General features: G+C 43.7%; 1 protein-coding gene, 1 long non-coding RNA gene and 2 pseudogenes across 12 annotated transcripts; 1 reads left to right on the top strand and 3 right to left on the bottom strand.

Annotated features, from left to right (window-relative positions):
- Window positions 1–15,932: 15,932 nt before the first annotated feature.
- On the bottom strand, window positions 15,933–25,318 carry 4930572G02Rik. Of its 3 annotated transcripts, XR_874605.2 has the most exons (4): window positions 24,635–24,673; window positions 24,414–24,522; window positions 22,998–23,623; window positions 15,933–17,234 (listed from the first exon to the last, which is right to left on the bottom strand). It is a non-coding gene; the product is annotated as an RIKEN cDNA 4930572G02 gene (long non-coding RNA). The 3 variants fall into 3 exon arrangements; XR_874606.2 differs by lacking the exons at window positions 24,414–24,522; window positions 24,635–24,673 and adding an exon at window positions 25,255–25,318; XR_003951199.1 differs by lacking the exons at window positions 24,414–24,522; window positions 24,635–24,673 and adding an exon at window positions 25,255–25,318 and having other exon boundaries at window positions 22,998–23,145.
- Window positions 25,319–25,928: 610 nt separating this feature from the next.
- On the bottom strand, window positions 25,929–139,989 carry Tmem260 (transmembrane protein 260). 9 transcript variants are annotated; one of them, XR_003950840.1, is made up of 19 exons: window positions 139,509–139,986; window positions 134,938–134,969; window positions 134,055–134,206; window positions 113,611–113,788; window positions 112,033–112,146; window positions 108,418–108,597; window positions 105,768–105,808; window positions 102,779–102,862; window positions 101,059–101,173; window positions 99,202–99,371; window positions 89,649–89,820; window positions 85,957–86,105; window positions 80,691–80,867; window positions 78,916–78,969; window positions 76,987–77,077; window positions 61,309–65,776; window positions 51,889–51,971; window positions 28,211–28,334; window positions 25,929–26,171 (listed from the first exon to the last, which is right to left on the bottom strand). XR_003950840.1 is itself a non-coding variant. In XM_030247753.1 (17 exons), exons 5-17 carry the CDS (start codon window positions 113,662–113,664, stop codon window positions 73,955–73,957), a joined length of 1,656 nt encoding a protein of 551 aa, XP_030103613.1. In that variant the 5' UTR covers window positions 113,665–113,788; window positions 130,802–131,031; window positions 134,055–134,206; window positions 134,938–134,969; window positions 139,509–139,719; the 3' UTR covers window positions 70,881–73,954. The 9 variants fall into 9 exon arrangements, 7 of the variants coding, with proteins under 7 accessions (XP_030103613.1, XP_006518901.1, XP_030103614.1 ...); XM_030247753.1 differs by lacking the exons at window positions 25,929–26,171; window positions 28,211–28,334; window positions 51,889–51,971; window positions 61,309–65,776 and adding exons at window positions 70,881–74,209; window positions 130,802–131,031 and having other exon boundaries at window positions 139,509–139,719; XM_006518838.4 differs by lacking the exons at window positions 25,929–26,171; window positions 28,211–28,334; window positions 51,889–51,971; window positions 61,309–65,776 and adding exons at window positions 70,881–74,209; window positions 130,802–131,031 and having other exon boundaries at window positions 102,856–102,862; window positions 139,509–139,719.
- Gm3534 (predicted pseudogene 3534) lies at window positions 176,314–177,502 on the bottom strand (annotated as a pseudogene).
- Gm18962 (predicted gene, 18962) lies at window positions 198,107–198,998 on the top strand (annotated as a pseudogene).

Genomic DNA, 226,906 nt, shown 5'->3' with positions numbered 1-226,906 from the left:
CAGGAGTCTGGAGACAGAAAGTGATACAGAGATGGTGGAGAAACTCTGCTTACTGGCTTGCATCCCATGGTTACCTTCCTACACTACTCAAGATGACCCACTTAAGGGCTGGCACTGCCTACAGCAAGCTAGGCCCGCCCACATGTGGAGCAAAATGCCTGACAGCCTTGCCACAGGACAATCCAATGCAGACATTTTCTCAGTTAAGGTTTCCTCTTCCCAGATGATCCTAGTTTGTATCAAATTCACAAAACAAACAAATAAACAAAAGAAATCACTTTCCCTCAAGGAAAGTGACTCTCCTGTCCCTGGTAGCCATCAATTATCAATAGCTCTTCAGCTAGGAGTCAGGCCTCAATAGCACTTCCCCCTCCACAGTGGAATGATTTAAAAAAAAAACCAATTTATTTTTATTTTATGTGTTTGGATATATACAGTGCCCTTGAAGCTACTGGATTTCCTGAATCTGGAGTTAAAGGAGGTTGTGAGCTGCCTTATAGGGGCTGGAAATGAAACCTGGATCCTTTGGAAGAACAGCCAATTTCGTAACTACTGAGCTCTCTTTCCAGTCCCCCTACTTTGCTTTATGTTTTGTTTTGTTTTGTTTTGTTTTGTTTTAAACCTTACTTTACATGTCTGAGTGTTTTGCCTGAATGTATGTATGTGTACTACATGTGTACAGGAGTCCGAGTAGGTAAGAAGAGGGCATCAGATTTCCTGGGACTGGAGGTTACTAATGTTTGTGGGCTACCATGTAGGGGCTGGACACCAAACTTGGTTTCTTTGCAAGAACAAGTGCTCTTAACCACTGATTCATTTCTCCAGACCCTATGCTGATTTTTGTTTTGTTTTGTTTTGTTTTGTTTTGTTTTGCTTTGCTTTTAAGACAGGCTTTCTCTGCAGGCTGTCCTGGGACCCGCTTTGCAGATCAGGCTGGCCTTGAACTCAGAGATCTACCTGTGTCTGCCTCCCTAGTCCTGGGATTATTGAAGGCATGCACCACCACAGACTGGCCATTTGTACCTTTCTAAGAACAAAAACGTTGTGCTGTACAGAGAGAGTATTTTAAAACGAAATTATTTAACCTATTTTGGGTCTAATTGTACTATTTATAAGATGTTATGTTTTATCTTCATAAAGGGCTGGACCTAAGAGACATTTTGATGTCTTGTATGAAGCAGTCAGACTTTCTTAGTGCTTACTTGCATATCAGGCATGCTGTAAACAAGAACTGGCTTTAAAAAAAAAGGCAGCTGATGCCACTTATAATTAAGCTAGGGAGACAGACTACGGAGCACAATGATGACAGAGATGATGTCACTCCTGAAGAGCTCATTGTATCCAGTGGCCACACCAAGCCTTCTGCATGAGTGATCTCCAGTCACCCCCACAGCAATTCCACGTGTCAGGACAAACTCACTTTATAAACAAGGGACTCAAGGATTAAGTTATTTGCTTAATATCTCATAGTTAGTAACTGTAGTACTGGAATCTGAACGTGGTATGACTCTGAGGCCATTGCATTTGGTTTAGCTTCAGGAAATCATGCCCTACACAAACAAACACTGCAGGCCACCTCATAAATACAAACAAAAAGCCAAAGTCAGGAGCAACTATGATGGAAGAATTGACTAGGACAGTACACTTAGTTCTTATTTATTATTATCATTAATTATTAATATGCAACCTCTTTGTCTAGGGTTATCATCTTTAGACCAACTACTAGGATGTAGCTATAAAGATGTGAGTTTCTGATTCTAAGCACCATAATAACTTCTTCTGTATGTTTATATTTTTCATAGAATTAGCAAGTTGTACGGAATATTATTTTATTGGCAGCTGTCACTTAGCCAACTTTAAAGTCTTTCTCATTGCATGTCCATTACAGGGACCGAGCATATGGTATATCACAAAGACTCCTAGCAAATCTTCATGCCTAGGTCAACATCCTCTAAACAGTGGTTCCCAACCTTCCTGATGCTGTGACCCTTTAATTCAGTTCCTCATGCTGTGGTGACCCCAACCATAAAATTGTTTTTGTCTCTACTCTATAACTAAAATTTTGCTACTGTTATAAATCATTATGTAAACATCTGATATGCAGGATATCTGATATGTGACCCCTGTGAAAGGGTCATTTGACCCCCAAATGGGTTGCAACCCACAGGCGTGAGCCACTGGTGTAGAGCACAGGTAGTCACTGAGGCCCATTGTGGTTTTTCTTCTGCGTGCGCTAGTTGCTGATTCCACATGCAGAGCTCACAGAGGATCTATTAAGAAGTTTTTCCCTTCCACACTTGTTTCCCAGACTCTTAGTTCCTCTCTCAAGGGTATGCAGTGTGGATTGGATGTCACTCCAGGGCGTGTTTTATGTACATCTAAGCTTCTATATTTGTGCCATTTATCACTCTCAGCCATATTAAAAATGTGGAAGTGTACTTGGCACACACTGGGTTTGCTTTTCAGCTTGGTGATCCATTTGGCAGATCATTCTATGTTACATAAAAACTCTCCTCTCTCTTTTTTTTCTCTCTCTCTCTTTCTCTCTCCTCTCTCTTTCTCTCTCTCCCTCTCAATGGAGGTTTGATAATTCATTTAACTAGTTTCTGCTTGACATACACAACCATTTCTAGAGCAATTAGTATTTTTATAGAAAAAAAAATCCTGTACTTGGAATTGTTGGGTCACTATGGAAGTGTCAGATTGCCCCAGATGCTTTCCTAACAGGCAGCTCTCTGGGAGTTGCCCCAGCAGGGCGCTTTGGTACCTGGCTCACACTCCATCCACAGCACCACAAGTTTTCCGTCCTGTATCACTAGGGTGGGCAAACACAAGTAGCTGGGGTAGTTGTGCCTTGCATTTCTCTTCTGGTGAGTGATATCATCTCTTGGCAGAGCTGGCTCTGCTGTCTATCAGTCAGGACGAGTCCAGGAAGAGAGCAGAGCAATTCAGGGACTTGTCCAAGGGATAAGAGACACAGAAGCAGAAGTCTTTCTTTTTGTGGATTACCTGGCTCTTGAAAGCCAGCATTTAGGAGTCTGAGGCAGGAGGTCATTAGTTCAACGCCTGCCTAGGTTATACAGTGAGACTTTGTCTAAAACAAACAAACAAACAAACAAACAAACAAACAAACAAACACACAGGTGGTGTGGTGGTTCAAGCAGGTAAAGGCAGCCATGCCAAGCCTGAGCCCGTCTCCAAGATCCACAGGGTAGGAGGAGGGGAGGAGGGGAGGAGGGGAGGAGGGGAGGAGGGGAGGAGGGGAGGAGGGGAGGAGGGGAGGAGAGGAGGAGGGGGCCGATTCCTAATGGTTGTCCTCCAACCTTCTTCATGTGCACACTTCATAAATAAATGTAATTTTAAACAATGTTTAAATCAATCAAACAAGAAAACTTACTCTTCTGAGGTCATACATTTTACTCATTTAAAACACATAAGTTATGGAGTGGAGAAATGTTGCCCCGTAAGTTAAGCTAAACTCCTGCTCTTCTAGAGAGTTTGGGTCTGGTTCCCAGCACCAACAGCACATAACTCCAATTCTAGGAGGCTCCATGCTCTCTTCTGGTCTTCCTGGGCATTCACATACACACATCACACACACACACACACATACACACACACACACACACACACACACACACACACACACACACACATGTCACACACACACAGAGAAAAATAATCATAACAATAAAAATTTAAATATATGAGTCAGAGGGCTGGAAAGATAGTTCAATAATTAGAGGTGTGTTCTGATGCCAGAGTACCTGGTTTTGGCTCCTGGCATCTGTGCTTTGGGTGGCTCACAATTGCCTGTAATTCTAGCTCCTAGGGGTCAAGCACCCCCTTCTGGCCTCTGAGGGTAACCACACATACATGGCAAACACATGTACATATACAAATAAAGTAAATTTTAAAAATATTAAATATACAAATTGTGTTGGGAGTGGAGCTCAGTGATAGGACGTGAACTTTTCATTGCTAGAGTTTCCTTAGTTTGGTTCCTAGTACCATAAAATACATACATACATACATGCATACATACGTTCATACTTACGTACGTACAGTCCAATTACTAAACACCTGCCATGTATCAGCAGGATTTGGATGAAGCACTGAGGATACAGTGAGGAAAACACAGAAAGTTTCTGCAGTCTTTGCTGGCTCTCTAGTGCAGGGAGGTAAGCAGTGAAAACATGTCAGGTGACGTGTAGCTCATCACACAGACCACTTCCTTTTCAGGACAAGGCAGACAAACTAGGACAGTCCAGAGCAAAAATGTAAACATCTAGTCACCTTTTTAAGAAAGAAAAAGAGAGCTAAGCAAGGCACAGAGATTATAGTGGTCAGTTAGAACCAGTCCACGTTGTTCTACAAATCCCCGCGACCCCTCAGACAGCCACCTCAAGTTAGTGTCCTCCAAGAGTCCCTGGAGTCACTTTATAGGAATTCACGTTTGTTTGCAGACACCATCCCAGTTGAGGACTGATAAAAACCCTAGAGAACTGGCTGTGCCCTCTTCAAGAAAGTAGCTGCATGTCCTTAGGTAAGTGATCTCCAGGACTGAGTCCTGTCCTTTGTATGTAGAGAGGAACTTCCCCCTTTAAAGCATAGCTCTCTCTCTCTCTCTCTCTCTCTCTCTCTCTCTCTCTCTCTCTCTCTCTCTCTCTCTCTCTCTCTCTCTCTCGACAGGGTTTCTCTGTGTAGCCCTGGCTGTCCTGGAACTTGCTCTGTAGACCAGGCTGGCCTTCAACTCACAAAGGCTTGCCTGCCTCTGCCCCCCAAGTGCTGGGATCAAAGGCAAGCGCCACCACTGCCTGTCATGCATAGCTCTTAATGCTGAATGCAGATATTTGACTATGCTTGCACTTTTCAGAGGGAAAGAGAGACTTGGACATTTTACAACCTAATCCTTGAGACTTGGATCTACGGAGCTGCAGCCCCCCCGGGTTTTGTCGGCTGTTCTGCAGCATTTCAAAATAGCATCTCCTTAAATAAGTCACCCTTCTCTCATAGTTGAAGTCACCATTTCCTTTCTAGGACGCTAGGTTATCAATCCTTCAATGCAAACATTTCTAATGACTGGGACCTGTTTGTGCCTTCCCTTGATACATCCAGCCTTTTTCTAACACAAAACGCATACAGGTACTATGTTCCGGTCCATCTTGCCTTCAAATTCCAAAGGCACCCGAAGTGCCAGGAGGAAAGGCTAAAGCAGAAAGACATGCAAATGAGCACAAGCCTGGAAGGTGGGACCCCAGGGGTGCTGGCGGCCTGCTCTCTGGGCTGAGCATAAACCTCCTGACCCAGCCTCCCCCTGAGGTCCCGATTACTCTACAGGTTATTTTTCTCAGTTATTGTGAAGTGATAATGTGCTCCCCATATGAAATTCATATCATTTGTGTTTGGCCTCCTTTGCCACTTAAGGGTTGCGAGGGGCACCATTTTAAAATTAATTTGCTGGGTGTTCTGTCTATCTGTTAGGAACAGGAGGAAGCAGCCCCGACCGAGTATTTATCAGACACATGCCGCCCATCTGCCAGAGCTGGGTCGCCGAGGATTTGCTGTTTAATCCTTCAGACCCATCTGTAGGGGGTTCAAAATGCTGACCAGGAAGCTAGACGAGATGAGGTTTATTTAATTAGAAAAACGACTCTGGGGGTTACTAGGAATCACTCTGAAGGAGGAAGGGTTTTGGGCCACCTCACTCCTGTAGGGTGGGGGCAGGTCAAAATGAGGAGAGTACAGAGATCATTGTGGTGTGGTGTGGTGTGGTGTGGTGTGGTGTGGTGTGGTGTGGTGTGGTGTGGTGTGGTGTGGTTTGGTTTGGTTTGGTTTGGTTTAAGTGGTGTGGCCTAGCTGGGGGAGAAGCTTTCCTTCTTGGTTCTGTATGAGCCGGAAACAGCTGCAGCAACAGGGCGTGTCCCAGGAAGCAAGCGAGCCAGTGCCCAGTGCCAGCAACCTGTACTGGGCCTGCAACACTGAATACAGACTCAAACCAGGAAGCCTGCTCATCCCGGAGCTGAACCTGGTAGGACTCTGAACTGGGGGCTACAAAAGCTAACTCACCTGAGGCTGAAAGCCGTCAGGACAAACACTGTTACCTACATCTTAGTCCTAAAACCTCACTATGAGAGTCTTATAACTGGCGTTTAGGGCCATTTTGAGAATGACTTTTTTTTTTTTTTAGGTAAGGGAAAGAACAAAATTACATTTTAAATTTCCTCCAAATGGGGGAGAAAATGACACTTGCTCAAAACAAAATATCCAGCAATGGTGCCTTTCCTTTTGTGTGTGAAAATATTATTAGTATAATCGGGTTCTGCGGGACCGCCGTTTAGGACAACCAAGCGCGGATAATCATGTGCCCCCTCCTCGCCTCCGATGGCATTCCTCACCTCCTGGCACTATAAGCATTCAAGTACGCTGAGGTAAATGGTCCCCTGTCTGCTTCAGGCCCTCTGAAATGGTCTCCCTGTTGCGACTCAGATTCCTGGACACTGGTCACCTATGGACCACATTTTTGAGGCTGTATCCCTTTAGGGTTATTGTCCAGGGACAACAGTTCACTCTGCGGAGTAGGTGTTCCCTAAAAGCAACTGCTTGCTAGAAGAGACTTTACCTTTCTTTCATAAATTGTCAACCATTCTGAGGAGCAGGTAGCCCTAGACTAATATCCCCATCCCTACCCATATTCCAACCCACCCTGTCTCTCCCTCACAACAGAGGGCACGCGGGGTGGAGCAGGGGCTCCCCATCGCCACAGCCTACTTACCCCATTTCCTCCCAGACAGAGGCTACAGTGAAGTGCAAAATACTTCAAAGCCCTAAGGTTCTTCTGGTTGCTGAAAATAAAATAAGATGTAAGTGTGTACGAGGGCAGGGTCTCCCTCAGCTGCAGGTGCTGTTTTCCCTGTTCAGTAGGTGAGCCAATGTTTCTCTCCACGATGGAGCATCTACCTCATCCCTGAACAAAACCTCTGAGTTTTAATATCTAGAAGCTGATGACTTACCTGACGTTTGAAGGAGATTCCAAAATGCCTCCTTGAAAACTTCTAAGGAATGTGGTATTTAGCCAGGTGTGGGGGTTCAGGCCTCCACTCCCATCACTTATGGGGCTAAGGCAAGACAATTATGAGGACAAGGCTAATGTTAATCCCAGACTTTCCAGAGAAAGACCACCAACCCAAATCATCATGTCCAAATTAATTAATTATATATATACATAGATATGTGTGTGTGTACATATATACATACATATATATGGATGTGTGTATATATATATATGTGTGTGTGTGTGTGTGTGTGTGTGTATGTATATATATATGCCTCATGTACATGGGCTGTCTCTCCCTAAAATCAAAATCAGGGTTCAAAAAATCAGTACTGAATGTAAGGAATACATGGTTATTATAGCTCGGGGGGAGGGGCTTCCAAATGTGGGATTTGCTGTACAAAATAGGCTGAGTTTCAGGAGCAGAAGAGAGGCATAAGAAGGTTGCCATAACGAGCTCCTGTTTCAGGAGCAGAAGAGAGGCATGATAGCAGATGGTTGTAACAAGGTAGTCAGAACAAGGTAGTCAAACAATCTTTTGAACCAAAGGTAGGGTTGCAAAATGGTTAAAAACAACTTTTTAAAACAAAGGCCTGGTTGCTATATCCTGGAGCAAGCAGCACAGAACCATTTGCAGTTAAGGTGACAGGTGGGCATAGCCCAGCCCTTGAGAAACAGAGATAATCACAAACAGAAATGAGCCTAGTTTGTCTTTACTGTAAGATGGCTTCCAAGCCTAAAACGGAGGCAGGCTGGCTCTGCTTTAGCTTTTTTTTTTGGGGGGGGGGGGGAGGAAGAGTAGGGGAAGGTAGGGGAGGAAGAGTGGGGGTGGGGGAAGCAAAGGAAATTCCTTACTGGAGTAAAGACAGTAAAGACTCTATTAGATGGAAAACACACACACACACACACACACACACACACACACACACACACACACACCATTAAATTAAAAAAAAACAACCTTTTTTAAAGCAAGAGCAGCAGTAGCAATGATAATAACAAAATAAAACAAAAACACACAAGGCAAAGCCATGCATGGTGGTGCACATTTTTAATCTCAGCACTTGGGAGGCTGAGGCAGGAAGATCTCGGAGTTTGAGGCCAGCCTGGAGAATTCTAAGACTGTCAGGGCTACATAGACACCTTGTCTGGAAAAAACGACTACCATCACCACCATCACTGCCACCACCACCACCAACAAAACAAACAAACAAACAAACAAAAACAACTATGTGAGGCTTAAGAACAACGCAACCTATGGCTCCTTGGGAAAAACATTTTTTTGTGTGTCTGAGCTACCAGCGTCCTCCTCCTCCATGGCCTTGTCTTGGTGTTCTGTAGTCTGGCTCTCCAGGGCTGTGTCAGTCTGTGGAAGCTTGTTTACTTTGGAGACCACCATGTCTGGTGGGTATCCTAATTTGCAGAAGACGTGTTCTGTGCCAAAAAAAAAAAAAAAAAAAAAAAAGACTCATAACCTGGGTCTGGAATGGACTTCCAGAAGCATCGTGTACTAAAGGTTGGAAAGACTTGTGAGGTTGGCACGTTCATTTGTATCCCCAAACACCACTGTTCCATATATATCTATATATATCTATGTCTATCTATCTATCTATCTATCTATCTATCTATCTATCTATCTATCTATCTATCTATCTATCTATCTATCTCTATCTATGTATATATATAGATATAGATAGATTTATATATATATAATCTATCTATCTATCTATCTATCTATCTATCTATCTATCTATCTATCTATCTATCTATCTATAAAATCTTTATTAGAACCTTACAACAGTTCTCCAAGATCAAAACACCCAATTTTCTTTTCTTCACTTTTGTTAGTCTGGGACAGCGTCTCATTTTGTAGTCCATGCTGGCCCTGAATTTGTAATTCTCTTGCCTTGGCCTCCTGAGTGTTGAAATTACAAGTATGTGCACTGCACTGGAATAACACCATGAACTTTAGAAAACAAGAGGCCATACTGTGCACCAGTCCCTTTAGAAAAGGAACACTTGAGAACACTTGCTGTGGACTTCTGGCAGCAAGACCTTACTTTATCTCAGGCTCACGCCCTGTCTCCTGTGTTCTTATTTGCTTCTAAGGAGGTTCTTTGTCTCCACTATCTTGCCTCTAAGATTTTTCTTTTTCTTTTTCTTTTTTTTTTTTTTAACTTAGGTGATAACTGGTGTTTCCTGCCCAGAGTTATTTCTGATTTTTATTCTTGATAACACTCTAACTTGATTTATATACTTTAATTTTTAGATGGGAGGGGGCCTCACTGTGTAGCCCTATCTGGTCTAGAACTCACCATACCTCTTGCTTCCTGAGTGCAGGGAGTAAAGGTGCGTACCACCATACCTACCTGTGTTCAAACTTTGAAAACCAGGAGAGCATTCATTTACCCTGGAGTGGCAGTGAAAAGCTCTGGAACCAGGCTGCTGGAGTTCTCATTTAGTTCGGCCACTTACTAGACTTGTACCTTAAACTGAGCTTCCTAAACCTTCTCGGAAAAGCAGAAGGGATGGTATAATGATGTAATAACCTCATAGCTTATTGTGAAGATTAAACATGACCTTGCATGTAAAGAAATTAGCTTGGTGACAAGAATAGTGTATATGTTATCAAAAATGATTTAAATACACTCATTTTTACAAATATTTCATATTTTATTTTATTTTTGATATTAAAAAAGATAACTGGCACATTACTGCACTAGTGCTGGCACTGATGACAGGTCACAGGGATCCAACCAGGTGACTTCAACTCGGCGATCTCTCTGTCCACCAACTCTCCAGCAGACCCCACCCCACCCCAAGTTCCTCTGGCTACCAAGAAAAGCCCCATGCACCCCATGGTCAGCATCACAATACCCAATTACTGGGTAGAATTAAAACTCTTAAAGCTTATAGTTAACCAATCAGATTTATGTATCAATAAAATCACAATTTATAAGATGCCAACACAATCATTTCAGAGGCAATTGATAATGATAAAGGCTTTATCTCAATTACTCTAACCTTATGACATCATAACAACAAGCGGCTGGTTCCAGCCACGCTGGCTCACGTCCACCTCCATTCTTCTTTCACCATCCCCTCTCTATGCTCTCCATCTCTCAGCTCTTAGCTCAGCCTCCCTTTTCTCTGTCTGATCACAGGCCTCCTGTGCCATAATGTGATTGGACAAGGGAAATCCTGCAACAATAATTACATCATTTCTGTCTTTTATTTTCTTCCATCAAACTTTCATATATATCCCTCCTTGCTTTCTTTTTAATTCATGACTTCTATTATTGTCAATTTTTGTTACATGCACATATGTACATATATAATGTTATTCCTAGGTATGTCTTCATGGTTGACCAGTTCCAATTGGTGTGCTCTTCCCCGGACAAGACTATTTCTCCTGCTTTCAGAGTTCCTTGGTTGCCTGTAGTTCTTTGTGTAGAACTGATGTCTTGTGCCTGTCTTTCCCTGCCCCTTACACACACACACACACACACACACACACACACACACACACACACACACACACACACACACACACTTTGGTACATCTATTGTTCTGCTTGTTCAACTAGTATTTCAGCAGTCATGTTGGTGAGACTTTTGGGGTGTAGCTTCCAATTTTACTAGGAGACACAGTTTCAGGTTAAACTCCTGATCCTCTTGGCTTTTACAATCTTTCCACTTCCTCATCCAAAATGTTCCTGAGCCTTAAGTGTGGGAGTGTTTTGTAGCCAATGGGACTGGGCTCCACAACTCTGCATTTTGGTTGGTTGTGGTTTTCTGAAATGGCCTCCATCAGTTGCAAACAGAAGTTTCCTTTGCAACAGGAAAGGAACGAGGCCTACACTTAGCCTGTGGGTGTGAGGACAAACACTCCGAGTGGAGTTAGGGATTGTGCTGGTTTAGTCAAGTGGCAGTTGTAGGTTCTTCTCCAAGATCCGTGACTTCTCTAGCCTTGATAGTTGGCAGACTTCCAGTAAGCCAGGTATGATCTCCTTTGTATTGAGTGGGCCACAAATATATCTTAAAAACATACTGGCACCATGCTAACTGAGACTAATATCAACCAACTAGTAGACTGTGTGCTCTGTTCTCCTGAGGCTCAGAGACAACAGTAAAACCTGTTCTCTTTAGCTCCACACAATACAGCCCATCCACAGCCCTTGATGGATACCTCTTTGCCACTGACCTCGCCGTCATTCCTTTTGCCAACAAATTCAGTGCCAACTTGTATTCAGTTATTTAGTACCAGCTACCATCCTGAGCACTTAAAATGCAGGAATTGATGTAATTCCTGTACTATCCCTCGGAGGCTGGAACTATTATTCTCATTTTACAGGAGGAGGAAATGGGGATCCAGGGAGGGAATGTAATTTGTCTAAGATCACACAGGCTTCAGTCCAGCGGGATGGAGCAGTTTAGCTCATGCTGTAGGCTGAATCATACTGGATATGGATAATTCTGAATTAGAAAGTATCTTACCCCTTCAGCCTTGCTTGCAAGTAAGGTGTGGTGGGTTCCTGCCTGCGCTTGGGAGTTTGAGCCCAGCCAAGGCTATAAAGTGAGTTTCAAGTGAGCCTGGATTATACAAGGAAACTCTACCTCTAAGTAAATAAACAAACAAATTAATTAATTAAATTAATTGAAGAAGAAATAGGGACTGAGGATGTAACTCAGTTGGCACAGCGATTGCTTGACAATCTATCTCCAGTACTGACTATGATGGTGGACACCTGAAATCCCAGCACGGAGGAGGCAGAGATAGGAGTTCAAGTTTTTACTCCATAAGACTTTACTTTCACACAAACAAACAAACATAGTAAGTCTTAAAAGCCCCTTCCTTCCTAAAAGACTTTACTCAATATCACTCCCATAACTGCAACTTCGGACCCCTTAGTTATCATTTGCACAGCCTTATTAGCCCTGTCCCTTGATGTTGGCCACGATTAACTGTTTATCTGCCCAGTAGGCTGACGTCTGTCAGAGCAGATTGTATTTCTTTCTTTAAAAGTCTTATTTATGCCGGGCGGTGGTGGCACACGCCTTTAATCCCAGGCAGAGGCAGGCGGATTTCTGAGTTTGAGGCCAGCCTGGTCTACAAAGTGAGTTCCAGGACAGCCAGGGCTATACAGACAAACCCTGTCTCAAAAAACCAAAACAAACAAACAAAAAGTCTTATTTATTTTTAATTATGTATATGTGTGTGCTTTCCTGACTCCATGTGTACAGTGTGAATGCAGGCACCACTGGAAGTCAGAAGAGGGCACCAGAGGCCCAGGAGCTGGAGTTTTAAGAGGTTGTAAGCCTTCTAATATGGGTGATGAGAGCCAAACGTGGGTCCACTTCATTACCAGTGTGTGCTGGTAACCATGGGGCCATTTCCCCCACTCTATACCCTTTCTAGCCTGGAGACCTACTCCAGGCTCTGGGCAAGTAAAGAGCAAAGGCACATAGTACACAGATGGCCCCTACTATGTGGGACTGGGTCCATGTGGCAATCAGGAGCAGGCTTCCCTGGAAACCTGAAGACGTAGCGCTTGTTCAGGGGAAGGCACGAGACAATGAGTATGTGAGAACAGACAGTGACCAAGAGTCTAGGGCGAGTGTGACAAGGCGGCAGTGGTTGGCATGACTGTGAAAGGTCTCATTGTCTGTGTTGGCATTGTGTTTATCCAAAGGGTAAGTAAACCTACTTGAGGTTTTGAAAAGGGGAGGTGATGGTAGTTTGGACTAGGCTGAGATCTCCAAGAAGAAAAGCAAATGTATTAGACATGTAGTCAGGAGGTGAAATGCAATAGGACCCCTCCTTGGACTCCTTCGGGTCTTTGCTCAGAGACTGTACCTCCGGTCTTGGGGCAGAGGCTATCAGTAGAGTAAGAGATTAACAGGCACGAGATCCTTAGTTCAACATCAGCACCACTGGAATAAATAAGTAAATAACTGTACCTAGCTCTGTCTACTAGGCCTATGGATCCAGGTCTATTTCTCCTTGCCTTTTTTTTTTCTCCCCTCAAAACATTTAATACCCAATAACATTTCATTATTTTTCTCATCTTCTAAGTGAGCTGATGTCCTTGTCTTGCTCTCCTTTTGACAGTGTAAGCTACTTCTGGGCAAGGTCCTTTGTTTTGCACATGGTGGATGCTAAGGAAAAAATGTTGCCGTTCTTTTGGTCAAATTATTTCCAGGCTTTGAGATTTCTCTAGAGACTTCGAATCCATACTTGGGTTTCAAAATTACTGCAGAGATATCTAAAATGACTCCACCAACAACATGCCCTGACGCATGTGCTATTTTTGTTGCTAATATTCATTTCCATTAGTAGATCCTTCTTTACAACATGGCTCTTAACTTCCTAGAGAAGGGCTGCCGTCTCATGGCGGGTGCTCTGCCGAGCCTATGAGAGTGAAAACTGTGCTGACTTCCCCCCTTGGTTGGCATCTCTTTCTGTTACCAGTGTTTTGCTATGTGCTGACATCCACCACCTACTACGCTCAACAGGCCGGCATGGCGGGGCTATCACAGCGTCGCCTTGTCCTTGTCTCTGTGATGAAAACAAACAGCTCTCAGTTCACTCACTAGCATCGATGGCCGCCAGAAGCTCTCAGTGGAGACTTGTGCTATGAATGGACAGCGATTCAGGGTCTGCCAGTGATTGACTAAACCCTGTCTTCAAGGGTCTGGGAATGTTGCTCAATGATAGAGCTGATGTGCTTAGCTCTGCTTCTACCTTAGTGGACCCGTTTCAAATGATCTCTTTCTTGGGCTAACTGGGGATAGGTGAGGATGGGAATAAAGAGGATCAGGCAAGGTGGGTAGAGGGACAAAGTACTGGGAGAGAGGACTGGAATTGGGGGTGGGGTACAAAAAATAAAAATAAAATAAAATTCTCCTTCACATTACAAGTCAACCTGAAATTCTTTGTGGGATATGTGAAATATGGTCTGTGTTGGAAAACACAATCAGTTCTTCTTGTGTTATGCCTCACTTCCTACATAGGAATTATGCTCCAGACCCTGGGTTTGATCCTCAGCACCACACACACACACACGACTTATTTTCTATTCCTCTATATAACCCATGCCCTTTCAATGTTATGGAGTAAAAGGAGAATACATGGCATTAATATTGCATTATCTCAGTTACAGTCACCTTCCCACAAGATGTAGATTGTTTAGCTATGTGCATTGTGACCTCACAGTGCAGAAGAGTGTGCATGACCAATGGAACTTACTCAATATACTATATTCAAAAAGACATATTGGAAAGCCAGGCAGGGTCATACATGCCTGAAATCCCAGCACTGGAAGCTGAAGCAGGAAGATCACTGTGTTTGTGGCCAGCCCAGATTGCAGAGTGAGACTGTCTCAAAAAAGAGGAACACAGCAGCCAAAGGGACACATTGTAAGTTTTTCCTAGAAATGAGTGCCAGAGAAAGGTTTTGCTTTTCTTAGTGCGACATCGTGGATCCCAGCATTCTCTCCTGCTTGCCTTAGTTACCTAAGCCTTGCAGCTGGACTGATCTTCAGCCACACTAATTAGCACCCCTTAGAGAGTTCCTGGAAGCCTGGCTTCCTCTGCTTCCTTAGATGGACCCATTAAATGTTATCTTTCATGTTAGGACTCAACCTGAACTCGTTTCTGGAAGAGGTGAGCTATAGTCTGAATCGGCAAACATGATCAGTTCTCGTGTCATCTCACATTTCCAGGATAGGAATTTAGAGCCTTTGTAAGTCATACTAAGAAGTGAAAATGTGTGATTCTCTTGCCTGGAAGGAAAACACTGACCACTCCACAGATCACAGTCAACCCTCTCTGGCGGCCCTTGTTTTCCCCATGGTATTTTGTGCTCAGAGCTGAGAAGCAGCAAAATCAGGGTCCAGTACAAACCACCAGCTTACAAATCCGTCCTGAGGTATCTCAACAGACGCCGCCGTGAGACAGAAACCCCTCATTTTCCTGACCACACAGGTTCAGGAAGTGGGGCTGGGCCAGGTTGGTCCTGAGAATTATCGTTAGTCCTGGCTCAACACCTAGAAGTGGCTAGAGTATCGCAAGCTCCGAGCCGAAGGCCTCAATGCAGCCTGGACATCTGTTCTTAGCTTCTCTCCTTGCTCCTTGAAAGGATACGGAAAAGAGTCCTGCCTCCTCGAGTTGAAGGCAAAAGCCCTCCACTACAAAGAGTCCCGAAGGCTGGGAGTAAGTGGGACACGCCTCTTGTCTCCCCAGGCTTCCTTGCTCCCAAGGAAGATGACAGCTACTATAACCATGGCTCTTGGTGGGCAGAGCTGGACATTCTCTTATTATTAGCTGGTTTTGTCTCGTTTGTTTTGAAGCAAAGGCTTACTCTGTGGCCCAGGATGGCCTCAGCTCTCTAGTTCCGGGAGACAAGTGTATTCCACCTCACTTAGCCCCTTGGGGGGCTTACCATCCCTGCCTGTCCTTCACAAGTCACAAAAAGCCACGCACTAGTGGAACAGACCCTGTATCACCTCCAGGCCACAGTCCTGACCCTTTTCTCTCAGGACCAGCCCAGCTCTCTACTTGGCTTCAGCCTTTCTCTGACAGGTTTTAATCTCAAGCTCCTGCACACCCGTGCCCCCTTCGCTTCCGCTGCGGCGCCACGGCAAGCCTTCCGGCCTGCGCTCCAGCTATTAAGTTGTTGGCAACGTTATACGGTGGGTTTTGATTTGGATCAGTTAGAGCTAATAACAATTTTCAGGAAAATATTAACCAAACAGACACAAAAGTCGCTCGTGTGGCTCCGTTCTCTTCCAGGAGGATTAATCGAGTTCGCTATTTACTCTTTCCTCCGCTCCCATGTTTTCTCACCTTCCATTCCAAACAAGGAAATGACACTAAATTCATTCAGTACAAATTTATATTATTATCTGAGGCATTTTAAACAGTGCTTAATTTAATTTCCTTGTTTGGAGTGAGCTATTGAAGAATAGAACTGCATCGTAACGCATAAATGGGATCCTTGTAGCTGCCAGTCGCCCGGCCATATTCTCTGGTGACTTGAGAAGCCCCAGCGCTCTGTTTATCTCTAATTGCAATTCAGATGTGTCTGATCATCTCTGACCTCGGCAGAAGAGTCAGCTCCTGAGAGCAGGTTACTCCGGAGATGTTGGGGTCTCTCATTTGATCCGTCTTCTGACTCACTAAACAGAACAAATCAAGTATGTTGCTTGTTGATGTTCTCAAGGCCTGGCAAGCAGTTAGTTGTTATTCTTTCTGCTTGGAGGGAGAGGGAGGAGGGAGGGGAGCGACAGGGGGAGAAACGGGGGAGGGAGAGGGAGAACTCTTTACCAAGCATTAACAAGATGTAGGGCATTAAAAAAAACAATAAGTGCATGTTTCATTGCAATCCCTTCAAAATTCCCACAGATAGCTTTCCTGTCATATATAGCTGACCACCACAGACACAAAATAAAATTATATATGTATGTATATAATCTCCTGTGGGTAAATGGGCAGTGTTCTTATTTTACATCCAAGGGCTATGAAAAGCAGAGATGACTACAATTTGGCCAAGGCCTGTGGCTCGTAAGAGGTCAGTGTGGCTCAGGGTGCTGCTGGCACTAGGCAAGTTCACACCACTGTGAGCTACTACTTATGCCTGAAACTAATAAATGATAAACGTCCTCAAACCATGAAGCTCCTGACTGGGCTTGGCCACCTTGTTGAAGAACAGGTTCAGAGCGTTCTTTAATTTCTAGAGGGTCTGCCCGAGGACCCCTGGCTGCTCTGGGGCTCTCTCATGCTGGACTTGAACTTGGCCAGATTCTTGAGCACCGACATTAACTGGCAACATTCACTGAAGAGGACCTACCCTCTCCTCCTCTAGGCTCTGCTGGGCTCTCACCCCTTGGAAGGGCTAGGGATGGCTTTCCTGCCTGGTTGGAAGTAAGGACAGGGTATCCTTTGGCTCCTAAGAACAAAGTCTCAGCAGCATAGCCATATGGTGTGATAAAATACTTCCTCGTCCTCTCCAGTTCCAGGTCCTCTGACTGGAATAAGCTCACCCAGGTTAATGGTGTACACACAACAGGACAGGGAAAGGAGGAAATCTGGTGTGAGCTCCAACAAGCTGCACGGCTCGTTTCACGTCAACTCCAGCAGGGCCTTCAGCAGAACGCTCTCACTGTCATAGCAGCTGGACCTGTAAGATGAAAGTCACAGCCAGCCTTCCTTCTCCTCTTCATCAGTCCACAAAGCATAATAATGAAAACACACTTAAAGACATACTGGAGTATACATGCCTGTAATGATCCTAGCTCTGGGGAGGCTGGACCAGGAGGGTGAACATTGTTTGAGAGCATAAAACTTGAAAGCCTTAGTCATTGAACAGAATACACATTAATTCATTCCTCTGACATCTTAGAGTTCTTGCTTCCATACATTTAAAATTAAAATTAATTAAAATAAGTAATATTTTTAATTTAAAAAGGTCTTGTGCAGCCTGTGATATCCTTTCTGACCCAAGAGACTTGTGGGACTGAAGGTTTTGGATGACAGTAGATTCGAAGCCCATTGCCTTCTGGGAATTGCCCCCTGAGCAGCCCTGTGGGTTTTCTTAATATCAGGACTCAAAGCCCCAACTCTCGAGGTGCTTTTGTTCAGTGCCCCTCCCCCAGGGGGACTTGCAGCCCATACACGTCTGCCCCACCCAAAGCTGGCATCGCCCACTGATGGCTACCAGGTAGGAGCATGTGGAGGTCAGGCCTGGCAAACTCCGCAGCAGTTCAACAGAAGTCAGGAATTTGGCAAAAGCTTTTGATTTCATTGTTAGCGATAAATTCAAACTTTTGGTTTAAAACATTACAGGTCAAATAGAGCATAGCTCCGGTCTGCTGGGCACTGGTTTGATGCGTCTCTCTCAGTTGTCATTATTAGATAAGAATCTGTTTTCATTTGGAAGTCATTGCAACCTGACAACCTTCAACAAGATTACCATTACCCTGGTGTGGTGGGTGGTTCATGCCTGTAGTCCCAATATTCCAGAGGCTGAAGCAGGAGGATTACTATAAGTCTGAGGACAGACTTGGCTACATAGTGAGTTCTAGGCCAGATTGCTATGAAACCTCTTCTAAGAAAAGAAGGAAAAATAAATGATAATGTTAATTGTTTATGTTAACTTCATGTGTTTGTTTCACATAAAAAAAAAGCCATCGCCTGTATTTAGGTGAGATATAGAAAAAACTCCCATGTATACGAATTAGTTAACGGCTAGCAGAGTTTTACTTACTCCCTCCCCACTTCCTGTCCTATTATTTTGAAGCAAATTTTAGATATCATCTCATCAAATGTATTTGGACATGGACCTAACACACTCGTGTAACATCTATTAGGTCAAGGGTGATAGCACCCCTCTTTAATATCAGCATGAGGGAAGTGGAGTCAGGAGGATTAGGAGGCCAAGGTCATCTTCAGCTACATAGCAAGTTTTGAGGCTAGCCTGGGCTACATGAATTTTTAAAAATGTTAATTCAACCAGTTTTTAAGCTCCAGTCATCTATAGAAGTTGTGAACTGCAGTTGGCCTGACTCAGACTCTGACATCTGCACACTTCATTCTCTGTGTTGACGCTGCTTCCCATGCTCAGTTTTGCACATTGATTTTGAAGAAATTATAATTACTAATTTATTTGTATGTAACTTTTAAACCAAAAGATTTGTTAAAAAAAAAGTAATGAAGTTTTTGCAAGGCCAAGTTCTATGATTATATTAGAAGTTAGTTTGATATAGTAAGTCTTATAAACAGCTAAATTCTGTCAAAGAAAAAATCCATTTTAATGCATGATTGAATATTGATAATTAATGGCAACTATGAGGAAGTCATATGCAAAGATTAATTACCAACTGAGCTCTGTGAACATTTTTCTTCCTTTGTAATCTTACCTCCTGAGAGAAACAGTCTATATTGGTCCTACAGTGAATTGACAGATATGTCCAGAAAAAACAGCCGCTGACTTTAATCTTTATTGGTCATGCTCAATTGGATATACTTTTTTTTTTCCAGAGACAGTATTTTCCAGTTAATTTTTCTGTAGTGCAAGAATCAGAAGGTGAGAACCTGGAGGCCTTTCACTTTGTCATTTTTTTATTTTATGTGTCTGGGTGTTTTGCCTGCATGTATGTCTGTGCACCACATGTGTGCCTGGTACCACAGAGGCCGGGAGAAAGTGTCGGATCCCCCTGTAACTGCAGTTACAGATGGTTGTGAGCGTGGGAGCTGGGGATGTAATTCTGTAAAAATAACCTCTGCTCCTAACCGCTGGACCATGTCGCAATGCAGCCTGATAGAGGCAAGTCCCTACTTAAGGTTCCTTTTCTCAGAGTGACTCCAACTGGCGTCAAGTTGATGAGAACTAACCAGCTCACTCGGCCATAGGAGTGTATAGAAAAAGAGCACCCAGCAAGCACAGGTTTGGAACACTTGTTTGAGACCCCTGTGATCAGGGTCTTGGACCACATCCTCTACGATAAAGAGAAGCTGCTCTTCCTGCTGTCACTTTCCTCTGATGAGAAATCTAACACCAGAATCAACGTGAGCATCATAAGCTGACTCTTCTCATTGCTGCCTCTAAAAAGATGCCCTGTGATGCTTGCTTCAGAAGGGGACTTGCCTGAAAGTGACTTCTCAGGACCAAGTTCATTAAAATGAGGGTAAATACCACTGTGAGCCCTTCAGATAAAAAGGCAGAGAGGGGCAATCTCTCTGCACACTGGATTTGCGCATCTCAGCCTCAGATCAGAATCATTCCCAGCTTAGGGGCCTTGGCAGACCCAGCTGTGACTGGCAGTAGCTCAGGTTCCTTCTGCAAAGGTAGAGCTGGTGGTGGGTGACTAATTACACGCTTGACAACTTGTTAAGACAGTGCCACATGTGTCCTCCTTGGGCTGCAAATTGCCAGGTTACTGGTGGATTTCCTGTATGGGTACTAATTAGACCTAATTCAGCCCTGAGATTCCACATTTGTCTTTCTGTCGCAAAGTTGGGATGACAAATAGCTCACTTCATGGGGAGCAACTTAACTGTCCGATGGCTCACTTGCATAATAAAGCCATTCATGACGCCAGCAGTATAAGAACACAGGCTGTCCTTACAAAACATGGAATATCCCTATGCATTTTCGACCCTGAGAAAAGTCTGCTTTGTCCTGTTATTTGTTTTCACAATGAATTAATTACCTGAGAAACATAGACAAGCTCCCAAATGTGACAGTGTGTGGATATGGATGCATGGGCACCTAGTCTCTGGTGGCCATTGTGTGAGTGAGGGAGAAAGTTTAACCCAGGAGGGCTGGATGGCTAATTTTAACTACCACCTGGCAGGTAGCCCTTCCGTTCTCTTCCAAGAAACCACCTCTTGCAGGAAGAAGACTTTTGGGAACACCTAAAGTATCAGTCAGTCCCTGACAGCTGGCTCCTTTCCCCTGTAGACCATTTGAGTTTTCCCTGGCTCGTTCCATGAACCACTGTGCTTCTGTGTCCCCAGCGTGGGAGATGGGAACATGGCTGTCAGCTAAGGCCACTTGCTCCTTTTCACACTGGCTAAATTGCTTTTGTAAGTGATCTCAACACTGGTTCTAATGTTTTCAAGAAAATTCTAATGTTTCCTTTGAAGAGTGTCCTGTTGTGTTCCCGATGCTGAAGAGGAGGATGGGAGGGTGTGGGTGCTGCTGGAGACAAGCGGGACATGCTTTGAGGTCTAATCTCACAGAGGGAGACGATGGGAAATGGGAGGCTGCAGCCATCCCAGTGTCTGTGGCCAATCTGTCCTTGTCAGACCTCTAGGCTGGGCCTCATGGTTCTGGCTTCGGCTATTTTTAATGACTTATAATTGCTTGGGAGTGGAGGTAGGACCTGGAAATCTGCCAGTGAGGAGACTATGCCCACTAAATCCGTGGGTGTTTGGAAGCTATTTTGAGACAATTGAGTACGGTTAAATGGCTCCGAAGCCTCCTTGGGAAGCTGAGGCAAGAGGAGAAAAAGTCAAAGGCAGCCTAGGCTATCTAATACAATACCACCACAAAATAAAACTCAAGGCATGCATGGTGGCACAGGCTGTAATGCTGGCCTTCAGAACACTGAGACAGGAAGAGCATGAGTTAAAAGCTAACCTGGGCTACACAGCAAGTTCTAAACCAACCTGTGAGACCTTGTGTGAATGGTAGAGTTAAGAGAATCAAAAGTTCGAAGTCATCCTCTGCTACAGAGTATACTCAAGGCTGTTCAATCTCATGGCTACATGACATGAGATTGTCATCATCATCATGGTGATGGTGATGATGGTGATGATGGTGATGGTGGTGGTGATGATATTAATGATGATAATGATGGTATATTGGTGGTGATATTTTCTATGTGACAAACATCAGAAGTTTGAAAGCCTAATGGTTGCTTAATCATCATGTTGTAGGATATTTGATCACACTGTTGGACCCCACAGATTGTGTTATTTACTGAAAACCCTGTTCAGCCTTAGCACATATCTTTAATCTCTCTGGCTGGAATACAGTCATACCCTTAGTACACACCTTTAATCTTAAACAATGAAGGTCAAGTCGGTTTGTAGAAGGAAGCAACCATGTTTGAAAGTGATGTCTAACTGAGAGGCAGATAAAGTGGTGAATCAGAGAAAGATTTGACTGAGTAGGATACTGCCAACTTCCATGAGAACAGAGAAATAGAGGCTATGAGAGAGAGAGAGAGAGAGAGAGAGAGAGAGAGAGAGAGAGAGAGAGAGAGAATGCAGAGAAAGAAAAGGAGAGAGGGCATTTTTACTGGGACAGTTGTACAAAGACAGGTGAAGACAGAAAGAGAATGAGAAGGAGCCAGAAGGTTAGAACAGATTGCCAAAGGTAATATGAGGCCAAGCAGAGCAATTCAGGAGAAGCAGAGAGAAGCCAGATTGAATCAATCTCCTTGGAAAGGAGTTTGAGCCAGAACATCTGAGTTGACCAGCCAGCCAGAGATCAGAAAGAACTAGGAAGGGGTGAGCTTATTCAGCAGTAAGTCTCAGGCGCTGAAAACATTCTAGGCCTAGATAAGATTGTATGGAGACTAGAAGTTTCCAGGACTAGGCCTAGGTTAGCAGATAGAGGAGTAAGTAGTGGAGCAGACAATTACATCAGACGAATAAAAGTTACTTTTACACTGCCAGTGTTAAAAATAAGAAGGTAAGAGTTTTTCAGGCCTGAAGAGATGGCTAAATGGTTAAGAGCACTGGCTGCCTTCTTTTCTGAAGGACTAGGGTTCATTTTCCCAGAACCCACACAGCAGCTCACAACTGTCTGTGATCCCAGGAGAACTGACACCTGTCACCATGGGTCAGTGATATCCAGATAAAACACCCATGCACATAAAATAAAGTAAAATATACTCAAGCAAGCTGAGCATGCTATCACAGGAGATCCCTGGCTGTCTGGGAGGAGGGAAGGAGGGAGGGAGGGAGGGAGGCGAGGGAGGGAGGCAAGGGAGGGAGTGAGGGAAGAAGGAAGGAAGGAAGGGAGGGAGGCAAGGGAGGAAGGGAGGAAGGTAGGAGGGAGGAAGGGAGGGAGCAAGAGGGAGGGAGGGAGGGAGGGAGGGAGGGAGGGAGGGAGGGAGGAAGGAAGGGAGGGAGGGAGGGAGGGAGAGACGGAGGAAGGAGGGAAGGTAGGTCACAGGTTCAAGGCCTGCCTGGGCTAGAGAATAAATTTAAGGCTAGCATGGGTAACTTACTGAGACCCTGTCTCAAAATAAAAAGCAGAAAGAGAGCTGGGGATACAGTTCAATATTAAAGTGTTTGCCTCAAATGCATAAAGTCCTAGGTTCAATTCCCAATGCTCAAAGAGAAAAGGAGGTGGGGCAAGGAATGGGTCCCACTTGGGTTTTCATCTGATTCCATGAATGTTGAATATAAACCTCAATCATATCATTACCCTGAGCATGTCCAGTCACTGGGGCTTCCTGGTCACATGTGCTCTTCTGGCTGGTTTTGGTAAGGACACCATTTGTAGTAGGATTGGGATTGATCTGTGAAGAGCTGGATGGCCCAGCAAGCCATATTCTGTTCTGTTTCCTCATTGGCTGGATGGGAAGAGAGAGCACAGAGACAGGCTGATGACTGAATGTGTTCTGGTGTTTTGAGCCCAACATCTTCTGTCACTTGCTTGGTCATTGATCTATGCAAGACCCCTGAACAATCTTCATTCCTTTGGTGCCGTCTTCAGTGGGCAGGACAACTCTTGCCTCTGAGATTAATTAATAAGTATAAAGTTATTAACACTCTGTGGCATTGAGACCACAGCTTTCAGAACTCTGCCAGTGAATGCACTTGGCAAAGGGATTCTTTACACCGGTTCCTTAGTGGGGACCGGCAGGGGAGGAAGGTTGGCTTGGCCGCAGGAAAGCTCCTGTCTCCACATCAAACTGCAGAAGACTTGGCTCTTCTCTGAACCAAAGGAAGAGAACAAATCTTGGATGCTGCTCAAAGATTGTGCCATCACTTGCACAGGCGAGCCCTTCCATCCTGTGGGCACCTCAGTTTTCAGGCCTTTCAGTTCTTCTGAAGTATGAGAGGTCACACCGTGGGAGGAAGAAGGACACTATTAGGAGATGTGGCCCCTTTGAAGGAAGTGCATCACTCTACACAGGCTTTGAGGTCTCCTATACGCAGGATCCGCTCGGTGTGGAATCTACTCTCCTGGCTTCCTTCAGATCCAGCACCAAGTCTGCCCGCACACTGCCATGCTTCCCACCATGATGATCATGGACTGAATCTCTAAAACTGTAAGCCGGACCCAATCAAATGTTTGCCTTTGTAAGGCTTGCCTTGGTCACGGTGTCTCTTCACAGGGATGGACACCCTAACACATGGGTTTTCCTTATTACACCTTACTTACATTCACTCTCTCCTGCCTTTGTGTGAATATTTGCTAAATACAGAAGTGTGACAAAGAGTAGGACTAGCAGGCGATCTCTCTCTTTCTTTCCGCCCTCCCGCCATTGTCCTGGTCCGTTTGACAGACTCTGAATCAGTCCTTTATACCAGTTTTTATCTAGGTAACTCATACCAAAGTTGAGCTCCCCTCTCCACATCCCCACATTTTCTGGGGCGAGTTCAGAGGCCAGCAGATTTCTGAGGCAGGTTTTGATTTGTAGCTGGGGCTAATATGGAACTAAGTCTGTAATTCAGGCTGGTCTCAGACTCAGAGTCCTCTTGTCCCAGCCGCCTGAATGCTGGGATTACAGCTACCTTGCCTGGGTGAACTGGTCTCTACATCCTCACAATCACTTCTGGGAGGAAGCCCACCCCAAGCACACGGTTAAGGCTTCTGGGTGAGAAACAACACAACCTTGATCTTGGTAGCATATCCTCCGACTTATGTGGTGCCCAGATTTTCCCTGAGCACTCACGGAACGCACACAGGCAGAGAGGAACACCTCTATACAATGTAGAAAGCTCTAGAGAAAGAAAGGAAGAAAGGAGGGTGTCTTAGTTAGGGTTTTACTGCTGTGAACAGACACCATGACCAAGGCAAGTCAAAAAACCAACATTTAATTGGGGCTGGCTTACAGGTTCAGATGTTCAGTCCATTATCATCAAGGTGGAAGCATGGCAGTATCCAGTCAGGCATGGCGCAGGCAGAGCTGAGAGTTCTACATCTTCATCCAAAGGCTGCTAGTGGAAGACTGACTTCCCAGGCAACTGGGGTGAGAGTCTTAAGCCCACACCCACAGTGGCACACATACTCCAACCAGGTCACACCTATTCCAACAAGGCCACACCTCCAAATGGTGCCACTCCCTGGTCCAAGAATATACAAACCATCACAGAGGGGGAGCCCATGAAGTAGGAGGGTTCATGCATAATCATTAAAACACTCACAAGGGGGTGGGTGGGAGTGGGGGGTGGATGCTGGGAAAACTAAGGAAATTTGGAACTAAAGATACTTAAAAAAAAAAAAGCAAGATACAGGGTTTTTAGCTGGGGGGTGATGGTGTATGCCTTTAATCCCAGCAGACGCAGGTGGGTGAGTTTGAGGCCAACCTGGTCTACAGAGCTAGTTCTAGGACAGCCAATGCTACACCCAGAAACCCTGTCTTGAAACATAGATAGATAGATATAGATAGATAAGAAAATTTTTGTTTTGTTTTGTTTTCTAAAGGAAGTACAGGAGCAAAGAGCAAACCCACCTGCACACACCATTCAGGCAGCTTCGACAGAAACCAAGCCTGCTGCACTTTGAGGCTTTCTTACAACACGCCCCCGCCCCCACTTCCCCACCCCCACCCCCATCTGTGTCTTCATTCACTGAGCATTGAGTGTCATCATTTGAATCTGTCACAGCACTCCAAGCTTGCCCTTCTTCACACATTAGGTTATCACACCATGAATCATTACAGGAAGACCCATTCTCTGCCCCTAAAAGCAAGGAAGTTCCAGCAAGGCCATTGTCAGGGACGAGACCTGTCTTAGAGGAACAACCTTTCTTTTTTTTTTTTTTTTTTTTTTTTTTTGGGGGGGGGGTAGCCCTGGCTGTCCTGGCACTCACTCTGTAGACCATGCTGGCCTCGAACTCAGAAATCCACCTGCCTCTGCCTCCCAAGTGCTGGGATTAAAGGCGTGCACCACCATGCCCAGCTAGGAACAACCTTTCCTGGCACACGCAGAACAGGCCGGACACTTTACAAAGCAACTCCATCTCATTTTCATTCTCCAACCCACTAAGTAGAGGTGATTTCAGTTTTTCAAATACCAGGCAGGGAGGGTAGAGGAAATGTCCTGTAACTATGAGATTGTGAGATCAGAATGAGGCCGTGATGTCACAGACCATCACCACCTCCCACTTCTTCCTTTGTTTTCCACACCACTCAAAACTCAAGTCAGAGGTTAAGAATGCCGCATGAGTACAAAAAACTGTGCGGTGGTTGGGAGTTGAAGAAATAACAGGGTGAGAGACCGGAGAACAAAAGGCAGGCAGCTAGGTCACCCACACACATCTGTCCACGCAGTATGAGGCATCGCTCCAGCAGAGGGCATTGCTCCACCCATCTTCTTCCTCAGTCACAGGAAGGGAACACGTGTGTCTGAACACCCACACTGCAGGGACCTGGGAGAGAAGGCAGGGAGGCAGAGAAGGACATGGAAGCCAGGTCAGATTTGGAGAGCATTGGCCCCTGCCTTGGGCCCTGGCCTCCACCTCTCTCATGTTATCTTTTGGCCCTTCTGTGACTACCCAGCTCTCCTGGCCTCTTCATTGACATCAGGTATTGTCGCCTCCTCTGCTTCATGGAGGAATCCCGCTCAGGATCTGACAGTCCCTCTCTTGCTTTCTGTCTCCTCGATTTCTATCATTTCCTTGTGACTGCCTCATCTCCTTTAGTGAGTGCATTCTGTGTTCCAGTCCTCCAGGGTCTATTAGCTGACTGGCTAGGTTTTGCGTTGCATCTGCATTTTGCTGGCCTGCGAGTGCTTCTGGGCTTTAAACACAGCTGCAGGTAGATGACTTTCGAATTTCACTTAGAACACACTCTGTCCACAATGAAATCTCAGGCATCTCAAGATGGATGGTGGGCATCTGTACGTCCTGGCTCCAGCTGAATCTTCCTTCATCCAAGTTTACACAACTACATCTTTCCATCCTCTCAGGACATCAGATGTGAGGACATCTTTATTCATCCTTTATTCTCACACCAGAGAGAGATGGCTCCTAGCCAAATACATCCCAGAGTTCAGCCACTTCTCAGCCTTGCTAGTCCCGGTTATCGTCATCTTTCACTGGGCCTCCTTGTGCTTTCTTACTTGGGTCTAATCTTGGCTTGGGACCAGTAAGATTGTGGTAACAAGTACTTCCTATCACATCAGCCCTTGGTTTACAAACTCCAGTAGCCCCTTCCACCCCACCCCCACTCCTACAAGGTCAAGCTTGCCCTCTGATATACAGAATGGTTTACTTTCTCTGGGCCAGTGGCAGCACGTGGCCTTTGGTGTTTCCTGGGCCACACCCTGTTTTTTACTGATATCTTCTAGAGCTCCTTCATCAGTGATTTTAAAGTCGGTCCAGGTTAGATTCACTAATTTCTAAACTTAGCCTTTAAGACCAAAGCTTAGGTGACCTTATCTAGGGAGCAGATTGTCCTTTTTGTCCCTGCCTGCACAGGAATCACTGTTCGGTGGCTAGACCAGCACCTCAGAACCCTCACTATAAGACATGTCTATTTCTTTTGAATAACCCAATAGCTTTGTTCTTTTGGTTTCCAAACTCCTTTTTCTTACCAAACTTCCCCACCTCCAAAATAAAACCAACCAAACAACAATGGCAAACAAACAAACAAAAAATCCTAAGTCCATTTTAACTTTAGGGGCTTGACAGAAGTAGAGCCACAGTATAATACGTTCTGGGATCAGTTTTTGTGTGTGACTGTGAATCAGAGCTTGCAAGAAGCAGATAAAACTTGACTGTGAGAGAACCTCATTGTAGCAAGCAGCTGCCTGCCAGCAAATCTCCAGCACACAACAGAGGCCTGGTCATTGTGAGCCAGGTAGAAGAGACAGGAGAGATAGCCCAGACCTTCCTCACGGGCCGGCAAACGGATCGGTTGTTTGGCGATTACTGTTATGACAGCAGATCTGGATGCTCGAGCCCTCTAAAGATAACATCTGAACTTGCGCTGCCGACCTTACACAACACGAGTGGATTCCAGTCAAGGAAGCCCCACCGCTGGCGGACATGTTTTATTCACCTCACACTCGAGGGGTTCACTGACTGGAATTCAATAGAAAGTGTTCTCTGTGTGAAAGTAATTTCAGAAACTAATCTAGTTTATGGAAATGAAAGGCATCAAAACACAAAAAAACACTGTTTCTCTACAAGTGCTTTGCCTCAAATATTTGACATGGAAATTTGTATAATCCCTCTGGGGGCATGTGGGTCTCACCAGTGTTAACATCTTTTGAAATGAATTTCACAAATGTTTATTTGCCGTGCCAGGCTGACAAATAATTTAGAATATCAAGCTATCTTCCTGGAATCGAATGCAATGATATGGATCTCCAGTTGTGGAGGTTAAAAGGTGTGAATTTTAATTGGGTCCTGGAGATGACGTCATTTTCAGAGACTGTTCCCACGGAGCAGAAGGTATCACTAACCTGTTTTGGGGGCTCCAGATCTCCTGGCTATTTAAGTTAAATGCACCTCAGAAATGACAACGGATCCTCTGCGGCCGGGGTCTGCTTCATTTCCCACAAAGGAAATCGTTCTTAGTGCGCCTACCTGGAGGAACAGGGAAAGGAGGGAGAAAAGAGTAGGCAGTGGGACTGTTGCTTCTTACAAGGGCTTTTCAAAAAGCGCAGCGCAGCGGGAGATGGCCCTCCTGAAATGTTCCTGAGGTGAAGCTGAACCAGGAAGAGCCAGAGGAGGAGCCTCGTGGTGTCCCATCAGCTGCCGAGTCTGAATGTTCCCTGTTTCTTCCTTTGGGAGAGCCCTGGATCCTTGTGTGAAAAGAAGAAAATAAGAATAACCCATGTGAGGTCAACAAGATGTCCCATGGGTAAGAAGGCTCTCCATAAAGATTAATCACCTAAGTCCAATCTCTAAACCCACACAGTAGAAGGAGAAAACAAACAAACAAAAATCCCCGACCCCATAAGTTGTCATCATCACATGTGCATCGTGGCATGAGCTCTGACATACATGTATGCTAAAGAAACCCATGGCAGGGGGACTACTCAAGGCCCGTGTGGCCCTGGGAGACCCTTTAGCCCCTGGTGACAAGCTTTTCCCCTGGAGCTACAGGGTTATGCCTGGTAAGAGTGGGCAGTGTCTTTACAGATGCTCTAGCCATCCCAGTATACATATCTGCACACTCCAGTCCCAGCACACACATCTGTGCGAGGGCCACAGCTGGCCTAGTTCTGCTTGGTAGGTGAGGAGCAGAGCCACATCCCTGCAGACCGACATCTTGTGAGCATCCTCCTTCAGGACTTCTGAATACTGAAAATTGTACCCAGCCTCAAGGAGGCCTGAGGGAAGGCCTGAGTTTGGGCAGAGGAGTACATAGATCTCCAGCCACACTCTTTTTTTGTTTGTTTTTTGTTTTTTGTTTTTCGAGACAGGGTTTCTCTGTGTAGCCCTGGCTGTCCTGGAACTCACTCTGTAGACCAGGCTGGCCTCGAACTCAGAAATCCGACTGCCTCTGCCTCCCGAATGCTGGGATTAAAGGCGTGTGCCACCACGCCCGGCTCCAGACACACTCTTAAGACTGCTGCAGGGAGGTGGGGCTGTGTTCCCTCTTTTTGAGCCTTGGCAGGCTCTGTTAACTGATTCTTGAAGCCTTAACCTGGCTTCCAAGAGGACAAATAGTTTCCACTTCCTTCCTTCATGGAAAGAGAATTCACAGAGAGGCCTGGAGACCCACAAGGCAGGAGAGGGTGGGTATCTGAGGAAACTGCTTGCTACCCATGGGTGCCGGCCACAAGAATTACAGGTTTTAACTACTGCATTGAAGAGCACAACGAAACAGAGAAGATTAAATGTTTGCTTTCATCTTGTTTTGGTTTTGGAGACAGAGTCTCGTCCTGGAGTCCAGATTGTCTTTAAACTCCTGCCTTGGCCTCCAGAGTTCTGGGATCACATTTATGGGATACCATACTTGTCTAAAAGTTAAATTCTTATTTGACTCAAATACGAAAAAGTTGGAGCTGGAGAGGTGGCTCAGCAGCTGGGAGGGTACACTGTAGGGTGGTTCACAGCTGCCTGTAACTCCAGCTTTAGAGAATCTTTAACCGTCTTCTGGCCTCTGAGGGTACCTGCATGTGTGGGGGCATTCTCACACACAGATACATACACATAAATAAGAAAAGTGAAAATTGTCCAACCAATAATCGCTAAATACTAACCTAACAAAAACTAAGAATGATAATTATTGTTCTTGGTAATGCTGGGGATTGAACACAGGGACCTTAAGCATGGTCTGCTACTCAGCTACACCCCCAGTCAACAACAGTATCTAAGTCTTTTATATTTCTTTTCTCACATGACATCACCAAAGCCAAGAGGATCTTCGTTATGTACAGCGAGCTTCTGTCCAGAACAGCCACAAACAGGTGCTCGACAGCCAGACTGAACAGTTGTATTGGTCTTGTCATTGCTGTTTGATGGTCCCCCTCCCCCAGTGTCACACGAAGGAACAGTTCCTCTACACATGAACCTACATCCAAACAAAGACTCAGGCATTCCTCAAGGTGAAACGCCACCCAGGGCATGCCAACATGCCAAACTCCCCCTCTGCTGTTTGGAGGCATGAGGCAGGTGGAGAACTGCTCTATGCTTTTCTGTAGGCTACAGGCCATCCCCTTCCCCAGCGATGCCTTTACACCTCTGTGTAAAGTGAGCTGGCCCTTGGCCTGCCTCACGTAAGCAGAACATGTGCTTAGACATGCACACTTGCAAGGGAACTAAGCAACTATTATGTTTAAATTCAGATCTGTTTTATAAATGGCGTTGCTTTTGGGTTGCTTAAGCTATTGCGGTTTTCTCTTTGTTTTTTTATTGTTGTTTATTGTTCTTGTGCAGTGTGTGTGTGCAGCATGAGTGCCATGACAAGTTTGTAGTTAGAGGACAGCTTTGTGAGGTCTGCTCTCCCCTTCCACATTTACTTGAGTTCTGGAGACTTGGGTCACTAGGCTTACATAGCACGTGCCCTTATCTACTGAGCCCCCCCTGCCTCTGCCTCTCCTTATGAAACAGGGTCTCATGTAGCCCAGGCTGGCTTTGAACTCACTATATGGCTGAAGATAAAGTTAAATTTTTGATCCTCTTGCCTCTGCCACCTAAGTGCTAGGATTACAGAGATGCACTATCACACCTGGATAATTCTCTGCTGGGGATGGAACCTGGTGTTTTGTGCACAGCAGGCAAACACTCTATAAAGTGAGCTATGGCCTCCGACCTAGAACGTTTCTCTTGTGTGTCTAGAATAAATTCACTTACGTAAACTCATTATGTCTCACCAAGGTATCCCTCTTCCTCTGGAACAGAGCTTTGCCACATAGTTCTGGGTTGGTCTGGAACTTGTGTAGGCCAGTTCCTCAAACTTGTGGAGGGCCTCCTGTGTCAGTCTGCCAAGTGCTAGAATTCTATTGTCCCTGTCCCTACAGTAGACAGGCACCATAGGATTCTCTGACAGTCTTTTCTTGGCCATTCTCACCACTGCGCTTTGTCTGCTTTTGGTTTTGGATATAGTTTCATACCACAGTTAGGCTAAAGCTTGCTTTGTAACCCAGGTGACTTCGACCTCACCTTAATCCCCCTGCCTCAGCCTCCCAAGCACTAGGATGACAGGTATGAGCTACCATGCCCAGCAGTTTCACCTTTGCCTGGTCCTAGTAGTTCTCCTAACTGCTTTCCCTCCTCTTCCTCCTCCTCCTCTTCCTCCTCTTCCTCCTTCTCCTCCTCTTCCTCTCCTCCCTGTGTGTGTATGTGTGTTTTCATCCCTTTGCAGTGGGCATGGGGGATTCAATATACAGCCTAGATTTACTTAATTCAACATGTAGTCCAGGCTAGATCCTCTTGATCCAGTTTCCCAAGTGTTGGTCACAGGCTGAGTTATACCTGGCTCCTGGTATAACTGTTCTGACATTCTCTAGGGTTCATCTCTGGCAGATCTATCCACATTGCGTGCCTTACCTTACCGGAAGGGAAACCCTGCCTAGGTTCTTTGCACTGAACCGACCAAAAGCATGGCCATGCCTATCTCAGGGCTACAGTTGTGAAAAGATGAGCGGCCTCTGGAGATGCCTGGGCTTCTTCCATCCTTTGAGTCTGAAGGTTGAGGAGAGCAGGGGCAGAACAGAGCTGCTGAGCGCTTCTGTCTCGTGATGTCCGATGCACTGATGCACACAGGCTAGACTCATCATTCAGCAACTCTCTTCCTCTCTACTTTTGTTTCACATGAAATGGTCACCATTCAATACAGTACCGCTGCCAAGTGTGCCTTGCCTTCTTTGTGATCCCAGCGTCTGATTTAGAGGCTGGACTGCTTGGGCTTGCGCAGGGCTCCTAGAGCTGCTGCTCTCCACGAGGATCCGCAGCTTCTGCTTTTGGGGCCCCGCCTTCTTCATGTTTTACTGGCTCCCACAAATCTGTGGTTGGCCCCATGAACATACATACTCTTGCCTTAGACAAAGAGCGAACTGTTGCTGAGATGAAGTACATGCTGCTTTTAAAGTCTCAGGAGAGGCAGGTACTGGTTCCGGCAGATCCAGAGCGGGACCAAGAAATCCACTTAAGCAGGTAAAGAGAGGCTGGGGAGGCGGGGTCCTTTGGTTTGTTTCTTCTTACACATGACACAGAAGCTCCCTAACCCCCAAATGTGGAGAGCCATCAGGTGTGTGCTCAATGTTCAAATAAACAAGCAAAGGAAAGTGAAGGTAAGAAAAGACCACCCAGGCTCACAGTTGATTGTTCTGTGAGGAGGAAACACCGGCCATATTGTCAAAGCCAACCTCATTTTCCAATTTCCCCAGCTGCTTTGTTGACATAGCAACAGTGGATTCTGAGAGGGTTGTTACAATGTTAATATGTATTTCTTGGTGGGTCTGCCCTGGCTTCTCCCCTCACCTTGGGTTGCAGGTTGGAAAAGAGGCGCTTTTGGCTCCTGGCCATAGAAAATCCTAATGCCAAGGAGCAGGAGAATCTATCTGTCAGCACACTCCCACAACTGGGTGAAGCTCCGCCCCTACACCCTCTCAGGATACAAGGCCCTCCTCAGGGAAGGGCTGACTTCATAGATATTTAAAGTAATAGCTGCACCTTGGGGTACATTTCCGCCCTCCACCTACTTGGGGTGTTAAATGTAACACCTGTGAGCCATTGTGCAGAAAATCAATTACACCTTGGGCCCAGTGATAAGAATTCATCCCCCTGAGCTCAATTTTCAAAAGGTTTCAAAAGGCCTCCCACCTCTTTCCCTTTTTCCAATGCAAATGAGCAACACTCAGGAAATTTGCATGCCAAATTCCAGCATGAGTTTCAATGGAGTGAATGGTGATATTTATTAGTAATAGCGGTCGATGAGTAAGCGGTATTTAATAAATGCATGTTGAATGTGCTAGCCTTTCCATAGCACTTAGTTTTCAATGTGCCCTTCTCCCTGCCCATCATTTATTTCATTCTTAAACAAGCAAACAAACAACCCAAAAAGCAGAGTGATGGGGACACTAGGGAGTTAAGAGTCTCATTGTTACTGATGAAGAAAATGAGGTCCAAGAGAGATTTCTTTATCTTGGTTAAAATCACAGAGCTGATTCATGAGGTTGCTGTCTGCTTAGAGCTTGAATTTCCATCCTAGGGAGCCCTGATTTCCACTGTACTACAATGCCTGACACCATTTTCGAGGGGTCCTAGGGACAAAGCAAGGGTTATGCTAAGTGACTGCAAAAAAAGTATAAGCAATAGTAGCTAACGTCTATTAAGGGCTTACTACACACCTATCGTGGATATGATCTCATTCCACTTTTTTAAGTTGAGCTTTTTCGTTTGAGGTTAAGTGTAGTCTCACAAGCAACAGTGGAAATCAGCAGGAACAATGGCAGAGGCCCACAATTCCAGCTACTGGGGAGCCTTCGGTGCCTGAGTTACAAGTGCAAGCATTGCCTAGGCTGTCTCCATCAAGGTCAACATGAGTTTAACAACTGAGAAGGAAACGGTGCCAAAAAGAATTGTTTTTAATTTAAAAAGAAAAGAAAAAGAACACAGGACTGCGGCTCTGGGTTCTACCCTAAGTACCCTGCCTCTCCAGTGAGATCCTACTGATCCATTATGCAGTTTCTCTCCATAGCAGGATCTTGCAGAAATATAAACAATGTCAGAGACCACCGCTAGAGTCAAGAACACAGCATCCTATCAGTACACAGTCCCTCACTATGCTCTATCAAGCCACACTTGAGACCACTCTCTTATGAACACTTCTCCCTGCCTCTGACAGCCTCGGTCCACTCTGGGTTCCTGTAGTCATCGTAAGAGAATAGTTCAGATGGGCTAAGCAGGAAGTGTGTTGTCATGTTTTCTCCCGCTAAGCATCAGACTCATCAAGATTGTTGCATGTGCTGAGAACCGAGCTTAGTTGGCACCGCCTAAGCTGGATTTGGTGGCACACACCTGTAATCACAGCCCTTGAGAGGTAGAGGCAGAAGGATCGGGGATTCAAGATCATCTTCAGCTGTGCAGAGAGTTCAACACCAGCGTGGAATAATAGTGAAACTGCCCCAGAATAATAACTGCTGTAGAAAGCGATACTGTCAAGACTTTACGGTTTCAAGACATGGAACCCGAGGCTGGGCAGGGCTTCTAATTTAAAGATTCTTCTTTAACTCTTCTGTAGCTCTCACTGGACTCTAATGCAAAGGCCTGAACTCAGGTTCTTGTCATGACAGGCAGCTTGTCATGTTTGTTTCTAGCCATCCTAATAGATGTGCATGACTATCTTATTGTGGCTTTATTTTGCTTTTCCCTAATAGTCAACCACAGTCCATCTTTCCACATTCTTTTTGGCCATTTGGATAGTCTCTCTGATGAAATTGTTATGTCTCCTGCCCACTTTCTATTGAACTATTTGGCTGTTTTGTTTTATAAACTGTTGAATTTTGAGATTTCTTTATATATTCTAAATAGTACTGTTTTGTTTGTTTACATGGCTGGTTGGTTTTTGCTTTGTTTTGTTTTTAGGAGAGGATGAGAGAGTATGCGATTTTCAATATTTCCCCCTGTTCTGTAGCTTGGCTTTCCATGTTCTTGTTTGTTTCAAGATGGTGTTTCTCTGTGTAGCCCTGGCTGTCCTGGAATTTATTTTACAGGCTGGCCTGAAACTCAAGAGATCTGCCTGCCTCTGCCTCCAAAGTGCTAGGACTAAAAGCGTGTGCCACCACCTCCTGGCTCTGTATTCTTAACAGAATTTTTGAATAGAAAAAGAAAACTTTAAAAATAATCTGTTTATTTTATGTGCTAAGGTGTTCTACCTGCATGTATGTGTGTGTGAGGGTGTCAGATCCTTCAGAACTGGAGTTGTGAGCTGCCATGTTGGTTGCTGGAGATTGGACCGGGATCCTCTGGAAGAGCAGCCATACTCCTAACCACCAAGCCATTTCTCCAGCCCACAGAGCAACTTGTTAACTTGGAGAGAGGTACAGGTTTGCTAACTTGGAACTGTTATCTTCTTTCTCAGTTTCTCTAGAGCTGAGACCATAGGCACAAGCCACCAGGCCTAGCAACATTTTAAATGTGGATTGAATACCATTTCTTTTCAAAACTTTGTGTATATGGATGTTTCGTCCCAAAATCTGTCTGTGTACCTGAGTGCCTGGTGCTCAAGGAGGCCGGCAGAGGGTGCTAGATCCTTGGAACCAGTTACAGTTGGTTCTGAACAACTATGTGGGTGCTGGGAACCAATAGCTAGTACTTTTAACTTCTGAACCATTTCTCCAGCCCTAATACCTTAATTCTTAACTCTGGAGATCCCATTTGTGGTGTCAAGACTAAGATCTCCTTGCCTAGGCCCCAAGTCTTAAAGATCTTCTATTGATTTATTTCATATACATACACATACACATACACATACACATACACATACACATACACATACACATACACATACACATACACATACACATACACATACACATACACATACACATACACATACACATACACATACACATACATATACAGTGTGTTGCATATATATGTATATGTATGTATGTATGTATGTATATAATTTTCTACTTTACATTTTATTTTTGTTTTTTGAGGCAGTTGTTGCCGGCTCTCTGCCGACAGGTCCGGGCTGAGAGGAAAGAACCCGGTCCAGCCGAGTCTCCCCCTGGCTGAAGCGAGATGATGAGTGTCTAGGCTCTGATTTCCTGCAGTCTGGAGAATAAACGCCTGGAGCCAGGAGTCTAAGCAGGAACTCGTTTTATTGTATCAAATCCTTTTGTTTGTAAAGGGCTGAGAGAAGAGGTGGGTTTTTTTGCTGAGTTGAGATGATATAGGAGGAGGAGAAAGGTGATGAAGGGTATGAGATGACTGACAGAGCCAACAAAGTTATTCTACGTCAGCAGCAAAGGCTGGCCTGCTTTGTGCTGAGTCACTCCAATACGGAAGTGACTGAGACAGTTTTCAAAAACGGCCAGGCTCGGTTTGTCCTCAAGGCCCAAACCAGGGCCAAATAGGGCCCAACAAGTTGTCACATGTAATCCATGATGTCCTCAGTTCTCCAGAAATCCTGTCTCGTCATAAATTATGATTTATGATTATAGGCGTGAGTCACTATGCCCAGCTATTTGGTTGTTGTTGTTTGTCTGGTTGGTTGGCTTTTGTTTGTTTGTTTTTCACTTTCTATTTAAATCTGACTCCCTTTAGGGAAACTGAGGAAGAAGGAAAGAGTTCCAAGTGAGCAAAACCCTGCCCCTCCCTCCAATTTATAATCTGTGCATAAGGAACATGACTGTGGTCAAGGGTCTTTTTGTTGGGGTTTGGGTTTGGCATAACTCTAGCAGCAATTTTGTTTGTTTGTTTGTCCCACCCCCCCCCTCCACTTTCCAAATATTTAAATTATAGTAGATTACTACATCTGGTGTATGTAATGCTGGGCATTGAACCCAGGACTTAACGAATGCTAGGCAAATTGTCCTATCAACTGAGCCACACCCCCAGATGACATATTGATGTCATTGAACCCACACATCCTGGAACTCACTGTAGCTTTTACCTTCTTGTTGTAGGAGATTAAAAACAAAAAACAAACAAACAAACAAAAAAATCTCATCTTTGTTCACTTTGGTTTGATTTTGAATTTTTGTTATTTGGGGCTGGGGTGTTGCTCTGCGGCAAATGATATATGTTCAGTTCCACCTCAGTGCTGGGGAAATAATCCTGACGAACCATGGTAGTTCACTGCCCTTGCATGTGTCACATGCACGGACTTACTTCAGTTTCTTGTCATTACTGCTTTTGTGACAGAGATGTTGCCAAATGCTCAATTTCTCATCTAAGTGAGGGAGAAACCAAATTTTTAAAATATAATTTTATTTACTTTAGATCTCGTTCATTGTTCCCCCTTCCCAATCACCCCTTCCCACAATCCTTCCCCCAACACTCCTCCCCTTCTCCTCTAAACAGCTGAGGCCCCCCCTGGGAATCCCCTACTCTGGCACTTCAAGACTCTACAAGGTTAAGCAGAGAAGCCAAATTTTAAATTAGAAGCCATGTATGTTGTTACAATGCCTATAATCCCAGCACTTGGGAGCCTGAGGCAGGAGGATTATGGTGAGTTTAAGACTTCGTCTCAAAAAGTCAATAAATAAATAAATATCATAACTTTGAAAACTGAGGATATCTGGGAAATACTAGTTTATTGTTCCTGAATCTCAGAGTAACATGCTAGGAAGTTAAAAACATTGAGAGATTGATTTATTTTCTTCACTGTCTAAGTAATTCTAAATTCTGTCATTGTTAATGAATAAACGTCCTTTTAAAATGAAAATAAAAACAATAAATGTATTTAATTAAAAATTAAGCATAATTTAAATTAAAATTAAAGTAATAAATGCAATGTTTAATTTTGGTTTTTCTTTTTGAAATAGGGTTTCTCTGTAGAGCCCTGGCTGTCCTGAAATTCACTCTCCAAGCCAACCTTGAGCTCAGAGATTTGCCTGCCTCTGCCTCTGCCTCCCAAGTTCTGGGATTAAAGGTATTCCCTACCACTGTTGGGCTAATAAATTTAATTTTTAATTTTTAAAGTTAATTAAAATTTAATTAAATGAAGATAATTAAAATGTAAAATAATAAATAAATACATAGTTTTTAATGTGAAACTTTGCAGTTTTCCCAAGTCTTTCACTATAGCTAAGTCTTAAGATAATTTGTTACATACCATGGAACACACCCATCACCCTAGCGCTTCAGAGGTACAGACAAGGGGACCAGGAGTTTAGGGTCATCTTTAGCTGTATTGCAAGTTCAAGGCCAGCCTAGCTACTCCAAAACTAACCCACTGTCCTGCAAAACCAAATCACGCCTAGGTCCCTATCACCCTCTGGCTCCATCCTTTTGGAGGCTGTTTGTTGAAACGATGAGGCTAGACAATCCTGATGTATCTTCCGTCCATGACTTGGATTTCTCTTGGACTGAGGACTGACTACAGTTGAGGACAGTAGGGTATAATTTGGTTCTGCATAGGGTTCCTCCAGGATTCCTATGGAGAAAGGGAAGGGAAGTCTATCTAGACTATATAAAATAAAATAATAAAAAACAAGGGGATCTAGAGGTGGTCTGCTGCCCTGGCACGCGTCCTATGCATGTACAACTCTTGGAAACAGTCTTAAGTCTAAGAGTCATCTTAAGAATCCCTGTGCGGGGCAGTCATGGTGCACACCTTTAATTCCAGCATTTGGGAGGCAGAGGCAGGTGAATTTCTGAATTTGAGGCCAGCCTGGTCTACAGAGTGAGATCCAGGACAGCCAGGGCTACACAGAGAAACCCTGACTCGAGGGTGGGGGTGGGGGTGGGGGGGAAGGAATCCCTATAATGACATCTCAGCACTTAGAAGCTGGAAGCAGAGTTTAAGGCCAGCCTGGGCCACATAGCTATATCTAAGAACCAAATGAAATCAAAGCATAGACAAAAAGAATCCCTGGGTCAAGAAGGATTTCCTACCTTTAGTTCTTCCAAAGAGAGCCTGAGCTAAAGAAGGCTGAGCTGTCGTTTACTTTGGGAAGTGACCTCAGGCACCCGGAGGGGGACCCAGGAGGACACACAAGAGACGGATCAGAAAACCAGTATAAGAACATGTAACAGAATGGTTAGTGCAACATTCAAGTGGGCTTCACCCTCTCCCATTACTCTCTTTACCCAGGGTGGCTTTCTGATGTTCCAGGTAGAAAGAAGTACCAAGAGGTCCTCCCTACACTGGCTCCTCTTATCCCCTCCCATTGTCTCTCTCTGTTAACATGGACTCCCTCATACTTTCTAGGCATGGCTTGCATGTGAGCCAAGTGGCTGTGCTGGCTCACTGACAACTGAGGGAAAGAAGCCCCAGGGTAGAGTGCAAGAGAAAGGAAGTAGAGCTGCGGAAAAGGGGGTGCCAGACTGCAGCTGGGCATGGTGGGGTGCAATAGCCTGAATCAATACAAGAAATGGCATTGAAGCCTTGCGTGGGGCACACACCTTTCATCCCAGTACTTGGGAGGCAGAGGCAAGCTGATCTTTATGAGTTGGAAGCCAGCCTGGTCTACAGAGTGAGACCTGTCTCAAAGCAAAACAAAACAAGAAAGAAACAAAACAAAAAAGAAATGGCATCGAAGGTACCTAATTAAAGGGAAAATTAATCTGTGGGACAGTAAATCATGGTAACACCAGGCTAGTGCCAACCATAAACGTATTCATCTATTTTTCTCTTCCTTCCTTCCTTCCTTCCTTCCTTCCTTCCTTCCTTCCTTCCTTCCTTCCTTCCTTCCTTCCTTCCTTTCTTTCTTTCTTTCTTTCTTTCTCTCTTTCGTTGAGCTCCCTCCCCCAGCATAGCTGTAGCCATTTTGTTCTATGCCTGCCAGCTATTTATTTTATAATGTTGCTGTAATATGCCTGCCAGTCATTGACACAGAAAAATAACTTAACTCAGAGCAGGGTGGTGCTGATCACATAACCTGTTGTGTTCTGAATGTTATCAGGTTTGTTAATCTCAAGAAATTCCACAACCATAAGCCTCACTTAAGACACTTCAAATTAAAGGTCAATATGAACTTCAAATGTCTAAATGGCTTGAGTCAGGGCTGACCACTGGGCAACACTGTCAGCACCTGTGCATGAGCTCACTGTGGGTTTTGTGGTTTTAGTCTTTATAAGCTAGTCCTGAGAAATGTCCAGCACACACAGCCGTTAGCTCTTGACTCTAAGCTGTTGCCCTGATGGGTCAGTCTTCAGGTGAATATTCAATAAGCCATCCCTGTCTGACTAAGATCCGTGTTCATATGGTTTGTAGGGGTGACTCCGGAACCCCAACAGTTCTTGGTACAGTGATTGGACCCAGAGCCTCAAGCATGTTAGGAAAATGCTCTACCACAGAATCACATACATTCAATTTTGACCAAGCTTTGTACTAGACTGAGTGTCCTGTGGCTTTCAGAAGGTTCTTCATGGAAACCATCCAGGTAGAGGCAAATTTTGATCAGTCAGAAGGGAACAATGTGGGAGCAGTGAACAGTGGTGAGGAGAGTCGTCCCCCCCCCCCCCCCGCCATGGTCTGCTCAGATAACAAATTGCCTAGAAGACTCCGGAAAGAGGCCTGAGGTCTTCGATAGAGAGGAGGGAAGTGCTACAGCGCACCTGCCACTTCTGCTTGGGACGACCCCCTCAAGGAGATGCTCAGACAAATCGACATAAAGACAGGAGAGCATCAGGGACTTCACACTAAGCAATCTGACAAGCGAGTGGGCAGTCGGTGAAGGATGCATCGTTAGCATAGCTTAGCACAGTTTCTCAGCTAACATTGCCTTGCAAAACGCAGCAACAACACATGTCTGAAATATAAGCCATGTTTCCTCAGAAGGCAAGGCCAGTTTCTATAAAGACTGCTCACAATGAATAGCCTTCTCCCTGCCCAACCACACTTGGGTTTCATTGGAATTGAGTTACACTAGAGCTGCTCTGAACACACAATACTCCTCAGCTGGGAGGCGAGGCGCCACCGTCGTGGTCGACAGCTCTACACTTTCATAGGGTAGCTGTCAGAACCACTAGGCATCAATTCCCACTCCTCTTTCCTCGGTGTTGGAAAATACCTCAGACGCATTTAAAACTAAATGCCCAAGTGTTTATGCCAAAAGGCCAAACATCGCTGAGAATTCTCCAAGTAACCTGGGTCCTCACACTCCCAGCACTGACAGTGTACGGAATCTGCACATACAGGTTTGAAAACTTAAACCAAAGGGGGAAAGGCATAGAAAATGACCCGTAGATTTAAAAGGAGCCCCCCAAGTCTCCGAGGTTGTAGGTGTATGGCTAGTCAGGACTGTGACTTCCTACGTACTTTCTGTATGCCAAGCCCTGTATGAGATGTAGTTAACTCATTTGATCCTTACAAAAGAGTGGAACAGGCCAGTCTCCTCATATTATAGCTAAGGAAATTTTATTAAGCAAATTTGCCCAAGATCACACAACTCAAACAGAACCCAGAATTGAGAGAAATAATATTTATAAGCCATTTTCAACACCTCATCCCAAAGAACCAATACCCTTTCCAAAAGGGCAAGCTGTGATGTTCTAATCATGTGTCCTACTGTGTTAGATTTTTTTTCTGTTGTTGTTGTTGTTTTGGTTTTTGTTTTTTGTCTGTTTTTTTTGTTGTTGTTGTTTTTGTTCGTTAGGTTATTTGAGACAGTGTCTTTCTATGTATCCTTTGGTTGTCTTAGAAGTCACTAGGTAGACCAGACTGCCCTTGAACTCACAAAGTTCTCTGTGTGTCTCTGCCTCTTGAGTTCTGGGATTAAGGTGCATACCACTGCCTATATGAGCTTTTTGTTTTGTGAGCAGAGACATTACTTTTTGTTCTTCATTGCCACTGTCCTGCAAAACCAAATCACGCCTAGGTCCCTATCACCCTCTGGCTCCATCCTTTTGGAGGCTATTTGTTGAAATGATGAGGCTAGGCAATCCTGATATATCTTCCGTCCATGACTTGGATTTCTCTTGGACTGAGGACTGTCATTGGCTGACTACAGTTGAGGACAGCAGTCTTTCCTTTTTGTCTTTGAAGGATATTTGATTGCACCCTGTGATACTGAGGATGGCTCCAGGTAGACAACTTGTGACTTGGACTCTCCTCTCTGACTAGACATTACACAATAGGTCTGCCCTCTTTCTTATGAAGCTTCTGTGCTTCACACAGATGCCCGCTGAATTCTTCTAAGGTCATCTTTCAAGTCCAGCAAGGCACTTGAAATCAACTGAATGAGCAAGCTCCACTTGGAAATTTTTTAATGAGTTTGCTCACTCTGGCGTTCCTCTTGGTAGGTCTCTTAGCGTGGTAGCTGTGCTCCATGGCTCCCTCACGCCTCCCCAGCGCGTGGTGGGGTTCGTCTCCTCTCACAGAGCACAATCAATATTCTGTTATTCCCTGTCATTTAGATGTTACTTGTGCAAACAGCAGTTTTAAAAGAAATAACATCAGGAACTCTGCTGTCTCTGCAAATCAACAAGCAGAAGCAAGAAGTGGATTACTACAGACATCCTTTTTGTTCCCAATTGTAATCAACTATATTGGATGCGCAGGTTGTCCATTTTAAAAATTTAATAATGGGTTTTGGTCCTCTCGGTTCTATAAAAAGGGCATTTATAAATATTAATATGGAATAGCATGGAAAGAACAATACATAACAATAATGAGAATCACAGAATCCCATCACATTTGACACTACCATGTCACCAGCTTAAGGATTAGCAGGTTAACCTTAGAGTTAAAAATATTGCTTTATGATTAAAAAAAAAATCTCAGAATAAAAAAAAAAAAGCTCCTTATTGCATCGTGTGTTCCCTTTGGCTTCTTTATTTTTCTCCAGGTTATGGGATCACTGCTTCGATTGACATTTTGGGGGGGAGCAGGCTTAGAGGAAGGCAGGTGGATGGAACTGCATCCATTCTTGCCCAAGTCACTCTGAGCTTGGCTTTTGTCTAATTCTAACCCCTGACACCACTTGAGTCAAAGGCCCGGCAACTAACACCCTATTTTAGCTGCCCTCCCTGCACCCCGCTCCAAAGCTCTATTTTAAATGATAAAGTTACTCAAGGTGTCAGTTTTCACCAGTACTTCTAAATGCATCTAGTAAAAATGCAGCAAATTTCATAGCAAATCCAAGTATTGAGATCTAATCGCTGCCTAAGCTGTGGGTTTTTTTTTTTTAATTCAAATCCGAGTCACCAATATAGCTTAAGATGTAAATGAAGTGTAGAGAGAAACAAAGCAAGAAAATCTCTGATGGCCTTTCTAGCAGCTATTTGATGCGGGGACCTTATCAGTCACTGAAGGAAGCTAAACTGCAGTGGCAGTCTGGCTGCAAAGGCATCAGTAGCTACCTCCTCCCCAACCCCCTACCAAACAAAACAATTTCAGTAGCCTTAATATAAAACGGGGTGGGGGGGGGCGACGGGGGAGGTCAAACTAGACAGGCTTTGCCAAATAAATCCTGAAGATCCATTCTAATTTCGACCCTCGGATCTTTTAAGTCGCCCTGGATGGTCCTTATCATACGCTGATCCACACTTACTTTCATTAAAACTTTGTGACTTGGTATTTTTCAACCCGATAGCTCCACTAAACTAGTTCTCAAAGTGTCCACTAAGCCGCTATGCATAAAACTCCTTTGCTGTCATGGTAGCTTCTAATATCACCTAAACGCAGGCAGGCAGCGGCTCTGGGAATGAACCTGATCTACATGTGTCCCATCTGAGCCTGGGAATTACTTCGCTTTTGCTTTGACTGGATGTTTTATGAGGAAGAGGTGCAGTCCTCTGCAGTCCAGACCCTAAGCCCTCCTGAAACCAAACACTAAATTATCTACCACCCTGCGTTTGTTCTGGAAGCAATCTACACAGAACACGGCTTTATCTGCTAAGATTTCCAACTGGGATTAACAGACGCTAAAACATTTGGGGGAGGAGGGAGGGACCCACAGAGAAGGAAAAAAAAATGAAAATGAATGTCTTCTCCAACAATAGCAGGGCAAATCCAGAGAAGACTCAGGCTAAGCTTACAGAGAGAGGTTTCTCAGAAAGGTGCACAAAGAAGCAAGCTTTATTCACACGAAGTTAGAAATTGTTAAAGAAAAGTAAGAAGCCACTCCGGGCTTTTGGTCATCCTGAAAATGACTTGAAATGAAATGAGCTGGCTGGGTCTCTCTGGGTGAGAGTTACATACTCAGTTTCCCTTCACTCTGAGATCTGAGAGGAGCCTTTATTTCTGTTTATTGCCGTGGTCAGTATACGTTACTGCAGTCAACAGAATTATTGGCAAGGAATTTCAACAGAGGTGGAGATCATTGTTTCTAGGGGAAAGGGGATTAAACACAAAATAATCAGGAGGGCAGAATAACAGATCCCAAACCCTGTTGAATCTACAGTTGCCAGGGCTTCAGCTCATACCATGACCCCGGATGTTCTATCCAACACAACAGAAGGGCAACCTAGTTCAGCATCCAGCTGCTGCAAGGCAGGGGCTGGGGACAGAGTAGGAAATCAATGTCCTACAAGCTGGCCTGGCCTCTGGTCATGGGCTGTCTTCAGGTGTGGGGAAACTGTAAGATCTGACACTAAGCCCATGATAACATTTATAAACGCTCAGGCCTTGCAGTCAAGCTAACATGGCTGAAACCTGTGTGCCAGGAGCTGGGTGATGCCTGGAGTCACAGTATCTTCTTTCCAGGATGGGGAGAATAATACCCAATTCTTGAGTAGATTTGGTCATGTCTGTGAAGCATCTATTCTTGCTCCTAGCATGAGTTTGAGGTTGGTATGCAGAAAATCAACATCATGATACTTATTACTGTGAACTCTGACTCTGCAGGTAGCAAGGGCCAGCAGAAGTTTTGGTGGTCACTCTCAGTCATCCTGTTGGGAAACTTCCACTGTGGCTGAACTGTTCTGGATTGTCCTGAGGACTTGGGGATGAAGGAAATTTAAATCTACATCTCTACCCGTTCCCCGCAGCATCATTAAATAGTGCACTGTAGAGGAGTAAGGCATAGGGAGGCCTGGGTAATTCCCTGTGAACTTGGGGCAAGTGAAAAGGCCTGTAGGAAAACTTGTTCTGTATGACTGTCTTCCCTCTTCCCAAGTCTCTTTCTAAGATGGCTGCAGTTGCTTCCCAGAAAGCCAGCAGTTACAGAGCATGCTCAGAGCTGCCCTCCAGGCTGAATATCCCAACACTTTTGGGAACTTCATTCAGATAACTGGAACTCTGTGTTGAGAACGAATGGGCTTAGAAGCCAAAAGGGTGTGGGAAGACTCTGTCATTGGGTGTGTTGCCTGTAGTCTGGCAGCACCCAGGTTTGGAATATCACTTCCTATTTTTGATCATCTTCACTGATACACCAGAAATGGGTTAATCATCTCTCACTACCCCCACGAGATGAAACCTAGAGTCTCCTGAATGCCAGGCAAGCACTTTACCAATTCAGCTACATCCCCCAGCAAGGGGTAAGTCACTTCTTTGAAGACTACAACAAAAAGTTCAAGAGCCTGGGTGGCTGGGAGAGGCTCTTCAAAGAGGAGGTTGACAAAGTACTGGGCAAGGGGTCAGAACCCCTGGCCCTGGCTGTGTCAGACGCACTGTTGGATCTCCCAACCACATCCACATCCTTCAAATGAGGTGGCTGACACCATTAGCGGGGATTATCTCCGAACGGTGAGATTATAGGGACGGCTTTCACTCTTCACTTGAGACAGCTTTGCTTTTTTTTTTTTTTTCCTTTTTAAAATAAATGCTTACATTATTTTAACGATATAAACTTTAAAAATGCTATCATCTGTTCACTTAATTGTGAGTGGGGGAGTGTGTATGCTTCTGAGGGGGCATGTATCATGACAGATGTGGCAGTCAGAGGACAGCTTGAAGGAGTTAGTTACCTCCGTCCACCATTGTGAGTTTTCAGGACGGAACGCATGCCACGAGGCAGCAAGCACTCTACTCACTGAGCCACCTCGGTGACGGTCCCTACAATGTGAAATTTCTGTGGAATTATCCTTCCAGTGAGACTATGCTGGGCATAGCCGAGCAGGGGTGCCATCAGAGGCTGGCTCTGACCTAATGTGGCTATGACTGGACATTTCTGTCTCAAGATAATCTCCTTGGGTATCTCCAGGCTTGACACTTGGTGCTTGTACCCTTCTGCCCTGAGGCCACCAGAAAGTTCTCTCCTGCACAGTGAGCTCCCGTGGATTCCTGCGCCAGGTTCCAGGGGATGTCAGTTGGGTGGGACCTAGAAACCTACACTTATTCTGAAGTACTCTGGCTGTTTCTGGTGCCATCGGGCTGCTACAGTGATATTGTCTGTGACATTTTAATATTACTAGGTGATTCCTTTAGGGTTTCCCAGGTGCCAGGATCCAGACCAGAAAACATAATCACCCATGGACAAACCATACAGACTGGTGACCTCAAACACAATCATGACCTGCCAGTGCCCCACACACAGGTGCAGGATTAGTGACGGGACATGCACGCCTGGCCCGGTGTGTTTTGACAATACTGTGTTCCCTTACCCTATCCACAATGCACTGTTCCTTCTCCATTCCCACGACGGAGGACACCTGACAGACAGCAAATTAACATGCAGTTATAACAAACCTCAGAAACAAACAAACAAAAAATGGCTGGGCATGAAGTGTTCATGGTTTCCGGAGAATTCAGTCCAATTTGCCATCCATATCAAGGTTGGCTTTTGATGCTGTTGATGGGAAAGGCTGTGAACAAAACAGCCTTTCTCTGCTAATTAATTCCCTTCGAAGAACTCTAAAGATCTTTAATTACACAGTTTGAAAAGCAGCAGTCACCCGATCGGGGTGATCGCTCGTGTGGCGTTCCTCACTCTGCCCACCTGAATGAAATATTTTCTTGTTTTCCTGGCTTCGAACACCTAGGATGGGCTTGCAGTAAATCCTGTCAACTCTATGCCTTACAAAAGTACTCTGATGTCAGGTATAAAGAATGCCCCCTACAGCTTAATGTCTGAGAAAAAAAATTCCTGGGGCTGCGAACAAGGAAGGGTTTTGTCTCCTTAATGCCCAGTGCTCGATCGAGTGGAGATAGTACCTCCATCCATAATCTATGAGTGAAATTAAAGTTGTTGAAAGACATGGGGTAAACCAGAAACCTTTGTTTCTTTACCAAACGGGAAGAAAAAATTAAACCACTAAATGTTTTAGCAGATTTACTCAATTTCCAATTAAACCACAAGTCTAGAGCTTCAAGAAAGCAAAATCTCCTCTCTCTCTCTCTCTCTTTCTCTCTCTCCCTTACTCTAACCATCTTTAAATGCACACACATGTGCAATATGACATAGCAAACCAAACTATTATATGTGTGTGTGCATATGTGGACATGTATGGTGTGGTGGTGACAGTGGTGGTGGCGTGTGTGTGTGTGTGTGTGTGTGTGTGTGTATTTGACCTGCAGGGAAGTGGGGGTGAAGAGAAGGCTATACAAGCTTGAAGGTGAACTAGGCCAGCCTAGTGGTGGTTTGGGGGAGGGCCTAGGTCAGCCTTTTGGAAAACCTGAACAATCTACTTCCTTTCACCTCCCAAATCTGGAAGGTTCCATTGCCCCCAGCAGGTCCAAGCAGCAAGCTGGAGAGCAGGGAGGGCATCAGATCCGCTGTACAAGAGCACCCTCTGCCAGCTGGCACCGAGGACTGGCTGGGGAGGCCTGTGGGCCAGAGGCAGGGGAAAGGGCAGAGCTGTGCAAAGCCTGGCGCTGGAGGCCAGACTGGAGAGAGATTCTATCTTCCGACCTAGACGGCACACTCACCTCTGAACAATAGCCGTGCAGGCAGGGGCAATGCTGATTTCCAAGGGCTCTTCACATTAATCCTTCCCCAAGACCCAGTCCCTAGGAACCTGAATGGTCCTCCAGTCACCCATTCAGTAGAAAATGACGGGTGATTTTTGCCCTTGTCTCCTGAGATCTCCGGTGAGCACCGCTGCCCTGGCTGACATGTGTTTGCAAAGATAAAGTACAGGGCTACTTTAGGGGCCCTCCCAGGCTATTACAAAAGCAAATGCTGCCAGCTTGGGCTCTGGGTGGCTTTTCAGAATTGAACTGTTAATTTTTTTTTTTTTTTAATGTGCAACTCTTTCTGAAAAGGATTTGAAGCAACTTAGAATAAAAACAACCACAATAAGGTCATTCAACTAAAATTTTAAAAAGGCAACGCCTTGAAAAGGAGACAGGAACAAGCACTGGCTATAACATGTAATAGAGTTCCTATGACTTAGCACCAGGTCACACCCTGAGCTTCCTGGCAGCCAGTGCGAAAAAGGGCAGCCAGTTAAATAGTTTATACAGTCTAGTAGCGGGAAGGAGGATGGTTCCCGGAAGAAGGCGAGTTCTTCCTTTTTGCTTTGTTTTAGGACACTTTACATAGGGAACCCTAGAAAACATCATACATATTATGTTCTAATCAATTCATGAAATTATTATTGTAGAGCTCTTATACAGCAAATACAGAAATGGTTCCGGTATACCTGTTTGCTTTTGTTTGTTTGTTTGTTTGTTTGTTTGTTTGTTTGTTTCTTTCTTTCTTTCTTTCTTTCTTTCTTTCTTTCTTTCTTTCTTTCTTTCTTTCTTCCTCTCTTTCCTTCCTTCTTTCGTGTGTGTGTGTGTGTGTGTGTGTGTGTGTATGTGTTGTTTTGTCTTTTGTTTTTTGGGTTTTTTGTTTGGGCTTTGGTTTGTTTGTTTATTTGTTTTCTTGTTTTTGTTTTATTTTGTTTTGTTGAGGCAGGATCTCACGTAGACCGGGGTGGTTCTGAACTCACGTAGCCTAGTCCTTCTGGTCCTTCTGGTTCAGCATCCCAAGTACTGTGATTACAGAGGTGTGCCATGATGCCTGGCCTTGACGTACCTATTTCTTGCTATAATTTTTGGCATCAGCCACAGCTCAGAAATGGTAACTTAGTAGAGGCGAAGAAAGAGATGGAAAAACGACTTGACTGAGATTATGTCAGCTCCTGATGTTTCATTGGCTATTGTGAGACACCTACTAAGTGCCAGGTACTAGACAGGTGTACAGATCAACAAAGATGTGGACAAAGCCCTCCCGCAGAGAGGGGTGTGATTTAAGTTTTAAAACCCTTTGTCTCCAGAGAGGTGCGTTAGCAGGTGTAACATAACAGACTGGGGCCATTCAGATTGGAGTCTCAGAAATTCCTCAAAGACTGCAGTAAAAGCTGATGATAGCTGGGCTCTGGCTGAGCGGTGTAACCACGCCTACACTGTGCTTTAACAACCTCGCTGTTGGCTTCACTCTGCCGGACTCAGTAACTCCGGGAGTCGTAAAGATGCAGGACACAATTCAGAATGAGCTGGCAGATGGTTTCTCTTGTCTTCTCATGGCTTGGTCTCTACTCCAAGTGGCAGGTTTCTTTTCTGCGTTATTAGTCAAAATTATCCATCTTGATCTAAATGGATCCACTTTTAGACTAATCAACTCACCACTAGCTAGTGGGAAAAGTTGCCCGCTCTGAAGTATAACCGCTGACTGTTTCTGCGATGATTCCCTGGGACCCAGAGATTTGAGTACCTGAAGACTTGAGAGTCTTGGGGAGGCTGTTAGAATATGTCTGTTTGGCTTCAGCGAAAAAAAATATCCTAATCATCTACCTTATTTGTACAGTTGGATTTAATTCTTTTTCTTTAATTTTTTCCCCTTGGGCTGACCTTGACCTCACAGCAATTCTCTCTGTTGTCTTGGAATTACGGCTGTGTGCCACCAGTGGGTTCCTTCTGCCGCTGTATTAGTCAGAGCTCTTTAGCTCAGTGGAACAGACAGCAGGCCAGTGTGTATATATCATACATTCTGGGATTCCCCAGAACGACTTAGAACTAACAGGGGGCTGAGTACCTGCACAGTGGTAGGTAGCTGCTCAGTCTATGAAGATGCACACCTGTAGTACCCACATAGTGCTGACTGCCTGCAAGATACTTGGAGAGTGGCTTGTCTGAAGTCCTTGTCGGAAGGCAGAAGAAGCTGTCTTTTGACATCAGTGGAGGATATCACCACTACCACCACCACCACTACCATCATCACGACCATCAGCAGCAGCAGCAACAGTAATGGGATAGATAGTACACTTGCCAGCAAAAGAGAAAGCAGGCGGGCAAGTGCTGTTGCTTCTCCTTGAAGCTCTTTGTATTTGGGCCAAATCCAAAGGTGCTGCTCCCTCCAGGGACGAGTCTTTTCTCCTCAGCTCTTCTTTTCCAGAAATGCCCCCAGAGACCTTCCCAGAGGCACACGTGTTGGCTCAATCTGTCAAGTTGCCAGTCAGGGTTAAGTGTCTTAGTCAGGGTTTCTATTCCTGCACAAACATCATGACCAAGAAGCAAGTTGGGGAGGAAAGGGTTTATTCGGCTTACACTTCCATACTGCTGTTCATCACCAAAGGAAGTCAGGACTGGAACTCAAGCAGGTCAGAAAGCAGGAGCTGATGCAGAGGCCATGGAGGGATGTTCCTTACTGGCTTGCTTCCCCTGGCTTGCTCAGCCTGCTCTCTTATAGAACCAAGACTACCAGCCCAGAGATGGCCACCCACAAGGGGCTTTTCCCCCTTGATCACTGATTGAGAAAATGCCTTACAGTTGGATCTCATGGAGGCATTTCCTCAACTGAAGCTCCTTTCTCTGTGATAACTCCAGCCTGTGTCAAGTTGACACAAAACTAGCCAGTACAGTTAAGCATCACAGAAACGTTTCTAGTTTATTCCTTGACTTCTGCTTATGCCTATCAAGAAGTTATATCAACAAGCCATCCTGTATCTGACCGTATCCACATGGACTAACTCTTCCACACTGTTCCTAGAGTAATCGAAAGTAAATAGTCCTCAGTGCTTGTATCAGTCACTGACAAGGTGGCTTTGCTCAAGTAAGTAGTCTACCACCCAAGTAGGCAACCAAAATCAAATGCAGTGGGACGTGTGCACTACCGCGTGTGTGCGCGGTACACACACACACACACACACACACACACAGATCATGCAGGAGGGGCTAGAGAGATCAATCACTAATTAAGCCTGTATGCTGACTGCTATTCCAGCCAACTGAAGTTTAGTTCCTAACACCTACATGGGACAGCTCACAGTCCCCCTCTTCTGCCTCTGAGGACACTGAACATTTGGACAGAGGCACACCCATACACAAAAATAAAAATAAAAATTAGCCTTTAAAAATAAATAAATAGAAGGAGGAGAACTTTTAAGAAAAAAAGAGGAATTTGGTGATTTGGGAAGGAGATCAAAGTATTATATATAATGCATAATATAACTATATACAATGTAACTCTATATATTATATAGTGCAATATAATATATTATGTGTAATTATATATGTAATACATATGTAATACATTATAAAAATATAATATATGTCACATAATATATAACACATATTACAAAATAAATATATAGTATATGATATAATATGGAATTTTATATTATAAATCTTATATAATATAAATATATTGTAAACATTATAATACATTGTATATTTATACATTATATATTATGTTTATTTAAAAAACAAAATTATGCTAACAAGTCATTCTATTTCAGATTGTGTCCACTTACTTCATCTTCCACACTGTAGAATATCTGTATATTACTATATAATATATTATGTAATTATACATTATATAATATAATTAAATAATTATATCATGTATTTAATTATATTATACAATAATGTATATATAAATAGCATATGTATGTGTGACAAGTCCTAAGGCTTGGAGGCTTGGAGCTTGGAGAAGCTGAAGTGCAGGTTATGGCTCTGAGACATCACCTCCAGGCTGGGTACCAGGAAGATGGGCAAGGCAGGCATCAAGACTGTGTAAAACATTACCTTAATGGTGGAATCACGCTTTCAGCAGATCAAGACAAATCTCAGACCATGTAAAGAGAGATCATTGGAAGAATTGACAACACAAATTGTCTCATTGACATCAAAGAAAAACATCACCCACCTCATGTCCCAAGACATAGTGGAACACCTAGAAGGTGGAAGAAACAAGATACTCACCATACAGGGTCCTGAAGGTTGCTGATGACATACTGAACCCTGGAACATCATTTTCCCAAGTCAAGAGAAAGCCAGGTGGATTTCTGAAAGTAATTGCTGTATGTCAAAGGGTTTATAAAATATACATTTACATAATATGTATGGATGTGTGTATGAAATTGGGAAATAACTTAAAAATAAACATATTTTCCTACTTAGCAACTTATTTTCCATGTCATCACTTACCAAGTAAACATCTTTACAGTCACATAAAAATGAAATACTTAGGGCCTAGAGAGATGGCTCAAAGGATAAGAACACTTGCTGTTCTTCCAGAGGACCCAGGTTCAATTTCCAGCACCCACATGGAGGCTTGCAACCATCTGTAACTGCACTTTCAGGAAAGCTGGTACCTCTTCTGGTCTCCACGGGAGCCAGGTAAACACTCAGGCAAAGATGAATACACATAAATATTTTAAAAAATGAAACATTCATCTACACACACACACACACACACACACACACACCCCAAAACAGTCTGATGGAAGAAATGAAAGACTAAGTAAATGGAGCAGTATTTCATACACATGGCTAAGAAGCATGCTGTGCCCACGGATAGGAAACACCCTATTCTCATGGATAGGAGACCTCAGTACTGAGATGTTAGTTCTTTCTAGATCCAAAGTAATGCAACCCTAAATAAAAGCACAGCCAATAATTTTGTGAATATCAACAAATAGATTAGAATTTTTCTAGGGGGCGCCAGTGAGAAGGTTCAGTGTTCAAGGCACTTGCTATCAAGATTAGCAACTGAGAGCAATCCTTGTAATTCACACAGGAAAGAACCAACTCCCATAGGTTGTCCTCTGACTTCCATATGCATGCAGTACATGGCACATGAACACACTGCCCTAGATGTACACACACACACACACACACACACACACACACACACACACACATACGTACAATGCATGCACGCATGTACATTTAAAGAAAGCTTATATGGAAAGGAGGAACACTGTAGAATAGCTAGCATCAAAAGAAGATCGTCAAGACTAACCAAGCAGCATGGCATAATATAGACACTGCCAACAGGACAGAATGCTGCCACAGAAACAGAGGCATGCAGCTGAGCCTGAAGGCAGAGGCACATCAATGGCAGCATCCTAACCCTCTACAAATCCCCATGCCAGGCTGGCCTTGAACTGTCTGCCTCTGATGCCTGAGTGGCTGGGATTAAAGGCCTGACCACTGCTGCCTGTTGTCCATGATGTTGTCAATGTGTTACCAAAAACATAATCTATGGAAGAATAATTGATGAATTCAACTTTCTTAAAATTAAATATGTCTATAAATCAAATCAAGTCAAATCAAATCAAAACTCTTGCTCTGAGGCCACACTATTAAAGAATGAAAAGACAGCTGTGTTCAGCGATGCATATCTGTCAGCTCAGCAAATGGGAGGCTCAGGGAGGAGGATTGTGAGTTTAGGTCTTTCTGGGTTGTATACTGACATTGCCTAAAATTTCGAGGAAAAAAATAATAAAAACATAATCTTCATATTTTTGAGATTTCATTTATTTTTCTTTTATGTATTGTCTTAGTTAGGGTTTTGGTGCTATGAACAGACACCATGACCAATGTCTTATAAAGGACAACATTTAATTGGGGCTGGCTTACAGGTTCAGAGGTTCAGTTCATTATCATCAAGGCAGGAACATGGCAGCATCCAGGTTGGCATGGTGCAGGAGGAGCTGAGAGTTCTATATCTTCATCTGAAGGCTGCTAGTGGAAGACTGACTTTCAGGCAGCTAGGGTGAGGGTCTTAAAGCCCACACCCACAGTGACACACCTACTCCAACAGGGCCACACCTTCTAATAGTGTCACCCCCCCCTCCTGGGGAAACATATACAAACCATCACACGCATACACATGCTTTGCCTACATGTATCTCTATAAACCTCGTGTGTGCAGTGCTGTGGAGGGCAGAAGAGGACATCAGATCCTCTGGAACCAGAGTGACAGTGTGGTGTGAGCTGCCGTGAGAGAGCTGAGACTCGAACTCAGGTCCTCTGATTCATCTCTCCAGCCCCAAAGCATGTATTTGGAGAAAATATTTGTAAACCGCTTAATCTGTTAAAGAGCTTGTATGAGAAAACACACAAAGAACTCAGCCCCAAACAGCAATAAGACAACAACAAAGGCCATTCAGAAGGAGAGATGACATCTGAATAGACCTCTCGCCAAAGACTACATCAACAGCAGAAGAACATATGAGATGGTGGTCCACTATGTCAGAGTCTCCCAGGAGTCACCTGTTTAAATAACAGGGAGATAGCCCTTTATAACTCTTAGAATGGCTGGGAAAGACCATTCTTTGCTGGCAGGAATGCGGGGTGGCTTCTTCTAGACAGCCCGGGAAATTGCCATGGTCAGGAACTCATGCCAGACTGGACTCTAACCAGCCAGAAAAGCCAAACTGAAATAGAGCTAGGTTTATGCACAAAGAGAAGTTTTGAAATGATCCAAGTCCCGTGAACAAACGGAGTGTCTTCCCATGTCTTTTCTGTCGATAGGGGGTGCCTGATACACAGCAAATGTATGTTGAACATTCACTAAGTAAAAAATAAAATCAAGGTCCCTATATTAAACAGTCATACTTGCAGCCCTTTTTGAGACAGTTTTGTCCAGGAGCCTAGGCTAGCCCCAAGCTCAGGATCTTTCTTCTTCGGTCTCAGTGCTTGGATTGCAGATGTGTACCACCAGGCCTGGATAGGCACCTCATTTTCAGACTTATGTCTTCATGCTCTCTATGGTGTACACATTAGCTTGAAAGAACATGGAGGGCAGAATTCTGAGTTCTAGTGCTGTCTTGAGGAACGTGAGTCAGGACTAGTATCCGAGAGCCCACAGCTCTCTGACTTAGAGCTAACATCTCCTGAACACCTACCATTGTATTATCATCCAATTTAATAGTCACAATAATCTTCAGTGGAAATCAATGCTCTTGTTTCAGAGAATAAGCTCAACAAAGTAGTCTTTAGCTTTGTGTTACAATGTTAAGAGATGGGATAGCCTGGGCTTGGGTCCAGCTTTACTGGGCTCTGAAAGTCCTTGAATGCTCTGTGATGCTAGGGGCCCACCCAGTTTTCTGGGTTAGAAAACTTGAAAAGAATGTTATGAAACAAGCCTGTAATTTTTGGAGCAAAAAAATGGGGTCTTTTGTTATTTAAATAGGAACAAGGGCTGATTTGGTGGTCCAGCCGGTAATGGCATGTGCTGCCAAGCCTGGTAATCTCAGTTGTATCCCTGGAATCCACACGGGGGAAGAAGAGAACCAGCTCCCACACGTTCTGCTGTGAGCCTGCATGTAGCCGCACCCTCCCATACACGACGGCCAATCAACAGGAACAAGGTGATGGGTCTGCTGCTTTGAATGGGGTTGGGTGTCAGATGAGCCGACACCTAATACCATGATGTCCACAAAGGGAGGTGCTCACTCTCAGCACCGTTGCCTCCGTCCCTGCTCAATTCTATCCATTTGTGACTTTACACCTTTGACTGGAAGTCCTCTCAAGAGAAGCACTGATCTTTGTGATCACGGCCCTAGAAAGAGATAGGGATGGGAATCTTGAGACAAGAACCCATAACGTCTTCGTGAGGAAATCATGAGTGTCCAACTTTAGAAGAAGGCAGATTGTGATTTGGGACAGAATCTGCACAGCCGTCTTTGTAGACGGGTAGAGGATTCACGCCATGTGTTCCAGAAAGCAGAGCTATGACTGAAGCATAAGAAAGCAAAGAGGCACACAGAGAAAAAACCCCAAGTCAGTGAACCCTCAGGGGGAGAGGCTGGCAGGACCCTAACCCTGCTCATCATTGCCCCCAAGCGTCTTTGTTGGAGGCTCTTGACCACCGCCACGTGCACCATGAAAAACACATTCGCACATCTTGACACAAGTTTTCTCTTTTTTTTTCTTTAAAAGAAATTACTGTATTTTTAAATTTTTTATTAGATGTTTCATTTTATTTTATGTGAGTGCTTTGCTTGCGCGTATGTATGTGTACCACATGTGCCTGGAGAGGCAAGAAGGGAGAGCAGATGCCCTGGAACTGGAGTTGGAGGTGCTTATAGACCACTTGTGGGTACTGGTAACCAAACTCGGGCCCTCTGCGAGAGCAGCACGTGCTTTTAATCACTGAGCAGTCTCGCCAACTCCAACCCAAGTGTCCCTAAAGCAATGCCAAAAGCGTATGTAGCAATTCTTTGTTGGATGGAAGGTGTTTTACCACAGAAGGGGGTGGGGGGGTTGGGGATGGGATGAGGCAGAGAAGCAGGGGGATGCATGTGGACTGTTTGGAGGTTCCATCAAGGAATGGCTTTCTCTGTCAAGGAAGCTCTTCAGTTTCGACACAGACTTCCAGCTCCCAGAGAAATACATGTCCGCTGTTCAGAAAGCCACTCCGTCTGGGGTCCTCTGTTCTTAGAGTCCAAATGGACTCTCCGAGAAATAGAGATGGAGGAGCTCAGGGTTCCGAGGGAGCACTTCCTGCAGGCTGGCGACAGCACTGGGTTCCGAGGGAGCACTTCCTGCAGGCTGGCGACAGCACTGGGTTCCGAGGGAGCACTTCCTGCAGGCTAGCGACAGCAGTGGGTTCCGAGGGAGCAAGTTCTGCAGGCTGGCGACAGCAGTGGGTTCCGAGGGAGCACTTCCTGCAGGCTGGTTTGCATTCATGCCATCATTGAATTCTCTCCAGCCCAAATGCACACATTTTATAGAAAGAGAGGCAGAGACATAGAGAAATGTGGTATCGGGGAGAGACAAGTGAGAAGAGAGCTGGGATCACTAATCTCCTGCCTCTGAGCTCATGCTCCCAACCATATGCAACCCACTAGCTCTCACTCAGGGCTGCCTGGAGCCACTGGAAGCAAGGGCGATGGTACCTGAGCTTACCCAACCCCACTTTCCAGTTCCTGACAGGAAGTTTAGGGTGAAGCAAAGGTCCAAAGGTTTGCAGTTGAGCAGTCCTGATCAGATGTGGCCCCTTCTACCAGGGTCTCATCTCCAGTCTCTCTTTCATGGTCCTGGTAAGCTGTCAGCTGGGTGAAATCTCTTCCCAGGAACAAGTCTTCCCTCTGGCTGGCACCAGCTTTTTCCTTTTTGCATGTAATTTCTTGGGAAGTTCCACTTTCTTGGGGACCATGGTCTCAATACTCTGAGAGCCACAGGGAGGGATACAATGTCTCCGTAGAAGATGCTCATCGCTGCCAATGGCTACAATATAGTTCTAAACTGGGTGACAGGGTCACAATTAGTTCTTTGCCTGTCCCATTCACAGCAGAGTAGCACGGCCTCCTGAGACACTTTTCTTGCTTACCCTTGACTTTGATCTGGGTGGGGCAAGGCAGGGCAGAGGGCATGCCTTTGCCAGTGAAATGTTGGCAGGGACTAGAGACATGCTGGCAGAGTTGATCTTTATCTGCTAGCTTATTGTCCTGATGCAAAGGGCACACTTTGCGAACCCCAGAAGAATGGGATGTGGAGCAAGCCACTAGCCAGCCCCAGCTGGGTCTCAGAGAATAGGTCTCACTCAGTTACAGATGTCCAAGCTAGAAGTACTTTCTTTTTGTATGCTGCGGACCATCTGCCTTTGACTCTCTTTCCATAGAAACAACCATCCCTTTGACTTGTTTCTGCTTTCTGAGGACTCTTATGATGTCATTCAGGGTGCCCTCAAACATCCCTTGCTTCATCCTCCAGACATGTCACTACGGCTGGCCTGGCCTGTAATAGCCGCTGCTTCCTCTCCCTCTTCCTGCGTATCTCTTTCCTCTTCTTTGGATCTCACTTTGTATCTTCTGGTAGCCTAGAACTCGATATCTAGAGCAGGCTAGCTTTGAACTCACAGAGATCCACCAGCCACTGCCTCTTGAGTGCTGGGATCACAGGCATGCGCCACCATCCCTAGCTTGTAATTGCTTCTTTTACCTACCTCATGCCTGCAAAAAAAAGGCCACAGGTTGTGGTTCGTTTTCTTTTCTGTTTTCTGAGTTTTTCTTTTCTTGTTTTCTTTGGCTTATGGTGAGGAACAAGGTCTTCTTTAGCACAGGCTATCCCAGAGCTCCATAGGTAGCCAATGATGAGCTCGACCTTCCATCCTCCTGTGGCTACCTTCCAAATGCTGGAGCTTACAGGCATGCACCACTGCTCCTCCTGGCTTGTATCCCATAATACCTGACATGTAGCAAGTGTTTAAAGGTAAGTGGGCCGTGTTAAGAGTAAACGCTCAATGGTGAAAGTCACGAGGATCTTAAAACATTGGGACACCTGGCCTGCTTGCCCTGGGTACACTGAGACAGCACCTAGCACAGCTGATAACAGTCCCTTCCTCTGCAGGACTCACATGGTGACTCTCCATGGATGTGGGCATCTCCCTTAGTGGCTTGCAGGATTACCTTGTGGTGGCTCTGTGCACTTCCTGTCCCCCTTGCAGTCTGTGGTTCCTCTTGTCCTATCACAGTCGTTACCTTTCTTGTTCACTTCCAGCTTCCACCAGCCTTGGAGCAGTGTGTCTTGGGCAGTCTCTCTCAGGTCCCTGGGGTACCAGGATGCTATTGTCAGCAGTTCTCTTCCTGTAGCATGACTTTGCTCCAGGCCTGCAGGCTCCTGAGGACTTATATAACTCACACACAGAGCTCTGAGGAGAATCAGAAGATGCTCTGGTGGACACCTTTCACTCCTCCCTTCTAATGAATGTCGTGGTGAATGTTCTCTGGACTCGTAGTCACCTTCATAAAGGAAACAGGAATTCCCATCACCCTTTGCTTTCCTTTCTCTCTTCTTTTTTCCTCTCCCTCACTTTCTCCCTCCCCCCCCCCCTTCTCTCTTTCTTTCCTTTTGAAATAAGGTTTCTCTGTATAGTCCTGTCTGTCCTGGAACTCCCTTTGTAGACCAGGCTGGCCTCAAACTCAGAGATCTGCCTGCCTCTGCCTCCTGAGTGCTGGGATTAAAGGTGCACCCTGTAATCCTCCTGGTTTATTGTGGGGTTTCTATCAGGCACGAGTGTCCCCAGAAAAAGTTTTGTCATACACCACCTATGGTGACCTGCCTATGTGGTGAAGGTGAGGCCGGCGTGGCTTCTGTCTGGTACGGAGCTAATTCTGCATGTAGCCATTGCAGTGACTCTCTGACTGTGGTGGCTTCCTGGGAGTAGCTGTGCTGTCTGGAGCACTAGCTCCCACTGTGTCAAGGAACTTCCTGGCTGAAGAAAACTGCAGTTCCAGATGGTCTGGTCCTGTGGAGCTGAGTGAGACTTCTACGATTCCAACAGCCAACTCTGCTGTCCGTCTGTCTGCCCCACCCTCCACCCCCACCCCCACCCCCGTGCATGTCTGTGTATTTGTGACAGCCATCTCTGCTGCTTTAAGACATCTTTCTTAGCAAACCTGCTGGGGGCAGGTCTGTCCTTTACAAGAAAACCCGTATGTGTGTGGGCTCTCATTTAGGCTGGGAGCTCAGCCTAAAGCCCAAACCGTGAATCCCGCAGGGTGAACTCCTCTAACGCTACCGCTACCTTCCCCTTGACAAGCGCTTCTCTCTGCTCTGTCACCTAGCACACACCGAAGCATGCTAGTGATGGAACTCTACAAAGTCAGATCTCAAAGGGACCGTGGTAACAAGATGCACAGTGCACAACCCTCGCAGGGAGACTCACTCCGTAAGCACAAGAACAAGAAACCCTAGCAGACAGGAGGGCGCCACAAGTCATTCCTCTGCCGGCTCAGCTTGCAGTTCTCTGTGATGTTTGTCTGTCTGTCTGTAGGTCCAACTGCCCATCCGCCTGTCTGTTCCCACCCCCCAGTGTATGTCTGTATGTCTGTGAGGAAGCGTGCTTATGATATCTGTGGTAGCCAGGGACTGGCTCAGCTGTCACTTCTCTGGCTACCTTTTCTCTTAAGACAGGTATTTTGACTGGCCCAGAATGTGCCTAGTTAGTTGACTAGGCTGGCTAGCCAGAGAACCCTAGGGGCCCACTGGTTTCTACCTCTTCAGTGTTCCACCATGCTTAGATTTTTTTTTTGACAAGTTCTAGGGAATTCAAGTCAGATTTTTCATGTTCACAAATCGAGCACTGCCTTGATTGAGACCATTTTCTTCTTTTGTTCTCTCAAACAAACAAACAAATAAACAAAAACCCAAAACAACAACAACAACAAAAAAAACAAACAAACAAAAACCCAACCGTCTATTGCCTTGAAGATTCCATAATAGCTATTCACAGTACAAAATTTAAAACTACAAAGAGCACAGAGCACTGGTTCTCAGCCTTCCTAATGCTATAAGCCTTTAACACAGCTCCTCATGTTGTGTTGAGCCCCAACCATTAGATCATTCCATTGCTACTTCAGATCTGTAATTTTCCTACTGTTACGAATCATAATGTAAATATCTGATTGCAACACCCCCCCCCCACGCGGTCACGCCCCACAGGTTGAGAACCGCTGGCATAGAGGGCCAAGTAGAACCTTGGTCCAACTTAGGTGTTCCTCCCTCGCCTGGAAGCTCTGTGGCAGTTCCCACCTATGATTCTTAGGTCCCACGATCCTGAGGTGGCATCTAAAGCTATTGCAGAGCCCTAGGCTGTGAGAAGGAGCTGTGTGTGTGTGTGGGGGGGTGACAGCCAGGATTCCAGGCCCATCAGATTGATGCCTACAGAAGGTTTGATCAGACAGCATGGGCTGGGTCGCCTGTGGCTGCCCATTCCCCGCCACCGGATACTCAGGAAATAGTGAGTTCTTGGCAGGAGGAGGCCTACAGTCTTTTTTGTCTTTACTTTTTGCCTGTTAGGTTTTATTACATTCTGTTTTCCTTCAGCTTTGCCTTGCAGTCAATTAGAGCACTTACAGGTGAATGTTTGTTTATGTATGTCATGTAGCTGTCCCTTCAGGGGTGGCTCTGTGCATCTGAGGCAGGAGGCTATGTTTGTATTTTAAACTAAGTGGAACGGGCCAAAAACCCCTCCCAGGCTGTGGAAAGTTACCAGCGAGGCATGCATTTAGAGGGCCTGTGGGTGGCTCGCCTAGCGAAAGGCACTTGCCAAGGCCCAAGCGTGGCTACCTGAACTCGATCCCTGGAGCCCACAGAAAGGTGAAAGAAGAGAGCTGAGGTCACTAAGTTGTCTTTGACTTCCACGCACATGCCGTGGCTCTCGAGCCCACACGCTTCATGCATAATTTAAAGCCAAAATAAATCTTAAAAAAGAGAAAAATCTGTGCTGGCTACAAGAGGAGGGTGGACCCTGGATAATCAGGGTGTTGGCAATTCTCTTGTTCTCCGAGATTCATGCCCTGCTTAACGACTCAGCGCCTGTCTGTGATAGTCTTCAGGTCTGCTATGCTATAGGAATTAGCTCCATCAGCCTTCAGAGTGACTTACCAGCTAGCCCCTCCAGAAATCTGAAGACATAATTCTTTTCTTCTCCGAATTTTCCATCTCTAAGCCTTCTAATTCTCCTTCAAATTTTCATCTGTAAAGTTAATGCAATCCAATAAGAAAATAATGTACTCTTGAGACGCTGACATGCTCAGAGCCATTTTATCCTGCCCTAAAGCCTGGAAAGTTTGAATTTTCCAGATAAAAAATAGTTAGAAATAATAGAATAATTCACTGTACTGTAACAATTAAATCCAGCAATTGAACACCATGCATTGGTAAATACAAGGTTCGCGACAGCTGAAAGTCTCCCATGTACTTAGAGACAGAAACAAAGTTCTAAATCGAAAGCCTCTATTCCCAACCACATCCCAAAATGTAAATAAGCATTCAAGCATGCGGCTACATATCTTTACAGAGGCAATTACAAACAAGCCTGATTATCAGTCTAGGGAGGTCTCCAGCGCACACAGTCTTATCTGTTCTGCCCCCTACTGGAAAAAGCGTGCAAGGCGGGCATTATTTCTGATTAATTTTTGGCATCATTTCTCTGCGTCTGCTTTAGGAATGCAAAGCGTGAAATTTATAGTAGCAGGTTTAATATTCCATCTAGCCAAAATGATTTTGCTACAAGGACTTTACCTTTGGTGGATATTTTGGGTTGGTTTCCCCCCACCGCCTCAAGAATATAGATTGCTTCTTCCTTTCGTGGCAACCCCCTGTCCAAATTCTTTTTAAGCTGTCACCCAACTCAGTACGTGGCAGGAATAATTTCATGCTGAGGGAAATGTATTTAATTCCACATCTTGTAAGAATAATTACTTAGCATAATGCCACTTAAAATGTATTTTTATCTGCAAATGCTAATGAAGCTACAAAAGTCTGAATCATCTTTTGAGAGAATTAGGGTATTAAGGGTGTTTCAACTCCACTCTCTTTTCTCCCTGAAGAAGAATCTAGAACCCACTAATCTGAGAGTGGACTTGCTGGCTTTGAGCTGGGTATGAGCCTGCTGACTTTGGGGACATTAAGGCACAGAGGCTTCCTCAGAGCCTTCCTAAGCTCTGGACTCAGAACTTCAGGCTTCCTGAGAAGCTCTGTTCTCACCCAGGTCATCTGAATGGCCACTGGGAGGAAAGGAGGAAGGGAGGGAAGGAGGAGGGGAGAGAGGGAGTGTGGGCCTAGGGCCAATGCAAGCCACCTACCCTAATGGCCTGTCTGGTAGCAGGCTGTGGCCCTTGTCATTAAGAATCTTATCTCTTTGATCATTGGTGTGCCCAACCAGCAAAGAGCATTGTTCTCTCTTTTGTTCTGCCCAAGGCCTGAAAGCAGTCGACAAAAGATGACAAAGAGTGAGGGGGCAATAGCTGCTTTGTGTGGCAGCTTCTTTTAAATCCCTTTATTTTGGAAAGGTTGGAGAATTACAGCAGTGTCACAAAGATTATTCGGGAAGCACCTGTCTACCCAACTTCACCTTGTGAATGTCTCACACGACTTCACAGAAATGCACACCAGCAAGAAAGAGGCTGTGGGCCACTCCAAAGGCTTTAATCTCACCAGTGTGCATTTTGCTGCCATGTCTATATTAGGTCTTCTTAGCTCTGTGACACCTTTCTCTATCTTTCATGATGTTGGGACATCTGGACGGTGCTCACCGAGTGTTTTGTTGGCTGTCTTTTGCTTGTGCAATGTTTTCTCACAATTAATGAGTGGACGACATCGGGGTAAGAATACTACAGAAGCAAGCAAGGGTTCTTTGTTGGTGCTCTGTGGAATCAGGGCCCGCTTTCCAGCAGGGCTGAACAGGGACATGTGTCAAGGCTACCTGAGATCAGGGGGCCATTGAGGAACCCAAGTAGTGGTTGTAAGGAGAGCTAGGTAGGAGCCTGAACCAGAGACACACATTTGTCTACCCTCTCATCTGCTTTCTCTGCTGTGATCATGGTAGATGGAGAATTGAGAACACTTCTTTGCTGTGGGAAGACAGCACTGTTTTTGTAAAGCTCCAATGCCATTAAGATCAGCAGAAGGTCAAGAAGCAGCCAAAGAAGGCAAGGGACTGAGGTGTGGGTGTGTGCAGCGATGTGCCAAAGGGAATGTGCTGCTAAACAACCCCTTTTGGGTCTAGTGTAGCCCTCTGTGGATTCATCAGAGCTCCAGAAAACCAGATATGGAGATGCAGGCACCTCGGTGGGTGGAAACTAGTGACCGTGCGCTGAGAGGAAGTGGGAACCATTTCTTAAGCAGTGTTCCCAGCCATTAGAAAGTGTGCTGGATTCCTGTGGGTGGGGAAGCTTTGTTAGCGGTAATGGGATCCTTAGGTACCTTTTATATTTTCATTTTGCCCTCCCCCAACCCCTCTCTAAGGGGCACCTTTCTAGGGTTTAGCATCCCTGTCTGTTTAGTACCTGTCTGAAAGTTACTACTCAGGCCTGGGACATCTGGACTTTGTTTTAGGAGCTTAGGAAATGCTTATTAAGAAAAAAGTTTTAATGAGTTTATGAATAAGTGCTCACTTGAAAAAATAAAAGAAAGATACGTAGGCCACTTTTCCCTCCTGAGAAATCTATGACCTTCACCTCAGGCTGCAGGTGAGAACCCAGCAATGGCTATGTGCACAGGACCTTGAGCTTCCTGCCCTAGGTGAACCCTGCAAGTATGTGGAGATGCTGACAGGAAGGAGTCTTCTTTTCCAAGTCCCTGAGCTCTAGAATCAGAATCATTGGTAGGACACTGGATAGTATCAAATGTATAGATGGCAAACTCTGAGACTGAGAAGCTGGAGAGAGGGTAGTATGGTTAGGCTTCTTTCTGGTATCCCATAGGTTTGAAAAATGAATATAAGGAGATTAGTCATGGCAGTGGGAATGGGCCACGTGGGATAAATCATAAACACGTGGTTTTTACACATCTATCTATCTATCTATCTATCTATCTATCTATCTATCTATCTATCTATCTATCTATCTATCATCTATCTATATCTCTATCATCTATCTTTCATCTATTACCTACCTGTCTATTGATCTGTCTGTTTATTCTTACATACATGCAAGACTGAGACATATCTCCCTAATTGATGGGACTGGTTTCATTTATTCGCTCAGTGATTACCTTTTTGTGATTACCAATTATCTATATAACTTCAATAGCATTATTTATAGTTGTCATGGCAATTTAAATTGCATTATTACGTTTTTGCACACCGAGTTGGGGAGATGGTAAAGGGCTTGCCACACAAGCAAGGAGAGCTGACTTGCTCCCTAGCACTTATGCGAGACCCTGGGTATGCTATGTGCATGTGTTCCATGCCAGTCTCGTTTAACTGACAGACACAGGGCCCAGTGAGAGGAAAAGCCTTTGAAAAGCCAAGGTGAGTGGAGCTGATTGGAGCTAGAGAGATGGCTCAGCAGTTAGGAGCACTGACTGCTCTTCCAGAGGTCCTGAGTTCAATTCCCAGCAACCACAATGGTGGCTTACAACCATCTGTAATGGGATCCAATGCCGTCTTCTGGTGCATCTGAACAGAGGGACAACGTACTCCTATACATAAAGTAAATAAATAATTCCAAAAAGGGGGAAAAAAAGCCAAGGTGGTCAGCTCCTGAGGACCAACCCTTGAGGCCAACCTCTAATTTCTATACATATACCTAAAGGTGTACTTGCATATATAAGAGCATGCATCCCTCCCTAACACGTACAAACTTCTGGTGTGTATGTAGTGGGTATATTTTAAGCAAATGAGAAGCATTTTTTCCTAAGATGAGGCAATAGCCCAGGTTCGCCTCCAACTCACCATTATGCCTCGCCAACAAGGAGGCTCTGAAGACTTACATTACTAAGGGACAGAAAGCAAATAACCGCTTTTCCTGTTAGCCAGCAAAATGGCCAACATTTGAGCAACTGTTGGACAGACTGCAAATCCATTGACCCTCACAGTCTCACCATGGAGTCTACACAAGCCCCATTCCACAGAGAAGGGAATTAAGACACTCAGGGTTTGCTGGGCAGTGGTGGCGAATGCCAGCATTCGGGAAGCAGAGGCAGACCTATCTCTGAGTTTAAGGCCAACCTGGTCTACAGAGTGAGTTCCAGAAAAGCCTGGGCTACACAGAGAAACTGTATCTCAAAAAACCAAATCAAACCAAACATGCAGAGCTCAATAAACCTGCTGCTAAGTGGTGCCCTGGGAGCCTCGCTGTAACGGATGCTACACATGTTGCTTTTAGAGCAGTTCCAGAAAAGCCTTGTGCTTTCTAGAACAGTCTGCCTCCCTCCCCACCCCTCCCCCACAGACTGTGAACTGGAGAGCTGGGAGGGATTCGATTTCTGTTCTTGGCTCCAATGGAGGCAACATAAACATCAGCGACATGCCACTTGATGTGCGTTTTCATGCAGTATTCAGAAGGAGCTTGCAGCTTCAGTTTTCCCAAGGTCCTCACAGTGAGTGCCCACAGGAGACAGCATCTGGCTGTGGAAAAGGTAGGAGTGAGATCTTCAGAAGATGTTTCAGGAGGTTTTTTTCCTCAGACCAAGTGCACTATTTTTTTTTTTTTTTTTTTTTTTCTGAGACAGGGTTTCTCTGTGTAGCCCTGGCTGTCCTGGAACTCACTTTGTAGAGCAGGCTGGCCTTGAACTCAGAAATCCATCTGCCTCTGCCTCTGCCTCCCAATTGCTGGGATTAAAGGCGTGCTCCACCACGCCCGGCTTAAGTGCACTATTAAAAAAAATACAGTCTCCATCAGAATGGCAGGCAACCCACAGGCTTTATAGAGCTGTCCAGCACTACTGCTGTGGGATGTCAGGAGCCTGCCTTGGAATAAAACTCCTGCTGGATTTACTCCTGTCTAACTTCATACCTTTTCTTGGTACCTATTAACTCAAAATATTCATCAGAACTGGGCCCTTTAAAGCAAGTACTGGTTTGTTCATGAGAGAATAAACATACTGTGCTATTAAACAGTGGCCCTGTGAAGTAGCTAGCTCTATGTCTTTATCAGATCCACAGGAAGCACACAGTACAGTTTGTATGGTTATAGATGGGAGTCTTAATTTCATGGGAGGCACCAAATTTACTTGCCTCTCAAAGATGAAAGGCCAAATTACTTTCAATTCTGAGTCAATAAAAAACTGAAGTGGCCAATGAAGCAATTAAACTGATGACGAATGTCACCAAGACTATTGTCGTGATAGTCCTTACTATTATAGTTTTATAAATCATACATAAAACTCAGCCAGATTTGGAAGTAACATGGAACTGACTTGTAATTAAGAAGCTAGACACAAGGGGCTGGAGAGATGGCTCATTAGTTTATAGCACTTGATGCTCTAGCAGAGGACCTGGGGTTTGGTTCCTGGCACTGATACATTCTTCTGACTTCCTTGGGTACCACACATACACATGGGCACATATATACACATATGCAGGCAAAACACTCATACATATAAAATGTTACAGCCTAAAAAAGCTAGATATGTATTATTTTAATATTTTATTATTAGGTAATGTATATGATGTGTGAGTATGTGTTTGTGTGTGTGTGAGAGAGAGAGGGGGGAAAGAGAGAGAGAGAGAGAGAGAGAGAGAGAGAGAGAGAGGCCATGATGTGTGTGGAAAGGTCAAAGGGCAACTCTGTGGAGCCGGGTCTCTTTATAACCTAGGTCCTATAAACTGAACCCAGGCCAGGCTTGTACAGCAAGCACTTCATCCATCCAGCCATTTTTCTAACTTAGTGCCCTTAGCATTTTAAATAATGTGGTTCAACCAATCAGAACAGTCATAAATTCCAGCTCAGGTTGATCTCTGCTACTGTGGTCAAAGCCAAACTCCCAACTGAATGACCACCCCATGGATCCAGCGCACGCACTTTCTCAGTGCATTGTTGAAGTTGGCTTAGGCAGGGCGAAGAAATCGAAAAAAAATAGCCCAACAGTTTTCAAATGGAGCACACGGCTGCTGAGTCAGCTGGAACATAGTTTATGCTAGTAAGTCCTTGGATCTCAAAGTGACTCTTATCAGACAGAATCCTTTTAATTTGGATATAGATTCCTGAGTCCAGAAAGGGCCCGGAAATTTCCAGTGAAAAGCCAGGGAAACATCTGGCCCTGCTAAAAGGAGAAAGGGAAAAGAAATTGCATTCTGGGAGGTTGGACCAGAGAAAGAAGTTTATACATGGGTCTAAATTTCCTGTGATAAGGTGATTTTGATTTCATATTCTCTCTCTGTCTCTCTCTCTGTCTCTCTCTCTCTGTCTCTCTCTCTGTCTCTCTGTCTCTCTGTCTCTCTCTTTCTCTCTGTGTGTGTGTGTGTACAGGTATGTTTCTCGAATGCTTTTCGGTTTAGTTTTTGAGACAGGATCTCTTATTGAGGCTGGAGCTCCCCAGCTCAACTAGACTGGGCCAATCAGTCCCAGGAACCCACCTGGCTCTGCTTCTCCAGCACTGGGATGGAACACATCTACCCCCTTTTCTGTTTTTATGAGACAGGGACTCACTCTAGGGTAGGCTGGCCTGGAATTACCTAGCCCAGGCTGTTCTTCAACTCTTGGTAATCCTCCTGTCTCCTCCCAAGTGCTGGGATTACAGGTGTGAGCCACCCTTCCTGGCTTCTGTGGACAAATAAGATGTGGTAGTCTGTACTCAAAGATCCTTTTCTCGTTACCCTGGCATTAAGTTTTCCAAAGTCAGTGTCTATGAAACATTTTTACCATGACCCTAAATAAGAAACAGATCTTAGTCTTGTTAAGGCAGTGTCTTTGCTATGTAGCCCCAAGCTCATGATTCTTATGCTTCTGAGTGCTGGGATTACAGATGTGTGCTACCATGGTCTGCAAGAGGTAAATTCAATATTGCAACTCAATCCATACACTTAGATGTAGATATTAGCAGCTACATTTAGTATGTTATACATACCCATATGCATATACGCCCAGTGAACTGAGTTTTATAAAATACTACTACTTCACGCTCGCTCAGGTGCACTCTTATGGTTTCCCTCTATCTCATTAGGAAAAGGCTGGTTCGTTCTTCCTGTGCTGACTTTATGATCCACAGGCTGACATCACCCCACCTTACATACGGAGAGGCTGTCCTGGCCAAGGGAGCTAAGTGCACAGGTTAGTGGTTCATGTTCTGATTGCCGAGAGATAAGCGGTGGTATCAAGACCAGGCATAGAAGATGAATATGCTCTGACTTAAAACTCAGCAAGTAAGAACCACTGAGTGTGAGCCCTTTCAACCAGCGAGTCACACTGTCTTACGTGAGCCTTCCTCTCCACCAGAGAGTCACACTGTCTTATGTGAGCCTTCCTCTCCACCAGAGGGTCACACTGTCTTATGTGAGCCTTCCTCTCCACCAGAGGGTCACACTGTCTAATGCTAGCCTTCTGCTTTCTGTTTTTCTAGCTGCACATTATTTCCTAAAGATTTATTTTTATGTGTATTGCTGTTTTGTCAGCATATATGTAAGTGTACCATGTGCATGCCTGGTGTGAGAGGTTAGAGTAGGACATCAGATTCTAGGGACTGGAATTATGGATTGTTGCAAGCTGCCATGTGGGTACTGAGAACTGAACGCAGGTCCTTTGCAACATCAATTGTTCTTAATATCGGAGCCACCTCTCTAACCCCAGATCTTTCTTTTTCTTTTTACAAATTTCTTCTACCTGTTTTATTTAACTCTTCAACCAAAAGAACCCGAGTGTTTAGGGAAAAGAATCACCTTCTACTTAATGAGCAATTCCTTAAAAGTTACTTTAGGAACCCATTGCTACAGCAACTTCAAAGGGTACCTGGTTTTGTGTATTAATTTTTTAAAGTACCATTGTTAGTGCAACGATCTTATAATGCTTTCTTTTTACTTTCAAAGCTGATCTTGACGGTAAGAGGATTTGGGTCCTCAAAATCTTCACCATTTCCACTCTTGTAGATTTGGGGTTCAAGACTTGGTATAACAACAGTGTCATGGGGCCTTCTTGTCTTTTGGATACTTGAGGTTCTGGGTAGTGGGCAATTCACCAGGACCGAGAATTCTGGTCTGATTTTCCAAACGGTGTGATCTCTAGTTTTCAGCACTTTCACAGATAAGCCACAACTGCAAGTATTAAAGTTACTTCCAGTGGTTCAGCCATTTAAGGGAATAAATATTTCATTTAGTAAAGGAAATTTAAATTTTCCACCTTAAAAATAATTCCTCACAAAATAATCCCTTTAAAAGCACCACTTCTAAATAGATGATAATGTTGATAAAAAAAGACAAAATTCATAATGTCTATTTTTTTAGTGTGTAATATGCAGTCTATATCAACATAAAGACTTGATTCCAGGGCTGGGGCTGTGGCTCCGTGAGGGGAGCTTGGCTCTATTACATTTGGTCTACTGTACTTTCCTTCCTCTAACAAGACTTACACCAGACATAACATAGTTCTGAGAGGATGTGCTCCCAGCTTTGGCTTAGGTCTCTGACGTTGTTGTTGTTGTTGGTTTGTTTTACATCTGAACTTACGACTTACCATATCCTCCTGTAAAGACACACGGACAAAAGAGCCAGTGTTTGGATGCTACAAGCTGAGCACAGCCCCTGATCTACATGCTGGTCTTTTGACCGTTATCTTAAAATGAAGCAATCTCAGCAGCTGAAAACTTTACGTCTCTTCAAAATATCTATGATTGAGAGTTAGTTTTCAACCCATAACATATTGGTCCTGCCAGAAAGTTGCCCTTTCGAGGCCAACAATTGCTGGCTTCACGTTCCTGGTGTGGGGACCTCTGTCTGCCCTTCCCATCAACCAGCATTTATTTTTTTAACAGCATGAGCTAATCTTTCTAACCCTTGCTGTGTTGGTGAAGTTACTTCTGTTTTTGCTGAAAAAAAAAACAAGACAAACAACAACAGCCTTTTCACGATACGTCCAGGTTAGCGTGCTTCCTACAACCAGGTAAGCCCATCACACTACTCTCTGGGCTTTGAAAGATATCACCCATGCTGATCCAAATCAAACAGGCCTTTGGAGAGGCCTGGCACTGACGTCTTCATTGAGCACGGGCGCAGCTAAGCCTCCACTCCTTGTTTGCTCTGCAGGGCTGTGCCAAGAGCCTGGCTTTTAATGTTCCCAGCATCCTTGGAAACCTCACTTGTTTGGCGTGCACGCTTAAGAATGGTTTTGCATCCACAACAGAACTTGGGGATAAGTGAAAATGTTGTGAGTCTCTCAGGGGTCTGGAATTACTCCCTTCACCTAGCCATAGCACTCAAGTAGTTCAGAATCTTATTACCTTATGATAGTGCATTTGTAAAATTATATCAGAAATAGAACAAAAGGATTTACTGTAATAGGATTCGTTTTTTTTTTAACCTTTGAAATTGAAGTGTTTTTTTTTTCTTCCCAAATATTAAAAGCACTCATTTTAACTGCTGATGGATATTAATGGGAAGTGTGATTAAGGAGTCGCAATGTTTAACTTTTAGTATGTAAATATAACAACCTACTCTTCATATCCTAATCTGATGACACCAAGTTATCAGCAGAGTATAATAACTTGACCCCCCCCCCAAAAAAAAAACAAACAAACCTGGCTTTAATTAAACCTCTTAATGGCTAAACATCAGAGCTTCATCATCAGAAAACACTGAGAATATGAGCAAAGTGACATTTACAAACTCTATTGTAAGCTTTCACATTTTTGAATACATTATAATTAATTTTCTTTTATTCTGGCTACAATCTGAGTAACAGAACAAAACATGTAACTTTTAAAACATTCTTTTTAAAAACAAGAGGGACTAAGCTCTAGGAACTGCGCATGCTCCCACAGCAGGAACCAGAGAAGGGTAAGAAGTGGGACGTGCTCAGTGCTTTGCTAGTGATGATGGCAGCCACAATGCCCTTGTCCTGTGCCCTCTGGAGTGGGCTGGCCTTAGGGTCCAGGCAGCAGGGCACTGGAGTGTGTGGAGAGACAGACAGCTCTGCCGGCTCCTACTTCCTCCTCGGGCTAACCTCCAGGCAGAAGTTGGCTTTGTGGGGTTCCTGTAGATCTGCCAACCCATGGCACACCAGGGACACGGAGGAGGATGCTGGCCAAATCCTGTATAAGAAGCCATCTCCTCACGCCCTCCTCAGCCTCGGGGGCTGGACTGAAGGGAGCCCTTTATCTGATTTTATGCTGTTATGCTCCAGCCAAGGAAAAGCAATAGCAAGTTAGGAAAAGCAACTTTTGCTTCACACAGGAGAAAGGAAAAGACTTTTCCAAGTTGCTGACTGGGCATGAAGGTTAGCCAAGGCTAACCATCCTTAAATAATACTTCCATTGGAAATTTTTTCATTTACCGATGGTTTTAAGGAGTTTAAATAGTTGTGATTTTATCTGTCTCATGCTATATACATTATTGCTTTGTCAAAGAGGTCTAATGTCACTGCTATACAAATGTCAGATAAACTATATGCCATGTGCTAATACGACTCATGTGCAAAGCACACTCGGCAGCGGACATGCCTACTACATGCTGATACACATTTAAAAGGTGTTCTCAAAGAGGCCTCGGCTGCTCCTTGTGAGCCTAGACAGACACTGTTCCTTTTAAATAAATACCGTGTGTATACATAGAGTCTCAGATGAATAATCACACATACAGGATGTTCGGAAACAAACACACTCAAGAATTGGTTTTTCTGAACCAATAAAGGCTCTCTGAAGAAATGCTTGGATGTTACTGCCCTTCTCTCCCAGGAAAGGGAAAGGCGGATATAACCTCCTATCATTTCTTTGGAACCGTAGACAATTTCCCAGTGCTTCCTCCCAGCCTCACACCGCCCTGAGCTCCAACAGGTTTTTGTTTTAAGGTGAACCAGGTTTCTGGCTCTTCCCTGCGGAGAAGTTACTTTCAAGTCAGTGAAAGTTCTTGGCCCATGATTAAAAGTCTTTGCCAATTAGTACTCAACAACTTCAATTCGGTTTTTTCTGGTTCAAGATGAGCAGGAGCCTAATAAGGCTGTGATAAAAGGGCAAAAGGCACCGAGAGCCAAAAGCGGATTAATGAGCCCCTCCATGTATTTGTCTTCCTAACAGCTGAACTGTTACAACTATTGACACTCTTCAAAAGGTTCCGCTCTGAACCCTGTCCAGGCACTGCAGGCTCCAATGGACATCTTCAAATCCAGAGAATGGAGGAGCAAGAGCTTCCCCTGTGTGATGCCAAAACCAACAAAGCCCCACGGATCAGGTAATGAAACTTCAGCTTTCCCCCCTTTGAGATTTATTTACTGGCAGCTGACAAGGGGCAAATTCAGCTCGAATTGTGCAGTCAAGGCCCTGTCAAGCTTTTAGAGGCACCCTTGACTTGAAGCACCATCATGACTGGCATTTCACTCAAAAGCCCTCGGCACTGGTCCTTAACCGCTTATGACATCACAAAGGACACTCCGGACAGATGCCTACATGGCATCCTGCAGCATTTTAAAAGAGAATTAGTGGTTTTAATTATGGTCGTGGTATGAAAGGGAGCCATGCAAGCTCCACGGGAGACCTTTGATCAGACCCTTTTGCTAGTACAATGCCACGGAACTGTGACTATTCCTGGTAAGGGGCCTTTTCTTGCTGAATGACTCACCAGTGATCTTTGAATGCAGACAAGCTTCTAGCCCTCCCTCTTCATTAGTGAGCATTTCTATACAGGGGCCTATATAGTGCTCGGAGTCTAGGAGCTATACAATCAGGGGCAAAGAATCCCTACAGATTCTGGCCTCTACTTAGGAAGTGCTGAAGGACTCTGAGTGACTTTATTCATTAAAACAGGTTGCTATTAATTAACTGTCATAATAAAATAAAGAGCTATTATTATCTGCATTTCTTGCTACGTTCTCTTTAGTAATATGTATAAAAGATGCCTGAAACAGAAATGAATTTATTGAACGACGTCCTCACCCCCACTCTCGCCCATGCCCCTTTGTTCATCTGGGCAGCTACTTCCTAATTACTAGGTCTAGATCTGTGAATCCAAAGAGAAGGACAACATAAATATGAAATTAATTAAGGACATATAAAATGCCCTTTTAATTTGCCCATTTCTGCAACAGAAATGAGAGAACTTGAAGTTAGCTTTCCTTTTCATGGGCTGCAGAACTAAGATGATAAAACTCAAAGTTAAAAATAAAAAACCAGGTACTTGGTATATAGTATAAAACTTAAGACTAAAATAGTTATAGTTAACAAGGGAAAAAGGAATTGTAATGAGGTATATAACAAGAATTGTTTTTCAGAAACTATCTCACTTGCAGGAAATAGAAAATGACTTTGGTCTGCAATATTTCTTAAGAATTTACCCTTGGATCCCAATAAGCATGGAGACATGTCTCCAATGTCTGTGGAGACAGTTCCTTCTCAGCTAGAACCTACAGTCAGTTGCTCTGAGGACTACAGATGTTTTTGCATGCTTCTCATGGAAATGCTAATTTGGCAACGTGAGATAAACAGGATTTTGCATAAGGCCTGCATTTCAGCCATTAGCTCGTTTCTGCTGCACGTGACACTGATATCCAGGAGATAAATGAGATTTCTACTTTTTTGATGCAGCTTCTGTACTTGAAGGAAAAATTCTTGGACTTCAGAAACTTTGGGAGCAGAGCGGTAAGCAGGGCTACCACACTTTGCTGGCTCAGACCTTTTTTATATTTCTTAGACTTTGCAGTTCTCTTCTTAGATGCTTGAGAGCAGCTATAATGTCTGCTCGCTGTGGATCATTTTGTGCTTTCTGAGTGTAGAGATGAAAATGTCTGATGGCTTCAGACAGCAGGACTTCAGGGTCTATGCCGGTCCCTGGAAGGCGTAACATGCGCTCACAGGCAATGGCATAGTTCTTGTGCCAATTCACTGGGTGTTCCTCTTGCAAGTACACAATCTCCTTATAAAGCTAGAAGACAGCAAATGTTGGGATTCCATTGTTATCTTGGTGAATTTCCTCATTTCAACACCAGAAAATAGAGAAGAATTAATAACACAAGGAAAAAAAAATCCAAGCAGCCTACAGTAAAAATCTAATCATTGCCAGGCCATGCAGAAAATGCAGGGATGCTACGTAATTACTGCAGTCGCAGGAGGCAAATGTGCCCCATCTGAAACTGCTTCTGGGGCTTCGGATGCTGCAGGACCCCGAGACACACTGTGTCAGGACAAAGCGCTCTTCCTCCAGAAAGATGTTCTGGGAAAGGATTTAGTTCTAACTGGAGGAAAGCTATTTACTCAACAGGCCGAGTGGCTAAACCTCCAAATTTAGCTGCTGGGGGGAAAAACGCAGCTTTCTTTAGTAGATAGTGTAGAAAAAAGAGCTTGGCAGAATTAAACTTCTGTTTCAAATTATTGACATGGATTTCTCTCTACAAGAAACAATAGCAGCCTTAGCAACAATACAATCCGAACAATCCCATTGTTATCAAGTGTTCCTGGCACAACAGAATCAAGAGTTCCCTAAAAGGGCAATTCTAAAAGTCTTCAAAGCACCCTACAACTTCCCATCTTAACAACCAAAACCTTGCCCATAGAAACTCAGAATTTTGGATTTCCCAACTGCAGAGACAGGAGAAGCAGTAATAATTTAATAATAAATTAAAGAAAAAATTGTGTGTGTGCTCACGAAGCCACATGGGCACAGGAGTACCACGGGAGCACCACAGTGCACATATGGAGTTCAGAGGACAGCTCTGGGGAGTGAGTTCTATCTTTCAACTATTTAGGTTCTGAGGACTAGACTCTGCTCATCAGGTTTGGCAGCTGAGCCATCCCACCAGTGGTCTAGAATTTTTGATACTGAATTTCCCAGGGGGAATGTATTAACATTTTACAAGGGGTTAAGTAGAGACTAGTTAGTAAAATAGAACAAGATGCCTCCTTCCTTAGGAATTTCACTGTGAAGCTAGCACTGGGTAACTAGGAGTGTTCCTTAGACTCAGGATAGACCAGAGCAGTGGTCTTTTGACTAGGGCTATGTTCACAATATCATATAGTCGAAATGGACCAATTAGATCGTCTTCTTCCTTATCTCCTTCAAAGCAGCCAGATACGTGTCTACTGTAAGAGAGTGTTCTTGTCAAGAGCCCCCAGCCTGTGACTGCCCTTTGGAGATGTAATAACCCTGTCAGTCTCGCAGCTCCTTTCAGAACAGTTTCCTTTATTCCTGCACACTGACGACTCACAGTTGACATTTAGGCTGGAGTGGGCCTAGACTCTGACCCTCTTGGCTGCCAGACAGAACTCTATAGGCTGCCTTTAAAAACTGAATCCCTCACTGTCCCTGAGTGGGGTACCCTGGAGGGCTCTGCCTTTGCCCCTGTAGTTACCTCCTTATGGCCCACCCTCCCTCCTTCCCTTTCTTGATCTACCATCTACTTGGCTAGCGCACCCTGATATTCCAGCATGGCACCTCGTGACATCTCTTCCCAGCACTCAGGCTCATGCATCTCTGTCCCACAGCACCTCTGTCAGCACATGTAAGTATCATCTGTGAGGGAAGGGTAGACCATGCTCAGCATCCTTTCTGGAGCCTGCTGCCTTTGTGATCGCAGGGACAACACTGTTTCTAATGCACTGTGCAGTGTTGCCTAGGTGCTCAACAAATGCCGTGAGTAAAGAACGAATAAAAGTGAGTTAATGTTCAAAACCTAGGAGCAAAGTGACTCACAGGCTGGACACCATGCTGCTTTAACCCAGCAGCAAGCAAGGGTACTGGCTGATGGAACCATGGAGCCCAGAAAGGGGAAACTTGGCTGCTCATACACACAGGGCTAAGCTCGGTGTGCACGGGCCCTTACCTGGATGTATGCTTCCACATGGCAAACTGGCTGACTTCTTAGTAGTGCCAGTGCTAACACTATCAGACTATCTCAGGCCAATGCTAAAGACCATATAGGAAACCAGAGCTTTGTCAAAACAGTGCTACTGCGAGCCTCTCCTCCTTTCTGAGGAGGGTGTAGCGATGTCTTCTAAAGGTGTGATGGGCTTCCCGAGGCTAGTCAGAAGTCAAAACTCTTTCTATAGCTTATCTGTCCCCAGGACTCCTATCATTTCATGTGTAGCCAATGTCAGGTTAGCATTGAGGGTGACATGGCAGAGCTTGGTCTAGTAAAGCCATTATGCAAGCTTCCTCCTGGTGCTGCAACAAAGAGTGACAGACGCTTGCCTAGAAATCACAGGTTCACTGTCCTGCACCTGAGATGAGAGGCTGAGGCGTCCATCAGTAGGGCTTTACTGCTTCTGGAGCGCTGGAGAATCTATTCCTTCCCTTTCCAGTTTCCAGACCCTTCTGCACCTGTAACTCAGAGTCTTCCCTTCGCCGCCATGGCTCCTGGATACCACTTCCAAACCTCTCCTGGTTTCTCTTTTGGAAGGCTCCTATGATCATAGTGAACCAAATGGGCTAATCCAAGCCTGATCTCAGGTCCTTTAACTCAACCACACGTGCCCTTTGCCACAGAAGGCAGTGGGCCAGGCACTGTGGGGGAGGGTGTCATTCTACTTACCATGACCCTTAGCTTCAACACTGTTTGTGACACAACTGAATGCTCTCCCCATGTGTACTGCTAATGCTCAAGACAACCTGGGCATGAGAGGGTAAAAGATTCCATTGCATGCCCTGTCTCCGCCCCAGGCGCTTCCACCTCCCAGTTGATGCCCTGCAACAAAACTGAAACATACTTTATATGCATGCGTGTAGAGTTGTGCTTTCACATCTGCAGGAACTGCAGCAGACTCTGCCAGACTGAAGATGAAGAATGGAGTCTTCATTCTGTGGGTGGAGGAAGAACCCTCATTAGAAACATCAAGATGGGGAATGGACAAATTTTTGTGTGTGCATTCTTCATTCTCTCATGTTCATGGAAATTTACTCTGAACCAACAGGATCCAAAAGCCCCCTAGGACACAGCGGCACTCATGCTCAACACTAAAATGTTTTGGGAAAAGGCTCATCACTGTGTGGTTCCCTGAAGGTGCCCGTTGCTGTTATGGAAGAGCAGTCTGAGACAGGGAGCATTGCTGGGCTTGCCAGTACATCCCTGAAGGTACCTGTCACCGGTGGCAGCTATGTCATGGGCAACCAGTTCTATAAAAAACTGGGTAGACATTCTGAGCACCCAAACATCCAAATGGTATTCGGCACACCAGTTAAATCAGCGCCTGCGCAGGTAGTGTCCTGCTTCCCTCTTTCACATGAAGTCACTCTGCTTTCCCAGATTCAATCACAATGAACAACTGTGCAGAGAATTTTTGATCAGATCCTCAGTGCATCTGTTTGCCCCTGTAACTAGACTGGCAACTTTATGCCACTTTCTAACTTTTTCAAAAAGCTCTCTGATACAAATTACACTACAGATATTTTGCAATCTTTATATTGGAGTTATGTTTCTTTCTTTAAAAAGATTTTTATTACTTTTTTTTTCTTATTTATTTATTTTGGGTGTGTGTGGGGGCGGGGCACAGGGCTATACATGCTACAATGTAGAAGTCATAGGACAACTTGCAGGAATCAGTTTTCTCTGGCTACCATGTAGTAGTGAGGTTTGAACTCAGGCTGACACATTTGGAGCCAAGTGCACCTTTACCTGTTGAGCCATCTTGCTTGTCCAAGGAGCTATATTTCTTGGCAATTCTTAATAAATCCATATATATATATATATATATGATTTATATCCTAACTCTATCCTCAGAACATAATCTCTGGCATAGATTGGGCATCAACATATTTTTGCAGAAGGAAGAACTCCATATGTGTGAGAGACCCTGTTCTATATTGCCTAGGAGTTTTGCATGAATGGCCAAAGTTTGATTTGTGTTGGTTTTATTTTACTTTAATTTTTTTACATTTATTTATTTTGCATCTGTGTGAGTCTGCAAGCTGTATCTTAAATATGGTAACTAGAGGACAATTTATGGAACCTGTGGGTTCCAAGGATCAACTCAAGTCACTGGGCTTGGCAGCAAGTGCCTTTACCCTCGAAGCCATCTTGCCGGCTCCTGTTGGTTGATTATTCAAAAATAATGACAGAGACCAAGAAAAAGCAGCAGTGCCACCAAGAAGTGATCCATCTGGAACAGCGTGCCTCTCTCTGTGAGCAGTCTCTGTGAGTAGCGGGTGATGTCTTTTCATGTAGTCTGCTGTGACAAACTGTGCTCCATGAGGGCAGGGACTGTCACCGTCCTGTGTAGCTTCTGGCCTGGCACACCGCCTGGCCTCTGTAAGCATTAGCTGAGTGTGTTAATGACAAACTGGCATAGCACGAATGGAGCCATGGCTGTATTGCCTAATTACAGAACAGAGCCCAGGAGTCAGGATGCCTCGGGGTTACACTGAGCTCTGGACTCCATCACTGTCATTACGGGCCCTTGGAAATCTGTCTGCCTCGCTCTTTTATAAAATGGAGATAACAGAGCTTCACAGGTTATTATGAAGATTATTAATATTACTATGTATTACACATGCATAGTAATACAATGTCTTGAACCAAATAGCTGTTCTGAAGTTATTTTTATTCCCACTCATCCACAGTCCCAGAACAAAAAGTACCATGGGCTATTCCTTCACATATTAAAAAACAGGCTGCAAATAATAAAATGTAGATCACTCACCTTGCTTGCCACATCTCCTCATTGGCCACCGATTCCCAAGAAGATGGACCAAATCTGTAGTTAAAAGAAAAACAGTTTCCTTCGTCGCTTACATTACAGCATGACACACAATGCCTGCTTTATAGTGTTATAAGCACTAGAAGAGGCTGGCTCTGGATGCATTGATGATAGCCACACCAAAGCTTTGCATTTTAGTAGCTGCCTCAAGGGGCAGAGGACAGAGGGGAAGAGGCTGCAGGCAGTGGGCAGCTGTTCCTGAGGCACAGGGCTTCACTTAACCCCTGCTGGGCTATGGGCTGCTTGAAGAATTCCAGCCAAACAACTGCTAGGCAGAGTTTTATAATAAAAATGTATAATAAAATTTTAAAAAATTATAGTTAAAATTTCTTATCAAGTATCTGTTTAGAGAGAATGGTGCTAAGGAACAATGTGTGTGTGTGTGTGTGTGTGTGTGTGTGTGTGTGTGTGTGTGTGTGCACGTGGCTATCTGAAGAAAATGTAATTTTTTTATTTTTTTGAGAAAGGGTCTCACTATGTAGATCAGATTGGTCTTGAACTCAGATCCTGGTGACTCTGCCTCCTGGGTGCTGGGACTTTAGGCATGTGCCACCACAGCCAGCTAGCTGTAATATTCCAGCTTCTCTGATGAATACTGGTGAGTCAGCAAGCTCTGCTGTGGTCAGCACTGTGGTGGTGTTTCTCACCGGCTCCAAACCTTTCCTAGAGCCTGTTAACGTGATCGCTCTTCTTGCACCTGAACTATAAACAATAGGCTATCTAATATAGATAATCCAGTAATGTAAAATACTTATATTTAATTGTGTGTGGGAGTATGTACATAGGCGTGCAGGTGGCTGTAGAAGGCAGAAGAAGATGTTGGCTTGCTGGAGCTAGACTTATAGGTGGTTATGAAGCCACCACAAGTGGGTGCTGGGAACCAAAGCTGGGTCTTCTGCAAGAGCAGAAGAGGCTCAATAACGCATAATTTAAAAAATCAGATAACGGGGGCAATTTATTTTACTTGACTTATTTTCCACATAGGTAAGAACAAGCCTGTGTAAAAATGTTTTAAGAAGAAATTAATAATGCCCTAACCAGTATAACAAGGTTGATGACAGACAGGCACAGGAAAGCTTCTCGGATTCAGCCTTTCTTACAGAAACTGTCTGTCTGTCTTTCCGCTCTTGTGCTGGAGACTGAATCACCCATCCCGAGCGCATGCTAGTAAAAAAGTGCTGCACCACTGAGCCACACGCTAAACTCGTCTGTGTGCTGGAAGTTCACTCTTGTGGCAAGTGTCATGGGCAGAAGAGCGCCCGTAAGGCTTAAGCACAGCACAGGAGTCCCTTCCACGGGTAGGGTGATACAGTACAGGCTGCTGGACCATGCGGCGTCATGGCCCGAAAGCAGAAGATGGCATGCATCAGACTCAGGGAGCCCATTCACCATCCCTCAGATTCCCCAGACAGGAGGGGGACAGAGACGGTCTCCTCCTGCTCATGCGTTCTGATCTGTTGTTGGCAGAAACTAATTGATTGAAAAACAAAGCCAAAAAATTAAGAAGCATCTCAAGAGCCAAGTGTGGTGGGACGGGCCTTTCATCCCAGCACTTGGGAGGCTGATGCAGGAGGGTCCTGAGTTCAAGGTCAGCCTGCATTGTAAGAATTTGTCTCAAAAAACCCAAAACGACAAAAAAGGGTATCTCAGAATGTAGCCTTTTTCCTTTTTAGACACACAGAACTGACATCTACGTAAAACACAACAGCCGCCCATACCTTTCATAGGCCTCAGTCCAGTTATAGATGGCTCTTGTGCGTTCAATCCACTCCTCTGGGTTGAATACAATCTTTGAAGGCACCAATTTGTCACAAGATCCCCATGGCCAAAGTGAATAGTCCTTTTTCCAGGTTGGGTCGCCTTCATGAATTCCTATGCAAACAAATGTTTCTTTTCTACCCAAAACAGAAGAGCATACAGTTCTAAATGTTATATTCCTTTAGTTCACAAAAGGTCATTTTGGAGTTCATAAGCCTGAGTTATTTATACACCATTTGTGAATATGTTGGTTTATTTAAATCTTTCTTAAATATAGCACATGAAATTTATTTACTGTAAAAACAAAACAAAACACTACAGGAAGGAGCAAACTGGAACCAATGAGAACCGTCTTCCTGCCCTCACCAGGAACGGGTGTGTCACATACAAACAAATGCTTTCTTTGATATCCCTTCTTATTTTACAGGTAGAGTTATAGGTCCTGGTCGGCCGCAGCCACTGTACTCCTGGTTTCTTGTCATTTCTGTGTGTATTATTTGCATTTGTAAGTCTCCCCGAGAAGCCTGGAAGCGTCCTGAGGATAGGCCCCCCCGCCCGCATTAACTCTGAATGCCACACAGCACGAGGTTAACACATAATAAATACTGGCTGGAATTAAATTAATCAGATTTGAATAACTGTTAGGAACCTGAGAGCCTACGGAAAGTTAGAAACAGAAATGGCTTAAACAATAGCTTTCTTCCAATCTGTGGTTGTTAAGTAGAAAGAAAAGAGAAAAGGGACCACCTCATTGGGAGACCGATTTGAAAGTTAAAGGCTTGGGTAACTTTGAAAGGAGACAATGGGAGTGGAGATCTTACATTTTCCCCTTATCCCTTTCTGCCTCTATGATTTAGAGAAGTTATTTAACTTGCTGTCTTCTCATCTGCCTAGTGTTCTCGGGCTGCTGAAAGCTACACGGGCATCAGGCATGCAGCTCTCCCTCCAGAGGGACAGGTCACTCTGGGAAAGACAGTTACAGCCTCACTCGGCTAGGCTCTGGGAGGAAGCCAGCAGCAGCCAGCTGAGGACCCGGATGAGAAGACCCAGGAAAGAACCCAGATCCAAATCAGCAGGGCTCCATCCTCCCTCCCTTTCCACACTGAAGCTAGCGGGATGGCCAAAGGCAGCTCCCAGTTTTCAAGCCCAAGGAGTAAGAAAGGGGTCCGGGGCGGAAGACTGGGGATGGGGGTTCCTTGTCCTAGGCATGGGAGCAATTACGTGGAAGCTGTGGGGTTAGCAGCGGTGTGGTGATGGTAGTGTGGCTGGTTAGGGACCCCAAACCCTGAGTTCCAGGGGCAGTATGAGTTCAGCCTGATGCCTGATATAGACAAGAGTCTCAGGGAGAAAGGATGCGCCTGCGCGGGGCAGAAGATGAAAGCTTTCTGGCCCAAAGTACGAAGGAAGTACGCCCTATGGAACTGGAAAAATACTGGGGCGACTGAGCTACGAGTTCACTGTGCCATGGAGTTCTGGCTCCATGTGGGGTTTACACAATTGGTCAAAGAGCAAACTATACTCCTTAGGACTTGGACAGACTCTGGATAATGATGAAAACGGATCAGGCAGGGATGTGGGGTCAAAAGTAAGCCAAAAAAAAAAATGACCTTGGTTTTACTGGCCAAAGGAAAAAACGGACCAAAAATGTTTAAGGGTACTGGTGTGTGCTCTGGTTTATTCTAATCTTTCTCCTTTTGTATTGCAATCTAATGAGCACAGAGTCCAGGAAGCTATGAGGGGGATCAGACCCTTTAGGTGTGTCCTGAACTCCAGCTCAGTCACCAGGATGGAGAGGTACCGTGAACACCTTGTGGGTGGGAGAACTGGACTGACCCGGCCACCCCACACAGTGCCTCTATCTAATAAAAATATATCAATCCCTAGAGCAGGACCCTCAGGGCAGCCCTTGCCTGGGTCTTGCTTACACACACCTCCGCTTCCTTCCTCTCTCTCGAGCTCTTACCTATAACAAAACTCAACCTCTCCATTATCTGTGAATTTTATCCTGTGAGTCTATGAGACCAGAGACCCAGAAGCCACTGGACTGGGTGGCTATGGTGGCTGTGGACAGTCTGTGAACTGTCTGGTCCCTGTGGTTTTATCATACTCAAGGACTCTTGCTCCACCCCACCCCCAGCACACACGGAGGGTCAAGAGTCACCATGAGCACTCTATACCCAGCCTTGCCTCCAGCCCTCTTTTTACTATGGGACAAGGTTAAAGCTACTCCTGCTGGCTTTAAACTCTCTCTGTAGCCTAGACTGGTACTGAACCCATGATCTTCCTGCCTCAGCGTCCTCCTGGGATGGCAGGCTTTCAGGACCAATCAGTCAACAGTCTGAATGGTTTTCAGGCTACCACCACACTGAGTGAAGCACGAGGGACTCTAGGTTACGCCCTGACACCCTGGAAACCGTGGATTCTCCACAGTGAGGAGCGGAGCACTGGTAGCCGAAGTGGGGCTGTGAACACAGCAGCTGCTGTACAAGAGCAGCACAAGAACATTTGCACTGGACCATCCTGCATCCTCACTGTGGGATGCCATGCACAGTGTACACATGTCAGGGCTGGACCATCCTGTATCCTCACTGTGGGATGCCATGCACAGTGTACACATGTCAGGGCTGGACCATCCTGTATCCTCACTGTGGGATGCCACGCACAGTGTACACATGTCAGGTCTCGTAGAAATCTGTGTCCATTAAAAGTCTATTTTAATGAATGCTTTTTAAAAAACAGTAATCAATAAATAAGCTTCCTTCCTTAAAAGTATGTGCCGAGGAAGACATCACACGGTGGCCTAGCAAGTGCCCTTAAGCCGTTCATGTCTTCAGAACCCATCATTTCTTGTCTGAGTGAGATGTTTATATTCTAATTACTATTAGCATAGTTTTTTTTAAATATTTATTTTTACTTTATGTGTTTTGCCTGCATGTATGGCTGAAGGTGCCAGCTCCCCTAGAATTGGAGCTACAGACAGTTATGAGCTGCCATGTGGGTGCTGGGAAATTGAACCAGGTCTTCTGCAAGGGCAGCCAGTGCTCTTAACCACCGAGCCATCCTTCCAGTCGAACATATTTTACTAACAGTGTTCTAACACACTAGTACTCTTTACCCCGATGATTTAAAATTCTACCTCCTCCATAAAGACTAGATACAACAGGCTCATAATTTTAGCATAGTAAAAAGTCAGAAAGTATATCAAGTAACACAGTACTATAGGGCTTGTATCTCTACTACACTTTTATGAAACATTTTGAATGTTTGATGGTTCCAGCCATATTTCCCCAGTATGAACCATTCCCAGAATGAACACACACTACATTTTAAATGTTAAAAACATTAAAATCAGGTAACAGCAGGCAATACTGTTCCTGGGACCTCTGTTAGTCAAAAATATTTAAAAATGCTGTGGCCCAGAATGATGATCTTCATAATAGCAAAAATATAGAAACGATTTTAAAAACATAAAAAATGGTTAATTATCCATTTTACAGAAGCCTCAAGGCTACAAAATGATGCATTTTACTGATTACATAGAAAAGTTTATGACATGAGGTAGAAGTGCAATTATATTCTCTGTCACCTGGACATGTGTACGTAAATAAGTGACTTATGCTAAGGACAATGAAACTTCAAAGCCAGGTGATCAAATGACAGGAGCAGTGTCCTTGACTGACAGCATTTCCAGGGAGATGAAATATTTCTATAAGATTGTTCTTGGAACCCTTTTTCCTTTCCTTTCCTTTCCTTTCCTTTCCTTTCCTTTCCTTTCCTTTCCTTTCCTTTCCTTTCCTTTCCTTTCCTTTCCTTTCCTTTCCTTTCCTTTCCTTTCCTTTCCTTTCCTTTCCTTTCCTTTCCTTTCCTTTCCTTTCTTTGTATATTGTGTGTGTGTGTTCCTATGTGTAAGGGTGCCCATGGGCCAGAAGAGGGTGTTGAATTCCTTGGATCCAGAACCAGAAGAGGACATTGTAAACTGGGAATGGGGAGCTGAACTCAGGTCCTCTGGAAGAGCAGCAAACACTCTTAACCACTGAGCCATCTCTCCAGCTCCAACTCATTTTGTCACAAATGCTGAAGGAACACCCACAGGCAAAACTAATGGTCCTTGTCTGTGTTCCTAGAATGCCTAGCTGATGTAGTCAAATAATGTATTCAGTAGGCACACGTGGCATGCTTCACATTGGCTAGTGGCTGGGTCCATTTACATCACTGTATACAGTAGATCACTGTATACAGCCAGCTACTAGACATAGTCCACTTGGATTTGAAACTGAGCCTCACTTATCTTTTTATTGCCAGGCCTAACTCGAACTATAACAGAGCAGATATCTGAAATTATCTTAAAGCTAAATTAAATAAAATTCACAAAAGCGTCAGTCTGGGCCTGCTAACGGCTCATTAGCTCTCACTTTCGGGTGTAGTGATCCGGTGCTGCTGTGATGGCACTTTTGGGTCTTCTCCCTCTCTATCACTCTGTGAGCCACTGAGAACTGGCTCAGCAGCATACTGAAAACTGCATTACTCTGTCTCTACCAAGAGATAACGTGACAATGGCATTTATAAAAATGTTCTCAAGTCCTCTTCACAAGACAACAAACAAACAAAAGAACATAAAATAAATACTTCATTTTCAAGCCCTGGCCAGTCCCAAGCATCTCAGACAGAAGCAATCGATGCTCAGGTCTCAGCACATTCCTGACCTCACCTCCAAATCATTTTATGTTCTCAAGTACAGAATTCACGCTTCCTCAATTTTATCCTCAGCTCGCATAAACTGGAGGTGTTTTTCTTATTTATAAAAATGTTTTATCCTTTATAAAAATGCTTAAGCTATTGTTATATAGTGATTATTCCTGGAAAAAAAATGCTTTACGCTTAAAAGGGGCCACCGTGCCGATCAGGAGGAACCTGTAATTGCTTGCAATTCACCTACAATGATCTCAAGTAGACAGGCACATCTCCAACTTCTCAGAATTGTGCTAAGATCTTATTTGCTGTTCTTGCTAATCTGTCTTTATTTTTCTTTTACCCAGAACAATACCATTTATTTCTGCCTGGCCTCATTTATGCACAGATATTCAATTTAATTACAAAGATAATCTCACTGGTGGCAGGGAAATAGGTAGAAAATTGGTCTTGTGGATGAGGCACACAGCTGCTTCAGAAACAATTTTAGCAAAGCTTCAGAGTTGAGAAAAGCTATTATATGAACAGAATGCTTACTGCTTATTCATTTCAAGAAAGTGATAGAGGTTGAATGTGACCATCCCACTGGGTAACACTCCTTCCACAGGGTTCCACCGGTCCCCAGGAAAGTGCACTCCTGGCAAATGCCTCGCCATCTTGGGTAAGTACCACTCATAGGTCATCATCTGTCGGAGAGATCACACAGGGAGCCACACCTCAGCGCATGCTGCAAAGACTCGGGTTCACCAGCAGCCACGGGAAGGTTCTAAAATGTGGATACACTTGTTAAAAGCTTGGGATGAGATAAATACCCATTCGGGCAACCTGGGGAGTATGGCAAACTGAGGAGTATGGCAGCTTCATGTCTTAGGAGATGACCACTACCAACGACCGTCATCAGAACCTCTCCACGGACTTGCCAACTCCCAGATGGTGGTCCCCAGTCTTAGACCTAGAGAGCTGAACTTGATCTTCAGAACCAGTGCAGACACAGCCCTCAGAAGCCCTCCCGTGTCTCTGCCCCTGTACCTGTCTCTGGTATACTTCTAGGCCTACTCCTCACTAGCCTGAGCCCCCAGGGGAAGAGACGGTATCCTGTTATCTCTGCACCTAGCACACTGTGTAGCACACAACAGTGCTCCACTTGTTTTAGTTGTGGTTGAGATGTCTTCGATGGATAGACAAAGTACACAAGTGTGTCACTACTACACTCTTGTCTGGTGCTGGTCACTTACAATGGATAAGACACATAACTCTGTCCTTCAGAAGCTCAATCCTAATTAAACCTAGGCCTCAAAGCTGAAAACCTTTTTGGCTATATAACCTGAATTTATTAGTAGTCCCCAATTAACCACACACCCTTATACATCTTTTGTTTTTATTTTTGAGACAGGGTCTTGTTATGTAGCATAGGCTAGCCATTTTGTTTTGTTCTGTTTTGTTTGAGACAGGGCCTCACTATGTCACCTTGGCTGGTTTAGAACTCTCTCTTTAAACCAAGTTGGTCTTGAACTCACAGAAATCTGTCTGCCTCTGCCTCCCAAATGCTGGGATCAGAGGCCTGCACCACCATACCCAGATGGCTTCAAACTCTTGAGCTTCTAGATCCTGAGTACTTTGAGGCATGTGCCACCACACCTAGATTCACATGTCTTATCACTTTTATTAATTTTATACTTAATTCTGTATTTTCATAGAAAAGACTCCTACTTACATTTTGAATATGATCATTTAAGCAACAGTGCTCATGTTTTACTTACCCTGAATAAGTCATTTACTTAACAAATGATGTTAATTTTAAATGCATATATTGTACAGCTCACAGCTTTCAGTACCCAGTGGTTTCAATGCTTGGCGTTCCTCACATCAGTTAGCAGCATGTTATGAACTTAATATACTGCAGGTAATTCTCATAATCACCTTACTTTAGTTCTGTCAGAAATCACTGAGGGTCCATTCAATAGCTGCAACCTGCTTTTTTGTAACATACTCCTGATTGTGACCTATTCTCTCAGGCAGCAATGTGCTCAGGCGCAGTGACTCACCTTAGCTAGTGAATGTGTCAGGAATGGGCATAAGAATTGCTGGAGTCTGCAGGAGCTCTGAAAAGCATGTTACTCCCAACCAAGAGCTACGCCAGCAGGGCAAGAAGCATCGTGCCTTGTTTGAGGATGTAAGGTTTGGAACTAGGCATCTGTGCTGGTTAATTTCTGACCACTGGACACGAACCAGACTCACTTGGGAGGAGGGGACCTCAGAGGAGAAACTCCTTCCTTCAGGCAGCCACTGAACTCATCTGTGGTACATTTTCTTGATTAACAATTGACGCGGGAGGGGCCAACCCACTGTGGGTGGTACCACTCCTGGGCAGGTGGCCCTAGGTGGTAAAAGAAGCCACAGAGTAAGCCAGTAAGCTGTGTTCCTCTGTGGTCTCAGCTTCTGGTTCCTGCCTCCCTCAATGTGATGGGACCAAAACATATGAATGAAACAAATCCTTTGCCGAGTTGGTTTTAGTCAGTGTTTTATCACGGTGACAGAAAGCAAAATATAACACCTCTGACATCATTACACGGTTTGCATCATCAGTCCTGAAACCACCTCTCTGCATCACCTTGTGACATCAAAGTTTATGCCACACTTTAACCTGCTCTTGGTTAGGCATTCCGTTTCAAGTACTCAAAAGCATCTTTGCATCTGTGACTAAGCAAACAGAAGTTCCCAGAGGGAGAATCATCGGTCCCACCACACATCCGGGAGGTGACAGAATGAGGTTCTGAATCTGACTGTAAGATTCTTTGAGATCCATGTTCGAAACCACAGTAGCTGCTGCTTCAAACGGGGCTTACAACTGTGGTGCCCACCAAGTCACAGCATCTAATTCTGAGAAGCTGAGCTGGCAATCAGTCTGTACAGCTTACACACTGCTCACAAACTGCTTATACACACAATGTGCAAAATCCCCACACAGGGCATCTGCAAACCTAGTTTCTTGAGGCTCCCACCCTTTAGGAAGTGAGCCGGATGTCCCACTCACCAGGATCAGTCACATTATTCTTCACGATCCAGGGTCTCTCTTTTCCCTAGGGACGACTCGAAACACTGGATTTGCTCTCTTTTTGGCATTTAAGATTAAAATAATCAATCTTAAAATTAAGTATAGTTTTTCAGTTTTGGATACTTGCTCTGTTTTATAATGCGTTGCTCTTGAGACAGAGTCTTGTGTACATGAGGCTGGCCTTGACCTCCTGAGTAGCTAAAGACGACCTTTAACTTCAGATTCTCCTGAGTGCTGGGATCATGGGAGCCACCTCCTTACCCATATATGGTGCGGCTACATTTCCAGTCCAGGAAAGCTGTTTTAATAGCACTTAAAAAAAGTAATTACTTTTTAAAATTTAATATCATGTATACATGTGTTTTGTCTGCATGCATGTCTGTTTCATGTACATGCCTGGTGCTTACAGAAGCCAGAAGCAGGTATTGCATTAGATGGTTGTGAGCCGCCACATGGGTGCTGGGAATCCAACCTGAGTCCTTTGGAAGAGCAGCCAGTAGTGGACTTCACAGCTGAGCCATCATCTATTCAGCTCTAGACATGAGATTTTACAAGTCACCTCCAAAGATGATTCTGTCATAGAATCAATCTATAGCAGTATTATAACTAATAATTTATAATTTTAAGTGAAATGTTTATTTGCACACGTTTTTAAAATTTTTTCAACTAATTTATTTTTCATAGGTAGGCCAGGTGCAATGTTTTTTGCTTGGTGAACTGGCTAAACATAACAATCCAGCAGGTCTTGTAACCACTATTCCTTGACTCTAAGGTGAAGGAAACATTGATAAAACCATTTAAATGAGGAAGAAACAAATTATAAGTCAACCCAAAGTAAACAGAACTATGATATATCCACTCTCAGAGTGTATGGTTGGTGGTACATTGGGAATCCTAGCACATGTGAAACCAAGGGGACTATGGTGGACTCCAGGCTACCTTGGTCTATACTGTGAGACCCTGCTAAAAGCAAACATCAACTTCCTTTCTCCACAGAAACCCACAGAAAAGAATGATTATGAAAAGCATACCCAACCATATTTTTAAAAAAGTGCTTATCTGTTTATCTACATGGGATCATACTGTTTGTCCAGACTCAAGCCACAGGCATATGCCTCCAAGAACGATGTGGTTAAAAGTTGCCGTGTGCTGAGGACATCTCTCATATACTTACTTCTTGATCCACCAGTGAAACATCTGGTCTCAAGCCCTCGCAGTAATGCAAGTAACGGAGAGCGTTTCCAGGCAGGTCTCCTCTGAGTAGGATGATGGCATCCTGAGGCATGGAGTCCAGAAGATTTCGTGCAAACTGATCAATCACGTTATTGGTTCTTTGGTCACAAATGCTGAATAAAAAGATTTTTCAGCTAATTAAAACATAAGTCTATGTTTTCCTCTCCCTCCATATGTGTACAGTGTTTCAGATTTTCTCACTTGGCTCTGAGAAGGCACACAGTTAAGCAGAACAGATTTTGAGCTCAGTGGTCTGTCTGTCTGTCTGTCTGTCTGTCTGTCTGTCTGTCTGGGACAGGGTTTCTCCACATAGCTCTGGCTGTCCTGGAACTTGCTCTGTGGACCATGCTGCCTGCATCTGCTTCCTGAGGAAAGGCGTGCACCACCATGCTCGCCCAGGATCCTCTCAGCTTCTTTAGAGGGTGCTAACAGAAACTCGAGGAGAAGGCAGAGCCCGCTGTACGACTTCTATCAACTTATAATCATGTCCATGAAAAGCCAAGTCTGTTCTCAAGTGTAATTGTCCACCCCAAGTAATCCTATTTCAGTTAACAAGAGTAGTTTCTGACTATACAGAACTAAGGCACTTTCATCTTAATTCCATTTTTTTTTCTAGAGACCTAGTCAGAATAAGAGGAATTCTGCTGACTTCTGACAAGAATTTATATAACATTTGCATGACTAGGGCATGTGCAGGGTGGTGCCTTCCCACCACATCTCCCCACCTCAGGCTTCCTGACTCCTGATCTCTGGGGGTCAGGACATCACGGGGGTGAGACCACTGAGAAGAAAGTGCAGGTGCGTGTGCTGAGCTGTCTACTGCCTGGCAGCTGTCGGCCGATGCCAATGCTAACTACCGCAGCAAAGCTCAAGAATGAAGTGGGCTTTCTGATGTCAAAAAAAGAGGGGATGAGTCTGCAGAACAATCTATGAAGGAAGAAGAGGCCGGGAGAGGAAAAGGCACCAAAACGTAACAAAACAAAACCACTTGATGGCATTCCCTGTAATCCCTTGTCTTTCTGTCCATCCATCTGCCAGGTTGAGGAGGGGCCAAGTTCAATCAATAGATTGGTATCACAAACAGAGGATCTCTTCTAGAATGGAGCGCCACCCTTGTGCTTGCATTCCACACAGCAATGATGGCTTCCTACTTTGCTCATGATAACTAACATCTTGTCATCAGGAAAGTTGCAATTCCTTCCATTCTCTGGGGGCAAAAAAAAAAAAAAAAAAAAAACCAAACAAACAAAACGGACAAACCGCCCAGCCAGTGCAGCGTTATCACAGTGCTGAGACTGGACACCCCTAAAAGACCAGAGGATGGTTGTAACACTGAGACTGGGTTGGATAAGGTGGGAACACATGCAGCTTAGACGTCTCCCTGGGACCATGGTGGGATGGACAGTTCATCTCACAAGATCTTATCCCAAAGAGAAAAACAGAGAAAGTGATAAAGTGGAAAAGGGCTTGTGGTGCCTGATGTGGGGCCGGCTCAGAGGGCGCTTCTGTGGGTACGCAGGGCACAACTTGGGCAGCCTAACCTCTAGAAAGCCCACAGCCCTCATGAGCCTCAAATCAAGTAATTGCTCCAGCAAACAGGCCAGCTGAGAAGAGAAGCCTCATTTTGTTATATCGTGTGACTCAAAGGGTGTGGCTGGCCATTGTCTTGACAGAGTCTGTTCTTAAAGATCTGAGCTACCCTGTGAGCAGTGGTCACGGAGCATCCATAGGCCAGGAGGCTTAATCTGGCCTGCCACAGACTGTAGGTGAAGGAAGGTTGGAGAGACAGTTGTGGAGAGTGGAAGGACAGACACGGAAGACAGGGTAAGTGACAGGAGGCTCAGGCTGGGAAATGACATTGGAGAGGGTGGAGAGAAAAGTTGGGGGGAGGGCGGGTAAGGGAACTTGTGTCAGGGATAGAACTCTCCAACAGAATTACCCTGGAGTTGGATAGCTCTAAGTCTGAGGCTGTGTGTGTGTGTGTGTGTGTGTGTGTGTGTGTGTGTGTGTGTGTGTGTGTGTGGTGGGGGGAGGTGTTAAAATCTGGAGCTACCAATCTCTGTCCATTGCTGTGGAGCCCGGGAACTCTGAGGTTCCAGGGATGTACATGATACAGCTGTAACCCTCAACAGGGAGACACACTGAGAAGACTGTGAATGTATGAAGGCAGGCCTCTGCCCGTGCTCCTGTCAGCGCTGTGGCCACAGCCCACACTGCCAAGACACATGGGAGACACTTCCAGGAAGCTTGATCTGGGGAGTCTCAGGGTGAGAGACCCTCCCAGCACACGGACTGCAAAGCCAAGTGTGGCCAGCAGAGGGCCCTGACACATAAAGAAGGAAGATGGCTGCTGTGAAGACAGCTCTTGTGGACACTGGACCCTTGTTCAATGCAGACTCCTCAACAGCATGAGTAAAGAAACACAGGGTCTGTAAGTTTAAACCACTCTGCTCCTGTGCATAAGTAGGAGTCTCCAGCTCTCGAGGACACCCCAAAACAGACTGATGTAACACCCACCCCGCCATGGGGTTCTTTCTATTCCTACACTTAGTAGGTTTTGACTGTATTTTAAGAAGTTTCGAATATTTTTAATGGGTTGGTGAGATGGCACAGAAGGTAAAGGGCTTGCTGCCAAGCCTGACCACCTGAGTCTGACCCCTGGTCCCCTAAGAAATGATGGAGGGAAAGAACCAGCCCCTTCAAGTTGTCCTCTAACCTGGCTGTGGCACCTGCATGCCACCTCCCACCTCACAAAGGGAAACAAGATACAATATAACTAAACCTTTCTAAAGAATGGTTTAAAATCAGGGTTCTATTTGTTATCCCCTTTAAAGATCCATATTCTTTTGTTTACATGTTTTTCCACGGGCAACAACACATTTTTTGAGTTTATTTTTTAATCTCCGCCCTCTTCCTTCCCTCTGTTGGTATCAGGAGCTTTTAAAGCATCCTCTCACGTCTCTGCCTAGCTTCTGTCCTGAGCCTCTTTATGACACAGGACCCTTTGCTGCTAGCAGCGTGCGTGCTCCCCACGCATTCCCTTCTTCCTCCTTTATCGTTCTGATCTCGCACCCACCTCTTTTCTCTCATCTTGGTTTCCTTCCTTTACCAATTTCACACTCATTCTAAATACTTGCTCACTTTACTGCCCATTGGCCACGGTTTTGTCCTCTTCAGGTCTGTGGCCACTGGCAATGCTGTAGCGGACTTAGCGCTTTTAAATGTATTTAAATTTTCAATGTTTTGATGATATTGCTGCTACCGCAGTTTGTTGCTCTTCACTGGAAGAGTTCAACTTCTCAATGGGATCCTCCCCCCAAACCCAGAACCAATAGCTACATAAATTCCTCGCAGAAATTCAAGAAACAACACAGACCCACAGACTATCATAACCCCTCCACCACTAACCTCCGAGATACTGAGATAGGTGGGATGCCAGGTAAAGATTTCAGAAGTGTTCTGGCAACAGTGATGAGACAAGAAGATACCAAGAAGCAGAAGAATGAACTAGAGAGGGAAGTCAGCAGCCCAGAGGACAGGTAAGCAACAAGGATGAGAAAATGAGCAACATGGAAGAAAAACTGAGATTTCGGAGGTGGGGGAAGGAAAGAAGAAGAAAGGTTGGAAGAGAAACCCTCAATGAATCAAGTAAAAGCATGGTGGAAAACATCACTAGTAGATTTGCCCAAGCCAAAGAAGGACCATGGGAGATGGAGGTCAAGGTTGATGAACTACAACATTCAAATGCCAATAAGGAAAAAAATAAGCAGGCATGACTACATTATCCAGGAACCCAGGAATACAATCAAAATGCCATATCCAAGAACCCACTGGCGAGGAGAAGGAAGAGGAAGAAGTAAGAAACACTGAAGGCACAGAAACCTTGGACGCCATGGTAGCAGGACATTGCCTAAAGTTAGGGAAAGAAGTGGGCATTCAAACACAAGGAGCACCTAAAACCCATATGCACATGACCACAGAAGACACTCTCAAGAACACACATGTCAAAACTCGGAGCAAAGAAACAATAACAAAAGCTGTGAAGGGAACACACCAACTCCCCCACACAGGTGGAAGCACAAGGCTAACACCAGCTCTTTCATCAACAGCCCTCAGATCCAGGAAAGCATGGAAGCATGGCTTTCAAGCTCCTAATGTAGATAAATGCCAAGCAAGAACTCGAGATACAGCAAAGGGGTCTTTAAACTTGATGGAAAAAGCTGGGTGTGGTGGTGCTCGCCTTTAGTCCTAACACTGGGTAGTCAGGAGCAGACAGATCAGAGTTCAAGGCCAGCCCAGTCTACAAAGTGAGTTCCAGGACAGCTAGTGGTACAGAGAGAAATCCTGATTCAAACAAACAAACAAACAAACAAACAAACAGATAGACAGACAAAATTGATACAGAAATAAAGAAATTTCAAGGCAAGCACAAACTAATGGAGTCCATGACTGCCAAACAGGTATAAAAGAAGATACTGTACACAGTGGAGGGAGAAAGACACACTGGGTAAGGTACCTACAGACAGAGCCAATGGTTGGAAGTAAATAGAGGGGAAAAAAAAAGGAAAGAAAAAGAAAAAGCTAGCATAACTAGACTGATAAAGTGGACTCCAAACCCTAATTAGTCAGAAGCATAAGGAAGGCTACAGATGATTAATAGAGAGCAACTCATCAAGATGAAACAGCCGCAAAACATACGTGTCAAATGTCAGGGAAGGATCCCAATCTGCAAAGCAAGCATTAATGGACATAGTCACCAAGACAGTGACAGAAGATGACTTCAGGGTTCCACTGCCATCGCTAAAAATATCCAAAAAACCAGCAAAGCAATGTCACAGGTAAACGCCACACAGGTCAAACCCAGCAATGTCACAGGTAAACGCCACACAGGTCAAATGGACCCAACACATAGATGTACAACAAAACCAGGACACATACGGATTTCAGCAATCCGCAGAACCTTCTCCAAGATAAATCACCCTCCAGGCCATAAAATCAGGTACAAATATAAAATACAGCCAGATACCAAATACAAAATAACACAATCCTCTGCTATCTGTAAGATCACAGGATAACACAACTAGAAATCAATACCAAGAAAACTACAGAAGTCACAATTTTGTGGAGACTGATCATTATACTCTTGTATGAATAGTGGGTTGTTGAAGAAATCCGCGTAGAAGTGAAACGTTCCTGGAATCAGAAATAAAATTAATATAATTTGAACTGAAAAGGGGGGATTATCACAGATCCCAACTAAGTCCAGAGAATCATCAGGGAGACCTTTGAAAACTTACTTTTTAAAAAATAGAAAATTTAGAATAAATAGATAAATTCCTAGACATATAAGACCTACTAAGATTAAATCAAGAGGACATAAACTTAAATAGATCCATAAAAACTGCTGAGATTAAAATAGCAATAAAAATCCTACTATCAAGAATAGTTCTGTTCACACAGATTCACTGGGGGAATCCTACCATTTCTTTATCAATGTTCCTTAAACTATTCTATAAGACAAAAAGGGAGCAAGCACACCAAACTAAAACCAGATAAGGACACAGCACAAGAAACTGTAGAGCAATTTTCCTGGTTTTCAAGGGTACAAAATTTCCCAATGTTTTTTTTTTTTTTTTTTTTTTTGAAACTGGCTTCGTAGTAAAGAGCACACACAGCTTTTCGAAAGGACCCAAATTTAGTACCTAGTACCTATACTGGGTGGCTTGCAAAGCCCCAAAAGCTCTAGCTTCACGGCAATTCATTATCTCTAGTATCTGTGGGTCACTGTACCCAGATGTGCATATATCCCCCCACATATACATAATTTAAAATAAAATAATACAACTTTTAAATTCTTAGAAATTGAATTTAAGAACACATTAAGAAAACCATGTACTATGGCTGAGTTGTTTTAACCCTAGAGATGCAAGTCTATTTCAACATACACAAATCATACAAAAAAGTTTAACTGAGTGCATAAAGGCTTAGTACATAAAGTGTATGACCATCTTGACTGATGCACAAAAAGTCACAATGTTCAACATTCTTCCATAATAAAAGCCACAAAGTCATTAAGAATAGAAGGATCATATCTCAACATAATAAAGGCTATATATAACAAGCCCAGGGACAATATAATAGTAAGTGGGGAAAATTGAAAGAATGTCCTCTAAAACCTACAAGACAAGGGTGCCCACTCACTCTTTCCTCTCTAGACTTATTCAATATGATTCTTGAAGTCTTAGCTAGAGCAAATAGACAACAGTAACAAGTAAATTCACACAAACAGAAAGAAGCCAATTTATCCTTACTTGCAGACAGCATGATCCTTTATTTTAAAGACCCTAAAGACTCTACCAGAAACTCTTAGACCTGATAAACACTTTCAGCAAAGTATCAGGATTCAAAATCAGAACAGAAACACTCTCGGGTTTCTATATGCCAATAACAAACTTTCTAAAAAAGACATCAATAAAACCAAACACAACAACAACAACAACAAACACCCCATACACAATCATTCTAAAAGATGTCTAGGAATCACCCTAATCAGGGAGGAAGGGACCTGTACAGCAAAAACTTAGATACCGAGGAATCTCATGGAGATGCTAAAAGATGGAACAACTTCCCATGCTCATGACTAGGCAGGATTAATAGAAGGAAAATGGCCATAGTATCTACAACAACCAATTGATTCTGTATAATGTCTATCAAGACCCCAGTGACTTGCCTCACAAAGTTAGAAAAGGTCCTAAAATCCACATGGAAGCACAAAGGGCCCTGAATAGCTAAAGGATCCTAAAGGGACAGACCGATGCTGGAGCTAGCACAATGCTGCTCTCTGTTACTGGGACACAGTCAAAACAAAGTGAAACAAAATGGTATTGGAACAAAACCAGCCAGGTAGGATAGGACGAAGATCCAGAAATAAATCCATACTGTTAGAGCCACCAAATGCTTAAAAAGCTATCAAAAACAAACTTGAAAGAAAAAGATAGTTTGCTTAATAAATGATGCTGTTGGGAAAACTAGGTTTCTGTGTCAGAAGGATTTCTCACACACCCACCCCAAACAATTCAAAGTGTATCAAAGTCCATTATGTAGGACTTAGGCTTTGAAACTGCTCGAGGAATACACAAGTACCACACGTCACAATACAGGCATAGGCAAGGGTTTTCTGAACAAGCTCCACTGCCCAGGAAACAATCCCAGGAGGTGATGAGTGGGGGTACATGAAATTAAGATGCTTCTGCGGAGCTAAGGAACAACCATCAGAGCAGAGAACTGAAAAACAGTGCTGACCACACCACACACTGACGGGATCAATATACAAGATATACAAAACTGCAATCAATAAGCAGGCTAATAAATTGAATACAGTTTCAAAAGAAGGAATACAAATGGCCAATACATACTTGAAAAAGTGTCTAGCATCCTCAGCCATGAGGGAAATGCAGATTAAAACAGCTCAGACCAGTGATTCTCAAGCTTCCCAATGCTGCGACCCTAAAGCAAATTTCCTTATGTTGTGGTGACCCCAGTCATAAAATTACTTTTGTTGCTACTTTATAACAGCAACTTTGCTAATATTATGAATAGTAATGTAAATGTTTATGTTTCCTGATACTCCTAGGTGACCCCTCAAGGGGTTCGTGACCCATAGGTTGAGAACTAATCACTTAGGCAGTCCCGGCTCACTCTAGCCAGAACTGCTATCCATAAGAAAACAAACAACAAGAATAAAGGATGCAAGGAAGAAGGAATCCTTATCCACGTTTGGAAGGCAAGCTTGCGCAGCCGCAGAGGAAGTAAGTATGTCACTTCCTAAAATCTGAAACTTGAGCGACTATATTACTCAGAACACCGCTCTTGCGCATGGAAGTAAAAGAGAGTATATGATCACAGCAGATGTGCCTACACATCCCTGCATGGAGCGGCACTACGAATGTTAGTCAGGAAAGGAAACCAGCACAGTCCATCAACAGGCAGGTGGAGAATCAAAAAATGGCACACATACACACTGGATTTTATACAGTGATACAAGTCAAATCATGACAGCTGCAAGAGAATGGAGGCAGCTGCAAATCACCATGACAAACTAAACAGCCACACTCAGAAAGACCATTGCTGCAATGTTCTGTCACAAGTGGGCTGTAGACCCAGAATGATGTATGTATATGTATGTATGCGTGTCTATGTATGAAAGTGCACATATGTACATTGTGAACATGTATATGTGGATATGCATATGCAAGTATAAATATATGTACATGTATATGTATGCATGTGTGTGTATGCAAGAATGTATATATGTATAAATGTGTGTGTGTGTGTTTGGAAGTCAAAAGACTAGAAAGGGATCATGAGGGTTCTTTTATCTTTTTTTTAAAGATTTATTTATTTATTTTATGTATGTGAGTACACTGTAGCTATCCTCAGACACACCAGAAGAGGGCTGATGATCTCATTACAGATGGTTGTGAGCCACCATGTGGCAGCTGGGAATCGAACTCAGGACTTCTGGAAGAGCAGTCAGTGCTCTTAACTATCTCTCTACCTTGAGGAAGAGTTCTTAAAGAAGGAGACAATAGGGAGGTAATGGAAAGGAGAAGGTCAGGGAAGAGCAGGGGGAGGGGAGTGAGAACAGTATGAAGATGCTAAACATAGCCCATATGCTGCTCGCATGCTAACCTGAAGAATTTACTTGTTACTTAATTTATTTATTACTTTATTTATTTTCAGACAGGATTTCTCTGTGTAGCCCTGGTTGTCCTGGAACTCTTTATGTAGACCAGGCTAGCTTGGAACTCACAGAGATCTGCCTGCTTCTGCCTCCCAAGTGCTGGGGTTAATGGCATGTGCCACCATGCCCCACAAGAATTAATTTTAAAATGCTAAGTTGCAAGAGAAAATTCAGCCTTTTAAAATTATATTACTCAAAGTTGCTATAGAGAATAAAAGAGCTGTGTCTTCTGCTTCTACAACTTCATAGAAATAAATTAACTGTCACTTAATACTTCAACAGCTTGTTGGTTACTATGAAGTTTTCATTGTAAGCTTGTTTCAAAATTTTGAAAAAAAAAACCTGTACTCCTTATCATCAGTGATACCTAACTTTTAGAACTTAACTTTAAAATAATGAATACTCTACTCCAAGGTTAAATGGAAAAGGGCCAGGTAGTACTCAAAAGTTGAAAATATTGAAACATAAAGGGAATTATTTTAGAACATACAAGAACCCCAAATCTTTCAATTCTTCACTTAAGGGTATTTTAATTATGACATTTTACATATGCCCAGATTCTTCAATATGTCTCCTGAGTTCTCAGAGGCAAGTGCATGGTTTCCACGCGGTTCCCAGCCCAGACATCATGCTCGACTCTTCTCACTGGTTGGTCTTAGAAATCAGAAGGAAACAGAACCGTCCTAAGATCCACAGGGCCCAATGTCTCAGGCCTAAGTACTACTTCAGGAAGGTAACCGGGTGCTGTTACCTGTAATTTGAGTATACTTGATAAGCAACAAAAAGGGCTGCTGACAGCCACTCCAGGTTCCGAATCCCAGTACAGTGGAGCACTCGGTTAGTCTCAGACACAAGCGTGGCCAAACCGAGGCCAGCGAGAACGGCCACCACCGCATTGCTCTGCAGCCAGAATCGTTCCACCTGGAAGGAGACAAGCACACAGTATGCCCAGTTCAGCTGACAGGTTTACTCGATCAATGGCAACAGTTATCACTTAGGCTCAGCTTACCCCTAGTATCAATAGGCTTAGGTAATCCCCCTTTCCAGCCCAGCCCTGGGTCATTTTCTTTCCCAGTTTTCCAATGTTCCTTCTTCCTAATTGGGCATGTGCCCACTGTCTCCTTAGAACCACAGGCTTCATCTTCACTCTAGCAACATAGGTGGAGGAGAAACAGAAATGACGTGGCTTTCCTCTGGGGAAAAGACTTCCTCCTTTCCCTATCCACTCCCAGATGTCTTTTTGTGGGATGAGGGGGAAGAGTCCATAGGAAACTGGCAGCTCCCACTGGGCCAACACAGCCTTCTCCTTCCCTCGGTGTCACGGAAGTGAGACCCCCCCCACACACACACAAAAAGTACTGGTCCACAGCGAACTCTCGAGGAGGGGCTGGGTGGGGCTGACTGGTGTGCAGCACAGCTCTTAGGTGGTGGCTAGGACTGCCTGCCTTGAAGACAACACACAAGCCCCTTGCTCACAGGAAGAAGTTACGTTCTCTAGTCTCGGCATCCCCAGTACTTAAGGTGATCACCCACCAGCTCAGAGGAGCTCCTCTTTCTTCCTCGGTTGGTTCAAAGCTTAGAGGGTCAAGTAGAGCACTGGTTATTAGGCTCCGAGAACATACACGCAGAAGATCAGGCAGGGTCAGCTTTCTAACCAGGGCTACTGTACATCTATGGTTTCTAGTATGAGAACTAATAGAACCAGGATGGACGGTCCATGAGTGTGGTCCCAGCACTCGGGAACCTGAAGTGGGAAGAGAGGGAGCTCACTATCGAGAGACTGGGCTATGGTGAAACCTTGTCTCAAACAAAACAAAACACAAACAAAAATCCTCATCTCCATCTCAGAGTTGGCTGTCAGAAAAAACACAAGCATCGTGCATGCTTGCACAGGTTTGAGAGAGCTGCTAGAAGACATGGCAGGAGTCCCTTCCTCCCCTCCACCCACAGCTCTTGCTATTCTAAAAGCAATTCCAGGCAAAAGGCAGAGGTTTCCTGTATTTGCAAGAATGAAGTCTATCTTGGGGTTTTTTATTTTATTTAACTACTCTGGTAACTAAACAGCATCTTTGCTTGCTTGCTTGCTCTGAGACAGGATCTCACAGCTCTTAGGATGTCCTCGAGCACACTATGTAACAGAGACTGGCCTTGGTCTCCCGCTGAAGCCTCCCTAGTGTTGGGGTTATGTGTATATATGATATATTCACTGGGATTATGTGTATATATGATATATTCACTGGGGTTATGTGTATATATGATATATTCACTGGGGTTATATGTATATATGATATATTCACTGGGATTATGTGTATATATGATATATTCACTGGGGTTATGTATACATATGATATATTTACTGGGATTATGTGTACATATAATATATTCACTGGGGTTATGTGCATATATGATATATTCACTGGGATTATGTGTATATATGATATATTCACTGGGGTTATGTGTATATATGATATATTCACTGGGGTTATGTGTAATTATGATATATTCACTGGTTCTGAATTAGTTTGTCCTTTAACAAGGTTCATGAAGGGAAAAGTTGTACAATCTTCACAAATTTACCATTTAAAAGATATAATGAATTAAAACTTACCACACCCATGAAAAGTGGTTTTGAAATATCTAAATTTGCTCTCCAAGCAAAGAATAATGAATACAGGCAAAGCATTCCAGTGAAAAGCCATACTACTGATGACTTCCGCCTGTCCCTACAAAAACCAAAATGCATCCAAAATTACCTGCATGAATGAATATCAGTAAGACACATAGCTTTGACGTACAGGGGAATATATGTAGCTTGGAAACTTTCTATTTTTAAGAAGAAAGAGCAAAATCTCTGCAGCACAGGTGAAGCCAGATGAGTAGCAAGTGCACTGCAGCCAGATCGGTGCAGCGGCCGACAGGAACTCACAGAAAGCACACACACTAGCAGTCCTGCCAAACACAAGCGTCATCGAGCACACGTAAATACAAACACACTTTGCTGCTAAAAAAGAAAGGTTTAAAATGGCAAATTTCAAAGTAAGAATTCAGCGGTGATGAGACAAAGTGCACTATAATTCCTGAGTAAAGAAGGCAACTTGGAAATCTCCATTGCTGTCCTTAATCTACAGGCACAGGCTCAGCGATCTGGCGTCCAGATACACATCTTCAAGCAATAACCAGAAATGCAAATAGACACCAACCCATGAGTGCTTTAGTACCAGTTATAGTAGTGGAAAGGTGGGAGCAATTTAATGAGCCTCAAACAGGAGAACACTTAATTTCCCAGTACATCTGCAGACACAGCTCAGCCCGGTGGAGGAACACTTGCTATGCATGTACAGGGCCCTGGGTTCATTCCTCAGCACCACAAGTGATACATAAATTAATTCTCCCCATGATTACAAAATGGAATATATTATACAGACATTTAAAACAACCTAAGGGGTTTTTGTTTTTTGTTTTTTCTTTAATATGGGAAAATGTTACAATTGTTTTATAATGTTAACTGTTAAGCAAATCAAACCATATATCTACATATATACATACATATATATGTATACATACATATATGTATATATATATGAATTTATGAAAAATACATTCAACTGAACAGAAAGTAAATGAATAAAAAATAAACAGGGTTTTATTATGTGAGCTGGCCTCAAACTCATGGTGGTTCTGCCTCAGCCCATATACTGGACTTACAGGCATGTGCCATGCCTGAAAAGAAAGCTTTTTCTTTTTAAAACTTATTGGAGGGATTATATAGCTGCAGGCTTCTTTTGAAAGTCAACACTAGTATCAGCTATGGGCAGAGGGATGGATCAAATCCAGGGTTTGAGATGCTCAAATCTTTTAAGTCACTTACTTGTAATCATAAGACCAAATAAGACATCAAGAAACAGTATATATATATATATATATATATATACATATATATATATATATATATATATATATATATATATATACACACAGCTGTATCTATAATCTGTATCTATAGTCTTAATAGAAAAGATCAGGGAGCCGGGCGTGGTGGCACACGCCTTTAATCCCAGCACTTGAGAGGCAAAGGCAGGCAGATTTCTGAGTTCGAGGCCAGCCTGGTCTACAAAGTGAGTTCCAGGATAGCCAGGGCTATATAGAGAAACCCTGTTGAAAGAAAGAAAGAGAGAGAGAGAGAGAGAAACAAAGAAAGAGAGAAAAGAAAATATAGGGGTCATTTATTCTCACTCTAAGGCAATGCTGGCAGCACTCTATAGTGATATATAAAACACATATTCGACAGAGAACATGGGAAATGTAGCAACAAAGGGGGTATCACTCACTTTCTAGCTAAACATATATTTGCCCAAACTGCAAGAGCTTGGATATTGAATGAAAGTTCGGTCTTCATATTTATTACCTGTGAACTGAAAAACAAAACAAAGTACATTATTGTTGGCATGAAAGAAGTTCAGTAAACTTCAAACAAATTATTTTACCAGTAATACATTCAATTATACATGGAGATTCTCTAAGGACTATGGTCATTTTTTTAAAATTATTTTTCTTCCTTCAAATGTTGAAGTGGGCTGAGAATCATCACTGAAAAAGTCCAATGGTTCTAAGACATTCTCTGACCGTATTTGGCTCTCAGCACGTGATTAGGACCGACACAGGGTAGCGTGTAAGAGCTTCCTAATGGCTCAGGTGAGAAGTGGTTTTGAACTTTGGTCAGTTTCGGTTGTCACTGGAGATTTAGCAACTGAAATAAAAATGAAACTCTCTTCTGAAGATCCAGCTATGAAGGGACAAAGGGCCAAGAGAAGGATTTGTCATTCCTTCTGTGTTTTCTTCTTCCTTAAGCAGGTTCTTTCTTTTCTATATTATTTGTTTTGGAAAACGTTTAAGAAGTGTATTCTTCGTATTCTGTATAACTGAGCTAAATTCTTCCATTAGCAACAAGCAGTTTCAAGGGCCGAGTCCTAAAATCAGCACACTAATTTCTATGAAAAGAAATAGGTCTACACACGATGGAAAATTCACTCTCCCTACTGGCAGTTTTCCTGGAGAAAATGCGATGCGGTAATTACCACAGCCATACAATGAGCATTTTACTAATGGAGACACCGGCCGCTATGAGAAGCTGCCTTCCTCATTTACAAACACACATGAAAATTGGATTCTGGTGTGAGGTCTGTTTCTTCTAAAGAAATGAAGTCAGTCTCAGAATTAATTCCTAGAGATCTGCTGCTTAAATGTAAACTCTAAAAGATGTCCATTGCCTAAGGTTAGATTCAGTAATTTCCCTACACAGAATTGCAATTTACAGATATGCATGGGGGAAGGACCTATTTTGCTTGACTGGAAAAGGGTAGGTGATTACGTTCCATCGTTTCGAAGGCTTTTCTTGTAAGTTAATTATGCATCTCCTTTACAACAACCCACCAACCTGAAACAAGTTAAGTGCAGAAATTATCTCGCTCCGTGTGTGAGGGTTCTGTCTCCAACCTGCATGATCCACAGTTCAGGTGTGGGTGTGAGTGTTCATCTCCTGTGTCACCTTTTTTTCTACATATAACACCTGGCAGCTCATATCTAATAGAAGTTCCCCAACAGATGACTTTTATGCACAACCTAAGCAAGCTGGGTGTATGGTCTAGGTTACTCTGGAAAATTCTTTGGCGTTCATGTGGGACTCGCAGAGGGAAAATAGAACAGTAATCCCGGTAGGCAGTAAAGAGCGGGCAGTGAGTCTTTCTCCATTGGGAAGAAGCAGAAGGCCGGGAAAGCTCAGAGCCACTGACAAAGGCTGTCTACAGAGGAGCCGGCTCTTCCCACTCCCCCTTCTCTACTTCTCCACAGGAGAACAGAAGGCACTGCTGTAAACGCCTGAGTCACACATCAAAGGAAACATGCTCAACTAGTTGTGAGAAAAGGAACTACAGCAGAGAAACATTTCCAAAATCTGCTGGAAAGTGAAAACAGACCAACAAAACTGTATGTATCTTAGGAATCTATATTAAAAAATTACAAAAGTATGCAAGGTACACACAAAACATTAACGAATCAGTAACAGCATTTATGTCTGCATGTTGAAGTTACTGTCATTTAACTTTCCTATTTTTGCTTGCTTGTATTTTAAAAATGTCTATGATTATATATCCTTTTTTTTTTTAGAATAGGCCAAAATGTTTAAAAACAAAAAAATATCAAAGATAGTGGTACACCAACACTCTGGAAGCTGAGACAGGAGAATTGTGAGTTCAAAAGCAGCCTGGGCTGTATACTGAAACCCTAAGTCCAAAAAAATAAAGGGAGTGAGGGATATATTGAGAACCACTTAGAATGGGAGCACAGGTGTATAACTCTAAGGCAGGAGGATTGCTTGTTACAGGATAGCTTGGGCTACAAAGCTAGGCCTTGTCTAAGACAGACATACAGACAAATAGACAGACAGACAGATAGATACACAAACAAAAGACAATAGATAGATAGATAGATAGATAGATAGATAGATAGATAGATAGATAGGTAGATAGATAGGTAGATAGGTAGATAAGTAGGTGGGTGGGTAGATAGGTAGATCTTTCTTTTACATAGTCCAGAGAGTTCCAAACCAAAAATCAAGAGACCATTTTAATGTTATAAAAACTTATTCTAAAATTTATATTTGAAGAATTATAATTGGTATTGATAAGTTTTAAAGTTGACATGGATAGTTTTCAAGTGCCTTAATCTCTGTAGGTTTTAAAGCAAACATTAATCCATTCTTCAAAGAAAACCATTGGTTAATACATATGACATATATTTGCTTAAGCTGGTTCTAATAAGGTTGGATGTTAAAAATATGAAAGTCAAAAATAAAGCTTACGACAGCTAAAAGGGAGTCATAAGAGATAGTACACGCACTCAGCTCTTAAGGATTAAATGAGCAGAATTCAAACCAAAATAACAAGAAATTGTTCAAATCATGATGAATGCAATGCTCCAACAACGTCCCTAAGAGAAAGATAATAGGAAACCATAGGGAAGAGCAAGTCATTTTCAGACACCACCGTATGGGCAATTTTACATGCAGGTGGAATGTGCGGGTTTAGGCACTGGCCAGGCTCCCACTAGCCTCACTACTGTGATACGGCTTGCCTCAAGCCTTTTCTTAGTGGAAAGCTAAAGCACTTGGCAATACAGTGTGCATAAGCAGCTATTAATTGTGGAGGTGAAAACTACTTCTCAGACATACTTCTTAAGAAAGGAACTAATAAGAAATCTCCCCAAATCATTGGAAATAGCTAATAGAAAATTCACGTAAGATAGTTTTGAAATCATACTCACAGCAGTACTGTAGACACGCTCGATCCCACTTCAGACTTGGCCTAAACACAGGAGAGTTCATTTGTACAAGCATTAAACTGAAGCTCTGTGAAATGACTACATTTTTAATGATCTTGACTTAGAGCTCCATAGTTTAAATATATAACCCAACATTTTCCCTTAGTGTTTGAAACTTTCAGAACCAGTGAAAACTAAACTTTAGGCACCCACTAGGAAGCTTTTAGGATAACTGGTTATAAATCAGTTCAGCTGTTCCAGAAGGTATGAACTGTCCCATAGAGAACTCACCCTCTTTTACATGTCTGCTGCAGCCTCTCTCTTATGAGAGTTCACTAAAATCTGATAGCTCACATTTCTCAACAATGCATGGATGATAGGAATCTTAAATCTGGAAGTACCTTTCATCTACACTTTCTGAAAAACCAACTTGGAGCAACCAAAAAATATGAATTCACATGAAGTGTCTGCCATTAAAAAAAATAAAATCTTTGGCAGGGTAGTGGTGCACACCTTTAATCCCAGCACTTGGGAGGCAGAGGCAGGTGAATCTCTGTGAGTTCAAGGCCAGCCTGGTCTATAGATTGAGTTCCAGATAGTCACAGCTACAAAGAGAGACCCTGTCTCAAACAAACAAGCAAACAACCATCAAACTTTGCATATATTTATCGTGCATGTGTGCTGGGTATGACACGAGTGGCCACCATGGTCTACGTCTGCAGGAGCCAATGATCTTTTCCACCATGAAGGTTCTGGGGCTTGAACTCACATCAAATGGATTGCTAGCAAGCACCCTCATCTGCTGGGCCATCTTGCTGGCTTTGATCTACATTTTTTATAGACTAAACTAATATTAAGTAAACAAGAGTATAAATCTAAAGAATTAAACTCCCTATATCAAATAGTAATTAACAATGATTATTTTATTAATGTCTTTTATAGTGAAACATGTCCTAGATATAATATATATGTACACACACACACTTAACACACGCACATTCACTGTAGCACAGGATTTGAACCCAGCACTGGAAGGTTAGAGGCAGGAGAACAGTGAGTTCTAGGCTAGCCTGGGCTCCATGGGGAGACCCTATTTTTAAAAGCAAACAAAAGAAAAAGGAGACAAAATTGCAGGCCCCTCATCAGCACCTTCAAGTATCCCACAGACCTACCTGCAGGCCCCTCCTTCCCTAATTATTCCTACTTCATTATGTTATTTACTTATTTATTCATTCAGACAGCCCCAGTATCACCCTCTGGCCTAGAACTCATGACCCTCCTGCTTTGGCCTGTGCGCCATCTTGCCTGGCCTCCCTTGCACTTTCAGCAGGCTTCACTACTCTTGCACACAGTCTCAAACAACAATGTCAGCTTTTGAGGTTTGGAATTCTGCCAGTGGTCTCACAGATGTTCCTGAAATTTATTTTCTTTCTTTTTTTTAAGATTTATGTATGCATTTATTTATTAGGTATACAATGTTTTCCCTGCATGTATGTCTGCACACCGGAAGAGGGCACCAGATCTCAATATAGAAGGTTGTGAGCCACCATGGGGTTGCTGGGAATTGATCTCAGGACCTCTTAACCTCTGAGCCATCTCTCCAGTCCAGAAATTTATTTTCTTCAATAACATAGAGTACAAGCCTCATTAGAAAGCCCCAACACAGTGTCTATATTCCCATAACTATTGTCCATTTCTCCTTTCTTTTATCCTTTACTGCGGTTCTATTTATCTCCCCGCCAGCACTACCACAATGTCTGGAAAGAAAGGTCTGTTGGATTTCTTAAGCACGGCATGTCTAATTTATTGAGCTTACATTTTACTGAGCACTGATGGATTTTCCATTTAAAATTAAACAGTAACACAGATACTATTCATCAAGTATGTTGAGGAAATCATGGGGCTGGAGAGAATGGCTCAGTGCGTAAGAGAGGACCACATGGTGCTTCACGACTGACTGCAACTCCGGCCCCAGGAGATTCAACATCCTCTTCTGGTCTCCATAAGCAGTGCACACATGATGCGCAGATATATGTGCAGGTAAAACAGCCATGTACATACAAAGAATAATTAAACTTTTAAAAATTGAAAAAAAAAAAAAAGGAAATGTTGTGTCAAATGTGGGGACACATGTACAGCCTGCACCCAGGCAGTGTAGGGACACATGTACAGGCTGGCACCCAGGCAGTGTGGGGACACATGTACAGCCTGCACCCAGGCAGTGTGGGGACACATGTACAGGCTGGCACCCAGGCAGTGTGGGGACACATGTACAGTCTGCACCCAGGCAGTGTAGGGACACATGTACAGGCTGGCACCCAGGCAGTGTGGGGACACATGTACAGCCTGCACCCAGGCAGTGTGGGGACACATGTACAGGCTGGCACCCAGGCAGTGTGGGGACACATGTGCAGCCTGCAGCCAGGAAACGGAGGCATGAGGATATAAGGTGGGCATAAGCCTATGCTCAGAGGGAAGCAGGAGTATGCTGTTGTCACAGTAAACTGTAAATGTGAGAAGCCACACTCCCAGGGACTAATCTAGTACCTAGAATGGCAGTGCTATCTGCTGATCTGTCAGGCATGACCCGGACTGAGCACTCGAGTGTCAGTACTTGTTTCCTTCCTTGGAAGGACTTTACATATGAGTTTACCAGGCTGAACGTTCCATATTCTTCCCTGAAGAAATGTGTCAGAAACCCTCGCAGTGTCGTCTGGTCTCCCCAGGTCCAGCGGGCGCGACTGAGGTAGGACGAGACAGGCAGGTAGACATAGGGCAGCAGGCCAGCAGAGAAGGCCAGAGTCAGCCTCAGCAGCAAGCTGAGGGTGAGTTCCTGCACAGGAGACACGGCGGAGACATGTTTACTTTAGTCCATTCATCCTGGAACTTCGAAAACACATCAAGGGAAACATCAAATGTGTTTGCTTAAGGCTGATCTCTCAATTTATGTTAAGTCACCGCAGAATACTATGTTAAACCTTCTGATTATTGCAGATTACTAGAAAATTCCATCAGCCTGGATTCCTTTTCGTGGCAAAACCCAAGTGAAGCAAATATTAGCAAAGATGTATGAGAACCAAGCAAAGTGCGTGTTTTACATTTAATCCATATCATGACATGCAGCGTTGCACAGCTGAGATGACCCACTCGGCAGCAACGGCTTGTTAGTTGCCTCTGAACACTATTTTAAGGCTAACTCACTTCACCACCGTCATTAGAAGGGGCTTTAATGTATACGTCATTACAAGTATGCAGATTCTCCCCAAGAGCTCTGGGTATATATTTCATACAAGCATTTAGTGTAAACAAAGCTAGCTTTTATAGACCACAGGGGCACCCACATTTCTCTCCTCTGTCTGTTTAGTGGAATTTGCTATTACACGTAACCGTGTTGTCCCATATGCTATTCTTGGAGGAATCCTTCACCTGTACATTTATTTCTAAAACAGACGATATGAAAACATTGCAAAGATTAAGTCCTAACAATGTGAATTCTGGAATTCTAGAGACATTCAAGCCTTGTTTGCCTCACTAAGTGGGCAAGGGGATCTCTTACAAACATCTTAACTGGAAACTACCAACTCTTTTTCTTACAAAAACAAGAAATCCATCTGAGAGAATGCATATAAGAGGCAGGACTCAGGACCAGCAGAAGAACAAGCAGCAGAGTTCTCTCTGCATTTTCAAACAAACATCCTTAATTGAAAATGAAGTGTTCATTGTAGCACTCATCTCATCTGTGATTTCTACAGCAGAAACAAGATCCACAAAAGCGACAGCAGGAAAGCAGAAAGATCTCATCTGACGACAGGCGTGGCTGAAGTGTTTACATTCTGGAGGCACGGCACGTTATAAAGTTGAATTTAGAATGACAAGAAGCAGTTGTTACACTATTTTCCTTTTGTATGAGAAATAAGCAGGGGCAATTACACGAGGGCTGTTCCAGACAGGCTGGGAGGGCTTCCTTGTTCTGCATTACGCTGTGATTGCCTGACGGGGTTCAGGTCTCAATGTAAGTGCACATACATACCTAAGTATACATACAGAAGCATGCATGCACAAACACATTATTATAGAGGTTCCTTTGACTTCCCTTCTGCTATTAACAGAAATGAAAGAGGGGTGTTGAAGAGTCACAGTTGTCATCAGTAGCCTACTGGAGGGCAGCGTAATATGTCCTTAGCCCAGGCTCTCTAATTGTTAACTCTGAGTCCTTGATCGAGACTACACAAATTACATGGCTCTTCTTCCAGTCAACTGACAGGTACTTTTCAGAGAATAAACATGTTGCCTCTGCTCAGGTCAGAAGTCGAAGCTAGAGCAGGCAGGGCTGCTCCCTTCCTCCAGCCAGCTGCCTGCTCTCCTCCCCCAGCCAGCTGCCTGCTCTCCTCCCCCAGCCAGCTGCCTGCTCTCCTCCCCCAGCCAGCTGCCTGATCTCCTCCCCCATCCAGGTGCCTGCTCTCCTCCCCCAGCCAGCTGCCTGCTCTCCTCCCCCAGCCAGCTGCCTGCTCTCCTCCCCCAGCCAGCTGCCTGCTCTCCTCCCCCAGCCAGCTGCCTGCTCTCCTCCCCCAGCCAGCTGCCTGCTCTCCTCCCCCATCCAGGTGCCTGCTCTCCTCCCCCAGCCAGCTGCCTGCTCTCCTCCCCCAGCCAGCTGCCTGCTCTCCTCCCCCAGCCAGGTGCTTGCTCTTCTCCCCCAGCCAGCTGCCTGCTCTCCTCCCCCATCCAGCTGCCTGCTCTCCTCCCCCATCTAGCTGCCTGCTCTCCTCCCCCAGCCAGCTGCCTGCTCTCCTCCCCAAGCCAGCTGCCTGCTCTCCTCCCCCATCCAGGTGCCTACTGATGCTGGAAGAGGAATGTGTTCTGCTCAGTTTTACAGCCCGTAACAGCCTTTGCTGAATGTTATCTCTTTGCTTTACATTCATATAAGTTGGGATGTAAAGCTAGCTGGCCTCAAACTCCCTATAGTCCAGGCTGGCTTCAAACTCTCTGTGTGGCCTACTTTGGCCTGACACTTTCAAACCTTCTGCTTCACACTCCTGAATGCTGGGATTATAGGCATGCACCTAGTTATGTCTTCATCTATTACCAAAGGTTTATATCACAAAGCATTATTTAAAGAACTTTCTGTATACTCTATAAAACTACTGTTAACCCCCTGAGACCCTGTGTCAAAGAACCAAACCTCAATAAAAAACTATCTAAAAATAGGCCGCTGGGTAAGCTGTTTAACATCCCCCATGTAAGGACTTACTAATTGACGTCACAGAAGTAAATTCTAAGAAAAAGTTGTTCTTTGTCAACTATTGTCTCCTTTTTATTTAATCACATAATAAGGATTTTATAATCTCCACATTACCCCTTTTTGCCTTGTTACCAAAATGTGTTAAAGTACAGTAAATACAATTATTTAAAGCTTTAGTATAATTATTTCCTTATTGCCGCATAATAATTTTATTATATGTTTTATGTGTTTTCTATTGCAATTCTGACTGTAGTTGGGTATAATTAACAAATAATAAAATGAGAAATAAGTGTCACTGAGGTTCTTAACAAAGAAACAATGACAAAGGGAGCATCCAGCTCTGCCTTGTGTCCTTTACCTTCCAGAAGAACGCTGAGGGAATCAAGGACATTCATCTTGTCGGGGTCCCTGTGTACATCACTACCTGCCTTTCCCTACTGGAATCTCCCAGGGTCTAACAAACAAAAGTCTCCTGAATGCCTTTCTGTCATTTTAATTAACCTTAATGGTTTTTTTTCCAAAGAAAGATGAAAAGCAAATGAACGGTTTTCAGTTATGAAGAGGAATTCTCAGATTCTGAGGACACAGGACTATCGTCTCTGAGTTCAGTGAGCTCTCATTAGCAGGTGTCATCTGTTGTGTGTCAGCCTCCAGCACCTGGCCGCACAGACAGGACTCAGCACTTGAAGGACTGAAGCATTGCTACTTGAATCTTAGGATGTGAAAGAAAACCAGTTAGGAAACGTGATGGTGCTGCTCCCAGTCCCTGCTGCCCCTGTGCACTGAGGCGCTGTCAACAATCATGAGGAAGATTATGGAGTCAGCCAGACACCACCATAATCAATACTGCATAATTCTGTAAATCCTCTTTTTAAAGTCAATATTGTTAAAGCCTCGGGTCACTTAAGCTTTACATAAAACTCAAGGAACACTGAAGCCCTAAATTTTTAAATAACACAAATGTTGAACTGAACCTACGTGAAATAGTATGAATTTTAACTTTTATAATTAAAAAATAAATAAACCTACCTTCTCTTTGAGAAGTCGGAAAAGAATCCAGGGTATTATGCATAATATATAGAGGACTATCGTGTGCTGATTACACAAGCTGAGGCCACACGAGAAAGCACCAATGGCCGCTATCTGAGAAAGAAAAAGAAACACTAAGTCAAATCTTCACCCAAAACTCTAAACATAACAGAAAAAGCCCTCAACACATGTGCACAGCTTCTGTGTGCCACCTCAGAGCCAAACCCTGAGACGCTAACAGCCATGCTAATATAGACACTAATATTTATCAAGTGGTAGTTTTTGGGTAATTTTCCCCCAGTCTCATAAAACCCTCCAGTTTGACCTTAAGACTATCTTCAAAGGGACTCCTGGGAAGCCCCTTACAATGACTACCAGTAACAGGGTACTGTATTATTCTTAACTGAAATCTGTCATTTCAGCAATTCTGATTTACCCTACTAAATAAATAAATTTTTATTTAGAACTTTGGTTATCTCATAGGAGGCTTTTAGTTGCTACTGAACATGTAGTTGTCTCATAAGTAATAGTCTCTGCTTAAGCATACCAATTAGGCCCCTGTGAATGAGTCTTCACTGTCCAATCGCAGGGCAGATCCTGAGCGCCCCTCCCCCCCCCCATCCCATCTTCCACAGCGCCACAGATCATTGGGGGCCTGCTCCCTCAAGAGAATTTGGTTTGACCCAAATCTCCCTTTCTTTCTCTGTTTCCTGTCAGGATTCTTTCCCTGACTCCCTGCTAGCTCCTTGGCTATAAGTTTCTACTTTTCTTCGTATTTGGAGTTAAGCCTGCTACCATGGTCCCTATGGCTGTACGCAAGAAAGCCTGCTTATGTCCCCAAATGAGTACATGGTATCCATGCATGTATCATGTGTTTTTCTTTAACACAATCAGAAAAGAAGGTTGTTTTAAACAAAGCACTCTAATAGCATGAAGAGTTATGGGAACCACAAATAATCTATGATATCCTTTCTTTCCATACTCTATCAGCAAGCTGCCCTCTATTGAGACAAAGTACCCTTTATAAGGCACAGAGGCTAAGAAGCACTTAGAAGACAATGCTCCTTCACATTGCAGATGACTGTGGTGGTGATCTCTGAACTACTTGGGTTTTTACATTTGATGCTCTTCTTCTGGCTAAAAATAATTTATAATTGTGATCTTTCATGTAATTAATAAAGAATCAATGTACTACCATTGAATTTACCTTAAGGTGGTCCATCCACAGCTTGGCCTCACGATACACACACACACACACACACACACACACACACACACACACACGGTGGTGTACAAACCAAACACATTCTTCCCCCCAGGAATCACTAGACATTCCATCATCTCATTCTGCAAACTGTTCTGAAGTCTTTAGCAGGGGAGAGAAAGTCCCATACTTGAGAGCTACCATGGCTCCACTCCTAGCAAAGGGTCTGAGTGTGACAGTCTCTCCACCTGGCCAGATTACCCCTGACAGGATTCAGAATAGATGAGTGTGCTCTAAACCAAAGCTAAAAAGAAATACATTGCTGCCTAAATATTGAAACAAACCCCGACTTCACTTTGATCAAAATAGCTTACCTTTGATCTCTCCTTTGCGGCTGTTGCCTCCTCAAAACGCACAGTAAGCGCCATGAGCAGCCCCACGAACAGATTGTTTAAGCTAAAAACCTCGGCTGCAATGGACCACTGCCATGTTAGGCGAGAAAATGAAAACACCCCCGCAGCAAGAATCCCTCCAGCATGTGAGCCAGAAAGCCTGCAAACACAGATAACATGAAATCTCTCTCGGAACAAGAGGAGCTGACTCTTCTTTCAGAAACTCTACCAACAGAAATGATGACAATTGCCCAGCCCTCTCCCACCACACTAGAACCAACACATTCTTCATATAACAATTCCAACAGACTTCAGTTAGGAAGCCCACCTGTCAACAAGTCAGCAAGCCTGTGGACAGAGGGTTGACTTCTCAGATCGAGTGCTAGGACCTGAGCCAGGTCAGACAACCTAAAGAGGTGGCTACAGATAAACCTGGGGCATTCCTGAACAGCCACAAATGGACTAGCTGAAACTGTAATGCTTAACAAGAGGCAAAACACCTACTCACTTCAATCATGGCTTCCCATAGAATGCTTATCTACCCTATCCCCTGGTGTGACCATGGAGGTCTTGGTCAAAGCATCTGACCACGTTAAGATCTTGTACAGCTTTGTTCTTAATTTCTAACTTTTATTTTTTTGTTTTAGACAAAGTAAAGATAAATTATATTTTTCTAAAGAGGCAGATGGGAATGTAAATTTCAACAAATGTAAAGAATCAAAGGCTATATCTGCAAACTGTTTACTCCCCGAATATCAACAAGAGACATGCAGTACTCCATGGGGGCTCTGCACCTTAATGCACCTTAATTTGTGACTGGTTACATGACCAAACACTAGCATATATCCAGCCAGAATAATTCCCACCTTGCTATAAATCTACAACTACAAAGTTTAAAACAACGACTGAGTATTTCAGGAGTTTTGGAAATCCATTGGCCATCACTAAGTATCTCAATACTAGGAGATCCAGTAACCCTTACTAGGCCTAGCAATTGATACTAACTGCTCTACACTATTAGTTTTCAGATATTTTGCTTTGCATAAAAATATGAGGTAATTCCAATAAAAAAACGTAAAATAAAATGTCAACACTGGAGCTCGGTGGTTAAGGGTGCTTACTGGTGGTGGCGCACACCTTTAATCCTGGCGCTCAGAATTAAGGTGCAGAGTCCCCAGGGAGTCACGGTATGGCCCTTGTTGATATTCAAGGCGTGAGCAGTTTGTTTCCAGATGTGACCTTTGATTCTTTACATTTGTTGAACTTTACATTCCCATCTGCCTCTTTAGAAAAACACAAGTTGTCTTTACTTTGTATAAAGCAATCCCAGGCAGAGGCAAGTGAATCTCTGAGTTCAAGGCCAGCCTGGTCTACAGAGTGAGTTCCAAGACAGCCAGGGTTACAGAAAGAAACCCTGTCAGCCGGGGAAAGCGGGAAGAAAGCATGCTTACTGTTCTTCCAGAGGACCTGGGTTCAGTTCACTGAATGTTGCCATGAATGAGTCAGCCTGGAATCCAATCTTCCACTGTACTGGGCCCCATCCCGTGGCTAACACTAGCATTATGATCTCTGCAGGCTAGTTGTGTGCCTCCCTCATGTGGCATGCCATGCCCAGCACACACCAGGACTCATGTTGTACCCTCAGTACGAGTCCTCCCTTCTCCTTCCTCTATACTCATTTCTTACTCTTACTAACTTCTCTTTAGTTCTCAGGGTTCTAGTCCATCTCTGAACACCTCTATCTTCTGTCTTCATTTATATAGAAGCACCTTGTTCCAAACATACAAAGGAAGCAAGGAAAGAGTGGATTAGCATTAAAAGCATTTCTGAGTTTTGTTTTCTAAAATAGGGTCTCACTATGTAGCCCAGGATACCCTCAAACTCACCATAATCCTCCTGCCCCCATCTCTTAACTTCTGGGATCATAGGTATGTGTCACCACAGCTGGCTTTATAACATTTTAATAGAACTTTAGTCTCATCTATCAAATTCAATTGTGGAAAGTTGTCATAAGACACAAGCATCCTTCCTCCAGTTAACACATAAATTAGCATCCTGGGAGAAATGACAGATCCAGCAGTAAGTACAGTGAGTCAGAAACAAATCCATGTCTTAAAAGTTCTTTGTATAGTCTAGATAATGATCAATAAGTGGGCAAATGAATCGAAGGATCCTTACGTGAAGTACAAATGCCAATAAGTTAGGAAAAGGTGCTCACCATTAACAGAAAACAAATTAAGATTATATGAGATTTCCTCTCACCCCGACATTGATTATAATGTAAAAATAACAACAACAAACACTGAGAAGGGTCCCCTTTACACTAGGTAGGAATGTCAGTACAGTCAGACGTTCCTCAGAAACCGGAAATTAGAAATGACATAGACGTCAACGTCTGTGACACCCATACAGCGCCTAAGCAGAGGACTGAGCCTACACACCTGTCCCTGCATGAATGACACAAGAAGATGGCTCCCGTACCCAACAGAGTAGTAATCAACTGTAGAGAAGAACGGGACCATCTTCTTGCAGAAAATGTTGGGACTGAAGCTATTGTGTTAAACAAAATAAGTTAAGCCCAGAAATATACCACATTTTCTTTTATGTAGAATTTTAGACTTAAAGCATAAAAAAAGGCAGTCAGGCATGATGATACACGCCTTTAATGCCAGCACTCAGGAGGCAGAGGCAGGCCGATCTCTGAGTTCAAGACCAGCCTGGTCTCAAAGAAAATTCGAGAACAGCCAGGGCTACATAAAGAAACCCTGTCTCAAGAAACCTAATTAATTGATTAATTAATCAAAAGGACTTAAAACCAGAGGGGGAACTATGGGGGGGGGGCAGAAGAGAATAACAAGAAGAGGTAAGCTCAAAATGTCCTGCTACACCTGCATGCAACTGTCACTACAAAACCCATCATTTTGTGCCATAAACACAATAGGTTTAAAGAGTAACAATGTTTATTTTCAAACAAAGAAACTGGGGCCCAGGTGGGTCAGGTTATTTTTCCAAGATCCTGTGGTAACTCATGGCTGGACTAGCATTCACACTGTAGCCAAGCTGCCCGTGCTGCTATGTTGTGGATTCAAAGACAGGTATCTGGGTTTTAATATGAAATGAATTATTCTGGATTAGTGGAAAATTGTATTTTGATTAAATGGGTACCTTCTGGAATGAGGAATGAACTAGAATAAAGTTTTAATAGTTATTAGAATTGTGTTTCACATTACAGTAAAACAACATACTACTGCGTAAGGCTAAACTATATTCAAAACCTCTGTTCACAGGTTTAAATATACTTTTTCTGGAAGAAAAGTTTGTCAAAGTTTAAAACCACCAGATGGACAATTAAGTAGAATCAAAGAGACTGATATTACTGATGTTAATAAATTCCCAGGAAGAAAGCCCAAGATCCCCTAATGTGCAATGGTTTTATATCTGTATTGTTAGGCTCAAGATACCAGACATATCTGAACTGATTATGCCAGACATTAGAACTAGGAACTCTTGCTATTTGCTCTTTCAGATACTTCACAGGATTGAATTATTGAGCAAAACAAGGTAACATTATTGGCGTCACTAAGAAAATCTATCTAGTCACTCACTGATGCTTAGGGATGGCTTTTCCTGAACACTGACCTCATGCCAGCAAAATCTGAATGCTCCAACCTCAGATCAGGATGGTTTGCAACAAACTGTATCCTCCTGCACTAAACTGTTCTCAGCGCCAGAGAAATACGATATGAAACTGTTGAGTAAAGTTATAGATGAAAAAGGAAGTACGTTCTATAGAAACAGTGACAGAAGTCAAATGTATAACCTTCATCTTTAGCATCTGAGAAGCTTGCTCCGAGTTTAAGCTAACAGATCTGGGGCTGTAACTCTAAAGCTGAGGACAGAAGGCAATGGGCCGTTTAATTGTTTCTCAGCAACAGAGCGGGAGAGGCTGGGTTTTTCCATTCCAACGAGCACCTATAGTCCAATTCTGTTGTTCCCAGACAGGGTTTCTCTACATAGTCCTGGCTGTCCTGGAACTCACTCTGGAGACCAGGCTGGCCTCGAACTCATAGATCTGCATACCTCTGCTTCCCCAGGGCTGGGATTAAAGGATGCGCCATGCTGCCCAGCATTCTCATCTGAATTTGTAATTCAACCCAGTCTAGTATGTGTCGAGTAATTGGCATCCTAAAGACACCATGCATCTTTCTTCTGTCTGTCTGTCATTTGCATACTTCTGCCCTCTCTGCCACTTCATTGGCCCTGTCCCAATTCTAAAAAATTCTTGGGTCACTTGCTCTTTTAAATCAAACTGTAGAGTTCTTCTCAGCATCTTTTGTGGTTTTAGACACGGTCTTATTATGTAGCTTTGGCTCGACTGAAACTTTCTGTGTACACTGGGCCAACCTTGAACTCACAGAGATACGCTTGCCTCTGCCTTCCAAGTACTGAAATTAAAGGTGATTAAATCTTACCTAACCTTGACTCTTTAAAAATATATTTCTTTTCTATTAAACATAGCCAGTCAAATGGTTGCAACCAAGAATGCCCACAAGACACAATTCTCCTTTATTACAATTGCCATTTTTTCCCCAGTCCAACTATAAGAAAACTGTCTAGATAGTGGAGAAGAGGAAGTCCATATCTATGTGGAGGAAGTTGTGCGGGGTTCTTTTTTCTTTTTGAGACAGGTTCTCATGTAGCTCAGGCTGGCCTTTGAATCTGTGATCTGTCCCAGATTCCCAAACTCTGGAATTATGTGTATAACCACACCTGGCTTTTAAGGTCTCTTTAATGATCTCTGTACATATTCCACCATAGGCTTTGCCAGGCATGATGGAACAGAGCTATGATCTCATCACTCAGGAGGTGGAGACAGGAGAGTCATGACTCAAGAAGCCAGAGTTAGTTCCCGGCAAGCATGACCTGCACAGGACCATGTCTTTAAAAACCCCAAAGGATGAAAGGGTAGAATGCTGAACATTTTGGAGGACTTTTAATTTTATTTTTCATAAAATAATCTATATAGGCTGAATCTATATGCTTCTTTGATTTCAACATTTTATGAATCAAATTCCAAATTTCCCCTAAAAATGCCTATTTTTTTCTCATTTTTTTTTGATGGCTTTGAACTAAGAGATCTGCCTGCCTCTGCCTCCTGAGAGCTAGAATTAAAAATGTTCACCAACAATGCAAGACTCTAATGCATGTATTGCAACATTGTTTTCATGCTAAGATTCAAGATCAGTATTACTGACGGCATAATTTTACAACATGCATGAAATGGTAGATTAAGAAAAGGGGGTAATTTGACATACCTCCTGTGAGAAAGGCTAGCACTCAGGAGTGATACATACAAGACTGACCACACACACACACACACACACACACACACACACACACACACACACACACACACACAAACACACACACACGCTCTCACATATGCATATACACACATGCACACTCACAGACACACACATTCATAGACACACACACACACACACACACGCATACACACACTCATGCACACAATGTGCTAGAGCTTGATCCAAGGGCCTGCTGCTTGCTAGACAAGTGCCCCACTGCTAAGCTACATGCCCAGCTGAACACAAGGCTTTGTAGACAGTGACGGAGGTGGAAGTGCAGCTGAGGTTGGAGACTGCAGGACCATAGCTATGGAGTAGCAGCAGTGGACCAAGCCTCTAGAGGAAGGGCAGGAGGACAAGGCCACAGTTCAGGTGGGAAAGGGAAGGGGATGGAAACTGGACTGGCTACACAGGATGTAAAGGCAGTCACGAAAGGTTGAGCTCACTGTGGGTCATGAGAAACAGCCAAATGAAATGTAAAGTGTGCTAGGAATCACGTTGGAAAACAAAGTTTACTTAGAGGCTGGAGTGGGCCAGTTACTAACACTGGGACTCTTGCTGAGGCATCTCACCGTAGCAAAGAGTAAAGAGGCAATCCTCAGCTTTCTAAGGTTTTTTATAAAAGTTAAACTTTGTCCTGAAAGCCAAGGTTAACATGGCTGTGAAGAGATGGGCCCTCTACTCCAGCCATGGCAAGTGGAGCCAGAGCTGTCTGCCAACCAGCCAATCAGGTTAAGGACGAGGACTGTCCACAGCTTGGAGAAGACGAGGACTGTCTATAGCTTTTGAGAGGAGTCCTTCACTGCCTCTGCCTGGTAGCAGCCTGCTTACATGGCTCAAATCCTCCCTCCCTGGCCCTTCCTGCTTCATCTTACCACAGTGCAGCAGACACTCTAACTAAAAGCAACCTGGCCTCGGGATGCATTCAAGAAATCATGCCAGGGCCCTGGCTGGGCTCAGCACCTGCCTTATCTGCCTTGGTTCCACCCCATCCCCCCAGTTCACTACTGCAAACCACTGCCCCCCATACCCCCCACCCCCGCCCCCAGTGACAATGGGCTTTCTGGTCCTCTACCGTGTGGTCCATTGCTGTGTAATTCTTCAAGGCCCACTCTGTAAGATTGGCATGTGGGACCCCACACTCCCTGCTCCTTTGTGTTTTCTCTCAATGTTTCCATTCCCCCCATGAACTCCTAACACTGGTGTTTGCTATAATATCAGTGTCTTCATGCTGGACTACACCTCTCATTCTACACAAACTGGTGTTATCTACTGTCTCACTTTCAACTAGCAACTACATACTGAATAAAGTAAGCTAGCACATGTCACCCCTTAGTTTCAAACTTATGTATGTCCAACTGACTACCCTGTTACCCCACATCTGGTATTGCAAGTCAGTCAATGCCAACCTGAACAAAATGAACCTCTTACCCACCCTCCCTCCACCATCCACAGCTCCTGCTAGTTTATTGTCTACTTCATGGTTTTCATTATTTACTTTGGTTGTCTGAGCGGAATGAAGGTCAACATTTCCTCTTCCTCTCTCCCTGCCGAACACTTTACAAGTTGCTGATTTTACTTCCTAAATACTTTTTAAAAATATTTATTTTTATTTTAAGTGTATGGAGTGTTTGCCATGTATATGTGTATCAAATGCATACAGTGCCCATGGAGGTCAAAGGGGTTGTCAGGGTCCTGGAACTAGAGTTACAGACAGCTGTGAGCTACCATGTAGATGCTGAGAGTCAGACCTGGGCCATCTGCAAGAGCAGGAAGCACTCTTAACTGCCAGGCCGTCTCTCTAGCCAGCCCCCATCACTGTTAAACTACACCTCCTTCCATCTCTACCATTGACTGCCATATTCTGTCTATTAGTAACCACCCTGAGCTTAAGCCAATCCTGAAGCATGATAAACTCTAAGGTGATGTCCACCATCACCACCAGAGTAAAGGAGTCAAAACAAACTCCGTCTTACATCTGTTGGCACCCAACCCTTTAATGGTTCCTCTTCCTTCACAACCCTAATAGAAGGTCATGACCACAGTCAAGCTCTGCAATGATTCTCTCAACATATATGCACCTGCTTCCTCCTTTTCCTCTTCCTTCTCCTGGTCCTCTCCCTTCATACTCCTCCCTGCCCCTCCTTGCCCCTCCCCTCTTCCCACTGTTTCTGGGCTAAGCTGAAGCAGAACATCACGGCAGAAAGGCACGGTACTGGAAGCTGCTTGCCTCCTGGCAGCCAGGCAGCAGCCAGACAAGAGAGGCCAGGGATGAGACAGAGCTTCCAACGGCTGTCTCCAGTGACCCACTTCCTCCTACAAGGTCCGCTGCCTAGCTCCCATCACCTACAGATAGCGCCATCACATTGTGAGCCCATCACTGGGGTGAGCCACAGATGATGCCAGAGTGTTTCATCAGGACCAGTGGGAAAGAAGGGATCAGAGAAAGGCGAGAGGGTAAGAGGAGGTGATGCAGGAGCATGGGTATGATCAAAATATTACATATATGGATAAAAATACCAAAAAGTAAATTAGCTAAAAGTTATTAATGCCCATCAGGTGGCCTTCACCACACCAACCTTTGGGGGACATATTAGGGTCAAACCGTAAGACTGACTGGTTCCCCAACTCTGGGTTTCTTTTGTGTCTCTTTCTCTAGAGCACAGCGTGCCTTTACTTAGCTAACTCACTATATATTTTATTCACAACTCAATAAAGGCACCAGGTTTTCTAAGGAGTTTTCCCTAAAACACTTTTACTAAGACTAGGGCAGTTGCCCGCCCTCCAGGAGGTCAATAATTTAAATGTATTAAGTGATACTTCATAGATTTTTTTTTGTATTTCTAAAAATAATTGACTCTTAAGAATAGAAACTCTTTACTGTAAACAATCAAAGGTAAGGAAACCATTGGGTAACTTAAAATATATTACAAAGAAAAAAAAAAAGATCTGGACTACTGATACCACTGGGTAGCCATGTCAATGTAAAAGTGAATCACACACATCTCTGGTGTGTGTGTGTTTGGAGAAAAGCTACTTGAGTTTTTTGAAGATAAATGCTTTTCATACTGTGTATTTTATATTTAAGACACAATCTTAAGCTTTGAATGGGCTCCACAGAGCAATGGCTCTAACTGCCTCCACCTCAGCCTAGCAAGTGTTCTTTCATTCTTTTTTTGTTTTCCCTTTTGAAGTATTGAGGATTGAACCCACAACTTTGCACATGCTAGGCAAATTCTCTACCACTGAGCAACACCCCAACAAAACAACTTTCAAATCAAGCTTGTAATTACTCCGTTATTTTTAGAGAGAAATCTTAGTGTGACAAGATGGCTCAGTGGTTAAGCCTGTTGCAAGACTGATAACTTAAGTTTGATCCCCGAAGCCCACATAGGGAAGAGAATCTTTTAACTGCAAAAACAAAACATACTTTAGGTTTGGGGTAAATTCTGTTTCCTTTAGGAACCATGCTCTTGGGGGCTGGAGAGATAGCTCAGTAATTAAGAGCATTTGTTGCTCTTGCTGAGGACCCAGCAACCCACATGGAGGCTCACAACCATAGTAAATTCCATTCCAGGGGATTCAATGCTCTTTTCTGAACTTTGTGTGAACCAGGCATGAATGTGGCAAAACACTTATACCTGTAAAATAAAATTAATAATTCTAAAGACATAAAAAGAACCATACCCCTGCAGGCTTGTTCTTTAAAACTATAAAAAGTGGTATCCTGGAAACAAGTAAGGTAGAAAATTAAAGCGTCCCTTCTTTGTTACGTTGATTTTTAAAAATTAATATGATGTCCATGTGGATACAGCTTCTAGACGCTAAGGCATGCTCGCTCCTCTCATTATTCTGTACTTTAATCTTCAAATATTCTTTTGGGAAGACTATGGAAATAATTTATGTAAAGAGCACCTTTGTCTTTCAAATTACTCGACTTATTCTTTACTTACAAAATAAATATTTCCAAGGGGATAAGAAATACAGGGGTTCACAGTTACGCTGCCTTCCACATACAGATGTGTAAAAAAGTTCCTTACAGATTCCCAAAGTTTTGACAAAGTTCAACAGCATCCCATCGTCTGTTTCACTGAATCAAGTATCAATGAGCACCCCATATCAATAAAGCACAGCACACTGGAGGCAGAAAATCCTTAACTGCTCAGCAGCTCTTCCGACAGGATGCCACGAAGCTCTTAATAGTGAAACTGTCCCAGTAGGCATGCTTTTAAATGTGTTAAGAAGAGACGTGACAAGACTCTGCTCCGGACTCTACGGACTCCTCCCTGAAGTCCTCCAGTCTCCATGGAATTCACTGCCCTGTTTCATGACTGAGCCCTGGAGTCATCCTTTCTAACAACGAGGGAGTGGCTTGTGAGTGGTTAGATAAGTTAGTTGATTGGCTTGTGAGTGACTAGATGAGTTAGTTGAATGGCTTGTGGGTGGTTAGATGAGTTAGTTGATTGGCTTGTGAGTGACTAGATGAGTTAGTTGAATGGCTTGTGGGTGGTTAGATGAGTTAGTTGATTGGCTTGTGAGTGACTAGATGAGTTAGTTGAATGGCTTGTGGGTGGTTAGATGAGTTAGTTGAAATCTCTTTTAGGAAAAACCTTGAATAAGAGCACACTCTATACCTCCTCTGCCCCACAAAGCTATAACATGTAATGTTTTCAGTTGGGCTAAATTATGTAGAATAAAATGCCATTGACAAATGTTCCTGCATATATAACTGCTCAATGACATAACATCCTAATTTCTTTCTGAGGATTCTTTCTTTCAAAAACAAATGGAAGGAAACTGGGCAGGAGAGCTCATTTATGATCCCAGCACTCAGGAGTCGGGAGCAGGAGTTCAAGGCAGTCTGGGCTGTGAAGTAAGAAAACCTAGTTTTGTTTTTATTTTTGTTTTTGTTTTTAAAAGGAGGGAGGATGTCTAGTTTGGTGTTAATATTTGGCTATGACTTTTAAATGAAATTATTGATCTAAGCCAATAAAACAACCTATCATATACTACCCATAAAGTCTACATGGCACATTAACTAGGAATATGTCCCTAAATAAGACAAAACAATTGTCACTAATCCAAAGACTTTGATGATTAAAAATAGTAATAATAATAATAACAATATATTATTATTATTACCTAATTAAAAGCCCCACTGTTGGGCTAGAGATGGCTCAGTGGTTAAGAGAACTGGATGTTCATCCAAAGGAAATGGTTTGATTCCCAGAACCCATATGACAGCTAACAACTTATAACTCCAGTTCCAGGGCACCCAACACACTCTTCTGGCCTCCACAGGCACTGTATGCATGGGGTGCACAGACATTTGTGCAGGAAAACCGCTCCCAGACACACCCCTCACACACATACACACAAACACTCACACACTCACACCGGCATACATGTACACAAAGACACACCCACACCCCACACACTCACTCACACACACTTACATATACACTCAAACACTCACACTTGCACACATGTACACATAGACACCATCACACCACACACACACTTACATACATACATTTACACTCACACTTGCACACATAGACACACACCACACACTCACTCACTCACACTCACACACTCACACTTGCACACATGTACACATAGATACCACCACACACCCCTACACTCACTCACACACACAAACACTCACACTTGCACACATGCACACACAGACACACCTACACACAGTTCCATCGTGTTTCCACTTGGCAATCCATAAACCCTATCTCAACTTTACTTTCATTTTCTTGAACAAACATGTGTAAGTCATCTTTCCAAAAAGGAAATACAGTTAATAATGTGATAAGTTAGGATCCTGACATTAAAATCTAGTAAAAACTAAAGGGCATACAAAAATGTCTGACAAGTTCATAGTACTTGATCACACCAACAGCACACAGGAGGGAGGGCGTTCGAGGGAGATCATAGACTCATTAAGATACTGAAAACAGTCTAAAGGCACAATTTTCCAGTTTAATTTAACACTATGTGAGGAGATAACTATAGTATTTATTAATCAAGTTTTTTATAATGTGAAGTCAAAGAATTACTTCAAATAAACAATACATTTTTAGAATTTACTGTGACTTACAAAAAGGTGTAACCTGATGAGCCGTATAGAAATCACATACTTTTGACACCACTGCTGTGATCATTTAAATAAAACAACCACTATGTTGTAAAGGGTAGCCACGCATCAGCATCAGTAACCAAAACTAAGTTTTTATACTACTGAAGAGGTATACTTAATTCTAAGGTGTCATACCAGTAGAGAAAAGCAAAAATACCAACAACTTAACGTATCAGATTCAAGTCACTGAAGTACGTTTTGTTTTATTTTTATTGTAGTTGTGTTTGAACACAGGGTTATAGATACAGTGGTCAAGTGAGTCACCACTGAGCTGTATGTCCAGCCTTCTTTGAGTTTTATTTTTGAGAGAGAGACAGAGAGACAGAGAGGGAGAGACAGAGACAGAAACAGAGAGACTGTGTGTGTGTGTGTGTGTGTGTGTGTGTGTGTGTGTGTGTGTGTGTGTGTGTGTGTTTTACTGAGGATTGAAGCCAGTGGCCTTGAACATACTGAGCTATATCCCAGGCCTCTGTAACTTGGCCTTGAATTTGCTGTATTTCTATCCTATTCTCCTGAATAGCTCGGATTATATATAGGCCTGTACTGTCAGGCCCAGTTTGTTTTATTTTTTGTAAACATATTCTATGTATAAACATATTATGTGATATATTTGTAGTAGATGAATCTTCTTGATTTTTTGGGGGGGGCAGGTTATCTCTAAAATCACGTGGTTTACAGCCAAACACTAGGCAGAAAGAGATACCAAATTGGATGTCTCCATCAGGTCCGTCCCTTTGGATTTCGGGGAACCCTGTGGAAGAGGGAGAGGAAGAATTGTAGGAGCCAGAGGGGTCAAGGACACCAGGAGAACAGGGTCCACAGATGTCAACAAAGCAGGGCTCATAGGGGCTCACAGAGTCTGCATGGCTCGTAGCTAGGTCCTCTGCATACGTTATGGTTGTTAGCTGGTTGTTGTTGTGGGACTCCTGAGAGTAGGAGTCAGGGTTGCTCTGACTCTTCTGCCTGCTCTTGGGACCCTTCTCCTCCTACTGGGTTACCTCATGCGGCCTGATATGAGGGTTTGGGCTTAGTTTTATTATATCTGGATATGCAGTGTTCAGCTGATATCCCTGGGAGGCCTGCTCTTTTCTAAAGGGAAACAGAGGAGGAGGAGATTGGGGACGGGGATGGGAGAGTGCAGGCAGGGAGCTGTGGTTGGGATGTATTGAAAACAACAACAACAACAACAAAATCATGTGGTTCACAGTTTAGGCAAATGCAGTGCTCTGTCCGACGCAGACAGACCTATGGAGACAGTACGGGAAGGATGTCAAGTCTTTTCAATCCCACTGAGTAACTCTCAGTGAAGATTCACTCCACTGAAGGAGAGCGGCTGCGAGGGCTTTAAGAAAGTCCATCCTAACAAGCAAGGGCATCGTCATTCTCCAGTTAACACGGAACCACTTTCTTTTTGGTCCATAACATCCGTGAGACCTAGAGAGGGCTCCTGAGGAAGTTACTGACTGTGCAGTAGTTTTCTCGCGGACAGAACAGCATTCATCTGTTGACTCAATGGATAAATCAGGGGTTTCAATTCATAGCACTGACACAGACTTGCTATCGATGGATGGTAAAGTGCACCCTTCCTTTCCACTCCATGGTATTTGATTTTCATGTGTAGTCACATACTTGTCTAACCCTCAACCAGAAGGCAAACAACGGAAACCTGAAACTCGTTCCAAGCACACATTTGATATGCCTCCTAAAACTCATGAATCCATTTGACTTCAGTGATATCTACATAGCAGCAACCCCACATGGGACGCACTAGCTTTACTGACACTGAGCGCTCCTACTTCAGGGAAGTGGAAGCGGAAGCAGGCAGGGAGCAGCGGCATAGGCACACTACCGGCTACTAAATTACTACAGTGTCACTTCCTAACAAGAAAGTCACAGTGGATCAGAGGAAGGAAGTATGCTAACGCAGGCTAGATCAACTGCACACCCCACCCCCTCTCTGTGCGTCGGTCTGTCTGTCTTTGGTTTTGGTTTTCTGAGATGGGATTTCTCTGACTGTCCTGAAATTTACTCTGTAGACCAGGCTGGCCTCAAACTCAGAGATCAGCCTGCCTCTCTGCCTCTGCCTCTGCCTCTGCTTCTGCCTCCAGAGTGCTGGGATTAAAGGCATGTGCCACCACTGCCCACGACACGTATCATTCTTATCCTCCCGTAGTCTTATCTTTCCAGGCTTTAGTCATGAAAATGACGTGAAGGTTTCCCTCTGGCTCATTCACATAATCAACGTCCTGGTTTGTCATCTCTCCAGGCTGTGTGGAGAATGGTCAGACTAGCATTTTCAGGGAAGGAAAACCCAAGCCCTGCTACACACCTTTCGTTTGCTGTCAGTCAGCATTCCTGTAGCAAATGATCTCTGAGCATCAAGTGTGTCTCGCTCTAGGCAGCCGAGAGCAGGGGATCCAAACCTTTATACTGCCAGGTTCAGACCCGGTGAACAAAAAGCAGCAACTGAGGACCGTGTATATTCAGGTTTTCTCTCTTCAGCCACTACCACTAGGCCTCAAAAATGATAATCTTCCCATCTCTAATAACTTTGAAAGTAAGTCCTTATCCCATATTTTATAAAAAATGTGTTGCCACTTCTGAGAAAAAAAAAATCATACCAAGGTTACTTTCACTTCCTGAGCCAATCAGGACTACTGTTTTTGCCTGTAATAACTATCGATGCTTTTAAAGGAAAACTGCCACGTGTTATTCATGATTAAAAACCATAGAAAAGTGGGGGGAAATTTTAAAGTCTTCAGAAAGAAAAAAAAAATGACATAGCACAACTAAAACAGAAGGAATCAGATCATGAACAGTTTCCATGAATAAATGTAATCAATCAATCAATTTCTGTGAGAATTGAGGTCTACAGGCCAGCCAGCACCATGGTTCCGCAGGTAAAGCCTCTTGCAGACAAACCTCAAGAGCCAAGACGTCCATGTTGAAGGGAAGGAAGCAACTCCCTCAAGCTGTTCCCTGACCTCCAGAGGTGCACTGCGGCGTGCACATGCCTCCTCAACCCCCATAAAATGTTTAGTCAAAAAAGATTAACCTGAGTCTAGCTATATAATAAAACTACAAAGTCTAAAACATTTTATTTCATTGTCCCTCACTATCTCGTACCTAAACAACCTAGACAGCAGCCCTGGACGACTCTGTAGCGTCCCACTGTCTCCCGTATGCCAGGAGTTTGCACAATGAGAGCAATGCCTGCTGAGGTGCCGCCTACTTCAAAAAGTGGCCCGCTCACAGACCACGTGAGTTCAAACACACAGCACCTGGAAACGAGCTTGTGTTCAGCAGTTGAACTGAAACTGCCTCCAAGTATATCCCAGCACATTACTGTCAAAGGCACAGACCAGGGCTTCTATCTCAACACCCGAAGTCCTTCTAACCGAACACTCGGAAGATGTGGAAGATGTGGCCTCATACCCACACTAACTGACACGTTGCAAGTGCAGGAAGTAAGCACAAAGCACCCAAATAATTAAAATCCACACATTGAGGGTATTAAGCTACTTTCATCACCAACGCTAACAAACTCGGAAAACAGGAAACTGATGTAAGTCCCTGAATCAGCTGAAGTTATGAAATGCATTTTAATATTCAACTCGCTAAGGTCATCATCTATCTCTGTGAGTCTGAAAAGCTGCAAGTCTGTGTGAGTTACAAGTTATCGTTTTATTTGTAATTTTAAGAAATATGTGCATTTATTAGTTACCGGCCAGTAATAACTGATGACTAGTTCCAGTAGCAAGGATCTCGGCAGGAAACAGATTTAGCAATTTAAATGTTTTATAAGTTTTTGTAATTGAGGAAACTTTTCATAATCTGACATTTGTTAAAACCACTTATTAGAAATTATGCAGCACAGTAGCTGTGGAAATATGAGCTAGCTTCACAATTATAAAGTCAGCCTCTGCAGCCCTTCCCTATTGTACAGAGTGGCATAAGCCCCACGGCGGCCTATCAGCTAACTGGCAGGCAGGGGGCTGCTCTATTCAAAGTGAGAGATACAAGCTGCAGGGCAAAAACCTGGCAGCTCCCATCTGACCCCACAATCCCCTACTGGTGACAGCTCCAAGCTCCATGGCAAATTAGGCCTTCTCATATTACAATTGGAGAAGACAGATTCCATTAGCAGTATCTGAAATTGAGTGGAGAGCTGCGCTGTTATCAGACTTGACTCATAAGCACTGCTATTAATCAGAGCTATGATAGCATTTATATATTTCAAGCTATCTGCTGCCGCTGTGATATTCTGCTACAAAGGGTTGATGGGACTTAGGGAAGTGAACAATAGCGCTTTCTGGGAAAAGCAGAGTAAATCAAGAAAGTCTATGACTTCCGCGCATTCTGAAGGGATTGCGGTTTACATAAATTTTCTCCCAATTGGAGACTGAGCTCTTCCTCATCTTACACATGGGATTTAGTTGTCACTCAATGGTAACAGCTGTGAAAAGGTGAAGCGGCCCACCGCTCGGAATATTGCCTTCGCTTTTAAAGCAATTAACCCATGAACAGGAGGATACCTGGTGATATCAAAGGGATTAGGCCAGGCAGTGCATTATTAACATCTCCTTGAACTAATTCTAACTCTGACTAGCTGTCAGAAAAGACTCTACAGTCTTAAAAGAGTTTTGGCCTGCTTTTCTCCCTTCAAAATGAAGCACTGCTATTTGAGCCTAATATGTCCCTCAACTTATAAGAAAATGCAAATGAACTGGGCTCCTAATATGCTTAACCAGCCAAAGTCAATGCAATTTTAATACAAGTATGAGAAAAATATATGATCAATTAACCAGGGATGAAGACAGATATTCCCCTGAAAGGAAATGAATGCTCTGGTACTCCCATTCTGCCCAAGTGCGGAAGCTTGGTGATGTCTTGTTACTTATGCATAGATACTTCTGAAATTAGGAAGCGCGGCACATCCCCTCTATGGCAATAATCTAAAACAGTCTTTGAGTTGGAAAATCCAAATGTCCCTTAAGCAGGAGATTCTGCATTCTCCAAGGTATGGTCTTTTCGTTTTCTATTCTTTACTGAATGGCGTCTTAATAGAAGCTGTAAGAATAGCAGATACACTGCTTAGAATCAAGCACTTTCTAAAACTATAATCAAATTAATTTCAGCAGCGAATTAGTGCTTAGAAATAGACAATATAAAAATATGGCAAAATTCCATGCATAAAATATGGACGTAAAATAACCTGTCTGGAGATACTCAACTATTACTGCTATAATTTGATGATAATTTCTTTGTAGTTCCAACATACCACTGATTATTAATACATATATAAGTCCACATAACATATTCTACACTAAGAGATCTGATTTCTTACCACACAGTGCTTATGGTCTTGGTGAATTTTTTTTTTTTTTTTATAAATTTCCAGAACAGGGACTTTTATAGAATGTCTGAAAGTATGCTGATTTAATGGATGGTTTATCTTAGAATGTTGTTATAAAAAACTAGAAGTATTTTACTTTCATTTCTCACTGGGTGCTCTATAACCACCAGGGCAGGCATTTGTCTGCAGTTCCATCTGGCTACTAACAGTTGGAAACCACCACCACCATCATCATCACCACCACCACCATCGCTATCATCTTCATTGGCTGACTTACAAGGCTACTGAGAATCTGTTTCTTACCTTTTACCTCCCCACACAAATGACAGAAGTTCTCTGACAGGAGACTATAAACAGCTAAAGCTTCCGGAGGTACAGCATGTTTGCACACCACTGTCTGTGTGCTTCCTTCTCTTTAAACGATAGAGAGCAGCATATAGGAAATGTATTTGTCATAGACGCTGGACGATGATGGCCTTAGCCCTCTTCCTGGTTCACTACATAGCATTAGTTTGATGTTTCCTGGCAAATAACTTTGAAATTCAAATAGTAAGTAAAGTTAGGTGGCATTCATATTTGTGATTAAATTATTATAACTTTAAAAAAGTCACATATAGCATCTATGAATTACAAATAGGATACTTTAAATTACATTCCACCACATTTAAAAATGATTTACCTCGGTGGGCTTAAAAGAAAAATCCCTGTTCTTTTAAAACACTAACTTAATTACATAGTGTTAATATAAAGATATAAGGATGAACTGCGTATTAGTTCATTAAAATGAAAGATTAAGTCCCTCTAACAAAATGCCCACTTTAGCATGCCCCAAAGGGCACGCTGCTCACAGAGTTGCCACACTGTTACCATTTCTAATCCCATGCACTACTTTAGTGTGCTATTTTACTCATGTGCTTCAACATCAGAGCAAATCAGTACAAATGAGGTCCTGCCAGCCGTTAGCAAGACTGACAAAAAGTGAAGTGTTAATGATATCTTAGGGCTTTTAAAGGCAAAAGAAGGATGCAAAAAAAGCAAAGATTACATAGTAATTGGAAACAACGAATAAATTGTTCTTTCAAGCTAAGCCATGTTTACTGAAAAAAAAAATGGAGCCTTTTACATCAACACATTTAAACAGAAATTTGCTTTTGAAACACACTCTTTGTTTAAAAGGTACAGAAGGTCTTTCTGTCCACCCCAAGAGCTAAATATAGTGAATGCTACGTGAACAATTACCTGAAAAAAAAAAAAAACCTAAACCTGTTAAAAGAATTAATTTACTGCACACCAGTCAGCACAAACTCACACGTAGAGAAATTCTCTCCTAAGTACTGGGGGGAAGAAAGAGGCAAACTGCTTCCTGGATCAAAACCCTTCAATATTCACCAAGGAAACGGAAAGAGGATTCTGTCTGTAAATGAGTAAAGTAGTGAAATGTCCCCTAACAGCTTCTGGGGAGGAGGGAGCCTGTAAAGGACATATGTACTGTGTGTCAGGACTGTCGTGGCTGCACAGAACCTCTCCTGCTGCCAGGTTTATGCTCGCAGAAGAAAGGCTTCTGAGGTTAAGTTCAGGTCATACAACAAATGAAATTGTAACAAGCCAGCTGACATTGTATGATGTCTTCTTCCACTCAATCAATAGGCTACTGTTAGTCCTATTACCATAGAGATGGCTTCTCCTTTCTGAAGGGTGTCTATTGTTTGACAAAACAGATTTGCCACTTGAACTGGGTTGTTCCCAAAGGACTTGTACCTTGTCAGTTATTTGTATTCCAAATAATGAAGTATTTTCCTATTAAAGTGTATTCGAGCAATGATGCTGTTAGATTCTTTTTCAGGGAGACACCAACTTTTCTCAAGTCCTATGTTTGTGGAGCTGCTTAGAGAGCCAGCTGCGTAGTATCAGACTCCTGATTTAAAATGTCAGCAAGTGGAAGGATTCGTGGACGATGCTGTGTATGAAACCACAGAGTTAGAGTCACATGGCGAGCTGCTCATCCTCCACTCAGATGCTCAAGCACAGGAAGCAGGAAAAGCTATTTTTAACCTGGGCAAGTAAAGGGAAATTATTGTCCAAAGCTATTTGGATTAAGAGGTTTTTATATATGATTTTTTAAAAATAGTGGCTTCCTGTGGAATGGCATCAATCATATGTGAGAAAATATGAAGTTTTAGAGCACCAACTGCCTTACTTGCCTCAGAGCATGCATGCGCGCGCACGCGCGCGCACACACACACACACACACACGCACAAAAATTCATAGTATTGAAGTGTATCTTAAAAGTTCCTTGTGAAAATTAGTAACTCAATGTCTTCAACATTGAATAGGTTAAATTTCAAATTACAACTCAAATATTTAAAAGAAAAAAAAACATCAATATTCCTCTCAATGAACACACTCGTAGGTACTTAGTCATAGAAGACTCAGAAAAAAATAGTTTTAATCAAACTTATTCCAAGTTTTTAGAAAAAAATATTCATAGCACTAAACAACCCAGGCAGAACCCTTATTTCACACACTGCTTGCTAAAGGACTATCAGTGAAAATGTAAGATTAAATGCAGACAGGTCGAGGGTACGAATAACATGTAGTAAATTACCAAAACTGTAAGAGTTGATCTGAACCCTTTCTATGTTAGTACATAATGATTCACTTCAATAAAAAATTCAAAAAATTTTAAAAAATTTAAAAATCCTAGCTGCCAAAATTATCAGTGAAACTGGGTTCTACTCAAGCTATACTACATTTAGATTATTATTATTATTATTATTATTATTATTATTATTATTAGTAGTAGTAGTAGTAGTAGTAGTAGTAGTAGTAATGTATTTAAGAAAGCTTACGAAAGCTTTTGGAAGCAGGATTCCCCCCCCACCACCACCATTTTCCACAAAATACAATTTGTAATTTTTCTGTATCATCCTCTTAGGAAACGTGTTTAGGCTAAGTTAAGAATGGAGACACAAACAGAGAAGGCAAATGAGTTCACCAATATTCTAAAGCAGTAACCAATCTGTTAAAAGCATAGTGGCTTCCAACTATGATCGGCTCCATCGAAGAAGTCAGCAGGATCCCTCCCCGAGGGCTACAGTGGGTCAATGCGAAACCTCACTAAAACCATACCCCAAATGTGATTTTCTTGGTTAACAGCCTCATTTCCAAAGCATGCAGTTACGTTCATATTTATCATATAATTGGGTATCAGGCCCAGCCTGAGAGGCAGCTGCCGGTCAGCTGCATGGTGAGTAATTAGGTGAACTGACCACTTCTAAGACAAGCTTGGTGTTGCTGAGTCAGCCCACCCTCATCTGTGTAAAATGACAAACCTCATTAGTTCTGCCTAACCAGAGAAGTGTGACAATGAACAGGTGACACGCTCACCCCACTGTACAAAGCAGAGCCAACCCCGTACATCTGAGGGGTAAGGAGGCGAAATCACGTGACCGAGGGACGCCACCTAAGCAGCCACAGATTTTACTACTGTCTGAAGCTGGCCATGTGGAACCCGCAACGCTTAATTTCTCAAAGTTAACTAATCAGCCACTTTACCTGAAAACGGTGTAGAAGAGGAGCGAGGCGGCTACCGCCCCGAATAAGCCACAGAGGAGATTGACGCGGTAGGCGACGGAGCCAAATGGAAAGAGGGTGATTGTCAGGCTAGCCAACAGTGTGAACAACGGATAGCCCGGGGGATGGGCGACCTATGGAAAAATAAGCAACAGTTAGATGCTCTCATCAAAAAAGATGTGACACACTGGCTTTAACTGAAAAGCAGCCCTTTTTTTCCGGGCAAGCAAGAAGACTATGTGGGGATGCCTAAATGTCTCAATAGTGGCAGTGGCTCCCTACTGTAATCTCTGTTAATAAGGTTTTTTTTTTTTTTTCTTTTCTTTTTTAAAGGGACCTGGCCTGTATATCCTATGGTACCTTATCTAAAGAAAGGATGACATATTCCACTGTCAGACCTTAAGCAGTTTGTGCTCCAGGTTCACAGTATATTCAGGTCATTTAAAAGGTGACTAAGCAGGCGGGTCCTGAAATATCATCTTGGTAGAGTTTAAAGACCACACTGCTCCGGGATTACCACCACGCTGACAGTCATAAGGTCTTGACTAAAGGGATCACACACTATAATAAAGTTTATTAAATAATAAACTTATTAAAATGGTTAACCCGATTTATTTTCCACAGCTTATATAAAATTTGGGGTGATAATAAGCCAGCTACTGTATATATAGTAAAGGCTTTGCTTTATAATTTCAGCTAATTGGATTTAAAACTTAAAGTAAATTGTCACGTACTGTACTTATAAGTTACTAAAAAGTAGGGCTTGAAAATAAATTAATCTACTTTATTCCACGCTTAATTAAACTTTCTTAATTCCTAAAACTGTTAATGAGAGCATTGATTAAACAATAAAACTAATACTCACTCCAAGCTCATGTGCGGCTGTGATCAGTTCCCCTGCGAAAAAATAATGTAAAACCAATAATTACTATTACAGAATGACACTCCTCCAAAGTTTTCAAAATCCGGGTGCTTGCGTTAGGGTTTTGCATTAATTTGACTGGATAAAACTGTAAATCTGGAGGGATTTAACAGCATGGAATGCTCCAACAGGGCTTCCCCCATAGGTCTTACTAACCATCTTCCATAGTTTTAAATAACCGGTCAGGAGCAATCCAGGTGAGTTCTCATATTAAAAACAAAACAAAACATTTTCTTTCCTGAAAGTTGTACTTACTTGCAAATATACAAACACGTTTACAGAGCATGAATATGACACTCTGTCTCTCAAAGAACTTATAAAGATGCAATCATAAAGCTATGTGTGCTCTGTTATCTTAGTACTTTGGAGGCAGAGGCAGGAGGATTACCATAAATCCAAGGCCAGCGTGCTCAACCTGGTGAGACTGCCCCTCCTACAACAACAACAACATTCAGCTGTCTGACATAAAACATGTGAAGAGGTTTGAGTTTTAGACACTGTCAGAAGTGTCCTGTTACCCAATGCTGGCACTTGGATAACTGTTTACATTAAGTTAGTTATCTTTAAACAATCTGTATTGTTTTTGGAAAGCTCTCCCAGAATATATTGCTTTAAACTAGCAAGCCATCCCACCCTTTCTTTGTATGGGGCTCCTCAGTGCTAATGGTCCTTTCCAAGCTCACAGCACAGTAAGCAAGCCAGTGTCTCTGCTCCTGGAATTCAGTAGAACACTCCTTTTGACACCCCTCTACACAGCAGCACAGTGAAACGTTAGTCCATAATAGTGAGTTGTGGTACTACTGCTTATAGGAAAAGCACTTGCGTTCATTTTCTATTTCTTGACAGATATCAATATTCTGCCTTTAATTTCTACTGTCCTAGTTACACAAGTAGACCTCCACCTTACCTGGCCTGGGCTTATCTACTGTAACATATCTTTTGTTCCAAAACTATTCTTAACTACAGCATCCTTCCTCCAATGTATACAAATCCAAGAAGCTGAATCCTAGCCCTAGTCTATACTTTCAACGGCTGCTGCTCAGATATCTTAGCAAGAGTAAGGGCTTCTCAGGTCAGGCCTAATGGCTTCAAGGTCCCTTTGGCAGCCTTGTTTCTATACAACCTATGCTTCCTGGATACCAGTATTCCACTAGGATGGTCCTTTATTCACACACACACACACACACACACACACACAAACACACACACACGCATGCACGCACGCACGCACGCACGCACGCACACACACATACACATACACCATCTCTCATCTTCTCACCCTGAAATATTTTGTAATTTTCTTCCCTAAATCTTTCAAGGTCCAATTCATCTACCACTTCTGAGTAACACCTTTCCTCACACAGCTCCAGCCCCGGCATTATTATCTTCTCTTCCACAGAACCTGTTCAACTATTTAGCACTTTCCTATATGGGATTATATTCCAGCTGGCTGTTTTCATTTCTCTCTCACTAAGTTTAAAAACATCATTATATCCATTTCAGGATCCCACCAAGAAAACACCAGCAGTCTCTTTGAGCACCCACAAAGAATCAAACACAAATGCTCTGCGATTGGAGGGTGGTGATGGCATACCACATGGCCATCATTACCACTTACAAACCCCCTAAGGTCAATCAGACACATGCTGCTTATGTAAACCAATTACTGACATTGGCACCTCAGAAACTGGAGAACTTTTTGTGTCCTGAACATCTTTCAGAGGAATTGCTTATAGTCTAAAAATGCTCAAAACTGTTCCTTGCATAATTACTGAGAGGCAGCGATCCTACAATTTTACTCCATGACTTTGCTCAAGTTTTTGCTCTTATCTGAGAGACCAAGCATATCATAAGTTCAAGGTCTCCATTCTCTTCCATTCAGAATGTATTCAAACTACACTTTAATTTTGACACCCTTCCCTAACTGCTTTTACACACACACACACACACACACACACACACACACACACACACACACACACACACCTGTACTTTCTGCAAAGTCCATCAATTCTTGGCAATGTTCAATCTAAACAAAAATATGCTACTGTTCCAAATCTGTGTCTTCCTGGTCAAGAGCAAAGGGAAAGTTCTTAAAGTGAATATGAAAAAAAAAGAAGGTAACAGAAATACTAACATAAACTCATGGCCTCCTGAGTTTGGTGGGCTTTCCTCAGTTAAGTTAAAGGGCTGCGAGTATCAGAACAGAACTTCCTGAAGATCTTCTAACATTACCACTCAAACCTGTGGGGCAGTTCTGAGGTATATTCGGGTTTGAAGACACACAACTTTGTTGTCCCAAATGCAAATTAGAAGCAAGCCCAGAGCTGTCTGTAGATGCTTCAAGTGTGCATATGTTTAATATGGCCATATATCATCCATTAGAATAACTATACTTAATACATATAAACCCATCTGTAAGTTAGTTCTTTCAAGGATCATGAGAATTGTTCATGAATATGAATGTCTACTAGTGCAAAAAATAATTTTGGCAGTGCCCCACAATGTGATATATATCTATAGAGGAAAACTTAACACTTATCAGAAAAAAATGCATATTTTATTTGGTTTTGAGATGTATTCTGTTTATTGACAGAATATATATTCATAAGTATTCAAGTACATCACAGAAACAATATGGTCGAAAGTAACCTTAAACAAAATGTCCACACTGGCACATAGTTGCAAAGAACTCACTGATGGTTCCTGAAAATGACCATGAAATATCAGAAGCAAGCGCTACTTAGCATACAGTAAACAAAGCAGAACATATCAGAAGTCTGGTAAATCAGATAACACACAACTTTATTCTTTTGGTAACACATGAAATACAGAATTTAAAAAGGCAACAACTTCAAATTTATTTTCACTATGTGTGATGGATGGATAATTTAACAATGCCACCAAACTCTTTCGCATACGCATTAAGAAGACTGTTCCAGCATCAATCTGTAAGTCCTTCTCAGAAGACCCTCACTCACTGTGACTTTGCATGTAGGTTAGCCTTTTCTCATCTACAAAGATATATTACCTACCTTCTAGGACAGCTGGGAGGGTAAAACTCCATAAAAGGCACTTGGAACAATGAGTGCTGTACAGTAAATGCAATGTTATTCTTCTTATCCTGTATTTGTGGCTCAAATAAATTGTTTGATACTTTTTAATGGGTACAGAGCTATGTAACCTCTAAACTCTCCTTTATCAAATCCCTTGCTACCCTAAAACTCCTTCATTTTTTAACATTAATCTTAGGAAATTGGTAACTCCATTCCCAGCTATGCTAATGAAACACCACCCCCACTAAGTGTTCAGTGGAACCGGGAAGAGATGACCTGAAAATGGAGATGGAGGCTTCTCTCCGTGGCAGGCAATCTTGAAGACAGTCCTGGTAATCCCCATCTCAGGGCTTTCTTGCCGTGTAATCCTCTCCCCTTTGAACTGGTCTAGATTTACCGACTCTCTCCAATAAAACAGGGCAGTGGCATATCACTTCCAGGATTAGGTCTCAAAAATGACAGAGGTGACAGAATGCTCTCTTGCTTTTGACAGGAATCAGCTATTTTATGAAGAGAGCCACATGGGATATAGGGCTAGACTTAAGTTTGGAAGTAGATACTCCCTAAACAGGGTCCTGAGAAGTTGCAACCCTGGCCCCCACCTTGTCTTGTGTTAGTGAATCCGGCTAAACTGCACCTAGAGATACTGATCCACAGACAGATGATAAATGCTCCCCCCTGCAGCCACCAAATCCGGGTGAACTTGTCAGGTAGTGAAATTATAAACAGCTCATGGGCTCTTCAGGAAACGGTTTGACTGTTCCATTACAGAACCATTCTGAAAACACGGCTGATTATTATGAGAAATTATTGATCACTTTATCTGGCTGTAAAAACCAAACCAAACCAGGGACTTGTTTCTAGACTCAGATATGTGAAAAGTATGCCCTAGCTTAATCTGTGTGAAACCTGTCTTTCATTTTCACAGGAAGAGGGGTGCTTTCAGTTGCATTCCCTTTTATGAGTTCCCCTCTAAATTTTCTGCATGGCTGGTTCCTTAATATTCAGGTTCTAACTAATACACCTCCAAGGTAGCCTTTCCTGACCTTCTGAGGAATCTACTCATTACCACTCCAACCACATTCTCCCTTAGTGCCTCCGTAACTCACCACTACTTAAAATGTAGTTTATTTAATAACCCGTTGTGTCGTCTCTAAACACAGTAGAACGCTCCATGCTATTTGTTAACTACTGTCAATCTTTTTTTGTCTGTGACACTGTAAGGGCACGACAGGTGATACAGGTAACAACGATCCGGGCAAAGTGGACAGTGGTTAAATTTCATCGGCTGAGCAGCTCGAGAACACAGAGACCAAGATCCAGAACCGGAAAGAGAACTGGTTCTGGAATTCAGAACCGTGCACGGAGCTCCAGCGAGGGGACGCGGGGCCGGGACACCGAGGCGGCGGCACCCGGAGGCAGGGGGGCGGGGAGGAGGGCGGCCTGCGAGTACTTTACCCGAGTCTCCCCCAGGCAGCGAGCGGGGCAGCGTGAGGGTGAACACGGCAGCCACGGAGGCGAACACGGCCACGCTGCCGCGGAGGGCCCCGGAGCGCCACGGCCCCGCTCCGGCTGCCGGGCTCCCGCCGTCGCCATGGAGACCCATGGGCCCGGACGCGCGCAGCTCGCGGACCGTGACCCCTCGCAGCGGTGCGGACCTTCCCTGGCCGAGAGGCGCGCACAGCCCGCGCCGGCTTCCGGTCTAGCAGGGCCGAGCGCACCATACCTTCGCCCGCCAGGTCGGGGAGGAGGAGATGGCGGGCGCACTCCGGCACGGCTTAGGAGTCTTCTGGGGGTCACTGCGCGTGGTACTGTGTCTGCGTCAGTGTGCTTTGAAGTAACGAATCACAAGGGAGCATAATTCCCAACGACATCAATCATGGGCCAGGCCTACTCGCACTATGCAGTCTCTCTCCCCCTTTCCGCACTGACTTGGTCCGTTCCAAAAGAGACGGAAGTGGCGTGGATAACGGTGAGCCAGAAAGCGCTGCTCTGCCCCCTGTGGCGTGGGGTGGAACTGCATAAGAGAGCCCCCTAGAAACCCAACAAGGAAGGGTTCCAACCATGTAGTAAGCCACAAATACATTAATTGCTATTATATTTTTCAGTGGACTCATTGATCGCGGCTATGTATTTATAGAGCCTTGCCTCATTAAAATTAATGTAAATCCATATGCTAATTATTAATTCACTAATTTTAAGATATTAAAATGTGCTAATTAGCCTTTTTTTAACATGAGAACTCAGTAGGTGAGTTGAAATACTTGAGTTAACAAAATTAACTCTTCATGATAAGAGTGTCTCCTACTTAAATGAAGAAGAATGATTTTTGTTTTTTTGTTTTTTTTGCTCTAAAAGTGGAAAATGAAATCAAGAGCCCACATAAATAATGCAAATGGAATGTAGAAAGAGATGGGAGCTACTAGACAATACACAGCACACTGCTGAGAATTGAATCTAGGGCCTCATGCAGGCTAGGCTAGTAAACATTTTAAGCTTGCAGTTTGCATTATTTTAGCAATTATTCAGTCTGGGAAGGGAGCGGGCAACCTCCTTAGAATCTGTGTCAGAATACACGGGAAATGGGCAACATTCACAAATGTGCTATTTGCAGTCTGACAGGAACACTGTGTCCAGGCTGTGAAGTTGATAGGCAGTAATTGTGCCCACCTATCTTAGTCTTTTCCTGGTGTTTATAAAATGCTTTATCATCTGAGCTCCTGGGACACAGGGGTTGGGCAGTGTACTTTCCTTATTGCATGAGAAAACACTATGACCAGTGAAACTTATAGAAGAAGCAGTTTATTTGGGAGAGATTTTCATGGCTGGGAGACATGGTAGCAAGTTCTCCATTGACGTCCATTGAGGAAAATGCTTTTCTTGGTAGCAAGAGATCATGAGAAATACACCTTTCAACTAGACAGCTTGTCCAGGATTATCTTGTATGTATGTGTGTTCATATGTGACAATGTGTGTGTGTGGTGGGGAGGGGAGTTGTCCAAGTCTGTACATGTAGAGACCAGAGGTCAATTTTGGATGTCTTCAACTATAGCTGCCCACCTTGGGTTTTTTTGTTGTTGTTGTTGTTAGTGGTGGTGGTGTTTTTGTTTTTTGTTTTTGACTTGGTTTTGTTTCATTTGGGTTCTTTGTTTTGTTTGTTTGTTTGTTTGTTTGTTTTTTGATAAATTGATTAGCTGGAGCCCATAGAATCCAACTGTCTCCCAGCCAGTTCTGGAGTTACAGGTGCCAACAGCATGACTTGATTTTCTACGAGTTCTGGAGATCCAAACACAGTACCTCACTTTTGCCTAGTGTACTGGCTAGTTTTGTGTCAACTTGACACAGCTGGAGTTATCACAGAAAAAGGAGCTTCAGTTGAGGAAATGCCTCCATGAGATCCAACTGTAAGGCATTTTCTCAATTAGTGATCAAGGGGGAAAGGCCCCTTGTGGGTGGGACCATCTCTGGGCTGGTAGTCTTGGATTCTACAAGAGAGCAGGCTGAGCAAGCCAGGGGAAGCAAGCCAGTAAGGAACATCCCTCCATGGCCTCTGCATCAGCTCCAGCTTTCTGACCTGCTTGAGTTCCAGTCCTGACTTCCTTGGTGATAAACAGCAGTATGGAAATGTAAGCTGAATAAACCCTTTCCTCCCCAACTTGCTTCTTGGTCATGATGTTTGTGCAGGAATAGAAACCCTGACTAAGACACCTAGCAAGCAGCTTGCCCACTGACTCCCCTTCCCAGACTCAGGGTCTAAGTCACTATTGCATTGCCAGGAAGACACACTGTGACCAAGGCAACTCTTACAAAAAAAGGCATTTATTTAGGAGCTTGCTAGTGGTTTCAAAGAGTTTGTCATTTATTATCGTGTTGGGGAGCATGGTTGCACGCAAGCAGGCACTGGAGAAGTGGCTGAGAGTTTTGCATTCTTATCCACAGGCAGGCAGAGAGAGTGAGCCGCTGGACCTGATATGGGCTTTTGAAACCTCACACAGAGCCCATTCCCAGTGGAACACCTCCCCCATCAAGGACACACCTCCCCCAGCAAGGACACACCTCCCCCAGCAAGGACACACCTCCTCCAGCAAGGACACACCTCCCCTAGCAAGGACACACCCCCTCCAGCAAGGACACACCTCCCCCAGAAAGGACACACCTCCTCCACCAAGGACACACCTCCTAATACTTCAAGCAATTCACCAATAGGGAATCAAGCATTCAAAAATTTGAATTATGTAGACCATTCTCATTCAAACCACCACATTCAAGGTTCTCCTACAATGAGTAAGTGGAGAATACACGCTGGGAGCTAACTACACCATGCCCTTCATAATTAGATTTGATGACCTGTGCAGTTTTGAACCTTGGATGGTTAAAAGTTCAGTTTCGGGCTGGTGTGATGGCTCAGTGGGTAAGAGCACCCGACTGCTCTTCCGAAGGTCTGAAGTTCAAATCCCAGCAACCACATGGTGGCTCACAACCATCTGTAACAAGATCTGACGCCCTCTTCTGGAGTGTCTGAAGACAGCTACAGTGTACTTACATATGATAAATAAATAAATCTTTAAAAAAAAAAAAAGTTCAGTTTCAGTAGTGGTAGATATGAAAACCAGGTGCCAGTGAGTTAAGAAATAGCTGATTGACAATAGAATGTATTTGTAAGAAGTGTAAAGAAGTGTGCCAGACAAGGTTCATTTTGTTTTCTCTTGTAGTTTAAAGGAGTATCTGAAAAAGATGAGTATATTAGGGATGGAGCCAAGGGAAACAGAAGAGGGTTGAAGTTAGAGAGAGAAGAGGACTAGAGAACACTTTGGCTTGCACACGACAGATGAGCTTGATTCTGGGGTAGACTATAAGATACAGAAGGAATATTATTGTTCATGTTCTACAACATCTCACTGTCCTTGAAGGTACGACAATAAAAACTACAAAACAGAGAAGTGTGCAAATCAGAGGACATACATACTGTGAGGTTTTTTGTTTTTTTTTTTCAAGTCATTATCCAATGAGACTCTGGGAGTTGACTAAACAGGTGTAGAACACACAGGCAAGGACGTCACGAAATGCAGGCTAGACTTGGGTTTGAGTTAAAAACTTGCTGTTCAACTGAAATGATAGGGAATGTTGGGAAAGCCAAGTTGTCATATCCAATAGCCATCATAGAGACCATGGAACATGAGTTAGAAACAACATCAGGTTGGTGGGAAAATCACTTCAAAGCAACTATCCTTTATTCAAAATGCTTAGGGCTGGGGATTCTGGAGAGGTGCCTCAGCAGTCAGGAGCACTCACCACTGCCATAGAGGACCTGAGGTGGATGTCCAGTGCCCACACCAGGCAGTTCTCAACTGCCTCTAAGTCCAGCTCCAGGAAGCTTTCTCACTGCCCTCCATGGACGCCCACACTCCTGGCACTTGAATAAACTATTAAAACCCAAGGGAGTTTCTGATGCTTATTCCTGTTGACTGTCCCTCTTCCCACTAGGTCTCTCTTGCTCCCTGTCTAGCTGGGAGGGGTGGAAATGCCTCTCCTGTTTTCCTGTGGCATCTACTGGCACCACATTGTGGGTGAAGCAAGTGGCTCTCTTTTTGTGAGATGGTAATAAAAATTCTGGCCCTCTAGGCCCCTCTGATTCCATCTGTCAGGGAGGTAGAGAGACACTCCATTACTGCTGTGTAGAGACAGACGTCTAGGAAGTGTTCTCCAGTGATGCCATTGAAACTAAGAGCATCATTTATTACCTACTTTGGTACCATCCTGGTGGTTATATTGGGGCCCCTGGAGATGACAAAGGTCTAAGTTGATACCCCACTCAGTCCTTGTCACAGCTTTTGCTGTGATTTAGGTCACAGTAAAACCATGTGTCTTTTTTTTTCTTCTTCTTTACTTTCTTGATTCATTTGTTAAATGGAGTTAAACAGAGTAGCCTTCTGTTGGTTCGTACTTCTTGTTTGCTTGCTTTTATCTATGTCCGTTGGGATCTGTGAGTTGCCAGCCCCTCTAGCAATCAATCAGGGAAAAATAAGGCCAAAACCAAACCAAACAACAGCACCAGCAACAACATCAACAACCACAACACCTCCCTAGGCTCCCACTACTGTGCCATTCATCCAAGAGTAAAGCCATCCAGTCTGCATCCTTCCTGCGTGTATAGAAGTAGCGTTATGTCCATCTTGTGTACCATGTTGAGCATCTCCTTGTCCTCCACAAGGGGAACAGAGAAAACTGTGTGCATGTCTCCTTTCTGTAAGAAGTCACTTCCCTGTGTTCATTCTCTCCAAGCATTAAGGGAGGCTTTACAGGAGCTAGAGAGAAAGCTCGGCAGGTAAAGATGTTTGTCACACAAGCCTGATAGCATGAGTTCAAGCCCCAAACCCACTGCAAAAGTGGGATGCCATGGTATGGTGAGGTGAGCTATAACCATAGCACTTCTGCATTGAGATGGAGACAGAGGCAGGAAAACATCTGTTCTGAAATACACAAAAGCAGCAAGAAACAACAAAGAGAGAGGGAGAGAACTGACTTACAAATGCTGTCCTCTGACTGACATATGTATGGCATGGAATGCAAAACAGTAACTTTATAGATATTAGTGCACTGAAATTCAACAAGAAAACCCAAAGTCTACTCATACCCAACCCCAACTAATAGGAAACCAAATATGTCTTTATCTCCCTAACATTAATGATGCTTTGTATTAAAAACTTTAGACTGAAAATTAGATATGTGGAATATTCTTTTGTAAACCTCTACAATCGAATAACACAGGAGACACAGACATCCCTCTCAACTGCCTTAAGAAAAAAATATCAGAAATTCAAAGAGTTTGAAAATTAAAACAGTTTTCACCTTTCCATTTTACAGAGATATTTAATATTTGTAAAGTAATAAAGGAAATCGGTATACCCCTTTGAGAGATGCATTTAGCTATGCGTATCAAAAATCTGAAAAGATAATAATGTGATTTTTATCTAGAATTGTCAGTGAGCACACAAATAGTGTGAACTGGTGCAGGCACTTTAGAAAACAGACATTTTTTTTTTCTAACAGAGATGAAGATGCAGACCCTAAGATCTAGACATGACATGTGAGGCTCCTACCCAGAGAAGACAGGAGACAAATCCAAATATTTATAGCATTGTTGCTCATAGATGCCAAACAGGAACAATCCCAAACAGCTATGGGCATAGAATAGGTGCACTCTTATAAAGAATACATAATACAATAGTGCACAACAAAAAGAGCCAGCAAATTAAAACTATTTTATAAATAGTATTATAGATAACTATAACAAGCAAACTATTGTGCAAAGGGGAAAAGTTATAAAAAAATGGAATGATTCTAATATTTAAAACTAGAAGATAATTATTTAGATATGTATTTGTAGTGTTTGAAGAGAGCATTTGTATTGTTTTTAATTGTGTGTGTATTGTGTCTGTGCACATGAATGCAGGTTGCACACAGAAGCTAGAGGTGTGGACCCCCAGAGTTGGTATTAAAGGCAGTGGTGAGCCACCCAGCATGAGTGCTGGGAACCAAATTCATGTCTTCTGGGAAAACAGCAAGGGCTCTTAACTGCTGAGCCGTCTATCTCTGCATCCCTGTCCATGGTGTTTAAAACTGTAAAGGACATAAGAAAATAACGGCCATAGATGAACAGTCAGTCATTGTTGCTTCAGATAAGTAAACACAGCTATGAATGAAGAAGGTAGATGTGGACATCGTTAGCACCCGCTAGTTTTTGTGTTCTTGACGTAAGCTCCAGCTGTATGGGTCCATTTAAAACTGTTGTAAATTTTTTTTACATCTATTTATTTGTGTGTGTTTATAAATGCTTTTATGTATCCATTTGTTGATAGGATGCATTTTGAGAAAAGAAAGACAAGAATCAAAACACTGGAATGGCTGCCTATTGCATCGACCAAGGTTCTTTTTAAGAACTGAACCAATGCGGGGCATGCACGTGGGTGTGCACACGGGGCACACACACTTCTATACATGCATGCATAATTACATAAGAGGATTATACACGGGGTTATAAGACATTTTAAAGTTATTAACTCATTTTTGTGTGTGTACACAGGTGTGTGTGTGTGTGTGTGTGTGTGAGTGCACATGTGCGCGCACGCGTGCCCTGGTGAGCATGTGGAGGTCAAAACACAACTTTTGAGACTCAGTTCTCACCTTCCTCCCTAGCTAAACAGCATCTCTCTTATTTCTGTTGCTGTGCTGCACACTCCAAGCTAGCTGGCCCAAAGCTCCTTAGTGATTCTCCTGTCTCTGCCTCTGTCTTGCCATAGAGATGCTGGGATTGCAGGTATACTACTAGAGCTGGCGTTTTACATGGATTCTGGGGGGAGGGGGATTCAAACTTGGGTAATCAGGCTTGTATAGCTAATGCCACAGGTGATGGACCCCTTTAGGAAGAAGCAACCTTGCAGCCTGGATGGCTTCCTCCTCCTGTTGCCCATCTTCATCCCAACCTATTGGATGCTACCATCTACATTAGAATGTTCATCTGGCCATAACAGAAGAGTCTAGCAATATGTAGTAAGGCCCTGCTGTTGCAAAAAAAATCAGTGAATCTATTCCTGAATAATTAATTACAATTTCAACATGTGGCATTTTAAGAACCTTCTAGTCTAGGTCACATTGAGAGACATTTTGAAAGTCTATAAGAAGATGACAAAGTGATCTATCATATGGAAAACGCAGTGTTGAGTCCCAGGACAGTGGACTCAGAGCATGAGTTCTCAATGATTATTCGTTGACTCCTGGAACTAGCGTCACAGGCAGTTGTAAGCCGCCGTGGGCTTCTGGGAATCTAACCCAGGTCCTCTGCAGGAACAGCAAGAGCTCTCAACAGCAGAGCCATCTCTCCAGCCTCTGTTCTTATTTCCATTTGCAATAAAATACATATAAAGTTTACCAGCTTAACTATTTGTTGTTATATCCCCTAGGGTTCCTTTCTTCCTGTCTCCAAATGCACCGCAGCCTCACACTACAGGTAGAAGAGGCTGTCCCCATTCAGATATTAAACTGTGTTGTATTACTGCTTCCACATAGGACTTGCATGAGGCATAATTATTTTCAGATTTACCCTATTTCATGTGTTATTTATTTTTGCATATCAATTTTCATACAACCCAAACTAATGGGTCTTTATTATGGTTTGATACATATTTGTCATCGTATTTTGTCCTAACTCATTCCTTTCCCACTGTCCTCCCTTATGTCCCCACCCAACCCTGGCTAATTTTCTTTCCTACTCCAATATAGTTCCCTTATGTTTCTTTGTCACATGGATCACCTTATTGTCCTCTTTTCCTGCCCTTCCTTAAAATTGCTTCCTTCCCACTTGTGATCACCATTCCAGATTCATATCACACACACACACACACATACATGAGACAACAGGGGAGGGAAGAAGAGAGAGAGGAGAGAATGTATGTCTATGAATACATGTGTAATGCAGCAATAAACAAGAATGTGCCAATATAAATGGTGAGAAGCTGGAAGCAATCCCACTAAAATCAGGGACTAGACAAAGCTGCCCACTTTCTCCCTACCTATTCAACATTGTACCTGAAGTCCTAGCCAGAGCAATTCGACAACAAAAGGAGATCAAGGGGATACAAATTGGAAAGGAAGAAGTCAAATTATCACTTTTTGCAGATGATATGATAGTATATATATAAGTGAGCCTAAAAATTCCACCAGAGAACTCCTAAACCTGATAAACAGGTTCAATAAAGTATCTGTATATAAAATTAACTCAAACAAGTCAATGGCCTTTCTCTACACAAAGGATAGGCTGAGAAAGAAATTAGGGAAACAACACCCTTCTCAATAGTCACAAATAATATAAAATACCTTGGCGTGACTCTAACTAAGGAAGTGAAAGATCTATATGATAAGAACTTCAAGTCTCTGAAGAAAGAAATTAAAGAAGATCTCAGAAGATGGAAAGATCTCCCATGCTCATGGATTGGCAGGATCAATATAGTAAAAATGGCTATCTTGCCAAAAGCAATCTACAGATTCAATGCAATCCCCATCAAAATTCCAACTCAATTTTTCAACGAATTGGAAAGGGCAATCTCCAAATTCATCTGGAATAACAAAAAACCTAGGATAGCAAAAACTCTTCTCAAGGATAAAAGAACCTCTGGTGGAATCACCATGCCTGACCTAAAGCTTTACTACAGAGCAATTGTGATAAAAACTGCATGGTACTGGTATAGCGACAGACAAGTAGACCAATGGAATAGAATTGAAGACTCAGAAATGATCCCACACACCTATGGTCACTTGATCTTTGACAAGGGAGCTAAAACCATCCAATGGAAAAAAGACAGCATTTTCAACAAATGGTGCTGGCACAACTGGTGGTTATCATGCTGAAGAATGCAAATTGATCCATTCCTATCTTCTTATACTAAGGTCAAATCTAAGTGGATTAAGGAACTCCACATAAAATCAGAGACACTGAAACTTACAGAGGAGAAAGTGGGGAAAAGCTTCAAAGATATGGGCACAGGGGAAAGATTCCTGAATAGAACAGCAATGGCTTGTGCTGTAAGATCGAGAATCGATAAATGGGACCTCATAAAATTGCAAAGCTTCTGTAAGGCAAAAGACACCATCAATAAGACAAAAAGGCCACCAACAAATTGGGAAAGGATCTTTACCTATCCTAAATCAGATAGGGGACTAATATCCAATATATATAAAGAACTCAAGAAGGTGGACTCCAGAAAATCAAATAACCCCATTAAAAATGGGGCTCAGAGCTAAACAAAAAATCCTCACCTGAGGAATACTGAATGGCTGAGAAGCACCTGAAAAAAATGTTCAGCATCCTTAATCATCAGGGAAATGCAAATCAAAACAACCCTGAGATTCTACCTCACACCAATCAGAATGGCTAAGATCAAAAATTCAGGTGACAGCAGATGCTGGCGAGGATGTGGAGAAAGAGGAACACTCCTCCATTGTTGGTGGGATTGCAAGCTTGTACAACCACTCTGGAATCAGTCTGGCGGTTCCTCAAAAAATTGGACATAATACTACCGGAGGATCCCACAATACCTCTCCTGGGCATACATCCAGAAGATGTTCCAACTGGTAATAAGGACACATGCTCCACTATGTTCATAGCAGCCTTATTTATAATAGCCAGAAGCTGGAAAGAACCCAGATGCCCCTCAACAGAGGAATGGATACAGAAAATGTGGTACATTTACACAAAGGAGTACTACTCAGCTATTAAAAAGAATGAATTTATGAAATCCCTGGGCAAATGGATGGACCTGGAGGGCATCATCCTGAGTAAGGTAACCCAATCACAAAAGAACTCACATGATATGTATTCACTGATAAGTGGATATTAGCCCAGAAACTTAGAATACCCAAGATATAAGATACAATTTGCAAAACACATGAAACTCAAGAAGAATGAAGACCAAAGTGTGGACACTTTGCCCCTTCTTAGAATTGGGAACAAAACACCCATGGAAGGAGTTACAGAGACAAAGTTTGGAGCTGAGACAAAAGGATGGACCATCTAGAGACTGCCATATCCAGGGATCCATCCCAAAATCAGCCTACTAACACTGACACCATTGTATACACTAGCAAGATTTTATCGAAAGGACCCTGATATAGCTGTCTCTTGTGAGACTATGCCGGGGCCTAACAAACACAGAAGTGGATGCTCACAGTCAGCTATTGGATGGATCACAGGGCTCCCAATGGAGGAGCTGGAGGAAGTACCCAGGGAGCTAAAGGGATCTGCAACCCTATAGGTGGAACAACAATATGAACTAGCCAGTACCCACCCCCACCCTCCCCGGAGCTCGTGTCTCTAGCTGCATATGTATCAGAAGATGGCCTAGTCGGCCATCAGCGGAAAGAGAGGCCCATTGGTCGTGCAGACCTTATATGCCTCAGTACAGGGGAACGCCAGGGCCAAGAGGTGTGAGTGGGTGGGGGTGGGGTGGGTGTGTGGGGGGGTGGGGGACTTTTGGGATAGCATTGGAAATGTAAATGAAATAAATAATAATAATAATAATAAATTAAAAAAAGAATGTGCCAATATGTCCTAGTGCACACCTATACAAGCAGACAAGCACGCACACATCTTTAAGTCAGTATATCTGTATCATATTGACTCTCGTCTTCTGTATACATACCCAGGAGCGGTACAGCTGAATTTGTGATGGTTGCAGTCATTTCTGAGGAAGCTCCATTCTGATTCCCGCAGTGGCTACACAACTGTATCTTCTCACCAGCAGTGAATAAGAGTTCCGCTCTCCACATCCTTGCCGACATTTGTTGTCCTTTGGTTTCTTGATGACAGCCCTTCTGACTGAGGTGTGACAGGACCTCACAGCAGTTCTCAGGCAGTGGATGCCAGACTCTCCTTGGAACCTATCAGCGACCTGAGCTTCTGCTGAGAACTGTCTATTCAGTTCACTCGCCCATTTGTGGTTCTTGGTGTTTACATTCTGCAGTTATTTATATAGCTTATATATTCAATCCCTATTTGATGTGCAATTGACAAAGCTTTTTTTCCTATCTTGCTGGCTGTCTCTTCATCCTGATGACTGTTTCTTTTGCCATGTAGGGAAGCTTCTCAATGTCTTGCAACCTCGAGGGCTTATTTCTTTGCTTTGGGGGTCTTTTAAAAAGACTTTATCTATGCCAAATGCCAAAGCGTTTTAACCTGTGCTGCCTCTAGAAGCTTCCACTTTTCAGGGCTTACTACGTCAAGGTCTTTGGTATACTTTGATTTTTTTTTTTAATGAAGGATGGGAGTTGTGAACTACATTTTATTCTTCTGCATTTGGAAATCTAGTTTTCTCAGCACCGATTGTTAACTAGACCGTGCTTTCTCCAATGGTTTGGACTGCCTTGTCAAAAACTGAGTGGTTGAGGCTGCTGGCCTTCTTTCTCAATCCTCTCTTCTACTCCATTGGCCCCCGGGTCAATTTTATGCATCCCCATGATGTTCTGTGATGTTTTATGATCGCTATGCTCAGGAATATCATTTGAGATCAGAGATCGTGCCACCTCCAGCATTGTTCTCTCTGCCAAGGCTGATTTGGTTATTTAAGGTCTTCTGTCCATCTACGTGAATGTTATGGTGTTTTCTAGTTCTATGGGGAATGTCACAGCATTGAATTTATAGATAATTTTCTGGAATTCTGCCATTTTTACAATATTAATTCTGCCCGTGAGAAGGAGGGGTCTTCCCATCTTCTAGTTGTCTCCTGGAGTTTCTTTCAATATTCAAACTTTCCATTGTATGGTCTTTTACCTCCTTGTATTTTTTGGGGGAGGGGGAGAAGTTACTGTGAACAGGATTTTCCTTCCTTGGATTCTGTCAAGGTGAGTTAATCAGACTACGTAGGGAAGCTATTGGTTTTGTGCATTGGTTTTGCATCTTCCAACATTGCTGAAAATGTTTTGGTATGAGTTTTCTGGGAGAGACTTTAGGATTGTGTTGTCTGCAGGTAGAGATAATTTGGCTTCTTCCTCCTTGTATCCTTTTAAACCTTTCTCTTATTTTATTGTTCTAGTGAAGACTTCAAGCACTATACTAAACAACACTGGTAAGGGCAAGACCCTTCTCTCCTTCCAGATTTTAGGGGAAATACTCTGTTTTTTTCCCAATTAGTGTAATGCTGGCTTCAGACTCATTGTGTGTAGCTTTATTATGTTGTAGACTGTTGACTATGGGCCCTTCCTGTTCAGCCATTTATGCTGAGGAGTGGTCTTCCTAGTCTTAATTTTCTTCAGGGCTTTTACTATGAAAAGATGTTGAACTCTGTTGAAGGCCCTACCAACACTGATTGAAGTGGTCATTGACCTCTGTCCTTAAGTCTTTCTCTTTTTTTTCCATTTTTTATTAGGTATTTAGCTCATTTACATTTCCAATGCTATACCAAAAGTCCCCCATACCCACCCACCCCCACTCCCCTACCCACCCACTCCCCCTTTTTGGCCCTGGCGTTCCCCTGTACTGGGGCATATAAAGTTTGGAAGTCCAATGGGCCTCTCTTTTCAGTGATGGCCAACTAGGCCATCTTTTGATACATATGCAGCTAGAGTCAAGAGCTCCGGGGTACTGGTTAGTTCATATTGTTGTTCCACCTATAGGGTTGCAGATCCCTTTAGCTCCTCGGCTACTTTCTCTAGCTCCTCCATTGGGAGCCCTGTGATCCATCCATTAGCTGACTGTGAGCATCCACTTCTGTGTTTGCTAGGCCCCGGCATAGTCTCACAAGAGACAGCTACATCTGGGTCCTTTCAATAAAATCTTGCTAGTGTATGCAATGGTGTCAGCGTTTGGATGCTGATTATGGGGTGGATCCCTGGATATGGTAGTCTCTACATGGTCCATCCTTTCATCTCAGCTCCAAACTTTGTCTCTGTAACTCCTTCCATGGGTGTTTTGTTCCCAATTCTAAGGAGGGGCCTTAAGTCTTTCTATACTCACTGATTAGCGTATGTTGAACTCCTCGTGTGTCTCTGGACTCATTTCATGATTTGGTTTAAAGCTCCACTTATTTAACAAATGTATCTATTTTACTTACGTTTTTTTACTTGGTGTTCCTTTGAAAGGGCTAGTAGAGATTACTCAAGGGGCTTCAGATTTCCTGGGCTAGATCTCTATGTCTCCACCACACAAGAGAAACCTACAATGGAAGAGTATTGGCCAGTATCACCCACAGCTGAACCGGGTGATCGAGTTGTAGCCCAGACTGGCCTCAAAGGCAGAGTTCTCCTGCCTCTGCCTCCCAGTTGCTGGGATCACAGACAGACCGCATAACTGCCTCCCATCTTCTAGACCCATTCAAAGTTGAGGGAATAGGGGCATTTCAAGTATAACACATGTTGTAGATGAGAGCACCTTTGGAGATACAGACACATCAGTGTCAAAGGAAGCATAGCACACTTGGCCACCTCAGCTGGCTGGCTGCTATGATATCTGCAGAGCCAATCTGTTTCTGACTCGTGGAGCTGGCTTCTGAACTGCCTAGCCACTGTCCAGGTAGAATTAGTGATGTACTTTTGTGAAAGTGGACTCAGGTAGCCTTCTGATGAAATGGAGACCTGAGCCTCAGAGGCAGTCCTCACCCAACCCCGAGAGGAAAGACTTGGACATCCACAGAGATGAGTGTTCCCAGATGCAAGAACTACATTCTAGAATATATTCTAGTAGCAAGTATGACTGGCACTCTGAGAAGAGAGTCTTTTGGGAGGTGTAAAGCTATTTAAAGGTCTGGGATTGAAAGGGCTACATATCCCTGGAGATATTGGGAACTGAAAAGGCTATAGGGTTTGGGGAACGTTCTTGACCTGTTTGTTCCTGGAAGGAGGAAGATGAACACCCACAGTGTTCGCAAAGGAGGGTGCAGGGGAAGTTGTTGCTGGAATCACAGAGATGAGCATAGTGCTGCCACACAACACGTGCACAGAGCATACAGGGACCATGCTGTTATCACACCCAGAACACTGGAGATAGAGGGAAGGCCTTCTCCCAAGGAGTAGGGACAAAGACAGCAGACACTCAAGATAATTCTTTTCCTTTCCGACAATGTATTGACATTCAGTTCCTTAGATGGAGGTTAAGCTGGACCAGAAGGCTGGGAAGTAATGTGTAGTTGACACTTTAAAAGAAGAAAAAGAGATGTTGATAAAAATGCTATCTGTGTCAGGTGGTGGTGGACACCCTTAATCCCTGAACTCAAGAGACAGATCTATATGAGTTCAAGGTCAGCCCGGTCCTATAGAGGTAGTTCCAGGACAGCCAGGGCTACATAGAGCAACCCTGCCTTGACCCTCCCCCTCCCAACAAAAAGAAGAAGAAAACCAAGTAGCTGCAGCCTTGCTTGCGTAATCTTCACTCTCTCCAAAGCAGTTAATTCTGTCCAAGTAACTCTATATCCACATGCTGGGACCTACTGTGAGTTTAAAAACATTATAAAGTAGAAGACTTGGTGACTGAAAATATAGTTTGTAGAAGGATGGAAATAATATCCTTTTCCACCCTACTAGTGCTAAGTGAAGCTAATTCAAAGACCAAAAACAAAGAAGTTATTGATAAAATTATCATGTGTGACTGCTGACGCTAAAACCTTTCAATTCTGCTGGAAGCAACTGGTATACGTAGCCCAGTCTACCCAAGACCATTAAAAAGCCTGTCTGTAACGAGAGGGAGAGACTCTGCTCGAGGCGTTTCACCCACTCACCTTGCCCACTGTGACAGACCCCGTGATCTTGCGGCACTAGAGCAGACTCTAGTGGTGGCCAGCAAAGCAGTATCCCCCAAACTGCATAGCTTCTCCATCACTGGGGAGTCCTAGGAAGGAAAGGTCCAGCGGGCTTGTTTTGAAAGAGAGCAGGGGAAACTAATATACTGTTTCAAGACAACTCCCTGCCTTAGAATAAGGAACCCCCAAGCCTCACAGTCCTCAAAAAATAAGACAAATTCGTCCCTACCCTTTGCTTAATACCAGGAGCAAACAAACAAGAATCATTAAAAATCTTCCGGCCATCTAAAATGGCATCCTATGTGGTGAACCTTCAGGAAGTCTTCACTTTTGTTTTTCTTCTCAAATCCAAACGACAGTCAGATTTTCTCCTTGAAAATTCTTCAAGGAAGGGAGAAGGAGCAGATAGCGGATGTAATACGGAAAGCAAACTCCCTCCAGCCGTGACTACTATTACAGACTTGAGTGAGTACTATTATTTTAGGTAAATAAAAACAATGGACCAGAACCGATTTTACATAAGGAGATATTGTTCAATTTGTTGCCAGCTTTGTTAGAGTCTTCTCTGGTCTGTGGTGTGATAGTTAATTAGAAACAAGAATGTTTGCGTTTGCTTAGCGATAGCACCGTTAGGAAATCACATCGCAGACATTTAACCAGGTAACAACATTGGTGTGTGTGTGTGTGTGTGTGTGTGTGTGTGTGTGTGTGTGTGTGTGTGTGTTTCTCCATACTGAAGGGATATGGTCCTTTAGTTTTAAATGTAAATTCTACTCTCAAAAATCAAACTCACATAAACTGGAAGAAAATCCACCACCTCCACTACCCACCTAAGAAAAGAAAATAAACTCTTAAGCCAGATGCTTTGTGTACTATTGTGTTTAGACTTAAAATACAGAACTGTTTAGAACGAATTAAAGAGATTATGTTTATGTGACTTCAAGTTATCTCAGCAAGAAACACATTTTTCACACCTCTTTGGAAGAACAGCAGGTCAAATGACACAGTTGTGAGTGACTTTGAGATATTTCAGCCACACTGCAGGGTCCATCTGACCCAAGCTCCATAGCTTGAAGCAACAAAAGCTTGTGTTTTAAATGTTCTTTTAAGAGACTCTCTCAGGCTGGGAGAGTTGGGGAGCTGTCACGGGTAGGTTTTTGGTCTTATAACTATTTAGTCAATATTTAATCGTATTTCTAACCTATGACTTGGGATCATAATTTCTCCAAATGCAAATATTACATAGCATAATTTTGCAGCTTTGCAAGAATAAGCATGATGTGCCTCGGAGTCACCTACACCTTTCAACTCCGAAGAGTTCCCCACTACGTGCCGTTTCTCTCTCTCTCTGACTCGCTTTTCTTTTGGGCCATGTTCACTGGATAAGGTGGGTCTTTATTGTTAACGCTAAAACAAGAAACCAAACAGGTTTGTTATAGAGGAGACTATAACTCCAAGGAAGCAGTTGGCTTTATTAATAAAACAAAAAGCGCACACTGGTGTATAGTTAAATGGGATCTCGATTCCCTTATTAAAAGGTACAATTAAATTACTATCACACAAGTTTGAAGATCATGGGCAGGAAGACTTCATTGACTGCTCCCGAAAGTAATTATTCTGAATAGAGAGAAAACCTCTGTTCAGAGTGTAACTCAATATAAGGACTTAGGAGTCAAACGCTGAGCTCTCTAGAACTATAAACCTTTGTTCCTGTCTTTATGAGAGCAATTCTGCCATTTCCATTCAAGGGAAAGATTGCCAAGGCTGAAATAAAAGGCCTTAATGGAAAACAAAAGCAGTCCTGACCTCCTTGCTACACCTGATGCTTCCAATAGTGATTTCCTCTGACTCCTGCTTTCTTCACCTCCCTTGCCCCCCGGGTTTCATAATCCAGAGGGGGGGGGAATGAATTTCCCAAATGCTAGAGCTGCTGGGGCAGAACGTAACTCAACACTAGCAGCTGTGCCAGGCCACCCGGGGCCATAGAGAGATCCTTACAAAAGACTCAGTGAGGACAGGAGCCCAGCTCGCTGCTTCTCTTGGAAAGATTGTAGCCATGCTCTGCTTCAAAAAGGGTGTGCAGGGCGGGAATTCTCATGCAAGAGACAAGGTAAAACAGATCTTCCTACTACTACAAAGGGGGGCTTGAGGCTACAGCTTCTTAACAGAGTGTACAAATTCATCCCAAGGGGGTTCATTTGGGATGCAGTTTCCAGTCCTGTAGGTGGGGCCTGGGCTTCTGCATTTCTGACAAGCTCCCATGTGGGGTGGGTACAGCTGAAACAGGGGCTGGGGCAATTCACTGCCTCTCCCATCGATTTGCCACCGTCACAGTTACACCTGCTACTCAACTCAGTAAGAGATTTTCTTGGAGACTGTTGCTGTGCAGTCTGTTTCCTCAGTGTTCCCAGCCTTAGCTCCTGGAACAGCACAGTGATAGCCAGGAGGAAAGACAAGCACATTAGCAGTAAACTGTGCAGACATGGTGGCGGTGTAAATGCCAGGAGGGAGACTTAGTTTCCAGGGTAGCAATTCAGTTTGAGCAGAAAATGTGGACTAGAACCTCGTTCATGTCTGTGCGGTCAGCTTCATTGTGAGAATTCAACCTGCAGTCTCCTCCCCACCTCTGTGTCCCTCTGTGCTGTCCCTGCCATCCTCCAGGAGAGGCAGCAGGTATGACAAGAAAGAACTGTGAAATTAAGTGGACTTTCATAAATAAAACAATCACAACAACAACAACAACAATAAACAACTATGAAAAGCCTTACAGATGTTAAGTTCCAAAGAACTCACTGCAAGTATGTTTGGTCTTATTGAGATGTATCGCACGTGGGTTTTATAATTTCTGGTTTTTTAGGGTGTGTAGCACCATGGACTGTAACCTGGGCTGGCCCAGAGCTCACACTCCTCCTGTCTAAGGCACACGAGTTCCGGGTGCACAGGCATGGGCTCACCTCCCTATTTACTCCCCGGCCGGCTCACCTGGCTTAGTGTACTCTTGAGCAAAGCTAGTTAGCAGCTCTCCTTCCTCTATCTCATTGCATCTATGAAATCAAAGTCTACTGTGGAACAGTGACTAGTAGATGAAAAAGGGCATGTGAGGTACATTGGCTTAGTGTACCTTGGCAGGTATGTTTGATGAGTATCCAGGCTTTCTGATCAGTAGGTGGCCTCTGTAGTGTGTGGTCACCCTGTCCAGGTGCTACATTTGCTAGGCCCTCTGGCTTCTCCCTTACAGGTCGGGCTCCCAGCCAGACTGCCTGTTTTGTTGTTTGCATCATTGTCTGCAGATTCCCTGGTAGGAGCAGCAAAGAGATCTGTACCTTAAAGGCACAGAGATCCCCAGACAGGATTCTGGGGAACTACAACATCTCACTTAGCTTCCCCTCTTTTCCTTCTCTTCTACTGACCCAGGAATAGGTCCTCACCTTATACTGAAACCCTTCTGTACCTTATCCCTGACATACTGTTCCCAGACGATGTTCCCTCGTTCGCTATCCATTCATTTCCTTCCGGGGAGAACTCAGAGGGGCCAGCTGCACAGTATTGCCAGACATTGCTAGAAACAGATGGCTTCTAAAGGCATAAAGTTTGGGCCCTAGATGGGGCATTGAGGTGCTTGTCAAAAAGAGGCCAAGGCCTTTAAGAGACAGTTGTCTGTCTCTACAGCTATCATCTTTTACTACCAATGATGAATGATCACTGTTATTCGGTAGGTGACCAGTAAAGATATTGACCTTGACATTTAAAGAAGGGCTAATTCAGAACCACAGAATGTAATGACAATAAAAGGCCATTTTAGAAACTGCTCAAAGCCAGGCATGGTGGCACATACCTTTAATTCCACCATCTGGGAGACAGAAGTGGGAGGGTCTCTGAGTTTGAGGCTAAACTGGTCTACAGCGTGAGTTCCAAAACAGCCAGGGCTACAAAGAGAAACCCTTTCTTGAAAAGAAACAAACAAAAAGTCAAAAAAGACATTACATGTGACATAGATCTAAGAAAATCTCCACAAGAAAGGCACTGATGTCCTAAACAAGTGAAACACGCTAAACCGTGGGGCATGGAGAGAAACACGCTAAAGAGCACACAGCCCACCAGCAAAGCAAAGGTGCATTGGAAATCAAAGAGGTTAGGTAAAAGGTGCCTTTTATTCTCACCACACACCATTCTAGATCTTACAAAACTAGCCCAGTAGCACTGTGATCTACTATCGCTTTGGTAACCGCCAGCAAACTCTGTGAGAGCTAGGTGGTTTTTTAGTCACACATGGAAGTTAGGCATCCTTTTTGTCTTCAGTGTTTAAACTCCCACTGCTTCTGTCAACTAAAGTAGGAAGTGTGGCTGTTGCTGCCCACCTTAGACTATGCCTAAGTGTTAGTTTATTAGATTGATTGATATATATGTATATATAGATATAGATAGATAGATAGGTAGATAGATAGATAGATAGATAGATAGATAGATAGATAGATAGATAGATAGATAGATAGATAGATAGATAGATAGATAGGTAGGTAGATAGGTAGATAGGTAGATAGGTAGATAGATAGATAGGAAGGGTAGGTGGATGGATGGATAGATGGATGGATGGATAGATGGATGGATGGATGGATGGATGGATGGATGGATGGATGGATGGACGGATGGACAGACAGACAGATAGAATCACTGTGACAAACTGTACAAACAACTTAAGGGAGAAAGGGCTCACTTTTGGATCATGGTCTCAAAGGTTTCAGCCATAGTCCTTGGTTCTGTTAATGATGAGCTCATGGTTGGCAGGGTATCATGGTGGCGGCAGCTTGTGGAAGAGGCCTCTCTACTTCATGGCAGACAGGAAGCACAGGAATAGACAAGAGACACCACCAGCAACTTGGAACAAGAATTTAATGCACAGCCTTGGGTGAAGGGGTGAACCACTTCATATTCATATCATAACATCATGATATTATGAGAGTTCTGTGCTTTCTGGGAGTCTTTTCTGGAAAGCATGGTGCTTCAGAAAAGTTGAAGCCTTGTTCTGATTTAGAACAAATATGGGAAGTCATAAAATGATGCACACATGTGATATTTGTGGTCTAGAGTTATGGAATCCCAGGATTATGTCTCCACTCCCTGTGGTCCCTTATATAACCTACTGTCCCAAACAAAATCAGGCAGACCCTGGTTTAGGGTAAATGGAGCACAATCTCAAGAGGGCAGGAACCTATGTTTCCTTCCTTGACACATTCAAGGAATACCGGTTGGTTAAGGGAGCTGATGAGTATTTGTCGAGCCAAGGAAAAGTGAAGAGTCCAGATGACTCATGGGGAGTTGAAAGTCTTTATCGCCTGATGTGCCCCTGAATCTGAAGACCCAGAACTCCCAAGATGAAGCAGTATCAGGGTCATCCACAAGAAGAGAGGCTCGGTGTCTTTGTGATCTCCTACTGATGGCAGCTTGTCTCTACTGCTGTAGAATTTACCTTTGGAAGCCACAGTACATTGCTTGGGGTCTTTATGCCTCTTGCTTGAAATCGATGGAGCAGTTGGCACAACTGTTCTTTCAAGGTCTGCTTCTATTAGCGGGTAGGCTGTCTGCTAATGAAGGTTTATGGGGAGAGAAAAAGAAGGGGGGAGGGAGAGAGAGAAGAGGGGAAAATAGGCAAAAGTTGAAGCTAGAACAACCAAGACCTATTTGAATTCTTTAAGAGTGGAGTGAGTTAGTGAGGGACCTGCCTCCTCCCTCCTAAGCCAAGGGTTCTCACATGGAGAGTTGCTAGAAGCCGTCATGTCATGCTAATTTCATTAGATGCAAACAGTCATGCTAATTTCATTAGATGCAAAAGTGCTCAGAGCGGCTGATTTGATTTCACAGCCGCTATTTTGGCCATCACGGAATTAAAGTCAGACTCATCAGAGGTGTTTTACCATTTCCTAAACAAGGGAAATCGGACCTGGTGCTCTTTGAAACACATAGCCAAGAAAGCAAACCAGACAAATCCTACCAATCCAACTCTCCTTGTACTAACTGCGACCTGTGCTGGGGAAGCAAACCAAGTCCGATCCGCTGGAAGACGCGGAGAAACAACGGGGAAATAAGCTGGGCGAAGACCAATCCTCCGCCAACCTCGAAGGCTCTGGGAGCAGCATCTCAAAGCGTTGCTGGCACCAGGTCAGCACTGTCAGTCACCACAGGCAGGAAAAGCTCTCAGTGTTTGAAGGTATTCAATCAATAATTGGACCAATACTTAAGTTAGGAATTGGGAAGGCAGAGTTAACAGGTTGTGGTGGTTTGAAAATGGCCTGCGTAGGCCCGCATGGCACTATTAGGAGGTGTGGCCTTGTTAGAGAAGGTGTGGCTTTCTTGGAGGAAGTGTGCTACTGGGGGTGGGCTTTGAGGTCTCAGATGCTCAAGCCAGGTCCACTCTCTCTTCCTGTTGCCTGTGGATCTGGATGTAGAACTCCCAGATACCTCTCCAGCACTGTCTGCCTGCATGCCGCTATGCTACCCACCATAACGATAACGGACTAAACCTCCGAACTATAAGGCAGCCCCAGTTAAATGTTTTGCTTTGTAAGAGATGCCTTGGTTACGGCATCTTTCCCCAGCAATAAAGCCCTAACGGAGACACAGGCAAGTGATACTTCACTTCGTGGAAGAATTTAAAGTCACACCACCCTTTCCTGTTGAAGCAGATGAATCTTCTGCGCTTGCCCAGCTCCCCACCACTTCTCTGGGGGACTATGCGCTGGCTGAGGAGATCAGTGGTGAGCAATTTTTCTGCTTTGAGTTCAAGATGTTAACTTGCTAATTTTAAGTCAGCCATAGTAACAAGCAAGCTTTTCCATCCCAACAGCTGTGTGTTTAGCAGCATGCTGTTGGCCTTACTCATCTCTCACCAACCAACGTAATGCCTGTGCTCTTTTAAAACATCAACAGACTACATCCAACCTAGGAATGATTCCCTGCCTGCCAGAAGCACTCATGCAACTGATTTCATTCATTTGGCACCAGGGAGGGCAAACAGATCATGGTTAAAATGTCAATTTAGTGTCAGGCTCTTAACCTACCGCCATTTAACCTGTAAGGAAGGAGTATTGCAGACGGCAAGCTTCATGAAAGCAAGTGCGGGAACTATACTTCCACGTCATTATGGTTTTCACTAGGGAGGAAACCACTGGAGATGCTGCTGTCAAGGCTCAAGAAGTGAGACAGTCAGAGAGACTTAGGATAAAAGCTGCATTCCATTGAATGAAAACACAAGAGAGATGGGTTTTAATAAGTAAAAGTTTACTTTCAAAAAGAATTAAGAGGAAACACATCGTCTACAGTCTGCACTCTGCATTCACAGGCCCCACATCCTTAGAGTCAATCAACTATGAACTAAAAATATATATTAACGAGGAAACCTTCCACCTGCATTACAAAGGCAGTTTCTTCTTGTCTTTATTCTCTAGTGACACAAAATAACCATTTACATTGCCTCTACAATGCATGAGGCACAGTTTATTATTTAAGGTATATGGGTGGTGCACATCTGCTGAATACACTGCCATTTTATAGAAGAAATTTGAGCACCCAAGGATTTTGCTGTGTGTGTCTGTGGGAATGAGATGCTCAGGTGATGGGGGGGGGGGAGGGTGTGTGTCCTGGAACAAGTTCTCAGAACATAGCAAGGTGGGATTGATAATATGGATTGTCAATTCAGTTTGTAGTCTTGAGTCATGATGGAAGCACACCTTTGGGTGTGTCAATGAAGTCATTTCTACTGAGCTGGAAGAACTACTCAGAAGTGAGGGGTACTATGTCACGGGCTGGAGCCATCAACTGACTAAAACAGACAACTGTACCGGCATTCATAGCTCTCTGCCTCCTGACTGCAGATATCTGCTGCCTCAGACCCAAGCCATCAACTTCCCCACCACAATGGACTGAGCCTTTCACACAGCATACCACACAACCCTTCAAGTCGATTCTGCTGGCATCTGATCACAGCAGCAGGAGAAGCAACCAGTACTCAAGGACAGTCACAGATGCTCCCAGGTTGCTTTTAACTGCCTGGGAGCTGAACTACATACAGCATTGCTCAGTTGTGAACTCGGCCGGCCGGGCCGCAGATGCCCTCAGCACCTCAGCATGTCACTAGCAAAGTATGAGAAGCAGAGCTAGCCTCAGGCCCCCCTGTTGTGTGACACACCATTCACTTAGCCTTTCTCAAATGGTTATTGCGGCTTTTCCTCTGCTACTAAATGAAAAGGTGACCTAAGTCTTAATTAGCATTCCCTACCTAGTGTCACATACAGTGATGCCTTCTAGTAAAAGGTTGGGGGATAAAGAACTAAAGCTCCATATGTAATAGCCAGTAATGGGCACACATGTTTGTAAATGTTTGTTTTAATACTAATGTCAGATTATTTAGGACCTAATCCTTCCTGTTGATTGGACTGAGCATACATGGGGGGATAAAGATTTCTATCCCTACATTAACACATTTTATGAATTTCAAAGCCACTCCCCCCAACCCCACTAAAACACAAGGTCATGAACTAATAGAATCCTCATTTTCTGAGTGTTTTGGTAATCTGCAGAGGAGCCCTATAGACGTACTAGGTAAACAAGTCGCCTGAATTCTTATGAAATGCATCAGACCAGTGAGTGCGCTCCTCGGAGCATCTGCAGGAAATGGAACAGAAGCAAATGCTAAGAAGCACTCTGCTCCAAGCCACTTATGTAACCGTGCTGCCACAGATTAAAATTAAGCTATTCGAGGCCACCCCAAGCCCCCAAAGAGACTAAAAGGAAAGAGACTTAGATCTTTTCATGCCTTCTCCCCACCCCAGAGGATTACAGCGTCAACCTTATAATCATTAGTAGCTGCAATCCTGCTTGATCTTCTGCCCCTGTTCCACCGTTCAGTCTATCTCCCCTTCCCTCTACCACACGAGTTTTTGTTATGCATCTGTTTTTCAGACCAGTGAATCACCATTTCATGGATTAAAAATCAAAAAAAAAAAAAGTTCAGGAGTCTGGAGAAGATTTCTTAGAGGGTAAAAGCCCTTGCTAAGCCTTACTGAGTTCAGATCCAGCACCCATATAAAAAGCCACGCATGGTGGCAAGTGCCTATAACCCCGCCCGTTGGGAAGCCAAGTAGGGGAGGCAGGACAATCTCTGAAGCTTGCTGAAAAACCCAAGGTCTCCAGACGGGGTGAGAGATCCTATTCAAGTGATGTCCTCCTGTGGTGTCCAGCACAGACAGACATGCACACACACACACACACACAGACACACACACAGAGGCACACACAGAGGCACACACATTAAAGTCCAGAGTGGAGTAAAATCATCACTTTAGCTTTCAAAAAGTCCTCCGATCAGCTGTCTTTTGTGCTCAGTTACTGTGGCTTCCTACCCACACCGAAAGAAGCTCCTATCTCCCCCCTCATCTTCAGGGCTTTGCTGCTCTCTGGCAGCAGAATGGCCCACTTACACTTCCTTAGAGGCTGCCTGACTGGGGTGCATTAGCCTCAGAGAACTGTGCTCAGTGGGGGTTTCCTGTCACTTTCCATCATCTGTCCTTTGCTATCTGTGACTCACAGCCCTGGGACAACAGACAGCCCTTCCCCCAAGAAAGTCAAAGCCTGCGGTCTCTGTCCCGGTGTGACGTGACCGCTCTGAATCACAGCCTCCTGGACCCTGCACGCCCTTCCTTCCCATCTGAAGTGAGAAAGGCTGCTGCAGCCTGGTCCCAGAGCTGGGACAAGGGGACTTCACACTTCAGAAGCCCCAAGTCAGTTGTATGTGTCCAGGCAGGAACTTTAAATAGTAGAGTTTCCCTTTTCAGGGTGGATGGGGGGGGGCGGGGAAAGTCTGTAATGTCAAATTCTTTCTCGAAGTGGAGATCGACTATGTGCTCCATCATTTTATTTCTTCGTCTCCCATCCACCCTGCTCCTCCTGCTCTCTCCTTCATGCTCTCCTCCCCCCACCTGCACCCCCCACTGTCCTTCCTGCTCCTCCCTCCCGTCGTCTCCATTCTACCCTCTTCCCCCCCTTTCCTCTCTAGCCCTTCCTTGCCATCCCCCACCGTTGCCATTCTGGGCTTCCTGTCCTCCTTTCCCTCACACCCTCTCTTCCCCTTTTTATTCCTTACACTCCCACTGCCGGGAGTGTTCCTCTGTTCCTGTTAAATCATCTGCATTCATCTTTGTCATATTCAAAACCATCCTCCACACAGCCTCCTAAGGAGTCTTTCCATAGAAACATTGTTATGTTATTCCATTCCTTAGGAGTCTTCACTATTTAAGTCCTAACGTGACTTAAGGGATCAAGCGCCTTCCTTGTCCGCTGGGAAAGCAGAGTATGGTGGGCAGCTAGCTCGTGTTATTCCTTCCTGAGCATGAGCCACGTGCACAGACTAGGAAGAGGTACCTTCGCTCCTCGACCAGATTAGAAAAGAGCAAAAAACCGAAGAGGCTCTGCATACAGAAATGACTAGGCTAGCCCCTTTCTCTAACAAAACAAAATAAACAACAACAACAACAACAACAAAACTCGAAACTGTACTCTTGGCCTAGCTAGCCTGGCCTTCATCCCCTTAGCTTCTCGATTACAATTACTGAATTTCCAACTATAAAATCATTCCTGTTCTTGATTGTTCTTATCCAGAAGGAACTACTCCTTTAAACCTCCCCAGGATCTCCCAACAACAGCCCTGGCCTTGCCCTCCAGCTCCCTGCCACCAAACTACTCTGAACACCAAACTGCCTTTCACTGGTTCGTCCAGCAGTAAGCTGAATACATTTATCTACCCAGCTTAGGAGTGCTTATCAATGGTATTGGCCTATTCTCTTCAATGTACTTCTATCTCTCACAATGCATGCTCTGGTCATACACAGTAAAACTATGGTGCACGCCTTTAATCCCAGCACTAGGGAGGCAGAGGCAGGCAGATTTCTCAGTTTGAGGCCAGCCTGGTCTACAGAGTGAGTTCCAGGACAGCCAGGGCTATACAGAGAAACTCTGTCTCAGAAAACCAAAAAACCAAAATCAAAACCAAACCAACCAACCAAACAAACAAAAAAGACTTCAGAGCGTGTTCATGTTGTCTTAGTGCAGTCTCCTGTGCCTTGTATTAGCTCCAGCTGGAGCCTGTGCACAAAGCTTCCTCCTATTCTTCCATAAGCGTCCCTAAGCCCCAGCCACTGTTTGGCTATGGGTGTCTGTATCAGTTTGGGTCATCTGCTGGGTAGGGTCTCTCAGAGGACAACATGCTCCTATCTGCAAGCATAACAGAGTATCATTAATGATGTCAGGGATTGGTGCTTGCCCATGGGATGGGTCTCAAGTTGGGTCAGTTATTGGTTGGGCATTCCCTCAGTTTATGCTCCATCCCCCTTGCCTGCATTTCTTGTAGTCAGGATAAATTTTGGGTTGAAAGTTTTGTGGGTGGGTTGGTGTCTTCTATTGCTCCACTGGGATTCCTGTCTGGCTACAAGAGGTGGCCTCTTCAGGTCCCATAGCCCCGATGTAGTGATTCATAGCTAAGGTCACCCCCATTGATTCTTGGGTGCCTCCCTTATTCCAGGCCTCTGTCTTATCCTGGAGATGCCCTGCCTGCACCATCTCACCCTGATCACTTGAATATTTCCATTCATTTTCATGGCCATCTAGCCATCTCTGCTAGTCAAAGGACACTGTCAATAAGACACATCAGCAGCCCACAGATTTGGAAAGGATCTTCACCAACCCTACATTTGACAGAGTGCTAACATCCAAAATTTATAAAGAACTCAATAAGGTAGACACCAACCACCCCAATAACCCAATTAAAAATGGGGTACAGAACCAACCAGAAAATTCTCAACAGAGGAGTCTCAAATGGCTTCTGAGAAGCCTTAAAGAACTGTTCAAAGTCCTTAGTCATCAGGGAAATACAAATCAAAATTACCCTGAGATTACCACCTTACACCCATCAGAATGGCTAAGGTCAAAAGTTCAAGAGACAGCAGATGCTGGCGAGGATGTGGAGCAAGGGGAACCCTCCTCCATTGCTGGTGGGAGTGCAAACTTGTACAACCACTTTGGAAATCATTTTGACGTTTTCTCAGAAAACTAGGAGTAGTTCTACCTCAACATTTTTTTTTAAATTGGACCTTTCTAGATAAGCTGTTCTCCACCTAGACTCATCTAAGGAATTTAAAACATGTCTGTGCTTCTTCTCAGCCCCAACCCCTTAAATTTTGCACAGGGCTTGGGCACTGGCAATTTTCAAAAGTTTTCATAGTAAAAGACAAACATTGGTGATCTAGGTCCAGGAAGGATTCTATGTGCTTTAAAAGCACAAAGTAATTCACAGCACTAAAAATGAGCAATAGATAGACAGAAAAGCTACTTCAATAAATGATGACTGAAAACTGAACACATTTTATGAAGCCCCTTAGTCTGTCTGTGTAAGCACCGAACCTTCCCAAATGCAAAGGGAACACATGCTCAGAGTCACAGTAAAATTGAGGCTGTAGAGTTTAAAACATTAAACAATTTGGAAATGTATCTTGTGTGCATAGGTCAGAGAATATTGAAATGAAATGGGGCCAGAAGCTAATAGATGGAAATATTTCTACCTGAACATCTCTCCAGGAGGCAAAGTAGAGATTACAACCAGTTTGTCTACACAAGTGACAGGCGTACCAAGCACACCGCCATTGCCAGGGCGATCGGCTCTAGTTCCTGTGAAGGTGAGAGTAATATCGGGCTCATTAATTGTCTACATTTCCGATATGATAAGACTTCAGTGGATGGTGTTAATTAAACAACAAAACAACTCCTCTTGTGGTGGTGTGCATTCCAAGTTAGAGCAATTAATTCACTCACTTAAACTGATCAAGATTTAATTACCATCACTCTGTGCAATTACTCCATAATTAAAGTAATTTGGTTCCTTCCACTTGCTGACAGTGTCACTGAACAGCCATTCACAGCACCAAAAGAAGTGATAATTAACTTAAAGAATAGCTCAGGGCTGTTTTACGCACACAGGCTCGCTGCTGATTATTCCTAAAGACCCCAGAATGAAGTTAAGCATGGAAAGAAGAATCCTGGGATCGTTTTAAAGTGATGATGATGATGATGATGATGATGATGATGATGATAATAATAATAAATAAACAACACCTTAAGGCTTGCCCCTTCTCCCCAAAATAAGGTCCCTAGAAGCTTACACACTTCTTAGAAATTTAAATGATGGTGGCTGCCGTCACTATAACCTAACCATAAATTAGTGTCATGTGCAAAACAAACAACTTGAAAAAAATTAAGCACTTAAATATTGGTTAGGGCTAATTACTGTGGGAGATTAGAGTCTACTTGGCAGTTGGTAGGAGTGGTACAAAATATACTGGTACAGAAAGAACACTCGGGATCTTTGGGAAAGGACAGGAAAAGATGTCTAAGGATTGCATCTCTGTGGGGCTGGAGAGATGGCTCAGCAGTTAAGAGTGTTTGCTGTTCTTCTAGAGGACGAGAGTTCAGCTCCTATCACGCACATCAGGTGGCTCACAACCTGACACCTTCTTCTAGGCTCTGCAAGCACTCACGCACAGACTCGCAGAATCGCCATAAATAAAATTAAAAGCAACGTTTTTTTTTAAAAGTAAAGTATCACGATGTTGGAAAAGAAACCTTGGAACACACAGACAGACACACACACACACACACACACACAAGAGAGGGGGCGGGGAGGGAGAGGAGGGGAGGGAGAGGGAGAGATCAGCTGCCTGTATTTACTGTGGGATTTGTTTTGAGTGGCTACCTGAAAAAGTAAGTTTTTTTCTCAAGCAGAAAAAGGTGGACGAGCACTTTAGGGATGTCGGAATTGCGACAGCATTATGGAGAACTGCTCAATCCCAGGGGCGGCTAAGCTCCTATACTCCTGGGCCCAGATCAAGGGTGTGAAGAGCCAGGCTGGAGCCTAGCCCGTGCACAAGGTACATTCAGAGGTGAATTATACTCTGAGGGGCAGGGAACTGGGGGATAGCTAGGTCTGAGTAAAGTCCAGAGGCCCTCCAGAGAGTGGGCTAAATGAAACCAATACAGAGGTGCTGACAGCTTTCTCGGGATTCAGGGTTAACTGAGGACATGCGTGACTGTCCTACATGGAGAGAAGCATTCTAACCGGCAGGGCCTTCCATTGCCCTCCATGTAGAGCATTACTCCCCGGTCCTGGCCTGAGAGTTTGGGAGGCAACTAGAGGAATCAGATCCTTTGCCTTTTCTGAATATTATTCAGATGCAACTCTCTTTGTTGTTATTGTTGTTGTTGTCGGTGTCTACAGACAAGGAGCAAAGCTAGGGCTTTGCACGTGTTAAGCAAAAGGCTCTGCCACTGAGCTACATACCTAACCCTGAAATGTCGGCCCATGGAAATGTGCACAATGCAAAGGGTCAGGCTGCCCTTCTGATGCAGCTGCTCTGAGCAGTGCACACTAAGACTATTCCTGGGAACGGAGTCCTGCCCAGTGTTCTCATTACACTGGTAATAAAGCTGAAGTGTCTAAACAGCATCAAGTGTCTTTGGAGAATAAGCAGCTGAGATCACAGGTCTTGCTGGTGCTGGAGCTGAATCTGAAATGACTGACTCAGATCTGTTGCAACAAACAGTTTTTGCTGGGCAGTGGCTAAAGCAAACTAAAGCAAACTATGACATTATTGGCTCTTTAATCAAATCACTATATCTTCCATATTCACTTCCAGGGATATAGGTGGCTTTCCATATTCAAGGGTTCCATAGATTCAAACACATAGATCAATCATACTAAAAAACCCACCAAACTGTATCTTCACTGAAACATTTGCAGACATTTTTCTTGTTATTTCATAAACTATATAGCATAAAATCATTTACATAACGTTTACATCCTATTGAGTATTAAAATGTAAGTAATGATTACATAGGTTATATGCAAATTCCATACCATCGTCTGAAAGGGACTTGAACTTTCTAAGGCTTGGGTATCCATGGGAATAGGAGGGCAGACTTTCCTAAAACCAGTGTCCTGCTCATGTTAGAAACACAATGGCATTTGGATGAAAGGTCTCTGTGCTGGTTCATCTTGTTCCCTTGATGGTATCAAAAGTCTCTTAGGAGACAAATAGGCACGTCTGTGAGGGAGTTTCTCAGTTAGGCTAACTGAGGTGGGCAGCTACACCTTAACGTGTGTGGTACCATTCTGTGGGCTGCAGTCCTAGGCTGCATAAAAGAAAGAGCTGAGCGTCCATCCTTCTCTCCTTCAGGACTGCAGACACAGTATCACCACCTGCCTCAGGCTCCAGCTGCACACTTACCTACCGCAGACACACCAAGTCTCCTTAAAGTGTAATTGGAAATAGCTTCCTCTGCCCCAAGTTGCTTCTTGCCAGGTATTTGGTCTCTGTAATGGGAAAAGCAACTGATACTGATTTGTAAAAGCTTGCTATTAAGTCAAAACCCCAACTACATTCATAACTATCTATGGCCCTGCTTCAGTTGCCTATCGGGATGTCTGTTTGTCTATCTACTATCTATGTATCATCTACCTACCTATCTGTGGTGGTTCAAATATGCTTGGCCCATGTGGGAAGTAGTACTATTCGATGTAGTCTTGTTGGAATAGATGTGGCCTTGTTGGAGTAGGTGGGCTTCGAGGGCTCTTAGTGCTCAAGCTTTGCCCAGGTCAGAAGAGTTCCCTTCTGCTGCCTGAAGATCAATATGTAGAACTCTCAACTGTTTCTCCAGCACCATGTCTGTGTGGACACTGCCGTGCTTCCTGACATGATGGTAATGGACTAAACCTCTGAAACTGTAAGCCAGCTCCAACTAAACGTTGTCCTTTATAAGAGTTACCATGGTTACAGCAATAAAACCCTAAGACACTCTCTGTCATCTATGTATCTATGTATCTATCTATGTATCTATCTATGTGTCTATGTATGTAGTATGTATGTATCTATCATCTATCTATCTATCTATCTATCTATCTATCTATCTATCTATCTATCTATCTGCCTATCTATCATCTACCTATCATCTATCTACCTACCATCAATTGACCAATCACCGATCTATCTACCTATCATCTACTTGTCTATCTATCTATCTATCTATCTATCTATCTATCTATCTATCTATCTATCATCTACCTGTCATGTGTGTATAGATTGGGATTAGGTCATGAAATTACTGAGGCTGGCAAGGCCCATGTCTGCAGGTGCACTGGCAAGGTTGAGACCCAGAAAGCTGGTGCTGTATCTGCAGCTGAAGGCCAGTGGGCTCCAAATTCGGGAAGATCTGATGTTCCCGCTCAAATCTGAAGGCAGGAAACACCATGTATCAGTTCAAAGGCATTTAAGCTTGATTTATTATTATTCTCACTGCAGCCTGTTCCTGTTTTAAAATACTTTGACAAAAACAACGTAAGGGGGAAAAGTGTTAATTTTAGCTCATAGTTCCAGATTATTACCTATCACAGCTAGGAAGTCAGGGTGACCAGAACTTGAAGCAGCTGGTCACATCCACAGTCAAAAGCAGCAAGGGAATGAATGGATGCATGCTTACTAGTGCTCCGCTCCGCTCTGCTTATCCCGTCGGGGATCCACAAGCTTAGAGAATGGTGCCTCCTATAGTGGTCAGGTTTTCTCACATCGGTTAGCCAAGAGAATCTCTCCCAGATACACCTGTAGGCCAATTTCATCTGCACAGTCCCTCTTCAAGGTTTCTTCCCAGATGATTTTACATTGTGTCAGGTTGACACAAACTATAACCATCCCAGAAATGAAGGATTCTCTCTCTTGACGGACAGTAAGCCCTTTTGTTCTATTCAGGCTTTTAGATGAGTGCTAGCTGCATTCTGGAAGGGAATCTGCTTTTTACACAGTCTACTTATTTAAATGGTAATCCTATCTAAAACCTCCCTCACAGAAACACTCAGAATAATGTTTGGCCAAGTATCTGGGGATCCTGTGACCCAGCGAAGTTGATACATACAATCAAGCATCATACCTCCTGAAGTCTCTTCCAATCCGAACCTCTGTGTTATAAAAGCCCTAGTTATCATGAGTACACAGTCGAAATCCCCCTGTAAGTGGAAGCTGGGCTGTCTCCTTAGTCATTCCCTGCATGCAGGGAGCTCACAAAAGCCATAAAAGTGGTGTGTAGAAGGATGACACAAGGCAGCAAGAAAAGGCTCGTGGTGGTTTTGACCTCTGCCCTTCCCAGGTGGCTCAAAGGTAAGAAATACTTTCCTCCTTTCTCAAGAGACACCAAATAGTGACACCTTATCCAATAGAAAGACAGACTGAGCAGGAATTTTGTAATCAGAAGGAGGTAAACATCTTGAAATAGTATGATTTGAAATGAATCGTCTAGCCTGAGACATGACTGTGAGAAGAAGCTGGTGATCTGGTTAGTAATAGCCATTCAGATTGAGATATTCTGTAAGCACAAAAAACATACTAATAACAATAAGGTTAAATACTACAGCAATTTCTAAATACTGATTATGTGCTGAAGTGAAATTATCCTGGCCACAGCTCTGGTTTGTATGCAGTTTGACTAGAGTGTCTGCCTAGAGAGTGTCTGGTCTTCAGTACAAAGATGTGAGTGAGACCCTTTATAAGTGGGGCCTGCTTGGAAGTAATTATCTCACTGAGGCCTTGGAAGACATTCTCATGAGCTCCTGGGGAACCCTCCAAGAAGAAGGCCTGGTCTTTCCTCACTAGTCTGGCTTCCCGTTTTACAATGATTTTCCCTTCTCTGTTCCCTCTGTGAATCCATCATCGAGGTCCTTACCAGGGACAGAGCCATGCTATTTAGATGATCTACTTCCAAACCTGTGAGCTAAATGAACCCCTTGACTTTATAAAGTACCCAGCCTCAGGTACTTTGTTGCAGCAATGGAAATGGGCTTGAACTTAGATACTGTCACACACAGTGATTGCTGCATCTTTATTGCCTGTTTGTAAGTCTGAAGTGCCCTGGTGTTAAGAAAGAGCTTTAGACTCTAACTCCCAGTTTGTGAGATAATTTAATTATCCTTTGCTATGGATAATGACTAAATTAAATATGAGAAGGCTGAAGTTTTGGCCCCTTACCCCAGTATTAAACATAAAGCTACTAACTATATAAATGAGATATATTTGTCATATATGCTCCCAGTCTTAAATAAACAAAGTAACATTCAGAAAAAAATCCTTATGTCAGTTCACATTTGATCATTGTGTCCTCAAAAACTTGAACTGCAGACATAAATTTTGTCACATGATTCTAATAGGCACTTCATTTAGATTTAAGTTAGACAAAGAGGGGTTACTATTGAAAAAGATACATATAAGTATAGGATTCTCTCCCTCTTTCTCTCTCTCTCTCTCTCTCTCTCTCTCTCTCTCTCTCTCTCTCTCTCTCTCTCTCTCTCTCTCTCAGGTATTGGGAAGGAGAAAGAAGAATGGAGAGACTCCAGGCTTTCCAAAAACCTATTATTGAAAGACTTATAATGTGATCAAAGTTTAAAATCACCGTAAAGTTAGGGTTTCCTCTGTCTGACAACTGAACTATAGTCACTTTTAGTGTAGACCTTAGTCCAAATTTATATATAAAGAATTACTGGTCCATAGGTCCATCAGCCCAACTTTAAAAGTCGTCCAAGAAACACTTTAGAAAGCTAAAGATCCAGCGGCTTTTCCAGGTCTGATTCAGCGGGCTTTCTTGCCCACAAATGAGGCACGTTTAGTAATAGTTGGATGTGGGCATAATTCATACTAACCTCAAACGTTTAATACCATTAATTCGTCAAAACTAATAATATTAATTCATTCAAAAATGAGATTAAACTGGGGCACCCCTTGCAGCCAGAATCCGTGACTGATGTGTCCATGACATGGATGGCTGGGCACTACCCGCAGGGCACTTGCACACGGGTGGCCAATTTTGGTGGGGACCATCACCTTCTCCTGTCTTCGGTTAAAGTATCTTGGAAGGAGAGAAAAAAAAAGATGAAGAAGAAAGGAATGGCTGCTTGTCTCTCTGCACACCTTGAACGCTGTATTTTATCAGCCAAACCCATGATTGATGTTTAATGCCAACAGGGTCCCGTCATACAATTATTTTTCCAAGCAGCATTTAATGGAAATCAGCAGGTATGAAGAGCCCAGGCAGGCTCACGAAATGATGGTTGCTGCTGCGGACTTTATTCCTGATCACGTAAATCACACACGGGTATCATTAAAGGTAGCCATCGAGAGCGGGGCAGAGCGGCACGTGGCATCGCTGTGAATTAAGAACGCTATCCACGTTCCCTTTTCTGCTCCCCCCCCTTTTTTTTTTTTTTTTTTTTTGCTCAGTTTGCTATACTTTAATGCTCTATCCCTACCTTCCTCTGGCCTTTCTTCCCTGTTAGCCATTATAAACATTTACTGAGCACCTTCTATGAGTGCTAGGCACAACTAGAGCTGGGCAGAGGAAGGTTAACAAAAACCAGTGATGTCTCCCATCTGGATTTCTGTTTTCTTCTTTTGTACATACAGCCATCACAGAGCCATGCGGCTTCCGTGTCCATCTTCAGATGGAAGGAGAGCAAGGAACAAAATGATCTTGACCTAATTACTTTAGCCTCATTGCTTTCTTCTCGGTGACATGGAGATGACCTGCTTATAACCTTATCTTGAGAAAAACATGACCAAAATACACACACCCAACAACTAGCAAGATGCCTGTCCAGTGGTTAGTATTTAATGGCTAGTAACTAAAGTTATCTCCTATCAACTGTAAAGGTACATGTTGTGGTTTTTGAGACAAGGTCTCACTGGGTAGCCTCGGCTAGTCTGAAGCTCACTATGTAGACCAGGCTGGCTTCAAACTCACAGAGACTCTGTCTGCCTCTGGAGTGCTAGGATTAAAGGTGTACACCAACCTATCTGGCAAAGCTAATGTTTCATACTAAACTGTAGCCAGGGCTTGTGCATTCCGTATGAATAAATGAAGGGGCTTGTTATAGCTATTTACTGCAGGTCTCACTCCTGAAGCAGGTTATTAGCAAACAACAGGATCTTCCCCTACCTTCCCACACAGCTGAGCCTCAGAACTATGTCAAGTACCCTCTGTATCTCACTGTGTTTTTGTAAACCTTTCCTTACTGTAGTGTCTTACATCATTAAGCAGGCAACGCCAAACCATCCTCTGGAGGCAGCTGTTGAGCTGGGGCTGCCTCTGGCTTGTACAGACTTCTGGCTGCTAGTGCAGATGACTTTAGGGGGTAACTAAATGTCTGGTGGATGACCTTGGTGGGGTGGGGACTTCCTCGTGTATTCTATTGTTTACCTTACCTAAGAACTCCCCATCAGGAGGGCCTCATATCTGCAGCACATGCACAGAATATTAACGAGGAAGCAGAATTTTGCTTTAGTGTTTTTAATTAAGCAATCACACATTTAACTAGTTAAGAACCTAACTCCTCCATCTTAAACCCACTATTTATTATTGATTAAGATAGAGTCTGTAAAGAACCATGTAACATGTTTCCTCAGGGGCTGGTTCCTCCTTAATTCTGTTGCTGGATTTGTGAGGCTGTATCTTGGATGGTTAAAAACAAATCTCTGTCTTGTCTGAGTTGCTCATATCTCAAGGGACCATGGCTGGGCCCCCTCTCCTGAGACAAAGGCAGAGTTCTCCAATAGTCTTTGGGGTGCTTTGCAAGGACTTGGCCCTTTCGGGGGTCACCAACTTCAAAAATATCCACAAATGAACAAGAACACAGAGTGAGTGGAAGATCATCAACAAAGCTGAGCTGAAAAAATAAACGCCACAAAAGACTGAAAATACCAACAAAAGAAGAAAACGCACTACTGTCAAAGCTACTGCTGAACTCTCAGTGCACACGGGGGAACAGTCAGAGATGAGTCCAAATTCTTTCAGATCTTTTGGAAATTTTGATTTTGAAACTCTACATCAGGCATAGGCCACACGGGGCCTTGTTTGTCTTTTCACCTTGTGGGTGGAAAAGGAGTCCCATGCTGAGCGTCTGGGGAAGGCAGAAGATACATGGCATGTAAGACTTTATATGGAAGAGATTGACAGTGGACTCAGAGGCATATACGGAGACAAAAGTTAACGCAATGTGTAAGATTCACATTTGTGGTGCGCCTTGTGTTTCTGTTAGGCAATCCTGACATAGGCCTTTCCCTAGAAAATTGAGAATTATAAAATACTGAGAAAGAGTTCGCTGAAATCAACTCTTCCTTTCAATTTTGAAATGAGTGCGAAAGCAGAAGTATCTGTTTGGACAAAGGGGTACATTTTAGCCATTTATTGTAATTATCACTACCTAGGCCTGACAAACAGATGTGTTCTTTTTCAATTATTTATTTATTGTATATGCACACACTTGCACACTCTCTCACACACACACTCACACACACACACACACACACACACACACACACACACACACACACACACAAACCTCTCATGTGTGGAGGTCAGAGAACAAGTTCTTTCCTTTCACCATGTGGCTCTCAAGACTAAACACAAGCTGTCAGGCTTGGGGACAACACTCTTATTCAATATGGTTAGATGGGAGGAATGACCTCTGCTGTTCTATAGCAGAGTGGAGTTAGTGATTTATTATATATTTAAAATAAGTAGAGGAGGGGCTAGAGAGATGGGCCCAACAGCTCCCACTTTCAGTATCTCCCCACAATCCCCCACCTTAGCATGCCCCTGGCTGAAACTTAGATTTCATTTACTGGTACGTTTACTTAACAGAACTTCAGAGAAGAGAGTTTCTCTGATATTATGTGGCCCCAGATCTCTCCTCGACAACGTTCCTTTTTCAGTTGGTGGTAATTGTGCATGTATATGAGGAGGGAGCCAAATTAGCATTCCTATCACATTGGTGCTGAGAACATTCTAATTCTTTCTTCTAGTTTTTTGTTTTGTATTGTGTCTTGATTTAGATTTCTTTCTCTTTTTTTTTGGGGTGCAGCGAACTTTATTGATGGTATTCAAGAGAGTAGGGAGGGCTCCCTAGGTCCCTCCTGTTATTATGGGGGTCTGGGATGGAAATTGTGAGGGAGATGCTCAGTGTTGGGGGCCGAGTTGGGATAGGGCCTCTCTCTTGCTCAGTGTCCTTGCTGGGGTGGGTGGTCCAGGGTTTCTTACTCCTTGGAGGCCATGAGGTCCACCACCCTGTTGCTGTAGCCGTATTCATTGTCATACCAGGAAATGAGCTTGACAAAGTTGTCATTGAGAGCAATGCCAGCCCCGGCATCGAAGGTGGAAGAGTGGGAGTTGCTGTTGAAGTCGCAGGAGACAACCTGGTCCTCAGTGTAGCCCAAGATGCCCTTCAGTGGGCCCTCAGATGCCTGCTTCACCACCTTCTTGATGTCATCATACTTGGCAGGTTTCTCCAGGCGGCACATCAGATCCATGACGGACACATTGGGGGTAGGAACACGGAAGGCCATGCCAGTGAGCTTCCCGTTCAGCTCTGGGATGACCTTGCCCACAGCCTTGGCAGCACCAGTGGATTCAGGGATAATGTTCTGGGCAGCCCCACGACCATCACGCCACAGCTTTCCAGAGGGGCCATCCACAGTCTTCTGGGTGGCAGTGATGGCATGGACCGTGGTCATGAGCCCTTCCACAATGCCAAAGTTGTCATGGATGACCTTGGCCAGGGGGGCTAAGCAGTTGGTGGTGCAGGATGCATTGCTGACAATCTTGAGTGAATTGTCATATTTCTCGTGGTTCACACCCATTACAAACATGGGGGCATCGGCAGAAGGGGCGGAGATGATGACCCTTTTGGCTCCACCCTTCAAGTGGGCCCCGGCCTTCTCCATGGTGGTGAAGACACCAGTAGACTCCACGACATACTCAGCACCGGCCTCACCCCATTTGATGTTAGTGGGGTCTCGCTCCTGGAAGATGGTGATGGGCTTCCCGTTGATGACAAGCTTCCCATTCTCGGCCTTGACTGTGCCGTTGAATTTGCCGTGGGTGGAGTCATACTGGAACAAGTAGACCATGTAGTTGAGGTCAATGAAGGGGTCGTTGATGGCAACAATCTCCACTTTGCCACTGCAGATGGCAGCCCTGGTGACCAGGCGCCCAATGCGGCCAAATCCGTTCACACGACCTTCACCATTTTGTCTACGGACGAGGCTGGCACTTCACAAGAAGATGCGGCTGTCTCTGGAACAGGGAGGAGCAGAGACTTGATTTAGATTTCTTTATTTATGGTATGTGTATGTTTGCCTGCGTGAAGGTATGTGTACCCATGTGTGTGTCTGGATGTGTAGCAGGAGCTACAGATAGTTGTGAGTTGTCACATGGATGCTCGGGAAGTGAGGCCAAGTCTTCTGCAAGAGCAGCAAGAGTTCTTAACTGCTGAGCCATCTCTCCAGCCTCTCCTCTAGTTATTTTACATATATAATAAACCACCAACTTCACTGTGCTATAGCACAATAGGGCTTATTCCTCCCAGCTAACTGTAATTTTCAACACAGTAGCCGTCTTCTCTGCCCCCCCCCTCCTTACCAGGCTCAGATAAGCATTACTCGGTCTTTAGGATTTAGTACTCAGGTGTGATTGAAAACATGATGCTTATCAGTTTATTTCTGGCCTGCTCACTTAGCACAATAACCCCAGCTTCATCTAGGATACTGTAAGTGTCAGTATTTCTTTTCTTTCAGTTTTGGGGATTTTTGTTTGTTTGGTTTTTGGGGGTTTTTTTTGGCTAGGGTCTCAGGTAACCCAGAATGGCCTTGAACTCACCCTGTAGCTGTGCATAACCTTGAACTTCTGACATTCCAGACTCTCTGTCTCAAGTGCTGGGATGACAAGTGTATGCTGCCACTAGCAGCTAGAATTCCATTCTTTTATGGCTGAATACAATTCCATTGTGTGAAGAAGCCACATTTTCTTTGGGTTACAAACAAGTAGGAAGGGGACCTGAGCTGGTGCCCTCCAAGGTCTTGTACTGTTCATGGCAGCGGAGGCTCTAAATTCTTACAAAGAATATATTTTTCAGTCCATATACATTGCTTTCCCTTGAGACTTCAACTATAGGTTAAAAAAGGAACAGCAGCTAATTGCGTAGTCCACAGAATCAAAGGGCAATTGCACATCACATAAAATTAATCAGGATTATAATTCTTCTGTGTATTCAGAATCGAATAATTAAGAGTAAAAATGTAGATGGTGGAGCCCATTGTTCTGGGGACAAAGCTTGAATATATAGACTGATTCTCTGAGTTTATTGACATGCTCTATTAGAAGCTGGTATGGCGGATGCTCAGAGTGAAATAGATGTAGGCAAGAGATTTGGTTTAACAAAAACAGAGCAACGGCTTGCTTCAAGTGTTAGAAATAACCAACACAGGTTAGTGGAAGCAGGGAATTTCCTGCCTGAAGATAGACACAGGCAAAGATCTTTATAAAGTAGAAATTTTCGGAAGACAGTGCTATCCTGTGCTGCTGTTCCTTCAAGATCTCCCACATTAAAAGATACTAGAAGACACTTGACAACAATCGTTCCAGCTATTACCAAGCGCCAAGCCTTATGTCTGCACCAACTGGTCTTTACATCAAAGCCTGGGAGTTGGTCGAGATTAGACACCCATTTTGTAGACTAGGAATATGAAGCTCACATCCATCACTGGCTTCTCATTCAGAAGTAAATTTGGCAGTTAAAACTACAGCGCTGAACCACTGATAACAAGTTGGGCTTATTTGGCTCAATCTACAAGACCTGGAAGAGGCAGTCTGAACTTGCCTTATTGGATCAAAGACCTCAGGAACCCAAACTCCTTGCATTTATCTACTCTGCTTTTGTGATGAGGTGGCTTTTGTCTTTGGATTCATCCTTTCTGTGAGCTGCCACAGCTCAATTGGAAAAAGAGAAGGACAGTGGACCATAGGAGCCTTCCAGACCAAATTGCCAGCCTTAACCCAAAATTTCCCAGAATCCAACTCAGCATCTCATTGGCTGCGTTGTGTCTCGAGACTTCCTGTTTGCAGAAAAGGCATGAATCAGTCTTCTCTTCTGAGAACAGTAGCTGGAGCAGGCCTTCCACCATGGGACTGGATTGTAGGGGTTCTGACCCTAAAACCTTGCTCAGGCTATAAGTGCCCAGTAACTCCTGAGGCCCTTACATACATATGTCCCATGACTGTCACGTGGTTGCCACGGGAGATTTGTGAACCTAGGCACTGTGTTGAAATCCCACCTGATGGAGAAGCTCAGATAGCCTTTTGTGAGAGCAAATACCTTACAACCCTCAGCCGGCAAGTGATTCCGGGACACTACACGAATCTCTCGGAGCAGAGACCCTGAGCCTTATGACCGCTTGCTAAGTGGTGATCTTAAAAGGCTTGAAGACCTTGCAAGAAAAGACTTCTTCCAAGCTAAACGCATAAAAGACGATCTCCAGATTATCCTTGGCTCTTTTTCTCCATTAGCGTTGGCAGTTGTTTTATGCCCCCACGCCAGCCCAGCCTCATCTGGGACCAATCCTCTGCCTGTAGTGCAAACTTAGGAGCTTCGATTCTGCGCTAAAAGCCCATGCTTTCCTTAGGAAACGTGAGATGCTAGCAGTGTATGAACTCAGGGAGATTTTGGTAGTCAGAAAGGAGGGAGACTCGTAAGTATGCAAGCCTGAATATGTACCTGTGCCATCGTGAGGCTATGGGGACAAGCAGTTCTGAAGCCAAGAGCTAATGGGGTATAGCTTCCATAGCCAGGGAAGCCATTAAAACATGCCTTCCTCCCAGGGTGGTGACAGAAACCATGCTGTGAGACACTTGCCGATAATCATACTTTGAGGATAGTCTCCGTTTTCAGTGCTCTGCCTCAAAGCATAGGAGATATTTGACGATGTCTCCACGTACAGAGAAGCATGGTCCTAAAGCTGTGAGCCGCTGCCGGTTGTTTTCTCTTCCAAGGGTCAAAACTTTTGTTGTTTTTGTTGTTCAACACAATTGAGTCAATTCTGTTCTTTTCTGTTCTTTGGAATGGGTATCTGTGAGAGAGACTCCAGATGCCAGGCACAGTTCAGGCCCCCAGGTTGCATGCTCATGGGGCCAGTTTTAAGATCCAGAACCACAATGATTAGCAAGCACACTGTTTCAAAGCGCACTCCATGTATCAGATTACGTCTGTACTCATCAAATGCATATTGTTACAACCTCATGTAGGACAAATTTGGAAAAACAGAATTTTCTCTTTTTATAAATGTTAACCCTTATATTCACATTTGAATTTTACCATAGATAAAGCATATATGTATTTGAACTCCAGAGGTTACTAAGAAAAACACATGCATATATATATTATATATATATATAATAGTACTTTCTGTCTACAGGGCTGCTCTATTCAGTTTGGTATTTGCTTATAATCTTGTCTAGGCAGATATTTTTAAGATGAAAAATGCCCACTCTGTCCATCTTCTATCTGTTCATAAGGCTATTCTAAGATACCTTAGGCCAGATAACATATAAGTCATAGAAATGTATTTGCTACCTGGCAATGGTGGCACATGTCTTTAATTCCATCACTTGGGAGGCAGAGGCAGGCGGCTCTGAGTTCAAGGTCACAGAGTGACCTGGTTTACAGAGTGAGTTCCAGGACACCAAGGCTACACAGAGAAACCATTTCTCAGAGAAAAGGAAGGAAGGAAGGAAAGAAAGAAAGAAAGAAAGAAAGAAAGAAAGAAAGAAAGAAAGAAAGAAAGAAAGAAAGAAAGAAAGAAAGAAAGAAAGAAAAGAAAAAATAAATGTATTTCTCATTATTTTAGGGCCTGGGATTTAGGGAATGTTAAGGGCTTATACTCCGTCTCTAAGATGGTGACTATTCCTCACCCACACACTGCAGAAGTATGGGAAATGGAGGCAGCTTTCTGGAGTGTTTTGCTCATTTAAGTACTTTCTCTCTCTCTCTCTCTCTCTCTCTCTCTCTCTCTCTCTCTCTCTCTCTCTCTCTCTCTCTTCTGCCTATCATCTATCTATATGTATCAATCTACCATCTACCTGTCTATCTGTCTATCATATGTTATCTGTCTATACATCTATCATCTATCATCTACCTATCTGTCTGTCTATCTATTTTCTATCTTTCTACCATCTGTCTGTCTGTCTATCTATCTATCTATCTATCTATCTATCTATCTATCTATCTATCTATCATCTACCTAGCTGTCTATCATCTATCTATGTATCATCTATCTACCATCTATCCATATCTATCTATCTATCTATCTATCTATCTATCTATCTATCTATCTATCTATCATCTATCTTCCTACCTACCTACCTACCTACCTATCTGTTTATTTGGAGAGGGATCTGTACATGCCACAGCACATGTGTAGAGGTCAGATGTCAACTTTAAAGGGTCTAGTTCTCTTCGTCCATCACATGGGACCCATGGGACCCATGGGACCCAGGGACCAAGCTCAGGTTGGCAGTCTTGGTACCAAGAGCCTTTACTTGCTGAGCCATCTCGCCAGTTCCCAAGTGTCTTTGAAGGAGAATGACCCTAACTTACCAGAGCAAAGCCCTCATGGTTCATTCCCTTTCCAAGGGCTCTACATCTTCACGCTGTTGCCCTGATAGATATACTTCAACATAAATTTGAGAGGATACAATAGTTGAATCATTGGATAATTTGATCATTGCACCATCATGCCTTCTCTTATTAAAATTAGTTTTAGTTGTGTGTATGTGTGTATCTGTGTGTAAGTATGTACACGTCTATACTGTGTTGGGACCCCTGGAGCTGGAATTCTGGACTGTTGCGAACGGCCCAGTGTGGGTGCTAGGAATCAAACTTGAGTGTTCTGGAAAAGGGGAATACATTCTTACCTGGTGAGCCCTTTCTCCATCCCTCTACAGTGTCATTTTATGGAGCATGAAAGATGCTATTTTACATATTTTGTGATAGCCTAGGATGTCTGCATTCCACTTTATTTTTAATTTATTCTCCCAGGATTTGTTGCCGTTCCATCACCCCCAAAGCTTTGGCATGCACGGACTTGGAGTAAACTCCACACTTCAAAAGCCCCTGTAGTGAGCCTGTGTGACTGCTCCTGGAAGGAAACAGCCTTCTGAAAAGCACAAGGACCGGATTAAAAGAGGCCTCCGGTCAGGACTGTCTCTCATCTGCTCCACTGAAGTTTCCAAAGTTTCAGGCCCACGGTGTGTCCCTTTAAGCTGAATCATGACTGGTGGTTTCTGAGACCCTTTCTGTAGTCAGAGCCCCATCCTCACTCCTAGGGCGGGCTCAAATGGACCAGGCTGTGTGAAATGTTTTCATTTCCCATTGACTGGTTGTGTATTTCCCTTGTGTTAATCCCTTGTTAATGGACACTTTCTTTGAGCCAGCTGAGATTGGAGTTGTGCTGTCTTTGTGACTCTAGCAGATTTTATGACTTGGATATCTTTGTTTTTGTTATTGTGAGATTTTGGGATTTTGTCTGTTTCATCGATATTGATTCTCTCAGTGAGAGATGGCCTAGGCTCCCACAGTTCTGTTTGTGTTTGATCTACGAACAGTGGGAGGGACTCCTCAGACTGCAAATGTTTTCCTTCTCTGCTTCAACTGGGAAAGGCAGAGCCATTAGCAGCTCCCACCACTGGAAACAGATGAATGGGGCTTTAAACCCAGGTTTGTGTGTGTTGGGGTGTGGGGTGAGACACTGCGTTTGTCATTCAAATGACCTCAAGCCTCTGCTCTGGGACACTTGTTGTTTGTTTTGTTTGTTTGTTTGTTTGTGTTTTTTTTCGAGACAGGGTTTCTCTGTGTAGCCCTGGCTGTCCTGGAACTCACTTTGTAGACCAGGCTGGCCTTGAACTCAGAAATCCGCCTGCCTCTGCCTCCCAAGTGCTGGGATTAAAGGCGTGTACTACCACCACCCGGCTGGGACACTCGTTTAAAAGAGCCATGTGAAAGACTGAAGGGTTCCAGTGATTGCTTCCTGAGAAGTCTGAGAGACACAGTTCCCGCTTGTGACTGGCTCTGCTCTGTACAAGCTGTGTGACTCTGGGCAAATCTTTTGCCTGTCTGATTCTCCGTTTTAACTCTATGACGAAGCTGCGGCAAGTCTTAGTGGTACACGTTTGTAGAGACAGGAAGAAATCTGAGTTGGAGGCTAGCCTGGGCTGTACAGTGAAACCCTGTCTCAATAAACAAAAACATGGACCTGGACAATGGTTGGGTTAATAAAATGCTTGTCTTTCAAACACGAATACCTAAGTTTGGATTCCCTAGAACCCACATTAAAAAGCTGGGCATGGTGGGGTGTATCTGTCATGCCAGCAATGGTGAGATGGGAGGTGAGACAGGCAGATACTTGGAAGCTTGTGGGCCAGCTAATCTTGCCTACATACTTATCTGGAGGCGATTTAACAGGGACTTCATAGTTATAAGCCAACCCCAATTAAATGTTTGCCTTTATAAGAGTGCCTTGGTCATGGGGCCTCCTCATAGCAATGGAAACCCTAACTAAGACAGCATGCATACACTCTTCCATTTGATAGATTTTTATCAAGCACTTATAATGTCAGTGAATCTACTATTGGTGTATACATCACAATTGCCTGGGGAATATGGTTTCAGTTGTGGGTGTTTCTAACCCAGACATGATCCTAATTCAAAACAAACATTTCTCACATCCAATCCAGTACACTGGAGTTAGTGGACCTATATGGGAATAAGTATATCCCCCCACATGATTTTGATTCAGGTGGACTGGGGATCTTACTTGCAATGGTGTCCAGAGAGAAGAGAAAGAAGGAAGAGTCACACAAATTCCTTGGCCATGCCTTGACAGCATATGTAAGAAGGCGCTGAGGAACCAGAGTGCAGAGCTGAGTCACATGGTACCAGACTGGCTGTCAGCAGAACTGGCTTAGCCTGGGCACCACTTCTCAGGCTCACACCCAGTCTTCTTAAGCACAGAGGAGGTCCTTGTCACTTCTCTGTCATTTTTTTTTTGTCTATGTGTTTTACTATACTATCTCTTTATCATTCAGTGATAATAATGTCACCTTCTGCATAAAGCCTCCTGACCCCTTTCCCCCCAAACCCAGACAGTGCATTCCTTGAACTTGTTGACATCCATTTAACCAAAGTGTCTCTTCATGGTCCATGGCTATCCATGTCTCTTCATGGTCCCTGGATCAGGTAAGTCTGACATCTTACGATTAGCAATACCTTTGCCAAGGGTTGGCCTAGGATGGAGTTCTTGAGGAAGAAACAACTCCTGTCCACCAACAGGCAGGGCAGATGAGATGAGCAGAAATGTATAAAATTTCCCATAAGAAGCATCCCACTTCAAGGACAGCTGCATCTGGGGAATGGATGAATGTAGTTCCTCCAGATTTCACAGTCTCAAAGATACAGCCAAGCACCAAGGAACAAGGGGAGCTGGATCAAACAGAGAGCTGTATCCTGTGATCCCATGTGCGAGGGCCCATTTGGAGCACTCGCAATGGCAACCCCAACACTGTCCTGTGTTGTAGACAAGGAAACAAGGCACAGAGAACCTTGTTGACTCAATCAAGGACGCACACCTGAAAGGAACAGAGCAGTGATTCACCCTGGGTAGGTCGGACTCCGGGATTCAAGTTCTTAACCACCGTGCTCTAGATGGCCTCTCCAAATATTGGAAATACTCATTGTATGGCAGTGGAGGAGGGGGAGGTGATGGCCATTTTTCTTGCAATATTGGATGTTTTCATTGTGTTTTAGGATCATTAAAAATAATTTAAGGCCATTTGTCAATCTATACGGAGCCATGACTCGTCCTCAACCCCAGGGAGTCCACAGGTCAGTCAAGTCTATTCAGTGAGTAGAAATGTGCGGAATTCATCATTTTGCTTACCTCTTCAACTGTGCCACAGGGAAACAAACTGACCGTGCAGAATCTTCCTCATATGATTTTATAAAATAAATTTTTCTTCCTACTTAAGCTGAAATAATTTTCAATGATAATTGCTCAGTGCTCTCCACGGAGCTCAGTTTTTGCCTACTTCTTTCATTGCTCTCAGGTACTCAGAGAAAAGGATTTAAAATTATTGCTTAGAATGCTTTTTCCCTCAGGCAAGAGAAAAAGCCATTATATAGCCGAGAGCCTGTTAACTCACCTTTCCATTTAACTTTCCAGCAACGTCATCCTATGCTGAGCATTTCCAAGCAATAGAGTAATAATAACAAGACTTAGATATTGACAGTTTCTTCAGCAATCAGTGCAGAGTTGCTTAGGGGAGGTTGACAGGTACAACACAGCAGAAAACTCAAAGTAGCCTCAGCAGAGAGTAGGGCAGGGCCAGAGGCCATGGCTGATGGCAGGATGTGAGGTGCAGTGTTAGAGACCTCAGCAGACAGTGGCTTCCTGCAACCCATAGCACATCTGCTGTGCCAGCAACCCAAGGACCAGAACTTGGAGGTTTGCCTCTGTCAGGAGTCATGCATTTAACTCTGATACATTCACATTTTGATGGTTTAGAAATGAAAGGATGGAAAGAAAAAGCAGGGATGGAGGAAGAAAGAAAGAGATAAGATAATCAGCTCATAAAAACGGTCAAGCATCTGGAACGGAATGGCCATTCTCTCATAGGCTACATTTTGTTTATAATGATTTCCAAAGTTTCTAAATGAAGAATGATTTCTATTATTTTTTTTCTTGGTATTGGTGGGTGATGGGAGACCATCTGTTCCTTATCTAGCAACTTGGTAGAAAACATGGCAAGTGCTGACCTGACCTTCTGGTTTTTAAAGCGTAGCGTTGGTATTAATCCTATTACTTTATTACTTCCTCTCTTCTTCTTCTTCTTCCTCCTCCTCCTCCTCCTCTTCTTTCTTTCTTCTTCTTTCTCTTGGGTGGGTGGGCCCATTATGGGTTTACCATCCCTGGGCTGGTAGTCCCGGGTTCTATAAGGGGAAGAAAACCAGTAAGCAGCATTCCTCCATGGCTTCTGCATCAGCTCCTGCCTCTAGGCTCCTGCCCTGTGTGAGTTCCAGTCCTGACTTCCTTTAGTGATGAAAAGCAACATGGAAGTGTAAGCTGAATAAACCCTTTCCTCCCCAACTTGCTTCTTGGTCATGATGTTTTGTGCAGGAATACGAACCCTGACTAAGAGTCTCCTCCCCCTCCCCTCCCCTCCCCCCTCCTCCTTTTCCTTCTTCTATGACACAGCTGGCATTGTTCCTTGAGTTAGTGGCTCACAGCCCCCAACTGCTATGTACACTTGAAAGACTTACATGTAGAATGAACGTGCCCACCTCTTTCTCTCCTGGGCTTGGAACATGATGCAGTGTGCACATTAGAGGCTGTCAGGATGCTGTGCTGGCTCAGTACTAAGGAAGTATGGCAACACTCTCTTCAGCCCATCACTTACAAGGTATCATTCAGTGATCATTGTTTGAAAACATTTGGCCTTGTTCTTCAGGCAGAGGATAATGGAAGCTGGCCAGCCTCCAAGCATGGACTCCTTAAAAGACATTCAACAGAGCTGTGTCAGTGGCTGGTATTTCTTCAGAAAGACGATTCAGAGCTTGAGCATATTATTCAGTGGAGAGTCCTACACCAAGTTGGCAGGGCCCATGAAGCTGGCCCACTGCTCCACAAGGCAAAGGGCAGCTTAGGACTGGAACACGGGAGACACTGGCATGGGTTTAGGTTAGGCAGAGTTGAAATGTTTGGTTTATAATGTGTGTGACTATTTTCTTGGCTTAGTCTTGGTGGATATGTGGAACTCTGGAAGATGTCACTTGTTCTGGACTTCAGTTCACCCAGAGCAGATGTAACATTGGATACTTCTCAATATGGCATCTGAGCAGTCTCACTGATGGACCAGCTCCGTGAGAATAGGACCAGTTATTCCTCTTGGATGCTTGAAAGCTTGAAGATTATTATACGCAGTGCAGTGAGCCAGAACCTTACAGCTGTTAAGGACATTCCAGAAACTTCTAGTTACCACAGCCCAAGGTTGCACCCCATCCGTGATTTCTAGGTCAGTTTCTTTGGGGTGGAGTAAAAACTTACACATGCCTGTAAAGTGCTCTAAGCTTTACTTTCCCGATCCTCTTCCTACCCTCAAGCTCTCGTTTTCCCCTAACCCCGGCTCATTTTAAGGATCGTGTTTATCAAACCTGATTAAGGTATTTGACTAAATTTTCCTAGGAACAGCCACACCGTCTTTGTTAAGCTCACATTTCATAGTTTATATAATAATTAAAATAGCATGGCCTAAAGAGGCCTGGGTACATTCTTCACAGATTCATTCAAGAGGCAAAGGAAGTGGGTGCAGGGTACAGGTCCTGACGCTGAACTCTTTCAGCCTTGTACTCTCAGGCAATATGTTCTTGTACTGGCTAGTTTTGTGTCAACTTGACACAGCTGGAGCTATCACAGAGAAAGGAGCTTCAGTTGAGGAAATGCCTCCATGAGATCCAGCTGTGGGGCATTTTCTCAATTAGTGATCAAGGGGAAAAGGCCCCTTGTAGGTGGGGCCATCTCTGGGCTGGTAGTCTTGGTTCTATAAGAGAGCAGGCTGGGCAAGCCAGTAAAGAACATCCCTCTATGGCTTCTGCATCAGCTCCTGCTTTCTGACCTGCTTGAGTTCCAGTCCTGCATCCTTTGGTGATCAACAGCAGTATGGAAGTGTAAGCTGAATAAACCCTTTCCTCCCCAATTTGCTTCTTGGTCATGATGTTTGTGCAGGAATAGAAACCCTGACTAAGACAGTTCTACAGCTCCAATAGGGTATGGGTTTGATGCAGGTCATTTTAAGCTAGATATCATTTACACTGTAGGCAATACTATGGCATGTTTCCTTATTTATTTACATGAACATACTTTACACATATGCTGGGACGTGAAGGAGAGCCCCAGCCCCTTCACTAACTCTTTTGACATAGACTTGCATGACTTGCGCCCTTCACTGTCCTATTGTGCTATGGAGCAGTAGAGGGATTCCTCTGCTCTGCGGCACTCTGTGCCCACCAGCTGCCCCTCCCTCCATGCTCCCCAAGCAGTGGTAGCCACATTTTTTCTACAGCTCAGCCATTGCCGTATCTCTATTTCCCACAAGTAGAACATACAGGATTTGCTTCTCTGTGCTCCACTCACTTCACTCAACACAATGGCCTCTGGCGCTGGTCGATGCTTCTCTTCTCGTTTCAAAGAAGACTTGAATTTATTTTATTTGCTTACTTGCATGTCTATGATTTGCATCCATATGGAGGTGAGAGGACAACTTTTCAGGGGTCAATTCTTTCCTTCCGCTGTGTTTCTGAAACAGGACCTGATGGCTTGAATTTAGAAATCTCACAGGCTATGTGTGGGGCTATTGGTTGCTCTCCATAACCTGATGGCAAAGCCCTACTACTGAAGACAATACTCACATATGTCACCAAACACGGAGAAGTAAAACTGGTGCCTAACTAGAGGCTCATCCCTATCGACTCCTGTGTTTAAGGTGCTGGAAGATATTTTACATGCTACTGGAAGAAGAAGATAGTCACCATATCTCCCAGCTATAAACCCTGAGACCTACAATAGTAACCTGCCTGAAAGATACATGGGTGTATTACTGGCACAAATGTCATGGGAGTAACCAAGAACTTTCTGCATTGATTTAAGACCTGCTCCATGAAATAGAACCCATAGTTAGCACTGCTAAAGTAGCCAAGAACTTTAAGACTTGGTAGGTTATGAGCCTAGGAAGATAACCTAATACTATTATTATGCTCAAGGGACAAAGCAATAAAATATGTCTTAACCCTACTCATCAGAGAACCTTCTTCTTCCAGTAGATGGGAACTAACACAGAGGCCCACAACGGACCAATGTGCAGAGAGTGAGAAACTTTGGAATAGCCAGTTCTTATCTTAGTTACTTTTTTATTAATGTGAAGAGATACCATGGCCAAGACAACTTATAAAAGAAAGCATTTAATTTAAGGCTTTCAGTTCCAGCGGGCATCGAAGTTGATTACCATCACAGAAGGAAGCATGGCAGTGGCAGACATACTGCTGGAGCAGAAGCTGGGAGCTTACGTCTGATGTTTTCCTCAAAGCCCTCTTCTCAAGCCTCAGGAACCTTTACAGAAGAGGAAGAAGACAGACTGTATGAGCTAGAAGTGATGGATGACTGTGAGAAAGAGTCTCCCAGATAGAAGAGCACAGACACACATGTGAACTTACAGAGACCGTGGCAGCAACACACATGGCTCACACAGGTCTAAGTCAGATGAGGTATCACCAGCGAGGAGCAGAGTGGACGTCGGTTCCCCTTTAACCAAGAAGCTTTTCCAACAGATCGCTGCTGGCAAAGGAAAATCTGTCCTTGTTTTGTTTTGTTTTCTAGTAGAGTCTCACTGGGTATATCAAGCCCACTTCAGGGCAGGTCCCAACTTCAGCTGCAGCTGACTAATATAAATAAACTCAATGGTGTCTGTAGACACTGCCTCGTTTCACTTTGGGCATGTTTTGTCTTTGGTCTTTTGCTTGTTTATTTTGATCTTTAGTTTTTTTGTTTTTTTGTTTTTGTGGAGCATGTGTGTGGGTGTTTGAGTTCTGCTTGTTGTTTTGGTTTTGTCTTTTTAAAAGAGGTAGAGAGCAAGAAAGGGAGACAGACAGATGGACAGACACACACACACACACACACACACACACACACACACGCACGGGGGGGGGCGGGTAAAGTTGGGTGGATAGGAAGGAAGGATTTGGGCATTGGGAGGAGGGAAAGCATGATTAAAATATATTGTATAATTTTTTCAATGTTCCCCATAGGCTTGGGTATTTGAGCATTTGGTCCCTAATTGGTGGTACTGTTAGAGAAGGCGTTGTAGCCTTGCCAGAGGCAGTCTGTCCCTGGGGACAGGCCTTGAGAGTTGACAGCCTTACTCTGCTTCTAGTTCACTTTCTCTGATTCTGTTTGTCGTTGAAGAATGGATCTCTCAGATTCCCACTCTAGCTGCCTGCTGCTATGCCTCATTGAGGTATTGCAGCTCTGAGGGGAAAGGTGTCTTGGCAGTTGGGAGCCTGTACGACAAACCTCACACAAAAGATGTATTGAGAAAGGCACAAGAGGATGACTGCCCCTGCTTGGGCAACAAGCATCAGGGAACTGAGCAAGAGACTGGCTTATATAATGTTTCTTGGAGTATAGTTTTCCAGAGTGGGTTGTTGGGCATCTAACTCAGGACCCCTAACCCTAACCCTGTTAATATACAGGCAATCCCAGTGGCCTGTTCTCAGGGACCTAGCAGCTCCATCCCGGAGAAACTCACCCCAACACAGATGGAAACTACCAAACGCTGCACCCTGAGCTCACTGCACAGCTCTGCAGGCAGCTCCACAGTCTGCATCTCTCTCTGCAGTTTAGCTGCTCAGAGTTTCCATCCCTAACAATTGTCTTCTTTTATTGATGGGGAGAAGCCCTCAAGAAATTGTTCAGGTTTTTGCCTATCAGAAGTGTGACCTTTCCTTTATCTCCCCAGACTAAAGAATCACCTATTCCCTCCTACAGGAAATGTTTCAATTCTAAGAAGAATGCTATACAACAGCCTCAGGTTGTCTGGTTGGTTGCTTTTTAGCAAATACAGTTGGGTGGTTTTTTTTTTTTCAAGTGTGTCTGAGACTGGCTTAATGCCTCAAGTGATGCATGCAATCCTGTGCTAAGTCTGCACACATCTGCGTGATTATCCCTGGCCCTGCAGATCAGAACCTTGCATCTTGCCTTTATTGTTTACTATCGCTTTGTTGCTGATTTCTGTGACCTCTGAGTCTTCTTCAAATTAGAAGAGCATACTGTGCTTCTCTGGGATAAATGTCCAGGCTGATGGGTGTGGCAGGACGTGCTCTCTGTATGCACTCTGGTTGGTTCTTCTAGCATCTATGAACATCCACACTTCAGCAGCCAGTGCGACCTGTCATCAGAACCCTTGCCCTCCTGTTAGGACAGGTGCCTGGTTTCTACTGGGAGACATGGGGATCCAGAGCTTCACATCTGAGAACAGCACCCTCACTGCGAGCTACTAACAACTGATGACAGCTAGGTGAAGAGTTGCCAGCTTTCTATATTTTTCTTCACATGATTTCCTTCTTGTTGTTTTAAATTGTATCTTTTACTTATTCATTGGAAAATCTGTCCATGGGAACAATGTGTCTTGATCATATCCACCTACTCAGTTTTAAGGGTGCTAAGCTGACCATGGGGCAGCGGATGTCTTCACCCTCGTGCACGTATGGCAGCATTAATTGGATTCAGTAGATTTTGTTTGTTTGTTTGTTTGTTTTTTAAGATTTGAAGTTGGATGAAGTTGGAATCCAGGAGGCATTATGGGGATGAATGATCAAAATACATTGTATGCCATGTATGACATCTCAAAGAACCCATGAAAACAAAAATCGAATAAAAGATACGTTGCATGATTCCCGTTTTAATCCTTTGTGAGTACACTGTTCAGAGCCATTAAATATGCTCATTTTTGTTGCGGGACTATCATCCCTCCATCCAGCCACTCAGGCAGTTTCATCTTCCCAAATTGAAACTGAGCCCCTTAAGCAACAGATGCTTTCTCCGCTCTCTGGGCTTCTGGAACCACTGTTCTATGTTTCTGTCTCCACCAATGTAGCTACTGCTTCATTGAGTCATGTGAGTGGAATCGTGTGATGTCTGCTCACTTCGTTTAGTATTTGGACAATTTCTCCACCAAGCATGTCTGCTTTCTCCGGGACTACTTTGCCACTTAGACCTCACTCCTGGTCTTTCATACCCTTGGAAGGATATTTTGACTCTCATCTTCTGGCCTTGTTGATAGTGACAACCACCCTCTACCCAAGGGTCAGTGTCAGCCTCACACAGGGCCCCACCATGGCTCCAGACATGGTAGCTGAGCCTCATTTGTCCTTTCCAAGGTTCTAGGATTTTTCCAATACCTAATGAATCTTCTGCAACAATCAACTCAAATATACAAGTTTGGCCATTCAAATTACTTTTTTACAAAAGTACTTTAAAATGCATTAAGTTATTAATTGCCTGCTGGCACTTTAATCAAATGGGAAAATTGACATAGCCAGAGGCATGTATTTTTGTGGAAAGAAAATTTATTTAAGAAGAAATAGCAGCTCTTACTGCTTAATTTAAACTGAGAAAACTGTGGAAAATCAGCTGCTATGGAAAATTAATAAAACATTTCCAGCTGCAAACAGTGACTAATTGTACAAGATGAAGACTGCCCAGAATTAATAACTTGCAGTCGTCTGTGTGAAGAACCCCCTACCACTTCAATTTACCAGGAGATTAAATTACTTCTAAGTTTGCTATATTAAAACAGAACATGAATAAAACGTTAGTGGACGCACATCCATTATTTACTGTCTGTGATATGGATATAATTATTTCCAAACAACTACAATGTGACGTGACCAGTAATATTTAAATGACTCTTTTAGAAAGAGGATCTACTCAACACTTTTTTGTTGGGGAAAAAAAGAGTCCTTCCCGTTTTTACAATAATAAAATGAAGCCTAGTGGATTTCTACAAATACTAATTCCCTAACCCCATAGATTGGGAGATGTTCCTGTCCCAGCTTCTCCCCACTTCTTCTCTCTGTTATTAGACTCCGCATGGGGAAACCTACAGGAGAAAATCAAACACTTATTCTGACCTCTGATTTCAAACCAAAGCTGATCCCTGGTCCCAGTGCCCAAAGGAGACCCAGGTGAATGGTTACAGACATCTTGCAGTGTCTGATGTGGCTCTGATCTCATATACCTAGCCGAACAGAGTCCTTCCTGGGAGATGGAAGGAAGGCCCAGAACAACTTCCAGGGGAAAGCATTATTGGCAAGGGACATCCATCAGGGAAGGCTCCACCAACTCTTGTCTCTCAAGCTTGCTCAAGACATCGTGACATCTCATAAGCCCTTGGCTCCTCCCCTTAAAAGGAAGGTCAGATAACACTTTCCATCTTTGTTTCTAAGGCTGGGCTATTTTCTTGTCTGAAAGAGCCATGAAGAGGTCATCTACTTTCCTAATGCACTGACATGCTTAGACATTTTTGAGAAGTAAGGTGACATGAAAAGAAAATACCACTCAGCGGCTGGCACAGACCTATTTAAGGGAAACGAGTCTAGAAATGAAATTTAGAAAATTAACTCGGAGTTCTTTTCTTTTGAAGAGTAGTTGGTGTGTTTTTATTTGTTTGCTTTATATTTGTTTGTTTGTCAAATTGAAGCTATTAGAAAATAACTCAAGCCAGGAGGGAGGGCGTCACCTTGACAACTCAAGTCGAGGAGTCATGTCACACATGAAGATTTTCTCAGTGAGAAGGCACTGTCTCCCTTGGCCGCCAATCCTTTAATGCTCACACAGAGGGTATGTCTCACTTTTCATTATTTGATATCTTTGGCAGGAAGGTCTGAACATTGGTCTGGACAAAATAAAGGCACACTCTTTAGAAATGTAGAGGCTAAACCTGACATATAACTGGTTTGAGATTTACCACAGAAGTTATCTGGACACATCATTTGATTTCCAGGTTTTAAATGTAATTCTGAACAAGATTGGGCAGCACAGCCCACTGCTGTGTGACACACAGAGGCTTTATCTGCCCCTAAATGCCATTCAGGCTTACTGCTGCACAAGTGAGTTGTGTAAACTGGGACAGTTTTTGAGGCCTTAACAAACACGATTCTCCAAGTAAGAAAATGGACACCCACCACTCTCCTTCATTGCCCAATCGAGAAATCCCTAAGAGCTTCCCTCTCTGACTGGGTCCATTTGGGTTTTCTCTTCGTAGAAAGCAGTTGCTTTAGCAGTGCAAGCTTTATTCATAATCTAGGGAGGCCACTAGACTTGAGGAGTCAGTGGGAAGGCTACGGGACCCAGGATAACTGTCCTCCTTCCAAACAGATAGGAAACACTAATGCAAACACAAAGTCTCGCTCTCCCCATTTAAAAACAATCATCACAGCCAGGTGGTGGTGACGCACGCCTTTAATCCCAGCACTCGGAGGCAGAGGCAGGCGGATTTCTGGGTTCGAGGCCAGCCTGGTCTACAGAGTGAGTTCCAGGACAGCCAGGGCTACACAGAGAAACCCTGTCTCGGGAAAGAAAAAAAAAAAACCCAATAAATAAATAAATAAACAAATAAAACAGTCATCACAATGTAGATACATCTCCTGTCTTCTGAAAGGAAATGAGTTGACTTGGCAAAGGAACTGCATGGGAGACATGGGTTAGATGGAACAACGGTCAGACTTACTTGGCTAGAACCCAGCTTTGCCTTCAGAATCAGCAATCTGGGCTCCTCTCTATCCCTTCAGCACCACCATATGATGTCGGGGGGTTGCCCAGCCATTGGAGAAAAGGTACAAGTTTTTAAACTGAAGCTGTAGTTCAGTGGCTAGAACTCTTGTTTAGCATGCATGAAACTAGACCTCTTCCGACACAACCTGATAGAAAAATCACATTTATTTTGGGGGAGGGGCAGCGGTGGTGCGCCTACACCATGATATACGTGTGGAAGTCAGAGGACAGGGTTCAGTTCTCTCCTTTTACTGAGAATTGAACTCAAGTCATGCCCAGGCTTGGCAGCCCCTTTACCTGCTGAGTACTTTTGTAGCTCCAGATCTACTTTTGAATGCAGTATTGGTCTCCTTCTTGAGGCCACGGCACTTGTCACCTCTCAGGCAAATGCTACTTACTTACCACCTCATTCCCCACAGCTACAACATAGCCCTTATGATGGCTGGGAGTTCTGAGCATTGCTCGTGTGGCCCTGCTACACTGTAGGCACTTATGAAGCAAAGGACTGAGAGAATATCAAGGGTTCCAAACATTCAAATTAAACCGATGCTGGGAATTCCCTGTTTGTAGAGTATTTGAAATTACTATGGTGAGATCCTGCCTTACATAGGGATTAGTGTCTGAAGTCAGCTTTGAAGGGGAAAATCTCATACGGTAAAAAATCAGCCTTGAAAGTCTCTTGGATTCAACATATTAATTTCAGGATAAGCCTATGCTAGCCAGTCTCTACCATGATCAGAAAAAGGACTTGCTGTTTCGTTGAATACTATATGAACTTGTCAGCTCGAGTTTAGAGGTGGGTGGTACAAAACATGTGTGATCTAAACACTAGCCTAATACTTAGTATACAAGTACTTGAGCAGGGGTGCACAGTATAGGGGAATTGCTTCACTTCTTCGTTGTGATTTCCGTGGGTTCTTGGAATTCAGTTCACTGCTGTAAACTTGGCTTCCAGAACACTGTGGAGATTGAGTAGTGATTTTCCTTTGTTGCTGGGTACTAGGATCATCTGTGTGACTTAAACTATATAAGACCCTGTTCCAGACTTACTATGGAGTTACTAAACCTAGAGATGGAACCCAAGTCTCTCTGTCTTAGTTTTACCAGGTTCTACAGCACAGTTGATGTACAGAGTATGAAAGCTGCTACTGGAGCCCTTGATTCTGTTTACACTACCACAGGCAGACAACACTGCAATTTAATGGTGCTGGGACCATCCTATGTGCGAAAGGGTTCCTGTTCTACAAAATCTAATTCCCCATTCTTCTATATCCTTGTAGGGTTCACAAAATACATAAGTAGCAAATAAAATAAGAATCCCATATCTATCAGAGAGTCCTTCTCTACCATATCCCTCTCCTAACCCACCAGCACTTGAAGATTGATCATCGGCAAGGAGAGTCAGCCCCATCAATGTATAGCTTAGAATGGGCAAAGGCTAGTTCTTTCCTCTTCTTCCTCCAATTCCAACTCACCAATTCTATTTAGGTTTAGAAACTGGTTCAGTAAGCCAAGCTTGCAGCTATGGAATGGGTTTTAAGTCTCCACTCCAATTGTTTGTGTTTTGGCACAAACACATCAGAATGAGGCTATCTGTGGAGGTTAAGACATTGACACCATTGGGGTGGATCTTTATCCACCATGGCTGGTGTAAGTGGAAGTGTGGACACAGAGGCACCAGGGATGACCAGTTCCAGAGGGTCCAACACTCTTCTTTTGACCCCTTCTGACATCTATGGGTAGTAGGCACACAAGCAGTACACAGACAATACATGTAGGGACAATGGTCATATGCATTAAAATAAATAAATCTACAAGAAAAATTTAAAAAAAAGTTTGCTAAGTGATGCAGAAAAGTCTATTTTTTTTGAGATTATCTTGGTTATCTTCCCTTGTCTTTATAGACACCTTGTTGTACCTCAGTGCTCTGAAGCAGACCCAAGAAGGCCAAATCACTCACTTCAGTCCTCTGGTTTCCCAGGGAGTTGGAGATTGGAAGTCAAAGAGACAAAGGTTATTTATCTTAGCCTCTCTCCAGAAAGGCCAGATCTTGTCTACATCTGGGGTCTTTCCTGCCCACATCCTTTCCTGTGTTCTCTGGTCTCTTCCCTTCTGTATCCTATTAGATCTGCTACTCCTGACTCCGGAAGAACTCTCTCCTTCTGTTAATTTCCTTAACCCTACTGACTCTCAAACCTACTCACTCTGCCCCAGGCATAGCACTACTTAAGCCCTTTTCTATCACATTGCTCTGGTTTTTTGCTTTGTTTTGTTTTTGTCAGAACGCTGACTGATACAGACAAGTCGCAGAATACAGTCACACAAATGAGTACCTTGGGGTCAGACAGCTTTGACAACAACCCATCCATGAGTGGCTTTGTGACCAGGAGAAGTTTATATCACTGATCTTGCTTTCCCATTTGCAAAACGGGGAAAACACTGCTTTTTCTCCAAGCCCTGTGAACCTGGTCTCTAATCAACAGCAGGCAGGGGAAAAAGAGCCACCCGGAACTGAATCCACTAAGCAAGCAGCCAACGCACTGAGACAAGACTTTCAGGTCCCCACTAGAATTACAGGCTCAGCTTTTGGTCCAATGGTCCCTGACCTACAGAAACTCTAAGAGAACACAAGTCTATCAATTCCAGCAAGCTACTGTGGTGATTTTGTTTCAAGCAAGAGGAAACAAGTTTATTTTCCAAGCACTATGCTAGCAAACTCTTAGTCTTCTTTATAGAAGATGAATGGTCTGGCTCAGACACTGCTGCAGAGGACACAGCTCTGCCTCCTATATTTCTGGCCTACCGAGTATGGATGCTTACTCTCTGGAAACAAGGTTTCAAACAATGTTTAAAAACAAAAAACAAAAAAACAAAAAAAAACCCAGCCACACAATCAGCATGGGGCCTGTGGCTAGAAACAGAACAGACCCCCAGTCACTGGCCAAAGGGATAAATAAATAAATGAAGGAAACAATGTTGAGAAGTTCCTGATGTCCCGTGAAATTGTGGGACACCCACTCAGTTCCACAATGACCATGGAAGACTCTAGGAAGCTTGACAGTTCAAGGCTGGATGGAGAAAGCTTGCCAAGAGGTAAATGTCCCGGTATATGTGATCCTAACAGCCTACCCATGGCTCTGAGGCACCAGGCTGTCTTCTGAAACAGCTCCGTTCTTAAAGAAATGTTCAGGTAAAGTAAAATAGCAACTATGTCCAGAAATATGTCTGGGAATTTAAAAGAGGAACTTAAGTAACTACTTGACAAAATAGAACACATTTAGCGCTAGGAATTCAGTTTACTGTTTAAAGAGCTCTCCAACACCCATGTTTGTAAAGGGTTGTTGTTGCTAAAGGTAATTTTAAAGGAGGTCAGAAGTGTGCACCTTGGGGAAATTTTGATGTTTTGGGTAGATTTTCAAAAATGTCTTAGAGTAGAAAGCTGTGGCTAGAAGCTCATGAGCTCAAGGAAGGTAAAGGCCACACTACACATGTTGCCTGGGTCCCTTAGATCCAGGCCAGCCATTTGTGGGACAGACCTCAAGGCCTGGCTGCCATCCTTTGTGATCACGACGCTTAATTCACACAGCCAGTTTGAGAAGTGGTCCTCCGCAGAGATCAAGCTTGGCTCATTTCTGCTTACCGTTTGAAGTCTAGAAACAGCTGGTGGGGTCCACGCACCGGCAGGCATCCCAGCAATACTTTTCAGTTCCGGTGACTTCAAATGCAGAGTGTTTTCTTCCCGTGTTAAAGAAGCAGGTGAGGGGCCAGCTGGCAACACTGTGGCAGCAAGATACCTATAGGTTAGTTGATGTCAGAGTTTGCTGACAGCATCCTTAGTTGCCTGGCGCATGAGTTCAGATTCTCTGCCAGTGGGAACTCCTGTCATCACAACACTGCCCTGTACTACTGTTGCAGATGCCTAGAAAAGCAAGCAGCTCCCAGCTCTGAAAGCTAAATTCCTACCCCCATCCCCCACCCTCACCCTCGAGTGTGTCAACTATCCCAGAGAACAGCCTGTTACCTGCTGGCCTTACTCTTACACAGTGCTCTTCAACAATGATGATGGCCACTGCTTGACAATTATCTTCAAGACAGACTTTCTCAAACGGTATCCAACGTTCCCTGCCCAAGGAGTAACAGTTGTACAGCTTGGACAAGAGCGCCACAATAGGAACTACACAACCTTGGAGACTGCACCAGAATGATGTCGCCCAAGTGTCTACTTAGGAGGTAGCAAGCAGGATGTGGCAACTTGAGCACTATTGGCGTGATGTATCAAGGCAATCTGGGGTTTCAAGACCTTGGAGGCTTTAGTCTAAGGCCTCTGGATAATGTCACAGGAGACAACACTATTCATTCAACATGAGGAACTGGGCTGAGCAAGCTCTGCTGTTGGTAGGGTGGTAAGAAACCCTGGTCCCATTTAAATACTGTGGACAGAGAGCAAGGAAATAGTGCATGATTATTTGGATATAATTGATGAAAGCTCAGGCATTAAAGGCCATAGGGGTTTGTTCTTTGTTTTGATTTTGCTATTGTATTTTATTTTAACCAAAGCTTCCCTTTAGTTTATCATGCAAAACCGCCCCACGGACTTAAAAGAAAGGGTAATGGAAGTATATAAGTTATCTGCTAGAAAATTAAATAAAAGTAATGAATGTGAAAAAAATTCCTATAAGCGTTTAAAGGAATCAAAATTCTTTCTGGGCTCCTTATTAGTTTTCAGTTGTTCTGTGGAATAATATACAAAGCTGGGATCGGCAAGGCAGAGCTAAGGTCTTTGTTCAATCATGGTGCTAATTATTACAGCAGGTCATGCTAAGATAAGGAACCACAAGTATATTAGCAATGGGAGAGATCTAAGCAGCTAATTCAGTGTGCATGCATGATGGGGATATAGACCTGCAAAAATATCTTTACATTTCCTTCTTAAGTGTATCATATTAATTTCATGTCCCTTTTACAAAACCTTACAAAAAACAGTCTCACGGACTCATCAAGAACTTTTCCTCTTGATATCAGATGAGAAATGATTGTATAATTACATTACCTGTAATTATAATTTGTATAATTAAATATAAATTCAGAGCCTCTAAACTGCACAATATCATTATTTCATTTTCTAATAGAATTATCCTGCCTTTGGCATAGAACTTTTATTTTGATAAGCCATGAATATCTAATTACTGAGTGGCATGATATTAGCTCTTCTGGGTCATTTTTTCAGAGAATAGATTTAGATTTAAAATGATTCACAGAATTGTTTTCTCATTTTGTTACTGGGATCCCAATTGTAGTGCTTAGCATGTGAGAGATCTAGTAGGCTTTTCCAGAACAGGAGGAAATATCCATCAGACATTTAGATACAAAACAAAAATCCTCTTCTTATATATAGCAGGCTTGTGGAATGACAACCCTGGCAACCCCTGAGAGACAATATAGGCCATTAGAAGACATCATGCAAACATGTAATGGCCTTACAGGTAGATCCTATAATGGTAATCTGAGGCCATACTTGTTTGTTGAGATGAAAGGTTAAGTGGAAATTTCTGGTTTCTTTGGAAACTCAGTGGTGTCATGTGATTTTTTTTTTTCTGGAAGCTGTCTTGTGAGAGGATGTTTTGCTGAAGCAGACACTTGGTAGGGCATGTGGTGTTTGGAAAGAGTATACACGGAACCCGATAAACAGTGAGAGGACACTCTTGCGTTGTGACACCGTGCAACACTTTGCTGGTCTTCGCTGGCCATGCAATGCTTCACGTGCCTCCCTTCTTTGTTGGTCTTCACTTCATAGAGAGAAACGCACCAAAGAGCTCCTTGTGCTATTCTGGCTGATTCTTGCTGTTTCTGATACTCTGACTTGTGCCAGTTTGGTGGGGCCTTGCAGTTTCTGCTGGATCGAGCTGCAGCTATGGATTTGTGTTTGGCGTTTGTTATTGGACTGGACAGCTGGTATTCTCTGTCGATGAAGAGTGGGATCACCCCAAAGAACAGCTTCTAAACAGGTCTAAAAGAAAGCATTTAGTTGGGGACTTACTTAGAGTTTCAGAGAATGAGTTCAAAACTATCGCAGCGGGGCAGGGGAGAGGTGGAACCATGGTGGCTGGCAGGCAGGCAGGCTGCTGGAGAAATAGTGAGAGTTTCCAACTGATTTTTAAGACTGAGGAGTGGTGAGAGTCTTTTGAAACCTTAAATCCCACCCTCAGTGACACACCTCCTCCAATAAGGCCATACTTCCTAATCCATCCTAAACAGTTCCACTCCTTGGTGATTGTCTTAGGGTCTTACTGCTGTGAACAGATGCCATGACCAAGGCAACTCTTGTAAAAACAACATTTAATTGGGACTGCTTACAGGTTCAGAGGTTCAGTCCATTATCCTCAAGGCAGGGGCATGGCAGCATCAAGCCAGGTGTGGTGCAAGAGGAGCTGAAAGTTCTACACCTTAATCTGAAGGCTGGTAGTGGAAGATTCAATTCCATACAGCTAGCTGTAGGGTCTAAAAGCCCATGCCCACCAGTGACACACCTACTCCAATGAGGCCACACCTCCAAATAGTGCCATTCCCTGGGGCAAGCGTATACAAACCATCACAGTGACTAAGTGTCTATGTCTATGTATGTGTCATTTACATCTGGGTCTTTGTGTATGTGTGTCTTTATGTGTATCTGTTTGTGTCTATGTGTGTACATGTGCTTGTGTGTGTGTGTATGTATGTATGTTTATGTGTCTGTGTGTATGTCTATGTGTATGTCTTTACATCTGTGTCTTTGTGTGTATGTCTATGTATGTATCTGTGTATCTGTGTGTGTCTATATCTGTGTGTGTGTGTGTGTTTGTATGTGTCTCTATCTGTATCTCTGTATGTGTCTATCTTAGTGTCTATGTATGTGTATGTTTGTGTGTGTATGTCTATGTGTGTGTCTGTTTACATCTGTGTGTCTTTGTGTGTGTCTATGTGTGTATCTGTGAATCTGTGTGTGTCTATATCTGTGTGTCTATGTATGTGTGTTTGTATGTGTCTTTATCTGTATCTCTGTGTGTGGGTCTATCTGTGTGTCTGTGTATGTGTACATTTGTGTGTGTATGTCTATGTGTGTGTGTGTTCACATCGATGTTTCTTTGTGTGTGTGTGTGTGAGCTCGTATGCTCTGATCTACTATCACAGTCAGAAGACGTTTGGGAGTCTGTTCTTTCTTTCCCCCATGAGTCTTGGGAACAAAACTGAAGTTATCAGGCATTCTTGGTGAGTGTGTTTACCCACTGAGTCATCTCACGGTCCCCTACGCACTTATGTTAATAGTGGATTATACTGTCCTCTAACAGGAAGGTTTCTTTTAAAGTATCATGAGCACAAATACACAGAGATTTTCTTTACTGAAATATATTGAAACTGTGCTGTGGAGCACTTCTGAATTGAATCCCAAGTCTTCTCTGAATTGAAAAAAACTTGGATTGCCTCCAGCCACTCTGAGAACTGACATTTCTGATTGACAGGTCTCAAGCAGGAAGACACAGGAGTCTTTGCCAGCAATCTTGGCAGTTCATTCTGCTCTCTTCATAGTGTTAGATTTAATGACCCTACGAATAAGTGGTCTCACTTAGACCACTGCCGGGGATTTGAACTGTACATTACCCTTCAATTCTTCTGTAGTCATTGGCTCTGAGCACACAGATTCACTCACATAAATCAGTCGACTGATTTTGTTCATTGTTGTTGTTTGTAGACCTAAGACTTACCAGAAATACACATTCCTCCCATTCTTTTTATTCCGCATGTCCACATACTTCTAAAACAGATTAATGCTCAGCTGGAATATAGAAATGTCTCTGTTTTTGACTGTGATGACCAGAAATGTCACTCACTCTGATGGCACGGGCGTCAGCTGTCAAACCCCAGATGTTAGTCAGGTTGAATGTTTCAAACCCTTGGTGAGGTGACATCAGATGGAATAGTGTTGTTACTGCACAGAAGGATTGAGTTTTACGAGGCATTCAGGTGTAAATGACAGACAGAGCTGCTGAGTCTCTGACCTTTAACCTTGTGCTCTGACTGGGAAGTGCTGACATTTTCACATCTTCAACCACAACCGTGAAGCAGTGAGGGAAAATGGAAAGTGAAGGTGATGCTATGCACTCTCAAAGCCTGGATGCAGTGACACTCTGCTTTTAGTAGGCTGCACCGTCTCTGCAAACAGCACCTCTAGCCTGGGAACAAGTATTCAAATATGTGAGCCTGTGTGTGTGTGTGTGTGTGTGTGTGTGTGTGTGTGTAGGGGGACACTTCTCATGAGAACCACCACACTACTAGTTAAGGAATGATATATATGAAATCTTGACCTGTGCAGATAGTCTTGCTAACTTTCCCAGACTGACCTTAAGTCCACAATTCTCCTGCCTCAGCCTCCTAAGTAGTGGGGATTGCAGGACTGTCCTAACATGCCCAGCTTGCCTTCTTTCATTAATGCATGTGTTCAATTTTGTAGCAAGTAAATTGATCTGGGGACAGATACTGCTTAGCATCTGAAGCATTTATAATCCTTAAATCAAAATCCAAACACACGATCCTAGGGCCCACCTGCCTCTCCATAAAAGTCTGTTGACTTTCTGTTTTTATGTAGGTGATAATCTTTTAAAAGTAACCTACCATATTCTGCATCTTCCGAATGATGCCATGTAAGAGAGTCTTGACACCTGATTTAACTGTGATGGACACAATTTTCAAAATTATTCTAATGACAGAGATATCAAATGTAGAACCCAAACTTATCAAGTTTCCTGAATTGAATTCTCAGTGTGGCTTCTAGTATTTTTTTTTCTGTTTCAAGTGACAGGCAGACTCAATACATAGGTCTTTACAACTCCATTGGCAAAATGAAATGGTGTATCTTACCCGTGAAAAATTATTATGATCACTATTCAAAGAAAATAATAACCGGCGTCAAGTAATTGACGGCGTTTAGTTAGAAAAAGGCCGTCTAGAAAAATTAGCAGGCCCAACTCAAAAGAATACGGGAGGGGCCTCCAGCACCATATTCATGCTGTAAATGGTAATTTAATTTCAGTACAACATTTCGTGCCACATTAATTTAATGTTGTTAATTTGAATTTTATTGGTTTCGCAATTTGTTTGTAATTAGTGCATTCACTCTGGTTTTATAATTGAATAAGAACTCCGACGTAAGGAGTTCATAACTAGTTTTATGCTTATACATTTTTAAGTAATATTATTATGAGCATAATTGGAGTCAACACCTGGAGAACAGTGGGAGATAGTTTTTGAAGCATTTGTATAACTCTATGTAGAGAGGCCATTATGCCACATTTGTATGCCAGCACAACTTTTACTGCTATTCCACAGGAATTAAATAGCTTAAGAGGAATTCAAATGTAGTAGCTGATAAACACATAGATTACCTATGTGTGCATATTCAAGTATATGAATAAATACATATAAACAAAAAACACAAATGGCTTTGAATTCCTTGGAGATGTGTTATACTTATGTGTATTCCTGTGACCAACAACTTGAAAGTTTTCTCTTCTGTGGTACTGGATTTTTCTTAGATAGATAGTTCTTGGGGGGGGTGTTATTAGTCTACATGGTGTAACTTCATTTAAACTATACATACGTACAGAGAGAGAGAGAGAGGGAGAGAGAGAGAGAGAGAGAAAGAGAGAGAGAAATAATATATAATGTAATTTCTGGTAAATATAAGATAATTTGATTCCTTATGACTTTTTCAAACATTCTCATTATTATTTATTTACCCCTCCCCTCCTCTGCACCGCCCTGACCCCCACTCCTCTCCTCTGCACTGCTCTGACCCCCACTCCCCTCCTCTGCACCGCCCTGACCCCCACTCCCCTACTCTGTATCACCCTGGCCCCCACTCCCCTGTTACCAATCTCAATTCTCTGTGCTCCTCGGTTTTCCTTTCATAGCACCTGTGCCCTGCTATCCCTCCCTAGATCTCTCCTCCCTTTCTCACTGCCCCCTACTTCCCTGGTTTCTGGATCACTCCAGGCTATGTACTCACATCAAAAGATCAAGAACTAGAACTAAGAGAGAACATTTGACATGTGTCTTTCTGGGGCTGTCTTTCCTCCCTGAGCAGCATTATTTTTTCCTAGTTTTACCTACTGACCTGAAAAATTATATTTCTTTAAAGCTGAATAAAATTCTATTATGTGTGTGTACCACATTTTCATTATTTATCAGTTGATGGGCATCTAGGCTGATTCTACTTCTTAGCCATTGTTACTAGAGCAACAATGAACGTAGATGAGTAGCCATTTCTATAGTAGGAGATAGTTTTTTGGGTATGTGTGCAATACTAGCAGAGCTGGGTAGCACGGGAGATCTGTTTACACCTTCCTGAGGAACCTGCCCACTGATTCCCACAGTGGCAGCAGCAGTTCATAATCTCAGGTCACATCTTTAGTTCACACTCTCAGATCACACCCTCTGTTCACACCCTCAGATCATACCCCCAGTTCACACTCTAACCAGCGCTGCTTTGGGGCTGCTTTCTCCCCACGTGCCCACCCAGCAGTTGCTGTTTCTTGATGCTAGGCATTCTAACCAGGGTGAGAGAGAATCTCAAGTGGTTTTAATTGGCATTTCCTTGCTGGATAATGATGTCAGACCCCCTTTCAATTATGTAGCCACCATTCATATTTCTTCTTTTGAGAACTCTCTGTTTAGATCGATAGTGCAATTTTTATAGAGTTGCTTGCTTTTTTGATGCTTGGCCATTGTGTGTGTGTGTGTGTGTGTGTGTGTGTGTGTGTGTGTGTGTGTGTGTGTGTGTGTGTGTGTTTTAGTCTTTTAAATATTTTACTATTATTCTTCTGCTGGATATACAGCTGGTGAAGATTTTCTCCCATTCTGTGGGCTTCCCTTCATTAGACTGGTTATTTGTTTTAATTGTTTCCTTAGCTGTACAGAAGATTTCAATTTCATGAGGTTCCACTTGTCAATTATCTGGCCTTCATTCCTGAGAAAATGGAGTCCTATTTCATCTATTTAGTTCCTATCTTTTCTTCTAGCAGATTTAGAGTTTCAGGCTTCACATTCAAGTCTTTGTTCCACACCAAGCTGATTTTTGTGCAGAGTGGGGCGTAGGGGTCTCGTTTCATCTTCTATGTGCACACATTCACTTTCCCCAACACCACTGGTCAGAGATGCTGATTAGGCTTTAGTGTACATCTGTAGCATCATTGTTGAAAATCAGGTGACTATAGTTGTGTGGACTTAATCTTGTGTCTTCTTCTCAGCATGCCCATCTTTTGTACCAGAAGAGATAGTGTGACTGTAGATCAAAAATGGCAGTGTCTCCAGCATTATATGAACAATCCGGAACAAGAGTTGCTCAGGATTGCCCTGGCTATGTGAGATCTTTAGTGTTTCAATATGAATGTTAAGATTTTTTTTTAATTTCCATGAAGACTTCATGGGGAATTTGATTGGGATTACATTAAATCTTTATTTGCTTTTGGTAAGATAGTAATTTTCACAGTATTAATGATACCAATCCACAAACCTGGAAGGTCTTTATATCTTCAAGTATCTTCTTAGACTTCTCTGTTCAGAGTTAAAGTTTTCATTGTAGTGGTCTTAACCTCCTTGGTTAGATGCTGTACATCACCATCACCACCACCACCATCGTCCCAGAGGCTACTGTGAATGGGTGGTTTCTATGGTTTCCTTCTCAGTGATTTGTTATTGGTGTATAGAGAAGCTACTGTTTTGTTTCGTTTTGCTTTTGCTTTTTTAATGTCAGTTTTGTGCTGGAGAAGCTGGAAGTGTCCATTAGTCCTAAGAGTTTTCCCGTGGAATTTTTAATATCTCTTGAGTATAATATCATCTACAAGCAGCAATCCTCTGACTTCTTTCCCTACTTGCTTCTCTTTAATTTCCTCCTCTAGCTATGGCTTTGAGCACTATATTGAATAAGTAGTAGAGTCAGTGGACAGCCCTGCCTCATTCCTGAGTTTAATGGATTGACGCCAAGTTTTTCTCACTTAGGATGAGGTTGGCTATGGATCTGTCACATAGAATCATTGTCATGCTGAGGTATGATCCCTCCAGTTGTAGTATCTCTAAATATTTTGGATTTTGTCAAAAGCCTTTACGGAAGCTATTAAGGAGAGCATGTGATTCTGTCTTGAAGTACATTTATATAATTTATATTTATTGACCTTTGCATGTTGAAGCATTCCCAAATCTCTGGGTTAAATACAACTTGATCATGATGAATAATATTTTTTAAATTACTTTTATTACTCTTCTATAGTGTTTCGGTGAAGTACACTGTAGATATATTTGTTTGGACCCTTAACTATGACATCATTTAACTCTGATGTTTCTGTTTATTTTCTGTCTGGGTGTCCTGTCAGTCAGTGAATACAGGATATTGAAATCACCTCTATTACTATGTTGGGGTCCGTCTATAGTTTAATACCTGGGAATATTTTTTTTGTAAGACTGGGTGAGCCTGAGTTTGGTGTGTATATGTTTAGGATTTTAGTGTCCTTTTGGTGGGTTATTTTCTTGATCTGAATGAAATGGTTTTTATCTTATCTCTTCTGGTTAGTTTTGCTCTGATGTTGATTTTCCAGAGTGGTTGTACAAGCTTGCAATCCCACCAACAATGGAGGAGTGTTCCTCTTTCTCCACATCCTCGCCAGCATCTGCTGTCACCTGAATTTTTGATCTTAGCCATTCTGACTGGTGTGAGATGGAATCTCAGGGTTGTTTTGATTTGCATTTCCCTGATGGTTAAGGATGTTGAACATTTTTTCAGGTGCTTCTCTGCCATTCGGTATTCCTCAGGTGAGAAGTCTTTGTTTAGCTCTGAGCCCCATTTTTAATGGGGTTATTTGATTTTCTGGAGTCCACCTTCTTGAGTTCTTTATATATATTGGATATTAGACCCCTATCTGATTTAGGATAGGTAAAGATCCTTTCCCAATCTGTTGGTGGCCTTTTTGTCTTATTGACGGTGTCTTTTGCCTTGCAGAAGCTTTGCAGTTTCATGAGGTCCCATTTGTCAATTCTCGATCTTACAGCACAAGCCATTGCTGTTCTATTCAGGAATTTTTCCCCTGTGCCCATATCTTCGAGGCTTTTCCCCACTTTCTCCTCTATAAGTTTCAGTGTCTTTGGTTTTATGTGAAGTTCCTTGATCGACTTAGATTTGACCTTAGTACAAGGAGATAGGAATGGATCGATTCTCATTCTTCTACATGATAACAGCCAGTTGTGCCAGCACCATTTGTTGAAAATGCTGTCTTTCTTCCACTGGATGGTTTTAGCTCCCTTGTCAAAGATCAAGTGACCATAGGTGTGTGGGTTCATTTCTGGGTCTTCAATTCTCTTCCATTGGTCTACTTGTCTGTCACTGTACCAGTACCATGCAGTTTTTTATCACAATTGCTCTGTAGTAAAGTTTGTCACATGTTAGGATAGGGATGCCTGCTTGTTTCCTAGTCCTGTTTGCTAGCAACACTTTTTTTTTTCTGTCTTGTCACTGAGTGTCTAACCTTCAAGTGAGATGTGTTTCTTGAGGACAGAAAAAGGTGGTTGTTGTGTCCTGATCCCATCAGTTAGCCAATGGCTTTTGATTTTGGAGTCAAGGCCATTACTCTTTAGTTACCATTAAAGGTGTGTGTCTCTTGCTGTCCTTCTGTTGCATTTATGGTGGTAGTTTTCTTAGTCCTGTTTTGCATCCAGTCACAGTATTATTTCCTTCTTCCTGTAGCTTTTGGATATACTTATCTTCCTTTTCAGTACAGAAGATTCCTTCCAGTGTTCTCTGGTGGGGCTGGTTTACTTCATGAATTACTTTAGGCTGTTTTTTTTTTTTTATCATAGAAACATTTTCTTACTCATTCAATTAGGGAAGATAGTTTTACCAAGTAGACTAGTCAGTGTTGGTGCCTGTGGTCTTTTAGGAGTTTGCTTTTCAAGCTGCTTAAAGACATTGAGAAGTCAGCTGTTTCTCTCATGGGGTGGTGGCATAGATGATCAGAGTAGACAGGTCTTACCACTGGCCATCATATGTGTAGCTGCTACCATCCAAGGACAAGAAGCATCAAATGGCCTGGCATGGCACAGGCATGATGTGGCCTGGGCTGGGCTGGGCACGGCACGGCCAACAATTTGCTCAGGCAAAGTGCTATAGCAGGCAGTGAGGCGTGTGTGTGTGTGTGTGTGTGTGTGTGTGTGTGTGTGTGTGTGTGTGTGTGTGTGTGTGTGTGTATGTATTATGTATCTGCTTGGGCAAGGTGCAGGGCAGGTGGGGTGGCTGAGTGTGATGTGGCCAAAGGGATCTTACCATAGTGGATTGACTGTGCTACCACCAAGGCTCTAGGCAGGCAGGACAGTGAAACTTCTTCCCCTGTCTCCTCCCAATATTAGGATGGAACCCAGGGCTTCAAGTATGCAAACCAAGCACTCTCCGCTGCGTTGTAGCCCCAGCCCTTTCCTTGTTAAATTATTATCCTAAACTGAGCAGGCATGCACACTAACATGCTCTCCCCAAGTAAAACCCCCGATCTCTCTCTCTTTCACTGCTCTTTATTGTCTTAGCCCTGCTGTCTGGGCTTTGCACTCACCTAATGCTGACCCATGTTTCTGGGTTACATCAGAACAATAAAAAGTCATGACATTGCATCAGGGGAGTGAAAATAAATCCCAGTGCCCAGTCCTGACCATGTAAGTCTATGCAATGGAGGGTGTTAATGGATCTTTTTTCTTTTTAAATCTGTTAGACTCTCCTGGCTCCTGTTTGTATTTCTCTCTTTAGGATTTCCATGCAGTACATAGGCAGCAGGGTACTGTGTTCATTCTACCCTGATGTCAGAGTTTGATGCCCTGAGTCTGCATAGTGTGACATGTTTCACCTACTGCTGTCTGTTGCTATACTTCCGTCTAGCTAGTAGCCCAGAAGTGTCCTTAGCTCATTTTATGAGTGTGCTGCCTGGTGCCTGAAGTTTAAAAAAACAAGAAAAGATGTTGTCAGTCAGATCCTCTTCAACCTGCAGCTCCAACCTGACGGAGGCTCTGGGACCAGAGCCTGTGTTGGGGGAAGGGAAGAACCCGAAAGACAGAGAAAAAAAAGATCTCTCTATGCCGAGGCAAGGAAACTGAACGTCACAGAGGGGTGTGCCTCAAGGCAGTCTGTAAATCCACTTCCTTTGTCATAACAAGAACAAATCCCACCTTTGAAGTGTTTCTTTCTTGTTACAAGGGGGTGTCTTTTGTTTAATCCATTTTAGCCCTTAATACCTGACCTGGATCAATCCTGTTGGTTAGATTACACAACGTTCACAGCAATTTTAAACTGGTCTGGAGGCAGAGAGCAGGTCAGGTTCTGCATATTGGGCAGCAAACCTGAAGAATAATCAACACTCCTGTCGACAGCCTTTCCTCTGGGAAGCCATCTGTTCGTGTCGCCTCACTGTGTAGTCAGAGCTTGCACTGTTACCCAGATCCTGGTGACTGTCGCTGGAGTGATATTTGGGATCTTTTCACGACTGACTCCTGCTTACATGTTCACAGTGGGGAGAGAGGCTGGTGCTCATCAATAATTCACAGAGTCTTCAAGTAGCAATCAAGGGCCGGGCTGAGCGCTGGAAAGGCAATGCCCCTAGATTGGGTTCCTATCATCACCCATGTAAAAACCCTGGTATGGTGATGCCCACTTGTATAGCATCTCCGTGCTTGGAGATGGAGACAGCTGGATGCCCCATAGCTCACTTGCCAGACAGTATAGCCGAAATGCTGTGCCCCAAAGTTCACCGAGAGACCAATACAGGGCAATTGAGCTAGCTATGCCGACACAGTGAAGTGAAACGGACACTTTGTTTCCCAGAGTAAAGGTGGACAACAGAGATGCTGATTATTCTTAGGATTTATTACCCAATATTGACACCTAGAGTCAGTCTCTGACCTCTACCAGCACAGGCACATACTTTGACACATAATCATGTAAACATACACACACACACACACACACACACACACACACATACATACTACCCACATACATACAGGCACAAATACACACACAGAGAGAGAGAGAGAGAGAGAGAGAGAGAGAGAGAGAGAGAGAGAGAGAGAGAGAGAGAGAGAGAGAGAGAGAGAGAGAGAGGCACATCAAGAACCACTTCCTTGCCAGGCGTGGTGGCTCACACCTTTAATCCCAGCACCCGGGAGGCAGAGGCAGGCAGAGTTTGAGTTCAAGGCCAGCCTGGTCTACAGAGTGAATTCCTGGACAGCCAGGGCTACATAGAGAAACCCTGTCTCAAAAAACAAAAAACAAAAAACAAAAAAAAACCAAAATAAACAAACAAACAAAAAACCACTTCCGTTTCCAGGCTCCTCATTATCTGAAGGTGTAGATGTGCATTTTTTTCCAGCAGTAGGGGACACTTAGTTTCTCATCCTCAAATCTCAGCATCTTCTACTTCACCAGCACCTGTTTTCCTGAACAAGAAAACCAGTGAAAGTTTGTTCATAAAATGTAATCCTGCTTCTTCATTGTGGGAAAGAACATTTGGCCCCATTCTTCACTGGGATGCACAGAATCATGGACAAGGAAAGGCGACTCTGCCAAAGTCAGCCCCAGACATCAGCTAAGTACTGAACCCAAGGCCTTCTGCGTGCTGGCCTCCAACACAGAGCTATAGCCTCAGCTCTCTACCTGCTCACTAGGTATCTTTCCAGGCTGGTCTATTTACTGATTCTTAACAATATCCATTGTTTCTCAAATCTTCTCAGGTAGGTGGACTGCTGAGCAACCTCCCCAGAATACAGAATGGCCAAGCAGGAAGGAAGAGGCTGAACCACATCAGCTGTCAATCATCCTCCTGTCCTGATGGAGCAGAGACGACAACCACAGGACAGAGATGGTGCAGGCAATGGAGGTGCTGTGTGTCTGATATCTGAACCTTTAAAAATGCTATCATCAGCATAAGGTTCCAAATTCACGTTCCCAGGACCCACATAAAAAGCAGGCATGGTAGTGTGCCCTGCCATACTAGCACTGGGGCGTGGAGACAGGTGAGTGCCTGAAGCCCATCTGATAGCTGGTTTAGCCAATTGGCAAGCTCTAAGTTCACTGAGAGACTATGTCTCCAAAACCGTGGAGAGGCTGACACCCATCCATGTGCATACATGTACAAGTACCCATACTCACATGGGTGTACACATATACACTACACACAAAAATAAAATAATTAACTTCATTAGCAAAACTACAAGGCAAGTTGGTTCCATCTCTTCATATCAACAGTGTTTGCTCTTGTAGTCACTCAAACTCCCCCTCCCCCAAAGGAACCATGTTTATTTATCTCCCCAGACACAAGGTACTTCTCTGGGGGGCGGGGGGTGACCGCATAAAGTCTCAAGTAGGTTTCTGGGTAACCTAACAAATGGATCATGACTGACTAAATTGATTGGCTAGACATTCCTCCTTAAAGAAGTTTGAGCTATCATCCATATTACTGTAAGGACCACACTAAGTCATGCATGCATAACACGGCACTTTTCCATCACTGTAAACTGTGTATTGGGTGTACCATTAGTTCACCTGTTCTAAAGATGCTGTCTGATCTGAGCCTCTCACCGTGGCAAGTGGTCTCGAGGGATGACAGGATTCAGGACTTGCTACCCCCGATGTGGGTCCTGAGGCCTGGAGGAAACAGCAGGCACATTAATGGCACATTAATGGCACACTTGCTTCCTCTTGCCTTCGTCACGAAATAGCTCACAAAAGAGTCCTGGGTCATGTTCCAGAGGGTCTTTTCTTGGACCTCAGGTCCATGGGTGGAGACCGAGATGCAGTGTTCTGGCAAGAAGGCTGTGCTAAGCTCTCCCTAGTGTATGAGCATTTCATCATGTCTTGGTCTTCTGGTCAGACAGATGCATGGATGCTCTTAAAGCTCTTGTCTTTGTTTCTTTGTGTTATCATCTATGAAGTCACCATGTCACATAAAACTGACCTCACACCAATGTTTCACGCACACCTGCCTCACGGGCATCTTGGCCATGTGCTTTGTCATGGTAAAGAAAAACTTTTCTCTCCTGCCAAGACCAAGTGGTCTACTTGGTCCACTCTCTGAGATCACATGCATTAGATTTCAAAGTTGCCAATTTACTTCAATATAAAAATGATTGTGGGTGCAGAAACTGACAAGCTAATTCTAAAGTTCATATGGAAATACAAGGAACTCAGCAGAGACAAGATAATCTCTAATAAGAAGACCATGGGCTGGAGAGATGGCTCTGGGGCTAAGAACTCTGCTGTTCTTGCCTAGGACCTAAATTAAGTTCCCAGCACCCACATCAGGCAGCTCACAACTGCCTGTGATCTCAGATCCAGGGGATCAAGTGTCCTCCTGCGGCCTCTACAGGTACCCAACAAACTCACAAATAAAAATAAAAAAGTAAGAACACAGTTAGACAATGTAGACTTCCCAACGGCAAATTGATCACAGAGCTTTGGTAATTAAATGGAGACTGTGGTGCAGGTGTGAGCACAGGCTTATAGATCGTGGCGGTCAGTTTTATATGCCACCCTGGCGAGACTTCTGATATTGTCAGACACTAACCTAAGCGGTGTTATGGATTTGTTTTGTAGATGTCATTAAAGTGTATGACCAATTGAATTAAAGCAAAGACGAGCACCATAGGCTATCGGAGGGCTTGAATCAGTCATCCGAAGGGAGACTCAAAGCTCCCTTGAAGAGGAAGAAATTCTTCCTGTTAACAGTAGCTTGACATCTGCGTTAGGGCTGTCGTCTGTCCTTCCAGACAATTTTGACTTTACTACAATTTTGCAAGCCAATCCCGTTTATATATGTTAATTCTCCCCCCTCCTTACTCCCCTTCTCTCTGTGTGTGATTTCTCCCTTAGGTCTGTTTTCTGACTAAGACAAGACTAATAGAATGGCACCAAGAACAGAGCCTGCGAGCAGATCATCATATTCTTACATCTGTGACCTCCAGCTGATTTCTGACAGGTATACGAGGAAAGACTGTTTTCAACATGACATAAATATGCCAAAGACTGGGGTTGTACCTCTGCTGCACACTGACATACAGAAGTCAATCAGAGGGATCAGGACACGCATGTAAAAGCTAAAACTATACAGTCTGAAGAGAAAACACGGAGGTAACTGTGGCCTTGGGTTGAGCAATGGTTCCTTATATAGGAAGCTAAAGTATAAGTCACAGATAGGACATGGTAGTTCATGGGGTGGGGGAGGCTTCCCCCAGAGAATGGGAGAGCATATTTTCAATCTATTATCTATCTTCCAATAGAGCTTTATCGTCCACACCATGTAAAAGGTGGCTATAAGCCAAGCACTTCTCTGAAAGCTGTACTCTCTAGCACCAACACTGCATGTTCTCTGTGCTCGGTCCAGCACCACCTACAGTGTGTAGCCCAGCTCTGCAGTTCTCACCGGCTTCATTCACAGCTGTTAATCCACATTATGTGCCAGGCTCCATGCTCACTCTTGTGGTGAACAAAGACAAAACCCAAACAGCTACAGAGCAGCATGATGTGTGCCAGAGTGGACTTGTCTGTGAGAACAGGGGTGGCCCAACAGACATGCCCGCGACATGGAGCTGGCCAAGAATGGCTTAGTGAGGATCACTTTAGTCAAAGCTTAAGGCTAGGCAGGAATCTATGATTCTCTCTGTCACTGTCTCTGTCTCTCTCTGTCTCTCTTTGTCAATCTCTGTCTCTCTCTGTCAATCTCTGTCTCTCTCTGTCTCTGTCTCTCTCTGTCTCTCTGTCTCTGTCTCTGTCTCTCTCTCTCGTGTGTGTGTGTGTGTGTGTGTGTGTGTGTGTGTGTGTGTGTGTAGGAGAACTTGACTCAGAAGAAGCTAGGGACAGGCGTCCAGGTGTCACATCTGCAGAGTGCTGGAGCTGGTGCCATTTCCATTGTAAGCCAGCTGAGAATCACTAGTTCCAGGGCTCCCAAGAAACAGCAGAGGGTTGAAGCAGATACTGTTAAGAGCTCCCTTCCTTGGACTGAATGGAAACCTGTTCTGTTATAGTTTGTAACAAACAGACTGCACTTGGCAATGAGTCCTGGCCTTTCTATCCATCATGATGATTCTCTTGCTGTTAAGCAGACATTTTCTGAGTGTCCCTTAAAGCTAACAGTGGCCGAATGGTCTTTAGCAGGAAGGTTTCTCCTCTACTGATGAAAGAGAGAAGTGGCTGGCACTGGCTTCCCCTTTCCTCCTGTCTCTTGACCTTGAACATGATTTTCTAGAAATACCACAAAATAAACAACTGAACAAAACAACATGAAACACTGAGAGCCAATATGGTAAGAAGGCAGGACAGAAAAGATAGAACTTTTCTGGTGTCTTCGGTACATCACAGAGCACATGTCAAAAACACAAAACACACTCATGGAGAACTTCCCTCCATGCAATAACTTGAGTTATATCTGAAGCTGTCCTAGCAGGCATGGCTGTATGGCACAGAACACTTCCAGCCAAACGCAGAGCAGGGGCTTCTCTTCTCGTCCTCAGAACTCATTCGTCCTCAGCCGTTCTCAATCTACTACACACATTTCATCCGAACTCCTGGAAAATCCCACACCACAAGAGTCAGCATGTCATTCTACAGAATGAAACAAATGAGCAAACAAACGAACTTGAATAACACCATTAAATAAGAAACTTACTTAAAGTATCTCCATTGGTTATTCTGGAATAAACTGTCTCCTGGACTTATCCCTAGTGGCTGTTTTGAAAACCTAAGGCCTTTATTATTTTCTGAAAGCATTAAAAAAAAAAAGATATCTGCCCTGTTAGTGATTAAAATCAACTTGAGTTGGGAGGCACGTATGAAAGGACAGATTTAGTCATTCTAATTAGGTGATTGGTTGCCCTCTAGTGGTAGGAAATGGTAATAGTGTTGTTATGCCAATGTGGGTTGATTTGATTGTGTTCATGCAATTGTTTATTGAACAGCTTATTCTATGCCATGTATAGTCCTAGGCTCTGCAATGGCACCACCAAGGAAAATAAGCCAGGATCCTAACTCCAATAGAGTAGGCTGAAAATCAAATATGAGAGATCTCAGAAAGCAATTATTAAAATTGAACACAGTCGTGGACCAGGGCTAAGATGACATTCGCTGTTGTGCTGTGTGCAGTGTTGTCCCTGATCAGGTGACATTTAACCCGAGAGCTGGAGGCTAACATTCCAGACCAAAGAAGGAGGCTGAGTAAGAATCTCCAAGTAGGCGTGGGTTTGGGGTATCTGATTAGCACAATGTTCAGAGTGGCTGGGGCTCTCCATTGAAGGTGGAAAGGCCAGGGGATGGTTTTATCCATAGCCTCAGAACATCAAAGTAGATTGAATAAAATTGGACAAGGAAAACACACAGATTGACTGACATTCTTTAAAGCTTACTCTGGGTACCAAGTGGAAAAGAAGCGGTATGGGAAGGGAGCGGAGATGGGTTTACTATAGCAATTCTGCGTTGGAAATGGTGGCAGCTTGATCCAGCACAGCACAGGTAGCCGTAGAGAAAGCTGACACACATGGATATATTCTGGAGGTGAACAACAAGATCTGCTGAATGCTTGGATGTTGATGATAAAGGGAAAGAAGGACTCAAGAATAAAGCTCAAAATTTCAAAACGCTTTATTTTTGCTTTATGTGTTATGAGTGTATGCGTGTATGTATGCACACTGCATGTGTTCAAGGAGGCCAGAGGATGGCGTCGGATCCTCTGGGGCTGCAGTTACAGGTGGTTATGAGCCACCATGTGGATGCTGGGAACCAGAGGAGATGGAAGCCATTTCTCCAGCCCTCAATGCTCAATTTTTAATTATTCACTGAATGGAAGGAAATGGGGGAGATTGACTGAGGTGGGTAAGGCTGGCTGAGAGTAGGTTTGGGAAACAGATCAGGTCATGGCCTTCAAGGTTAGGACACAAGATACAGAATAACTTTTTGAAGAATAGGTTATGTAGTAACAATGGGCAAATAAAAAGAAACACGCTTGTTGCAAGAGAGAAAAGACAGACATGGAACTCACCACAAGGAATTAGAAAGACAGAGTTCCAGAGTATAGCATGAGAAAGTCAGCCAGGAAAAAGAAGTTAGTGTCTAAGAAGCAAGGGTGTTGGAACTATCTTTGAATTGTTCTTTTTCTAATTCTGTCTTGTGGGGACTCGCACCAAACATTGTAAAGTGTCGTGGGACACTAGTGTTAAAGTGGTCTAATCCCTTTCTTTCACAAACAAAATAGGGGACACCTCAGAGACAAGGGGGCAGAACTACCCCAGCAAGTATGAAAGGAAATACAGGGGGGGGGGTCTGCTCTGAGGGGCACCGAATCCTTATATCAGTTCTTTGAACCGTTTTGTGAAGTTTCTATTTTCCAGTCCCCAGACCCCCCCCTCCCCAAATCCTAAGGTTCTAAGAGACCAAATATCCTACAATTGGCCCCTGGCAGAGGCAGAATAGAAGGCTTAGGTTCCAGGGCTCTGGAATCCATGGAAATTGTGGGAAGAGTTTGGAGGCATGAAGAGGACAATGAAATTGATCCAGGGAACGCCTTTTAAAGAGAAATTTGTCTTCTTCTTTTTTTTTCTACCCAGACATTAGGTGCAAAGCAAATATCAATGCTTCTGAGAAGAAGAGGGCGCAGCCTTGTAGATTTGAAGGAGACTTGGGGCTGAGGATGGTGGCGTGGGATCAGTGACAATGACGGTGGGGTTTATGTAGCTACCTTTTAGAAAGTGCTTCCTGTGGTCCAGTGTTTCAACCACACTCCATGCTTGCAACCAACTTGCATCCTGTTACTGGACCCGTTTTCTGTGACTAAGACATGAATAGGGCAAGTGACTTGCCCAAGGTCATTTAGTGACAGCAGAGATGTGCACACAAGTCTTTCTGTCTTCCCTTAAAGTCCTCCGTTCTTCGGTTCCACGCTCTGGGTTACCAGGGCAATGGCCCCAGTCTTGGATCTCCTCATTTGCATTGTTAAGGACACAGGACTATAGCTGGAGCAAATGTCGTTAAATATCATATATAGTTGAGCAACCTGTACATATAAAACTTTAGCTAATGTGCTATGGTATTAAGACAGTGGGGGGGGGAAAGGGTAGGGAAATGGGGCCAGCAGAGGGTCTGACTGTGAAACTGGAAGATCTGAGGACACTGCTGCATCAGGAAAGACCCTCTTCCAGTAGACAGTGGGGATCCTCACAGCCTTCGAGAAGGTTCTTGGGTAATATCCCACTTTTGGCTATCAGAAATGAACACAGAAAGCAAATGAAGTCTAGGCATTTTTCTGAAAAGAAACCTATGGAAAGCATGAACCACAAGATTGTAAAACAGGTCCTGTGGCTAACACAGGACCTGATGATGATTCAGAGGGTCCCAGGCTGACTGGCAGTAACTCCGTCTTTTGAGAATGAAATTACATGGTGTTAGAACGTGTGAGACGGAGAACTAAGTTCGTGTCTGGGTACACCATGCTGTGCTGCGTGCGCTCTGCAGTCTTGTTGCTTTTTGCTGAAGCCACAGCCTATTAGAGATACCTCAAACCCAGACAGTCAGTAGTGTCTACCCAGACTAGTGAATATGCAAAACTCTTCAAACCCTGCACATGGAAGAGGTTCCCACCACCCTGTGATGATCAGATACAAAGATATTTTTAGTCTAACTATACATTCTCCTTTGTGAAGAGACAGTATCTGAAGCCTGGAATTTCTCCTTGCCCTAGATAGTTTCCTTGCTTGTCCAAACAACAGCATGCTTTTGTTTGTCTAGATGATGTTTGGACAGTATTTTTTAAATCAGTCCAAATTGGCCATTGACGTTTGTCTTGGGGGGGGGGGCAGAAGTGTGATTGTTATTATAGGACCAGAATGATATAATATCGTGGCATCGGAGCAACCAAACGAACATCTGTGGTTTACAATAAGAGCTATCTGTGCACCAGGAAGAAACGGTTGTGATGGTATTTTTGGGTCACACCATCTCACTTAAAATAGAGTGTTGTCTTTTTAAGGAGTTCCAGTTTCAAGTCCTTGTTTCTTTAGTTATTTACTGCTATAAGCCTTTACTGTTGTTGTGCCGGTGAAAATAATTGAGCCAGTAGAGGGCGCTAACGCAGCACAGATGGGAATTCCGGATGTACCTCCCCAAGTATTCTCGGAGGCTTAAGTAACATTTTCCCAGGGACTTCGGGGATGCAGTGGGAATGAAACATTGCCAACAAGAATCCTGACAGGTCTAGTGGCCCAATGCCCATAATCCTGGCCACTCTGAAGGCTGAGGCAGGAGGATTGCCAAGGTTGAGGTCAACTTGGGCTGGAGATCAGATTCAGGGTTGTTCTGGGCATCTTAGTGAGACGCTGTCTCAAGACAAAACAAACCACTGTTGTCTTGTGTCAATTACATTAGTATCTAAATATTTTATTCAGGCAGACATTATGAATGGAGGAAAATCTGTGTGCCGTAACTGTCATCCAGGTTCTCACTACCTACCCTGTGCTCTGTTTTCACTTGGCACAGTGGCGGTGCTTACATCCTGGAGGTAACCAACAGCTACCTAGTTAGACTTATGGCTCAGTGAGGGAGTTCACACCTGGTACTGTCAACCTAGCCAGCTGCCAACTGCTGCTAAGGCCATAGACCCTAAGAGCCAGCTACTGCTGCTTCCCTCGGGCAGTATAACTTCTGTGTCCTAAGCACTTACCCTTACACCCACACCTAAGTGTATCTCTCACTTCTGTGAAAGACACGCCTTTTTGCAACAGATAGAAACCATTACAGAAAGTCACAGCTGGTCAAAGTACAGAGAGTAATTGTCTGTGGGGTGAGCAGCCCCAGTGTGGATACATCTACAGCACGAGCGCTACAGCTAAGACTCAGGAAATGCCCTAGTAGAGGGAACAGAAAGATTTTAAAAGCCAGGGGACCAGAGCATCGACTGTTAGATAGCATCTCCTTTAAAAAAAGATACAAAGTTGGGATATATATATATATATATATATATATATATATATATATATATATATATATATATATATATACACACACATATATATAGTGATGGCTTTGAGTGATGACTCAATCACGTGGGTAGGATCAGTACCTTTATAGAAGGGCTTGAGAGACTGAATATTTTCCATCCAATTCCTCTCATTATGTGAAGACACAGCCAACCAGGAACCGCCTTGAGTGTAAAGCCTAATTCTTCAGAAAAATTGGGACTTTCTGAAACCTTGATCTCAGACCTCTTGCTCCCCAGAGCTGTAAGTAATGAATTTCTCTTCTTTATAAATTACCAGTTTAAGGTACTTTATTATAGTAGCATACAAGGAAAGGGGCAATAGTCTTTTTTTTTTTAGGTATTTTCCTCATTTACATTTTCAATGCTATCCCAAAAGTCCCCATACCCACCCCCCCCAATCCCCTACCCACCCACTCCCCCTTTTTGGCCCTGGCGTTCCCCTGTACTGGGGCATATAAAGTTTGCAAGTCCAATGGGCCTCTCTTTCCAGTGATGGCCGACTAGGCCATCTTTTGATACATATGCAGCTAGAGACAAGAGCTCCGGGGTACTGGTTAGTTCATATTGTTGTTCCACCTATAGGGTTGCAGTTCCCTTTAGCTCCTTGGGTAATTTCTCTAGCTCCTCCATTGGGGGCCGTGTGACCCATCCAATAGCTGACTGTGATCATCCACTTCTCTGTTTGCTAGGCCCCAGCATAGTCTCACAAGAGACAGCTATATCTGGGTCCTTTCAGCAAAATCTTGCTAGTGTATGCAATGGTGTCAGCGTTTGGAAGCTGATTATGGGATGGATCCCTGCATATGGCAATCACTAGATGGTCCATCCTTTCGTCACAGCTCCAAATTTTATCTCTGTAACTCCTTCCATGGGTGTTTTGTTCCCATTTCTAAGAAGGGGCAAAGTGTCCACACTTTGGTCTTCGTTCTTCTTGAATTTCATGCGTTTAGCAAATTGTATCTTATATCTTGGGTATTCTAAGTTTCTGGGCTAATATCCACTTATCAGTGAGTACATATTATGTGAGTTCCTTTGTGATTGGGTTACCTCACTCAGGATGATGCCCTCCAGGTCCATCCATTTGCCTAGGAATTTCATAAATTCATTTTTAAAATAGCTGAGTAGTATTCCACTGTGTAAATGTACCACATTTTCTGTATCCATTCTTCTGTTGAGGGGCATCTGGGTTCTTTCCAGCTTCTGGCTATTATAAATAAGGCTGCTATGAACATAGTGGAGCATGTGTCCTTCTTACCAGTTGGGACATCTTCTGGATATATGTCCAGGAGAGGTATTGCGGGATCCTCCTGTAGTACTATGTCCAATTTTCTGAGGAACTGCCAGACTGATTTCCAGAGTGGTTGTACAAGCTTGCAATCCCACCAACAATGGAGGAGTGTTCCCCTTTCTCCACATCCTCGAAAGGGGCAATAGTCTTTTTAGAATCATATTTCTGCAATTGTAAGTGCACTTGTTTCCTTCTATGCTAAGATTCTCTGCCAGTGTCTTAGTCACTGTTCTATTGCTTTGAAGAGACACCATGATCAAAGCAACTCATAGGACTGTTTATAGTTCCAGAGGGTTAGACCATCATGTGGGGGGAGAATAGCAGCAGACTAGCATGCAGGCATGCATGGAGCAGTGGCTAAGAGCTTAGAACTGCATGGGCTTCCGAAATCACCTCCGCTGACACTTTCATCACCATGGCCACACCTCTGAATCCTTCCCAAACAGTTCGACAAAATGAGGACCAGTTGTTCAAACATGTGAGCCTATGGTAGCCATTTTCCTTTAAACTAGCACACCTATCTACCCAATCAGGTGTACTTAATGATGAACACCAGAAAACCAAACAATATGAGCTTGCTACAAAAATAAGAAAACAGAGAAACACCCAATGTTCACCCAGATTTTCTTTTATATTAACTTTAAAGATAGATTTATTTTATTTTATGTATACGAATGTCTTACCTGCATGCATGTATGCATGTATGCATGTATGTATGTATGTATGTATGTATGTATGTATGTATGTATGTATGTATACCCCATGCATGTTTGGTGTCCACAGAAGTCAGAAGAGGGTGTCAAATCCCCTTGCACTGGAGTTACAGATGGTTGTGAGTTGCCAGTGGGTGCTGATAATCAAATCCAGGTCCTCTAGCATGATAATCAGAACTCTTAACTACTGAGCCACCAGTCCAATCATCCCAGGGTTTTGTTTTTGTTTTGTTTTTGTTTTTGTTTTTGTTGTTTGGTTTGTTTTTTGTTTTTACTTGAAAATTTATTTTAAAAATTTTTTCTATATCCCAACTGCAGTTTCCCCTCCTAATCCCTGGCTTTCCACCTCCCTTTTGCCCCCTCCACCCCTGCACCTTTCTCTCCAGATAAGGGCAGGCCTCCCATGGATATCAACCAAACAGGACGTATCAAGTTGCAGTAAAACTAGGCCCCTCCCATGTATTAAGGCTTAGTGAGGCAACCCAGGAGGAGGGAAAGGGTCCCAAAAGCAGGCAAAAGAGTCAGAGACAGCCCCTGCTCCCACTGTCAGGGGTCCCACAGGAAGACCAAGCTACACAACTGTAACATATGTGTGGAGGGCCGCGGTCAGTCCATGCAGGAGGCTTCCTGGTTGGTGGTTCAGTCTCTGTGAGCCCCTGTGAACCCAGGTTAGTTGACTCTGTGGGTTTTCTTGACCCCTTTGGCGTCTACAATCCTTCCTCCTTGTCTTCAGCAGGATTCCCTGAGCTCTGCCTGTTGTTTGGCTGTGGGTTTTGCTTCTGTTTCCACCAGCTGTTGGATGAAGTCTTTCCGATGACAATTGAGTTAGGCACCAATCTCTAAGTACAGCAGAATAACATGAAAAATCATTTCATTGACAACTCCCCCTCCTACTAATTTATTATTATTATTATTATTATTACTGCCAGTCGTGTTTGGTTCTGTCCTAGGTCTCTGGGCTTTCCAGCCTGTGGGGCCCGGTCCTCTGGGCAGTGTCAGGCACACGCTCCCTCTCATGCTGTGAGTCTCAGTCTTTGGTTGGCCACTCCCACAATGTCTGTGTCACATTTACCCTGGCATATCTTGTAGTCAGGACAAATTGTAAGTCGAAGGTTTTGTCGCTGGGTTGGCGTCCCAGTCCCTCCACTGGAATTCTGTCTTGGCTGATTACAGGAGATGGGCATTGTGAGCTCAGCATCCCCCTTTGCTATGAATGCTGGGAGTATCCCATTACAGGCTGGCCCCTGAGGAAGGAGAGCCTGCACAGATACCTGATAAATATGTAGACTTGCTACTTTTCCTACTTGTTAATAGCTGTCTATAATTAAAATGGTGACCACCATCCATCTCTGTTTCTACTGTAGACGAGAGCTCAATAATCTGATATAAAACTCAAAATCATTTTTAAAAAAATTTTAAGTTTTTTTTCAATTTTGTATTGCTTTGCGAGCTTCACATTTGTGCCCAGGTCTCTCTCACCTCCCTGTTCCCTCATATCTACCCTTCACCCTTGCAACCTCCCCTGCACAAGAAAATAAAAATCAAACAAAAACAAACAAGACAAAGCATAGACAGTATTTGCTGTAGCAGTTGTGTCCCAGTGTGTCCCACAGTATACCCCTCTGTCCACAGTTCTTCATTTGCAAGTGTTTATTTCAGTGAGCCATTGGTCTGGTTCGAGGCCTCCCTCTGGCTTCTGTGACATCATCAATATTGGATCCTCACCAGGACTCTTTCCGGCTATCATGTTGTTGTCCTGGGTCATTGGAGATCCTGCAGCTTTGCTTCAGCAGGACTGGCACTTTCACATGCTCCAACAGTTCACAGATGATGTAAATTTTGGGATGGGAGAACTCAAAGCTCTGGATCTGGGCCTGGATGGTAGCTGACCTGGTCAGCCAGCTGGTTCTCCTGCATCGGCAACACGAGGGCAAGCTCTACAGCATTGCTCAGGCTAGCCCGCTCAATGCCGCCTCCGGCAGGAGGCAAGGTCGGTTCTCCTGCCCTTAGGCATGCTCACCCCCACACTCGCACTGCCAGAGTCAGTGCTACCCAGTTGAGATACAGGGCCCACTCTCCCAAGTGCTGCAATAGGTGAGTGGTGGGTTTCTATTCCCCCTCCCTCCTCCCCCTCCCCCTCCCCCATTGGGCTGGCTCGTCCACCCTCAAACAACCAGGGCCAGCTCCTCTCTGTGGCCCAGGTGAGACACAGGGTCCACTCTCCCAGTGTTGCCGCTGGTGAGAGGTGGGGCCAGCTCTCCAGTGTGCCATAGTCAGTGAGGGGCAGGGCCAGTTCTACACAGCCCTTGGACATTTATGTAACCCCAGTCAGCTGTCCAGGCCAGGGCATCCCTATGGTCACTAGTGGCAATAAGAGCCACAAACATTGATACCTGACCCCTGCTGCTACATGGTCACGGACTCATACATGGCCCTGAGTAGCAGCACGGGCTGGAATTCACCATGGCCTCACGTGTTGGGCCGGCTACTCACAAGGAGCTACTCCTTTCCATCCTTGTGTCTCCAGTTCCATTTCTCTTCATTACGTTCAAGCTGTTCAGCTTTTCTTTCTCTCCTGTCTGTCCATCACATCCTTACAAATTGCCGTGGCTCCCACTGAGGGCGGGCCACGTGGCTGGTGGACCACTGGATGATCTCCTCTACCCACTTGCGGAGGCAAGTGGGCCTCTAGATGTCTACAGCCCACCCGTGCGCTATTGTGGTATAGTGGGGGTGTCTCTGGACATCTTCCCCTCCTTGCACTGCATCGAAAGGGGGCAGGTGAGCCTCTGTATGTCTTCAGCCTCTCTCACAAAATCGTTTTTAATGTAAATAAAGTTATTCCAAAATGTTTCAAGCACCTGATAAAATTCAGTAGACATCCCATAGCTCTTCAACTTGTTTTAATATTTCACATCAATAAATCACCTTCCCTAATCCATTAATGTCTCCTTGTGCTGACACAGAAGTTCTTCATCCTGGCTGCATGTTAAAAATCACCCAAGGAGGATTAACAACCCTGACTCAGAAGAAGCCAAATCCAAGAGACTACATCACCATCTCTAGCAGTGGGATTGTGACCTCAGTAGTTTCTCCTTCAGTGGGCTGCTGGGAGTCTAACTGGGTCAGCAGGTGGAACCTATGTGATAGATAAAGAGACACCAGATGCTTCACAAAGTAAAGAGACACAGACGTTTGCCAGGCATTCCGGCCCAAGAACCATTGTTCTCCATCTGAGACACAGGAGCCTTCAGCAGTGAGTTCCCATTTCTCGAACCCCAGGCACCACAAGGACCCAGCGCTCTCCAGAGAGGGGGCCTCCTGGAAAGCTAAACTTGAGAGAAAAGAATGGGCCATTGTCTTCCACACAGAGTCCCATGTGAACAGCACACCGTGGAAAGATTTTGAAATAGCTAGGTGATATCAGGCAGGTGCTCCGTGTCCAACGTTAGTCTCCCAAGTGACCAGCCTAAGCCGGCCAGGTTTCCATTTCTCCTCTGCTCAGGGGTTTTGTCCCCAGTCTGTCAGCACAGAAAATTGCTGGTGGGTGTCTTGTTTCATGAAGTGGGCAGGAGAACTACAGAGGGTGTGTGCTGCTCGGTACTTTGAGCGCTATTTGGCCCAGATTGAATAAACCTTTGCACAAAGCTGCCCTATCTCTGGTGAACTATGCCACCCACAGGAAGCGGCGAAGGCACCAGCTGAGTTTTCCAAATGCCTCCGTGAAGGCTCCGAAGGGCAGTATTTTCAGTAAATGAGACTACATTGGTGTAGCTTCTGAATATAAAATCAGAGAAATTGATGCTTTGTTTTGTTTTCTTCGTCACGATGGAAGCTTGCTGCTTAAAACATGATTTTTTTCCCTTGAACATGACTAACAGAATCATAAGTTCAAAAGTAAAATTTAAATTTGGACAATTAGAATCGTTCGATCTATGTCAGAGAAATGACAACCTGCCTAATTGAGAGAAAATTCTCCTTCAAGAGAGGAGATATTTGTCAACACACAGGCCCATACATGGGACAAGATGGTCACCATGGCTACAAATGGATTTCTTGTTTTGACCAGAAAGTGACAAACCTCTTATCTCTACAGCTTTGTTTTCTTAGATTATCCAATACTTTCACTTCTCTGAAAACAGGCTCTGCTAGAAACATCTCTCGGAGAAGGTAAGGATTAGTTATGGCTTTAACAGGTCTACACATCACTTGCCTGCCCATATGATCTTTAGACCTAGACTATCCTCACGAGACCATTTCAATGTGTCTCATCTCTATGGTTGTTGGAAGATGTCAAATTTCTTGGGATGCTGGGAAGTTACAGTCTTTTATTCCGAAATATGCAAAGACTCCCTGGTAACACAGGTAGATTTTCAAATTTGCAAGTTTCCTTTGTGTAAAGGAATATAATTTTCAAATATTTATTTAAAAATAATTATTTTTTAACATTTACCATGCATGTGCATCTCTGTGTATGTGTGGGAGTGGATGCATGTATACACATGTGCCATTTGTGTAGGAGTCAGAGCACAACTTGCAGGAACCAGTTTTTTCCTTCTACCATGTAGGTTCCAAGGATCTAATCTTGGCCTTCAGGTTTGGCAACAAGTGTCTTTACCCACCGAACCATCTCATCCCAAATCAATATTTTAGCCCTCTGAGAATCTGTCGTAATTTTCTTAACATAGTTACACAGACTACGTACAAAGACTCTCCCAATATTTTATTTCAGAAGGGCCTTTAATACATTTACCGGGTGTGGTGGGAGATCCCAAATGTAAATTCTGGTTTCTTTGCAACCAGAGGTTTATACTTTTATTGGACAGGATTCTGGCAGCACCCCCTCCAAAGTAGTTTGGGTAGACTTTAAAGGAAGGGGAGAGCGCAGGCAAGAGGGCAGAGAATGGGGCTGAGAGTAAGAAAGGTAGCTAAGGAAGGAGCTAGAAAAGAAAAAGAGGAGAGAATGCAAGTAGGAAGGAGGGCAGGGCAGACATCTTGCGCTGGTGCATGGTGGATTCCTTAAACTCACCACTGAGCAGGATGCGTGGTTTTTTTTGGAGAAGGGAGTTTGTTGCAACAGCATCCAGGATCTTCTGAGTGACCATACTCCAGATATTCTGCTAGAACACAGTTGTTCACACATTCGAGGCTATATACCATGGCATTGG

Source organism: Mus musculus, chromosome 14 (genome assembly GCF_000001635.26).
Source record: "Mus musculus strain C57BL/6J chromosome 14, GRCm38.p6 C57BL/6J".
Taxonomy (NCBI): domain Eukaryota; kingdom Metazoa; phylum Chordata; class Mammalia; order Rodentia; family Muridae; genus Mus; species Mus musculus.
This window is presented reverse-complemented; position numbering and strand designations above follow the sequence as displayed.

Bases quoted from the DNA above. Each gene is read 5' to 3' on its own strand.
- Tmem260 (NM_172600.4), bottom strand. From the start codon at position 139,656: ATGGGTCTCCATGGCGACGGCGGGAGCCCGGCAGCCGGAGCGGGGCCG. The intron at 99,372-101,058 runs GTAAGTTTTAAT...GTCTCCTTCCAG, and splicing joins AACCACTTTTCATGGGTGTG to GTGGAACGATTCTGGCTGCA. The intron at 77,078-78,915 runs GTGAGTGATCTA...CTCCACCCACAG, and splicing joins GAGGAGATGTGGCAAGCAAG to AATGAAGACTCCATTCTTCA.